Source organism: Bombina bombina, chromosome 6 (assembly GCF_027579735.1).
Source record: "Bombina bombina isolate aBomBom1 chromosome 6, aBomBom1.pri, whole genome shotgun sequence".
NCBI lineage: Eukaryota > Metazoa > Chordata > Amphibia > Anura > Bombinatoridae > Bombina > Bombina bombina.
The window spans coordinates 330003646-330292003 of NC_069504.1; the positions used below are offsets into that span (position 1 = coordinate 330003646).

The 288358-nt window shown below is 39.7% G+C and overlaps 1 protein-coding gene and 1 non-coding gene across 2 annotated transcripts; one reads left to right on the forward strand and one right to left on the reverse strand.

Moving 5' to 3' along the window:
- Nucleotides 1-15738: 15738 nt before the first annotated feature.
- On the reverse strand, nt 15739-15810 carry TRNAD-GUC (transfer RNA aspartic acid (anticodon GUC)). The gene has a single exon. It is a non-coding gene; the product is annotated as a tRNA-Asp (tRNA).
- Nucleotides 15811-16333: 523 nt separating this feature from the next.
- On the forward strand, nt 16334-178167 carry LTA4H (leukotriene A4 hydrolase). Its single transcript, XM_053719247.1, has 19 exons — nt 16334-16600; nt 31403-31533; nt 43536-43656; nt 46943-47011; nt 48423-48527; nt 58674-58726; nt 59783-59855; nt 62671-62811; nt 68841-68864; nt 69725-69795; nt 69903-70014; nt 71693-71837; nt 87956-88059; nt 89877-89947; nt 116628-116682; nt 117506-117601; nt 126659-126741; nt 177395-177499; nt 177861-178167. The coding sequence occupies exons 1-19, from the start codon at nt 16334-16336 to the stop codon at nt 177979-177981; spliced, it is 1947 nt and encodes a 648-aa protein (XP_053575222.1). The 3' UTR covers nt 177982-178167.
- Nucleotides 178168-288358: the final 110191 nt, after the last annotated feature.

The window sequence follows — 288358 nt, forward strand, 5'->3', positions numbered from 1 at the left end:
GTTCATATTATTTAAAATATGACTAATGTCATTATTACATGGTTGCCTAAAATGGAATATTGTGTTTTGGTTGCGTCTTAGGGGAAATGTCAAAATAATTAAAATTGAAGGTGATGTGTCCCTTCAACCCTGTTATAGTCCTCAACTCTGTCACACTATTCTCAGCCCCGTCACATTAATATTTTTGGGGGGGTAAATAGGGAAGGGAATTAAAAAAGAAAACATTTCTTGCTGAATACCACCTGACATGTTAAGGACTAGCACAATAACGTTGTGATTTTTGTTAAACATCTAAATTGATTAATTTGTTTTAAAGAAATAAGGAGACCACAGGCACACAATTTGTTTATTTGAAACTTTCATACATAAAAATGTGAAGATTATCATAAATGTTACATATGTAAGTATTAATTTTTTATGAGGGACACGAGCAGTAGGTAGATGCTTGTTTTATAATAAGATTTGTGTAAAATCCTTTTTAAACCAATAACATTTTGTTTGTTACGGGGTTGAGAATAAAAGTTGTCCAGATCTGACAAAAAATGAAAATAATCAGTGGCTTTATTGCCCAAGGTGGGAAAATATGATTTATTAGAATTTTGATTTGTGCCTAATTATGTGGGATAGTTAGATAATTAATCAAATGTAGTTGAAAAAAAAAAAAAAACAAGTTGAAATATTACCGAATCCCAGGAATGACCCACCTACAGGGCCGCCATCAGGGGGTAACAGGGGTGACTCCTGTCAGGGGCCCAATGGGCCAGGGGGCCCCATGAGGCAAGAACAACTGTTATTTAATTTTTTTTATTTTTTTATTTATTTTGGCAGCCACCAGAGGGTACTACAGCAGAGTGCTATTGAGCGTGGGAAATGTTAAGTAAAGCATTAGCATTTGAGAAGATTTCTGAGTGTGCACTAAATCACTATGCACAGTGTGAGACAGACTTGGCACTTAAGTTTGTACAGTGTGTGACTGAGTTAGACGGCAGATCACTTTCATTTGCAGAGGAGGTAGGACTTACTTATTAAATGTTTTTTATTTCTTTGTGCAATTTCGGATTGTAACCTCAGTGTGGTAGTAGTTGTATGGTGGGGCCAGGGGTCCATAAAAACAAATTTTTTAACCATCTGGGGATGCAGTGTGCAGAAATTTTACCATCTGTGAGTGTTTCTGTGGGTGTCTGTGTTTATGTCTTTGTGCTTTTATTTGTGTCTCTATGAGTGTGTATGTATTTTTTTCTATGGGTGAGGGTGGGTGTGTATGTCTTTGTGCATTTTCTGTTGATGTCTGTGAGGGTGTGTGTGTTTGTCTTTGTGCTTTTTCTATGGGTGTCTGTGATGGTGTGTGTATGTATGTCTTTGTGTATTTTCTCTGGATGCCTCTGTGAGGGTGGGTATGTCTCTGTGTGTTTTCTGTGGATGTCTCTGTGAGGGTGGGTGCGTGTATGTATGTATGTCTATGTTTTCTGTGGATGTCTCTGTGAGGACGTGTGTATGTCTGTGGGTATCTCTGTGAGAGTGTCTGTATGTCTTTGTGTGTTTTCTGTGGATGTCTCAGTGAGGGTGTGTGTGTATTGATGTCTTTGTGTGTTTTATGTGGTTGTCTCTCTGTGTGTGTATGTCTTTGTGTGTTTTCTGTGGTTGCCTCTCTGTGTGTGTATGTCTTTGTGTGTTTTCTGAGGCTGTCTCTGTCGGTGTTTCCTTGGGTGTATGTGCAAGTTTGTGTTTGTGCATGTGTGTGTGCGTGTGTGTGTCCATTGTCTGTTCCTTTTAGGACATTTTGACCTTACTATTGATTATTCACATCTTTCTACAGACTTTGAGACTAATGAGACCATTCCGAAACTCACCAATTCACCATTTAACCTTTAAATTATTGTTTAGGCAGTTCAGGGCCCTTCCTTTCAGCCACTGCATGCTGTTGTCATCATTTAGTTGGCATCTTCCTTGACAAAAAGATAATCAGAACTCCATATTTTGTTTTGTAAATCTCCTTTTTTGACAAAACTGTAGTCTACCTCATTACTTCTCAGGTCAATGTAAACAAGTGCTGAGTGTAGGGTTGCCACCCACCCAGGTTTCACCAGGACAGTCCCGGTCTGAGGCTCTGTGTCTTGTGTCCCGGAACTATCCTCAAATGCCCCGGGCTAAGTGCTCCCCTGGCGCAGCAATGACTCAAGCACAGACTTTGCAAAAAATAAGCTGGCCAAAGGAGCGCTTAGCCCGGGCTTACTAACCAGGACCGGGTAGGGGACCATATTAGCCTTACTGACAGCTCCAGGTTGCCATGGTGATAACGCTATGCCGGGTGATCAATTGGTGTCAACAGCTGCAAACCACTTCTGATTGCGACCTTGATGTGTGACAGCGCCGTGCGGCTGAGGGAGAGAGCACAGCGGCCCCGGTCCAGATCCCTGAGCTCAGCCCAGCCTCCAAAACCGACAGAGAGATGATCCTAGCCGACTTCCAGGTACAGGTACAGCTGAGGGAGCAGGCTGAACAAAGATCTGGGGGTGGATAGGCAGCCTGGGTCTTTGACAAACACTGAAGCAGGAGAAGGGATCAGCCTGCACTATGCTCTCCTTGTTTGTTATCTTGGTCCCACTAATCTCTGCTGCCCGGATTGCGGTAGCCTGATCTCCGACTCCAACTGTCTGTGCTCCTCGGTCCCCTGCAAGCTCCTTCACTAGATCTATATGGATGGTCAGGGGGGGCAGGTTCTAGTCTTAAGCCCACTTTCCTTTACCCTCATCGGGGCTTCCCTGCTGTGTCTGTGTGTTGTATAATATATATATATATATATATATATATATATATATATATATATATATATATATATATATATATATATATATATATATATATGGGACACAGAAAATATCAGCGCTTGTAATATGGTTATCAGTTACTGCACAATTTTTTCAGTGTAACCTATAAGACCTATACCTGTATATTAAAAACAGATAGATAATATAAGTGACCAAAATCTTGGACAAATAATATATATAGGAAAACACTGTCCTCTTCTCTATTAATATGGTAAAATGTACCACGAAAGAGTCACTCTTTATATTGTTAAGGTGGAAACAGTTTCTCTTGCAGCCTTTCTCCAAAAGCAAAAAACCAAGTGTCCTCAGGGAGGTCTTAGTAGAATCTGAAATGGGTAGAAGAAGGAAGGGGCGCACAGAAAGACCAGATCCTAGTGCAGTATATTATGGCAAGTTCTTGTGACACACACACACTTATATACAGGTGGACACTCACTTGTTTTAACCTCAATCCATATGAGGTAAGAGAATAGCGTGGAGGCTGTGTATAGCCTGAAATGGATATTTAAGTAGTTGTCCGTTGTTCAGCTTGCTTCCCCTATAAGACCGGTTTTTGAAGGCAGGTGTATCACACTCTTCTTCTTATTCAAAACACCTTGTCATTCTCTCCTAGATCCCCTTTTCCTGTGTGATGTTGAATTATTCAGGGGTATGGGAGGGAAGGGGGGGGGGCGTACTATTATTGTTGCAGACCAAATGTGGTTAAAAATGTATACTTTATTATTAATAACAAAGTGTCAAAAAGTCCACAATGACACTGATACAAACACTTAAAACTGGTGTGGCATTCACAGTATAATAAAAACGGATGTACAAATGAGCCAAAAAAACGTATAAAAGAGTGCTAAGTATAAAGCTAGTTTAACACCACTCCAAAATGCACTAAGCTTGCAGGATGGTTTGCAGAAGATTAACTGCTAACCTCCTAAGTGCTTACTGTGCTACAGGAGTGTGTTCGTGTTGGGGGGCGGAGCCTGATGCGTTTCGCGATGCTATTGGTCGCTTCTTCAGAGGTGGGCCGCCCCCCTACAACTCTGTATTTATTCGTTCAAGTCCTTTTATTCTGTAAGCCCGGTCGCCATTTTACTTACTGGCCATACCTGCTTCTTTATGGGCATCTATATTACACATACTGATGTGATTATAATCCCTAACTTGTCAAGTACATTTAATATAGTTACCAAAGTAATTACACAGTTATTCTATTATATTATGGATAAGCTCAAAGTAGGTTTCTATAAAATCAAATATGCACATAGGATGGATAACTGTGCATAACGTTATATTTCTCTATAACCATTAAAGAGTATATTTATATATTTGCACAACAGGTATATACTGCAAAGGAGACCTAAAATTATACATTTCTCTATGCTCCTAAAAACATATATATTTATATATAAAATTTAATATTAATCTATTGAGGACACTGTTACATATTTAAAAGTTTCATCCAAAGTTAACCAATAAATTAAAAAAGTTACATAAAAATTCATAAGGCTGTATATAAAATCTATGAAAGATAAGACAATAAAAAGTGGATAAATAAATAAATGGAGGCATTGTGATTCAGGACAGGGCAGACTACTTAAAGGAATCCTATAATTTACTATCAAACAAGCATACATATAAACTGCTAACTGGGGATCCTACCAACCATTTTCGTATGCAATATGCTGAACTCATTAATAGAGGGAAATGTGACAATGTACTTAACACAAATGAGTGGAAATTTTTGGCAAATGAGGAACCAAGTATAGCTGTGTTCTATCATTTGCCGAAAATCCACAAAAATTTACAATGTCCTCCAGGGAGGCCAATAATCTCTGGCAATGAATCTCTAACAGCACGCCTATCGGAATATGTAGATACATTTTTAAAACCAATAGTAATAGAATTAAGGTCCTATCTAAGGGATACTTCCCATTTGTTAGAAATCATTAGAGACATTTCGTGGAAAAACACATACAGATGGGCAACCTTGGATGTCACTGCACTGTATACCGCTATCTCTCATATTGAGGGAATCAAAGCGGTTCAACACTTTTTAAAAGATAAAAAACAGTGCATTGAGATGCAAAATCAGTTCAATTTAGATTCTATCAAATTTGTTCTGGAGAAAAATTATTTCCTTTTCCAGAACAAATTTTATCTACAAACTAATGGAACAGCAATGGGGACAAAATTTGCGCCCAACTTCGCAAATTTATACATGGGTTTCTTTGAGGAAAAGATGATTTATAATAAAGAAGGTTATAAAAATACTAATATAATAATGTGGAGGCGTTTTATAGATGACGTTCTAATTATCTGGGATGGAGATAATTCCAGCTGGACTGAATTTATGGAGAGCTTGAATTGTAATGATTTCAATCTTTCTTTTACTAGCAGCATAGATGAGCACCAAATTAATTTTCTAGATGTGGTGTTATTTCACGATGAGGGTAAAATTTCCACAAGAATTTACAGAAAGGATACAGATACCAATGGGTACCTTGACACAAAAAGTGGACATCATCCACGATGGATTGAAAATATCCCCTACGGGCAATTTCTAAGAGTTAAGAGAAATTGCACACGTTTGAGTGACTTTGAGATAGAAGCAAGAACTCTCAAAGATTGTTTCAAAGTCAAAAGATACCCTGATGATCTAGTAGAGAAAGCATATAATAGGGCTAAAAATATAGATAGAGATAATATGATCAAAAAGGATAAACAGGTAATTTGAAATGCTTCTAAGAAACGAGGTCTTAACTTTGTAACCACCTATAATGAAGGTCACTCAAACACAAGGAAGATCTTACGGAAACATTGGGGGATCTTGAGAAAAGATCCACTTTTAAAGGAAAATATTGGAAAAAACCCAGAAGTAATATTCAAAAAGAACAGGAATATAAAAAATATTATAGCTCCTAGTATAATTAAAACTGAGAGTAAAGAGAAAGGTCAGAGTTTTGTGCATACTACGGCTCTAAATGGGTTCTTTAAATGTTTCAGAAAGAACTGTGTTTGCTGTGAGCATGTTAACCCCTCAAAGGAATATAACAGACACATTGGTCTAGACCAAAGAGGTAAACTAAATGAAATAAAATGAAGATTAAACTGCAAGTCAGACTTTGTAGTCTATATGATAGAATGTAAATGTACCAATGCCCTTAAATATATAGGAAGAACGAAACGCTCAATAAAAATCAGATGTCTAGAACATATTAAAAATATTGAAGCAGGTACATTAAAAACTCCATTGATTAGACATTTAAAAGAGCATCACAATAGTGACCCTTCACAGTTTTATTTCAAGGCAATAGAGCAGGTACTGGTGGGTCCGAGGGGAGGTAGCAGACTATTGGCTCTAAGGAAGAGAGAAACGCACTGGATTCATGCTCTAGGTACCCTGTCCCCTTTAGGGCTAAACAAAGACATTGATCTTGCAGCATTCCTCTAAAAAAGTTGAATAATAAGGTACTGTTTTTAATATCACAATTTTAAATTAATTAAATTATTCAAATCATTTAAGAAACTAATTTTTAGTATAAGCAGTAACACAGAGGATATACAGTAGGAATGAACTATTATAATCGTATTAATTAATTATAGATTAAGTAGTTATTAATTGTGTATTATTGTCATAACATGAAGATGACATTTATTTATTTATCCACTTTTTATTGTCTAATCTTTCATAGATTTTATATACAGCCTTATGAATTTTTATGTAACTTTTTTAATTTATTGGTTAACTTTGGATGAAGTTTTTAAATATGTAACAGTGTCCTCAATAGATTAACATTACATTTTATATATAAATATATATGTTTTTAGGAGCATAGAGAAATGTATAATTTTAGATCTCCTTTGCAGTATATGCCTGTTGTGCAAATATATAAATATACTCTTTAATGGTTATAGAGAAATATAACGTTAAGCACAGTTATCAATCCTATGTGCATATTTGATTTTATAGAAACCCACTTTGAGCTTATCCATAATATAATAGAATAACTGTGTAATTACTTTGGTAACTATATTAAATGTACTTGACAAGATTATAATCACATCAGTATGTGTAATATAGATGCCCATAAAGAAGCAGGTATGGCCAGTAAGTAAAATGGCGACCGGGCTTACAGAATAGAAGGACCTGAACGAATAAATACAGAGTTGTAGGGGGCCTCCCACCTCTGAAGAAGCGACCAATAGTGTCGCGAAATGCGTCAGGCTCCGCCCCCCGACACGAACACACTCCTGTAGCACAGTAAGCACTTAGGAGGTTAGCGGTTAAGCTTCTGCAAACCATCCTGCAAGCTTAGTGCATTTTGGAGTGGTGTTAAACTAGCTTTAAACTTAGCACTATTTTATACGTTTTTTTGGCTCATTTGTACATCCATTTTTATTATACTGGGAATGCCACACCAGTTTTAAGTGTTTGCATCAGTGTCATTGTGGATTTTTTGACACTTTGTTCTTCATAATAAAGTATCAATTTTTACCACATTTGGTCTGCAACAATAATAGTACGGCCCGCTCCCCTTCCCTCCCATACCCCTGAATAATTGAACATCACACAGGAAAAGGGGATCTAGGAGAGAATGACAAGGTGTTTTGAATAAGAAGAAGAGTGTGATACACCTGACTTCAAATACCGGTCTTAAAGGGGAAGCAAGCTGAGCAACGGACAACTACTTCAATATCCATTTCAGGCTATACACAGCCTCCACGCTATTCTCTTACCTCATATGGATTGAGCTTAAAACAAGTGAGTGTCCACCTGTATATAAGTGTGTATGTGTCACAAGAACTTGCCATAATATACTGCACTAGGATCTGGTCTTTCTGTGCGCCCCTCCCTTCTTCTACCCGTATATATAATATATATATATATATATATATATATATATATATATATATATATATATATATATATATATATATATATATATATATATATATATATATATATATATCTTTATTATATATATATATATATATATATATATATTATATAATATATATATATATTTTATATATATATATATATATATATATATATATATATATATATATATATATATATATATATATATATAGATATATATATATATACACAATACAATAAGAGAGAAGGATTGAGTGAAATTTATCAGTCAATCAAAGAGGGACACAGGCCGCACTTAGTTAACCAGAGTTTTATTTACTATGTAATTCTGAACAACCGTAAATCAGAACGTCTACCCTCCACCCTACTCCTTTAAAGCGGAATACACACCAAATTAAAAATACACAGGTATTTAGAACAGGCTGGCCAGCTATTCATTGAAATATATCTCACAAACTATCATGCACCATATACATAGTATCCTATATACACATAATATCAGTACTGCAAATGTAACTTGGGAGACAAGTAAATAGGGAACTTAGTAATCAAAACAAGTCCGTCGGTTATTACGGGGCCCCAAAGTTGCAGCTGTTATTAACAAGTAACTGTTCAGTTTCCAAGCTCTCAGTGTATACACACGCTCTGGATCTGGACACAATTTCTTTACTTTACTTTTGCACAATGTAACAGCTTGATTGCAAGATTTATGCTTGTGATTTCTTTTTATGGTCAAACTTGTGAGCGATATACATGCGGTGTCTTTCTGAAGATTAACGCACAATGTACATTGGCGGGACAGACCCGGCTGTCTGCCGCAAGACTTTAAAGCCAATATAAAGGACTATTTATTCAGTACCTGTTATAGCAGTTTAGGCAATGCAAGAGTCTTTGTTGCTGCAATGGGGCTGCTTCACTTGCTTACCGCCATGTACCCTTCAGCGTTTCAGCGTTCCTCCGTAAAATTCAAATGCCGCTGGCTCTGTTCTCAGCTGCTCACAGCTGTTCACCTGTCGTGCTTTGCTCAATCATGATGCGTTTCTCCCCTCCCACATAGGGCTGAGTGTCGGGGCCTCATCAGATGTGTATCTTGGGGGGTGTGTCTCAGGCTTTATATTGCCATTGGTTATCAGTACCTCCCCCTCTCTTTCACAGCACTATTTTACCTACACAGCTTCATTGCTATGTATTAAATGGGTCACATTTTAATGGGGTTATTTAAGCTTAACTGGAGCTTTTTGTAAGTATTTTAGATTTGTATAGGTTGAACTCGATGGACTTCAGTCTTTTTTCAACCTTATCTACTATGTTAAAACAAAACCGTGTCTTTCAATCGGTGTCAAACCGCACACAAAGGAACTGATCATTAATATTTACAATATGTACACAGAGATAGATTTGGCTGATGCATACTAAGAATTAGATTGCAACATATTACGGATTATTACGATTTTCTAGTGACGACTTTATGGACACATCTCCACTGCTAGATATATTGCTTTTTACCTACATTTACTTGTTTTAAATATAGTTGTATAGCTATTATGTTCTTTTTAAGTTAAAGAAACTTTCAATTGATGAACATTAAGGCCTGCATTATTCTGTAGTAAAAAAGGTATATGGAGCTTCCTAAATGTCACTACCTTCTTTTGACCAAATACATGTTAATCGCAAGTTAACCCTTTTTGCTTATACATACTTTAGATAAGGAGAGTTGTTCATAAGAAATGTGCATTCTCTATTTTTTCATTTAAGCCAATTGGGCTTAAGGTATTTAACCTAAAAATCCATCTTGATTCATGCTGCAAGATGATTTTGTCTAGGTGACCACCCCTTCTATTCTGTTTTAACTGTTCAATGCCCATAATTTGCAACTTTGTGTGATCTGAATTATGGTAGAGTTTGAAGTGTCTTGCTACTGGGCTATCTATGTCTTCATTTTTAATATCTAACTTAAAAAGAACATAATAGCTATACAACTATATTTAAAACAAGTAAATGTAGGTAAAAAGCAATATATCTAGCAGTGGAGATGTGTCCATAAAGTTGTCACTATAAAATCGTAAGAATCCGTAATATGTTGCAATCTAATTCTTAGTATGCATCAGCCAAATCTATCTCTGTGTACATATTGTAAATATTAATGATCAGTTCCTTTGTGTGCGGTTTGACACTGATTGAAAGACACGGTTTTGTTTTGAAGCTGTGTAGGTAAAATAGTGCTGTGAAAGAGAGGGGGAGGTACTGATAACCAATGGCAATATAAAGCCTGAGACACACCCCCCAAGATACACATCTGATGAGGCCCCGACACTCAGCCCTATGTGGGAGGGGAGAAACGCGTCATGATTGAGCAAAGCACGACAGGTGAACAGCTGTGAGCAGCTGAGAACAGAGACAGCGGCATTTGAATTTTACGGAGGAACGCTGAAACGCTGAAGGGTACCTGGCGGTAAGCAAGTGAAGCAGCCCCATTGCAGCAACAAAGACTCTTGCATTGCCTAAACTGCTATAACAGGTACTGAATAAATAGTCCTTTATATTGGCTTTAAAGTCTTGCGGCTGACAGCCGGGTCTGTCCCGCCAAGGTACATTGTGCGTTAATCTTCAGAAAGACACCGCATGTATATCGCTCACAAGTTTGACCATAAAAAGAAATCACAAGCATAAATCTTGCAATCAAGCTGTTACATTGTGCAAAAGTAAAGTAAAGAAATTGTGTCCAGATCCAGAGCGTGTGTATACACTGAGAGCTTGGAAACTGAACAGTTACTTGTTAATAACAGCTGCAACTTTGGGGCCCCGTAATAACCGACGGACTTGTTTTGATTTCTAAGTTCCCTATTTACTTGTCTCCCAAGTTACATTTGCAGTACTGATATTATGTGCATAAAGGATACTATGTATATGGTGCATGATAGTTTGTGAGATATATTTCAATGAATAGATGGCCAGCCTGTTCTAAATACCTGTGTATTTTTAATTTGGTGTGTATTCCGCTTTCAAGGAATAGGGTGGAGGGTAGACGTACTGATTTACGGTTGTTCAGAATTACATAGTAAATAAAACTCTGGTTAACTAAAGGCGGCCTGTGTCCCTCTTTGATTGACTGATAAATTTCGCTCAATCCTTCTCTCTTATTGTATTGCATATTATTTTGGGACAGCCAGCACAGTTTGGAATTTGAGAGTCTAATTGTGCACTACCACACATCTTTATTTATTATAGTATATATATATATATATATATATATATATATATATATATATATATATATATATATATATATATATAAAATGCATTTCATAATGAATTTAAGGTTGCGACAAACCACGCCCCCAAACCACGCCCTCTCCACGTCCACTTAAAAAGTGTCCAGGATTTTTTTGGGCAAGAGGTGGCAACCCTAGCTGAGTGTGTTTCTTTGCATGTCTGCTAGTGTCTATATATGAATCCTTATGTGTGAGTGTGTGCTTCAGTGTTTGTGTGGTACTACCTTTACAACATTTCCAAGTTTGACTACACTTAAGAATAAAGTGTATAAACGTTTTAAGTCACTTGGTCAAAAATTGCACATGTCAAAGGGGGGGGCTGATCAATGGTTAAGTCAGGGGCCCCAAAATTTCTAGTGGCGGCCCTGCCCACCTATGTCAAATTGTAAAGCTGCAGGATGCTGTATATGGTAGGACATTCAATGCCATCCTAACTGGGCTAAACCCCAGCACTGTTAGGTATAGTTGCCAACAATTAAAAAAAAATTCCAGGGACACTTTGCAGCAGAGCAAGCAAGCGGGTTACTGGAGTATTGACGACCTACTGTTCAACTGCTCCGCCCACTCAGTTCTGCAATCAAAACACACCCATTTGAAAGTAATAGTATAATTTAGACTTATCAGTAGTTTATTATACAGATTACAGCACCAAGCTCTTACACCTACCCAGTCTCTGGAACACATTCTGGGCATATGATTATTTTTACAACACAGCATCAAAATAAGACTTACAAATAATATGTGAACCCATTCAATAATAATAACAATATTCCATTAGGAATGAATTATATTTAAATAATACACTATATCTATTTATCATCTATCTATCTGTATATGTATACATATATATGCAAACAACACATGTTGTGCAAAATAGATTTTCAGGGACATTTCCAGGGACAAAAAAAATCCAGGGACATACAACAAAATCCAGGGACTGTCCCTGGAAATCAGGGACTGTTGGGAACTATGTGTTAGGGTGGCATGGAACTAGTGATGTCCGGTTCATGAACGAATCGTTCATTTGAACCGGATCTTTTCAGTGAACTGAATGAATCAGTTCACCAGACTGAACTGATTCGTTTGAAACAGTTCAGTTCCTGAGTCATCAGCAGCACTGGTAATACGATCCTAGAGTGAGTTCTGCTCTGCTAACTCCTCCTTTAAGGAATCACACAGCAGAATCTCACTCTAGGATCATATTACCAGTGTTGTTAGTGACTCAAGAAGTGAACTGTTTGCAAACGAATCAGTGTACTGTTAACCCTTTCGTGACAGGGTTAAAGTGTCTACATCGGAACACCTGTTCCGATGTAGACAAATTGAAACTACGCGATCGTGCATACGATCGCGAGATTTCAATTATTGGATCGCATCTGGGGGGCGTCCCTACAACCCTAGGAACGCCCTCCAGACCGCGATCAAGTCCTTGAAGCGCAGAAGGCTTCAGGACAGCCGTTTGATATGACGTTCTATTCCGTCATAACGGCTTTAAAGCCCAGTGTAAATATGACGGAATAGAACGGCATAACGGCGTTAAAAGGTTAACTAACTCCTTTGCAATGAATCAGTTAACAGTACATGATTCGGTACACTGATACAAATGCACTTTCTTTTATTCCAACTGAACTGATCAACGTATGCTGCTGTACATACATACTTTTGCTATTTACCCTCCCTCTCCCTTCCCAGTGCTTGCCATTTATAACATAACAGTGCGGGGCTGTTTAAACAATAATTAAAATATAATAATGGTTTTACCCTCCCTCTCCCCAGTGCTTGCTATTTATAACAGTGCCTGAAGCACTTAGTCTGAAGTTTATTTTTGTTTTTTAAACCATACAGCGTGGGGCTGTGTAAAAAATAATAAACATATAAAAGACTGGTAATGTTACCGGCCTGCCTGAATAACATTACCAGTCTTTTATATGTTTATTATTGTTTACACAGCCCCACACTGTATGGTTTAACCCCTTAATGACCGAGGACGTGCAGGGTACGTCCTCAAAAAAAAGGCAGTTAACGCCTGAGGACGTACCCTGCACGTCCTCGGTGTGGAAAGCAGCTGGAAGCGATCCTGCTCGCTTCCAGCTGCTTTCCGGTTATTGCAGTGATGCCTCGATATGGAGGCATCCTGCAATAACCATGTATGGCCATCCGATGCAGAGAGAGCCACTCTGTGGCCCTCTCTGCACCGGACATCGATGGCCGGTATCGTTGGTGGGTGGGAGCCGACGTGGGAGGCGGGTGGCGGCCATCGATGGGTCCAGTGATGTGGAGGGGGGCGGGATCGTGGGCGGGGATGACCCGGGGGCGCGCACGGGAGCGCGCGCGTGCACGATAGGGAGGGGGCGGGCGCGTGCACGGGAGGGAGCGGGTGGGAACCGCTACACTACAGAAAATATGCACCATAGGATTTGCTCATCAGTGTTCTAAAACATAAAAATAATCAAAATAAAAAGCGAAATCAGGGGGTGTTGGGTTAGTATGTGGGAGGGAAGCTACACTACAGAAAAAAAAATGGGGAAAAATAAAAAAAAAACAACTTTTTTTCTGCAAATTGGGTACTGGCAGATAGCTGCCAGTACCCAAGATGGCCCCCAAAAAGGCAAAGGGGGATGGTTAGAGAGAAGTTTGAGGGGGGATCAGGGAGGTTGGGGGCTAAGGGGGATCCTAAACAGCAGCATATGTAAATATGCTATACAATTTTTTTTAAAAAAAACAAAGATTCCCTTTATTTTTGTACTGGCAGACATTCTGCCAGTACTTAAGATGGCGGGGAAAATTGTGGGGTGGGGGAGGGAAGGGAGCTGTTTGGGAGGGATCAGGGGGTGTGATGTGTCAGGTGGGAGGCTGATCTCTACACTAAAGCTAAAATTAACCCTGCAAGCTCCTTACAAGCTACCTAATTAACCCCTTCACTGCTAGACATAATACACGTGTGATGTGCAGCAGCATTTAGCGGCCTTCTAATTACCAAAAAGCAACGCCAAAGTCATATATGTCTGCTATTTCTGAACAAAGGGGATCCCAGAGAAGCATTGACAACCATTTGTGACATAATTGCTCAAGCTGCTTGTAAATGATTTCAGTGAGAAACCTAAAATTGTGAAAAATTTAACGTTTTTTTTTAATTTGATCGCATCTGGCGGTGAAATGGTGGCATGAAATATACCAAAATGGGCCTAGATCAATACTTTGGGTTGTCTACTACACTACACTAAAGCTAAAATTAACCCTAGACGCTCCCTACATGCTCCCTAATTAACCCCTTCACTGCTGGGCATAATACACTTGTGGTGCGCAGTGGCATTTAGCGTCCTTCTAATTACCAAAAAGCAACAACAAAAGCCATACATGTCTGCTATTTCTGAACAAAGGGGATCTCAGAGAATAATTTACAACCATTTATGCCATAATTGCACAAGTTGTTTGTAAATAATTTCAGTGAGAAACCTAAAGTTTGTCAAAAAAATTGTGAAAAAGTGAACGATTTTCTTTATTTGATTGCATTTGGCGGTGAAATGGTGGCATGAAATATACCAAAATGGGCCTAGATCAATACTTTGGGGTGTCTTCTAAAAAAAAATATATACATGTTAAGGGATTTTCAGGGATTCCTGAAAGATATCAGTGTCCCAATGTAACTAGCGCTAATTTTGAAAAAAAGTGGTTTGGAAATAGCAAAGTGCTACTTGTATTTATTGCCCTATAACTTGCAAAAAAGCAAAGAACATGTAAAAATTGGGTATTTCTAAACTCAGGACAAAATTTAGAAACTATTTAGCATGGGTGTTTTTTGGTGGTTGTAGATGTGTAACAGATTTTGGGGGTCAAAGTTAGAAAAAGTGTGTTTTTTTCCATTTTTTCCTCATATTATATAATTTTTTTAATAGTAAATTATAAGATATGATGAAAATAATGGTATCTTTAAAAAGTCCACTTAATGGCGAGAAAAACGGTATATAATATGTGTGGGTACAGTAAATGAGTAAGAGGAAAATTACAGCTAAACACAAACACTGCAGAAATGTAAAAATAGCCTTGGTCCCAAACGGCCAGAAAATGGAAAAGTGCTGCGGTCATTAAGGGGTTAAAAACAAAATTAAACTTCAGACTAAGTGCTTCAATGCTCCGTGTTCAGTGGAGTCCAGGACTCAGGAGGAGTCAGATTGTTACACAGTGACTCAGGAGTCATGCATTTAAACGATTCAGGAGGAATCGGATTTGCGAGTCAGCAGGCAGAGCATCAGTAAGACACGAATCTGCAGCTCTGTGTCACATGTCCAGTAGGTGAACTGATGAATCGGTTCATGAACCGGTTCACTTTAACGAACCGTCCGAAATGAACCGATTCATCTAAATGAATCGAACTTCACATCTCTACATGGAACATCCTAACGTAGTGAAGGGGTTAATGTTGTACATCTCTGTTAAAAGCCATGTAAACATGAGACAGCAGCCAAAAAAATCAACCTCTTAGTAGGAGGTAGAAGATGTAAAACACTTGTGGGCCACATTGCACCCTCTTTTTTAAACACTTGAGTGTGATACTAATATCCTATTTGTGTAAAGTAGGCCTTGAACTTGTTAGGGAATAACCCTGAGGGAGAGCAAACTGTATTATGAAACGTTAATTTGTTAAAATGTTTACATATATAATCTAAACACATAACCCAATTTGAAAAGCCACTGGCCACAAACTAACCCCATCGGAATTATATTCTTATAAATGGGAAAAAGTAAAAAAAAAAAAACATGCCTCCCCGTCGGGGAATCGAACCCCGGTCTCCCGCGTGACAGGCGGGGATACTTACCACTATACTAACGAGGAATTGCATATGAGCTCTTCTACAAATATTGCCCTTGACAAATAAAATGAACACGTCACTTTTTCAGAAATAATTGTATTTATTCAATATGACTATCAAATTATACAATTGCTATACTGTATATTATCTGACATTTCCAGTTAATGGCCATATATTGTTACGTGTCCGCATTAGATCGTTAGCTATTTCACTCTTTCTGCGTAGCATTCGAATATGTCCTGCAGGGAACACTTAGATTGATCGTATTCTTATTTTGTAGCTACGAGTTACTTAATTAGCAGATTTCTTCCAGTTTGTAAGTTTTTTTTTATTGCGTTACTGAAATGTTACCTTAATATCTAAAATAAGGTGTTTTTCACACAGATTACATGCATTTGTATAATGCATTCGTAAAAATTACTATAATTTTTTTTATGTCAGCAATTCGAAAACAATTCATACAAATACAATAATTTGTAAAGCAAAAAGTAATGAAACTACAAATCCCATTACTCACCGCGCTACAGCCATTTTTGGTTCTGTTGCATGCTGGGATCACATGGGTTATTACTATATTGTGTGCCTCACTGTATCAGGATAACAGTTCGTTCGTGTGGAGTCTTGGACAGTGGTGGTTATTTGTTGCATTCTGCACTTATAATCACTATGGCAGATCCCAGCTCTTTCGCATCTCCGGACCAGTTCATCACGAAGCATATTAACCTGAAGCTAAGAGTGGATTTCTGTAGCTGCAGTATCCGATGTTGTAGCGCCCTGACCGTGCGATCCTTAAAGGACTCCCTGACACAGCTGGTATAATACCCGGGTGGGGTGTATAGTATAAAACGGTGTAGTGTGCATATTATTGCAATCTTATGTTTTTTTTTTTACTTTCTCTGTAGTGCTGCATGACAAGAAGTGATGATGCAATAGGAGGTTTATTAGATCATTACAGTTATTGCTTTCTGGCAGTCACCTGCTTTTTAAATGGGATTCACACCCAATTTGCATACAAACTACAAAAGGATATTATAAATGTTGTCTCTCATACGGCAAAGTTGGATACATATACTATACAATTTAAATGAGCATATGAAAACTTTTAATTGTACACCTCATTTTAGGCCAGTGTTGTGATTCATAGGTTATCATGTCATCTCAGTTATGTGCTTAGGTATTGCATGTATAACCATTTAAACGTGTAATTTACATTTATTGTTAGACAGAAATACTCATATACTTGAATGGGTTGAAAAGTTTTTAAAGTGACAGCCATGGAGATAAAACCATACATTTATCACCTAAGTGTTTAGCTTGTGTACTTTCCAAGTGCAGTGACAGGTTGTTAGAGAGAAAGTAAATCGAATTATACCAGTGTTCTATGGAATGATGGGTGAATTGATGTATGCTAATTGAACAGTATATTGTAAAATTTACATATTTTAGTAATTATCTCTCCTACCTATCCCCCAGTAGTAGTAGTACAATCCTTTTGCTGGATCTTGTTTGAATTGTTGATTTTTTAGTACCCATTTCTTCAGTATTGACATTTTCAGTATAGGTGGTGGTTTCAGCAGGCAAAATTGTTTTATATATTTTTTTTTTATTATTCTAATTTGAACAAAAAAAAACAAAAAAAAAGAAGAAACTATTTATGAACAATTTAATGCACTACAGTTATTTGGGAGCATATTAGGGGGGTATTTACTGTACACTGTCCCTTTTTAATGGGAGGAAAAATGTGATCTGCAGATGGTGCAGTGAGATTAAATACTGTAAATATTAGACACAAGCCATTGAAGCCAAGTGTAGCGTTAAATCAACAGATATTGAATTACCTACAACAAAACAAAATAACGCTAGAGGTTGCACCTACGTGATCCTTTTTATTGCTATAATAATCACTTGAGGACTACAAGGCTATAGAAATCATGGAAACCCCTTCTTTAAAATAACAATCCTTAGTAGTAGTTTTGTCTCTGTTTATTTTGTGGGGAGCACACAGGGATACACAAACCACCTGATTTTGCTCTATGTGTTTATAGTTCTTTCAAGTGTTTACTGCCATTATGATCACCTGACAACCATTTGGGTTTCTTATATTTTAAAAGTGGGTCCACAAACACTATTTTAGTGCTTATATTGAGGTGCTAGGTATGTTTTAGAGATTAGAGTACTCTGAATGCCACCTAGCAGACAGGTGATTGCATTTCCTATTGCAATACTGCTGGTTAGAGGAACATGACAACCACAACCCTAATTCAGACATCCCAAGTCTCCCTGATTGTAATAGCTGCTCCCTAATGCCAACAAATGGAATGCAATCTCCTTGAAATTCCAAGTACCATGATCCAATGTGGCCCAAATCTGGTAAAGTGTTTCTTTAACCTCTTAAGGACATATGACAGGAGCGAGCTGCACTTAGTCTTATGGCGCGATCGGGCCGGGCTGTGACTATACAGCTGGCCCGATGCGCTGACTGAATATTACAGACCCGCTCAGCAGAGAGCGGGTCTGTAAAAGCGCCGTAATTTTTACTTATTTGAAGAGAAAAAAGCCGTTTAGAACTATAGCACTTAAATAATGTTATATAATTCTGCACTATGTGCAGAATTATATAACATTATTTTTAAGGTTTACTGTCCCTTTAAAAGTTAAGTGTTTTTTTTTTTTTCACAACAGGAGTGAAATGTAAATTTTGATGAATTAAAGCGCCCATGTTTTTAATTGAATTTTTAAAAAACCGGGCACTTTAGCATCAAAATTTACATTCATTTTAAGCATTGTGCTTGCTCCAAGTGCCACTAAAATTATGAAGTATTCTAGTCTGTTAAACCAATTGAGTTGATGTAGCTGAGGTTCTGAAATTCTTGTGTGTTTGTGGTATGATTTGACCAAAGGTAAATACCAAAGAGCTGTGACTTTCAGTGATCAGTAGTAAAAGGGCACAATCGTCACTGCTAGGCTGCTACATGTAGCAATATATTTTGCAAGGTTCAGTTAGATTTCTTGTTGTTGAATGTTTTTTATACATTAGTGCATAACATCTGCTACATTTTTCTTCCTTTTTATCAAAATTGTTTACTGTGTGTATAAACAGAAGGATTCAATTATAATAAAGCAATTTAGTATCGGAGCATCTTAAAGGGATAGTCTACTATAGAATTATTATCTATTGACTTGCATTTAGTACTGTGTTTTTGCTAAACCTTAAAGTGAAGGTCCATTTTGATGAATTATTGCCCAGTTTTTAATAAACCGATTTAAAAACAAGGGCACTTTAATTCATAAAAATAGACATTTCACTGTTTTCTTCAAAAACTTACCTTTTAATCCTGAATGCCGCTCCAGCTATTCCCCCGGCCGCCGGAAGCCTCTGCAGACGTCAGAAATGACGAATCAGGCTTCCGCCAATCACAGCTTCCCCCCCACCCCGGGGAATCTTGGCCTGATGCAACGCTGTGTTTGGAGGAAGCCGGATTTGTCATTTTGGACCCGTGAAGACGGCTTGCGACGGGCAGAGGAAGTGCTGGAGCGGCTGCCAGGATTAAAAGGTAAGTTTTTGAAGAAAACAGGGAAATGTCAATTTTTATGAATTAAAGTGCCCTTGTTTTTAATAGGTTTATTCTTATTTACCAGGCACTAATTCATCAAAATGGACCTTCAGTTTAAATAACTCCTTGGGCGTGTTTATGTTATCTATATGGCCCACATAGCATATAGATAACATATATGGCCCACATAGCAGTCTCATATTGTGAAAAGTAAATAAAAAAGCATGTGATTAAGAGGCTGTATATAGTGGCTTAGAAACAGGCAGACATTTAGAGGTTTCAATGTTATAAAATATATTAATATATCAATGTTTCTTGTGAAAAGCTGTGGAATAGGTAGTAAAGGCGTTATCTATCTGTTATAACAATTTTATTGTAGACTGTCCCAGAGTGCTTAGTTTCATTGTCATGTATTTATATGTCAAAATTCTAAGACATTGATCAACAGACAGGAGGAAAATTGTGTCATATCAGCATGTACAATTTATGCTTTGAAGATTTGTGCTGGAAATACTAAAGTATACAACTGACTTAGAATTTTTTTTTTTTTTTTAACGGTTTGAATTGTTCTTCAATCAGCGCTCTAGATACAACAAAAGTGCCATATAGGAAGAGTGCTGATTGGACAACCATGCAAACCGTTGGCTCACAGAAAAATTGACTTTTGAAATGGGTGGCGGAGCGCAGGGTATTTGAATTTCACATCTATATTAAAAAGTAAGTAACAGCGCATCTGCATTACACCTGACAAATAAGTTTCCATCTAAAATATCACTTACATTCCGGATCAGATTTTAAAAAGGGAAGAGTCAACACAACATTTTTTATTGTTTAAAAAGATAGATAACGTCTTTACTACCCATTCCCCAGCTTTGCACAACCATCATGGTTATATTAATATACTTTATAACCTTTTAACCTCTAAATTTCTGTCTGTTTCTAAGTCACTAAAGACAGCCTCTTATCGCATTCTTTTATTATTTGCTTTTCACAACAGGGGAGTGCTAGTTCTTGTGAGTCATATAGATAACATTGTGCTAACACCCGTGGATTCTAACAACAAAGCACTAATTTGCTTAAATGCAAGTCAATAGATAATAAATTTAAAGTCATGTGATCTGGGGCCGTCAGAAGATGCCTACAAACAAGGTAATCACAGAGGAAAAAAGTGTATTAATATAAAGTTTTCTGTGCTAAACTGGGGAATGGGTAATAAATGGATTATCTATTTTTTTTTAAACAATAACATTTTTTGAGTTGACTGTCCGTTTTTTAAGTCAAGTTGTTCACAGAAGAATATTAAGCTGCTTAAAGGGACACTGAACCCAAATGTTTTCTTTCATGATTCAGATAGAGCATGACATTTTAACCAACTTTCTAATTTACTCCTATTATCAAATTTTCTTTATTCTCTTAGTTTCTTTATTTGAAATGCAAGAATGTAAGTTTAGATGCCGGCCCATTTTTGGTGATCAACCTGGGTTGTTCTTGCTGATTGGTGGATACATTCATCCACCAATAAAAAAAGTGCTGTCTAGAGTACTGAACCAAAAAAAGCTTAGATGCCTTCTTTTTCAAATAAAGATAGCAAGTGAACAAAGAAAATTTGATAATAGGAGTAAATTAGAAAGTTGCTTAAAATTGCATGCTCTATCTGAATCACGAAAGAAAAGAATGTGGGTTTAGTGTCCCTTTTAAGGAACCTCCTTACATGGTAAGACAACACCCAAGCTGTTTACTGAACGGGTTAATATGTATGGACCTATATCATCCTTAAAGGGACACTGAACCCAAAAAAATTATTTCGTGATTTAGATAGAGCATGAAATTTTAAGCAACTTTCTAATTTACTCCAATTATCACATTTTCTTCATTCTCTTGGTATCTTTATTTGAAATGCAAGAATGTAAGTTTAGATGCCGGCCCATTTTTGGTGAACAACCTGGGTTGTCCTTGTTGATTGGTGGATAAATTCATCCACCAATAAAAAAAGTGCTGTCCAGAGTTCTAAATAAAAAATAGCTTAGATACCTTCTTTTTCAAATAAAGATGGCAAGTGAACGAAGAAAAATTGATAATAGGAATAAATTAGAAAGTTGCTTAAAATTGCATGCTCCATCTAAATCACGAAAGAGAAAAAATTTAGGTTTAGTGTCCCTTTTAAGGGAGTCCTTGTTACAAAGAAGCATGTTATACCTAAAATAAAACTATATATCAAGTTATGAGCTCAGCTTCTACAAACTAGTTTAACTGCAATACAATAAACATTAGGCTGCAGCAAATATATATATAAGATAAAACAACCACACAATTGTATCAGTTACCAGTTACATAGATCTATATCTAAAGATATTATGTGTCCATGTACATCTATAAAAGGAAGAAAGATATATTTGTCTTATATCTTGTATGTATAGATGGATTTAACATTGCCCTCCTCTATATGTTTATACAATAAATATTATTGAATGAAAAGAGAAAGTCACTCCTTGTATAGGTGAGATATAGAGTACAGTCTCTTGCAGCCTTGTTCCAATATATTATCAAGGTGTCCCCAGGGAGATCTCAGTAGAAGAGGGGAAGGGCGCACAGAGAAGCCAGATCTTGGTGTAGTATGTTATGGTATCAAGGGAGTGACGTACATACATACGCAAAATGCACTCACTTGGTATGACCTCAATCAGTATGAGGTAAGGTACTGGCACGGAGGCTCTATAAAACCTGATGTGACATCCAGCGTTGTTTTTCACTACTTAGGATTGTTTCCAGTGTTAGGGTGTACTTCCTCCACGAAAGTCCTTTTCATCTGCTTAGCCTGTTTCCATTTCCTATGTCCTCCTATATACAGGGGGAAGGTGGATGGGGCTATATATATGACAGACTGGGTGTATTAAAAAGTAAGAGTTTATTAACAACACTCCACACTGTGTCAATCAATTCCACACTGGTGATACACTTGTTAAAAAAAAAAAAAAACACTCCAAGTCACACAAAAGTAAAATATCAGTAATATACTTTGTCTAAAAATCGCTTCTGAGAGCAAATGCACTAAACATTTAGGTTGTTGACAGAAAATAAACCGAGAACAGCCTTGTTTGTTTATAGTGCCTGACAGTCAGAGCGTGATAGTGTCGGGGGATATATCTCTATCTCTCCAGAACAATTAGGCACTCTCCGGTTTTGAAGACAGTTTCTTTAATGTGATGTTTCGGGGGTTTTAACCCCTTCCTCAGACCATAAAAACCCCCATAAGTTTGTTTTTTTATGGTCTGAGGAAGGGGTTAAAAACCCTGAAGCTTCACATTAAAGAAACTGTCTTCAAAACCGGAGAGTGCCTAATTGTTCTGGATTTCTATCATATTGTTTAAAGAGCACCCTGGAAGCTGTATAATTCATTTGGGAGTGCTGGTCTGTATCCTTGTTTTGTTATATATATCATAAAACCCCACTGGCAGTTAATTTATCCGGATGCAGGAAATGCCTAGGCTGAATCACAGCACTGGCGGGAATTATTGCTAAGTCTGGAATCAAAAAAACTTTGGGCTACTTTTTATTAATAAACATGATATCATTTTTCAATATGAGTGCTGAAGTCCCTGTCTTTACTTGGGAGTTGTATTTTCACCATATGAGGGGTCTCCTGTCTTTTTGAGACACTTGTTTGGTTTGAAATGCAATTTTAAGAGTAAACTTCTATAATCAGTTACCTTGTTAATCTTTGTATCTTTTGTTGAAAAACATAACTTGGTAGGCTCAGGAGCAGCAATGCACGGTTGGCAGTTAGCTGGTTATTGGTGGCTGTGCACACATGTATCTAGTCATTGGCTCACCAGACACGTTCAGCTAGATCCTAGTAGTGCATTGGGAGCTAACTTTAACTGTGTGTTTTAACCCCGGTGCCAGAACTAAACACACAGCTACATAAAAGCAACAGTGCAGTTATAACCTGCTCAAACTAATGAGATTAACAGATATTCATTATATATTAACTAGAGCAGCGGTCGCCAACCAGTGGTCCATGGACCACTGGTGGTCCACGAGAAGATGTTGGTGGTCCTTGACACCATCAAGCTGGAAGTAATCCCCTCAGATGGTGTCACCCCCGGTGTGCCGCAACTCACTACAGTGCCTGGCTGGACATTAGTGAAAACAAACGGAGGAGTTAAATTACAATCTCCCTATGCACGTTGTGTAGTACTGCGCAACTTGCGTCGCTAGATTGTATTTTTAACTCCTCCCGTCCGAGGTGCTGCTCATAGGAAGATGCTTCCATTCTAAAGCCAGCAGAGGTTTTTTAGTTTTGGCTTGAAATAGTGGAATTAAAGAATATAAAAAAAAAGAAAATCTTAAAAAAACCCAAAAAAACCCCCCTTATTTCATTTATTTTCTTCCCTTTACCTGTTTGTAGTTGTTTTCCGAATTCCTTCACATGGACTTACATCATTGTCTTCCTCCCCTCCATCTTTTTTTTTTTTTTTTTTTTAAATTAAATATTTTTTATTCTAATAATTTTCCACACACAAAGCCATTTTTTTTTTTTTTTTTTTAAGTTTTCAAAAAGTTTATTGAGAGTAAAACAAGTACATACATTCAAAATGCAAGAAATAAAAATGAGTTACATTGTTGACTCGCTTCACAGTTGAAGTAATATAGGGGTATAAGGGAAGGGGAGGGAGGAGAAATGGGAGAATAAACAATTAAGGTTACAATGGTTACAAGGATAAGCATATTATCTGGGTCAAAAAGCAGTTCTATGTTACATGAACATAATTTTACAAGAACCGATTAATTTTGGACCTCCTGAGTGGTTGGAGTTTTAGTCTGTATGTAAGTTTCCCACATAAAGGTCATTTGGGCATATGTGTCCATAGTTTTGTTTTTCATGTAATGGTATTCTTCTAAGGAAAGGGTGCGATGACACTCTAATTGCCATTGTGCTAGGGAAGGGACTTTATTTGATTTCCAGTTTCTAGCTAGTATGATTTTAAAGCTATTGCTTAAAATATGGATTAGTTTTTTGGAGGGGGTGGGGAGTTTGTTTGGGATCTTATTAAAAAGCCACATACATGGATCGGGGGGGGTGGGTATACCTAAGATTGAGCTAGATTCCTTCGCAATCAGTGCCCACGCGGGGGATAATTTGTCACATTGCCACCATATGTGGGACATGTGGCACTCAGCTGAACCACATCTCCAGCACTGTGCTGATTTGAGTTTGTAAATCTTTTTGCATCTTTCTGGGGTCAGATACCATCGCTGCAGGATTTTGATATTGAGTTCGATGAATTTACAGGAAATTGAAGTCTTTTTAATATTGTTAAAGATTTGCAGGGCTTCTGTATATGTGATCTCTGTTCCTAATTCGGAATTCCATCTATCTATATAATATGGGAGCGAACCATGTGGTTGTTGTGACAAGATTGTGTGTGTGTGATGGACAGTGCGTGCCTGGTCGGAGTATTTTTATGGCAGAGGGATTCTAGGGGTGTTAGTGATCTGGTCATGTTAGAAGCTTGTGGGTGGGTTGTAATGTATGAGTGACATTGTCTGTAGAAGAGCCAATCTTTGAAGACTAGAAACCCTGTGGATATTAGTTCCTGTCGTGTGGGAGAGTGCTGTTCGTTTCCCATATGGTATATCTGTAAGGACCGGAGGGGGGTATTGGTAAGTCTGTTTGATAGCGGGAGGCCCGGGTGGAACTCAGTATTGTGAGTCAAGGGTGTTAGTGGGGAGAACTTGGTCGAAATATTGGGGTATTCAATTAGCATTTTGTCCCACGCTTTATACGTTTCCAGAGTAATTTGCGAGGGAGATTTTAAGAATCTTCCTCGGTCCTTTGGTGTCCAGCATAATTGGCCTAAGTGTTGGGTTTGTGATAGGTCGTGTTCTAATTGGACCCATAGTTTGTTGTCTAAGTTACTGTGCCAATCTATAATGCGCTGCAAGAATGTAGCTTGTCTGTACCTGTGGAAGTCTGGAACCCCGAGGCCTCCCATAGTTATGGGTAGGAGCATAATTTTTTTGCTGATTCTTGCTCTGTTATTGAACCAAATAAAGTCCAATACGTTTGACTGTAATGTATTCACGAAACTCGGTGGAAGTGGGATGGGCAAGGTCTGAAAGAGGTAGAGAATTCTAGGGAGGATGATCATCTTAACAACATTAATTCTTCCCAGCCAGGAGATATGTGTTTTTTTCCAGGAGGAGAGATCCGTTATTATTTTGGAGAGGAGGGGTTTGTGATTTATGGCAAATAATTGGTCCGGGGTTGGAGTTAGATGAATACCCAAATATCGGAGTGATGTGGGCTGCCATCTGAATGGACATATTGGTTTGATTGTGTCTAAATCTTCCTGGGGGAGATTTATGTTCATGATTTCCGACTTTTTCTTATTAATCAAGAAGTTAGATACGACTCCGAATTCGTCTAGTAATTGGAGAATATGAGGAATAGTGGTAAGTGGGTTTGTGATACAGAACAGGACGTCATCTGCATAAAGCATTATTTTATGGTGTGAATTTTGAGTTTGTATGCCTGTGATTAGTGGTTGATTACGAACTTTGTGGGCTAGTGCTTCAATCGCACAGGCAAATAGGAGTGGGGAGAGGGGGCAGCCCTGTCTGGTTCCATTGGTGATGTGAAAGGGGGCTGAAAGGGACCCGTTTACCCGTACCCTGGCTGTGGGGGTGGTGTACATGGCAAAAACCCTGCTTGTAAATTCTTGCCCCAGGCCCATTTTTAATAGTACCGCTCTCAGAAACTGCCAACCGACGCGGTCAAAGGCTTTCTCCGCGTCGGTCGACAAGACCAAGAGCGGAATGTTCCTAAGTTTGACGTGTTCTATCAATTGGGTTGCCCTGATCGTATTATCCTTAGCTTCTCTTGCTGGGACAAAGCCGACTTGATCTTTACCAATTAATTGTGGAAGGACGGTGTTTAGTCGGGTGGCTAAAATCTTGGCATAAATTTTTAAATCTGTATTTAGTAGGGAAATTGGTCTGTAGTTTTCTACACGCTCGGGGTCTTTCCCAGGTTTCGGTATTATGGAAATAATAGCCTCCAGGTTCTGTGTGGGGAAAGGGTTGTCTGACGTAATTGAGTTAAAGAGGGTCAGTAGGTGTGGAGATAGGATGTCTGTGTATTTCTTGTAATAATAGTTTGTGTAACCGTCTGGGCCTGGGGCTTTATCAGTGGGAAGGTCTGTTATGGTCTTTCGGATTTCCAGTAATGTAAAGGGCTGTTGGAGAAGAGTTAGTTGCTCTTTCGCTACCTCGGGGAAGTTTATATCTGATAAAAAGCGTTCAATACGTGATGCAATGTCAGTCGGGGTGTGAGTGTGTTGATTTGGGGATGTTGCAGTTAGGTTGTATAGGTGGTCGTAGTAAGATCGGAATGATTCTGCTATGTTGGAGGTATCATGATGTGTTTTATCAGTGGTTTTGATCTTGAGAATATATGTGCGGTTGGATGTGCGTTTCAGTTTGCGGGCAAAAAGTCTGCTACATTTATTATCCCCTTCATAGAATGATTGTTTTAATTTAAAGGCTAGTCTTTTGCATTCCTTGTCTAGTAGATTTGTTGTGATTTGTTTACTTTCCTGTAAGGCTTTAGCTATTTGTGTGTCGGTAGGCTTTTTTTTGAGCTGTATCTCCAGCTCATTCATCTTGTACAGGGAGTCCTGTAACAGGAGTCTCTGTTGTTTTCTATGGTGAGATTGCATACTCATTAATTCCCCTCGTATAGTCCCTTTGTGTGCTTCCCATATGTTATGAAAGTTTGGCACTGAGCCAAGATTAATATCAAAGAATTCTTGTATAGCTTTCTGTAACTTATCCGTGTATTGTGGGAGGTCTAAAAGTTCTTCGTTGAGTTTCCAAGTATAGGTGGAGGGAGAAGCTGAGGGCCAATGAATGATGCATGATACTATGGAATGGTCTGACCAGGATGATGATAGGATCGAGGATTGTGTGGCATATGATAGGGAGGTGACGTCGGTTAGGATGTAATCTATGCGGGTATAGCGTGAGTGTGGGTGCGAGAAAAAGGTAAAGTCTTCTACTTCTGGGTGGTGTATCCTCCACACATCATGGACGGCTAGGTCCCTCAGTTTTTGTCTTATAGAGGTTATGGTTCTGTGTGGTGTAGATGAGGTGTGGTTGGAGTTATCCTTAAAGGGATCTAGAGTGATGTTAAGATCGCCCCCTAAGATTAGCATACCTTTAGTGACTTCTAAAATTTTATTTGTCAGGGAAGATATAAATTTGTCTTGGGCGGTATTGGGGGTGTATGCGCTTACTAAGGTTGTTGTTGTGTTATAAAGTTTGCCCACTAAAATTAAGTATCTGCCTTCTGCGTCTTTATGGGAATCTAGCAGCTGGAAAGGTATCCCCTTCCTAATTAAAATTCCCACACCGTTAGTTTTGGAGGTGTTAGAAGAATAATATGAGGGGCCATACTTATATATAAAGGTTTTGGGTTCGTGGCCCTTTAAGAAATGGGACTCTTGTATAAATATTATATCGCCTCCTTTACTTTTGAGGTCTCGGATAACTATATTCCTTTTGTGAGGGTTGTTTAGGCCCTTTGTATTAATGGACAGGAAAGTTAACGGTCTACTGACTTTTGCATTGTGAGTCATTATGTGTTACTATGTGGCATATATGAAAACATAATTTGGGTCTTGTTTGGGGTCTATCTGGTTCATATGTGTGTTCTGATGGGGAAAAAAGTGAGGTTGAGTATTGTCTGGATCTGTGTAAATTCCTTGTGTGAGTATACCAAAATAAGCAGTTAAGTACTTGTAGTAACCTTTGGGGATAAGGTGGTTGGTCAAGGGGGAGGGATGGTAAAGAACCATAATGGTGACTGAAATTGCTTTCATTTCAGTCGGAGGTTTTACAACAGAGAGGACTTAGTTGTTTTAATAAAACAAAATAACAGTGCAAACATATAAATTAAGAGTTGCATACTTAAACCTTCAAAGAGAAAAATTAAATGGTAAATTAACCTTTACAGGTCAGAATACGGGTGGTTAATTCTTCACCACAGTCAAAACTATGAATTGTAGATTAAGCTATGTAAGAACATTGTAAATGTAAATAAGTACAAAAGTAACAAGGAATGCATAATTAACTTTAGCAAAACAAAACAGATTAAACATGACAACAATAGTTAGTCTAGATCGTAGATGTAATCTCACCCACTGTAGAAATCAAGATAAAGTGACAGTTCTGTCAGTCTCCAGTAGTAGCTGGAGAGGTGTAGGAATGTTCTTTCCGTTTCTTTTTAAGAGATTGGACTTTGCTCCAGGATGTGAGCGCAGAGTGGGGGGTTGAAATTCGTCGGAGGAAGATGGAGGTCCCGGGGGTTTCAGAGGGATTCCCAATCCTTTAGAAAGTTTATCCAGGTCCTGAATACCTTTGTAGATGAGTATCGTCCCTTCATGTGGGACTATTAGGCTGAATGGGAACCCCCAGCGATACTTGATATTTCTATCCTGTAGAACAGAGGTGATGAAGCGAGCTTCTTTTCGTTTTTGAATAGTACTTGGGCATAGATCTGGATATATTTGTAAATCATGATCCAAGTAAGAAATCGTGTGGGAGGACCTTGCTTTTTGCCAGATAGTTTCTCTGTCGTTGAATTTAAGAAATTTGAGAATGACGTCTCTGGGAGGTGCATGGGGGGGGGGGGGTCGGAGGGATCTGTGGGCTCTTTCAATTTCCCATGGTGGGGCTTGTTGATCGCCTACAATCTGACGAAAGAGGCTTTGTAGATATTCCATCAGATCAGCAGTTTTTATAGCTTCTGGGATCCCCCTAATACGGAGGTTGCTTCTCCGCCCCCTATTTTCTAAGTCCTCTATTTTCTCTTGCATGGTCTCAATTTGATCTTCTTGTGCGTTTACTTGACTGTGTAATAAACTAATTACTTCAGATGTTGTGTCCTGTGTTTCTTCTATGTCTACTATTCTTTCGCTCATTTCTGTCATGTTTTTTCGCAAAGATGTTAGCTCTTTTGTTATAAGAGTTTTAAGTGAGTCAAAATCTTCCTTTGATGGGAGTTTGGCAATGTCCTGTTTTAGTTGTATCAGATAATCTGCTGCAGGAGTGGGGTCAGTGGGAGCATTGTTATCCGAGGAGTCTGTGTCTTGCACTTCTGGTGAGTTAGCGTGAAAAAAGGAGCTGACCAGAGCATTAGCTTGGGTCTGGCTTTTAAGGTTTTTGTCCCCTTTATTTTTATGCTTGGTCGTCATTTTTGTTTGTATTCTTATGATGGTGCAATGCTTAGTTAGGAAGAAAAACGTAATGTGGGCCCTGAAGGCTCAAAACTTCCTGTGTAGTGGCTCTCGGTTCTTCAGGCGTGGCAAATGTGAAGCTGTGGTAATGAAGATTAAATGTGGAGCGCTTTGTTAGTTCACATGCATTCCTGAGTAGTTTCGTATCATGTATTTAATAGTTCTTTGCTGTCCCCATATTCTCAAAAGTGGCGTAGGTATGAGTGTATATCTACAGTGTGCATCTTGGTCCGCTTCAGTGCGACTATGTTTTTTTGATGATTAGGTACTTTTTCCTTCTAGCGTGCTTTCTTACTGAGCTCCTACATATTCACAATGTGTTTATTAGTTAACTCACATGCTGTTGTTGTTGTTCGTTGCCACGGGAGTACCAAGATGGCGGCGGCACTGTGCGGAGCGGATTTTTCACTGCGGTTGTTCAGGAGAGCCCGAACGCTCCCAATAGCCTCATTAGTATCTTTGTGGTCTCTGAGTGTTGAGCCGCCTGTTTTTCGTAGTGAAGGGTGAATAACACCTGTTTGAACCGAAGTTTGTCCTTCTATTGTACCGGAGCTGTGTGACTACGCAGCCATTTGCCTGCCCGGCCAAGCCCCGCCTCCCCACACAAAGCCATTTTAATAATTTTCCCACGTACAAAACCACCTGAATTCCAGTAATTGCCATCCAGTTGATCAGCCATATCCCACCAGTATAATAGTAATTGCCAGTAACATCAGTCGTGGTTAGCTCACATCCATATTGAGAGCTTTCTGATATAAACTTAATTTATGACTCTAATGTCTGTCCATGATCATAAGTAGTTTTGAATAATTCCTAACTGGGGAGGTAACTTGGAAGACTTGTGGTTTTTTTAAACATATTTTTTTTCCCACTTTCTGCCTCTCTGTTTCCATTTCAAAAGTTGGCACTCGCCCTTCATCTGTCATTTGGAAGTTTTCTCTCATTTCTGTCATTAAGTTAGTTGATTCCAAAAAATAATTCTTAAAAAATTGTAAATATATACATAATGTAAACTTAGCTATGGTTATACTAGTTATGTACAGTATGTGTGTGTGTGTGTGTGTGTATATATATATATATATATATATATATATATATATATATTATACACACATACTGTACATAACTAGTAATCTATAGATACACATTATAGAGGTTTGTACCGCTAAAAAAATTCATGTTAGTGGTCCACGGGATTCAAAATATTTAGTTTAGTGGTCCCTGAGGTCTGAAAGGTTGGCGACCCCTGAACTAGAGCACAGATGAAGTAATGGGCTCACCCATCATCTGGTTATTTCACCTGGCCTGTTAAGGGTCCTAAGGACTGTAGTTGGAGAAACACTGCATTGGAGCCTTTTCTTGCTACAATATCGACTAAGTCGAAACATTTTAACAAATTAACAGTGTTTTAGCCACACTCTAGCTACTACTTGCCTTATTTGTAGGAGCCAATCATGGCCTGTTTGCAGACAACAAGGAACGCCAAGGTCATTGTGTTATTTGAAATTGTTGTGTTTTGCAATTATTTGCTAAAGCCAATTAGGGACATATATGTAGCAGAGTTAGCCTTGAGTAGACTTATGTGCATTCCCAGCTATCAGAATTAGAAAATACACAATTGTTAGAGCTAAATTACATGAAAATGAGCAAAATAAGCAATGGAAGTATACTGATTTATTTTTTACTACACATAACTAGCCACCTTGAGATTTTTTATATAAAATGTGTAATGTCTCTTTAACTTAGGGCTTTCTTTTTTTCAGGTTTTGGATGCCAAGGATCTTACAATAAATAAAGTTGTTGTTAATGGCCAAGAAGCAAAATTTGCATTTGGGACGAGTCATAGCTTTAAGGGGACTCCATTGGAAATCACTCTCCCTTTCCCATTAACCAGGTATATTGATGTTTTCTCTCTGATCACTTGATAATTTGATGCCTAGGTGCAGATCCTTGACTGCTATTGACAGGTTAACAGATTAAAAAACACAAGCCTGAACCAGTAGACAGATCTGTGCTGAAACTCTTCTGGGAATTATTTTAGATTACACAAGACATACTGTTCTTAAATATTCTGAGTTATGAAATTCTTTGGAAACCACAAAAATGTTTTTTTTTTTTCTACAGTAAATATATGACAATATTTACACCAGTGTAATTGAATCTTTTCCCTTTTATAGGGACAGTTTTTCTTTTCTAATAAAATTTTAAACTATGCGTAAAAAATTTGCCTAAAACATTTTGTAATGAACTTTATTTTATTAGTTTGCCCCATATAAATAAAGCACATGCCCTGTTATATTTGTTAATATCTTGTTTTAGAATAAATAATGGTAAATTTTGAATTAAAAATAACAGGCGTGGAAAAAAAATTGTCTTTGTCGGCTAAAAGTATGCTGATAAAGACAGATAGTGAATATTCCATTTATTCATTTTATTAGAAATATTATTAAAGAATTCCTCATAATTAGGTCGGTACCACTCCTTGGGATTCCTACTTAGTTTAATTCCTAAATATTTTATGTGATCTACTTCTTTGAATAGCCGGTTAAATAACTATTTACCGTTTTGTTTATCCATAGGATCTTAGATTTTTTTGCATTAATTTTATATCCTGAAAAATTTCTATAACAACTAATGATCTCTATACTTTTATTGCTATTTTTTAAAAATAAAATATCATCCGCATAAAGTGATATTACCAAGTTTTGATTTCCTAGCCTTTATTGCTTTTATTTCTTGTCTTAGCCATACTGCAAGAGGTTCTAATGAGATGTTAAATAACAATGGAGATAAAGGGCAGCCTTGTTGTGTTCCTCTGGAGAGTAACATATTGTGATAGTACACCGTTAACTAGTAACCGAGACCTAGGCTTATCGTATATCAGTCTGATTAAATTGCCGATATTACCTGTAAGACCAATTTTTTTCTTTTATAGATGTGTACATGTGATCCCAGATAATAGAATCTAATGCTTTTTTCGGCAGTGATCGCAATTAATGCTAAGTCACCCTTTCTACCTTTATTTGGTTTCTGGGAGTTAGTAAAATTTGTAATGAACTTTGATTATTTTTATATAACCAGGATCTCATTTATACCTGTTGCTGATTGACTACAGTAAACATGTAAGATTAACACAATTGGCTTTTCAAGTGGTCTGTTCCTGTACTGCCAAACAGTGCAAACTTTGCTAACAAAATACAATTTTTTTTAAATGTTTTTTCAATTGTGTTTTATATGAAGTTTGCTTGCAATGCTAATTTTTGTTGCATATATAAAAAAATTCTTTATTGTCCCTTTAACATATTATCTTGTTGTTTTTTGAGTTCTTTGCACAATTTATTGTGGATTTTGCAGAAATGTGCATTTTTAATCTGCTTTAATAAATTATACGATTTAATGACTCCTATTCTTGTTTGATAACAAAACTCACACATTCTGTAACTGTTCCTTTGCAACATAAGATTATCAAATCAGTCAAAGTTCAGGCTCAAAGTCTGCATATTTATTATACAAATCTAGTTGCTGAAAACGAAGATATTATTCCACTTACTCAGCATTTTCATAAAGCAGTGTGTTAAAGGGACAGTAAAGTCAAATTTATACTTTAGGGTTCCGACAGAGCATGCAAATTTAATCAAATTTCTAATCTACTTCTATTATCAAATGTCCTTGGTTCTCCTAGTATCCTTTTATTGAATGGCTCATAGGTGCTCAGGAGTGTGCATGTGTCTTTCATTTGCATCAGTAATTGCAACAATGTTTAATATTGTTATAAACACTGCTGCAATAGAGTGCTAAAGGCAGGTACACTCCTGAAATTAAAAAAGTAAATTAAAAAATTGTTTAAAATTGCATGTTCTCTCTTAGCCACAAAAGTTTAATTTAATTAATTTCTTTGTGATGAAATAACAGTAAAGTAATGCACTTCAAAGAGTTTTTTCTTTTGTTTGCTCTTTATTTTCATGAAATTCTTTCTTCCTTATAAATTACACTTGTTTCCTTGCAAGCAAAAGCAAATATGTAATTTGGTTTCCTCACAACGAGAACATGGTTTTTTCATAATTCTTATCCACAATATCACCAGTCAAAAATGTTGGTAGGCTAAAAACTGTTGAAACTCAGTTAACTAATATGGCTCATAGTGCAACAATATGATAATGTCACAAGTCATTGTGCTTGTGTTATGCAAGCGTTTGCCGTGGAACTTTGAATAATATATCTGCAGGACAACAATAATTGTTGTTAGTAGGCTATTCTGCACTTCTTGTACATATTTCACACATTTTAGGCACACTTTTTCCAAAGAAAGTAGATTTATTTATTCCCCCCCCCCCCCCCTGGAAACGTCCGCTCTTAAATTTTCGCTTGTGTACAAAGTTGATTTTATGTATGTACGTGTATAACGGTAAAACTGACATTATCCAGCGGCACTGGGTAAAGCCAAATGTAAGATCATACATCTGGCTTTACTTCCTAGGATTACCCCAACACTTCTGGAAAGGAGATAGAGAGAGAGAGATATATATATATATATATATATATATATATATATATATATATATATATATATATATATATATATATATATATATATATATATATATATATATATATATATATATATATATATATATATATATATATATATATATATATATATACACACACACACTGTAATTCCCCCATCTTCACAAATTTTTTTTATTTTTTTTTGCCTCTGCCTGGGGGGTTCAAGGGGGGCGCCCTGCCGATCCTCTGGCATCCTCCCCAAGTAATCCTTGGGGAATTAATTTTACAAGGGGGCTTTGCCCCCCCTTGAACCCTCCAGGCGGAGGCAAAAAAGATAGTGAAGATGGGGGAATTACACTGCATCGTAAAAAAATTTAGAACACCAACTTCTGGGTTATGTGTGGGTTGTAGGAAGTGATGAGCAAAGTGGCTGCAGATAGTGATGTCTGTGCTGTTTTCAAACGGCATTTATAGCTTTATCCAGAAGCGTTTGGCTAATCCTAGGATTACCCGGGTAAAGCCAGATTTATGAACTTACATTGGGCTTTATATATAAATTTTTTAATTTTTTTTTTTTCTCCCTCTACCTTGTCTTCTCAGCAGTCTCCTCCCTCACACTCTGCTCACCCTTTCAATCCCACTTACCTTCACATACCAGCTTCTGTTCATGTTTTAGGACCATATGATCAAAAACTCTCCATTTTAGAGAGAAATTTTATAGTGCAGACTTCACAGGGGCTGTACTCACCGAACTCTCTAAGAGAAAGGGCAGAGCCTGGAAGATTCGGAGACAGGAGAGCTGCCTCCTATAGAAAGTAGTGAAAATCTCTCTAAATTTCACAGGAGAGAGTAAAGTTAACAGGGGAGCACCTGACACTGATATAAAGTCTCATCTCAGTGCATTTTGACAGGTTTTATTTTTTTAACAGCTAGACAGCGCTAGTTCATGCAGGGCTATATAGATACCATTGTGCTCACTCTCGTGGAGTTACCTAGTAGTCAGCACTGATTGGCTACAATGAAAGTCTGTAAAAAGAACTGAAATAAGGGTGCAGTCTGCAGAGGCTTAGATACAAGGTAATCGCAGAGGTAAAAAAGTGTATTCATATAATAGTGTTTTGTTAGGCAAAACTGGAGAATGGTTAATAAAGGGATTACCTCTTGTTTATTTAAAAAAAAAAAAAAAAATCTGTAGTAGACTATATCCATTTTAATTAGAGCCTCCACCATAAAAAAAATAGCTCAATAATGAGGCACTTTTTATAGGAGGTATAGCATGGGGATACTTTTGTTCTTTCACTGTTCTCTGTGTTAATTACTTTAAAAAGCAGAGAATACCCTCCCTTTTTGCCCAGATTGGGTGGTTATAGGAACAAATTAGTTATAAAGGGGCCTTTTGTACTCGCCGTTCCTTTGTTAATGCGGATAATTTCCCACGTTGTGCTGACCTCATTCTTATTAGACACCATTGTAAATCACTCTCTCCCAGGTATAGTCTATGTTCTCTGATCACTTAATAATTTGATGGCTAATTGCAGATCCTTGACTGCTATTGGCAGGTTAACCAACTGCAAAACACAAGCCTCAATCAGTAGACACAGCAGACCCCCTGTAAGAAATTATGCCCCCTGCAATAAATGATGCTCCCAGCCTCCCTGCAATAAAATGATGCCCCAGCCCCGTTGCAATAAAATGATGCCCCCAGCACCCCTGCAATAAAATGAAGCTCCCAGCAATAAAATGATACCCCAGCCCCCCTGCAATAAGATAATGCTCCAGCCCCTTTACCATAAACTGATGCCCCCAGCACCCCTGCAATAAAATAATGCTCCAGCCCCTTTACCATAAAATGATTCCCCCAGCACCTCTGCACCCAGCCCCCTGCAATAAAATAATGCTCCAGCCCTGTTACAATAAAATGATGCCCCCAGCACCCCTGCAATAAAATGAAGCTCCCAGCAATAAAATGATGTCCGCATCCCCCATGCAATAAAATGATGCCCCCAGCCCCTCTGCAATAAATGATGCTCCCAGCCCCCCAGCAATACAATGATGTCTTTAGCCCCCTCTGCAATAAAATTATGCCCCCTGCCCCCCATAAAGTCTGTGATTATATTAGCCTTCAGATAGAAAATAAAAACCTTTAACTTACCATCCATCCTTCCAACAGTAAATTCCTCCTTCAGCTTTAGATCCTTGTGCGGTGGATGGGAGGGGTGATGCACGCAACCTCACTCCTCGTTGGCGGACGGAGAAGCTGATTGAATGAACTCCGTGAGGAAATGGAGAATCAAATCAGAGAGGGGAGTGTGTATCAAATGCAAAGTTAAGCGTTAGGTAACTTAGGCCCCTGTGAGCGCGAGGCCTTAGGCGACCTCCTAATTAAAGAGCCGCCTCTGCTCATGTCATGCTTTTTCTCTCCTTCATATTCAGAAATGCAGGGAACACCCCTTGGAGAACTATATAAAAAATCTTCCTTTTTAGATTATTGTGAGAGGTCTTGCAGTGCTGGATTTATTATTTTAGATCATCTCATCTGAATTGAGAGCTTTAGATCATCTGACCCTTAGCCCTTATCAAATACTGCCGCCTCCTCCATCTCTCTCCAGCTATACCTGACATAAAGTATCCTGCTCACCCTCTTACTTTTTCTTACTTTCTTTGTATTACACAGCCCCTCCTCAGCCACCTATTCCTCTCTCCCTCACACAAAGCCCCCTGTCTCTTACTTAAAGCCTCCTTCTGCTGTTACCCCATCAACACACAGTCCCTGCTCATCCTCAAAGCCCCTCCCTCACACAGCAGTAATTGCTCAACCTCCTCTCCCTCACAACCTCTGCTCACCTTCTCATCTCGACTTTTCCCTAGATATATCACCTATAGTGTTACAGAAGTGATCTGTGCTTTGTGTAAGAGGTATCATTTTCTGGATAAATATTTCCATCACAGTAAACCATGAAAATCTCTGCTGCTAAATCTGTACATGACACAGCACAAGGCAATCTGCTCAGGTGAATTAATGCCACCTATACACTGCCCTTTGGATTGGACAGCAAAAACAATGGCAGCCCTCCCCTAGTTTTTGGTTTGGTTGTCACTGATGTAAGTAACACCTGCACCCATTCATTATTCACTTGGTTAGATCAGTGTTTTTCAACCAGTGTGCCGTGGCACACTAGTGTGCAGTGAGAGATCCTCAGGTGTGCCACGGCAGACTGACAACAGTGTGACATATTTTTTAAACTTTGCTTGTTTTTTACTCCCAGTGCGGGGTAGTTTGTAGGAGGCATGGCATAACAGCACAATACATACAGTATGTGTGTGTGTATGTATATATATATGCTGTATTAGGCTACAATGTGTGAATTTTTTTTTTTTACATTTTGGCATGGTGGTGTGCCACAGGATTTTTTTAATGTAAAAAAGTGTGCCACGGCAAAAAAAAGGTTAAAAATCACTGGGTTAGATTATTAGTCTACATGTTTGAAATGGACACAAGATCAGTATGATTTAGTGTAAGGACATTTACACCAATATATGCATGTGCTGTCTATAGTTAATACCAATGCCCACTCTAAAGATAACAGATACCTGCTAATGACCTCTGCTATTTGCAGCTTGCTGTGTACATTGCATAAGTTATAGGTAACCTTATGCATTTAGGTGTATTTCTTATTTTAATTTCCTGTGATTATCTTTCATTCACTCATCATCTTTTCCTAATAAGTAATACCAACTGAAACAGTAAAGGTCAAGACCTACTATAATTTAAGAGCAGTGATTGCCAACTTCCTAACAAATGGGGTGGCAGATCAATATTTTGGAAGCCTTACAGTAACACAACTTTGCAATTTACTTCTATTATCAGTTTTGCTTTATTCTTTTGGTATCCTTTTTTTAAAGACGTAGCACTGCACTACTGGATGCTAGCTGAACACATTGATAAACCAATGACAAGACCACCATTCAGCAGCTAGTGTCGAGCTCCTGAGCTTACCTAGGTATGCTTTTCAACAAGATACCAAGAGAACAAAGGAAATTAAATAAAAGAAGTTTAAAAGAAAGTTGTTTAAAATTGTATGCTCCAGTTTGAATCATGAAAAAAATGTTTTATGTACCTTTAAATGGAAATTAACTAGGGATGCACCGAAATGAAAATTCTGGACCGAAACCGATACCGAAAATTCAGGATGCCCCTGGCCGAAAACCGAAACAAAACCAAAATTGTTTTTTCTTTTTTTAACTACAGTGTGTGTGTGTAGTTGAGAGAGCTTGTAGGCGGGAAAGCTCCAACAAATGGGCGTGGTCACTTGTACCGTAGGGTGTGATCTGCAGTGAAACTGGTGGAGCTCTACAAGGGAGAGCGTGGTTATAGCCAGACAACAATACGAGATGGACATGTGTTTTGTTTTTGGGTGTAGCTATCCATGCGATGGGCGTGGCTGCACCTGATTGTCTCTCATCGTATCTCCGCCTAGTTCCTGGTTCGGGTCTCACACTGACCCATCAGATTATATGTCCGGAGCCCCAAATGGAGTCTGCCTATCACCAGGACCACCGGACTTAGCTACGACCTTACGTGCAAGGTGGTTATAGAAAGCTACTGTGCTTTTTTGTATACACTGTCTGGGGTGCTAATTTGTACCAACTGTGTGCGAGCTTGGGGCTTATGCATATATAGTGTGCACGCATATTTGCCTTAGGCGAATAGAATGTCTATGCACAAGAGGCTGTTGCATGATCACTGTACATAAGGCTTATACTTATTCACTGTGTGTGCTTAGGGCTGTGTCTGATAATATCAAGTGTTTATAAACATGTTACTTATCCTCCTTTGAATACGGTATACAGAACTTTTGGTTTCCTTCTAAAAAAAAAAAAAGGACACTGCTGGTTTCAAATATCATGATGTCATGGTACTTATGTGTGTGTGCTCTGTGTACCATGCCAGTGTTGTGCTGCTCACCTTATGCTAAGGATAGACGTGTAACTCAATAGAACAGGGGAGGGCTGTACATTTTTAGCCATTTTGTTCCTCTTGGGGCCGAAATTGGAGTTGCACATTTTCAGCGGCCCAAATTTTGGTGCATCGCTAATATTATTCTTTATTTAGTTCTGTGTAACAGAATCAGATTTAACCGTTTTGTTTTTTTTTCCAATTATCAAAATAAAGTATAGTCCTAGAAAAGTATTATATGCAAAACAGTAAGTCAAGTAATGAACTCAAACAGCAGCTCTAGGCTGGCATCAAATTTGAAATATGCTACACAATAATTTTACCGAAAATAAAAGGCAAAAAAAACGAAAACCGAAATTTCGGTGCATCCCTAAAATTAACCAATAAATAAATGTTAGACAGAATGATGTATTCAAACGAAAGATTAGCCGAAGGATAATATGCAGATGCATTTAAAAAAAATAAAAACAATTTAAGGTGGTTGTTGTGTTTTTTTAAAGTATCTATAAAGCAATGGGTGCCATCATGTTGTAACCTAAGTTTCCTTCTCTGCTGAGGCCAGTTAAGGACAGTTATAAATAAGTCACTATCATTTGCAGCCTATGACGGTGTTAAGTTTGCACTTCCTCTTTTAACAGGAATTGGAATTACAGGGAACTGGGACAAAATAAATAATGAAAGTATATTGCAAAGTTTTTAATACACAAAATTAAACATTCTACATTAACAGTGTTTAATGTCCCTTTAAGGCCTATAGATTAATGGATGTCTATTAAACACTCAAATCTCTTCCCTAAAAATAGTTAGATTTAGGTAAAGTGACAGAGTACTCCCTATTTGTTGTTCTACCTCAAGAGGGCGCTTTTGCGTTATGGCCACCTTTTTTTTTTGTCCACCCTCCAGAAGTCCCCAAAGCACACATTTTTATTTCCGCTGTTTTCCAGAGTTATAATTAAAAAAAAAAATGGTGAAGACAGTTCCTTATTAATAACATTAAAAATATAAACTCAGATTATAGAAAATAAAACTCTACACAAGAAATAAAAATTGAACCCTTGGTGCTGCCCCTGGGCCAAGTTTTCCAGACTTCATTCACTTAGCAAAAATAATGCACAGAAATATATTCATACATCAAAAGCATTTTAAAGTGAGTGATAATATTGCACAATTGTGGTGCATTTTTTTTTATAACCATTTTTTGAGATTGCAATCACACTGTATATTTTTATAGCAGTGAGCCTAATCCTGCAAATTAGATATTAAAGCTATGGTAAACGTTAGCTAATTAAATGCCATATATGTAATATTTGCTACTAAAAAAAGTATGTGTACCTTTTTTATTTTATTTTTTCTTAATATACAAATCTGGCAGTGAAAAGGCTAAATCCATGCCTGTAGTAATGTTTCTATTGCAATGTTATGCAAGCCCACTCCGATGCGCCTTTTTTTTTTTTGTGTGTGACTATTTCAATGAACATCCAATCAGTGTGTGTGTCATGTGACATTCTTGAAGTCCAGCCCTTAGGAAGTCTATGTAGAGAGTTGGTGGGACTGATCTCTGTCACAGCCCACTGCGTTTTAAAAAAAAAAAAAAAAAAAAAAAAAAACATTTTTCATTGCAATATTATTAAAGTCCAACATTTTACCATCACTTTAACAATAGGTAGGAGGAAGACATCCCAAGGACATAGTTATTATGGTGCAGTGAATATGCTATGAGTGAGTTTATTTTCTCCCGAATATAAATGCATGACACAGTTTGTTAAGAAGGAAATTGGGCTCATGAAGAAGGTGAGAGATTTTGAGGGGGACTAAATACATTTAGAATGTTATTGAGAGGGTGAAATATATTATGAGGGGCTGTGACCCTGCAAGATGACAAAATAGAGGATATGGTGAAACCAATGGTTGAGAAATTGTTAGGAAATAAAGTGGTGAAAGGCTGATGAGAGAGGTGTAATGTTAGAGATTGCATTGACAGCCGCCCTGTTATTTAACCTTTTGCTGACAACTGTTAAGATTTATTTAGGTCTGAACCTAGTTGACATTTAAGAAAGGTGCCAATTCTCTGGGTAACTCTAAATTATATTTATACACAATAATCTTTCAGAAAAGACTGTATAGAATCTAAAGTATATTACATCTACATATTTAAAGGGATATGGTGTTCATTAAAGCCACTGTAAATAACAACACATGCAATTTTAAGCAACTTTCTAATTTACTTCTATTATTTTTTCTTTGTTCTCTTGGTATCTTTATTTGAAAAAGCAATAATGTAAGCTTAGGAGTTGGCCCATTTTTGGTTCCACGCCCTAGGTAGCGCTTGCTGATTGGTGGCTACATTTTAGATACCAATCGACAAGTGCTACACAGGGCGCTGAACCAAAAATGGTCGAGCTCCTAAGCTTACGTTTCTGCTTTTTCAAATAAAGATACCAAGAGAACAAAAAAATATGATAATAGGAGTAAATTAGAAAGTTGCTTAAAATTTCATGCTCTATCTGAATCATAAAAGCAACAATGTGGCCTTAATATCGCTTTAAACACCCCTTTTGAGTATTTTCTAGGGGTTTGTACAGCACCCCCATAGACTTTAATAGGAGTTTCTCCTGGTTGCAAATGTTACTCTGAAATGAGTAGCACAGCTTTATAGTCAGGAAAGCTTTCCCATTATAGTCTAAGAGGTATTAAGTTTACATCTGATTGGCTCTACCTCCCACCTGCCTGGAGAATAAAGGAAAAAAGCCTCTTTATGTAGAGTTGTCGGTGCAGCTTGTTAAAGAGCACCAGAAAGGGTGCTAGAACATTCATACATCCAGAATGATTTAATGGTTCAATGAAAGTATGAAAGGCAAACTACCCTTACAGTTAATGGTAAATGTATACCTCAAGGCAGAAAATGCTATGATCGGAGATGTCATTGCATGTCTGCAGAAAGAACAGGGAACATGCAAGAACAAGTGCAATGTTCTGTGTACGATTTTTCCTTAAAGCGATAGTCTAGTGAAAATTAAGACACCAATCAGAGAGTGCTACCTAGGTGCTGAACCAAAAATGGCCCGGCTTCTAAGCTTACTTTCTTGTTTTATCAAATAAAGATACCAAGAGAACAAAGAAAAAAATTATAATAGGAGTAAATTGGAAAGTTGCTTAAAATTGCATGCTCTATCTGAACCATGAAAGTTTAATTTTCACTAGAGTATCCCTTTAACACAATGCTGCCAGAGTTGAGCGCTGTTGGAAGAAAACAGTCAAAGAGCAGCGCTGCACAGCAGCAGCACATTATTGATGTCTGTCTCTCAGGGTTTTTTTTTTTCCAACCCCGCTCCCTAACATTTCCAGGTCTGCAAAGCTGTGAATCCTGAATATGACATTTTATGAGCAATGCACCCATTACTACATTTTACCTAATAATTATGTGATATTAGACTAAGGACAACCGAAACAAATTTATTCAATAGACATCTGAAAAACTTAACAATTTCTTTTTGTTTTCACTGTAGCTAATTTGCAATGCAATTTCCAGTTGCTGCAATATACTGTAAAACTTTAAAAATTGCTTTATGCTCTAGATAATCCATGCATTGCAATTGCGCTAGTGTCACAACATAAGAGGACAGAATCGCCACATGGCCCAATATTGTATGATAAGGTATGCAAGGTAATAGCAGTGTAAAAACACATTTGTTGAGACACCCCTAGTAGTGTAGAAGATGCGGCCTGGGATCAATACAGTCACCCAGCAGACTAATCTCCAATGACTGGTCAGCAATCTGTAGATGGTAAAACAGATACAGCGCCAATATGGCCTAGTATTGTCGGAACAATGTTGCAGTATATGGTGATAAATATATACTCACATTTGGTGAAGCACCTCCCTTGGTGCACTAGAGGCAAGCTGGGATCAAACAGTCACCCAGTAGACTGATACCCGGTAAGGCAGGAACTCCCAGCAATCCAAAAATAGTTCAGTGGCTAATAAAGAGGTCTGGCCTAATAAAGAGGTCTGGCAGCAAGTGGTAAGTATAACAACTTACTTTATTAAAATATAAAATGCTAGAAACGCGTTTCTCATCCAACCAGTGGATGTTTCATCAGGCTTAAAACATTGATTTAAAATTTCAAAGTGACCTGCAGACAATTTTCACTAAAATAAAATCTCATTGCCGATACTGAAAAAAGTTCTGCCTCTGGGAATGTATATTAGTGTGTGTGTGTGTGTGTGTGTGTGTGTATAAAAACAAACCAAATGTTTTAGGGGTATGGAGAATTTTCAGCAAACCTATGCAGACTTATGGGCAGATGCAAAGTATCTTGGGAATATATATTACTGATTTAGTGTTAAAATGTGTGTGTACATATGTGTTTTATGATGTGAGTTTACAATTTCTAACTATAAGCCATTTTTTTTTTTTTAAAAAATACAGGGGCCAAGAAGTTATTGTAGAAATATGTTCTGAGACATCTCCAAAATCATCAGCACTTCAATGGCTTAAACCCGAACAGACTGCTGGGAAGATACATCCTTATCTTTTTAGTCAATGCCAGGTGATGACGCTGGCAGATGAATGTGATTATTTAAATAAATTGTATATGTGACCATGAATGATTTTACAGCTTTATCAATATCAAACCGGTGATCCCTTCATGTCATTGTTCTACAAGTTGTTACTAAACATTGGCAATAGTCTCTAGATAATGGATTCCAGTGTATATTGTCTTAAAACTCCAATCATTTGCATTATACTTTACTCTTTTTGATGCACACAGACCTGACCTTTTGGTCTAAACCTTTAACTGCAATGCCAAAATAAACCATTTATAATTTAGTTGTCTATCTGCAGATATATTTCCTCTTTGCCAGCATATAATCTTTTTATCCCTGTTGTATAAACCCTGTATATACTCTGGACTGAATCTGTCATTAAAAGTCTATGGGTTCACATAGTCAGAAGAACCTGCCTGTCTGGCCACATATTCATTACTATCCACCCGGTGTTCTTTATTTGTATTTTGTTAAAGGGTCAGTAAACCTTAAAATTAATGTTATATAATTCTGCACATAGTGCAGAATTATATAACATTATATTAGCCAAACTTTCTAACACATAATATTCCCTTTTCATTTTTAACAAAAAACGCCGTTTTACAGACCCGCTGTCTGCGCTCTGCTGAGCGGGTCTGCTTTTTTTACACAGCGCATCGGGCCAGCTGTATAGTCACAGCCCGGCCCGACCGCGCCATAAGAGTAAGTGTCACAGGAGCGAGCTGCACTTAGTCTTATGGCGCGGTCGGGCCGGGCTGTGACTATACAGCTGGCCCGATGCGCTGTGTAAAAAAAGCAGAGCGCAGACAGCGGGTCTGTAAAACGGCGTTTGGCTAATATAATGTTTATACTTTATAATAATATAAAGTTTGGCTATGTGCAGAATTATATAACATTAATTTTAAGGTTTACTGTCCCTTTTAAGTAAAATTTTCATGATTCACATAGCACACACCATTTTAAACAACTTTCCAATTTACTTTTGTTATGTCATGTGAATACCCAGGTAGGGTAGCAACGCAATACTGGGAGCTAGCTGCTGATTGGTAGCTGCACATATATGCCTCATTTAATTGACTCACCCAATGTGTTCATATAGTAGTGCATTTCTGCTCCTTCAACAAAGGATACCAAAAGAATGAAGCAAATGTGATCATAGAAGTAAATTGGAAAGTTGTTTAAAATTTGTATGCTCTATGAATCATGAAAGAGTGTCCATAAATAAATGGGTGCCACCATGTTGTAACCTAGGTTCCATCTCTGATAAGGCAATTTATAAACAGTTCTAAATGGATCACAAGAGTGTACAATAAATTACTAATAAAAAACGCCACAAAATGGGTATATTGCCAAGTTTTATACATTTATATGATTAAACATTTCTATATTACGATCTCAGTGTGTTTAATGTCCTTTTTAAAGGGTGTTTGGTAACATAGTACAAAAACACACAAGGGGCACAAGTAATTTCTGTGTAGCGGTACATCCTTATTGGTTAAGACAAGAAACATTTGGTATCCCACGTGTGTGTGCGTGTGCTTCTCAAAGGGAAATCAAATTATTTTCGACCATTAATATGAAAAAGTCACATTAAAAAAAAACCATGTTTAATATTATGTTTTGTTAAAAAAGAATGTGATGTAAAAGTTATTTAAAGGGACACTGAACCCAAATGTTTTCTTTCGTGATTCAGATAGAGCATGCAACTTTCTAATTTACTCCTATTATCAATTTTTCTTCATTCTCTTGCTATATTTATTTGAAAAAGAATGCATCTAAGTTTTTTTTAGGTTTAGAACTCTGGACAGCCCTTTTTTATTGGTGGTTGAATTTATCCACCAATCGGCAAGGACAGCCCAGGTTGTTCACCAAAAATGGGCCGGAATCTAAACTTACATTCTTGCATTTCAAATAAAGATTCCAAGAGAATGAAGAAAATTTAATAATAGGAGTAAAATAGAAAGATGCTTAAAGGGACATGAAACCCAAATTTTTTTCTTTCATGATTTAGAAAGAGCATACAGTTTTAAACAACTTTCTAATTTACTTCTATTATCTAATTTACTTTATTCTTTTGATATTCTTAGCTGAAAAGCATATCTAGATAGGCTCAAATAGCTGCTGATTGGTTGCTGCACATAGATGCCTCGTGTGATAGGCTCTCCCATGTTTATTGCTCGTTCTTCAACAAAGGATATCTAAAAAATGAAGCAAATTATATAATAGAAGTAAATTGGAAAGTTGTTTAAAATTGTATTATCTATCTGAATCATGAAAGAAAAAAATTGGGTTTATTGTCCCTTTAAAATGTCATTCTCTATCTGAATCACAAAAGAAAAAATTTGGGTACAGTGTCCCTTTAAATTGAATCTGATACTGTAGTATCAATTGGGCAATCCCTACTAATGCTTATTGGCTAGCAGACACTTCCTGCTAATACCTTTTATGTTTTAAAGATGCTCTTTCATGTTAATAAGATAACATATTTTAATACAGTGTCCATTTAAAGCTTTTGTATCTAAATAAAGAGGATGAGGAAGTATGGTAGCAGGGAGGCTGACCCAGAGATTATTACAATTCTTAATTTAAATGTATTTAGTGACAAATGTTTTACTTGTAGAAGTAATGGATTATACTAGTTGAAGTACTTATAATAATATTATTATCGTACAGTGTGCCAGTGTCCCTTTAAGGATTTTGATAACAGGTAATATGGAATAAATGCAAAAATGTAGTGTAGGATGATCGATTTTGAAATATTTTCCTTTTATTAAATCTGCATTAAAGGGATACTAAACACAATTTTTTTTCTTTCATGATTAGGATAGAGCAAGCAACTTTCTCTTTTACTCCTATTATCAATTTTTATTCCTTCTCTTTGTATCTTTATTTGTAACTGCAGGTATGAAAGCTTAGGAGCCGGCTCATTTTACGTTCAGCACCTAGGTACTGCTTGATGATTGGTGGCTAAATGAAGCCACCAATCAGCAAGCGCTATCCAGGGTCCTGAACCAAAAATGGCCCGGCTGCTAAGCTTTCATTCCTGCTCTTTCAAATAAAGATACCAAGAGAATGGAGCAAAATTGATAATACGAGTAAATTAGGCAGTTGCTTAAAATTGCATGTTCTATCAGATTCGTGAAAGAAAAAAATTGGGTTTAGTATCCCTTTAACTGCTTTTTTTTTAATGGGAAATATTGAATAATAAACAACTTAGTATTAATGTCATTTTTCAAACAAAGACAACTCGGTACTAATCACGTTATTCTATATAATTTTTCTCTTCAGGCAACACATTGCAGAACTATCTTTCCTTGCCAAGACACCCCAGCAGTGAAATTTACATACTACTCTGAGGTTTGTGCTTGACTCAAATGTTTTAACTATTTGATTGCCAGAGGGGGTTGCACCACATCGCCTTTTATTGTACTACAGCCCTTTCTGACACCCAAGAGATTAATGACTGTGCTCATCATAACTAGATGTTCATATGACTCTAATCTCCTCTATTTTTGCCACACTCATTTCTGATACAATAATTTGACCTTATAAAACATTGGGTTATTAGCTGGTACGTTGTGATTTAGCAGCAGTTTTTGATCAGATGTCATTGCATCGTACTAAATAAGGATTTGCTTGCTTTCTGTGTATAATATAACCTACAGTATGCAGATAAGAAGCTGGCTCATTACTTTTGTAACTTGGTTTGATTAGCAGCTCCTTATGTGATGGATTCAGGGCTTTCATTGAAGTATTTCAGAAGCCTTGTTGGGCATTTTTCCTAAAAGGATATTGTACTCTAGTTTTTTTTTTCTGTGTTCCATCTAAAAGAGAATAGAGAAACTATAGGGATACATACACATTAGGGTACATTTAAAGAGACATGAAACACACATTATTATTTTTTTCCCTAGGATTCAGATCGATCATACCATTTTAAACAACTTTCTAATTTCCTTTTATATGTTATCTAATTTGCTTCATTCTCTTTGTATCTTCTGTTGAAAAGCATACCTAGGTAGGCTCAGAAGTAGCAATGTACAACTAGGGAGCTAGCAACTGATTTGTGGCTGCACGTATATCCCCCTTGTCATTGGCTGAACCAGTGTTCAGCTCCTAGTAGTGTATTGCTGCTCCTTTAACAACGCATACCAAGAGAATGAAGCAAATTTGTTAATAAAATTGAAAAGTTATTTAAAATTGTATTCTCTATCTGAATTATTAAAGCAAAAAAATGTGGGTTTTATTCCCCTTTAAGATGGCTTTTTTATTACAGGTTCCTATAGAAATGATGCGACAAATTGGGCAGATTTACAAAAAAGCATATGTAGATAGAGTTTTACAACAAATTAGAATTAAGGGTTAACTCCCTGGGCTCCAGCATATTTCCTAGGAAGGCATCACTGTTTACTGAAAGTCAAGTGGTTAGCAAGAGCTGGCCCAATGCAGTAGTTTCATCAGTGTCTTTTCAATACCAGCATTAAATCTGTAGTGCAGTTTCATTTGCACTTTCAGTGTCAATATTTATCAGTAGATTATGAAGATTACAGTTAATAAACAATAGACGTAACTATCACAATCTGTTTCCATCTAGCCTGAACAGTTTATATGGCAACTACTTCTATCTGGTTCAAAAAAACTGTTCATTTGGCCAATACTTCTTCGTCTGATCCTCCCCTCCCTTTTTTTTTTTTTTTCTTCTTGTGTTTATATAACTGTGTGTTTGTATACAAAAACTGTTTATTAATTGTTAATGTATCCTCATTAGGTTTCGGTTCCTAAGGAATTAGTGGCTCTAATGAGTGCCATTAATGATGGAGATGTGCCTGATCCTGAGGACGACAAAAGAAAGATTTATCGTTTTCAGCAAAATGTAAGATCTTGATTCAGCTTTAACGTTAAAGGGACACTGAACCCAAATGTTTTCTTTCATGATTCAGATAGAGCATGCACTTTTATTTTGAAAGAGTTTTATTGAGTTTTTTTCTTTTTTCTTTTTTTTTTTTTTTTTTTTATCTTTAACAATTCAATAAGGCAAAAACATTACATAATTTGGCATGTACAGTCAAGCATACTGAAGCATTTAATATGGTTTCAATATTGTCCATTTTCAGAATAGAATGCAAAATTTAATGTCATTAATTAAGCGAAAACAAAAACAGATCATGTCCACATGATGGTTGTGAAATATGGTTAACATTCGGTCCCGGCTCTCTCTTAAGTTAGCATAAACGTGTGGATTAATCTTATAGGGTCTCTGCATCTACACGTCTCCTAGCCTCCTGGTACATAATGAGTGGTTCCCATTGTGTAATGAACGCTTCTTTGGTATTCAGATTCTCTGCTGCTAAGCTTGCCATCTCATAGTGATGGGTTATTTTTTTTTCGATAAAAGTAAAGCTTGGAGGAGTGGATTTCCAATGTTGTGCAATGCAAATCCTAACTATTGTGCAAATGGTCCTGGCTAATTTTTGGTGTTGTTTTAGTATGCTGGGGATAGGAAAGTGTAATAGAGCATGTTCAGGAGATAGTATAATAAGTTTGTGAAAAATTTTGCTGAGAAGCTCTGAAGTTTTCTCCCAAATTTCTTTCTCTCTGCAGCACTCCCACCACATGTGTATGTACGTTCCTCTCTCATTACAGCCTCTGTAGCATGGATTCGGGGAGGGTCTGTCAGAACCTCCGAATCTAGTAGGATAAAAATACCATTGGAAAGCCATCTTGAGGTAGTTTTCTTTCAAGGTAACATTATGCGAGAAGGAAAGGCCCTGGGCTAGATTAGACTTCCAAGTCTCTAGGGACCAGGTCTTGTTCAGATCCCGTTCCCATTTCAGTATATTTGGAGGTTTGTTCTCTCTAGGGGAGTTATTAAATGTAAGATATAATGTTGAAATTGTACCACGTGTCAGTTCTCTGGATAAGCATAATGATTCAAAAGTTGTGCTTAGTGGCAATTTGGATAGGTCTGTCACTGCTCTTGTTCTGGATTTGAGCTGTAGATAATGATACCATATATTTCTGTCATTGGGGTCTATGTCTCGGTATTGTTCAAATGAAATGAAGCCTCCATCTGTGTACACATCTGCAATTCTATATAGGCCTTTGTTGGCCCACTTCTTTTGTGTATGTAAGTCTATTAGGGTTTGTGGCAAAACTAAAGGTGTTAGTTTTGATTTATCTTGAATTAGGGGGTATTTAGGAGTTCATTTGTTCCACAGGAAAATCGTGTGGGCTATTGCTACATATTTATGTAACGAGGGGTGACAATATTTTTTTGGGGTCCAAAGTAATCTGGAGATCTAATCTGTGTTAGCAATTTGTGATTCAATCTGTGTCCACACAGGTTGTTTTGTATCATTAATCCAATGTATCGTTTGCGCCATGCGGGCCGAGTAGTAATAAGAGACCAAGTGTGGAAGGCCCAACCCCCCATCCCTCCGGTGCATACTCATGGTTTTTTTGCCTATTCTAGCACGTTTTCCCTGCCAGACAAAGCGCAGAATATCTTTTTGTAGGGTATTGAGCTCGGCTATAGGGGCCGAAATCGGTAAGGACCGAAATAGGTATAAAAGTTTTGGGAGCAAGGTCATTTTCGTGGAGACAATCCTACCATAAAATGAAGCTTTAACCATTTCGTGATTAAGTTCCTAATATGTGTAAACATGGGTAGGTAATTTGCTTGGTATAGGGAGTAGATGTCAGATGTGAGGTTTATTCCCAGGTATTTAAGTTTTTTGTGAGCCCAGGTGAAAGAAGTTGATTTCTAATAATTTTTTGGTGTGTTGGGGTAAATTAATACTGAGCGCTTCACATTTATCCCCGTTTATTCTGTACCCAGATAAGATTCCATAATGGTGAAGCTTTGCGTACAGGGGGGGGAGAGAGAGGAGAGGTTTGGTCAGTGATAGGATGATATCATCCGCGAATAGCGAGATTTTATATTCATTGGCCCCTACATGTATGCCTGAGATGTTGGGATCAGTTCTAATCTGAATGGCCAATGGTTCAATGCAGAGGGCAAATAATAATGGGGATAGGGGGCATCCCTGTCTTGTTCCTAATTTGTATTAGCTTGAATTGGTACCCTGAAAGTTTGACAAAGGCCGAGGGATGGGAATACAGTATAGCCAGGGCGTCACGGAAGCTTCCCGTGATACCTGTTTTCTCTAGGACCGCGAACATGTAATTCCAATTAATTCTATCAAACGCCTTCTCTGTATCCAAAGAGAGGAACAGAGAAGGCGTTTTTTCAGTAGTGGCTACATTAATCAGGTCAATAATTTTACGTGTGTTGTCTGGGGCCTCCCTGTTTCTAATAAAGCCCACCTGGTCCGGATGGATTAGCCTTACAAGGATGGGATTAAGCCTGTTTGCTAGAATTTTTGTGAGGATTTTTATATCTTGGTTTATTAATGATATAGGTCTATAATTTTGGCAATGTTGCAAATTCTTTCCAGGTTTTGGAATGACCGCTATTCTAGCCATGAGCATTTCTTTTCGAATTTCCTTTTTTTGCATTATAGAATTAAACATTTGGGAAAGCAGGGGTGCTAGTTCATCTAAAAATATTTTATAGAAAATTCCAGAGTAACCATTTTTTAGAGCTTTTTAAGTTTTTTATAGTGTGCTTTACTTCAGTCTCAGAAATAGGGGCGTTTAGACTGGCTCTCTCATCTTCAGTGACTTTTGGGAGATGATTTATGTCTAAGAATGTGTTCAGATTGTCGGGTCTATCGGGAGCTCCCTGGTATGTGGGAAGGTTGTAAAGGCTTTGATAGAAATCTGCAAAGGTGTTAGCAATTTGAAGGGGGTCATTGGTGCTCTTATTATCTGAAAGTTGGAGTTGTGGGACTGTGGTGTTTCTAGTTATTTCTTTAAGTTTATTAGCTAGCATTTTGTCGGGCTTATTCCCGTATATGTAGTAGTGGGTATCTATCTGCTTGATGGACCTAGCCGCTTCTTTATTTAGTAGTTTATTTATCTCATCGTTTATAACTTTCAATTCTGCTCTCTTTTTTCTACTAGTGTTGGCAGTGAATTGAGATCTTATTATGTTAGCTTCTGATTGTAGCTGTGAAAGTTTGGCTTTATTTTGTTTGTCTCGTTTGCTGGATTCAGTTATTAGACTACCTCTTATATAAGCTTTTAACGCACCCCATATGAAGGATGGATTAGGCGTACTACCTGTATAAAGTCTACTATGTGTTCCCTAATCTTTTGTGAGACCAAAGCATCCTGTAGTAGACTGGCGTTGAGGGACCATGATTTGGTTCTGTTGGGGTTTTAGACTCCTGACATAGTTACTTCCACCATAGAGTGGTCTGACCAGGGGCAGTTTAAAATTTTAGCAGTAGATAGGAGTGGGACCAAGATCTGACTGAGGAATATGTAATCCAGTCTAGATTGAGTGTGGTGCATTGGGGAGAAATAGGTATAGTCTCTGACCTTATCGTTTAGTGATCTCCAGCTGTCAATCATATTATGATCCAAAGTGAAATCTTTCAAAATGTTTATTACTGAGCTTGGATGTCTGGCCTGTGAAGTTTTATTTGTTGTCCTGTCAAGGTCTTGGTCTAGAGATAAGTTGAAGTTGCCTCCCATAATGATCTTGTGTTTTTTCCATTGAGTCAATAGTTTACTTAATTTGGACAAAAAGGAGGTCTGTTGCTCGTTGGGGGCATATATGTTAATGATGAGTATCGGGGTGTTTTGGATTAATCCTTTTAATTAGTAAGAATCTACCCTCTCTATCTCTTATAACTTCCTCCTCTTTGAAATTCAGAGAGGAGTGTAACAATACTGTAACCCTGCATTTCTTTTTTTCCGCTAATAGCATGATATTGTGTTGGATATGATTTGTCCCAGTATTTAGGGGTAAAGTCTTTAGAGAAATGGGTCTCTTGTAACAAGACTATGTGGGCACGTAATGTTTTATAAGTGGTGATTGCCTTTTTTCTTTTTAAGTCCGAGTTGAGCCCTCTAACATTATGTGATATGATTTTTATAGACATTTTAAGAGTGTGTGTATCATTATCATCTGAACCATTAAGTGTGATATGTGAGTAGCAAAATCCTAAGAGAGCAGAAAATATATGTGTTGTAACAGGTTTTAGATGGGACCCTGTTCCTGGTATAATTCTGTTGGTGAGAGAGCCGGGACTTACCTTATGACCCAACCATGAGGAGATGCTTGGTTCCTCAGTGTGAAGAAGAGTAGACAATACTAACAGGAATAGTTCAAATGGGTAAACCATAGTTAATTGACGACATGCCTGGACAAATAAAACATAAGTAATGGTAAACAAAATGACTTTAAATTTATATTAGTATCCCTAATCAGGGAAAAACATGGGGGTGTAGAGGGTGAAGGGCTCTTTCACAAACATTTAAATCAGTTTCTCCTAGATTTGAACTGATAGGGAGTGAGGGGGTTGTGGAGGGTCAAGGTCATGGTAAGATGAGAGGGGAGGGGGGAGAGGAAAGGATGGTGAATGATTGAATGAGCGTTTCTATATCTTAGTCTAATGAGGGGGAGTGAAGGAAGGGAGGAGGGGAGAAGGATGCAATGATGACAAAGATAAAAGTAACAGTATCAACATTCAGAACCTCAACGGCATCAACAGCGACAACAGCCCCTGAGTGAGGCGGAAATAATGCCAGATCTGCGTAGGTTTATATGAAAACGACTATTAAACATAAAGTCACTTTTGGTAATGCAGGTAGGCAACTGTGTCCTATGAGGACTTGAATGCAGCAAGTCTTCTCATGATGAACTAAAGCAAGATAGTTACAGTGTTCCTCTGTGTCACTTGTTTTGTCAAGTTGGAGGAGTCTCTTCTTCAGTAGGCGACTCAGAGTGAGTGATTGGAATGTTCTTTGCTTTTCTCTGTTTTTTAGCTTGACCTACCGGGGTCCATTCTTTTTGTATGGGTTTCCTCTGGGAGTTCTTATTAAGGGATGCTTGTGGAAAATCAAAAGGGATCTCCAGCCTGCGGAGGATAGATGAGCCTTCACTCATGTTGGAGCAGGTGTGAGTAGCATTGGCGTGTGTAAAGGCTAATTTGAAGGGAAAAAGCCATCTGTATTTTATCTGGGCTTTGCTGAGGGCTTGCGTTATGGGTTTGAGGTCTCTCCTCTTAATGTAATCGGGGCAATATCTGCATACACTTGGATTGCGTGACCTTCAAAGTTGATAGCTGGTCATTGTCTGGCTGCTTTAAGAATAAGCTCTTTTACATGGAAGTAGTGAAGCTTAAGGACAATGTCTCTTGTAATGGATTGTTGAGGTTTGGTGAGAGCTCTATGAATTCTGTCCATCAGGAGCTTATCTGGTTCAATGTCTGGAACCAATTGGTGGAAAGTGCAGTCACAGTCTCTTCCAAATTTTTATATGTTTCTGGTAAGTTCCTAATACGGAGGTTAGATCTGCGGGATCTATTCTCAAGGTCTTCAATTTGCTCTACCAATTTATACAGATATTCTTCGTGTTCTGAGATAGCTTTCTGCATATGTGGTATTTCTTCCGCTATCACATCAGTTTTTTCCTTTAGTTCTGCTGTGCGGTTTCCTATTTCTTTGATATCCTGACGTAGCTCAGACAGTGCAGATTTCAATTCTTCTTGGAAAAGAGATTTAATTTGGGAGAGTAGTTCCTTGTTATGGGTTTCAGTGGGGAGAGACGCTGATATTTCCATCATGCTGGAGTTCAGAGTGTCTCCTTGTGTAGGGGACTCTTTATTCAGCTGTTTTTGTTTAAGTTGAGATTTAGACAAACATTCCTTGACGGTTTGTGTTTTATTCTTCATCGTGTATTATGATAGAGGACCCAAGAAGGATGAGTTCTTTAGAATAGTAGTTAGCTTTAGTTTGATAATCAGCTCAGGGATTTAGAGTTAAAGCTCAGGCTTCTGTCAATTGCCTAGGGATTAAGTCACAGGTCTGCTGTGTGACTTAGGAGATGCATAGTTAGACCACTTCACCCTCTCTTCATCCCGTTTAATGCGTTGTCATAACAGGAATTGTATATAGGCTTTATTAAATGTAGGGGGGGTTGGATCCCTATAAGTGAGATTTAACAGTTCCTAAGTCTGTAGACTGTCTTCCCTCTAAAATCACTCTCAATGTAGCTCCCAGGGCACAGCCTCAAGTTCTGCCACCCTAGGCTCAGGAGGTACCGGCGTTGTTTCTGTTAAGGGTAATGTGATGAGGAACTGTGTGTTTTTAAATTTGTATTAGCACATTGAAATGAAGTTGGGTATGTGGTTCTTTCACTCTGAAAGAGCTTCCTATTCAGTTAAACCAGATGTAAGCTAAATAAGCTTTCTTTTATCATTCAATTCTGTGTCCATATAGCCCACAACCTGGCTGCAACCTCTTATTTATGGTATTTGTGTGCTCTTATTTCGTGCTTATAAGTTGTTTGGCTTGCTGGGGAAAAGCGCGGCCGTGGCTAGAAATAAGCTTATGTGAGTCCAGAAATTTCTGATAATGAGGTTGGTCAATATGTCCCCTATAGCTTAGAATACCGATCAAACAGAGAGGCTATTAATAAGTTCTCACGCTGATTGCTGTTGCTGCCTAGCGTTGCTCTCTTGTTTCCTCCCCAGCAAGATGTACCCGGTAGCCCTGAGGGCCCTGCAAGGCCGCAAGTAAAATGGCGGAGTTTCGCGCCACAGCAGGCCTTCAGCAGCAGGCCTTCGTTACCTCCGGTGATGTTCGGAGGGTATGTACTCTGTCTTCCATCTACTGCTCTTCAATCCTGTGGCCCTCTGGAGCGGGGTCCCGACCCTCTGGGGTGACGCTTTTATGATGTCAACAGGTGGTAGATGGGCTTGCATGTATATGCGGTCCTCCTCTGTTATTGACCGTTATTCACTCCAGCTCTCCCTCCGGTGCGGTCTGACTTGATGCAGCTAATTGGGACTAACTGCTTTGTTCAAATTAGATTTTTCTCCTGTATAGATGTTTCTTGTGTTAGATATCGATAGAAGTTAGATAGTTGGGGCAGAAAAAATTAGAGTTTTTGAATGAAAAGTAGCAAAGGTTTGGGAGCTCTCCTTAAACACGTCTTCTCTGCTCAGATGCTAGCCCCGCCTCAGAGCATGCACTTTTAAGCAACTTTATCATTTACTCCTATTAGCAAATATTCTTCATTCTCTTGGTATCTTTATTTGAAAAGCAAGAATGTAAGTTTAGATGCCGGCCCATTTTTGGTGATCAACCTGGGTTGTTCTTGCTGATTGGTGGATACATTCATCCACCAATAAACATGTGCTGTTCAGTGTTCTGAACTTTCTTTTTCAAATAAAGATAGGAAGGGAACAAAGAAAAAATGATAATAGGAGTAAATTAGAAAGTTGCTTAAAATTGCATGCTCTATCTAAATCATTAAAGAAAAAATTTGAGTACAGTATCCCTTTAAAGTAGAAATCTATATGGTGCATCCTATTGTGACACATTGGAAGGTGCTAAATTCAGCCCATTGCATTATCCTTAAACCCCTCATTTATGTGCAATAAAATAATTTTGTTAATACTATTTTTTTATTTTTATTTTATTTATTTATATTTTTAAAAACAAAACAAAACTGCACTAAGGAACATAAAGGTAAAAATGTAAACTTTTATTGTTCTTACAGCGCATACAGTTTTAAGGGACTTAAACATATATATCTATATATTACATTTCGGAATAAGCAAATACATTGCCATTGCCAGTAACAATACACAATTAGCTTTGAAAGTTTGAGGCAGAATATTATAACTCTAAACACAAATAGTTACAACAGAGCAATTTGTTATATATCAAGAGAAATTAAAGGGACACTAAACCCAATTTTTTTGTGTTTGATTCAGATAGAGCATACAATTTTAAGCAACTTTCTAATTTACTCCTATTATCAAATTTTCTTCATTCTCTTGGTATCATTATTTGAAAAGCAAGAATGGAAATTTAGATGCCGGCCCATTTTTGGTGAACAACCTGGGTTGTCCTTGCTGATTGGACAGCACCAATAAACAAGTGCTGTCCATGGTTCTGAACCAAACATTTTGCTGGCTCCTTAGCTTAGATGCCTTCTTTTTCAAATAAAGATAACAAGAGAACGAAGAAAAATTAATAATAGAAATAAATTGTGTTGCTTAGAATTGCATGCTCTATCTGAATCATGAAAGAAACAAAATGGTTTCAGTGTCCCTTTAAGACTTCGCAGGAGAGGGGAAAGACTCTGAAACCCCCCCCCCCTCCCCAAAAAAACATGTTGTGAGTTAAGGAATCCTATCTGACTCTATCAATATGACATGTGTTATAGTGAGAGAAAAAAAGCAAAAAATAAAACTCATAGTGGTGTGAGTTACGGAGTCCAATGTCACTCTATCAATACAACCAATTATAATATAGTGAAGAAAAAAAAAAAAGAAACCCACTGTGAATTACAGAGTTCAATATGACTCCATCAATATACCAAAATATTATATAGTGAGAGAGAAAAAAAATACCACTCAATACAGAGGCCGGTCTGGCTCTATTACTGACATTATGTCATAAAGTAGAAAGGAAAAAAAAAAGGGGGGGGGGGGCTTCCCGTACTTTACTCTCCTCCTATCATAACGTTGTTCTACAATCTCACTTTATATTAATAAAACAGTGTTGGTTATGCAAAACGAGATAATGTGTAATAAAGGGATTATCATTTATTATTTTTTTTATTCTGGAGTAGACTGGCCCTTTAACATCCCATGCCTCTAGTTCCACTAGTCTGCTATGCAACATTTCTTATCTGCAACTTCAAAAAAATAAAAAATAAGGCTGTAATATTATAGTGATCTACATTAAAGGGACATTCTACTCCAAATGTTATTGTTTAAAAAGATAGATAATGCCTTTATTACCCATTCCCTAGTTTTGCATAACCAACATGGTTACTTATATTAATACACTTTGTACCTTGTATCTAAGCCTTTTCTGATAGCCCCCTGATCACATGACTTTTTAATTATCTATTGACTTGCATTTTATCCAATTAGTGCAGTGTCTGGCACAACCCATGGGCATTAGCACAATGTTATATATATGGCTCACATGAACTAGTACTCCCCTGTTGTGAAAAATACATGTAATTAGAGGCTGTCTTCAGTCGCTTAGAAAGAGGCAGATATTTAGATGTTTAAAGGTTATAAAGTATAGTAATATAACAATGTTGGTTGTGCAAAGCTGGGGAATGGGTAGTAAAGAAGTTATCTATCTTATTAAACAATAACAATTCTGGTGTAGACTGTCCCTTTTTTATTTTTTAAAGGTCCACTTACTTTAAGTGGACAGTCTACGCCAGAATTGTTATTGTTTTAAAAGATAGATAATCCATTTATTACCCATTCCCTAGTTTTGCATAACCAACACAGTTCTATAAATACAGTTTTTACCTCTGTGATTATCTTGTATCTAAGCCTCTGCAAACTGCCCCCTTATTTCAGTTCTTTTGACCGACATCCATTTTAGCCAATCAGAGCTGGCTCACTTAAGCACAGTGTTATCTATATGACACACATGAACTAACACCCTCTAGTGGTGAAAAACTGTCAAAATGCCCTGAAAGAAGAGGCGGCCTTCAAGGGCTTAGAAATTAGCATATGAACCTCTTAGGTTTAGCTTTCAACTAAGAATACCAAGAGAACAAAGCAAAATTGTTGATAAAAGTAAATTTGAAAATTGTTTAAAATTACATTCTCTATCTGAATCATGAAAGTTTATTTCAGACTAGACTGTTCCTTTAACTTACAATTGCAATAGAACTCATCCCTACTGTTTTCAGATTGGGGTAAAAAAAATAATCTACCATCAAGATAGAACTTTGTCAGACATACTCTAATTGTCAGAGGATCAGACAGATTGGGAAATCTTATCTATCTATTTATAATGGTGCCTATTTTTTTTATATATATATTTATAGATTGCTGTTCTATAAAATTTTAAAGTTATTTATTCTTTGAAAAATAAAACAAAATGTGTTTTTATTAATCAGGTCCCAATACCCAGCTACTTGATTGCTCTGGTTGTGGGAGCTTTGGAAGGAAGGTAAGATCATAAAAATAAATTTGTATTTCTAAAATGGGAAGACAGGGCTTGTTACTTTAAGGATCTTACAAAGCATTAGATGTGAATCCCATATTAAAAAGCAGAGGGTGATATTTTGTTTCAAAAAGGGAATTTCAACCTAAGTAAACAGAGCTGAAGGATCCACCATTCAAAACAATGTTTTTATATACAGTACATATAAATGTACTAATGTAAAATATTGTTATTATATATGTAACTTATTTCGTTTTATTTCATCATAACCATTACTATTATTATCATCATCATTATTATTTTCTCCAGCACATTCCTTAGCACTGGGTATATGAGTATGATAACTATATATTGTTCTTTAATGTCTTTCTTTCTCTGTCTGTCTGTCTCTGCATGTTTTTTTCTTTGTGTGTCTTTTTCTTTCTCTTTAGTTCCCAGTCATGGGAGAAAAACTAATCATACTCCAAGTACAAGATAGGCAGCATCCTAATTTCTTCATGTCAGCTGTAATTTCTCTGGGTTTACTTTTCATTCCTTACACCTTTGTGCCACGGCATTTGAGATTCAGCTGCAGGAATGGTGTAGATAGACTTTGATGAAGCAGAAATATATCTGGTCCCACATAATTTAATGTCTTTTTGCTTTACTGTTGTCAATGGCCTAATCCGTTTGATTGTGGAATGCAGCCCCACCTTGTTATTTGTCTAAAGTAATTTGTGCATAGCTTTTAAATTGCAGAATTATTTTGATTGAGTCAATGAATTTGTCTTGAATTAAGTATAGAATCATAAAAAAATAGTTTTGTATTCCACATCTAATTAACCCTGTGTATCCCAGCCAAGGCTGTTTTATTTCATGATGTAATTACATCCACTGAACCAGCAAGGATGCTTATATCATTTTACAATATTTTTGCAGATCCATTTGGAGTTAAATAAAGTTTCTACAACCTTCTCTTTTCTGTCAGTATCTTTAGAGAGAGGTATATTATTGTATGAATGCAAAGCCACCAATACAAGTATGAAATAAAAATGTAACCCTAATGTATTTGCTCTTTAACAGAAAGATTGGTCCTAGGACAGTAGTGTGGAGTGAAAAGGAGCTGCTGGAAGCGTCTGCATATGAATTTGCTGAGGTTGGTTCTGCATATGTCATGTTAGTCATAACTTGTGTGGTGTACGTTTTTATTCTGGCACATTGATATACACTTACTCAGTCAAAATACCACAAACAGTAATTATGAGAGGTTACAAAGCAGATTTATCTCATTAGACAAAGTAAAATACTACTAGCCCACAATTTCAGGGAATTCATGCAAAGGTCCAGGTGTTGCGTTAATACATCAGTTTGATTCAATTTGAGAGATCCCTCCCAAAGAGGCACAGAACAGAACTGACTCCCCCCCCCCCCCCCCAGATTACCTGTTAAAAAAGATTTGCTCTTGTACCTTCCTCTCACTTCTGTCCATCCTGCAGGTTCATAGGAGAGGAAACATTTCCTTTTCAGTAGTTCCAACTTTGCTGCAATGAGTTGGAGATTATAAAATGACCACTTGAGCAGAGCTCTGTGCAGGTGTGATGGGGGGGTTCCCCTAGCTTCCGCACAAAACAGGGCATTGTTCCATTGCATCTATATCTGATTTCAAGGAAGTATGGGGCCTTGTGAGAGTGAAAAGAAAATAACCTGTGTGACGGCAAAGTGTCTCATCACTGATACTGAGCTGCAGCTTGGTCTTATTGTACGCTGGACTGGCTAACAGGTGCTTACAGATGACAGTCACTTGATAGGTAACCTGAGGTTACAGCAGCTATCTCTACCCACATTCAGAGCCTTGTCTTTACAAAGACTTGACCGCAGGTAGTGAAAGTGAAATATCCCAAGAATTGTCAGCCCTTGTTTCCACATACAAGGATGCAACCAAAACAGTGAGAACCAGCACACACTTTATTAGGGATCACAGGGCATATTTATACAAAGTGTTGTCCATTAGAATGGGTGTTTATGCAACCAGTGGGATTGAAAGAGTGGGCCAATCTCTTAGACTTTTGTTACTTGGACAATATTTTCACAGCACCCACACTTCTTGGTGCCTGGTGTTTATAGTGGACACCTCAGAGGGTTTAGGAAAAGTGTCACAGCATGAGACCAAGCTTCAAAGTATGGCCATTCAAGACTAACCTGTGTAAGCTCTCCCACACCCATTTGTTTCACCACTTGCTATATACAGGATACTACATGATAAATTTAATAACCGCTAACATGACAAAATTCCCGAATTTGCATTGTGCGCACCAGCAATATATAGCAAAAGTGGCTTGTTTAATTTGAATTCCAAGAATTTGTGGCTTTAACTTTTAGTCATAGTGTTAAAGTTTGCATGCATAAAATTTAAAAATGGGGTACAATGGCCATTCCTTCCTTTTAAAAGCATTGGATAACAGACCATTCACAATGTTCTTAGTGGATTTACTGGTATATAAGTCCAGGAACCTTTAACATAAGAGTTGCCCCAAAGTAAAGTTCTGTAAAGTTAATTGTAGGAGTTTGCAATGTTCAAACTCTTTCTCCACATCAAGTAATACAAACATGGAGTTGTAGTTTTTGGTATATTGCATCAGCTGCAGTACTTTTTACTAATGTTATCTTAAGCATCCCTAAACCAAGCTCTTTTTAGGTGGATTATGTTAGGTAACTAAACTAGTAGAAAATAGATATTAAAATATTTTATGCTGTAAATGTAATTTTACATTTTTATAAAGTTTTCTAAAATGGTAGATCACAACTATTTACCCCAAATGATTGTGGAATAGCTTTAGCATATGCAGAACAAAGTTATCTTAACGATTTTTATAACCTTTAGTGCTTAGACCATCCGGACCAGGGCTTAAACCATTTTTGAGTGAGATTTCTTTTTTTTTTTTTTTTTAAATCTCTTCTGCTGTAATTTGGGAATCTAAATAAGACTATTTGTCACAGTGAATAGAGGGGAAGCTATATTGGGCAGATATTCTTTGCTTGCTTTATAAATCCAAAACTACTCTTATCAGTAGAAAAATTTACAAATTATACAGGTGGTGTCATTATATCCTTAAAATCTCGGTAATCATTTCACTATTGACATGAAAATCACCTGATCTGTTTTTTTTATAGAAAGTTTATATGATTTGTATCTGCCTTTTATTGCTCTAGCTAACAACTTTCTGGCTAGAAGAGCTGCTTATGTTGCATTTTCTAGTTACCTCTAAAGATTGTCCTAACTGAGGCTCAGATGGTTTCCTCTTATGTTTGAATACTAAGTCACATGTACAGAATAGTGACTCTTAATTTGAGATGTTCACCTAGCATCATGCATTTATGGGTTTCCCTGACTATATCCTTGGTGTTATCTGCCATGACATTAATTTAGAAGTAATTAAATAGTTAAGTTCATAGCAATATAATATACAATTAATGTTTCAGCTAATAGGAAATCCTCCAGTCTCCAGATATAGGCAGTAACTGGGGTAAAGGGACAACAAATATCAGAAGACATTAGAAATGTCTGGTATGACAATGTAATGGGAAAGCCAGACAATTCTGGCCAGACTAAAAGTCTGGTAAGTTTGTGAATAAAGTCCCTAGCAGAAGGTTGGAAGATCTCAAGAGAAGCTTTTTGTTAAACTGGCCACAGGAACAATCAATGGAAGGATTCAAAGAGACATTTTGGTTGTCTCCTAGATTAGTCATACATTTAAGAGTATCCAAAAAAAAATTCAAAAATCACCAAATATTTTATATACTAATTGTATTATCCAGTGAAATATATTGTTTGTTTCAATCTGTTTGTGGATATTTCTACTTGAATTACGCACAATTATATTTAAAAAAAAATTATTTATTTTTTTTGTTTTTGGTTTTTTTGGTTTGTGTGTAAAAATGAGTTTTTTTGTTTTTTTTTATACTATATATAGACAGAAACAATGTTGAAACACGCTGAAGCCCTGGCTGGCCCTTATGTCTGGGGTCAATACGACCTGCTTGTGTTACCGCCTTCATTCCCATATGGTGGCATGGAGAATCCTTGTATAACCTTTGTAACACCGACAGTGCTGGTAAGTTTTTAGTCTTTATCTGTTTCTCTTTTTTCTTTTTTCTCTTTTTTTTTTTCTTCCTCATAACCCCAGTCATTCTTTGCCTTTCATCACAGAAGGTTGGCAGAGAAGTGTCAGAAAATTTCGGAGTAGTCTCTTACGAAGGTTAGTACTCTTCGAGATGGGACTGGGGTTTTAGTAGTCCTGTCAGCCTCTCAGTGAGAGCATGGATGAAAGTTAGAGTCCCGAGATGCAGGGAGAGGCTTTCTGCGAACCCATCCCGACTCAAATTAGCAGCTCCATAAGCAATCAGCATTGACGAGTTTCGCTGCCTGCTTTCTTCTCTCAAGTCCATGTCAGAAGCGACGCTACTATCTGTCACACTTGAAGGGCCGTGTTACTGTTCCATGGCATAGATTCTGGTAAGATTGTTTCATTTTCTTATACATGTATGATAACGCAAGAAGACAGGGTGACAGTGTGACTCCTTCTTCTATCTGTATAGAATCAATGGTAAATATCTCCTGAGGGGGATTATTGAACAGTGGGGAATAATCTTATGTTTATTTGATTTTATGCTGCTTTTATGTGTTAGATGCTATGGGCTCAGAGGCTGTTATGGAATATACAGGTTTCACTTTAAGAGCTGTGCAGCTTACAAGTTTGGTGCGCCTTTTCTCATAGCAGAGACTGTCCTGCATTGTGCATGTTTTCACTCCCTCTTTCCTGACCGGGTGCCTAGCAGAGGAGTCATAAATCTCTGTACTGTCTGGGTTATAGGAGATGGGGAATGCCCCAGCCATTGGGGTATAAGGGTGCCATTTTTGTGAATAAAATAGGAACTATAGTTCTCCACTTATTGCACTCGCGACGGAGGATTCTGTTACTTTAGAGGGTACTCCCTATATTCCTAAAGAGTAATTCCTGTTTATATTGTGAGGAGACCTTAGATCGGCCCTCTTAATTATGTTCCATATGCCTCGATAATGTGATAATATCAAACATGTTTGATACCACTGAACTGTCCACCTCTGAGGAGTTGTCGTGCAGTGAGGTGCGTACCTTTTTATATTCTTCTTTCTCTACACATGCAGTTTCCCGTAGCATTGCTGATCCTCCATCTGGAGGGGGATTTTTTTTCACCAGACGTTACTGCGCAGTTCAGACAGCTGTGTTTGTGGCCTTTAATGCTTAACCTCGCCCTGCCAAGCGCAAACGAAAGGTTATCCGAGGATGAAGTTCTTTCTGAGACTTTAGAGTATGATCATTCTTGGTCGGAGTATGCTGCCTCTAAACCTCCAGCTGCGGAGGAACCAAACTTTAGTTTTTAGGAATTTGCACTTTCTTCTAAAGGAAGATTTTCAGAGGTTCCAGGGGCCAAATTGCCTGATGAACCTTTTGATTCCTAAATTAGATAGTTTGAGGACAGGGTGGTATCTTATACTTCCCTGCTCCTGTTAGATGGCGAACATTATTAAGAATGAATGGGACAGGATTGGATTCCTTTTTCCCCTCTTCTCCCTTTAACAAATTGTTCCCGGTCCTGGACTCTCTATGGAGTTGTGAGGTTCCGTCCCTAAAAGGGATGGCGCTATCTTCACCCTTGCTAAACGTACTACTATCCCGCTTGAGGATAGCTCTTCGTTTTAGGAGCCCTTGGATAAAAGATGGAAACTCTGAGAAAGATTTTTCAACCGGTTGCTGGAGCAGTTACTTATTGGTGCGACTCCTTACGGGATTGGATCAAGGGGGAGAGTCCCCTCGACGTTCTTTAGGAAAGAATTAAGGCCTTGAGGTTGCTAATTCTTTTATCTGTGATGCTAATATGCTAATTATTCATCTGAATGCTACGGCTTCAGTTTTTCCTGTTCAGGCTCATCGGTCTCTGGCTGAAGTCATGGTCTGTGCATACAACTTCTAAGTCTAGACTTCTTTCCCTCCCCTTTCAGGGAATGATTTTGTTTGGTCCAGGCCTGGACTCAATTATCTCCATGGTCACAGGGGGCAAGGGGTGCCCTTCTACCGCAAAAAAATATGAACTAGTCTAAGGGACTATTTTCTTTCTGATAAAGCCCATTTCAGCAGTCCTCCGCTAGGCCAGAGCAAAACAAGAGCTCTTGAAAGCCGGCTCAGTCCTGGAATAAATCCAAGCAGAGCAAGAAGCCCACAAGTCTAAGTTGGCATGAATGGTGGTCCCTGCTCCTCTTCTAGATGATGTAGGGGGCAGTCTGTTGCTCTTTTTAGTCACTTGGTTCAGGAATGTACAGGATCCATGGGTCCTGGAGCTCATAGCTCAGGGTTACAAGATAGGTTTCAAGTCTCAGCCAGGGCAGATTCTTCCTCTCTCTCCTGTCTTCCTGACCAGAAAGGAGGGAAGCCCTTCTGGGGTGCGTACAGGATCTGTCCTCTTAGGAGTTATTGTCCTGGTGCCTATCGCAGTGAGAGGTTTTGGATACTATTCACAAACCTTTTCGTGATCCCGAAGAAGGAGGGAACTTTCCATCCGATTCTGGACCTAAAGTGCTTAAACAAGTTTTTAAATGTCCCCTTGTTTAAGATGGAGACAATAGGTCCATTCTTCCCCTCGTTCCAGAAGGGCAGTTCATGACCATGATAGATCTGAAGGATGCTCCCTTCACATACCAATCCTCAAGGACCACTTCCTAAGGTTTGCGTTCCTGGATCAGCACTTCCAGTTTATTGCACTTCTGTTTGGTCTAGCTATGGCTCCAAGAAATTTTTTAGAAGAGGGGTCCATTCGGAATCCCTTCTGTCTAATTCGATTCCATGGATGGAAGATAAATAGAGAGAGTTCTCTTGTATCAAGTACCAGGATATAATTAATGGGTACTATATTAGAATGGGAATATTCTAACTGATCAGAGACGTTGCAAGCTAGCTTCAACATGTCTTGCTTTTCAGACCTCCTTAAAGGGACATTGAACCCAATTTTTTTTCTTTTGTGATTCAGATAGAGCATGTAATTTTAAGTAACTTTCTAATTTACTCCTATTATCAAATTTTCTTCATTCTCTTTGTATCTTTATTTGAAATGCAAGAATGTAAGTTTAGATGCCGGCCCATTTTTGATGAACACACTGTTGTTCTTGCTGATTGGTGGATAAATTCACCCACCAATAAACAAGTGCTTTCCATGGTCCTGAACCAAAAAATAGCTTAGATGCATTCTTTTTCAAATAAAGAAATCAAGAGAATGAAGAAAAATTGATAATAGGAGTAAATTAGAAAGTTGCTTAAATTTGAATGCTCTATCTGAATCATGAAAGAAAAAAATTGGGTTCAGTGTCCCTCTAAGGCCATCTCTGGCTTGGTGTGTGGAGGTGATTGGTCTCATGGTGTCCAGCATGGACATAATTCCTTTGCCAGGTTTCACCTCAGGCTGTTGCAACTGCACATGTTAAAGCAGTGGAACGGTGATCATCGGATCTGTCTCAACAGATTTCTCTGGACATCCGATCGAGAGAACCGCTCTCTTGGTATTTTTGTCCGTATCTCTTGTCCTGAGGGATGTCCGTCTTAAGACCATCCTGGGTGATTGTGACTATGGTTGCGAGTCTGTCAGGATGGGGAGCTGTTTGGGGTGCCAGGGAGGCACAGGGCATTTGGACTCGGGAAGATAGCTCCCTCCCGATCTCATTTTGGATCTTCAGTTAATATAAAATGCTCTCAAGGCTTGGCCTCTGCTGGGTTTGTCCCAGTTTATCAGATTCTAATCCGACAATATAACCTTGGTGGCTAACCTCTATCATCAGGGGTGAATGAGAAGCTCCCTAGCTATGAGGGAAGTATCTCGGATTCTGGAGTGGGTTGAGACCCACGTTTATTTGCTGTCAGTGATCCACATTCTAGATGTGGACAACTGGGAAGCGGTTTTCCTCAGCAGACAATCCTTTCATCCGGGGGAATGGTCTCTCCATCCTGGGTGTTTGCAGAGATTTGCAAGAGGAGGATCTTATGAAGTCTCAATACCAAGCTACCCAGATATTGGTCGAGGTACAGGGATCCTCAGACGGAGCTCTCAGATGCATTAGCGGTGCCTTGGAGGTTAAATCTAATTTATCTTTCCGGCCATTTCCACTACTTCCAAGTGTAGTGGCTTCAATCAAGCAGGCGTCAATGATTCTGATTGCTTCATCTTGGCCGCGAAGGATATGGTTCTTGGATCTAGTGGGGATGTCATCTCCTCCGTGGAAGTTACTTTGTCGCAGGGTTCTGATGACCAAGGTTTCTTTATTCATCAATGTCTAGATTCTCTGAGGCGGACTGCGTGGAGATTGACCGCTTAGTCCTAGCCAAGAGAGGGTTTTCTGAGAGAGTTATTTTTACTCTCATTCGAGCTCGTAAGCTGGTTGCTCGTCGCATCAATCGTAAGTTGTGGAGGACCTACTTATTCAGTTCTCGGCCCTGTTTGTGTTACTCCACATGAGGTTCGCTGAGCCTCAAGATGTGCAGTCCTTTTGTTAAGGCTCTGCTAGGGTCAGACCTGTGTTTAGATCTAAATAAAAAGAGAGAAGCACTCAACCTGGAAACGAATAACAGCATATTAGCTTGTTCTATGGCTAGTTACCACCCTAGAAGCAGCCTCTTTTTGCTCAATATGTGCCTTTCACAGAAAAGAACTTTCCTGTAGTATATTAGTCTGATCCTGACCTCACAGTACAGTCCAGCACCGAAATACCAGGCAATCCCTCTCTGAATGAGAGAAATTTTTAGATCTAATACTCCTCTTTGGAGTTTAAATCTTGTTCTTAAAGTTTTTGCAACAGGCTTCATTGGAGCCTATATGCATGCAGTAGACAATAAATTGTTGTCTTGAAAGGTTCCTGTTCTACTGGCTATTGCTTCTGCGCACAGAGTATTTGTGATTGCTGCCTTTCAATGTGTCCTTCCTTATCTGGCTTTCCATGCTGATAAGGTTGTTCTACAAACCAAGTTACGTTTTCTTCCTAAGGTTGTGTCATTTTGCAACATCAATCAAGAGATTGTGGTTCCTTTTATGTCCTAATCCTTCTTCGTCAAAGGAATGTTTAACGTAATTCTGGATGTGGTTTGTGCCTTGAAGTTCTATCTTCAGGCCACTATGAAATTTAGACTAACTTCTTTCGCTCTTTGTTCTCCTATCCAGGAAGCGTAGGGGCTCTTTGACTTCCTTATCTTTTTGGCTGAGGAGTGTCATCCGTTTAGCATAGTCAGCGGGACATAAGCCTCCTCTGAGGATTACAGCTCATTCTATGAGAGCAGTGGTTTCCTCTTGGGCCTTCAAAGTGAGGCCTCTATGGATCAGATTTGTAAGGTGACTACCTGGTCCTCCTTTCATTCTTTTTCCAAATTTTACAAGTTTGAGGTTTTTTTGGGAGAAAGGTTTTGCAGGCTGTGGTGCCCTCAGATTAGGGTCTGCCTCTCTTTTTTCCCTCCCGTTAGCATTCCGTGTACTCCAGAAGTTTGGTATATGTTTTCCACAAGTAAGCAATGCAGCTGTGAACTCTTCCCATATTAAGAAGGAAAACATAAATTATGACTTGCCAGATAATTTCCTTCTGTATGGGAAGAGTCGACAGCTCCCGCCGTGTTCTCCGATGGGCGGCCCTAAATTTAAATTTATTCTTCTGACCCCTTTTTCACCCTAATGTTTCTCCTACTGTTCCTTGTTCCCTCGGCAGAATGACTGGGGTTAGGAAGTGGGGGAGGTATTTAATCCTTTGGCAGGGGTATCTTTGCCTCCTCCTGGTGGCCAGGTTCAGTATTTCCCACAAGTAAGGAATATAGCTGTGGACTCTTCCCATACAGAAGGAATGGAAATTATCTGGTAAGTCATAATTTATGTTTTTCTCTCTTTCATTATTTTAAAGTGGTTATCTGCTCAACCCGTTGTATGCTACTAATTTTACAGAACGTTCAATGTTTTTTAAAATACCAAATAATCTAGAAATAGAACATGAAGTATTTGTGCTAAAATTGTAGCAACAAATTATTCATTAGCCTGTATACTTTTCACCTGTTATGTTTTTTTTTTTTTTTCTTTCTTCTAGGCTGGTGACCGTTCTCTGGCAAGTGTAAGTTTTTCTTTGTGTATATTTTATTTTTTTCCTTTTGTAGACCAAAAGAATTGCTTTATGATCTATATCGGTGAGGGCCAACTCTCTCTCATGGAGCTGCAAATCAATATTTTAGACACTTTAAGGGCCACATATTAATGTATGGCTATTAAAACACACAAAGAAACACATATTTCCTAACAACATATTTTCTAGTAAGGTTCCAACGTTTCCTCCATCTGTTGTTCTTCCAATCAGAGAGCTTTTTTGAAACACATTTTTAGTTTTGCTTTTTCTTAAGGACACACAAACTGTGGCACATATTTTTAGTTCTGCTTTTTCTCAGGGGCCACAAAAAAGGCAGAGACCCATGGGCTGACAGTTAAACCTCCATAATCCTATGCTTTGAAGGAAAGCTCTGTCTACAGGCAATAATACTTAATGGAACGCATTCAGAGACCTTTTTATCAGCTTTTACTTCCTAATCTCGATTATAGCTGGAAAGTGAGATATAGTCATGTATTATAATCTGTGTGGCACAAAGGTTAATGTTGTTTATTAATTTAGACACTTAATCTCAATCATAGTCTTTGTGCTTCTGTTCTGCTTATTTGGACGGTTTACCTTCTTTATAAGGATTAGATAAATGTGCAATTTAGCTGACTGGAAGGGCATATTTGCTGTCAGCCTATTGCGTAGTTTATCTTTGTCCTGTATAGTTGCAGATGTCTATGCTACATAATAAACGTCTCATACCACAACACAAAAGAGTAATATTTATAAGTTAGACATTATTAATGTGAACTGCTATATTTTATTAATCTTTGCTGATGTGATAGATCCTTATGCACGTCAATTTTATGTTTATTTCTTTTTAGGTTATTGCACATGAAATCTCACATAGTTGGACAGGAAATTTGGTCACAAACAGAACATGGGAACACTTTTGGTGTGTATTTATCTCTTTGCTGCTGAACCGGCTTACACTAGCTAGTGAAATAAAAGATTTTGGGTCCTTACTAGACCATAAATATTAATAAAGAATTTTTATTTTAGGTTAAATGAAGGTCACACTGTCTACCTGGAACGAAGAATTGATGGGTTGCTCTATGGAGAACAGTTTAGGCAGTTTAAGGCTGTTGGAGGCTGGAAAGAACTACAAAATGCGGTATGTTGTATGTTCAGTTGTATGGAGTTAATCAGATATCCTTGGTGCCTAAATACCCCTTGGATAGTGCTAGTTTTAGATTATTTTCTTTTTTTCACCTTTTATCTTTGAGGTAAACATGACATGAAGTAATACAAGGAACACTATAAACCTCTAAGCTAGACATGTCCAAATAACATGCAAAGTCGCAATATGTTGACTTCTTCTACTAACCTTCTAGAAAAACATTATAACAGAGGCAAAACCCATAATAATATTCAACATCAAGCCCTCTAGGATTCTAACCTTCCAAACATTGCTCCTTTTTTTAATGTTTTAGGTCACATATATCATACATCTTTACTCACATATATTGGACCTCTGTAGATACAAATAAATCCATATTCTTTAAGGATAAAATACTGCTTTTATAGTATTCTAGCATTGTAACGTGTTTATGGTGCACCTAGGCTGGAACTTGGCACTATAGAAAATTAAGAATCTTAATAATGCATAATCTGTTCCTTTAAAAAAGAAAAATATCAATATATATATTTTAGATCGCTGGAGCATGTTCATTAATTGACCAGCTCATATCTAGAGGGTATTTAATAATAATAATTTGAAAGAAAGTGGTGAAATGCAAGTTAGTTTATTTCACATAAAAATGATGGCACAACTTTTTTGCTCATTGTATTTTATCTCTCTAAATATGGTGTCTTGTAGGTTAGTGATCACCATAAAGCATCTAGAGGGCCATGTCACCACCAATTTAAAAGAAGTGCTTCTTCTCTTTTAAAGGAGCATTGCACTTAAAAATGTTTTGTCATCCACATTTTTATTGCCTGAACAAATAGGAAGTAAATGCTGTTTCAGTTTATATATAAATTAATATGCCAGTATCACTTGTGCACTTCCTACTCATGCTCAGTTACTTGAAGGTATTTCCTGTAAATGCTCAATAAGCATTAGTTTTGAAGTACCTATTAGTCAATTGGCATTAGAAGGAAATGCCTATTAGCTACCTGCACAGCTCTACTAGTTTCAGTTTACACGTGTCCCTTTAAATTATGTTTTCCATGTACATATGGTCTAGATGGAGATACTGATCTATCATTCTCCCATTTTATCACAGTTTTTTGCTTTTGCTGTTATCACTAACTGTGGATCTCTGGAGGGTAATTTGACTGCTCATTAAAGAGAGGAGATGCTAGTTTTTCACATTATGAGTAATTTGGCCATATATATATTTATTGAAGCAGAGAAATAGGTGTGTTTTAGGCCTTCCATAATTATCATTTTGCAATTAAAACAACTGTCACTAAAGGTTTCAAGGCCAGTGTTTGGGTCCCTTTATGCTACTGTTCCCCAGTATTGAGTACATATGTAAAATCCGTGGGGGCATTTGCCCTTTCATATGCCACTTTGGGCATATGAGAAACAAGACTGAGGGAATGCAACCTATAATTGTATCTTTGTGCACAGTAATGAATGTAATAACTCTTACTAGAATCATTATTGCACTTAAATTTGAATTGCAAAGTGCTTCTATGTGATTTTTGCTTTGGTTACATGTACTTTTTTCAGTCCATGGCCACTTCAGTGGTATAGTCAAAAGCAGAGTGTGAACGATATGAGTGCGCTTTACGGAAAAGCTCTGTTGCTTTGGTGCATTATTTGCCTTTGTTTTTTCTTGCAGGTTAACACCTTTGGAGCTACCAATACATTTACAAACCTTGTTCCTAATCTGCATGACGTGGATGTTGATGCAGCATATTCCTCTGTTCCTTATGAGAAAGGTTTTGCTTTGCTCTTTTACCTTGAACAACTTCTTGGTGGGCCAGGTCTGTAACATCTGCTGCTTAAGAAAAAATTATGCAATTTGATTTGTTTGGTATTTGTAAAGTGCAGTATCAACATTTCCATTTCTCTTGTAAGGTGTATCCAGTCCACGGGTTCATCCATTACTTGTGGGATATTCTCCTTCCCAACAGGAAGTTGCAAGAGGACACCCACAGCAGAGCTGTCTATATAGCTCCTCCCCTAACTGCCACCCCCAGTCATTCTCTTGCAACTCTCGACAAGATAGGAAGTATAAGAGATATTTGGTGACTTAGTGTAGTTTTTACCTTCAATCAAGAGTTTGTTATTTTTAAACGGTACCGGCGTCATACTGTTTTACTCCCAGGCAAAAATTAGAAGAAGAATCTGCCTGGAGGTTGATGATCTTAGTGGTTTGTAACTAAGGTCCATTGCTGTTCTCACGCATAACTGAAGAGTATGGGAAAGACTTCAGTTGGGGGAACGGTTTGCAGATTACCTGCTTTGAGGTATGTTCAGTATATTTATTTCTAGAGAGATGATAAGATCTAGAAAATGCTGACAGAGCCTTGTATAATTGAGGTAAGCCTGATGCAGTGATTTAACAACTGGGATCATGCTTACAAAAAAGAGTAATATTCATGTTAATGCGATATACCCTCACAATGCTCCAAAGCCGCGGCAAGGGAGTTGCTATCTGAGGGTGAGATTTCAGATTCAGGGAAGACGTTACTTCAGTCCGATTCTGAAATGACAGCCTTTAAATTTAAGCTTGAACACCTCCGCTTATTGCTCCGGGAGGTTTTAGCGACTCTGGATGACTGTGACCCCATTGTAGTTCCAGAGAAATTGTGTAAAATGGACAAATACTTTGCAGTGCCTGTTTACACTGATGTCTTTCCAGTCCCTAAGAGGTTCTCGGAAATTATTAGTAAGGAATGGGATAGACCAGGTGTTCCGTTCTCTCCCCCTACTGCTTTTAAAAAGATGTTTCCCATAGATATCGCTATACGGGACTCGTGGCAGACAGTCCCTAAGGTGGAGGGTGCTGTTTCTACCTTAGCTAAGCGTACAAATATCCCCGTCGAGGACAGTTGTGCTTTCTTAGATCCTATGGATAAAAAATTGGAGGGTCTCCTTAAGAAAATTTTTATCCATCAAGGTTTTATTCTTCAGCCTCTTGCATGCATTGCCCCAGTTACTGCTGCAGCGGCTTTTTGGTTCGAGTCTCTTGAGGAGGCTCTACAGGTGGAGACCCCGTTAGATGATATTTTAGACAGGATTAAAGCTCTCAAGTTAGCTAATTCCTTTATTTCTGATGCCGTTTTTAATCTAACCAAACTAACGGCTAAGAATTCAGGTTTTACCATTCTGGCGTGCAGGGCGCTATGGCTTAAGTCCTGGTCAGCAGACGTTACTTCAAAGTCTAAGCTTCTTAACATCCCCTTCAAGGGACAGACCCTATTCGGGCCGGGCCTGAAGGAGATCATTTCTGATATTACTGGAGGAAAAGGTCACGCCCTTCCTCAGGATAGGTCTAATAAATTAAGGACCAAACAGAGTCATTTTCGTTCATTTCGAAACTTCAAGAGTGGCGCAGCTTCAGCTTCCTCTAATGCAAAACAAGAGGGAAATTTCGCCCAGTCCAAACCAGTCTGGAGACCGAACCAGGCTTGGAACAAGGGGAAGCAGGCCAAGAAACCTGCGGCTGCCTCTAAGACAGCATGAAGGAGTAGCCCCCGATCCGGGACCGGATCTAGTAGGGGGCAGACTTTCTCTCTTCGCCCAGGCTTGGGCAAGAGACGTCCAGGATCCCTGGGCATTAGAGATTGTTTCCCAGGGATATCTTCTGGACTTCAAAGCTTCATCTCCAAAGGGGAGATTTCATCTCTCACAATTATCTGTAAACCAGATAAAGAGAGAGGCATTCTTACATTGTGTTTAAGACCTACTGGTTATGGGAGTGATCCACCCAGTTCCAAGGGAGGAACAGGGGCAGGGCTTCTATTCAAATCTGTTTATAGTTCCCAAAAAAGAGGGAACTTTCAGACCAATCTTGGGTCTCAAGATCCTAAACAAATTTCTCAGGGTCCCATCCTTCAAGATGGAGACTATCCGAACCATCCTCCCTATGATCCAGGAGGGTCAATATATGACTACCGTGGACTTAAAGGATGCTTATCTCCACATTCCGATTCACAGAGATCATCAGTTCCTCAGGATCGCCTTTTTAGACAGGCATTACCAGTTTGTGGCTCTTCCCTTCGGGTTAGCCACGGCACCTAGAATCTTTACGAAGGTTCTAGGGTCCCTACTGGCGGTTTTAAGGCCACGGGGCATAGCGGTGGCTCCTTACCGAGACGACATTCTGATACAGGCGTCGACTTTTCAAATCGCCAAGTCCCATACGGACATTGTTCTGGCCTTTCTGAGGTCTCACGGGTGGAAGGTGAACGAAGGAAAGAGTTCTCTCTCCCATCTCACAAGAGTTTCCTTCCTAGGAACACTGATAGATTCAGTAGAAATGAAAATTTTTCTGACAGAGGTCAGGTTATCAAAGCTTCTAACTTCCTGCTGTGCTCTTCATTCCACTTCTCGGCCGTCAGTGGCTCAGTGTATGGAAGTAATCAGCCTAATGGTAGCGGCAATGGACATAGTTCCGTTTGCCCGCCTACATCTCAGACCACTGCATCTTTGCATGCTCAATCAGTGGAATGGGGACTACACAGATTTGTGCCCTCTGCTAAATCTGGATCAAGAGACCAGGGATTCTCTTCTCTGGTGGTTCTCTCGGGTCCATCTGTCCAGGGGAATGAGTTTCAGCAGGCCAGAGTGGACTATAGTGACGACAGATGCCAGCCTTCTGGGCTGGGGCGCAGTCTGGAACTCCCTGAAGGCTCAGGGTTCGGGACTCAGGAGGAAGCCCTCCTTCCGATAAACATTCTGGAACTGAGAGCGATATTCAATGCTCTTCAGGCTTGGCCTCAACTAGCTGCGGTCAAGTTCATCAGATTTCAGTCGGACAATATCACGACTGTAGCCTATATCAACCATCAGGGGGAACAAGAAGTCCCTTGGCAATGTTGGAGGTTTCAAAGATAATTCTATGGGCAGAGGTTCACTCTTGCCATCTCTCAGCTATCCATATCCCAGGAGTAGAGAACTGGGAGGCGGATTTTCTAAGTCGGCAGACTTTTCATCCGGGGGAGTGGGAGCTCCATCCGGAGGTATTTGCCCAGCTGATTCAACTATGGGGCAAACCAGAACTGGATCTGATGGCGTCTCGTCAGAACACCAAGCTTCCTTGTTACGGGTCCAGGTCAAGGGATCCCCAGGCAGCGCTGATAGATGCTCTAGCAGTGCCCTGGTCCTTCAGCCTGGCTTATGTGTTCCCACCATTTCCTCTCCTCCCTCGTCTGATTGCCAAGATCAGGCAGGAGAGAGCTTCGGTGATTTTGATAGCACCTGCGTGTCCATGCACGACTTGGTATGCAGATCTGGTGGACATGTCATCCTTTCCACCATGGACTCTGCCGCTGAGGCAGGACCTTCTACTCCAAGGTCCATTCAAACATCCAAATCTAATTTCTCTGCGGCTGACTGCTTGGAGATTGAACCCTTGATTTTATCAAAACGTGGTTTCTCCGAGTCGGTCATTGATACCTTAATTCAGGCTCGAAAGCCTGTCACCAGGAAAATCTATCATAAGATATGGTGTAAATATCTTCATTGCTCCATGGGTAACCCTTGGATTCACACCAAAGTCAGGATTCCTAGGATATTATCCTTTCTCCAAGAAGGATTGGAGAAGGGATTGTCAGCTAGTTCCTTAAAGGGACAGATTTCTGCTCTGTCTATTCTTCTGCACAAGCGTCTGGCAGATCTTCCAGACGTTCAGGCGTTTTGTCAGGCTTTAGTTAGAATCAAGCCTGTGTTTAAACCTGTTGCTCCGCAATGGAGTTTAAATTTAGTTCTTAAAGTTCTTCAAGGGGTTCCGTTTGAACCTCTGCATTGCATAGATATCAAGCTTTTATCTTGGAAAGTTCTGTTTTTGGTAGCTATCTCTTTGGCTCGAAGAGTTTCAGAGTTATCTGCCTTACAGTGTGATTCCCCTTATCTGATCTTCCATGCAGATAAGGTAGTTTTGCGTACCAAACCTGGGTTTCTTCCTAAGGTGGTATCTAATAAGAATATCAATCAGGAGATTGTTGTTCCGTCACCGTGTCCTAATCCTTCTTCAAAGAAGGAACGTCTATTACACAATCTTGACGTGGTTCGTGCTTTAAAGTTTTATTTACAAGCTACTAAGGATTTTCGTCAAACATCTGCATTGTTTGTTGTCTACTCTGGACAGAGGAGAGGCCAAAAGGCTTCGGTATCTTCTCTTTCTTTTTGGCTGAGAAGCATAATCCGTTTAGCTTACGAGACTGCTGGCCAGCAGCCTCCTGAAAGAATTACAGCTCATTCCACTAGAGCGGTAGCTTCCACATGGGCTTTTAAAAATGAGGCCTCTGTTGAACAGATTTGTAAGGCGGCGACTTGGTCTTCGCTTCATACTTTTTCTAAATTCTACAAATTTGATACTTTTGCTTCCTCGGAGGCTATTTTTGGGAGAAAGGTCTTGCAGGCAATTGTGCCTTCCGTTTAAGTTCCTGCCTTGTCCCTCCCTTCATCCGTGTCCTAAAGCTTTGGTATTGGTATCCCACAAGTAATGGATGAACCCGTGGACTGGATACACCTTACAAGAGAAAACTAAATTTATGCTTACCTGATAAATTTCTTTCTCTTGTGGTGTATCCAGTCCACGGCCCGCCCTGTCACTTTAAGGCAGGTGTTTTTTATTTTTAAACTACAGTCACCACTGCACCCTATAGTTTCTCCTTTTTTCTTGCTTGTCTTCGGTCGAATGACTGGGGGTGGCAGTTAGGGGAGGAGCTATATAGACAGCTCTGCTGTGGGTGTCCTCTTGCAACTTCCTGTTGGGAAGAAGAATATCCCACAAGTAATGGATGAACCTGTGGACTGGATACACCACAAGAGAGAGAAAGTTATCAGGTATGCATAAATTTTGTTTTTTAGTAGTTAAAGGGACAGTCTACACCAGAATTTGTATAATTTAAAAAGATAATCCCTTTATTCCCCATTCCCTAGTTTTGCATAACAAACACAGTTATATAAATACACTTTTTACCTCCTGTGATTACACTGTATCTAAGCCTCTGCAAACTGCCCTCTTATTTCAGTTCTTTTGACAAACATCCATTTTAGCCAATCAGAGCTGGCTCATTGGAACTCCATATGAGTGAGCACAGTGTTATCTATATGATACACATGAACTAGCACCTTCTAGTGGTGAAAAACAGTCAAAATGCCCTGAGAGAAGAAGCGGCCTTCAAGGGCTTAGAAATTGGCATATGAACCTCCTAGGTTTAGCTTTCAACTAAGAATACCAAGAGAACAAAGCAAAATTGGTGATAAAAGTAAATTGAAATTTTTTTTTAAAATTACATTCTCTATCTGAATCATGAAAGTTTATTTTGACCTAGACTGTCCCTTTAAGGTATGTTGTTATATGCTGCCTGTATGCAATATGCAAATAAACACAAGGCTTAGTAATAGCATATTGCCGAATACTTGTGCAGTGGACTTTAAAGTTCTAGTTAAAAACTTATTTGTTGCAATTTTCTTTGTCTGCTTCTGTGTATTTTAAAAGTGTTTCAAATATCTCAACCAGTGAAATACAACAGCATTACTGTAAGGGCTAATTAGTTAGCGTTTTGTTATATGGTATTTTTAATGCTTTCAAACACGTCTGCTGTTGGACCAGTATGGATTACGCATTACGCATGCGTTTCTGGAGGTAGCAGATCTGCTTTACATGATTTTTTTTTTTTTTTTTTTTTTTAGTAGGGACATTTAAAGGGATATTCCGTTCAAAATTTAACTGCACATAGATGCATTACATCTTTGTATAGAAACAAATTTGCAATATAAATGCATTAGCAAAAATGCTTCTAGTAAAAGTTATCGCTGCTTTAATGTTAACAATTTTCTCTGCTTTTGCACGTGGACCACAGCTTGATATTGTCACTGCACCAGCATTTTAAATCCTTCAGCTACTCAAAGCGCCAGTGGGGCTTGTATCATGTCCGCAATTAACAGAGTCATTGCCAGATGCTACATACACCTTAGGCTCTCTGAGCAAGTGCTGTGTTTAAAATGCTGGTGCATGTTGCATTCTTAAATACACATTTAAAACAGCTATAGCTTTTATTAGAAGCATTTTTGCTAATACATGTATATTACAAAAATGCGTCTAGTCAAAATTGAAATGCATCCATGTGGATTTCAATTTTGGCTGGAATGTCCCTTTAAGCCTTAATAGTATTGAGATTATTTCCTGCCTCCCTCTGGTCATGTTGAAATAGCATGGCTGGCTGGTTATTGCTACCGCAAGCTCACAGTAGCAATTATTATTATTATAAAATATATATATATATATATATATATATATATATATATATATATATATATATATATATATATATATATATATATATATATATATATATATATAAAATAAAACGACCTTGGGGACAAATAGGAGATGTTATGAAACATGTAAATAATAAACATAAGGCTATTTCACTCATTGTCCCACAGCTACATTTGAAGTGTGTGTATGTGAGCACCTATAATCTGACACACATTTTACACTGATCACTGCAGATAAAGCGGGCACAATGCACACTTGTTTTGTGTGACCTGCAGTGGGGAAACCAAGGAATTCCCAATTTGCTTCTTTATCTGTGGCTGCCAGGATATAAAGCACAATAGGGAAGGGATACTACTTTCACACACATTGGTTATACGGCTGTGTTTTCACAAAATTACTTATGCCTTTCCTCTCACTGACTATTAGCTTCTCCTAGCACTTCCTGCAGAGGTCTGATGATGTCGTCATCTCACTTCAGCTCTGTAGTAAGTGGGCTAGCAGGAGCAGGGGCATTGCAAGCCCTAGGTTAACTGTGAGAGCACCAGCAGGGAAATGCAACTTTATTTGTTATCTGGTTGTAAATAGAGGAGAGTAAAGAGATTAGCTTGGCCCTCCTAAGTGGCGGATCTCCAAGGTCCAGTGGCCGCAAATGGTTTATGCAACATTTGGGACCCTGGGGGACCCGTCACTTTTAAAATGTAAAAAAAAATTAAATCACTTTTCTTCTATAAGGTACGACGAGTCCACGGATTCATCCTTTACTTGTGGGATATTATCCTCCTGCTAACAGGAAGTGGCAAAGAGCACCACAGCAGAGCTGTCTATATAGCTCCTCCCTTTGCTCCACCCCCCAGTCATTCTCTTTGCCTACTCTAAGTACTAGGAAGGGTAAAGTGAAAGAGGTGATAAAATATTAGTTTTTAATTTCTTCAAGCAAGAGTTTTTTTTGTTTTAAATGGTACCGGTGTGTACTATTTACTCTCAGGCAGCAGATGGATGAAGACTTCTGCCTGGAGGATGATGATCTTAGCATTTGTAACTAAGATCCAGTACAGTTCCCACAGAGGCTGAGGGGTGCAGGAAACTTCAGTGTGAGGAATGTTTTCATGCTATATAGCAGTGAGGTATGTTACAGTCATTTTTCTCCAACATAGGTGTGTCCGGTCCACGGCGTCATCCTTACTTGTGGGATATTCTCTTCCCCAACAGGAAATGGCAAAGAGCCCAGCAAAGCTGGTCACATGATCCCTCCTAGGCTCCGCCTACCCCAGTCATTCTCTTTGCCGTTGTATAGGCAACATCTCCACGGAGATGGCTTAGAGTTTTTTAGTGTTTAATTTGCTATTGTGGCGCGCAGAGCGCTTTGGTTGAAATCTTAGTCAGCTGATGCGTCTTCCAAGAACAAGCTACTTAACATTCCTTTCAAGGGGAAAACGCTGTTTGGCCCTGACTTGAAAGAGATTATCTCTGATATCACTGGGGGTAAGGGCCACGCCCTTCCTCAGGATCGGCCTTTCAAGGCAAAAAATAAACCTAATTTTCGTCCCTTTCGTAGAAACGGACCAGCCCAAAGTGCTACGTCCTCTAAGCAAGAGGGTAATACTTCTCAAGCCAAGCCAGCTTGGAGACCAATGCAAGGCTGGAACAAGGGAAAGCAGGCCAAGAAACCTGCCACTGCTACCAAGACAGCATGAAATGTTGGCCCCCGATCCGGGACCGGATCTGGTGGGGGGCAGACTCTCTCTCTTCGCTCAGGCTTGGGCAAGAGATGTTCTGGATCCTTGGGCGCTAGAAATAGTCTCCCAAGGTTATCTTCTGGAATTCAAGGGGCTTTCCCCAAGGGGGAGGTTCCACAGGTCTCAGTTGTCTTCAGACCACATAAAAAGACAGGCATTCTTACATTGTGTAGAAGACCTGTTAAAAATGGGAGTGATTCATCCTGTTCCATTAGGAGAACAAGGGATGGGGTTCTACTCCAATCTGTTCATAGTTCCCAAAAAAGAGGGAACGTTCAGACCAATCTTAGATCTCAAGATCTTAAACAAGTTTCTCAAGGTTCCATCGTTCAAGATGGAAACCATTCGAACTATTCTTCCTTCCATCCAGGAAGGTCAATTTATGACCACGGTGGATTTAAAGGATGCGTATCTACATATTCCTATCCACAAGGAACATCATCGGTTCCTAAGGTTCGCATTCCTGGACAAGCATTACCAGTTCGTGGCGCTTCCTTTCGGATTAGCCACTGCTCCAAGGATTTTCACAAAGGTACTAGGGTCCCTTCTAGCTGTGCTAAGACCAAGGGGCATTGCTGTAGTACCTTACTTGGACGACATTCTGATTCAAGCGTCGTCCCTTCCTCAAGCAAAGGCTCACACGGACATTGTCCTGGCCTTTCTCAGATCTCACGGATGGAAAGTGAACGTGGAAAAGAGTTCTCTATCTCCGTCAACAAGGGTTCCCTTCTTGGGAACAATAATAGACTCCTTAGAAATGAGGATTTTTCTGACAGAGGCCAGAAAAACAAAACTTCTAGACTCTTGTCGGATACTTCATTCCGTTCCTCTTCCTTCCATAGCGCAGTGCATGGAAGTGATAGGTTTGATGGTAGCGGCAATGGACATAGTTCCTTTTGCGCGCATTCATCTAAGACCATTACAACTGTGCATGCTCAGTCAGTGGAATGGGGACTATACAGACTTGTCTCCGAAGATACAAGTAAATCAGAGGACCAGAGACTCACTCCATTGGTGGCTGTCCCTGGACAACCTGTCACAAGGGATGACATTCCGCAGACCAGAGTGGGTCATTGTCACGACCGACGCCAGTCTGATGGGCTGGGGCGCGGTCTGGGGATCCCTGAAAGCTCAGGGTCTTTGGTCTCGGGAAGAATCTCTTCTACCGATAAATATTCTGGAACTGAGAGCGATATTCAATGCTCTCAAGGCTTGGCCTCAGCTAGCGAGGGCCAAGTTCATACGGTTTCAATCAGACAACATGACAACTGTTGCGTACATCAACCATCAGGGGGGAACAAGGAGTTCCCTAGCGATGGAAGAAGTGACCAAAATCATTCTATGGGCGGAGTCTCACTCCTGCCACCTGTCTGCTATCCACATCCCAGGAGTGGAAAATTGGGAAGCGGATTTTCTGAGTCGTCAGACATTGCATCCGGGGGAGTGGGAACTCCATCCGGAAATCTTTGCCCAAGTCACTCGGTGATCTTGATAGCTCCTGCGTGGCCACGCAGGACTTGGTATGCAGATCTGGTGAATATGTCATCGGCTCCACCATGGAAGCTACCTTTGAGACGAGACCTTCTTGTTCAGGGTCCGTTCGAACATCCGAATCTGGTTTCACTCCAGCTGACTGCTTGGAGATTGAACGCTTGATCTTATCGAAGCGAGGGTTCTCAGATTCTGTTATCGATACTCTTGTTCAGGCCAGAAAGCCTGTAACTAGAAAGATTTACCACAAAATTTGGAAAAAATATATCTGTTGGTGTGAATCTAAAGGATTCCCTTGGGACAAGGTTAAGATTCCTAAGATTCTATCCTTCCTTCAAGAAGGATTGGAAAAAGGATTATCTGCAAGTTCCCTGAAGGGACAGATTTCTGCCTTGTCTGTGTTACTTCACAAAAAGCTGGCAGCTGTGCCAGATGTTCAAGCCTTTGTTCAGGCTCTGGTTAGAATCAAGCCTGTTTACAAACCTTTGACTCCTCCTTGGAGTCTCAACTTAGTTCTTTCAGTTCTTCTGGGGGTTCCGTTTGAACCCTTACATTCCGTTGATATTAAGTTATTATCTTGGAAAGTTTTGTTTTTGGTTGCAATTTCTTCTGCTAGAAGAGTTTCAGAATTATCTGCTCTGCAGTGTTCTCCTCCTTATCTGGTGTTCCATGCAGATAAGGTGGTTTTACGTACTAAACCTGGTTTTCTTCCAAAAGTTGTTTCTAACAAAAACATTAACCAGGAGATTATCGTACCTTCTCTGTGTCCGAAACCAGTTTCGAAGAAGGAACGTTTGTTGCACAACTTGGATGTTGTTCGCGCTCTAAAATTCTATTTAGATGCTACAAAGGATTTTAGACAAACATCTTCTTTGTTTGTTGTTTATTCCGGTAAAAGGAGAGGTCAAAAAGCAACTTCTACCTCTCTCTCTTTTTGGATTAAAAGCATCATCAGATTGGCTTACGAGACTGCCGGACGGCAGCCTCCCGATAGAATCACAGCTCATTCCACTAGGGCTGTGGCTTCCACATGGGCCTTCAAGAACGAGGCTTCTGTTGATCAGATATGTAGGGCAGCGACTTGGTCTTCACTGCACACTTTTACCAAATTTTACAAGTTTGATACTTTTGCTTCTTCTGAGGCTATTTTTGGGAGAAAGGTTTTGCAAGCCGTGGTGCCTTCCATTTAGGTGACCTGATTTGCTCCCTCCCTTCATCCGTGTCCTAAAGCTTTGGTATTGGTTCCCACAAGTAAGGATGACGCCGTGGACCGGACACACCTATGTTGGAGAAAACAGAATTTATGTTTACCTGATAAATTACTTTCTCCAACGGTGTGTCCGGTCCACGGCCCGCCCTGGTTTTTTTAATCAGGTCTGATAATTTATTTTCTTTAACTACAGTCACCACGGTATCATATGGTTTCTCCTATGCAAATATTCCTCCTTAACGTCGGTCGAATGACTGGGGTAGGCGGAGCCTAGGAGGGATCATGTGACCAGCTTTGCTGGGCTCTTTGCCATTTCCTGTTGGGGAAGAGAATATCCCACAAGTAAGGATGACGCCGTGGACCGGACACACCGTTGGAGAAAGTAATTTATCAGGTAAACATAAATTCTGTTTTTCTGGAGAGACTGTATATTTCAGGAAGGCTGACAGTATCCCCATGAGGGTAAGGGTAAGCAGTAATCCTAAGATCTATAGAAAGGCATTACTAAGCTTGCATAAGGGACTAATTACAAAAATGGTTGACACTGAGTTTTGAATGTTTGTGGGCAAACGTTTTATGAACTGGGAGTGCTGTTAACGTTTTGTGGGCAATAATGTTTTTTGGGCAACTTTGAGGGTACACTTGGCTTATTTTTGGGGTCTCAGAACCCACATGGCTAGTTTAAAACCCCTCTGGTGCGGTTCTTTGAGGCTGTAGAGACATCGAGTGAGATGGGCGGGGCCTATTTTTGCGCCTCAGATGCGCAGTTGTTTTCATGCAGCAAGCTCCAACTCCTGAGGGCCCTTGTGGATGTTTTGGGCCAAATCGAAGCTTTAACCCCATATTTGCTATCCCTGAGGGCAGGTAGGCGCCACAGCAGGGCTGTGGTAAGGCGCTGGAGGTGTTTTTTCCGGATTTAGGCCTAATTTCAATCTGGTTTGCTCATTAAGGGGTTAAATGTTAAATTTCCTTGTGGGGCAAACTTAACTACACATATTGAGTCTGCTTGCAGAAATTTGAAAAATTTGGTGCATTTTAAAGCAGTTTTGCAGAACGTGTATGCTTTTTTTTTTTCTCTTAAAGGCGCAGTACCGTTTTTTAAGATTGTTATTTTTTTTCACTAAATAAAGTGTTTTCATGCTTGTTTGTAGTCATTGCTAGCCTGTTCAACATGTCTGACATTGAAGAAAGTCATTGTTCAATATGTTTAGAAGCCATTGTGGAACCCCCACATAGAATGTGTCCCTCATGCACTGAAAGGTCAATAAATTGCAAAGAACATATTTTAGCTACTAAAAGTATGTTGCAGGATGATTCTCAGTCAGAAGGGAATCAGGTTATGCCATCTAATTCTCCCCAAGTGTTACAACCATTAACGCCCGCACAAGTGACGCCAAGTACTTCTAATGCGTCTAATTCTTTCACCCTGCAAGATATGGCCGCAGTTATGAATACTACCCTCACAGAGGTTTTATCTAAGCTGCCTGGGTTGCAGGGGAAGCGCAGTAGGTCTGGTGTGAGAACAAATGCTGAGCCCTCTGACGCTTTATTAGCCATATCCAATGTACCCTCACAATGTTCTGAGTTGGGGGTGAGGGATTTGCTGTCTGAGGGAGAGATTTCTGATTCAGGAAAGATGTTCCCTCAGACAGACTCAGATATGACGGCTAATAAATTTAAACTAGAACACCTCTGCTTATTGCTCAGGGAGGTTTTAGCGACTCTGGATGATTGTGACCCTATTGTAGTTCCATAGAAATTGTGTAAAATGGACAGATTTCTAGAGGTTCCTGTCTACACTGATGTTTTTCCTGTCCCTAAGAGGATTTCGGACATTGTTACTAAGGAGTGGGATAGACCAGGTATTCCGTTCGCTCCCCCTCCTACTTTTAAGAAAATGTTTCCCATATCAGACACCATGCGGGACTCGTCCCTAAGGTGGAGGGAGCTATTTCTACCCTGGCTAAGCGTACAACTATACCTATTGAGGACTATTGAGGGTCTCCTAAAGAAAATATTTGTTCATCAGAGTTTTCTTCTCCAACCTATAGCGTGCATTGTTCCTGTAACTACAGCAGCTGCTTTTTGGTTCGAGGCTCTGGAGGAGGCTCTTCAGGTTGAGACCCCATTAGATGATATTCTGGATAGAATTTGGGCTCTCAAGCTAGCTAATTCTTTCATTACAGATGCCGCTTTTGAAGCGGCAAAGAATTCAGGTTTTGCCATTTTAGCGCGTAGAGCATTATGGCTTAAGTCCTGGTCTGCTGATGTGTCATCAAAATCTAAACTTTTAGCCATCCCTTTCAAGAGTAAGACCCTATTCGGGCCTGAACTGAAAGAGATCATTTCAGACATCACTGGAGGGAAAGGCCATGCCCTTCCTCAGGATAAGACAGGACCAAACAAAATAATTTTCGTTCCTTTCAAAACTTCAAAGGGGGTCCCTCTACCTCTTCCCCTGCTGCAAAGCAAGAGGGGAATTTTGCTCAATCAACGTCAGTCTGGAGACCTAACCAGACTTGGAACAAGGGTAAACAGGCCAAGAAGCCCGCTGCTGCCACCAAGACAGCATGAAGGGGTAGCCCCGATCCGGGACCAGATCTAGTAGGGGGCAGACTTTCTCTCTTTGCTCAGGCTTGGGCAAGAGACGTTCAGGACTCCTGGGCTTTAGAAATCGTAACCCAGGGGTATCTTCTAGATTTCAAAGATTCTTCTCCCAGGGGGAGATTCCATCTTTCTCAATTGTCTGTAAACCAGACAAAGAGAGAGGCGTTCTTACGCTGTGTAGAAGACCTATTTACCATGGGAGTGATCTGCCCAGTTCCGAAAACAGAACTGGGACAGGGGTTCTACTCCAATCTGTTTGTGGTTCCCAAAAAAGAGGGAACCTTCAGACCAATATTAGATCTCAAGATCCTAAACAAATTCTTCAGAGTCCCATCCTTCAAGATGGAGACCATTCAGACTATTTTACCAATGATCCAGGAGGGTCAATATATGACCACCGTGGACTTAAAGGATGCGTATCTACACATCCCTATCCACAAAGATCATCACCAGTTCCTCAGTTTCGCCTTTCTGGACAAGCATTACCAGTTTGTGGCTCTTCCTTCGGGTTGGCCACAGCTCCCAGAATTTTCACAAAGGTGCTAGGGTCCCTTCTGGCGGTTCTAAGGCCGCGGGGCATAGCTGTGGTGCCTTATCTGGACGATATCTTAATTCAGGCCTCGACTTGCCAACTAGCCAAGTCTCACACGAACATCGTGTTGGCTTTTCTAAGATCTCACGGGTGGAAGGTGAACGTAAAAAAGACTTCACTTACCCCTCTCACAAGAGTTCCTTTCCTGGGAACTCTGATAGATTCGGTGGACATGAAAATTTTTCTGACGGAGGTCAGGAAATCAAAGATTTTAACCATCTGCCGAGCTCTTCATTCCATTCCTCGGCCGTCAGTGGCTCAGTGTATGGAGGTAATCGGACTAATGGTAGCGGCAATGGACATAGTTCCGTTTGCTTGCTTGCATCTCAGACCACTGCAGCTATGCATGCTCAAACAGTGGAATGGGGATTATGCAGTCCAGCCACGCAGGACTTGGTATGCAGACCTGCCGGACATGTCATCTCTTCCACCATGGACTCTGCCACTGAGACAGGACCTTCTGATTCAAGGTCTGTTCCAGCATCCAAATCTAGTTTCTCTGCGGCTGACTGCTTGGAGATTGAACGCTTGATTTTTTTTCCAAGTGGGGTTTCTCTGAGTCGGTCATAGATACCTTGATTCAGGCTTGAAAGCCTGTCACTAGGAACATTTATCATAAGATATGGCGTAAATATCTTTATTGGTGCGAATCCAAAGGCTACTCATGGAGAAAGATCAGGATTCCTAGGATTTTGTCCTTTCTCCAAGGATTGAAGAAGGGGCTATGAGCTATTTCCTTAAAGGGACAGATATCTGCCTTATCAATTCTACTGCACAAGCGTCTGGCAGATGTTCCAGACGTTCAGTCGTTCTGTCAGGCTATAGTTAGAATCAAGCCTGTGTTTAAACCTGTTGCTCCACCATGGAGTTTGAATTTAGTTCTTAAAGTTCTTTTAAGGGGTTCCATTTGAACCTATGCATTCCATAGATATTAAGCTTCTATCTTGGAAAGTTTCTGTTTTTAGTTGCTATCTCTTCGGCTCGAAGAGTTTCTGAATTATATACATTGCAATGCGACTCGCCTTATCTTGCTTTCCATGCTGATATAAGGTGGTTTTGCGTACCAAACCTTGATTCCTTCCTAAGGTTGTTACTAATAGGAATATCAATCAGGAAATTGTTGTTCCTTCTCTGTGTCCTAATCCTTCCTCTAAGAAGGAGCGTCTGTTGCACAACTTGGACGTGGTTCGTGCTTTGAAGTTTTACTTGCAAGCAACCAAAGATTTGTAAGGCTGCGACTTGGTCTTCGCTTCATACCTTTTCCAAATTTTCCAAATTTGATACTTTTGCTTCTTCGGAGGCTATTTTTGGGAGAAAAATTATTCAAGCAGTGGTGCCTTCTGTTTAACCATCTGTCTTGTCCCTCCCGTTCATCCGTGTCCTGTAGCTTTGGTATTGTATCCCAAGTAAAAGATGAATCCGTGGATTCGCTGTACTTTATAGAAGAAAAGTAAATTTATGCTTACCTGATAAATTAATTTCTTCTATGGTACGACGAGTCCACGGCCCGCCCTGTCATTTTAAGACAGATTATATTTTTTTATTTTAAACTTCAGTCACCTCTGCACCTTGTAGTTTCTCCTTTTTCTTCCTGTTCTTTCAGTCGAATGACTGGGGGGTGGAGCTATGGGAGGAGCTATATAGACAGCTCTGCTGTGGTGCTCTTTGCCACTTCCTGTTAGCAGGAGGATAATATCCCACAAGTAAAGGATGAATCCGTGGACTCGTCGTACCATAGAAGAAATTAATTTATCAGGTAAGCATAAATTTATTTTTATTTTTTTGCCCTGGGGGGCACAGCATACCATTTGGGTGGGCATTGCCCCCCCTTGGAGCCGACCCCGGCTAGTGGGGAGGGTATTAAATACTTTAAGCATATGTAAATTGATCTAGTTTTTCAGACCGTTAAATACAGGTGTGCATTGAAATGGTTACTGTATTTAGTGAATACACTTTGCAAATTTGTAATCTGTATGTTATGAGTTAAATATAATTGCATTTATTTGCAGAGGTTTTCTTGGGATTCCTAAAATCTTATATCCAGATGTTTTCTTATAAGACTATAACTACAGAAGACTGGAAAAGGTTCCTGTATTCCTATTTCAATGACAAGGTACAATAATACTGTTCTTGTTTATTAAATACAATAATGTCTGGAGAATGGTTATCTAATGTATGGAATACGTTTAAAACATCCATTGAAGGTAGTATATGTGGCGGTTGTGTATGGTATTTCAATATATCTCAACCTTTAATTTTATTTTTTTAAATCGGCTTTAGAGAAACATTAAATATAAAGGTTTACATTTTATATAAATATTGTGTGAGTAGTTTCATTTTCATTCATATAGGTGGCGAGAGTCCACAAGCTTGTTACTAATGGGATACACAATCCTACCAGGAGGATGCAAAGTTTCCCTAACCTTAAATGCCTATAAATACACCTCCCACCTCACGGATACCTCAATTTAAAACTTTGCCTCCTTAGGAGGTGGTGAAGCAAGTTGTGCTTGATTCTTCAGTGAAAGGCGCTTCTAAGCATATTGAAGCCCAGTTCCTCTGTAAGTGCAGTGTTTGTCTGAGGGATGTGAAGGGATATTGCTTGCTGTGACCATGTTTTCGCCTCTGGGAAATCTTTGCATACAGGCTCTTTGTTAAATCGGTCGCAGGGATTCGTCTGCTGCCTCCCTTTACAGATTGACATTATACTCTTCTACCATTACCTCTGCTGATATGTTTCAGTACTGGTTTGGCTGTCTGCTATATGTGGATGGGTGTCTTATGGTAAGTATAATTCTTTTTTTTTCTTCTTTAAGACACTCTCGGCTATAGAAGGCACTTTATTTTCTTAAAGTTTTATAAATGTGTAAAAAAATCTGTATTTGTTATGAGACCGGTTGTTTATTTGTCCTTAAGCTTCATATATGCAGCATGAGTTTTTGTGAAACATTGCTTTTTAGTTAAATTTTGTTTATTTTTTAACTTGCCATAGGCCTTCATTTTCTCCTCCGCATACTCGCTATTGCGTCATGGATGAAACGTGATGACGCGTCATTTTGTGACGCGTCATCAATTTGCGCCGTAATTTTGGTGCCAATATTGTTGCACCTTTTTTAAGCTTTTTAAAAGAACCGCTCCTACTTCACTCTGTGCTCTCTCAATTTTTAGAGAGCTAAATGCAACTTTGATTTTACATTTGTTTTATTATAACGTTATTATTTTAATAGCATTGTTTCCCATTTTCTTTTAAAAGTACTGCGGTATTAAGGAGCATGTGATGTTTGGCAACTAATTTTTTTTTTTTATTTTTATTTAAAAAAAATACAATTTCTTTTTGGATTTAATTTCTGAGTGAAAATAGCTGTTTTTATTTTGTCCCTCTCTTTATTGTTACTCGTGGTCTTCCACATCTGTATTATATCCCATCGGTAACAAGCTCATGGACTCTCGCAAACCTATATGAAAGGAAACATAATTTATGTAAGAACTTACATGATAAAATGAATTATTTCACGGTGGCGAGAGTCCATGAGGCCTACCCATTTTTGGGGGTTTATTATTTGTATAAAAGCACATCTTTATTCCTGCTTCTCTTTTTTTATGCTTTAACTCCTTATACACCTCACCCATTTGGCTATTAATTAAACTGAGGTATGAGTGAGGTGGGAGGTGTATTTATAGGCATTTGAGGTTTTGGAAGCTTTTTGCCGCCTCCTGGTAGGAATGTGTATCCCATCAGTAACAAGCTTGTGGACTCTCGCCACCATGAAATAAATGAATTTATCAGGTAAGTTCTTAAAAAAATTGTTTTTTTTTATTAATGAAAGTGTTATTTTCCAATAATATGGTTAGTAACAATTGTATTAATACTTCAACATCATGACTGACAGATTTACTCTGGATACTGACAGTGTGTTTTTGCATGTGTAGGTTGATATTCTAGACAAAGTTGACTGGAATGGATGGATGCATACTCCAGGCATGCCACCTGAAAAACCTCAGTAAGTATGTTCTATCGATTTTATTAAATGTAGTTGTGTATTGCTTAAAGGGACATAAAACCCAAATTTTTTCTTTCATGATTTAGAAAGAGCATGCAATTTTAACCCCTTGGCAACCAAGGATGTGTCAGACACGTCCTACAAAAAAATACAGTTAAGTACGAAGGAAGTGCCTGACACATCCTCTGGGGTTTCAAGCGGTGGAAGCTTCCAGCCGCTTTCAAGGTATTGCAGTGATGCCTCAATATCGAGGCATCACTGCAATATCGATATTGAGGCATCACTGCAATACCTTTTTTTTTTTTTTTTTTTTTTTTTTTTTTTTTTTTATCCACTGATGCCGAGAGAGACACTCTATGGCCCTCTCTGCATCAACTAGCGAGGGTACCGATCGTTGGTGGGTGGGAGCCATTGCAGGGAGGCGGGTGGGCAGCCCATCGCTGGAGGATATCTGGTAGAGGGGGGCGAGAGCGCGCACGGGGGCAGGAGCGGGTGGGACCGCTACACTATGGAACTTGTAAAGAGAAAGAGGGGGGGGGGGGATAAATGTTATCCAAGGGATCTGGGAGGCGTTGGGAGGTAGGTTATTGAGGGGGGCAGCTACACTACAGAAAAATTGGGTTTTTATTTGCCAGTACCCAGGATGGCGGCAAATAGGTGTGGGGGGGGGGGTTAGAGAGCTGTTTGGGGGGGGATTAGGTTGGGGGCTAAGGGGGGATCCTACACTTTTATTTTAGTACTGGCAGACTTTCTGCCAGTACTTAAGATGGTGGGGACAATAGTGAGGTGGGGGAGGGAAGAGAGCTGTTTGAGAGGGATCAGGGGGTGGGATGTGTCAGGTGGGAGGCTGATCTCTACACTAAAGCTAAAATTAACCCTAGAAGCTACCTAATCAACCCCTTCACTGCTGGGCATAATACAAGTGTGGTGAGCAGCGGCATTTAGTGGCCTTCTAATTACCAAAAAGCAATGCCAAAGCCATATAAGTCTATTTCTGAACAAAGGGGATCCCAGAGAAGTATTTGCAACCATTTGTGCCATAATTGCACAAGCTGTTTGTAAATAATTTCAGTGAAAAACCTAAAGTTTGTGAAAAAGTGAACGATTTTCTTTTATGTGATCGCATTTGGCGGTGAAATGGTGGCATGAAATATACCAAAATAGGCCTAGATCAATACTTTGGGTTGTCTACTAAAAAAAAAAAATACATGTCAAGGGATATTCAGGAAATCTTGACAGATATCAGTGTTACAATGTAACTATCGCTAATTTTGAAAGAGAGACTTTTTTTTTTTTTTTTTTTTTAAATAGCAAAGTGCTACTTGTACTTAATTCCCTATAACTTGCAAAGAATATGTAAACATTGGGTATTTCTAAACTCAGGACAAAATTTAGAAACTATTTAGCATGGGTGTTTTTTTGGTGGTTGTAGATGTGTAACAGATTTTGGGGGTCAAAGTTAGAAAAAGTGTTTTTTTTTTTCTTTCAATTTTTTCATCATATTTGATCATTTTTTTATAGTAAATTTATAAGATATGATGAAAATTGAAATGTATCCATTTAATGGCAAGAAAAACGGTATATAATATGTGTGGGCACAGTAAATGAGTAAGAGGAAAATTATAGCTGAACACAAACACCGCAGAAATTAAAAAATAGCCCTGGTCCCAAACGGTAAGAAAATTGAAAAGTGCTGTGGTCACTAAGGGGTTAAAGAACTTTCTAATTTACTTCTATTATCTAATTTGCTTCATTCTCTTGATATACTTTGTTGAAAAGCATATCTAGATAGGCTCAGAAGCTGCTGATTGGTTGCTGGTCATAGATGCCTCGTGTGATTGGCTCACCCATATACAATGCTATTTCTTCAACAAAGGATAGCTAAAGAATGAAGCAAATTAGATAATTTTAGTAAATTGGAATGTTGTTTAAAATTGTTTTCTCTACTTGAATCATGGAAGAATTTCTTTCCATAAGGCAGGGAGAGTCCACGACTTCATTCCTTCCTGTTGGGAAATACAACACCTGGCCACCAGGAGGAGGCAAAGACACCCAAGCCAAAGGCTTAAATATCCCTCCCATTTCCCCTATCCTCCCAGTAATTATGTGCCTTTCGTCACTAGAGGAGAAGGGTGCCTTCCTACCACACCCCCGATCCGGGATCGGATTGAGTAGGGGGCAGATTGTCGCTTTTGTCATACGCATGGTTTCAGGATGTTCAGGATCCTTGGGTTCTGGAGGTCGTATCTCAGGGATACCGGATAGGATTTAAATCTCATCTGCCCAGGGACAGATTCCTACTCTCCAGACTGTCTGAGACCAGAAAAGAGGACTGCCTTTTTAGGTTGTGTTCGGGATCTAGCCTCTTTAGGAGTAATTGTCCCGGTACCCACATCAGAAAGAGTTCTGGGGTTCTGTTCAAACCTCTTTGTGGTTCCTAAAAAGGAGGGAGCTTTTTGTCCAATTCTGGACCTGAAGTACCTAAACAAGTTTCTGAGTGTCCCCTCTTTCAAAATGGAGACAATACGTTCAATTCTTCCCTGGGTTCAGGAAGGACAGTTTATGACCACCATAGACCTGAAGGATGCATACCTTCATGTTCCAATACATGAGGAACATTTTCAGTTCCTGAGGTTTGCCTTTCTGGACCAGTACTTCCAGTTTATAGTACTTCCGTTTAGCTTAGCTACTGCTCCAAGGATGTTTACGAAGGTTCTGGGGGCTCTGTGTACAAGCACTATCTTTTCGTCTAGCAAGGGAGCACTCGGAATTCCTTCTCAGTCTTCTTCGATAACATGGATGGAAGATACACTTACTCCAAATACCAGGGAGAATTTCCTGGGTACAGTGAGACTCTATATCCATGAAGATCTTTCTGACAGATCAGAGACGTTGCAATAGTAAGGAATGAAGTTGTGTACTCTCCCTGCCAGGAAAGAAAGGAATTTATCTGATAAGCATACATTTTGTTTTTTTGGGGTTTAGTGTCCCTTTTATTTAAGGTACATTATAGTAAAACAATGTAGTGTAATGCTTTAGTGCATTTAATTTTTGTATTACTGATCCTAGATAACTATGTGCCCCCCCTCCCCTACATAGGGGTTAAACACATAAGTAAATCCCCCACTGGGGAGCCCACAACCACTGCAGCTGTTGCTGTAGAGCAGAACTTGGTCAGTAATTTGCCAGTTGTGTGGTTACCGCTCCTGATTGGTTGATCAGTGGTTTTCTGCAGGGGAGCTATTATGCCTGCAACTTCCAAGTAAGATTTAAACGGGCAGTAAGGAAAAAAATTAAACTATCATGATTCAGCTAGAGCAGACATCCTCAAACTTGGCCCTCCAGAGGTTTTGGAACTACAGTTCCCATGATCCTCAGCTAGCATATCAGCTGGCTGAGCATCATGGGAAATTTAGTTCCAAAACCTCTGGAGGGCCACGTTTGAGGATGTCTGAGAGAGAGCATGCAATTTAAAACAAGTTTCCAATTTACTTCTATTATCAAGTTTGCTTTGTTCTCTTGGTATTCTTTGTTGAAGACTAAAACTAGTTAGGCTGATATGAGCGTAGGAGTGTGTGCATGCCTACAGCAGTCTATGACAGCAGTGTTTGTAACTATGCATAACATGGCTGTAAACAATATTGTAAACACTGCTGCCAGATGGCTTAATACACGTGCATGCTCCTGAGTTTACCTTGGATTACTCTTTACAAAGGATGCCAAGAGAACTAAGCAGATTTGATAATATAAATAAATTGGAAAGTTGTTTAAAGGGACATTCCAGCCAAAATTGGAATCCACATGGATACATTTCAGTTTTGAATAGAAGCAATTTTGTAATATACATGTATTGGAAAAATGTTTCAAAAGTGTATTTAAGTATGCACATGTTTGCATGTCTAAACTTTCCATCAGAAGGCAGTCATCCTGCAATCTGCTTACAGTTAGCAGAATCCAGCAGTAGCTTAACTCAGACAAATTCCACAGCAGAGATTTGTGAATCCTTCAAGCTTTATTGTTGCAAAACAAGAATTCTGAGGTTCCAGAAGTGGTAATTGCCAGGTAAAAAGAATTTGCCTCTACAAAGCTATTAGCAGAAAGTTCTAGCAAACTTTACACACAGAAAGTGAAACTAATTTACACACACAAGTGAAACTAAAATGGAGGCAGGCAGTGACCTCAAAAAGGTCAGAGGTAGAACAGAGAATAAACATTAAATTGAATACAATAATAAAACATAACACTAGAGGGAGCACAAGAACTAAAATGGCACTTAAAGATGTACATATGAATATATGGACAGAACACTCCCCGTCTGGAATCTGTAGATACCACTATATAAATCAAACAATAAACATAAAAATGTTGATTGAAGCCTCTTTGTCCATGAGACCTGCAAGACAAAGAATGAGAGAAAAATATACAAAATGCAATTGCAAACATAAGTCCATGTTGTGTTCACATGATATTTCTTGAAGAGAAGCAGGGCTGGCACTGTCCCCTGTAGTCATCTCTCTATTGTAATCCTTACAAATTGTCAACCAGTGTCTGAGTATAATCACAGTCCATGTGAAATAGAAGTACAACTTCTGTAATCCAAGACCAGGTACACTGGTAAGAAGTGTAGTAGTTTGAAGGTGGTTCTCTTTATCAGGTCCCACAAACTCAAATGTAGTACTGGTTGATGTTGTATCTGTAGAGTTTAACAAGAATGCTGGTCCTGTCAGCCATGTCCATTTCATGCATTGTGCTGAAGTTAATGACCTGGTTGCAAGATCTGCAGTATTTTGGTCAGTAGGTACATAATACCATTGCTCTGGTTTTGTAGATCTCCTGATGCGTTCTACTCGGTTGCTGATAAATCCTTCATGTGGTTTTTCTTCAATGTCGGTCACTTTTAGGTAGGCCACAGCTGCAATAGCTTCTGTAGATGCATCTGAGAAGATGTAGATCTCTGTTTCTGTAGCTGTTGATAGATATGTAGAAGCATAACAATGTGGAATACAGAGCTTTTCAAGAGCCTTCAAAGAATCCTTCCACTTTTCCCACATCTGACGTTTCTCTGTAGGTAGTAAAGTATCCCATGTCTTTGACTCTGATGAAAGCTGTCTAAGCAGAGACTTTCCTTGTATAGTCACTGGAGCTACAAACCCCAGTGGGTCATAAAGACTGTTAAAAATTGATAAGACACCACGTCTAGTGTATGGCTTTTCATCAGTAGAAACTTTGAAAACAAATTCATCAGTTGATATGTTCCAATGTAGACCAAGACTTCGTTGTACAGGTGGTGTATCTGTACCCAGATCTAAGTCTTTGAGGTCCCTTGCATGGTCTGCAGGAGGAAAGGCTTTCAACACCTTGCTGCTGTTTGAGACTATTTCATTAAGCCTTAGGTTTGCTACAAATAGCATTGTTTGTGTTCTTTTAAGCTGATCAATGGCTTCTTCATCTGTAGGTGTAGGTACAGACTTGATTCCATCATCCACATAGAAGTCTCTTTCTACATATTGTCTGGCATCTGTTCCATATTCCATTTCACCTTCTTGAGCTGTTCTTCTCAGTCCATATATTGCCACTGCAGGTGATGGACTGTTGCCGAAGACATGCACTCTCATGCGATAATCTATTATCTCAGCACTAATATCATTGTTGCGATGCCACAAAAACCTGAGGTAATTTCTATTGTCTTCTCGAACAATGAAACAATAGAACATCTGTTGTATGAATGCTACAGGTTCTTTCCTGAACCTGATCAATACTCCTAAGAGACTGTTAGTAAGGTTAGGTCCAGTAAGAAGAACACTATTGAGTGACATGCCTTCATACTGTGCACTTGAATCAAACACAACCCTTATTAAGTGGCTCCTCTGTTTCTGTTTTTGTTTTACATCTTAGAATTACATCATCCCGTTGGGTGAAGACAGAGAGCAGCCTGTTCAAGTATTGATGGACATTTGAAGAAACTCGCTGGACTTTCCAGATCTGGTTTGCCCAGACTATAGATCTGTACAATTTCTAACACTTTAACACAGCATTACTCACTTGAAATCTAACATACTGTGTGGTTATATTTGGTACAAAATATTGATATTTGTTCTATTGCTAGTTGACATCCCTTCACATTTATATACAAGTTCATATATCTTTGTATCTTTTTGTACACTCCTTGCAAGAGTCAAGTGCCTCCTATAGAAGCCTAGTGATAGTATCTATCACGGTGACTTCTGTTTAGTTTTACAACCCTTATTTGACCTGGTTTGCGCGGATGATAGACACCAAATGGAGGCAGATACCAACATTCTTCACCTTTTTTTAGTGGAGGAGCTGGCTCTGTGTGCTTATTTCTTCTGTTATGTGTGATCAGTCCACGGGTCATCATTACTTCTGGGATATAACTCCTCCCCAACAGGAAATGCAAGAGGATTCACCCAGCAGAGCTGCATATAGCTCCTCCCCTCTACGTCACTCCCAGTCATTCTCTTGCACCCAACGACTAGATAGGATGTGTGAGAGGACTATGGTGATTATACTTAGTTTTTATAACTTCAATCAAAAGTTTGTTATTTTACAATAGCACCGGAGCGTGTTATTGCCTCTCTGGCAGAGTTTGAAGAAGAATCTACCAGAGTTTTTACTATGATTTTAACCGGAGTAGTTAAGATCATATTGCTGTTTCTCGGCCATCTGAGGGAGGTAAAAGCTTCAGATCAGGGGACAGCGGGCAGATGAATCTGCATTGAGGTATGTAGCAGTTTTTATTTTCTGAATGGAATTGATGAGAAAATCCTGCCATACCGTTATAATGACATGTATGTATACTCTACACTTCAGTATTCTGGGGATGGTACTTCACTGGAATTACTCTGTAAAAAGTACATTAACATAATAAATACCTATTAAAAGGTTTAAACGTTTTTGCTGGAATGTAGAATCGTTTGCATTTTCTGAGGTACTGAGTGAATAAATGTTTGGGCATTATTTTTCCACTTGGCAGTTGCTTGTTTTAATTGTGACAGTTTCGTTTCTCTCTCACTGCTGTGTGTGAGGGGGAGGGGCCGTTTTTGGCGCTCTTTGCTACGCATCAAAAATTTCCAGTCAGTTACTCTTGTATTTCCTGCATGATCCGGTTCATCTCTAACAGAACTCAGGGGTCTTCAAACTTCTTTGAAGGGAGGTAGATTCTCTCAGCAGAGCTGTGAGATTTATATATTGACTGTGATTAAAAACGTTGCTCTGTTATTTTTACGTTTCAAATTTAATTATTGTTACTTTACTAATGGGAACAAACCTTTGCTAAAAGTTGTGTTGTTTTCAAGGATTGATGCTATAACGGTTTTTCAGTTCATTATTTCAACTGTCATTTAATCGTTTAGTGCTTCTTTGAGGCACAGTACGTTTTTGTTAAATAAGATTGTAACCAAGTTGCAAGTTTATTTGCTAGTGTGTTAAACATGTCTGATTCAGAGGAAGATACCTGTGTCATTTGTTCCAATGCCAAGGTGGAGCCCAATAGAAATTTATGTACTAACTGTATTGATGCTACTTTAAATAAAAGCCAATCTGTACAAATTGAACAAATTTCACCAAACAGCGAGGGGAGAGTTATGCCGACTAACTCGCCTCACGTGTCAGTACCTGCATCTCCCGCCCGGGAGGTGCGTGATATTGTGGCGCCTAGTACATCTGGGCGGCCATTACAGATAACATTACAAGATATGGCTACTGTTATGACTGAAGTTTTGGCTAAATTACCAGAACTAAGAGGCAAGCGTGATCACTCTGGGGTGAGAACAGAGTGCGCTGATAATACTAGAGCCATGTCTGATACTGCGTCACAGCTTGCAGAGCATGAGGACGGAGAGCTTCATTCTGTGGGTGACGGTTCTGATCCAAACAGATTGGATTCAGATATTTCAAATTTTAAATTTAAATTGGAGAACCTCCGTGTATTACTAGGGGAGGTTTTAGCGGCTCTTAATGATTGTAACACTGTTGCAATACCAGAGAAATTGTGTAGGTTGGATAAATACTTTGCGGTACCGGCGAGTACTGACGTTTTTCCTATACCTAAGAGACTAACTGAAATTGTTACTAAGGAGTGGGATAGACCCGGTGTGCCGTTCTCACCCCCTCCAATATTTAGAAAGATGTTTCCAATAGACGCCACCACACGGGACTTATGGCAAACGGTCCCTAAGGTGGAGGGAGCAGTTTCTACTTTAGCTAAGCGTACCACTATCCCGGTGGAGGATAGCTGTGCTTTTTCAGATCCAATGGATAAAAAATTAGAGGGTTACCTTAAGAAAATGTTTGTTCAACAAGGTTTTATATTGCAACCCCTTGCATGCATCGCGCCGATTACGGCTGCGGCAGCATTTTGGATGGAGTCTCTGGAAGAGAACCTTAGTTCAGCTACGCTGGACGACATTACGGACAGGCTTAGAGTCCTTAAACTAGCTAATTCATTCATTTCGGAGGCCGTAGTACATTTAACCAAACTTACGGCTAAGAACTCAGGATTCGCCATTCAGGCACGTAGGGCGCTGTGGCTAAAATCCTGGTCAGCTGATGTAACTTCTAAGTCCAAATTACTTAATATACCTTTCAAAGGGCAAACTTTATTTGGGCCCGGTTTGAAAGAAATTATCGCTGACATTACAGGAGGTAAGGGCCACGCCCTGCCTCAAGACAAAGCCAAAGCTAAGGCTAGACAGTCTAATTTTCGTCCCTTTCGGAATTTCAAAGCAGGAGCAGCACCAACTTCCACTGCACCAAAACAGGAGGGAGCCGTTGCTCGTTACAGACAAGGCTGGAAACCTAACCAGTCCTGGAACAAGGGCAAGCAGGCCAGGAAACCTGCTGCTGCCCCTAAGACAGCATGAATCGAGGGCCCCCGATCCGGGACCGGATCTAGTGGGGGGCAGACTCTCTCTCTTCGCCCAGGCTTGGGCAAGAGATGTTCAGGATCCCTGGGCGCTAGAGATCATATCTCAGGGATACCTTCTAGACTTCAAATTCTCTCCCCCAAGAGGGAGATTTCATCTGTCAAGGTTGTCAACAAACCAGATAAAGAAAGAAGCGTTTCTACGCTGTGTACAAGATCTGTTATTAATGGGAGTGATCCATCCGGTTCCGCGGTCGGAACAAGGACAAGGGTTTTACTCAAACCTGTTTGTGGTTCCCAAAAAAGAGGGAACTTTCAGGCCAATCTTGGATTTAAAGATCCTAAACAAATTCCTAAGAGTTCCATCGTTCAAAATGGAAACTATTCGGACAATCTTACCCATGATCCAAAAGGGTCAGTACATGACCACAGTGGATTTAAAGGATGCTTACCTTCACATACCGATTCACAAAGATCATTACCGGTATCTAAGGTTTGCCTTCTTAGACAGGCATTACCAGTTTGTAGCTCTTCCATTCGGATTGGCTACGGCTCCAAGAATCTTCACAAAGGTTCTGGGTGCCCTTCTGGCGGTACTAAGACCGCGAGGAATTTCGGTAGCTCCGTACCTAGACGACATTCTGATACAAGCTTCAAGCTTTCAAACTGCCAAGTCTCATACAGAGTTAGTTCTGGCATTTCTAAGGTCGCATGGATGGAAAGTGAACGAAAAGAAGAGTTCTCTCTTTCCTCTCACAAGAGTTCCATTCTTGGGGACTCTTATAGATTCTGTAGAAATGAAGATTTATCTGACAGAAGACAGATTAACAAAGCTTCTAAATGCATGCCGTGTCCTTCATTCCATTCAACTCCCGTCAGTAGCTCAATGCATGGAGGTGATCGGCTTAATGGTAGCAGCAATGGACATAGTACCCTTTGCACGTCTACATCTCAGACCGCTGCAATTATGCATGCTGAGTCAGTGGAATGGGGATTACTCAGACTTGTCCCCTACTCTGAATCTGGATCAAGAGACCAGAAACTCTCTTCTATGGTGGCTTTCTCGGCCACATCTGTCCAGGGGGATGCCATTCAGCAGGCCGGACTGGACAATTGTAACAACAGACACCAGCCTACTAGGTTGGGGCGCTGTCTGGAATTCTCTGAAGGCTCAGGGACAATGGAATCAGGAGGAAAGTCTCCTACCAATAAACATTCTGGAATTGAGAGCAGTTCTCAATGCCCTTCTGGCTTGGCCCCAGTTAAAAACTCGGGGGTTCATCAGGTTTCAGTCGGACAACATCACGACTGTAGCTTACATCAACCATCAAGGAGGGACAAGAAGCTCCCTAGCAATGATGGAAGTATCAAAGATAATTCGCTGGGCAGAGTCTCACTCTTGCCACCTGTCAGCAATCCACATCCCGGGAGTGGAGAACTGGGAGGCGGATTTCTTGAGTCGCCAGACTTTTCATCCAGGGGAATTGGAACTTCATCCGGAGGTCTTTGCCCAAATACTTCGACGTTGGGGCAAACCAGAGATAGATCTCATGGCGTCTCGCCAGAACGCCAAACTTCCTCGCTACGGGTCCAGATCCAGGGATCCGGGAGCGGTTCTGATAGATGCTTTGACAGCACCTTGGAACTTCGGGATGGCTTATGTGTTTCCACCCTTCCCGCTGCTTCCTCGATTGATTGCCAAAATCAAACAGGAGAGAGCATCAGTGATTCTAATAGCGCCTGCATGGCCACGCAGGACTTGGTATGCAGATCTAGTGGACATGTCATCCTGTCCGCCTTGGTCTCTACCTCTAAGACAGGACCTTCTGATACAGGGTCCATTCAAACATCAAAATCTAACTTCTCTGAAGCTGACTGCTTGGAAATTGAACGCTTGATTTTATCAAAACGTGGTTTTTCTGAGTCGGTTATTGATACCCTGATACAGGCTAGGAAGCCTGTTACCAGAAGGATTTACCATAAGATATGGCGTAAATACCTATACTGGTGCGAATCCAAAGGTTACTCCTGGAGTAAGGTTAGGATTCCTAGGATATTGTCCTTTCTACAAGAAGGTTTAGAAAAGGGTTTATCGGCTAGTTCATTAAAGGGACAGATCTCAGCTCTGTCCATCTTGTTGCACAGGCGTCTGTCAGAAAATCCAGACGTCCAGGCCTTTTGTCAGGCTTTAGCTAGAATCAAGCCTGTGTTTAAAACTGTTGCTCCGCCATGGAGTTTAAACCTTGTTCTTAACGTTCTACAAGGAGTTCCGTTTGAACCCCTTCATTCCATTGATATAAAGTTGTTATCTTGGAAAGTGTTATTTTTAATGGCTATTTCTTCGGCTCGGAGAGTCTCTGAGTTATCAGCTTTACATTGTGATTCTCCTTATTTGATTTTTCATTCAGATAAGGTAGTTCTGCGTACTAAACCTGGGTTCTTACCTAAGGTAGTCACTAACAGGAACATCAATCAAGAGATCGTGGTTCCTTCCCTGTGCCCGAATCCTTCTTCAAAGAAGGAACGTCTTCTACACAATCTGGATGTAGTTCGTGCCCTCAAGTTCTACTTGCAGGCAACTAAGGATTTTCGACAAACGTCTTCCCTGTTTGTCGTGTACTCTGGTCAGAGGAGAGGTCATAAGGCTTCGGCTACCTCTCTCTCCTTCTGGCTTCGTAGCATAATTCGTTTAGCCTATGAGACTGCTGGACAGCAGCCTCCTGAAAGAATTACAGCTCATTCTACTAGAGCTGTGGCTTCCACTTGGGCCTTTAAGAATGAGGCCTCTGTTGAACAGATTTGCAAGGCTGCAACTTGGTCTTCGCTTCATACTTTTTCCAAATTTTACAAATTTGACACTTTTGCTTCTTCGGAGGCTATTTTTGGGAGAAAGGTTCTTCAGGCAGTGGTTCCTTCTGTATAATGAGCCTGCCTATCCCTCCCGTCATCCGCGTACTTTTGCTTTGGTATTGGTATCCCAGAAGTAATGATGACCCGTGGACTGATCACACATAACAGAAGAAAACATAATTTATGCTTACCTGATAAATTCCTTTCTTCTGTTGTGTGATCAGTCCACGGCCCGCCCTGTTTTTTAAGGCAGGTAAATATTTTTTAAATTATACTCCAGTCACCACTTCACCCTTGGTTTCTCCTTTCTCGTTGATTCTTGGTCGAATGACTGGGAGTGACGTAGAGGGGAGGAGCTATATGCAGCTCTGCTGGGTGAATCCTCTTGCATTTCCTGTTGGGGAGGAGTTATATCCCAGAAGTAATGATGACCCGTGGACTGATCACACAACAGAAGAAAGGAATTTATCAGGTAAGCATAAATTATGTTTTCTCCTGTTAAGTGTAGTCAGTCCACGGGTCATCCATTACTTATGGGATATTAACTCCTCCCCAACAGGAAGTGCAAGAGGATCACCCAAGCAGAGCGTCATACCCAGTCATTCTCTTGCACCCAACTAATAGATAGGATGTGTGAGAGGACTGTGGTTATTAAACTTAGTTTTATTTCTTCAATCAAAAGTTTGTTATTTTAAACGGCACCGGAGTGTGTTGTTTTTTCTCAGGCAGCATTTGAAGAAGAATCTACCTGAGTTTTGTGTATGATCTTAGCGGACGTAACTAAGATCCATTTGCTGTTCTCGGCCATTCTGAGGAGTGAGGTAACTTCAGAACAGGGGACAGCGGGCAGGTTCACCTGCAAAAAGGTATGTTGCAGTATATTATTTTCTAAGGAATGGAATTGACTGAGAAAATACTGCTAATACCGATATAATGTAAGTACAGCCTTAAATGCAGTAGTAGCAACTGGTATCAGGCTGATATGTATGTATGTTTACACTTAAGTATTTCTGGGGAATGGCCCTTCACTGGGAAAATACTGTATGCATATAACTTTTAGCCTAACTTACAGTGTGAGCGACTAGCAGCAGGCTTTTTAATGACATTTCATAAATTAGATTTTAAACGTTTGCTGGCATGTTAAATCGTTTAATTATCTGAGGTACTTGGTGAAAAATTGTTTTGGGCGTTATTTTCCACATGGCTGTCGTTTGTTTTGAATTAAAACAGTTTACTGAGCTTCCCTCACTGTTGTATTGTGAGTGGGAGGGGCCTATTTTGGCGCTTTTACTACGCATTAGAAATTCAGTCACAGTCTGCCTTCTCCCTGTATGATCCAGGACGTCTCTACAGAGCTCAGGGGTCTTCAAAACTAGTTTTGAGGGAGGAAATCACTCACAGCAGACCTGTGAGACTGTGCTTTGACTGTGATAAAAACGCTTATATTTTCAATTGTTATCAGTTTTTTCTGATATTAAGGGTTAATCATCCATTGCTAATAAGTGCAATCCTTTGCTAAATTTATGCATTTACTGTGAAAATTTGGTTTCTATAACTAATCCGGTTCATTGTTATTCAACTGTGACAGTTTTTGTGTGCTTCTTAAAGGCACAGTAACGTTTTTTGTATTGCTTGCAAATTTATTTGAAAAGTATTTTCCAAGCTTGCTAGTTTGTTTTAACATGTCTGACATAGAGGAATCTCTTTGTACAATATGTTCAAAAGCCAATGTGGAGCCCAATAGAAATTTGTGTACTAATTGCATTGATGCTACTTTAAATAAAAGTCAATCTGTACATTTTAAGAAAATTTCACCAGACAACGAGGGGAAAGTTATGCCGACTAACTCTCCTCACGTGTCAGTACCTGCATCTCCCGCTCAGGAGGTGCGTGATATTGCGACGCCAAGTACATCAGGGCAGCCATTACAAATCACTTTACAAGACATGGCTAATGTTATGACTGAAGTTTTATCTAAATTACCAGAACTTAGAGGTAAACGCGACCACTCTGGGGTGAGAACAGAGTACGTTGATAATGTTAGAGCCATGTCTGATACTGCGTCACAAGTGGCAGAACATGAAGACAGAGAGCTTCATTCTGTGGGTGACGGATCTGATCCAAATAGATTGGACTCAGACATTTCAAATTTTAAATTTAAGCTTGAAAACCTCCGTGTATTATTAGGGGAGGTATTAGCGGCTCTGAATGATTGTAACACGGTTGCAATCCCAGAGAAATTATGTAGGCTGGATAGATACTATGCGGTACCGGCGTGTACTGACGTCTTTCCTATACCTAAGAGACTTACAGAAATTATTACTAAGGAGTGGGATAGGCCAGGTGTGCCATTTTCCCCCCCTCCTATATTTAGAAAAATGTTTCCAATAGACGCCACCACACGGGACTTATGGCAAACGGTCCCTAAGGTGGAGGGAGCAGTTTCTACTTTAGCTAAGCGTACCACTATCCCGGTGGAGGATAGCTGTGCCTTTTCAGATCCAATGGATAAAAAGTTAGAGGGTTACCTTAAGAAAATGTTTGTTCAACAAGGTTTTATATTGCAACCCCTTGCATGCATTGCGCCTGTCACGGCTGCGGCGGCATTTTGGTTTGAGTCTCTGGAAGAGACCCTTGACACAGCTCCATTGGATGAGATTACACACAAGCTTAAAGCCCTTAAGCTAGCTAATTCATTTATTTCTGATGCCGTGGTACATTTAACTAAACTTACGGCTAAGAATTCCGGATTCGCCATTCAGGCGCGCAGAGCGCTGTGGCTAAAATCCTGGTCAGCTGATGTGACTTCTAAATCTAAATTGCTTAACATACCTTTCAAAGGGCAGACATTATTCGGGCCCGGTTTGAAAGAAATTATTGCTGACATTACGGGAGGTAAGGGCCATGCCCTGCCTCAAGACAGAGCCAAACCAAGGGCTAGACAGTCTAATTTTCGTGCCTTTGGTAACTTCAAGGCAGGAGCAGCATCAACTTCCTGTGCTCCAAAACAGGAAGGAACTGTTGCTCGCTACAGACAAGGCTGGAAACCTAACCAGACCTGGAACAAGGGCAAGCAGGCCAGAAAACCTGCTGCTGCCCCTAAGACAGCATGAAGTGAGGGCCCCCGATCCGGCAACGGATCTAGTAGGGGGCAGACTTTCTCTCTTCGCCCAGGCTTGGGCAAGAGATGTCCAGGATCCCTGGGCGTTAGAGATCATATCCCAGGGATATCTTCTGGACTTCAAAGCTTCTCCTCCCAAAGGGAGATTTCATCTTTCAAGGTTGTCAACAAACCAGACAAAGAAAGAGGCGTTTCTACGCTGTGTTCAAAATCTTTTGTTAATGGGAGTGATCCGCCCGGTTCTGCGGTCGGAACACGGACAGGGGTTTTACTCAAATCTGTTTGTGGTTCCCAAGAAAGAGGGAACCTTCAGACCAATCTTGGATTTAAAGATCCTAAACAAATTCCTAAGAGTTCCATCGTTCAAAATGGAAACTATTCGGACAATCTTACCCATGATCCAAAAGGGTCAGTACATGACCACAGTGGATCTAAAGGATGCGTACCTTCACATACCGATTCACAGGGATCATTACCGGTACCTAAGGTTTGCCTTCCTAGACAGGCATTATCAGTTTGTAGCTCTTCCCTTCGGGTTAGCTACGGCTCCAAGAATCTTTACAAAGGTCCTGGGCTCTCTTCTGGCGGTACTAAGACCGCGAGGAATAGCTATAGCTCCGTACCTAGACGACATTCTGATACAAGCGTCAAATTTCCAAACTGCCAAGTCTCATACAGAGTTAGTTCTGGCATTTCTAAGGTCGCATGGGTGGAAGGTGAACGTAGAAAAGAGTTCTCTATTGCCACTCACAAGAGTTCCCTTTTTGGGGACTCTTATAGATTCTGTAGAAATGAAAATTTACCTGACGGAGGACAGGTTAACAAAACTTCTAAATGCTTGCCGTGTCCTTCATTCCATTCAACACCCGTCAGTGGCTCAATGCATGGAGGTAATCGGCTTAATGGTAGCGGCAATGGACATAGTACCTTTTGCACGCCTGCATCTCAGACCGCTGCAATTGTGCATGCTAAGTCAGTGGAATGGGGATTACTCAGATTTGTCCCCTATGCTGAATCTGGATCAAGAGACCAGAGATTCTCTTCTATGGTGGCTTTCTCGGCCACATCTGTCCAGGGGGATGCCCTTCAGCAGGCCAGACTGGACAATTGTAACAACAGACGCCAGCCTGCTAGGTTGGGGCGCTGTCTGGATTTCCCTGAAGGATCAGGGATCATGGACTCAGGAGGAGAGTCTCCTTCCCATAAACATTCTGGAATTAAGAGCAGTTTTCAATGCCCTTCTAGCTTGGCCTCAGCTAGCATCTCTGAGGTTCATCAGGTTTCAGTCGGACAACATCACGACTGTGGCTTACATCAACCATCAGGGAGGGACAAGGAGTTCCCTAGCGATGATGGAAGTATCAAAGATAATTCGCTGGGCAGAGTCTCACTCTTGCCACCTGTCAGCGATCCACATCCCAGGCGTGGAGAACTGGGAGGCGGATTTCCTAAGTTGCCAGACTTTTCATCCGGGGGAGTGGGAACTTCATCCGGAGGTCTTTGCCCAAATACTTCAACGTTGGGGCAAACCAGATATGGATCTCATGGCGTCTCGCCAGAACGCCAAGCTCCCTTGTTACGGGTCCAGGTCCAGGGACCCGGGAGCGGTCCTGATAGATGCTTTAACAGCACCCTGGACCTTCAAGATGGCTTATGTGTTTCCACCCTTCCCGATGCTTCCTCGATTGATTGCCAGGATCAAACAGGAGAAAGCATCAGTGATTCTAATAGCGCCTGCGTGGCCACGCAGGACCTGGTATGCAGATCTAGTGGACATGTCTTCCTGTCCACCTTGGTCTCTGCCTCTGAGACAGGACCTTCTAATTCAGGGTCCTTTCAAACATCAAAATCTAATTTCTCTGAAGCTGACTGCATGGAGATTGAACGCTTGATTTTATCAAAGCGTGGATTTTCGGAGTCAGTAATTGACACCTTAATACAGGCTAGGAAACCTGTTACCAGGAAAATTTACCATAAAATATGGCGTAAATATTTACACTGGTGCGAATCCAAGAGTTACTCATGGAGTAAGGTTAGGATTCCTAGGATATTGTCTTTTCTACAAGAAGGTTTAGAAAAGGGTTTATCTGCAAGTTCTTTAAAGGGACAGATCTCAGCTCTGTCCATCCTTTTACACAAACGTCTGTCAGAAGTTCCAGACGTTCAGGCTTTTTGTCAGGCTTTGGCCAGGATTAAGCCTGTGTTTAAGTCTGTTGCTCCACCGTGGAGCTTAAACTTAGTTCTTAATGTTTTACAGGGTGTTCCGTTTGAACCCCTTCATTCCATTGATATCAAGCTGTTATCTTGGAAAGTTCTGTTTCTAATGGCTATTTCCTTGGCTCGTAGAGTCTCTGAGTTATCGGCTTTACATTGTGATTCTCCTTATCTGATTTTTCATTCAGACAAGGTAGTTCTGCGTACTAAACCTGGGTTCTTACCTAAGGTAGTCACTAACAAGACTATCAATCAAGAGATTGTTGTTCCATCATTGTGCCCTAACCCTTCTTCAAAGAAGGAACGACTTCTACACAATCTAGACGTAGTTCGTGCCTTGAAATTTTATTTACAGGCAACTAAAGATTTTCGCCAAACATCTTCCCTGTTTGTAGTTTATTCTGGTCAGAGGAGAGGTCAAAAAGCATCTGCTACCTCTCTCTCTTTTTGGCTTCGTAGCATAATACGTTTAGCCTATGAGACTGCTGGACAGCAGCCTCCTGAAAGAATTACAGCTCATTCTACGAGAGCTGTGGCTTCCACGTGGGCCTTTAAGAATGAGGCCTCTGTTGAACAGATTTGCAAGGCTGCAACTTGGTCTTCTCTTCATACTTTTTCCAAATTTTACAAATTTGACACTTTTGCTTCTTCTGAGGCTGTTTTTGGGAGAAAGGTTCTTCAGGCAGTGGTTCCTTCTGTGTAAAGATCCTGCCTTTCCCTCCCGTCATCCGTGTACTTCTAGCTTTGGTATTGGTATCCCATAAGTAATGGATGACCCGTGGACTGACTACACTTAACAGGAGAAAACATAATTTATGCTTACCTGATAAATTCCTTTCTCCTGTAGTGTAGTCAGTCCACGGCCCGCCCTGTTTTTTTATGGCAGGTCTTAAATTTAAATTAAATTCCAGTCACCACTGCACCCTATAGTTTCTCCTTTCTCGTTTGGTTTCGGTCGAATGACTGGGTATGACGTAGAGGGGAGGAGCTATATAGCAGCTCTGCTTGGGTGATCCTCTTGCACTTCCTGTTGGGGAGGAGTTAATATCCCATAAGTAATGGATGACCCGTGGACTGACTACACTACAGGAGAAAGGAATTTATCAGGTAAGCATAAATTATGTTTTTCAGATATCTTCTGCATGAATGACACAGTGTTCTTTTATCTTTGGATCTTTCTCTAGAGTACGTTGTAAGGAAGAAAGTCTAGAGAGTGCTTGAACTCTGTTGTTAGGTAACCTTTGTCTTGGATTGCGAAATGGCAGAGGGGCTACCCAACTGTTTGAGTCATTCTTGTAAAACTCTTTGTCCATTAACTTGAGAAATTATTTATCTTCGATAGAAGGAGCTAGTTTATTGTCATGCTGTGTTGTGCAGAACACTGTACTTCCAATGTTGTCATCATCTGGTAAGAGAGTAACCATATCATCTTGACTGGCATAGTATGAATGTTCATAGATTCCAAGTCTCTCCTTAACATGGTAGTGATTTGGGCATGACTCAAAGTAAGATGGACGTCCATTAATTAACACATTAGTTTTCAAGGAGTTAGTAATATCTGTTCTGTAGATCTTTCCTATACAGGCATCTCCAACTATTACCCAGCCAAGGTCAAGTCTCTGAGCGTATGGAGAATTATGAGGTCCATTACATTGCTGGAGTACCTTGTGTATTCTTAGAATTTCTCTACCAAGTAAAAGCAATATCTGGGCATTCTTCTCTAGAGCTGGTATGCAACTAGCCATGTGTTTCATGTGAGGATGGTAATGTGCTATTTCTGGCGTAGAAATCTCATCCCTGTTATCTGGTATTTGATTGCATTCAATAAGTGTAGGTAAAGGCAACTGTATACCGTCTGTAATAGAAGCTATTATGAAATCACTAGCTCTTCTTCCTTTTGTTTCAAACTGACCTGCACATGTACCAAGGGTGTAAGCTGAAGGATTACCATTTACGTTGAATATGTTGAAGAATTCAGTTCTAGCCAGTGATCGATTGCTTTGATCATCCAGAATTGCATACATTCTTACTGATTTATCAGGCTCTCCCTTAGGATACACTTTGACAAGACATATTTTAGAGCAGGACCTTCCACTAAGTCCTTCACCGCATATTTCAGTACATTTTGAAGCAACAGATGTTTTGTTTGTTGTCTCTTCTGCTTTCTCCCAGCCATGCTTTTCAGCAGGGGCAATACTTTCAAGTGGAAGGGGACTTGAAGACTCTGGGTGGAGAGCAAACACATGTCTGTCACTATTGCAATCTGAGCATCTAATATTGTCTTTGCTGATATGTTACAGTACTGGTTTGGCTGTCTGCTCCTTATTTGCTAGTGGACGTGTGTCTTTTGGTAAGTATCATTTATTATGCATTTTACACAATCTATAGCTGTGCTATTCGCACTTTTTTTAAAATTGTATATGTATTGTCTAATATATATGGCCCTGGAACAGAATCCTTTGCACTATTCTGTTATGCGCACGTCAGCCTTTTTAGCGCACTTAGTTTGCATTGATTTGTTCCCAAGGTTGATGGGCCATTTTCACTCTGGCTAAACGTACTACTATTCCTTTGGAAGACAGTACTTCTTTTAAAGACACTTTGGATAGAAAGTTAGTCTTTTCATAGAGGGTCTTTTTACATGCAGACTATATTCCCAGGCCAGCTGTTTCTACTGCTGATGCAGGTAGCTGTTTCTATTTACTGGTTGTCTAGTCTTTCAGAACAGTATTTTTTTAATGACTCTGCTAGTGCAAATCGTTTGGGTTTACTCAAGAGTGCCAATTCTCTATTTGTGATGCTTTATTTGATATTATGAAGATTAATGTCAAAAGCATGTCTTTGGCCGTCCTTGCCAGGAGAGCCTTTATGGCTTAAATCCTGATCTGCTGATATGGTGTCAAAATCCAGATTATCTCTTTCCTTTCAGGGAAATAAATAATTTGGTTCTGATTTAGACTCTATAATATCTACTGTTACTGCAGGTAAAGGGGTTTTTCTTCCTCAGGACAGGAAGTCTAGAGGGAAATCTAAAGCTTCTAATAGTTTTATTCCTTTCATCAGAATAGTGAACAAAAGGTTGACACCTCTGCTAAGAAGCAAGGCACCTCTAGTTCAGTCTGGAGACCTAGTGCTAACTGGAACAAGTCGAAGTAGGTTTAGAAATCTATCCCTACTTTCAAAACTGCATGAAGGTGCGACCCCCTAATCCAGATGTTCTGATAGGAGTATCAGTCTATTTCAGATCCCTGGGTTCTGAATATAGTTTCTCAGGGATAACAAATAGGATTAAGAACAAGGCCTCCCAGAGGAAAGTTTTTTGTTTTTTTTTTGTTGGTTTTTTTTTAATTATTATTATTATTTTTTTGTTGGGTTTTTTTTTTCTGTCTAATATTCCAAGCAATCCTGTAAAAGCTCAAACTTTTTTTTCAAGTCTGTCTTAGATGTGAAGCTATGGGAGGAGTGATTCAGTTCCTTTGCAGGAATAGGGAATTGGATTTTATTCAAATCTCTTCATTGTTAAAAAGAAGGACGGTGCTTTTCAGACTAATTCTGGATCTGAAAGCCCTGAACAAGTTTGTAAGGGTTCCATCTTTCAAAATGGAAACTATCCATTCTTTTCTGCCTTTTTGTTCAGCAATGTCAGTTTATGTGCACAATAGATTTATAGGATGCTTACTTTCATGTTTCTATTTCCAAAGTACATTTCCAGTTTCTGAGGTTTGCCTTTCTGGACAGGCATTTCCAGTTTGTTGCTCTACCATTTGGTCTGGCTACACCTCCAAGAATATTCACAAAGGTTCTGGGTCCCCTTTTGTCTGTGATTAGGTCTCATGGTATTGCAGTGTTTCCATACCTGGACGACATATTGGTTCAAGCTCCGTTGTTTCCTTTAGCAGAATCTCACACCAACCGACTCTTGTTGTTTCTTCAATAGTTTGGTTGGTTGAAGGATCAATTTTCTAAAAAGTTCTTTATTTCTTCAGACAATGGTAACTTTTTGGGGTTTTCAAATAGATTCAGTCTCCATGAGTCTTTGTCGAACAGAGCAGAGAAGGTTAAAATTGAATTCAGCTTGTTTGAACCTTCAGTTTCTCTCGTTTCCCTTGGTTGCTCTTTGTATGGAAGTCTCATGATTGCAGCTTCAGGTGCAATTCTATTTGCACGTTTTAACATGAGGCATCTTCAGCTTTGTATGATGCATCAATAGTGCAGAGATTATACTCGGCTGTCTCAAAGGATATTTCTTTCATGTAATTAGCAAGAGTCCATGAGCTAGTGACGTATGGGATATACATTCCTACCAGGAGGGGCAAAGTTTCCCAAACCTCAAAATGCCTATAAATACACCCCTCACCACACCCACAATTCAGTTTTACAAACTTTGCCTCCGATGGAGGTGGTGAAGTAAGTTTGTGCTAGATTCTACGTTGATATGCGCTCCGCAGCAAGTTGGAGCCCGGTTTTCCTCTCAGCGTGCAGTGAATGTCAGAGGGATGTGAGGAGAGTATTGCCTATTTGAATGCAGTGATCTCCTTCTAAGGGGTCTATTTCATAGGTTCTCTGTTATCGGTCGTAGAGATTCATCTCTTACCTCCCTTTTCAGATCGACGATATACTCTTATATATACCATTACCTCTGCTGATTCTCGTTTCAGTACTGGTTTGGCTATCTGCTATATGTAGATGAGTGTCCTGGGGTAAGTAAGTCTTATTTTCTGTGACACTCCTAGCTATGGTTGGGCACTTTGTTTATAAAGTTCTAAATATATGTATTCAAACATTTATTTGCCTTGACTCAGAATGTTCAACTTTCCTTATTTTCAGACAGTCAGTTTCATATTTGGGATAATGCATTTTAATTTAACATTTTTTCTTACCTTAAAATTTGACTTTTTCCCTGTGGGCTGTTAGGCTCGCGGGGGCTGAAAATGCTTCATTTTATTGCGTCATTCTTGGCGCTGACTTTTTTGGCGCAAAAATTCTATTTCCGTTTCCGGCGTCATACGTGTCGCCGGAAGTTGCGTCATTTTTTGACGTTATTTTGCGCCAAAAATGTTGGCGTTCCGGATGTGGCGTCATTTTTGGCGACCAAAAAGCATTTAGGCGCCAAATAATGTGGGCGTCTTATTTGGCGTGAAAAAATATGGGCGTCACTTTTGTCTCCACATTATTTAAGTCTCATTTTTTCTTGCTTCTGGTTGCTAGAAGCTTGTTCTTTGGCATTTTTTCCCATTCCTGAAACTCATTTAAGGAATTTGATCAATTTTGCTTTATATATATGTTGTTTTTTCTCTTACATATTGCAAGATGTCTCACGTTGCATCTGAGTCAGAAGATACTACAGGAAAATCGCTGTCAAGTGCTGAATCTACCAAAGCTAAGTGTATCTGCTGTAAACTTTTGGTAGCTATTCCTCCAGCTGTTGTTTGTATTGATTGTCATGACAAACTTGTTAAAGCAGATAATATTTCCTTTAGTAAAGTACCATTGCCTGTTGCAGTTCCTTCAACATCTAAGGTGCAGAATGTTCCTGATAATATAAGAGATTTTGTTTCTGAATCCATAAAGAAGGCTATGTCTGTTATTTCTCCTTCTAGTAAACGTAAAAAATCTTTTAAAACTTCTCTCCCTACAGATGAATTTTTAACTGAACATCATCATTCTGATTCTGATGATTCCTCTGGTTCAGAGGATTCTGTGTCAGAGGTTGATGCTGATAAATCTTCATATTTATTTAAAATGGAATTTATTTGTTCTTTACTTAAAGAAGTCCTAATTGCTTTAGAAATAGAGAATTCTGGTCCTCTTGATACTAAATCTAAACGTTTAAATAAGGTTTTTAAATCTCCTGTAGTTATTCCAGAAGTTTTTCCTGTCCCTGATGCTATTTCTGCAGTAATTTCCAAAGATGGGATAATTTGGGTAATTCATTTACTCCTTCTAAACGTTTTAAGCAATTATATCCTGTGCCGTCTGACAGATTAGAATTTTGGGACAAGATCCCTAAAGTTGATGGGGCTATTTCTACCCTTGCTAAACGTACTACTATTCCTACGTCAGATGGTACTTCGTTTAAGGATCCTCTAGATAGGAAAATTGAGTCCTTTCTAAGAAAAGCTTATCTGTGTTCAGGTAATCTTCTTAGACCTGCTATATCTTTGGCTGATGTTGCTGCAGCTTCAACTTTTTGGTTGGAAACTTTAGCGCAACAAGTATCACATCGTGATTCTCATGATATTATTATTCTTCTTCAACATGCTAATAATTTTATCTGTGATGCCATTTTTGATATTATCAGAGTTGATGTCAGGTTTATGTCTCTAGCTATTTTAGCTAGAAGAGCTTTATGGCTTAAAACTTGGAATGCTGATATGGCTTCTAAATCAACTTTACTTTCCATTTCTTTCCAGGGTAACAAATTATTTGGTTCTCAGTTGGATTCCATTATTTCAACTGTTACTGGTGGGAAAGGAACTTTTTTACCACAGGATAAAAAATCTAAAGGTAAAAACAGGGCTAATAATCGTTTTCGTTCCTTTCGTTTCAACAAAGAACAAAAGCCTGATCCTTCATCCTCAGGAGCAGTTTCAGTTTGGAGACCATCTCCAGTCTGGAATAAATCCAAGCCAGCTAGAAAGGCAAAGCCTGCTTCTAAGTCCACATGAAGGTGCGGCCCTCATTCCAGCTCAGCTGGTAGGGGGCAGGTTACGTTTTTTCAAGACAATTTGGATCAATTCTGTTCACAATCTTTGGATTCAGAGCATTGTTTCAGAAGGGTACAGAATTGGTTTCAAGTTGAGACCTCCTGCAAAGAGATTTTTTCTTTCCCGTGTCCCAGTAAATCCACCCCACTTCTTGGCTATTCGTTAAACTGAATTGTGGGTGTGGTGAGGGGTGTATTTATAGGCATTTTGAGGTTTGGGAAACTTTGCCCCTCCTGGTAGGAATGTATATCCCATACGTCACTAGCTCATGGACTCTTGCTAATATGAAATAAATGAATTTATCAGGTAAGTTCTTACATAAATTATGTTTTTTGGATCCCCGTACAAATTAGTTTCTAACTTGGTGGTTGGATCATCAGTTTATTAATCAGGTGGCTTCTTTTGTTCATCCTACATTGACTGTGATCACTACAGATGCAAGTCTCTCAGGTTGTGTAGCTGTTTAGGGGTCTCTGACTGCACATGGAGTTTGGGTTCCTTGGAAAGCAAGGTTATCAATCAACGTTTTCAGGGCTCTTCAAGTTTAGCCTCTTTTGAAAAGAGTCTCATCTCTGTTTCCAAACAGACAATGTCACAGCAGTAGCTTATATCAACCTTCAGGGGTAACTCACAGTTCCCTAGCAATGATGGAGGTGTCTCGAATCCTCTCATGGGCAGAAGCCAATTCTTGTCTAGTCTCTGCGATAAATATTCCAGGGGGGAACAATAGGGAGGCAGACTTACTCAGTCAATCTCTACATCAGAGGGAGTGGTCTCTTCATCAGGATGTGTTCAAAGGAGAGGCTATCAAATCTATCTCTGGGAGACCAAAAGCTCCACAATCTGAACAACAGACTTCCCAGGTACTTTGCAAGGTTCAGGGATCCTCAGGCAGAGTTAGTGGATGTTCTAATAGTTCTTTGGGGGTTTTTTCATCTTGCTTATCTGTTTCCTCCTCTGGTACTTCTTCCCTAAGAATTTTCCAAAATAAGCCTAGAGATGTCGTCGGTAATCCTGATTGCCCCAGCATGGCCTTGCAGGATTTGGCATTTTGGATCTAGTTCAGATGTCCAGATGCCCTCATTGGCATCTGTAGTCAGACCTTCTGTCTTAAGGTCCGTTTTTCTATCCGGATCTCAAGTCTCTTAACTTGATGGCATCAAAATTGAATGTTTAGTTTTTACATTTAGGGGTTTCTCTGATTCTGTGAACCAAACCTTTATTCAGGCTCAAAAGCTTGTAACTAGGAGAAGCTATCACAAGGTCTGGAAGGCCTTTATTTCTTGGTGTATAGTTCATGTCTTTTCCCAGGATTTTGCAGTTCTTACAGGATGGTCTATCTGCCAGTTCTCTGAAGGGGCAGATTTTTGCTCTTTCAGTTTTGTTCTACAGAAAGATTGCTAATCTTCCTGATTTTTTTTTTTTTTTTTTTTCCTAGGTGGTAAGAGTCCACAAAATCCTTACTCATGGGAATTCATTTTCTGGCTGCCACACCCTTCCCAATGCTTTTACTATCCCTCCTTCATCCCTCTCTCTACCAGTAGTCATTTGCCTTGTCAAGGAGAAGTGTTCAGGGTTTTTGAAGAATTACAGGGATGTTAATACCAGATTTTCCCTCAATGGATAGCCTCTGGAAGAGAGTAGGAGAGTACTGGCTGTATAATGTAAATCTTTTCTTTGGAGTTATGATCACAAACCTGCCATGATTGTCACTGGGAAGGTCCATAGCCTCCTCCTGCTTGGCCAGCAAGATGTTCTCCCTCAAGATATCCTTCTACTGTTAGTTACGGTTTTGGATGGGCTCTACTGTATACTTATTCTACAGCATGGTAAGATCAGTGGAGTTGGCAGCTTCTGGGTACCTGCTATCTATCACAGCCCTTTAGCTATTAGTAAGTACACAAGGTGATGTATAGCATAGCTAACAGTAGTCAAGCCTGTGTCATAATTTAGCTTGCAGATGTCAGATAAGTTTCTCTTGACAATACCTTATGTGCATATCAGGCTATCCAATGTATTGATTCAGGTAAGTATCTGTTAACATTGCCATATGTAGTTGTTATGCTATACAATTTATTATTGTGCAATATTTCTTTCTTTTTGGCCACTTTATTTGTATTGCTCTCTTAAGGTTTACTTCCCTTAACAGTGTGTGTCTTGCTTAACTGGTAACCAGAGGGAGCACGTTTGCTGTAATCTCCTACCGGTCCCAGTCATTTGGTCAGCGATAGTGCAGCGAGTGTCAACGTTAGCTGGGAACCAGAGAGAACATTATGGCAATCTTTTTACTTTTCACTGTACTGGCCCTTTAAGAAAGCAAACAAATGGCAAACTACTCACATGTGCTGTACACAGTATTACAGTGCTGTACTGTAAATGCAGGTAGCAAAAACTCTTCTGCAAATATTTTGTTTTAAGCTAAGAAGCCTGTGTAACTACTTCCTCAATAGTAGTCACATGGTCACTAGGAACAGGCGCTACTGTGATACGGGGCAAATTGAACCAGCGCAAAACGAGGACTACCTGTAGAAGTAAATTTGAAAGTTGCATGGTCTTTGTGAATTGTGAAAGTATAATTTTAACTTTAGTGTCCCTTTTAAACACATAAATCAGACCATCCCTTTTACTCCTACTGTATATTTTCTTTTTTAATAAAATAAGCTTTTATCAGCAGTTCAGGTTGAAAAGTTGACAAAAATTAAAATGCAGGAGATTTACAAAACAAAATGTTCTCAGAACAGAAAATTTTCATTGCATTTCTTTTGAAGATCATGCTTATTTTGTTTCTTGGCCTTCTTTTGAAGATGGGAAGATTTTGTATTTAACATTAAAATATTTAATGGTTGTCTTCTTTGATACAATAAAAAAAAATCCATTCATGAGTAAAGCTTTTTACTTTTACAGGTATGATATGACTCTAGCAAATGCATGTAATGCTCTCAGCAAGAGGTGGACTGAGGTAAAGGGCTTTAAGTGTTGAACTGTTACACACTTTAATTTCTATATTACATAAAAAAAAATATAACAGTAGCAAAGTATTTTAGCCTATCAAATTCAGCAATTAGATAAAAAAATGCACACAGCTTAAGTTTTGCCACTTATATTCATTGTGCACTCTAACACATTCAGTCAAGTTTTTTTCCTATACAATTCTTATACTACCCACAGAAGAAATATAAGGACTGGAGTTGACAAATCCTTGACTTGCTTAACATTTATATAACCAGACTCATTTTAGGATTGCCTTGCTTGGGGTCGTGCTTTGCTATATTATTATGACTCACTCACGTTTTCTCATGTACAGGACACAATTTAACTGTATGAATTATTTAATCATGGACAGAAGCTGTACAACTCACCCCATTGAGCAACAGTAGATCTCATTAACGTGCCTCTGCTTAAGTACTATTACACAGCAGCTCAAGCAAAGATGTGGGAGTTTGTGGTTTCTCAATGGAATGGGTATTAGTTTTTGATTGACTGTACTGCCCAGTGACATAAAGAGGTTTTGGTGGGTGTCTGGCAAAGGACAGCAGGCAATTCAGTGGTATAGTCAACCACATAAACAATGTCTGTGAAGTTTCAGCAATAAATTGCTAAGCACATTTAGAAAGAGCTGTGCTGCAAATATTTATTCTTTGTATGACTGACCCTTTAAAATCACATTTGAACATGATTAGTGGAATTGAGAATCATTCATAAATTAGTGATGACACCCTCTCTGTAGTCTTAATTTAATCTGGTTCTTCTGGACGGCAATAATAATCCATTTTTATGTTTAGGCCAAGGAAAGTGATTTAATCTCGTTCAGCAGTGCAGATTTGAAGAACTTGTCTTCTCATCAGATCATTGAGTTATTGACTCTCTTGCTTCTTGAGGTATGATTTCATTTTATTTATTTTTTAATTTGACCTAAAAGGTAAATGTATTAATTAACCATAGTTATATCAAGGTTCTTTAAACTTATTTATAGAAAAAGAAAATTGAGAAAAAAGTTTGCTCAACTATAATACATTTTAATAGTATATGTAAAATCAGGTTAGAAAGGTGCAACCTGGGAAAAGTATTACATATAGTGTATTTAGAGAAGTGTATGGACCGAGATCAGGAACATCCAACCCAGAGACCTGGTCTTTTGGATGCTTCTGATTTCGGTCCATCCACTTCTCCAAATACTCTATATGTAGCTTCAAACTTATATCCCAATTCCCAATGCCATAATACCACATACCTTTGCGACCCTATTGTTATGCTTGGTCTGCATATTTCTGAAATAATATTCAAGATAGCTGCAATTTTGGGAAAAGTGACTAAAATGTGTGAATACTTTTATTCCTGATTGTAGTCAAAGTAATAACACATACATGGTCTCCTACAACACACATGAGAGCATGTGTAGTGTGAGTGAGTTGTACGAGAATGTGTGTGGGGTGTAACACTCATAAGTCACAACCCAGTAAACATGGTGTTGGGACCCAGTAATGGGTTCTGACCTGTGGTTTGAAGAACTTATTACCTTACTGTGGGCTAGATTACAAATGGAGCGCTAACTAGCGCTTTTGCTAGAGTGCTAGCGGTAAAACTTTTGCATGTATCTGATTTCACTGGTATTACAAGTTGAAAGTAAAAAGCTAACCAGACTCAAGCAAAGAGCCGAACTTACAATATCTCTAGCAAGATAACCTACAGCCCCATAGAAGTCAAATTGCCATAAGACCCTACTCTAATAACCCCTAAACCGCCACATAGCCCACCGCAAAGTCCCCACTACAATATTAACCCCTAAAGTGCCACACCATTGCATTGCAAAGCTTGCACTACACTATTATCCCCTAAACTTACACCCCCACATCGCAAAGGCTGCACTACAATATTAACCCCTAAACTGCCAGCCTCCCAACGCAAACTAAACCTCTACACTATTAACCCCTAAACTGCCAGCCCCCCAATGCAAGATAACCCACTAATCTAACACCCCCTAAGTTATCCCTAAATAAACTAACCCTACCTTTAACAAAAAAAGCTTAACTACCTTTAAAAAATATATTAATATAAAATATATAATATAAAACTTTAATATTAAAATAAAAAGTCCTAACATTACTAAAAAAGGGCCCTTTTTTAATGCATTACCCTAAAGTGATCTAGCTCTAACAAAAACCCCTAATCTTAAAAACTGAACCCCAAGATGGTACTCACCGAAGATAATGACGGCGGCGCTACATCTTCATCCCTGCAGTGGTCCTTCTTCATCCGTCTTCTTATCTTCTAGTGTAAATAGGTAGCCTGTGATATTGGGGTGGGGGGGTGGTTTAGGTGTTTGTAGTGTAGTTTAGTGCATTTCATTCGGACAAAAAGTTTGAGCGGTAAATGCGATTACATTTACTTTCAACTTGTAATGCGAGCGCATATTACCGTTCTACACTACCCATAGAAAATATAGGGAGGGTAAACTACTGCGAGTTTGCAACAAAAAATTGCGGTAATTTAAACAGCGTGACACTTGTATTATGGATTTAAGCATAAAGAGCACCGCAATCTCCCAATAGAGGTTATGCTCCTAGTGCTAAAGATAGTGCTCCACTTGTAATCTAGACCTGTATGTGAAGAAACAATTTTCAATTATTTACACAACCAACCAGCAAGAAATTTAGTATGTTATTGGTTTTTTAGTAGCCGCATGCAAAAAATCTAAGCACTAGTGTTCTATGAAAATGAATTTATTAATGTTTTCTTTAGCACTGTGTTTTTCACATAAATTAACTTTAGTGACATATGTAAAGTGCAACTGTGTCTTGTGTGCTTGAAAATGATTGCAGTGATCCCTCTACTTTAAAGTGATGGTAAACGTGTAAGGTTTTACAATCAGGTTCAGAATCTAAACAATATTTCTCCAACATTGGTGTGTCCGGTCCACGGCGTCATCCATTACTTGTGGGAATATTCTCTTCCCCAACAGGAAATGGCAAAGAGCACAGCAAAAGCTGTCCATATAGCCCCTCCTCAGGCTCCGCCCCCCAGTCATTCTCTTTGCCGCTCTGAACAAGTAGCATCTCCACAGAGATGGTGAAGAGTATGTGGTGTTTTAATTGTAGTTTTTTATTCTGCTATCAAGAGTTTGTTATTTTAAAATAGTGCCGGTTTGTACTATTTACTCTAAAACAGAAAAGGATGAAGAGTTCTGTTTAAAAGAGGAGTATGATTTTAGCAGCAGCAACTAAAATCAATTGCTGTTCCCATGCAGGACTGTTGAGCCCAGAGAACTTCAGTTGGGGGGAACAGTTAGCAGACTTTTCTGCTCAAGGTATGACTAGTCCATTTTCTAACAAGACTGTGTAATGCTAGAAGACTGTCATTTTCCCTCTTGGGGATCGGTAAGCCATTTTCTTAGACTCTTAACAGAATGAAGGCTTATTATGGGCTATACACTGGTTGACACTCTTATGGGCTAAATCGATTGCTTTATTTAAGTTTTTTATGAAATCTAGAGGTGATTTATAAAGCTTTTATTGTGGGGGAACGTTTTTAGGCGCCAGGCAGTTGTTAAGACACCTTTCCAGTCAGGAAGGGCCTTTCACTATAGTAGGCAGAGCCTCATTTTCGCACCATAATTGCGCAGTTTCTTTTGGATGCAGTGCATGCAGCTGCATGTGAGAGGGTCTGGTGATCATTGAAAACGTTCCTGGAAGGCTTAATTTGGTATCGTATAACTCCTAAGGACAGGTGAAGTCGCAGCAAACGCTGTGGCTGGGACTAGTGGGGTTAAAAATTGTTATTTGATTAAACGGCTCCGGTTTCCTCATTTAAGGGGTTAAAAGCTTGAAAATTGGGGTGCAATACTTTTAAGGCATTAAGACACTGTGGTGAAAATTTGGTAAAGATTGGATATTTCCTTCATAGTTTTTCACACATTCATAAATAAAGTGTGCTCTGTTTAACATTTAAAGAGACAGTAACGGTTTTGTTTTAAAACGTTTTTTTTGCATGATTAGCCTGTTTAAGCCTGTCTAACATGTCTGTACCTTCAGATAGAACATGTTCTGTATGTATGGAAGCCAAGGTGGTCCCCCCTTCAAATGTATGTGATAATTGTGCCATAGCGTCCAGACAAAGTAAGGACAGTACTGTCACATTTAATAAGGTTGCCCAAGATGATTCCTCAAATGATGGTAGTGGGGATAGTTCATCATCCTCTCCTTCTGTGTCAACACCAGTTATGCCCGCGCAGGTGACCCCTAGTACATCTAGCGCGCCAATGCTTGTTACTATGCAACAATTAACGGCAGTAATGGATAATTCCATAGCTAATATTTGATCCAAAATGCCAGCATTTCAGAGAAAGCGTGATTGCTCAGTTTTAAATACAGTGGAGCAAGAAGGCGCTGACGATAGTTTATCTGTCATACCCTCACACCAGTCAGAAGTGGCAGTGAGGGAGGGTTTGTCGGAGGGAGAACTTTCAGATTCAGGAAGAATCTCTCAACAGGCAGAACCTGACGTTGTGACATTTAAGTTAGAGCATCTCCGTGCATTACTTAAGGAGGTGCTATCTACTCTGGATGATTGTGACTCTTTGGTCATTCCAGAAAAATTGTGCAAGATGGACAAATTCTTAGAGGTCCCGGTGCACCCTGATGCCTTCCCGATCCCTAAAAGGGTGGCGGACATAGTGAATAAGGAGTGGGAGAGACCAGGCATACCCTTTGTCCCACCTCCTATAATTAAGAAATTGTTCCCCATGGTCGACCCAAGGAAGGACACATGGCAGACAGTCCCTAAGGTTGAGGGGGCAGTTTCTACCCTAGCTAAGCGCACGACTATCCCCATTGAGGACAATTGTGCTTTCAAAGATCCTATGGATAAAAAATTGGAGGGTTTGCTTAAAAAGATTTTTGTGCAGCAAGGTTACCTCCTCCAACCAATTTCGTGCATTATTCCTGTCACTACGGCGGCGTGTTTCTGGTTCGATGAACTAGAAAAGTCGCTTAACATGGAGACTCCATATGAGGAAGTCATGGACAGAATTCACGCACTTAAGTTAGCTAATTCCTTTATTTTAGATGCCGCTTTGCAATTAGCGAGATTAGAGGCGAAAAATTCAGGGTTTGCAATTGTGGCGCGCAGAGCACTCTGGCTAAAGTCTTGGTCGGCGGATGTATCTTCCAAGACAAAATTGCTTAATATCCCTTTCAAAGGTAAGGCCCTTTTTGGGCCGGAATTGAAAGAAATTATTTCAGACATCACTGGGGGAAAGGGCCATGCCCTCCCACAGGATAGGCCTTTCAAGGCTAAGAATACGTCCAATTTTCGTTCTTTTCGCAATTTCAGGAACGGACCGGCTTTTAACTCTGCAGCCTCTAGACAAGAGGGTAACGCTTCCCAGACTAAACCAGCTTGGAAACCAATGCAAGGCTGGAACAAGGGTAAACAGGCCAAGAAGCCTGCTGCTGCTACCAAGACAGCATGAAGGGGTAGCCCCCGATCCGGGACCGGATCTAGTAGGGGGCAGACTCTCTCTCTCTCTCTTTGCTCAGGCTTGGGCAAGAGATGTTCCGGATCCCTGGGCACTAGAAATAGTCTCTCAGGGTTATCTTCTAGAATCAAGGAACTACCCCCAAGGGGAAGGTTCCACATGTCTCACTTATCTTCAAACCAAATAAAGAGACAGGCATTCTTACATTGTGTAGAAGACCTGTTAAAGATGGGAGTGATACACTCAGTTCCAGCTGTGGAACAAGGTCAGGGGTTTTACTCAAACCTGTTTGTAGTCCCCAAAAAAAGAGGGAACTTTCAGACCAATTCTGGATTTAAAAATTCTAAACAAATTTCTCAGAGTTCCATCGTTCAAAACGGAAACCATTCGAACAATTTTACCTACAATCCAGGAGGGTCAATATATAACTACCGTGGATTTAAAGGATGCGTACCTACATATTCCTATCCACAAAGATCATCATCAGTTCCTAAGGTTCGCCTTTCTGGACAAACATTATCGGTTCGTGGCTCTTCCATTCGGTTTAGCCACTGCTCCCAGAATTTTCACAAAGGTGCTAGGGTCCCTTCTGGCGGTTCTAAGACCGAGGGGCATTGCAGTGGCACCTTATCTAGACGACATTCTAATTCAAGCGTTGTCTCTTTCCAAGGCAAAGGCTCATACAGACATTGTTCTAGCCTTTCTCAGATCTCACGGGTGGAAGGTGAACGTAGAAAAGAGTTCCCTGTCTCTATCAACAAGAGTTCCCTTTTTGGGAACAATAGATTCTTTAGAAATGAAGATCTTCCTGACAGAAGTCAGAAAGTCAAAGCTTCTAAACGCTTGTCAAGTTCTTCACTCTATTCTGCAGCCTTCCATAGCTCAGTGCATGGAAGTAGTAGGGTTGATGGTTGCAGCAATGGACATAGTTCCTTTTGCTCGAATTCATCTAAGACCATTACAACTGTGCATGCTCAATCAGTGGAATGGGGACTATGCAGACTTATCTCCAAAGATTCAAGTAGACCAGATGACCAGAGACTCACTCCGTTGATGGTTGACTCAGGATCACCTGTCTCAGGGAATGAGTTTCCGCAGACCAGAGTGGGTCATTGTCACGACCGACGCCAGTCTATTAGGCTGGGGCGCGGTCTTGGATTCCCTGAAAGCTCAGGGTCTATGGTCTCGGGAAGAGTCTCTTCTCCCGATAAACATCCTGGAACTGAGAGCGATATTCAATGCTCTCCGGGCTTGGCCTCAACTAGCGAAGGCTGGATTCATAAGATTCCAGTCAGACAACATGACGACTGTAGCTTACATCAACCATCAGGGAGGAACAAAGAGTTCCTTGGCGATGAGAGAGGTATCCAAGATCATCAAATGGGCGGAGGATCACTCCTGCCATCTATCTGCAATTCACATCCCAGGGGTAGACAACTGGGAGGCGGATTATCTGAGTCGTCAGACTTTCCATCCGGGGGAGTGGGAACTCCACCCGGAGGTATTTGCCCAGTTGACTCAATTATGGGGCATTCCAGACATGGATCTGATGGCGTCTCGTCAGAACTTCAAGGTTCCTTGCTACGGGTCCAGATCCAGGGATCCCAAGGCGACTCTAGTGGATGCATTAGTGGCGCCTTGGTCGTTCAACCTAGCTTATGTGTTTCCACCGTTCCCTCTCCTTCCCAGGCTCGTAGCCAGGATAAAACAGGAGAAGGCCTCTGTGATTCTGATAGCTCCTGCGTGGCCACGCAGGACTTGGTATGCAGACCTGGTGAATATGTCATCGGCTCCACCATGGAAGCTACCTTTGAGACAGGATCTTCTAGTACAAGGTCCATTCGAACATCCAAATCTAGTCTCTCTGCAGCTGACTGCTTGGAAATTGAACGCTTGATTTTATCCAAGCGTGGGTTTTCAAATTCAGTGATAAATACTCTGGTCCAAGCCAGAAAACCTGTGACTAGAAAGATTTACCATAAAATATGGAAAAAATATATCTGTTGGTGTGAATCCAAGGGATTCTCCTGGAGTAAGATTAAAATTCCTAAGATCCTCTCCTTTCTCCAAGAAGGTTTGGATAAGGGATTGTCAGTGAGTTCTCTAAAAGGACAGATTTCTGCTTTATCTGTCTTGTTACACAAACGACTGGCAGCTGTGCCAGATGTACAAGCTTTTGTACAGGCTTTAGTCAGAATCAAGCCTGTTTACAGACCCATGACTCCTCCTTGGAGTCTAAATTTAGTTCTTTCAGTTCTTCAAGGGGTTCCGTTTGAACCTTTGCATTCCATAGATATCAAGTTACTATCTTGGAAAGTTCTGTTTTTGGTTGCTATTTCTTCTGCTAGAAGAGTTTCTGAATTATCTGCTTTGCAGTGTAACCCACCCTATCTGGTGTTACATTCAGATAAGGTTGTTTTGCGTACTAAGCCTGGTTTTCTTCCGAAAGTTGTTTCCAACAGGAATATTAACCAGGAAATAGTTGTTCCTTCTCTGTGTCCGAATCCAGTTTCAAAGAAGGAACGTTTGTTGCACAATTTAGATGTAGTTCGTGCTTTAAAGTTCTATTTAGAAGCAACTAAGGATTTTAGACAAACCTCATCTTTGTTTGTCGTTTACTCTGGTAAGAGGAGAGGACAAAAAGCTACTGCTACCTCTCTTTCTTTCTGGCTGAAAAGCATTATCCGATTGGCTTATGAGACTGCCGGACGGCAGCCTCCTGAACGAATCACAGCTCACTCCACTAGGGCTGTGGCTTCCACATGGGCCTTCAAGAATGAGGCTTCTGTTGATCAGATATGTAAGGCAGCGACTTGGTCTTCTCTGCACACTTTTGCCAAATTCTACAAATTTGATACTTTTGCTTCTTCGGAGGCTGTTTTTGGGAGAAGGGTTTTGCAAGCCGTGGTGCCTTCCGTTTAGGTAACCTGATTTACTCCCTCCCTTCATCAGTGTCCTAAAGCTTTGGTATTGGTTCCCACAAGTAATGGATGACGCCGTGGACCGGACACACCAATGTTGGAGAAAACAGAATTTATGCTTACCTGATAAATTACTTTCTCCAACAGTGTGTCCGGTCCACGGCCCGCCCTGATTTTTTAATCAGGTTTGAAATTTTTTTTTCTCTATACACTAGTCACCACGGCACCCTATAGTTTCTCCTTTTTTTCTCCTAACCGTCGGTCGAATGATTGGGGGGCGGAGCCTGAGGAGGGGCTATATGGACAGCTTTTGCTGTGCTCTTTGCCATTTCCTGTTGGGGAAGAGCATATTCCCACAAGTAATGGATGACGCCGTGGACCGGACACACCGTTGGAGAAAGTAATTTATCAGGTAAGCATAAATTCTGTTTTTGCAGAGACTTGAATTGATCAATTTTAATGCAGATGCGCTATAACTTTTTAACTAGCCGTGGGATTCTAATAGCCCGTGCTCTGGCCACCTACTTAAAATAAATTATATATATATATATATATATATATATATATATATATATATATATATATATATATATATATATATATATATATATATATATATATATATATATATATATATATATATATATATATATATATATATATATATATATATATATATATATATATATATATATATATATAATTTGGTGAGGTAACATTGTGTGAATGCCGTATGGCTAGTGCGCTGATTGGAGAACAGTTAAAAATGTCACCTTACCAAAAGTGGGCAGCCAGAGTGTGGGGTATTAGATTGTCACAGCAACGTTAAAAAGTAGGTTAAAGCGCATCTGCATTAGAATTGATCAATTAAATTCCCATTAAAATATTGCTTGGATTCGGGACCCGATTGTAAAAAGTTTTACGTTCACCATCAACTTATGCTATGCATGGGGTCTACATTTAACTTAAAGGGACAGTCTACTTGGAAATCTTTATTGTATAAAAAGATAGATAATCCCTTTATTACTCATTCCCCAGTTTTCTATAACCAATATTGTTATATTAATATACTTTTTTTTTTTTTACCCCTGTGATTACCTTGTAGCGAAGCTTCTGCTGACTGCCTCCTTATCTCAGTGCTTTTGACAGACTTCCATTTTAGCCTATTAGTGCTGCCTCCTAAATAACGCCATGGGAGTAAGCACAATGTTATTATAAACATGACACACATGAGCTAGCACAAAACTGTCAAAATGCATATGAGGCAACCTCTCAACGGTTTAGAAATCACTTTGAGCCTACCTAGGTTTAGCTTTCAATAGAGTACCAGATAACAAAGCAAATTTGATGATAAAATTAAATTGGCAAGTTGTTTAAAATTGCATGCCCTATCTGAATCATGAAAGTTTAATTTTGACTAGACTGTCTCTTTTAACTGTAAATTATAGCTAAAGGTTTGTTTATATTGATCATAGTTTTCTCCTCTTGAAATCTTTCATTCTACTTGCAAGAGAGACTGAATAATGCTTTGTTTTAATTAGAAGCCGTTGCCTGTGTCTCATGTAAAGCGCATGCAAGAGGTCTACAACTTCAATGATGTAAAAAATTCTGAAATTCGATTCAGGTTTGTTAAATAAAACATAGAATGTTGTCATTAAATTTTAATTCATATATGTCAGAATCTGTTTGTTTGTCTCTTCTGTCTCCTTTACCATCCACATCAAACCACTTATTAAATCTTTTCATCTCTAAAATTCATCCCTTTGTAGTATATGCTTCGACCTGATTATTGCAGTCTTATTGCCTCCTCCCTGCCAATTCATTTACAGTCTCCTACATCTCCCATTTGGTCTAGTGCTCTACTGTATTCTGGCAACCAGTGACCTGCACACTAAAATGTATACTTGTATCTATAGAAGCCTATTAGGCAAAACCTTCATTACCACTGTAAGTTAGATTTATGAAGCTGCCTTAGCAGCTATTTGGGCTACGTAGAGCAGGTTTGCATAAGCGAGCCTGCTGCCACATATCTAAGAAGCAGAAACTGCTTCTTTTTCCTCTCCACCACCTTAAAAAGTGGCAAGATCAATCATCCCTACACTCAACCTGACACAATTTGTGGTGATTGACATGCCCTGCTCTAGGGTAATTGGTTGCCTTGTGATGCTCAGCATGACTCTTGATACCAGTGTATTTTCTTGTATAGCACACTAGAAATTACGGGTGTGCATTTGGATGCTCTGTGGGTAGCATCCCACTTCCCTTTCCTTCACAGTTGTTCTTGGCCTCGTCAACGATAGAGGTGCTCAGCATTTTTTGAAGAATTACAGGGATATTAATCTTACATTTTCCCTAAATGGATAGTTCCTGGAAGAGAGGGACATAGGAGAGTACTGGCTGGGCAGTGTAAATCTCCTCTATGTAGTTGTGATCACAAGACTGTCATGTGTGTCACTGGGACAGTTCCTTCAGCCTCCTCCTTTTAGACCATGAAGATGTACTCCCTCGGTATGTCCTCTACTGTTGGTTACAGTACAGGATGGGCTCTCTTCTGTATCTTCAGGACTAATATCTGAGAAAGTGCAGTGGAGGGGATATTTGCTGGGTTAGGTACCTTTTTGTCACACAGTCCACAGGCTCCCCGGATACACATTGTGTTTATGCAGGGTCGGCTACACGGGGGGGCATTGGGGGGCAATGCCCACCCAAATGGAATGCTGTGTCCCCTCAAAAAATATTGATATGATCACACGCTTTAAAAATAATAAATAAAATAATGAATTTATATGTAATGCTACGTGCTGTGGGCGGAGTTAGTTGCCAAACTGTGAGGTTGCATCACGCATCTTCAAGGAGCTCCGTGTCTTAACCTCTTATTTGAAATCGGAAGTTAGAGACTTTTTGGACTTGTCTTTAACCCTATTAATTTTACCTAACTATCGTGAGTTACTCATTTCTTTCATGTAATTAGCAAGAGTCCATGAGCTAGTGACGTATGGGATATACATTCCTACCAGGAGGGGCAAAGTTTCCCAAACCTCAAAATGCCTATAAATACACCCCTCACCACACCCACAAATCAGTTTTACAAACTTTGCCTCCCATGGAGGTGGTGAAGTAAGTTTGTGCTAGATTCTACGTTGATATGCGCTTCGCAGCAGGATGGAGCCCGGTTTTCCTCTCAGTGTGCAGTGAATGTCAGAGGGATGTGAAGAGAGTATTGCCTATTTGAATTCAAAGATCTCCTTCTACGGGGTCTATTTCATAGGTTCTCTGTTATCGGTCGTAGAGATTCATCTCTTACCTCCCTTTTCAGATCGACGATATACTCTTATATATACCATTACCTCTACTGATTCTCGTTTCAGTACTGGTTTGGCTTTCTACTACATGTAGATGAGTGTCCTGGGGTAAGTAAGTCTTATTTTGTGACACTCTAAGCTATGGTTGGGCACTTTTTTATAAAGTTCTAAATATATGTGTTTAAACATTTATTTGCCTTGATTCAGGATGTTCAACGTTCCTTATTTTCAGACAGTCCGTTTCATATTTGGGATAATGCATATGAATAAACCAAATTTTTCTTACCTTAAAATTTGACTTTTTTCCTGTGGGCTGTTAGGCTCGCGAGGGCTGAAAATGCTTCATTTTATTGCGTCATTCTTGGCGCGGACTTTTTTGGCGCAAAAATTTTCTGTGTCATTTCCAGCGTCATACTTGTCGCCGGAAGTTGCGTAATTTTTTTGACGTTTTTGCGCCAAAAGTGTCGGCGTTACCGGATGTGGCGTCATTTTTGGCGCCAAAAGCATTTAGGCGCCAAATAATGTGGGCATCTTTTTTGGCGCTAAAAAAATATGGGCGTCATTATTGTCTCCACATTATTTAAGTCTCATTGTTTATTTGCTTCTGGTTGCTAGAAGCTTGTTCATTGGCATTTTTTTCCATTCCTGAAACTGTCATTTAAGGAATTTGATAATTTTGCTTTATATGTTGTTTTTTCTATTACATATTGCAAGATGTCTCAGATTGACCCTGAGTCAGAAGCTACTTCTGGAAAATCGCTCCCTGATGCTGGATCTACCAAAGTTAAGTGTATTTGTTGTAAACTTGTGGTAACTGTTCCTCCGGCTGTTGTTTGTGATGAATGTCATGACAAACTTTCTAATGCAGATAATATTTCCTTTAGTAATGTTCCATTACCTGTTGCTGTTCCATCAACATCTAATATTCAGGGTGTTCCTGTTAGCATAAGAGATTTTGTTTCTAAATCTATTAAGAAGGCTATGTCTGTTATTCCTCCTTCCAGTAAACGTAAAAGGTCTTTTAAAACTTCTCATGTTTCAGATGACTTTTTAAACGAACATCATCATTCTGATTCTGTTTCTGATACTGATTTTTCTGGTTCAGAAGGTTCTGTTTCAGAGATTGATACTGATAAATCTTTTTATTTATTTAAAATGGAATTTATTCGTTCTTTACTTAAAGAAGTTTTAATTGCATTAGAAATAGAGGAGTCTGGTCCTTTTGATACTAAATCTAAACTTTTGAATACGGTTTTTAAACCCCCTGTAGTTATTCCGGAGGTTTTTCCCGTCCCTGATGCTATTTCTGAAGTAATTTCCAGGGAATGGAATAATCTGGGTAATTCATTTACTCCTTCTAAACGGTTTAAGCAATTATATCCTGTGCCATCTGACAGATTAGAGTTTTGGGACAAAATCCCTAAAGTTGATGGGGCTATCTCTACTCTTGCTAAACGTACTACTATTCCTACGGCAGATAGTACTTCCTTTAAGGATCCATTAGATAGGAAAATTGAATCCTTTCTAAGAAAAGCTTACTTATGTTCAGGTAATCTTCTTAGACCTGCTATATCTTTGGCGGATGTTGCTGCAGCTTCAACTTTCTGGTTAGAAGCTTTAGCTCAACAAGTATCAGATCATAATACTCATAGCATTGTTAATCTTCTTCAACATGCTAATAACTTTATTTGTGATGCCATCTTTGATATCATTAGGGTTGATGTCAGGTATATGTCTTTAGCTATTTTAGCTAGAAGAGCTTTATGGCTTAAAACTTGGAATGCTTTGCTTTCCCTTTCTTTCCAGGGTAATAAATTGTTTGGTTCACAGTTGGATTCTATTATTTCAACCGTTACTGGGGGGAAAGGAACTTTTTTACCACAGGATAAAAAATCTAAAGGTAAATTTAGGTCCGCTAATAGTTTTCGTTCCTTTCGTCATAATAAGGAACGAAAGCCTGATCCTTCCCCTACAGGAACAGTATCAGTTTGGAAACAATCTCCAGTCTGGAATAAATCCAAGCCCTTTAGAAAGCCAAAGCCAGCTCCCAAGTCCACATGAAGGTGCGGCCCTCATTCCAGCCCAGCTGGTAGGGGGCAGATTACGTTTTTTCAAAGAAATTTGGATCAATTCGATTCACAATCTTTAGATTCAGAACATTGTTTCTCAAGGGTACAGAATAGGCTTCAAGATAAGGCCTCCTGCAAGAAGATTTTTTTCTTTCCCGTGTCCCAATAAATCCAGTGAAGGCTCAAGCATTTCTGAAATGTGTTTCAGATCTAGAGTTGGCTGGAGTAATTGTGCCAGTTCCAGTTCTGGAACAGGGGCTGGGGTTTTACTCATTGTACCAAAGAAGGAGAATTCCTTCAGACCAGTTCTGGATTTAAAAATATTGAATCGTTATGTAAGGATACCAACATTCAAAATGGTGACTATAAGGACTATTCTGCCTTTTGTTCAGCAAGGGCATTATATGTCCACAATAGATTTACAAGATGCATATCTGCATATTCCGATTCATCCAGATCACTATCAGTTTCTGAGATTCTCTTTCCTAGACAAGTATTACCAGTTTGTGGCTCTGCCGTTTGGCCTAGCAACAGCTCCAAGGATTTTTTCAAAGGTTCTCGGTGCCCTTCTATCTGTAATCAGAGAACAGGGTATTGTGGTATTTCCTTATTTGGACGATATCTTGGTACTTGCTCAGTCTTCACTTTTAGCAGAATCTCATACGAATCAACTTGTATCGTCTCTTCGAGAACATGGTTGGAGGATCAATTTACCAAAGAGTTCGTTGATTCCTCAGACAAGGGTAACCTTTTTAGGTTTCCAGATAGATTCAGTGTCCATGACTCTGTCGCTGACGGACAAAAGACGTCTGAAATTGGTTTCAGCTTGTCGAAACCTTCAGTCTCAATCATTCCCTTCGGTAGCCTTATGCATTGAAATTCTAGGTCTTATGACTGCTGCATCGGACGCGATTCCCTTTGCTCGTTTTCACATGCGACCTCTTCAGCTCTGTATGCTGAACCAGTGGTGCAGGGATTATACAAAGATATCTCAATTAATATCTTTAAAACCGATTGTACGACACTCTCTGACGTGGTGGACAGACCACCATCGTTTAGTTCAGGGGGCTTCTTTTGTTCTTCCGACCTGGACTGTGATCTCAACAGATGCAAGTCTGACAGGTTGGGGAGCTGTATGGGGATCTCTGACAGCACAAGGGGTTTGGGAATCTCAGGAGGCGAGATTACCAATCAACATTTTGGAACTCCGTGCGATTTTCAGAGCTCTTCAGTCGTAGCCTCTTCTAAAGAGAGAGTCATTCATTTGTTTTCAGACGGACAATGTCACAACCGTGGCATATGTCAATCATCAAGGAGGGACTCACAGTCCTCTGGCTATAAAAGAAGTATCTCGAATACTTGTTTGGGCGGAATCCAGCTCCTGTCTAATTTCTGCGGTTCATATCCCAGGTATAGACAATTGGGAAGCGGATTATCTCAGTCGCCAGACGTTACATCCGGGCGAGTGGTCTCTTCACCCAGAGGTATTTCTTCAGATTGTTCAAATGTGGGGACTTCCAGAAATAGATCTGATGGCTTCTATAAACAAGAAGCTTCCCAGGTATCTGTCCAGATCCAGAGATCCTCAGGCGGAAGCAGTGGATGCATTGTCACTTCCTTGGAAGTATCATCCTGCCTATATCTTTCCGCCTCTAGTTCTTCTTCCAAAAGTGATTTCCAAGATTCTAAAGGAGCGTTCGTCTGTTCTGCTGGTGGCTCCAGCATGGCCTCACAGGTTTTGGTATGCGGATCTTGTCCGGATGGCTACTTGCCAACTGTGGACTCTTCCGTTAAGACCAGACCTTCTATCGCAAGGTCCTTTTTTCCATCAGGATCTCAAATCCTTAAATTTGAAGGTATGGAGATTGAACGCTTGATTCTCAGTCATAGAGGTTTCTCTGACTCCGTAATTAATACTATGTTACAGGCTCATAAATCTGTATCTAGGAAGATATATTATCGAGTCTGGAAGACTTACATTTCTTGGTGTTCTTCTCATCATTTTTCCTGGCATTCTTTTAGAATTCCTAGAATTTTACAGTTTCTCCAGGATGGTTTGGATAAAGGTTTGTCTGCAAGTTCCTTGAAAGGACAAATCTCTGCTCTTTCTGTTCTTTTTCACAGAAAGATTGCTAATCTTCCTGATATTCATTGTTTTGTACAGGCTTTGGTTCGTATAAAACCTGTCATTAAGTCAATCTCTCCTCCTTGGAGTTTGAATTTGGTTCTGGGGGCTCTTCAAGCTCCTCCGTTTTGAACCTATGCATTCGCTGAATATTAAATTACTTTCTTGGAAAGTTTTGTTTCTTTTGGCCATCTCTTCTGCTAGAAGAGTTTCTGAATTATCTGCTCTTTCTTTCATGTAATTAGCAAGAGTCCATGAGCTAGTGACGTATGGGATATACATTCCTACCAGGAGGGGCAAAGTTTCCCAAACCTCAAAATGCCTATAAATACACCCCTCACCACACCCACAAATCAGTTTTACAAACTTTGCCTCCCATGGAGGTGGTGAAGTAAGTTTGTGTTAGATTCTTCGTTGATATGCGCTCCGTAGCAGGCTGGAGCCCGGTTTTCCTCTCGGCGTGCAGTGAATGTCAGAGGGATGTGAAGAGAGTATTGCCTATTTGAATTCAATGATCTCCTTCTACGGGGTCTATTTCATAGGTTCTCTGTTATCGGTCGTAGAGATTCATCTCTTACCTCCCTTTTCAGATCGACGATATACTCTTATATATACCATTTCCTCTACTGATTCTTGTTTCAGTACTGGTTTGGCTTTCTACTACATGTAGATGAGTGTCCTGGGGTAAGTAAGTCTTATTTTTGTGACACTCTAAGCTATGGTTGGGCACTTTTATATAAAGTTCTAAATATTTGTGTTTAAACATTTATTTGCCTTGATTCAGGATGTTCAACGTTCTTTATTTCAGACAGTCAGTTTCATATTTGGGATAATGCATATGAATAAATCAATTTTTTCTTACCTTAAAATTTGACTTTTTTCCTGTGGGCTGTTAGGCTTGCGGGGGCTGAAAATGCTTCATTTTATTGCGTCATTCTTGGCGCGGACTTTCTTGGCGCAAAAATTTTCTTGTCATTTCCGGCGTCATACGTGTCGCCGGAAGTTTCGTCATTTTTTTGACGTTTTTGCGCCAAAAAATGTCGGCGTTACCGGATGTGGCGTCATTTTTGGCGCCAAAAGCATTTAGGCGCCAAATAATGTGGGCGGCTTTTTTGGCGCTAAAAAATTTGAGCGTCATTGTTGTCTCCACAATATTTAAGTCTCATTGTTTATTGCTTCTGGTTGCTAGAAGCTTGTTCATTGGCATTTTTTCCCATTCCTGAAACTCATTTAAGGAATTTGATCAATTTTGCTTTATATGTTGTGTTTTTTCTATTACATATTGCAAGATGTCTCAGATTGACCCTGAATCAGAAGCCACTTCTGGAAAAACGCTTAACTGAGTTTCAGTTCTACCAAAGCTAAGTTCATTTATTTTAAATGTTATAAATGTTTATCTTTAGCTATGGTTTGTAATAAGTTATTATGATATACTTTTACATGCAGAATCCATTAGTATTTATGCTTTATATATTGCCATTCTTACATCTTATGTACAAGAAATATTTAGAAATATTTTTCTGATTCTATTTTAAAGGCTTTGTCTGACTTCGTGCCTTCTAATATTTTTTTAGGTCTTTTTCACTTCTTTTTTTAATTATTGAAGTTTCAAATGACCAACAACATACTGATTTATCCTTCTCTGATGATGTTTTTTCTCTTTCAGAATTTTCTTCATCAGATATTGACACTAACAAATCTACTTTTTTTTTTAATTTATTTTTTATTAAAGTACATTTGTTCTTTGTTGAAAAGGTGTTGATTATTTTGGATATTAAGGTAACTAGTTCTTTAAGACTAGCTGACACTATTTCTGCCTATTTATTCTTCTGTGTTTTCAGAGGTTTTCTTTCCAATTCCCCATACTAGGGAATGGAATAGGCTGAGAATTTTCTTTTATTCCTTCTTCAAAGGTTTTAAACTATATTCTTTGCCAGCAGTTAAATTCAATTTGGAGGGTTCTCCAATTTTTGGGGCTATCTCTACTCCTACTAATTATGCTATTGTTTCTATAGCAAAATAGTATTTATTTTCCTTTAGATGGTTGTATCTTATTTATGGAAAATTATTTAGTTTCAGGTACTTTTCTTGGTCCTGTGATTTATTTGGATTTTGCAATTGCTTCATTTTTTGTTCTGTTTACTTTAAGATCAAGTATCAGATTATGATTTATTTTAGCATTGTTAAGGGACAACATTTACTAGACTAGGTGCTGTTGCATTTGTCTTGTTATTTTGCATTTATTGATTATGCAAGTCCACTTTATTGACTGTTCCTTTAAACTGAACTATCATACTAATAATTTCATTTGTGTCTTCATTTTATTGAATATTTTCGCAAATGAGGGTTAATCTATGTCTTTAGCTATTTTAGCTAGAAGAATTTTGTGATTTTTATAAAATCCATATTTCTTTTGTTCTAAGATAATCAATTATTTGTTTTATAATTGGATTCCATTCTTAACTGTTACTCTGGGCTTCAAGATTGAGTTCTAAGACTAAAACTTTAAGCTTATACTAGTTTGGTTGTTCTTATTAAGGAACGAATTCCTGAATTCTTTCCCAAGTAACATGTTTATAATTGGAAATTTTTCAGTTCAAAATCAGCTCCCTAATATTGCGATGTACGTGCCGTATTCCAGCTTGGCTGGCAAGGGGCAGGTTAAGACTTTTTTGAAATTTATTTGGTTCTATTCGGTCCAAATTTCTTTGATTTTATTCCAGTAAGGCTAACACTTTCTTTAAGTGTGTTTCGGTCCTATATATTTTGGGTACTGTTGAAGCACCCATGGGGTTCAAGCGCCGCTCAGACCTGGAATCTTCTGGGGTATTTCTTCCAGTTCCATTTTTGGGAACTAGGTTTTGGAGTTTTATTCAAACTATTCTGCCTTTTGGTCAGTGATAGCATTATTTGTTTTCATTAGATACAATAAATGCATATTTTCATTTTTCTGTTTTCATTCAGATTATTTTCTGTGGATGCGGAATCTCATATGATTCACTTTGCTCTTCAGGACATAGTTAGAGGATCTTTTTTTCAAAAGCTCTTGATTCCTCACACAAAGGTCACCTTTTTTAGGTTTACAGATATTTGTGTCTCTGTCTTTGTCTCTATCAGACAAGAGACAATTTTATTGTGTTCCGTTTGTCGGTACCTTTAGTCTCTATTATTTCTTTCAGTTGCTATATATGCATAGAAGTTTTAGGTCTTATGGCCACAGCATTGGATTTAATTCCCTTTGCTCATTTTTCAATAGAAAAAACCTTTTCAGTCTTTTATGCTGAATTATGGTGCAGGGATTCTAGGATTTCGCATTTTAAATCTTCGAATCCTAATATTTATCTCTCTTGATTTGGTGGTTAAGATCACCATCATTTAGTTCTACAGGTCTCTTCGTTTCTTTCAACCGGGACCATAATCTCTACAGATGTGAGTCTTTTTGGTTGGGAGGCTGTCTGAGGATCTCTGTCAGCACAAGGGGTTTGGAAATCTCAGGAGGCGAGATTACCATTTGATATTTTAGAACTCCGTGCTTTCTCAGAGTTTTTTTCAGTTTGTTTCTTTTTTGAAGAAGAGACGTTTAATGTTTTTCAAACAATATCACTACTATGGTGTATGTCAATCATCAGAGTAGGACTACTATCAGTCCTTCGGTTGTGACAGAAGTGTCTCGGATATTAGCTTGGGCTAAATCCAGCTCCTATCTAAATTCTGTGGTTTTTATCCCAGGTATAGATATTTGGGAAGCGGATTATCTCTGTTAATCAAGCTTTTCTTCCGGGAGAATGGTCTCTCTTACCCAGATATGTTTTTCATCTCATCTGAATAGAGAACTTCCCAGGGGCCTATTAAGGTCCGGGAATCTTCAGGCGGAAGTAGTGTATGCATTGAAATTTCTTTGGAATTATCTTTTTGCCTATTTCTTTCCGCCTCTAGTTCTTCTTTCAAAATTCTTATGGAGTATTTGTTTGTTATGCTGGTAGCTCCAGCATGGCCTCTCAGGTTTTGGTATACGAATCTCATTCGGATGGCCAGTTGCCAACGATGGACACCTCCCGTTTAAACCAGACCTTTTCTTTCTCAAGGCCATTTTTTCCATCAGGATCTCAAATCATTAAATTTGAAGGGATGGAGATTGAACGCTTGGTTTTTAGTCATAGAGGTTTTTCTGACTCATTGATTAATACTATGTTTCAGGCTCATAAATCTGTCTCTAGAAAGATTTATATTGAGTCTGGAAGACCTACTTTTCTTGGCATTCTTTTAAAATTCATAGAATTTTATTATTTTTTCACGTTGGTTTGGATAAGGTTTTGTCTTCAGTTCTTTGTTAGGACAAATCTCTACTCTTTCTGTTCTTTTTTCACAGAAAGATTGCTAATCACCCTGATATTCATTGTGTTGTACAGGCTTTGGTCCATATCAAGCCTGTCATTAATTCAATCTCTCCTCTTTGGAGTCTCAATTTGGTGCTGAGGGCTTTACAGGCTCCTCCGTTTGAAACTATGCATTTTCTGTACATTAAATTACTTTCTTGGAAAAGTATTGTTCTTTAATGACTCCGTCATTAATACTATGTTACAGGCTCGTAAATCTGTGTCTAGGAAGATATATTATCGAGTCTGGAAGACTTGCATTTCTTGGTGTTCTTCTCATCATTTTTCTTGGCATTCTTTTAGAATTCCTAGAATTTTACAGTTTCTTCAGGATGGTTTGGATAAAGGTTTGTCTGCAAGTTCCTTGAAAGGACAAATCTCTGTTCTTTCTGTTCTTTTTCACAGAAAGATTGCTAATCTTCCTGATATTCATTGTTTTGTACAGGCTTTGGTTCGTATAAAACCTGTTATTAAGTCAATTTCTCCTCCTTGGAGTTTGAATTTGGTTCTGGGGGATCTTCAAGCTCCTCCGTTTGAACCTATGCATTCGCTGGATATTAAATTACTTTCTTGGAAAGTTTTGTTTCTTTTGGCCATCTCTTCTGCTAGAAGAGTTTCTGAATTATCTGCTCTTTCTTGTGAGTCTCCTTTTCTGATTTTTCATCAGGATAAGGCGGTTTTGCGAACTTCATTTAAATTTTTACCTAAGGTTGTGAATTCTAACAACATTAGTAGAGAAATTGTGGTTCCTTCGTTGTGTCCTAATCCTAAGAACTCTAAGGAAAGATCGTTGCATTCTTTGGATGTAGTTAGAGCTTTTGAAATATTATGTTGAAGCTACTAAAGATTTCCGAAAGACTTCTAGTCTATTTGTTATCTTTTCTGGTTCTAGGAAAGGTCAGAAGGCTTCTGCCATTTCTTTGGCATTGTGGTTAAAGTCTTTGATTCATCATGCTTATGTTGAATCGGGTAGAACTCCGCCTCAAAGGATTACAGCTCATTCGACTAGGTCAGTCTCTACTTCCTGGGCATTTAGGAATGAAGCCTCGGTTGATAAGATTTGCAAAGCAGCAACTTGGTCTTCTTTGCATACTTTTACTAAATTCTACCATTTTGATGTGTTTTCTTCTTCAGAAGCAGTCTTTGGTAGAAAAGTACTTCAGGCAGCTGTTTCAGTTTGATTCTTCTGCTTATAATTTCAGTTTTTTTTCATTATAAGATTAAGACTTTGTTTTGGGTGTGGATTATTTTTCAGCGGAATTGGCTGTCTTTATTTTATCCCTCCCTCTCTAGTGACTCTTGCGTGGAAGATCCACATCTTGGGTATTCATTATCCCATACGTCACTAGCTCATAGACTCTTGCTAATTACATGAAAGAAAACATAATTTATGTAAGAACTTACCTGATAAATTAATTTCTTTCATATTAGCAAGAGTCCATGAGGCCCACCCTTTTTTGTGGTGGTTATGATTTTTTTTGTATAAAGCACAATTATTCCAATTCCTTATTTTTTATGCTTTCGCACTTTTTTCTTATCACCCCACTTCTTGGCTATTCGTTAAACTGATTTGTGGGTGTGGTGAGGGGTGTATTTATAGGCATTTTGAGGTTTGGGAAACTTTGCCCCTCCTGGTAGGAATGTATATCCCATACATCACTAGCTCATGGACTCTTGCTAATATGAAAGAAATGAATTTATCAGGTAAGTTCTTACATAAATTATGTTTTTCTTAGACACCAGACCATGATAAGAATATGCCACACAGTATTAAATTTCAACAGCGCATTCGTAACGGCAGCAAGATCCGACACAACTTCCTTGTCAGAATCTGCTCCCTCTGAGTGCGCATGTTGCTGATTGACATAATCCCATTCCACACATTCCTATTTAACATATGTGGAGTGCGATTACGTCATACAGAGCATGCGCAGTCAGAGGGAGCAGATTCTGACAAAGGAGCAGAATCTTATAGAACACTGGTGTTCTAAAATAAGTCTCGACATAGAAGAATGCGGGACCTGCATCACTTCCGGTGACGTGACATCAGCTGTTGGAGGTGTGTGGCACTCGCTGTGCAAGCGCAAGTGGCTCAACCTCTCAAAAACAGCTGTTTCAGTAGCAGCGAATGGTCGAGGAATTATATGGAGATTAGCCTTTATTGCGCATGCGCTCCCGACACACTCCGCATGTGCACAGGAACCAGGATTTATAGAGGCGAGTTGCCTTCTGTGCGCATGCGCGCGGTGACGTACAATGGGGGTGGGAAAAAAGCTGTTTCAGTAGCAGCAAAAGGTTGAGAAGTTGTATGGAGATTAGAATTTATTGCGCATGCGCTCAAGACGCACTCTGCACATGCGCACGGCATCAGAGGGTCCAGGATTTATACAGACGAGTTGCCTTCAGTGCACATGCGCACGTTGACGTACAATGGGGGTGGGGAAAAAACATACAATTTTAAATATGAAAAATATGTGAATCCCAAATGATCAACACTTAAAGTATAGGGCGGATTCCATTAAAAAGCTTCATGTGCAGTTTCACGTGACTCCACAAAATTCTGATTATCCTAGCTTTGTGAAGGAATAATCTAGATTTTTATTAAAGTCAGAGACGAATATTTTGCATTACTTTCTTTTACTACTCGTGTGCAGCCTTAAAAGTACATAAAACACATACATAAAGAGTTAAAATAATACAGAGAAAAAAGATCCTACATAACTAGCCAATGAGAATGCTAGGTTAGAGACCAGGGTAAAAATTGACCAATTGGATGAACCATATTGATCATAAACAGACCAATGTGCACCCCATCTTCCTTTTTCTTGCTTGATGCTCATAACAAGGAATCTTCCGAAGAAACAGAAAAGTCCCAACAGTCCAGATAACAAACATAGAACAAAACAGAACCATAAAATTTGAAGAAACTTGAGAGAATTTTGACTCGAAGAAAACTCAGGATAGGGGAATGATAATACGAAGATCCATCTATGTTTTCATGAAGTTAAATATGTTTTGATGGAAGGAACAAATCCAGTTTTAATTAGTGACTTTTGAGTATTTGGAAACTAAAATAAAATATATATCATTAGTATAAAACAAATAAAATAAAAGTATGGGTTGGGAAGAAGACAAAGAAGAGGTGGGAAAATAATTGTCTTTGTGTCTTTAATAAAATGTAGATTTTTTCCTTCACAAAGCTAGGATAATCGTAACTTTATTACAAGACCAGAGACTTCATATTTTGAAAGTTTAAAGCAATTATTGAAAAAGATTTAGAGAGGTGTGTTGAATGGGTTTAAAGTAAAAATGTTTTAAAGTAGAATCAGAAGACCAGTCTGCTGCCTTCAAAATCTCTAACAAAGGAGCAGATTTTAAAAGTGCTTTAGAAGCGGCTGATCCTCTAACTGAATGAGCTGTGAATGCAAGATCAATTCCAGCCTCAGACATTACCCATTTAATCCACCTCGCAATAGAAGTAGGAGAGACAGGAGCATGAAGAGGGACAAAGGACAACAAGAGTTGATTGTTAGTAGAAGGATGAAGTTTTAGTTTCATAAACTTTGAGACAAGACACAACACAGAGAGAAGATTCTGCTGGAAAATAAGGATAAAAGATAGAAGATAATAATAAAGTTTTAGTTCTACGGGAAATTAGAAAAGTGACACCTTCAGGAGAAAGATTTAGAGTTGAAATCAAGAGCCCAAACATCGGAAACCCTGCAAAAGGAGATAAGGCAAAGAAAGGTAGCCAATTTAGCTGAAATCTGTTTTAAGGATAGAGAATCATTAGATGGCCAATGTTTAAAAAGAGAGAAGATTAAAGCTACGTCCCAAAATAAATTATGTTTAGGAGTAGGAGGTCGTTTTAATCTAATAGATTTGAGAAGACGACAAATTTAAAGGGTTCTTTCCAATAGGTAGATTATTAATAAAATCATGTCTAGCAGATCTAGAGAGATTAATAGTCCTATAAGATAGACCAAGGTCAAAGAGATGAGAGATAATTAAGAATTTGAGTTATAGGGGCTGAAAAGGGATCCAGATTCCTAAGCATGCACCAGCTAGACCATCTGGTCCATGCGGAAAGGTAAGATTTATGGGTTCCTGAAGCCCATGAATCCCGCATGAGAGCTTTAGCTGAGTCCGAAAGTTTGAGGAGATTTCTGATTTCCCCATAATCGGCCAAGTTATGAACCTGAGGGATTGGTTGAGAATCAGATTGTGCGGGTTGCCTTCTGGGTCTAGGAGGAGGTCTGGAAGAACAGGAAGGAGAAGAGGTCTGAAGGACATTTCAAGAAGAGAAGGATACCAAGCTTGAGTTGGCCAAAGGGGAGTTATTAGAGAGAGAAGATTCCTGCAAACCACATAAATCGTCCAAGGTATCAGGGAGAAAGGAGGGAAAGCATAAGCTCCTTGATATAGCCAGGTTTGTAAAAAGGCATCTATTGCCAATGCTTTGGGATCTGGCCGCCAGCTGAAGAACAGAGGGAGTTAGTGATTGAGACGAGAATCAAAAATGTCCAAAGAAAAAGGACCAAGAAGAGATTGAATAGAAAGGAAAACTTTCCTGTGAATTCTCCAATTGCTGTAGTCTCTGAGAAAACGAGAACCCCAGTCTGCAGCTGAGTTGGAAAGACCTGGAATATACTCTGCCTTGATAGAGATATTCCTGTCTAGATAAAGATGAATAACATCCTTGGTTATATTGGACAGATTCCTCTATTCTGTGCCACCCAATCGATTGAGATACCGGACTGCCAAGATATTGTCCATCCGGAGAAAAATGGAAGCAGGTCTGGAGTTTTGCCCAAAAATAGCTCTCTCATTTCAAGCTTCCATGTGGGAAAGCCACCATGAAAGCTCCTCTCTAGTTTCCAAAGATAACAGAATGAGATGGGAGTATGAAAAACCTTTCTGAAGATAAGAGATTTTCAATCTTTGCAGTTTGCGATAATGAAGAGGGGCAGGAAAGAGAGAGGATGAAAGTAACCCAACTATTCTGGCTATCTGACTGAGACAAATTGTTTGGTGAGAGTCTTGGAAATTTCGTTCTTGATCTTCTTTATCTTGGTTAAAGGCAAACTTTAAAGTGGCTTTCGATGTATCTATTAGAAAATAGAGAGAAAATAGAGATTTGGAAGGAATCAGAACTGATTTCTCTTTGTTTACATGAAAACCTAAGTTTTCCAAGAGATTTATAGTCATGTTTAATTGGGATTGAAGAGAGAAAATTCTGGTTCATCAGAACAATATCGTCTAGATAAATAATTAAACACATTCCTATGAGTCTTAGAAAAGAGACTACAGGCTTTAGAAGTTTTGTAAATATCCATGGGGCAGTGGACATGACAAAAGGGAGACAAGTGAAGTTCCAAATGTTGTCTTCCCATGAAAAGGTTAGATATTTCCAATGTTCCGGAGCTATAGGAACAGTTAGATCATAGATAAGCATCCGAAAGATCTAACCTGACAAGCCAATAATCGTTGTCCAAAAGGCAGTCTCTTAGAAAACTTCCAGTTTGAAGTGATTGTAAACAACATAGGCATTTAGGGATCATAGATTTATGACAGGTCTGAACTGGCTGTTTTTTTCTTTTTTACTAAAAATAGGTTGCTGAAATAGGCCAGATGAGAATTTAAATTTTGGGAAATTGCTTTTTTTAGATTAAGTTTTTCTTTTTGAACCAGAACTTTGTCTTTGTGAGAAATTAATAGGTTTTGGGAGTAAAATTTGAACAGGAGGAGAAATGAAATCTATTAGGATTCCCTAAACTGTTTGCAAAATCCAAGGATCCGAAGTTATGAGATTCCAGTTGTGAGCAAAGAAAGCTATTCTTCCTCCAACTTTTAGTGGGAAAGGAGGAGGAGGAAAAGGAGATTTTACCTGCAGAAGGGCGAGATTGTGATTTGATGTGTTGCCCTCTTTGATGCCCTGGTCTGGCACGTGACGGGAAAAAAACTGTATGAGGTGTTGGCTTCATTGACATATCTGGGAGATTGGAACTGAGGAGAGTAGTTTTGTTGAAAGTGAGGTCTGGATAAATGTGAGATAAGGCCAGGAAAGTGACCTCTTCCTTTACCGGCCCTGTCAGAGAAATTCTGAGAGTAAATAATTTTTCTCGTGGATGTTTTGACTTTATTAAGAGTTGAAAAAGTGTTTGCATAAAGATTTAAGTCTTTCAAAAAGGCATCCCCAAAAAGTAAACCATGTTTGTCAGAATGTAGTTCATTACCCGCAAAATCGCAAATTTTTGGATCTATTTTGCAAAGTATATTCTTCCTTCTTTCTACAATGATGGCAGAATTGGTGTTTCCAACCAAGGACAAAATACGTTGGACCCATTCTCTAACGAGAGATGGATCATAGAGGATTCTTTTAAAACTGCCTCTTCAAATAATTCAAAAAGCTTAGTAATTGGACCAATAGTATCAAGAAGTTTTATCTTGGCAATTCCTCCAAGCTTTATTTAAACCTTTCTTTTTCTTATACCCTGGAGATCCAATAAATTTAAGAACCTTGGGATCTATGTCAGGGGTAACATTACTATTTTTGGGGAGTAAGGGTCTAAGGCATTCAGCCCTCATATTATTTCTAGACCTTTTTCTTTGGAGTTTTCTTAAAGGGGCAGTAAACTTACAAACTGTTATATAATTCTGCACATAGTGCAGAATTATATAACATCAGCTTACCGGCACATTTATACTTTAAAAGATTGCAGAGAAATTGTAACTAAAACCTCCTTTTACCAGAACGCTGTTCCTTGCTCTACTGAGCGGGTCTGGTTTTTACACAGCGCATCGCACCAACATTGTGTGCCCGGTCGCACCATTAAAATGAATGTAGCTCGCTCCCGCTACTAGACCAGAGCGTCAGCAAGCTACATTCATTTTAATGGCATGACCCGGCACACAATGTTGCTGTGATGCGCTGTGTAAAAACCAGACCCGCTCAGTAGAGCAAGGAGCGGCGTTCTGGTAAATGGAGGTTTTAGTTACAATTTCTCTGCAATCCTTTAAAGTATAACTGTGCCAGTAAGCCAATGTTATATAATTCTGAACTAAGTGCAGAATTATTTAACATTAGTTTGTAAGTTTACTGCCCCTTTAAGTTAGAAAGCCACAAAAGTTGCAATTTCCATGGGGGGAAATAACTCAGATGACCAAGGGTGATGCAGAGTATCTGCTTTAAAGCGAGGATTGCCTAAGGCATCTGCAAAATTAATTTCATCCTCCTTCACACATAAGAAACGACTAATCCGGCTTCCTACAGTCACGGCTTTCCCACCAGGGAAACTATTGCCTGAGGCCATCCCGTGATTGGAGGAAGCCGGATTAGTCATTGCTGACGTGTGAAGAGAGGATCTCTGGGCGGGCGAAGCTGATCCGGCTGTGAAGAGGAGAAAGGTACGTTTTTAAACAAAACTGCTGCTTTCTAAACTTTGATGAATGAAAGTGCTCCTGTTTTTAATAGTATTTTTAAAAAACGGCTTTCATATATCAAAGTTTACCTTCACTTTAAAAATGTCATATGGGAAATTAATTTACTTAAAGAGTTATCAATCATTTTCTGAACAGGTTGTTCAGTTAGGGGATTAGGGGCAGAATGTTCTTGAGACATATTAAAAAATAAAATAATAAAACACACTTGAAAAAATAAAAATATATATAATTCAAATATTGTGAACGACTTAAAGTCAAAAACACTTAAACAACAAATTTAAATAGTAAATAATTAAATATAACTGAAATTTAATAGAAATAAATGAAGGTAAATTTCTCTGACAGAAATAAAATGTGTTTTTAAAATAGTGAAAACAACCACCGGAGGGAAGCAAATACCTGAAAATGAAACAGAAATTTTTCCATCACCATTCATTTTAAGACTGAATACACTGAAACTAAAAAGTGACCAGGAAGATTATTAACGACGATGGAGCTCACAGCTCTTCTGAGGTAAAAAAAAGGCGGGCTGTGATGTCACGAACGAACGCCCACAAAATGGCAGCGGTTGTCGTGACAAGAAGGAGAGGGGAAGAAAAACAACACTATCCGGTAATAAAATTGTAAAAATGGAGTGAAGAAAAAAACGAAAGAAAAAAACACAAAAACAGGGAAATTTAAATAAGGGAAACAATAAAACGAACAGATAGAAAAAAAACGAAAAGGGAAAAAACAGGATAGTAACAACAGAATTTGAAAAAAAAACATAATATATACTTACAAAGAATAGAACAAGAAAAAAAGGAAAAACGGGAACAATAATAATGAAAATAAGGAAAATTATAAAAAAAAAACAAATAATTTAATATACTGTATGTATCAGTGAATAATAATTGCACACTTAACTTGTTGCTGAGAAGCAAACTAAAAAGGAAGATGGGGTGCACATTGGTCTGTTTATGGTCAGTATGGTTCATCTGATTGGTCCATTTTTAACCTGGTCTCTAACCTAGCATTCTCATTGGCTAGTTATGTAGGCTCTTTTTTCTCTGTACTATTTTAACTCGTTATGTGATTTATGTACTTTTAAGGCTGCACACGAGTAGTAAAAGAAAGTAATGCAAAATTTGAAGTCTCTGGTCTTGTAATAAAATCTAACGGTTGTGTCTGCATAGAGTGATCGGACCTAAGGTTTAAGGAATGAACCATTTACAGATCTGTAAATGGTTAATTTCATAAACCTTAGGTCCGATCAGTCTATGCAGACACACCGTTAGATTTTGTGGGGCCACGTGACACTGTACATGAAGTTTTTTTTTTTTAATGTAGTCCACCCTATACTTTAAGTGTTGATAATTTGGGATTCACATATTTTTCATGTTTAAAATTGTATGTTTTTTTTCCCACCCCCATTGTACGTCACCCGGCGCATGCGCACTGAAGGCAACTAGCCTGTATATATCCTTGACCCTCTGTTGCCATGTGCAGAGTGTGTCAGGAGCGCATGCGCAATAAAGGCTAATCTCCATATAACTCCTCAACCCTTTGCTGCTACTGAAACAGTTGTTTTTTTTCACCCCCATTGTACGTCACCACACGTATGCGCACTGAAGGCAACTCTCCTCTATAAATCCTGGTTCCTGTGATGCTGTGCGCATGCACGGAGTGTGTCGGGAGCGCATGTGCAATAAAGGCTAATCTCCATATAATGCCTCGAACCTTTGTTTCTACTGAAACAGCTGATTTTGAGAGGTTGGGCCACTTGCACATGCACAGTGAGCACCACACACCTCCAACAGCTGATGTCACATCACCGGAAGTGACGCTGGTCCCGCATTCTTCTAAGTCGAGACTTATTTTAGAATACCGGCACATTTAATTCTTGGGCTCTTCACATCAGCGGCACTCTTAGTGCTCCACTGCTGACAGAAGCTTTTCCTGCCATTCTGAAATTTTGCAAACGTTTTCTCCTGCAGGAGATTCAGCGTTGGTACTGGAGGTGGTAAATCCGCTGTACCGGGAGCTGAAGAGGATAGGTTTAGTAGGCATCGGCACATCTTTATTGGGAAGCACTAGCATTAATGTACTTTTTCCACCTAACGCATTAGTCTTTTAAATAGTGCAGAAATAGAAAGAACGTAGAGCGCATACCACTCTAAGAGTAACACTGTTTAATAGGTATAAAACACAGAGCTTTATATGATATCCTTTTCTGATGCTTTCACACAGAGGAGTAAAAAGCTTGGCTTGTGATTTGTATAAGTCAACACCAAATATTTAGTGCAGTATACTTACTCCGAAATATTCAGAGTTCAGCCTCAGGTTGTTTTTTTCTTTTGAGTGTATCTGTAAGTAACAAAGGTTACACCGAAAAAGGTTGTATCCCACAATGTATATAAAGTGCAATATACACTGTGTGCAGAATTATTAGGCAAATTAGTATTTTGACCACATCATCCTCTTTATGCATGTTGTCTTACTCCAAGCTGTATAGGCTCGAAAGCCTACTACCAATTAAGCATATTAGGTGATGTGCATCTCTGTAATGAGAAGGGGTGTGGTCTAATGACATCAACACCCTATATCAGGTGTGCATAATTATTAGGCAACTTCCTTTCCTTTGGCAAAATGGGTCAAAAGAAGGACTTGACAGGCTCAGAAAAGTCAAAAATAGTGAGATATCTTGCAGAGGGATGCAGCACTCTTAAAATTGCAAAGCTTCTGAAGCGTGATCATCGAACAATCAAGCGTTTCATTCAAAATAGTCAACAGGGTCGCAAGAAGCGTGTGGAAAAACCAAGGCGCAAAATAACTGCCCATGAACTGAGAAGAGTCAAGCGTGCAGCTGCCAAGATGCCACTTGCCACCAGTTTGGCCATATTTCAGAGCTGCAACATCACTGGAGTGCCCAAAAGCACAAGGTGTGCAATACTCAGAGACATGGCCAAGGTAAGAAAGGCTGAAAGATGACCACAAGACACACAAGCTGAAACGTCAAGACTGGGCCAAGAAATATCTCAAGACTGATTTTTCTAAGGTCTTATGGACTGATGAAATGAGAGTGAGTCTTGATGGGCCAGATGGATGGGCCCGTGGCTGGATTGGTAAAGGGCAGAGAGCTCCAGTCCGACTCAGATGCCAGCAAGGTGGAGGTGGAGTACTGGTTTGGGCTGGTATCATCAAAGATGAGCTTGTGGGGCCTTTACGGGTTGAGGATGGAGTCAAGCTCAACTCCCAGTCCTACTGCCACTTTCTGGAAGACACCTTCTTCAAGCAGTGGTACAGGAAGAAGTCTGCATCCTTCAAGAAAAACATGATTTTCATGCAGGACAATGCTCCATCACACGTGTCCAAGTACTCCACAGCGTGGCTGGCAAGAAAGGGTATAAAAGAAGAAAATCTAATGACATGGCCTCCTTGTTCACCTGATCTGAACCCCATTGAGAACCTGTGGTCCATCATCAAATGTGAGATTTACAAGGAGGGAAAACAGTACACCTCTCTGAACAGTGTCTGGGAGGCTGTGGTTGCTGCTGCACGCAATGTTGATGGTGAACAGATCAAAACACTGACAGAATCCATGGATGGCAGGCTTTTGAGTGTCCTTGCAAAGAAAGGTGGCTATATTGGTCACTGATTTGTTTTTGTTTTGTTTTTGAATGTCAGAAATGTATATTTGTGAATGTTGAGATGTTATATTGGTTTCACTGGTAAAAATAAATAATTGAAATGGGTATATATTTGTTTTTTGTTAAGTTGCCTAATAATTATGCACAGTAATAGTCACCTGCACACACAGATATCCCCCTAAAATAGCTATAACTAAAAACTACTTCCAAAAATATTCAGCTTTGATATTAATGAGTTTTTTGGGTTCATTGAGAACATGGTTGTTGTTCAATAACTCCCTGTACTCACTGAGTAATTCGGAATCCGGCTCCTCAAAAGGGTTGTAACTGTAGTTGTATATACTTCCAATAAGGCAGCAAATAGAATACTTGTTGTAGAAAAACAAATATTTATTAAAACGCGTTTCACCGATACAATAGTCTTTTTCAAATTTTTACTGCTCTTGAAAAAGACGATTGTATTATTGAAACGCGTAGAGCCAAAAATAAGAGCTTTTATTTGTCAAACGGACATGTTTTAATAAGTTGCAACCCTTTTGAGGAGCCGGATTCCGAATTACTCAGAGTGAGTATATTGCACTTTATATACATTGTGGGATACAACCTTTTTCGGTGTAACTCACACTCAAAAGAAAAAAACAACCTTTGTTAAAGGTCTTATCTGAAGAGGCTGAACTCTGAATATTTCGGAGTAAGTATACTGCACTAAATATTTGGTGTTGACTTATACAAATCACAGGCCAAGCTTTTTACTCCTCAGTGTGCAAGCATCAGAAAAGGATATCGTATAAAGACCTGCATCTCTACACCCTATATCCATTTACCTATAACCAGTCCTTTGGGAGAGACTGATAGAAGGCAGCGGTCACTATAGAGGGGAGTACTATTCTCTAATTATTCTTATCATCCTGTACAGTTTGTTGTTTTAATATCTAGCATATCTGTATAGTATTTGAAATAAAACACAGAGCACTGTTAAAATCATGGTACAACCTTTTTTCAGATGGCCAATGCTCCTCCCTGGTACCTACCACAAGGACTGGTTATAGTTATAACAGAGATCATCATTTACCAAGATCTTCCATCTCTCAACTTGTCTTTCTCTTGTTAAGTGTATCCAGTCCACGGATCATCCATTACTTGGGATATTCTCCTTACCAACAGGAAGTTGCAAGAGGATCACCCACAGCAGAGCTGCTATATAGCTCCTCCCCTAACTGTCATATCCAGTCATTCTCTTGTATGCCTCAACCAAGATGGAGGTCGTAAGAGGAGTGTGGTGTTTTATACTTAGTTTATTCTTCAATCAAAAGTTTGTTATTTTTAAATGGTGCCGGAGTGTACTGTTTATCTCAGGCAGTATTTAGAAGAAGAATCTGCCTGCGTTTTCTATGATCTTAGCAGAAGTAACTAAGATCCATGGCTGTTCTCACATATTCTGAGGAGTGAGGTAACTTCATAGAGGTAATGGCGTGCAGGTTTTCCTGCAATAAGGTATGTGCAGTTAATATTTTTCTAGGGATGGAATTTGCTAGAAAATGCTGCTGATACCGAACTAATGTAAGTAAAGCCTTAAATTCAGTGATAGCTACTGGTATCAGGCTTATTAATAGAGATGCATACTCTTATAAAAATGTAATATAAAACGTTTGCTGGCATGTTTAATCGTTTTTATATGTATTTGGGGATAAAACTTATTGGGGCCTAGTTTTTTCCACATGGCTGGCTTGAATTTTGCCTAGTAACAGTTTCCTTAGGCTTTCCACTGTTGTAATAAGAGTGGGAGGGGCCTTTTTTAGTGCTTTTCTGTGGAGCTAAAAATACTGACAGAGACATTCAGTTTCCCTCTGCATGATCAAGGACATCTCTGGAGGGCTCAAAGGGCTTCAAAGTCGTTTTTGAGGGAGGTAAAAAGCCACAGTAGAGCTGTGGCAGTTGTTGTGACTGTTTGAAGAAAAAAAAAAAAACGTTTTTGTCTTTTATTATTCCATTTTGGGTATTAAGGGGTTAATCATCCATTTGCAAGTGGGTGCAATGCTCTGCTAACTTGTTACATACACTGTAAAAATTTTGTTAGTGTAACTGCCTTTTTTCACTGTTATTTCAAATTTGGACAAAATTTGTGTTTCTTAAAGGTGCAGTAACGTTTTTTTATATTGCTTGTTAACTTGTTTAAAGTGTTTTCCAAGCTTGCTAGTCTCATTGCTAGTCTGTTTAAACATGTCTGACACAGAGGAAACTACTTGTTCATTATGTTTGAAAGCCATGGTGGAGCCCCATAGGAGAATGTGTACTAAATGTATTGATTTCACCTTAAACAGTAAAGATCAGTCTTTAACTATAAAAGAAATATCACCAGAAGATTCTGACGAGGGGGAAGTTATGCCGACTAACTCTCCCCACGTGTCAGACCCTTCGCCTCCCGCTCAGGGGATGCACGCTAATATGGCGCCAATTACATCAGGGACGCCCATAGCGATTACCTTGCAGGACATGGCTGCAATCATGAATAATACCCTGTCAGAGGTATTATCCAGGTTGCCTGAATTAAGAGGCAAGCGCGATTGCTCTGGGGTTAGGAGAAATACAGAGCGCGCAGATGCTGTAAGGGCCATGTCTGATACTGTGTCACAATATGCAGATCATGAGGACGGAGAGCTTCAGTCTGTGGTGACGTCTCTGATTCGGGGAATCCTGATTCAGAGATTTCTAATTTTAAATTTAAGCTTGAGAACCTCCGTGTGTTGCTTGGGGAGGTATTAGCTGCTCTGAATGACTAACACAGTTGCAGTACCAGAGAAATTGTGTAGGCTCGATAAATACTATGTGGTACCGGTGTGTACTGATGTTTTTCCTATACCTAAAAGGCTTACAGAAATTATTAGCAAGGAGTGGGATAGACCGGGTGTGCCTTTTTCCCCACCTCCTATATTTAGAAAAATGTTTCCAATAGATGCCACTACACGGGACTTATGGCAGACTGTCCCTAAGGTGGAGGGAGCAGTTTCTACTTTAGCAAAGCGTACTACTATCCCGGTTGAGGACAGTTGTGCTTTTTCAGATCCAATGGATAAAAAATTGGAGGGTTACCTTAAGAAAATGTTTATTCAACAAGGTTTTATTTTACAGCCCCTTGCATGCATTGCGCCTGTCACGGCCGCGGCGGCATTCTGGTTTGAGGCCCTGGAAGATGCCATCCATACAGCTCCATTGACTGAAATTATTGACAAGCTTAGAACACTTAAGCTAGCTAACTCATTTGTTTCTGATGCCATTGTTCATTTGACTAAACTAACGGCTAAGAATTCCGGATTCGCCATCCAAGCGCGTAGGGCGCTATGGCTTAAATCCTGGTCAGCTTACGTGACTTTGAAGTCTAAATTACTCAACATTCCTTTCAAGGGCCAGACCTTATTCGGGCCTGGTTTGAAGGAAATTATTGCTGACATTACTGGAGGTAAGGGTCACACCCTTCCTCAGGACATGGCCAAAGCAAAGGCCAAACAGTCTAATTTTCGTGCCTTTCGAAATTTCAAGGCAGGTGCAGCATCAACTTCCTCCGCTTCAAAACAAGAGGGAACTTTTGCTCAATCTAAGCAGGCCTGGAAACCTAACCAGTCCTGGAACAAAGGCAAGCAGGCCAGAAAGCCTGCTGCTGCCTCTAAGACAGCATGAAGGAACGGCCCCCTATCCGGCGACGGATCTAGTAGGGGGCAGACTTTCTCTCTTCGCCCAGGCGTGGGCAAGAGATGTTCGGGATCCCTGGGCATTGGAGATCATATCTCAGGGATATCTTCTGGACTTCAAAGCTTCCCCTCCACAAGGGAGATTTCATCTTTCAAGGCTATCTGCAAATCAGATAAAGAAAGAGGCATTCCTACGCTGTGTGCAAGACCTCCTAGTTATGGGAGTGATCCATCCAGTTCCGCGGACGGAACAAGGACAGGGTTTTTATTCGAATCTGTTTGTGGTTCCCAAAAAAGAGGGAACCTTCAGACCAATTTTGGATCTAAAGATCTTAAACAAATTCCTCAGAGTTCCATCATTCAAAATGGAAACTATTCGGACCATCCTACCCATGATCCAAGAAGGTCAGTACATGACCACAGTGGACTTAAAGGATGCCTACCTTCACATACCGATTCACAAAGATCATCATCGGTTTCTAAGGTTTGCCTTTCTAGACAGGCATTACCAATTTGTAGCTCTTCCCTTCGGGTTGGCTACAGCCCTGAGAATCTTTACAAAGGTTCTGGGCTCACTTCTGGCGGTTCTAAGACCGCGAGGCATAGCGGTGGCTCCGTATCTAGACGACATCCTGATACAGGCGTCAAGCTTTCAAGTTGCCAAGTCTCATACAGAGATAGTTCTGGCATTTCTGAGGTTGCACGGGTGGAAAGTGAACTAGGAAAAGAGTTCTCTATCCCCACTCACAAGAGTCTCCTTCTTAGGGACTCATAGATTCTGTAGAAATGAAAATTTACCTGACGGAGTCCAGGTTATCAAAACTTCTAAATGCTTGCCGTGTTCTTCACTCCATTCCGTGCCCTTCGGTAGCTCAGTGTATGGAGGTAATCGGCTTAATGGTAGCGGCAATGGACATAGTGCCATTTGCGCGCCTTCATCTCAGACCGCTGCAATTATGCATGCTGAGTCAGTGGAATGGGGATTACACAGATTTGTCCCCTCTGCTAAATCTGGATCAAGAGACTAGAGATTCTCTTCTCTGGTGGTTGTCTCGGGTACACCTGTCCAAGGGTATGACCTTTCGCAGGCCAGATTGGACAATTGTAACAGATGCCAGCCTTCTAGGTTGGGCTGCAGTCTGGAATTCCCTGAAGGCACAGGGATCGTGGACTCAGGAGGAGAAACTCCTTCCAATAAATATTCTGGAGTTATGAGCGATATTCAATGCTCTTCTGGCTTGGCCTCAGTTAGCAACACTGAGGTTCATCAGATTTCAGTCGGACAACATCACGACTGTGGCTTACATCAACCATCAAGGGGGAACCAGGAGTTCCCTAGCGATGTTAGAAGTCTCAAAAATAATTCGCTGGGCAGAGTACCACTCTTGCCACCTGTCAGCAATCCATATCCCAGGCGTGGAGAACTGGAAGGCGGATTTTCTAAGTCGTCAGACTTTCCATCCGGGGGAGTGGGAACTCCATCCGGAGGTGTTTGCTCAGTTGATTCATCGTTGGGGCAAACCAGAGTTGGATCTCATGGCGTCTCGCCAGAACGCCAAGCTTCCTTGTTACGGATCCAGGTCCAGGGACCCAGAAGCGACGCTGATAGATGCTCTAGCAGCGCCTTGGTTCTTCAACCTGGCTTATGTGTTTCCACCGTTTCCTCTGCTCCTTCGACTGATTGCCAAAATCAAACAGGAGAGAGCATCTGTGATTCTGTTAGCACCTGCGTGGCCACGCAGGACTTGGTATGCAGACCTAGTGGACATGTCATCCTTTCCACCATGGACTCTGCCTCTAAGACAGGACCTTCTGATACAAGGTCCTTTCAATCATCCAAATCTAATTTCTCTGAGACTGACTGCATGGAGATTGAACGCTTGATTCTATCAAAGCGTGGCTTCTCCGAGTCAGTCATTGATACTTTAATACAGGCACGAAAGCCTGTTACCAGGAAAATCTACCACAAGATATGGAGTAAATATCTTTATTGGTGTGAATCCAAGAATTACTCATGGAGTAAGGTTAGGATTCCTAGAATATTGTCTTTTCTCCAAGAGGGCTTGGACAAAGGATTATCAGATAGTTCCTTAAAGGGACAGATTTCTGCTCTGTCTATCCTTTTGCACAAGCGTCTGGCAGAGGTTCCAGACGTCCAGGCATTTTGCCAGGCTTTGGTTAGAATTAAGCCTGTGTTTAAACCTGTTGCTCCCCCGTGGAGCTTAAACTTGGTTCTTAAAGTTCTTCAAGGAGTTCAATTTGAACCCCTTCATTCCATTGATATTAAACTTTTATCTTGGAATATGAATGAATATACATATATATATATATATATATATATATATATATATGTATGTGTATATATATATATATATATATATATATATATATATATATATATATATATATATATATATATATATGTAGAGTAATGTATGCATAGGGAACAAATGCCACAGAATTGAGATGAATAGGACCCAAGACAAGGGTTAATTATCTATGAAATGGCTAATATCAAATTCCCTATTCATTCCTAAGGGTATTCATGTTCTTAATTTAAGAATCCAAAATAATTCTTTCTCATCAAGTATTTTGCTTTTGTTCCCTCCCCTCACAGGTGCTCTAGCTAGGTCTATGACTTGTGCAGATATGTAAGCTTGGTTCGTAACATGTATGCCATTAAAATGGCTTGCTACTGCCGATTCTTTTACATAGTTTTTAACATCTCTGACGTGTTCCCCCACTCTTTTTCTAAACTCTCTAGAGGTTTGTCCTATATATTGACTTTTGCATAAATTGCAGGTTAGCATGTAGACATCCCATTGGGTACCACAGTTTGCATAGAACCCAATCTCACATTTTTGATTGGTGACACGTGATTCAAAAGAATCACCTCTTAAAATAATAGTGCAAGTGTTGCAGTTTCTACTGCCACATCTGAAATTACCTTTGTGTGTTAACCACTTAGATTCTGTCAGTGAAGTGTTGTTTTTGACCATACTTGGAGATGGTGACTGAGCTAAGGTTCTGGGTTTTTTTGGGACAAATCTGCAATTTTTGACAAAAGGTTTCAAAATGTCATCCCCCAACAAAAGATGCATATGTTTTTTTTTTAAGTATCTTAATAATTCTATCATACTGAGTGGTGTACTCAGTAGTGAAAACCACTGAGTCTGTAAAATCATTGTTTTTTAACTCTTTATGTTGTCTTTGGTTGGGACAAATATTAGACATTTTCACCTGTTTACGGCACTTCGCTAGATTGTTTTTGTTATATCCCCTGTTGACTAGTCTATTTTCAAGTTCTTTAGCCTGTTGTTCAGAGACTTTATCTGATTTAGTGTTCCTCCTGAGTCTGATAAACTGTCCCTTGGGTATATCCTGTACAAGGTGTTTGTGATGCTGTGATGTGTCATGCAGAATTGTATTTCCAGCAGTGGGTTTCCGGTAGGTTTATGTACATATATTATTGTTCTGAATTTGCAAAATTAAATCCAAGAAATTGACCTCAGTTCTGTTGTAGGTGCCCTTGAACTTGAGGCCCATATAGTTGTCATTTAAATATCGCATGACTTCCTGGTATGAGGAATCATAAAGTGATTTTTTGACTATAAAAAGCAAGTCGTCTATATACTGAGCAAAAAATATAATATCCTCACACCAGGGATTCATCGGATTGTAAATGTGAGCTCCCACCAGGCTACATACAGGTTGGCAAACGATGGGGCAAATTTTGCCCCATCGCTGTGCCACAGATTTGCTGGTAAAACTCTTGATCAAACAAAGAATTTATATGAAAGGAGATGCCCCAATGTGTCTTCTATGTAGTGTTTGGTAATATCATCTAATCCTTAACTAAGAAAGATTCAATGATTTGGACTCCCAAGGACTGTGGGATACAGGTGTACAGTAAAGAGATGTCCACTATAATCCAAGAGAAATTATCTTGCCATTTGATGTGTTCTAAGCTACTGAGTAAATGTGAGCCGTCCTCCAGGTAGTTCAACTGTTTCTTGGCAATGGGTTGAAAAATGGCATCTAGCTATGCTCCCATAGGTTCAAATAGGGAGCCAATGCCAGAAACTATTGGTCTACCCAGAGAACACTCACAGTCCTTGTGCACTTTCGGCACATGATAGAAGATCGGGATAACTGGATACTCTGGGACCAAAGTGAGGAGATCATTGGAGCTGAAAATACCCAACGATATGCCCTCTTGAACCAGCTGTGAAAGTTCCTTTTTAAATGGCTGGACTGAGGACTCAGGCCGATGATCCGATCAATTGTACACAAAGCTTCCAGGTCAAGCAAAGGACGAGCCGGCTCTGTGAAAGGTTTCTTTTGTCATCGCCGCTCTCACATCAAGAAGGATATCAGAAGCTTACCAGTCTGAGTTAGCTGGACGACTCTATAACAGTCCAGAAGGCGGTTGTGACACTTCTCAAGTGTCATATATCTTGTAAGTACGGTCTTACTTGTTTTATTAGCATGTTCTATACATCTGATTGTGCACTATGGTGGCGCCTTCTTTTTTTATTATTCACTTCTGCAGAGTTTAACATCTTGGGACACCAACAAGAAATTTGAAGAAGCAGCTTGCCATCTGTTCCAGATTCAGGATTTGGATTTTGGACTAGTTGAACTGTCCATTTTCATTCCCATCACTTACCTGCAGTGGTGTGGTTTGGTTTGGTATTATATTATACTTTTCACTATTTATATTTTGTATTAGTAATCTATTTACCTATAATTTTCATGCACTATATGTCTATATATATTTTTCTCACAGGTATTTTGGCGCACTGATTTTTTTATATTATTATTTTTTTCAATTGACTCATTTTAAATTTGCGGGCAGAATTAGCTTCGCAGGGCGCAAAATGCAAACTATATTGCGTCATTTTTGGCGTAAGATTTTTTTGGCGCAAAGTTATTTTCGATGACGCAAATTCATAATTTCCTTTCACAAGGTTGCATCTTCATTGACGCGAGTGTGTCATTTCCGGATGTTGTTAGCGCCAAATTTTTTTCTGTTTTGTTTGTGCGTCATACTTGGCACCAAATATTTTCATTATTTTAAACCCCATTCCTATATGCCTCTTGCCTTTTTTTCGCTATCAGAGGGCTATGCTGTTTGCATTTTTTCCCCATTCCTGAAACTGCCATATAAGGAAATTGATAATTTGCTTTATATGTTGTTTTTTCTCTTACATTTGCAAGATGTCTCAATCTGATCCTGTCTCAGAAATCACTGTTGGAATCTTGCTGACTGATAACAGTTCTACCAAAGCTAAGTACATTTGTTGTAATTTTGTGGAGATTATATTTCCAGCTGTGGTTTGTAATAAGTTGTCATGATAACCTTTTACATGCAGAGAATGTGTCCATCAGTAATAGTATATTGCCTGTTGCTGTTCTTTTAACATCTAATGTACAAGATATACCTGTGAATTTATAACAATTTATTGCTGTTTCTATTCAGAAGGCTTTGTCTGCCATCTCGTCTTCTAATAAATGTAAAGGCCTTTTAAAACTTCTTATAAAGTTGATGAAATTTCAAATGACCGACAACATACTGAATTATCCTCCTCTGATCAGGATCTATCTGATTCAGAAGATCCTTCCTCAGATATTGACACTGACAAATCTACTTATTTATTTAAAATGGAGTACATTCATTCTTTGTTGAAGAAGTGTTGATTATATTTGATATTGAGGAGACTAGTCCTCTTGATATAAAAACTATTAAACGTTTAAATTCTGTTTATAAACCTCCTGTGGTTATTCCACATGTTTTTCAAGTTCCTGTTACTATTTGTGATATGATTTCTAAGGAATGGAATGGGCCTGATACTACTTTTATTCCTTCTTTAAGGTTTTAAAAATTGTATCCTTTGCCAGCAGTTTGGAGTTTTGAGAAAAAATTCCCAAAGTTGATGGGACTATCTCTACTCTTGCTAGACTTACTACTATTCCTATGGAAGATAGTATTTCTTTTAAGATCCTTTAGATAGGAAACTTGTATCTTATCTAAGGAAAGTTTATTTATTTTCAGGTCTTTTTCTTAGGCCTGCAATTTCTTTGGCTGTTGTTGCATCTGCTTCAACCATTTGGTTGGAAACTTAAGCGCAACAAGTATCGGATCATGATTTGTCTAGCATTGTTAACTTGATTCAACATGCTAATAATTTCATTTGTGATGCCATTTTTTGATATTATCAAAATTGATGTTAAATCTAGGTCTTTAGCTATTTTAACTAGAAGAGCTTTGTAGACAATATCACAGCTGTGGGATATGTCAATCATCAGGGTGGGACTCACAGTCCCCTAGCTATGAAAGAAGTATCTTGAATACTTTCTTGGGCGGAATCCAGCTCTTGTCTAATTTCTGTGGTACATATCCCAGGTGTAGACAATTGGGAAGCGGATTATCTCAGCCGTAAGACTTTACATCCGGGGGAGTGGTCTCTCCATCCAGATGTGTTTTCTCAGATTGTTCAGATGTGGGGTCTTCCATAAATAGATGTGATGGCTTCCTATCTAAACAAGAAACTTTCCAGGTACCTGTCCAGGTCCAGGGTTCTTCAGGCGGAAGCAGTGGATGCGGTGGCACTTCCTTGGTGTTGCCAACCTGCTTATATTTTCCCGCCTCTAGCTCTTCTTCCAAGAGTGATATCCAAAATCATCATGGAACAATCATTTGTATTGCTGGTAGCTCCAGCATGGCCTCACAGGTTTTGGTGTGGCGATCTTGTTCAGATCTCCGGTTGCCAACCTTGGCCTCTTCCATTAAGGTCGGTTCTGCTGTCTCAAGGTCTGTTTTTTTCCATCAGGATTTCAAATCATTAAATTTGAAGGCATGGAAATTGAACGCCTAGTGCTTAGTCATAGAGGTTTGTCTGACTCAGTGATTAATACTATGTTACAGGCTCGTAAATCTGTTTCTAGGAAGATTTATTATCGAGTTTGGAAGACTTATATTCATGGTGTTCTCATAAATTCGTTTGACATTCTTTTAGAATTCCTAGAATTTTGCAGTTTCTTCAGGACAGTTTGGATAAGGTTTTGTCTGCAAGTTCCTTGAAGGGACAAATCTTTGCTCTTTCTGTCTTATTTCACAGAAAGATTGCTAAAACTTCCTGATTTTCACTGTTTTGTACAGGCTTTGGTTTGTATCAAGCCTGCCATTAATTCCTTCTCTCCTTCTTGGAGTCTTAATTTGGTTTTGATGGCTTTACAGGCGCCTCCATGTGAGCCTATGCATTCTTTGAACATTAACTACTTTCTTGGAAAGTGTTGTTCCTTTTGGCCATCTCTTCTGCTAGAAGAGTTTCTGAATTATCTGCTCTTTCTTGTGAATCTCCTTTTCTGATTTCTCCAACATAGGTGTGTCCGGTCCACGGCGTCATCCTTACTTGTGGGATATTCTCTTCCCCAACAGGAAATGGCAAAGAGCCCAGCAAAGCTGGTCATATGATCCCTCCTAGGCTCCGCCTACCCCAGTCATTCTCTTTGCCGTTGCACAGGCAACATCTCCACGGAGATGGCTCAGAGTTTTTTGGTGTTTAAATGTAGTTTTTATTCTTCAATCAAGTGTTTGTTATTTTAAAATAGTGCTGGTATGTACTATTTACTCTGAAACAGAAAAGAGAAGAAGATTTCTGTTTGTGAGAGGAAGATGATTTTAGCAAACGTTACTAAAATCGATTGCTGTTTCTCCAACATAGGTGTGTCCGGTCCACGGCGTCATCCTTACTTGTGGGATATTCTCTTCCCCAACAGGAAATGGCAAAGAGCCCAGCAAAGCTGGTCACATGATCCCTCCTAGGCTCCGCCTACCCCAGTCATTCTCTTTGCCGTTGTACAGGCAACATCTCCACGGAGATGGCTTAGAGTTTTTTAGTGTTTAACTGTAGTTTTTATTATTCAATCAAGAGTTTGTTATTTTAAAATAGTGCTGGTATGTACTATTTACTCAGAAACAGAAAAGAGATGAAGATTTCTGTTTGTATGAGGAAAATGATTTTAGCACCGTAACTAAAATCCATGGCTGTTCCACACAGGACTGTTGAGAGCAATTAACTTCAGTTGGGGGAACAGTGTGCAGTCTCTTACTGCTTGAGGTATGACACATTCTAACAAGACGATGTAATGCTGGAAGCTGTCATTTTCCCTATGGGATCCGGTAAGCCATGTTTATTAAAGGGATATTCCAGCCAAAATTGGAAACCACATGGGTGCATTTTGATATTGAGCAGAAGCAATTTTGTAATATATATGCATTAGCAAAAATGCTTCTCATAAAAGCTATCGCTGTTTCAAAAGTGTATTTAGGTATGCACCGTGCACCAGCATTTTAAACACAGTACTTGCTCAGAGAGCCTAAGATGCTTGTACCATCTGGTAATGACTCTATTTGTTAATTGCTGACATGATACAAGCCCCAGTGATGATCTGAGCAGCTGCCTTATTTAAAATGTGGGTGCAGTGACAATATCTAGCTATGCTTCACATGCACGTGCAGAGAAAAATGTTAACACTAAAACAGTGATAACTTTTACTAGAAGCATTTTTGCTAATACATGTATATTGCAAATATCTTTCTATGCAAAGATGTAATTAATCTATGTGCATTAAGATTTTGACTGGAATGTCCCTTTAAGATAGTAAATAAGGGCTTCACAAGGGCTTATTAAGACTGTAGACTTTTTCTGGGCTAAATCGATTCATTATTAACACATATTTAGCCTTGAGGAATCATTTATTCTGGGTATTTTGATATGATTATATCGGCAGGCACTGTTTTTGACACCTTATTCTTTAGGGACTTTCCCTAATCATAGTCAGAGCCTCATTTTCGCGCCGGTATGGCGCACTTGTTTTTGAGGACAGCATGGCATGCAGCTGCATGTGTGTGGAGCTCTGATACATAGAAAAGTCTTTCTGAAGGCATCATTTGGTATCGTATTCCCCTTTGGGCTTGGTTGGGTCTCAGCAAAGCAGATTCCAGGGACTGTAAAGGGGTTAAATATAAAAACGGCTCCGGTTCCGTTATTTTAAGGGTTAAAGCTTCCAAATTTGGTGTGCAATACTTTTAAGGCTTTAAGACACTGTGGTGAAATTTTGGTGAATTTTGAACAATTCCTTCATACTTTTTCGCAATTGCAGTAATAAAGTGTGTTTAGTTTAAAATTTAAAGTGACAGTAACGGTTTTATTTTAAAACGTTTTTTGTGCTTTGTTATCAAGTTTATGCCTGTTTAACATGTCTGAACTACCAGATAGATTGTGTTCTGACTGTGGGGAAACCAAGGTTCCTTCTCATTTAACTATATGTATTTTATGTCATAAAAAAATTTAGTAAAAATGATGCCCAAGATGATTCCTCAAGTGAGGGGAGTAAGCATGGTACTGCATCATCCCCTCCTTCGTCTACACCAGTCTTGCCCATACAGGAGGCCCCTAGTACATCTAGTGCGCCAATACTCCTTACTATGCAACATTTAACGGCTGTAATGGATAATTCTATCAAAAACATTTTAGCCAATATGCCCACTTATCAGCGAAAGCGCGACTGCTCTGTTTTAGAAAATTCTGTAGAGCATGAGAACGCTGATGATATGGTTTCTGAAGGGCCCCTACACCAGTCTGAGGGGGCCAGGGAGGTTTTGTCTGAGGGAGAAATTTCAGATTCAGGAAACATTTCTCAACAAGCTGAACCTGATGTGATTACTTTTAAATTTAAGTTGGAACATCTCCGCGCTCTGCTTAAGGAGGTGTTATCCAATTTGGATGATTGTGATTATCTGGTCATTCCAGAACCACTATGTAAAATGGAAAAGTTCTTAGAGGCCCCGGGGCCCCCCGAAGCTTTTCCTATATCCAAGCGGGTGGCGTACATTGTTAGTAAAGAATGGGACAGGCCCGGTATACCTTTAGTACCTCCCCCCATATTTATAAAATTGTTTTCCTATAGTCGACCCCAGAAAGGACTGATGGCAGACAGTCCCCAAGGTCGAGGGGGCGGTTTCTACTCTACACAAGCGCGCCACTATACCCATAGAAGATAGTTGTGCTTTCCAAGATCCTATGGATAAAAAATTAGAAGGTCTGCTAAAGATGTTTGTTCAGCAAGGTTCCCTTCTACAACCAATTGCATGCATTGTCCCTGTCACTGCAGCCGCGTGTTTCTAGTTTGATGAGCTAGGAAAGGCGATTATTAGTAATTCTTCTTCTTATGAGGAGATTATGGACAGAATTCGTGCTCTTAAATTGGCTAATTCTTTCACCCTAGACGCCACCTTGCAATTGGCTAGGTTAGCGGCGAAAAAATTCTGGGTTTGCTATTGTGGCGCAGAGCGCTTTGGTTAAAATCTTGGGCAGCGGATGCGTCTTCCAAGAACAAATTGCTTGACATTCCTTTCAAGGGGAAAACACTCTTTGGCCCTGACTTGAAAGAGATTATCTCTGATATCACTGGGGGCAAGGGCCACGCCCTTCCTCAGGATAGGTCTTTTCAAGACCAAAAATAAACCTAAGTTTCGTCCCTTTCGCAGAAACGGATCAGCCCCAAGGGCTACGTCCTCTAAGCAGGAAGGTAATACTTCTCAAGCCAATCCAGCCTGGAGACCTATGCAAGGCTGGAACAAAGGAAAGCAGGCCAGGAAACCTGCCACTGCTACCAAGACAGCATGAAATGCGGGCCCCCGATCCGGGACCGGATCTGGTGGGGGGCAGACTCTCTCTCTTCGCTCAGGCTGGGGCAAGAGATGTTCTGGATCCTTGGGCGCTAGAAATAGTCTCCCAAGGTTATTCTCTGGAGTTCAAGGGGCTTCCTCCAAGGGGGAGGTTCCACAGGTCTCAGTTGTCTTCAGACCACATAAGAAGACAGGCATTCTTACATTGGGTAGAAGACCTGCTAAAAATGGGAGTGATTCATCCTGTTCCATTAGGAGAACAAGGGATGGGGTTCTACTCCAATCTGTTCATAGTTCCCAAAAAAGAGGGAACGTTCAGACCAATCTTAGATCTCAAGATCTTGAACAAGTTTCTCAAGGTTCCATCGTTCAAGATGGAAACCATTCGAACACTTCTTCCTTCCATCCAGGAAGGTCAATTCATGACCAAGGTGGATTTCAAGGATGCGTATCTACATATTCCTATCCACAAGGAACATCATCGGTTCCTAAGGTTTGCATTCCTGGACAAGCATTTCCAGTTCGTGGCGTTTTCTTTCGGATTAGCCACTGCTCCTAGGATTTTCTCATAGGTACTAGGGTCCCTTCTGGCGGTGCTAAGACCAAGGGGCATTGCTGTAGTACCTTACTTGGACGACATTCTGATTCGAGCGTCGTCCCTTCCTCAAGTAAAGGCTCACACGGACATTGTCCTGGCCTTTCTCAGATCTCACGGATGGAAAGTGAACGTGGAAAAGAGTTCTCTATCTCCGTCTACGAGGGTTCCCTTCTTGGGAACTATAATAGACTCCTTAGAAATGAGGATTTTTCTGACAGAAGCCAGAAAAACAAAACTTCTAGACTCTTGTCGGATACTTCATTCCGTTCCTCTTCCTTCCATAGCGCAGTGCATGGAAGTGATAGGTTTGATGGTAGCGGCAATGGACATAGTTCCTTTTGTGCGCATTCATCTAAGACCATTACAACTGTTCATGCTCAGTCAGTGGAATGGGGACTATTCAGACTTGTCTCCGAAGATACAAGTAAATCAGAGGACCAGAGACTCATTCCGTTGGTGGCTGTCCCTGGACAACCTGTCACAAGGGATGACCTTCCGCAGACCAGAGTGGGTCATTGTCACGACCGACGCCAGTCTGATGGGCTGGGGCGCGGTCTGGGGATCCCTGAAAGCTCAGGGTCTTTGGTCTCGGGTAGAATCTCTTCTACCGATAAATATTCTGGAACTGAGAGCGATATTCAATGCTCTCAAAGCTTGGCCTCAGCTAGCGAGGGCCAAGTTCATACATCAACCATCAGGGGGGAACAAGGAGTTCCCTAGCGATGGAAGAAGTGACCAAAATCATTCTATGGGCGGAGTCTCACTCCTGCCACCTGTCTGCTATCCACATCCCAGGAGTGGAAAATTGGGAAGCGGATTTTCTGAGTCGTCAGACATTGCATCCGGGGGAGTGGGAACTCCATCCGGAAATCTTTGCCCAAGTCACTCAACCGTGGGGCATTCCAGACATGGATCTGATGGCCTCTCGTCAGAACTTCAGAGTTCCTTACTACGGGTACAGATCCAGGGATCCCAAGGCGGCTCTAGTGGATGCACTAGTAGCACCTTGGACCTTCAAACTAGCTTATGTGTTCCCGCCGTTTCCTCTCATCCCCAGGCTGGTAGCCAGGATCAATCAGGAGAGGGCGTCGGTGATTTTGATAGCTCCTGCGTGGCCACGCAGGACTTGGTATGCAGATCTGGTGAATATGTCATCGGCTCCACCATGGAAGCTACCTTTGAGACGAGACCTTCTTGTTCTAGGTCCGTTCGACCCACTCCAGCTGACTGCTTGGAGATTGAACGCTTGATCTTATCAAAGCGAGGGTTCTCAGATTCTGTTATTAATACTCTTGTTCAGGCCTGAAAGCCTGTAACCAGAAAAATTACCACATAATTTGGTATATCTGTTGGTGTGAATCTGCAGGATTCCCTTGGGACAAGGTTAAGATTCCTAAGAGTCTATCCTTCCTTCGAGAAGGATTGGAAAAAGGATTATCTGCAAGTTCCTTGATGGGACAGATTTCTGCCTTGTCTGTGTTACTTCACAAAAAGCTGGCAGCTGTGCCAGATGTTCTAGCCTTTGTTCAGGCTCTGGTTAGAATCAAGCCTGTTTACAAAATTTTGACTCCTCCTTGGAGTCTCAACCTAGTTCTTTCAGTTCTTCAGGGGGTTCCGTTTGAACCCTTACATTCCGTTGATATTAAGTTATTATCTTGGAAAGTTTTGTTTTTGGTTGCAATTTCTTCTGCTAGAAGAGTTTCAGAATTATCTGCTCTGCAGTGTTCTTCTCCTTATCTGGTGTTCCATGCAGATAAGGTGGTTTTGCGTACTAAACCTGGTTTTCTTCCAAAAGTTGTTTCTAACAAAAACATTAACCAGGAGATAGTTGTGCCTTCTTTGTGTCCTAATCCAGTTTCAAAGAAGGAACGTTTGTTGCACAACTTGGATGTAGTTCGTGCTCTCAAATTTTACTTAGCAGCTACTAAGGATTTCAGACAAACTTTGTCTTTGTTTGTTGTTTATTCTGGTAAACGGAGAGGTCAAAAAGCAACTTCTACCTCTCTCTCCTTCTGGATTAAAAGCATTATCCGATTGGCTTATGAGACTGCCGGACGGCAGCCTCCTGAAAGAATCACAGCTCACTCCACTAGGGCTGTGGCTTCCACATGGGCCTTCAAGAACGAGGCTTCTGTTGATCAGATATGTAAGACAGCGACTTGGTCTTCACTGCACACTTTTTCTAAATTTTACAAATTTGATACTTTTGCTTCTTCTGAGGCTATTTTTGGGAGAAAGGTTTTGCAAGCCGTGGTGCCTTCCATTTAGGTGACCTGATTTGCTCCCTCCCTTCATCCGTGTCCTAAAGCTTTGGTATTGGTTCCCACAAGTAAGGATGACGCCGTGGACCGGACACACCTATGTTGGAGAAAACAGAATTTATGTTTACCTGATAAATTACTTTCTCCAACGGTGTGTCCGGTCCACGGCCCGCCCTGGTTTTTTTAATCAGGTCTGATGGTTTATTTTCTTTAACTACAGTCACCACGGTAACATATGGTTTCTCCTATGCAAATATTCCTCCTTAACGTCGGTCGAATGACTGGGGTAGGCGGAGCCTAGGAGGGATCATGTGACCAGCTTTGCTGGGCTCTTTGCCATTTCCTGTTGGGGAAGAGAATATCCCACAAGTAAGGATGACGCCGTGGACCGGACACACCGTTGGAGAAAGTAATTTATCAGGTAAACATAAATTCTGTTTTCCACACAGGACTGTTGAGATGAAGTAACTTCAGTTGGGGGAAGCAGTTGGCAGACTTTTCTGCCTGAGGTATGATGGCCACATTTCTAACACGACTTGGTAATGCTGGAAGGCTGTCATTTTCCCTATGGGAACCGGTAAGCCATTTTCTTAGATTAAGTATAAGAATAAAGGCTTTATAAGGGCTTAAAAAAACTGGTAGACATTTTTCTGGGCTAAAACGATCACTTGCTAAGCATATTTGACAGATTATAGCGCTTTATAGTTATTATAATCTTGGGGATTGTTGTTAAAAAAACGGCAGGCACTGTATGGACACCTTTTTCAGATGGGGGCCTTCTCTAGTCATAGGCAGAGCCTCATTTTCGCGCCACTAATGCGCAGTTGTTTTTGGAAGGCAAGGCATGCAGATGCATGTGTGAGGAGCTAAGATCCACTGAAAAAGCTTATAGAAGGCGTCATTTGGTATCGTATTCCCCTCTGGGCTTGGTTGGGTCTCAGCAAAGCAGATTCCTGGGACTGTATAGGGGTTAAATGTAAAAACGGCTCCGGTTCCGTTATTTTAAGGGTTAAAGCTTTCAAATTTGGTGTGCAATACTTTTAAGGCTTTAAGACACTGTGGTGAAATTTTGGTGAATTTTGAACAATTGCTTCATACTTTTTCGCATATTCAGTAATAAAGTGTGTTCTGTTTAAAATTTAAAGTGACAGTAACGGTTTTATTTTAAAACGTTTTTTGTGCTTTGTTGACAAGTTTAAGCCTGTTTACCATGTCTGAACCATCAGATAAACGATGTTCTATATGTATGAAAGCCAATGTGTCTCCCCATTTAAATATATGTGATAATTGTGACATGGTGTCCAAACAAAGTAGGGACAATGATGCCACAGATAATAATAGTGCCCAAGATGATTCTTCAGATGAGGGGAGTAAGCATGGTACTGCATCACCCCCTTATGTGTCTACACCAGTTTTGCCCACACAAGAGGCCCCTAGTACATCTAGTGCGCCAATACTTATTACTATGCAACAATTAACGGCTGTTATGGATAATTCTATTGCAAATATTTTATCTAAAATGCCTACTTATCAAAGAAAGCGCGATTGCTCTGTTTTAAACACTGAAGAGCAAGAGGACGCTGATGATAACGCTTCTGACATACCCTCACACCAATCTGAAGGGGCCAGGAGGGAGGTTTTGTCTGAGGGAGAAATTTCAGATTCAGGGAAAAATTTCTCAACAAGCTGAACCTGATGTTGTAACATTTAAATTTAAATTAGAACATCTCCGCGCACTGCTTAAGGAGGTATTATCTACTCTGGATGATTGTGACAATTTGGTCATTCCAGAGAAATTATGTAAGATGGATAAGTTCCTAGAGGTTCCGGTGCCCCCCGATGTTTTTCCTATACCCAAGCGGGTGGCGGACATAGTAAACAAGGAATGGGAAAGGCCCGGCATACCTTTTGTGCCTCCCCCTATATTTAAGAAATTATTTCCTATAGTCGACCCCAGAAAGGACTTATGGCAGACAGTCCCTAAGGTCGAGGGGGCGGTCTCTACTCTAAACAAACGCACTACTATTCCCATAGAAGATAGTTGTGCTTTTAAAGATCCTATGGATAAAAAATTAGAGGGTTTGCTTAAAAGAATGTTTGTTCAGCAAGGTTACCTTCTTCAACCAATTTCATGCATTGTTCCTGTCACTACGGCAGCGTGTTTCTGGTTCGAAGAACTAGAAAAGTCGCTCAATAAAGAATCTTCGTATGAGGAGGTTATGGACAGAGTTCATGCACTTAAATTGGCTAACTCTTTTATTCTAGAGCCGATTTGCAATTAGCGAGATTAGCAGCGAAAAATTCAGGGTTTGCTATCGTGGCGCGCAGAGCGCTCTGGCTAAAGTCTTGGTCAGCGGATGTGTCTTCCAAGACAAAATTGCTTAACATCCCTTTCAAGGGCAAAACACTGTTTGGTCCTGATTTGAAAGAGATTATTTCAGACATCACCGGAGGAAAGGGCCACGCCCTTCCTCAGGATAGGTCTTTTAAGGCTAGAAATAAGCCTAATTTTCGTCCCTTTCGCAGAAACGGACCAGCCTCTACTTCTACATCCTCTAAGCAAGAGGGTAATACTTCTCAACCCAAACCAGCCTGGAGACCGATGCAAGGCTGGAACAAGGGTAAGCAGGCCAAGAAGCCTGCCACTGCTACCAAAACAGCATGAAGGGATGGCCCCCGATCCGGGACCGGATCTGGTGGGGGGCAGACTTTCTCTCTTTGCTCAGGCCTGGGCAAGAGATGTTCAGGATCCTTGGGCACTAGAAATAGTTTCTCAAGGTTATCTCCTGGAATTCAAGGAACTACCCCCAAGGGGAAGGTTCCACAGGTCTCAATTATCTTCAAACCAAATAAAAAGACAGGCATTCTTACATTGTGTAGAAGACCTGTTAAGATGGGAGTAATTCATCCAGTTCCAATAAGAGAACAAGGGATGGGGTTTTACTCCAACCTGTTCATAGTTCCCAAAAAAGAGGGAACATTCAGACCAATTCTAGATCTCAAGATCCTAAACAAATTTCTCAGGGTTCAATCGTTCAAAATGGCAACCATTCGAACGATCCTTCCTACCATCCAGGAAGGTCAATTTATGACCACGGTGGATTTAAAGAATGCGTACCTCCATATTCCTATCCACAAGGAACATCATCAGTTCCTAAGGTTCGCTTTTCTGGACAAGCATTACCAGTTTGTGGCACTTCCATTCGGACTAGCCACTGCTCCGAGAATTTTCACAAAGGTACTAGGGTCCCTTCTAGCGGTTCTAAGACCAAGGGGCATTGCAGTAGTACCGTACTTGGACGACATCCTGATTCAAGCGTCGTCTCTGTCAAAAGCAAAGGCTCATACGGACATCGTCCTAGCCTTTCTCAGATCTCACGGATGGAAAGTGAACATAGAAAAAAGTTCTCTTTCCCCGTCAACAAGAGTTCCCTTCTTGGGAACAATAATAGACTCCTTAGAAAGGAGGATTTTTCTGACAGAGGTCAGAAAATCAAAACTTCTAAGCTCTTGTCAAGTTCTTCATTCTGTTCTTCGTCCTTCCATAGCGCAGTGCATGGAAGTAATAGGATTGATGGTTGCAGCAATGGACATAGTTCCTTTTGCACGAATTAATTTAAGACCATTACAACTGTGCATGCTCAGACAGTGGAATGGGGATTATACAGACTTGTCTCCGACGATTCAAGTAGATCAAAGGACCAGAGATTCACTCCGTTGGTGGCTAATCCTGGACAACCTGTCACAGGGAATGAGCTTCCGCAGACCAGAGTGGGTCATTGTCACGACCGACGCCAGTCTGGTGGGCTGGGGCGCGGTCTGGGAACCCCTGAAAGCTCAGGGTCTATGGTCTCGGGAAGAATCTCTTCTCCCGATAAACATTCTGCAACTGAGAGCGATATTCAATGCTCTCAAAGCTTGGCCTCATCTAGCAAAGGCCAAATTCATAAGGTTTCAATCAGACAACATGACGACAGTTGCATATATCAACCATCAGGGGGGAACAAGGAGTTCCCTGGCGATGGAGGAAGTGACCAAGATAATTCAATGGGCGGAGGATCACTCCTGCCACTTGTCTGCAATCCACATCCCAGGAGTGGAAAATTGGGAAGCGGATTTTCTGAGTCGTCAGACATTCCATCCGGGGGAGTGGGAACTCCACCCGGAAATCTTTGCCCAAATAACTCGATTATGGGGCATTCCAGACATGGATCTGATGGCGTCTCGACAGAACTTCAAGGTTCCTTGTTACGGGTCCAGATCCAGGGATCCCAAGGCGACTCTAGTAGATGCACTAGTAGCACCTTGGACCTTCAACCTAGCTTATGTTTTCCCACCGTTTCCTCTCATTCCCAGGCTGGTAGCCAGGATCAACCAGGAGAGGGCTTCGGTGATCTTGATAGCTCCTGCGTGGCCACGCAGGACTTGGTATGCAGACCTGGTGAATATGTCATCGGCTCCACCATGGAAGCTACCTCTGAGACAGGACCTTCTTGTTCAAGGTCCATTCGAACATCCGAATCTGGTTTCTCTCCAACTGACTGCTTGGAGATTGAACGCTTGATTTTATCAAAGCGTGGGTTTTCAGATTCTGTAATAGATACTCTGATTCAGGCTAGAAAGCCTGTGACTAGAAAAATTTACCATAAAATATGGAAAAGATATATCTGTTGGTGTGAATCTAAAGGATTCCCATGGAACAAGATAAAAATTCCTAGGATTTTATCCTTTCTACAAGAGGGTTTGGAGAAGGGATTATCTGCAAGTTCTCTGAAGGGACAGATTTCTGCGTTATCTGTTTTACTTCACAAAAGGCTGGCAGCTGTGCCAGACGTTCAAGCGTTTGTTCAGGCTCTGGTTAGAATCAAGCCTGTTTACAGACCTTTGACTCCTCCCTGGAGTCTTAATCTAGTTATTTCAGTTCTTCAAGGGGTTCCGTTTGAACCCTTACATTCCGTAGATATTAAGTTATTATCTTGGAAAGTTTTGTTTTTGGTTGCAATTTCTTCTGCTAGAAGAGTTTCTGAGTTATCTGCTCTGCAGTGTTCTCCGCCCTATCTGGTGTTCCATGCAGATAAGGTGGTTTTGCGTACTAAGCCTGGTTTTCTTCCGAAAGTTGTTTCCAACAAAAATATTAACCAGGAGATAGTTGTACCCTCTTTGTGCCCGAATCCAGTTTCAAAGAAGGAACGTTTGTTACACAATTTGGACGTAGTCCGTGCTCTAAAATTCTATTTAGAGGCCACTAAAGATTTCAGACAAACTTCTTCTTTGTTTGTTGTTTATTCTGGTAAAAGGAGAGGTCAAAAAGCAACTTCTACCTCTCTTTCTTTTGGCTTAAAAGCATTATCCGTTTGGCTTAGGAGACTGCCGGACGGCAGCCTCCTGAAAGAATCACAGCTCACTCCACTAGGGCTGTGGCTTCCACATGGGCCTTCAAGAACGAGGCTTCTGTTGACCAGATATGTAAGGCAGCGACTTGGTCTTCACTGCACACTTTTGCCAAATTTTACAAATTTGATACTTTTGCTTCTTCAGAGGCTATTTTTGGGAGAAAGGTTCTGCAAGCCGTGGTGCCTTCCATTTAGGTGACCTGATTTGCTCCCTCCCTTCATCCGTGTCCTAAAGCTTTGGTATTGGTTCCCACAAGTAAGGATGACGCCGTGGACCGGACACACCTATGTTGGAGAAAACAGAATTTATGCTTACCTGATAAATTACTTTCTCCAACGGTGTGTCCGGTCCACGGCCCGCCCTGGTTTTTTTAATCAGGTCTGATGAATTATTTTCTCTAACTACAGTCACCACGGTATCATATGGTTTCTCCTATGCATATTTCCTCCTGTACGTCGGTCGAATGACTGGGGTAGGCGGAGCCTAGGAGGGATCATATGACCAGCTTTGCTGGGCTCTTTGCCATTTCCTGTTGGGGAAGAGAATATCCCACAAGTAAGGATGACGCCGTGGACCGGACACACCGTTGGAGAAAGTAATTTATCAGGTAAGCATAAATTCTATTTTTTCACCAGGATTAGGTGGTTTTGCGGACTTCATTGAAATTCTTACCTAAGGTTGTGAATTCTAACAACATTAATAGAGAAATTGTTGTCCTTTCCTTGTGTCCTAATCCTAAGAATTCTTTGGAGAAATCCTTACATTCTTGGGATGTGGTAAGGGTTTGAAATATTATGTTGAAGCTACTAAAGATTTCAGGAAGACTTCTAGTCTATTTGTTATCTTTTCTGGTTCTAGGAAAGGTCAGAAGGCTTCTGCCGTTTTCTTGGCTTCGTGGTTAAAGCTTTTGATTCATTCAGCTTATTTGGGGTCGGGTCAAGCCCCGCCTCAGAGAATTACAGTTCATTCTATTGGATCAGTCTCCACTTCGTGGTCTTTTAAGAATGAAGCTTCAGTTGATCAGATTTGCAAAGCCGCAACCTGGTCTTCTTTGCATACATTTACTAAATTCTACCATTTTGATGTATTCGCTTCTTCAGAAGCAGTTTTTGGTAGAAAAGTTCTTCAAGCAGCTGTTTCAGTTTGATTCTTCTGCTTATGTTTTAAGTTTTTTTTTCTTTTTATTCATGAGAATAAACTTATATTTTGGGTTGTGGATTAATTTTTCAGCGAAAAAATGGCTGTTTTTATTTTTATCCCTCCCTCTTTAGTGACTCTTGCGTGGAGTTCCACATCTTGGGTATTGCTATCCCATACGTCACTAGCTCATGGACTCTTGCCAATTACATGAAAGAAAACATAATTTATATAAGAACTTACCTGATAAATTCATTTCTTTCATATTGGCAAGAGTCCATGAGGCCCACCCTTTTTTATGTTGGTTATGATTTTTTTTTTTATAAAGCACAATTATTTCCAAATTCCTTTGTTGATGCTTTTTACTCCTTTCTTTATCACCCCACTACTTGGCTATTCGTTAAACTGAATTGTGGGTGTGGTGAGGGGTGTGTTTATAGGCATTTTGAGGTTTGGGAAACTTTGCCTCTCCTGGTAGGATTGTATATCCCATACGTCGCTAGCTCATGGACTCTTGCCAATATGAAAGATTAATTTATCAGGTAAGTTCTTACATTAATTATGTATTTTTGATCCGTAGCCCCCTAGGAATCCTGTGTGATTCAATATACTTTTTAAAAGCTATTATGTCCCACATGAGTCTTAGGTCTGTCACCAAAAATTGTTGTAAAGACTTAAAAAGATTTTTCATTTTACTTTCTTCTCCAACATGGTCTTCCTTTGAGAAAACTTTATCAAAGAAGTCCTGTCTATTGTGGAAGTGAAAGATATCATGAATAAACATTTTGTTAGTGGAAGGTGTGTTTGTGGACACTAAATCCACCGCTTCTATGTCTGTACCTGCCATGTCTGGGAACACTAACTAACCTTGTTTACAGGTCGTGGGTAGCAGAAAACAATTTGCACACTTAATGTTGCTTATACATTTATTGTCGTTACAAAGAGGACAAGTGTTAAATGTCGTTTGGTTTATCACAACACAAGTGCAAAGGGTCACCAAATACACATTAAACTGTTACATGCAGCAAGATTCAAATGAAAGTTGTACTCACAAGTGTTGCACAAGTTGAATGTTGTATCCATACACTGGGACAAATGGGAAAAATCCCACTTGTGTTCAGTCTAGCACTTAGCCAGATTGTTTTTGTTATATCCCCTGTTGACTAGTCTATTTTCAAGTTCTATAGCCTGTTGTTTATAGACTTCATCAGATTTAGTGTTCCTCCTGAGTCTGATAAACTGTCCCTTGGGTATAGCCTGTACAAGGTGTTTGGGATGCTGTGATGTGGCGTGCAGAACTGTATTTCCAGCGGTGGGTTTCCTGTAGATTTTTGTACATATATGATTGTTCTGAATTTGCAAAGTCAAATCCAAGAAATTGACCTCAGTTCTGCTGTAGGTGCCCATGAACTTGAGGCCCATATAGTTGTCATTTAAATATTGCATGAATTCCTGGTATGAGGAATCATTAAGTGGTATATCTATCTATCTTAAGGTGGTGAGAGTCCATGATTCCGTATTAATCACCTGGCCACCAGGATGAAGAAAATACACCCTACACCAAGAGTTTTCTAATCCCTCTTTTAACTCCCAGCCTTATCTTTGCTCTCCAGGAGCAAGATATTATTTGAATAGAATAGGAATCTTTGATCCTTTATTCCTTTTTATGAGGTAAAACTTTGAAGAGAGGGGCATAGGTGAGTACTTGGCTGTGCAATGTAATTCTCCTGTGGGAGTTGTGGTCACAAGCCTGCCACAGGTTTTGCTGCGACTAGTTCGTCAACCTCCTCCTGTTTGGCCATGTAGATGTACTCCCTCAGTCTATCTCCTACTGGTTAGTACAGTACTGGATGGGCTCTACTGTATACAAGCATTGCAGCTGGGTAAGAACAGTGGATTGGGTGTTGTCCTGATTAAGTACCTTTTTGTCACTCTCACATCCCACAGGCTATCAGTAGGTACATAATACCATGCATATATAAGCCAGAAGACAGCTTACATGTAACACAGGTTGGAGGAGTGTACAAGTACTATAGTACTTTCAGGATGCTTGGGTTACTTTATGTGCTTGGACTCTTAACTGTTTTGGCTCCTTTAAGAAGGGTTATGAGTCCCTGATTGCGCTGTGTTGCCGCATTTATTGCCCTATGTTTAAATCACTACAACATACACTCCTCCATTTAGTGGGATTAAAGGAATTTCTTTACAGCGCAAGGGGAAAGAGAGTGCAGCTCGGGTCTTTAGCTCTCTCTTAATGAGTGTTAACAATTTTCCTGCTGCACTCGCAGCTTTGTGTGCTAGCTTCCTCCTTCCTCACTTTGCTGGCAGCCATTATTCACCCTGGACCCACTGCTCTGTTCTCTAGTGAGTGTCAGGACAGGGTAATAGACTCTATGCCAGGAGTGTGGGTGTTTAATAATGTAAGAATTGTTATATTTTCGCTATTTTCACCTTTTTTATACAGGTTCATTTTTGGGACATCTTTCTTTTGCATATAGCACCCTGAATGTGACTGTTTGATCACTGTAGTTGTTAGCTCAGGCACCACTTGAGCAGAGGGTACAGTACTTGAATTATTTAAATAACACTTGTGTTCTGCACACATTGTTATTGTGTTCTTTCTGTGTATTCTGTACTGGGTAACCCAGTTACTGTACCATGGAGTAAACTGGAACTGTCACTCCTGGGTTAGACCCTTTAGAGGAAGTGTCTACACATTTTTTTTTTATTTCCAACTAACAAATGTATGATTTGTAAACTGGCTACTGTTCGGTCTCCAGCTTGGCTTTGCAGTGCCTGTTTAATTTTGTATTACACTCTCAAATGAGTACTTCAGCTGTTCCAAAGGTGGTTTTGTCCTTCCTCTGTGGGCACTTCTCAGGGAGGCCCTGTTGACGTTTCCCCCCAGGTGTCAAGGAACATGTAAGGTTTTGGAAGCTATGCTGCCTTCAAGTAAGCATAAATTATTTCCTCTAATTTATCTGCTATAGGTGATTTGCCAAAAGCATCTGTTTCTTCCACAATACTTCAGGATTTAGACTCTGAGGTTTCTGTTTCATCCTCCAGAAGGTGAATTGTCTTCTAAAAACATGACTTCTATCACAGATTAGGAATCTGAGGCTATGTCTTTTCATTTTATGGTTGAGCATTTACGCTCATTGCTTAAGGATGTATTACAGACTTTTAAGGGCTTCAGGACTCTAAGCCATTTGAGGATATGTCTGTAAAAAAAAAAAAATTGATTTAATTTTAAGCAGCTTAAATCTGTAGAGGTTTTTCCTGTTCCAGAGGCTGTTTCTGAAATTAAATCTAAGGAATGGAACAAGCCTTTGGTACAACTCCTTCCCCAAATATCAAGAAGATGTTTCTGCTTCTAATTTAGAGCTTTCGGAAACCATTCAGAAAGTGGATTGAGCAATTTCTACTTTGGCAAAAAGATCCGCAATTCCCTTGGAAAACCGTTTTCAACCTTCCTATCCATAGGATCTCTGATGGAAGTCCTTTTCGTCAGCAGGAAGTTTTGTTTAAACCAGCTTTCAGTATCACTTGTGTTGCTGGTGCAGTATCACTATGGTGCAATTCCAGTTCTGAGTTGATATCTTCATTAGAGGATATTCAAGAGCATTTAAGATTTCTGAGACTGGCTAATTCCTTCATTTGCAATGCAGTAATTTTAAATGGCTGTCCTTACTAGATGGTTAAAATCTTGGTCAGCAGATATGGTTTCAAAGAGTAGACTTGTATATTTTCCTTTCAAGGCAACATTTTGTTTGGGCAAGGTTTGCATGTTATTAATTCCACTGTCACGGGTGGCAAAAGAGCATTTCTGCCCCAGTTATGAATTCCACTGTCACGGGTGACAAAAGAGCATTTCTGCCCCAGGATAAGAAAGCCAAGTCCAAGCTAAGAACTTAAAATAAATTGTTTTCCTTTCGTCAGTCTAGAAACCAGAAGTCGTCTTCCTCCCAAAAGTCAGACTCTTCAAAGTCTTCCTGGAAGCTCAGTCCAGATTGGAACAAGAAAATCTCCTTCCAATGCTAAGTCAACTGGAAGGTGCAGGCCCCAAACCAGACACATTGCTAGTAGGGGGCAGGTTGAGCCTTTTTCAGAAGCTTTGGTTTCGGTCTGTTCAGGAACTTTTGGGTACTGGATATTGAAAGTTACAGAATAGGTTTTCAATCGTGTGCTCCTCAAGGGAGGTTTCTTCTGTCACATGTTTCAGAGATGTCTGAAAATAGGACTGTTTTTTCCCCCTGTGTATTTAGTAATTAGAGAGCATGGGGTAATTGTCTCAGTACCCCTAGAGAAGCAAGTGAAGGGTTTTTATTTCAATCAGTATCAACCTCTTGGGACTTCAAGAATAAGACTTTAGTAGGTCAGATTTGCAAGGCAGCAACTTGGCCTTCATTATTACACACTTTTACTAAATTTATTGTTTTGAAGTTTTTGCCTCTGTTGAGGCAGCCTTTGCTAGGAAAGTTCTTCAGGCTGTTTCCGATAAAATAGATACCTTTCCATTTTTAGTCCCACCTATTTTTTGTTGACTCCACAGCTTGGATATTAGTTCCCAACAGTAAGACATTGTGGACTCTCACCACCCTAATAAAGGAAACGTAATTTATTTTTACCTGATGATAAATTATTTATTGGTGGCGAGAGTCCACGAGCCCGTCCGACTTTTTTTTTTTTTTCTAGTTGGCGGCAGTTTTAGTTTCCTACTTTTTGTTTCTCCTTTTATTGTTACTTGGCTATACAATAGACTAAGAGGTACAGGGAAGTGGGAGGGATTAGAAAGCTCTTGGTGTAGTGTGTCGTGGCCTCTTCCCAAAAGTAAGTAATAATGGACTCTCACCACAAAGACAAAAATTAATATATCAGGAAAGAATAAAAAAAATGTTTTTTTATTAAAAGAATGAATAAAATTCCAGTTCCCATGCATATTAAACATCTATATAAAATCTTAAAATCAAATAAATATAAAATACACACTGTGCCAGCGAGCTAATAACTAGATATAAAGGGAAAGTTTACTACAGAATACATGTCCAATCACAAGTGGAGTAATGACTCTCAGCACATTGATTTTATATTAATACAACATCAAAATAATAATAAGCTCTTAGTGTAACATACACCCTCCAGAAAGTATCTGTCAGTCAGTGTGCAAAGTAATATCTGTTCAGTGTGTACAGCAGCTATAGAGAGATAAACGGTCATACTTTGATGAGGGTTCAGACCACACTGACAGCGTCTTCTGGCATGCCAGCTACCACAGCCAAAGTAGCAAGACAGCAGAGATCTCTCTCTATAGTAGTGCAGGATTCACCTTGCCTTGCCTTTGTTAATTTATACCCAGTATATGCTGGATCTGTTTTCACCACTATACCGGCTTCCTAGTACAATATGCCAATCTTTTTTTTGTGTATCATAGTAGTCTATCAGTTATTTGGGTAATAGTGATTATTTTTAGTAGTGTTTTGATTTATGTAAGACATGAAATAGAGCAGAAACACCACATTCCTGTTTTCATACATGTATATGTACATTTTATACTCATTCAGATGGCTGCGTCTCTGTATTCAGGCTAAATGGGAAGAAGCCATTCCTTTGGCACTAAAGATGGCAACAGAACAGGGAAGAATGAAGTTCACACGTCCTTTATATAGGTAAGTTTGTTGGGTACAAAATAGAATGAATTAAAACATATTTTTCTTAACTACCACAAAGCCAGCCTTATGGATTTAATCTGTATTTTTCAAATAATTTTGTTGGGGAAAGGGTAGTTAATATGGCTTTTCACACCTGCATAATGTTGTCGGTGTAATCCTTTTACACTCTTACAATAAGCACACCATTTTTTTTTTTATTTTAGAAAAATGTTACATAAATGTGATAACAATTTATCACATTTATTTCACATCCTGTTTGTTTGTGATAATTGGTATATTTATTGTATAGAAAAATGTTACATGTTGTGTGTATATATGTATGTAAAGATTATACTGTTTATATTTCATTTGTCTTTAGGGATCTCTACAACTTTGACAAGGCTCGCGATCAGGCAGTCTCTACTTTCCTAAAAAATCGACCTTTTATGCATCCTGTAACTGAAATGCTGGTAGCAATGGACCTTCATGTTAATGCTTAAGAATGTACTGATGTATATGGGATTTTCATCTTCTTGACTTATATTCCAGGCAATCAGAATTTTGTATTTTATCGAGCACTTCAATAATTTGTAAAGGACCTGCCTTTTTTATATGCTTGCAGTGCTTTTACTGTAATATTGATCTAGAGCTATATAATAAATAATAAAAAAAAATTGAATGCTTCATTTTCTTTTAACTTTTTTAACTTTTTTTTTTTTTAACTTTTTTTCTTTTATTGAGGAAATTAGAAATATGAAAATAACAAAGGGTACAATGTTTCAACAAAGGGAGAATTGTAATAAGTACATAATAACAATAAGTACCCAACCATAAACAAAAGGTAAACATTTATCTGACAAATGTATTATATTCAGCTCCAAAGTAAGGAACAATCAGACAAGTTCGAAAGATTAACTATAAATATTATCTGTGGAAAAGATATTGGGGTGGAGTCATGGTTGTAAAAATTAGTCCTTATTATCTGATTTTATACCTTGCAGTATACCATTCTCATTGAGTAAAAATGTGTAAAGCCTTGAGATAAGTGATAAAACAGAGACCAGGTAGGGAGTAGTATGTGGAGCTTCAGAAGGAGGGGGATACAAAAAAAGGGGCAGGGGGGAGGATTCTTTGTCTACAGTAGTCTAGCTTCTCAGTCAGGATATATTTCTGTCCATGGTAGCCAAGTTTCTATATGGAAGTCTATTTTATCTAGCACTGAGTGGGAATAATATTCCATTTGTTTGATATATTTTGCCGTCGAGATAACTTGTGGAAGGGATGGAGAAGTGTTGCTTTTCCAAGCTCTGGCTATTTCTAACTTGGTAGACATTAGTAGGTAAATGGGTAAGTGTTTTATGTGCTGGTGACAATTTTGGTAGGCCTAGATTTAGTAAGCATGTTTTAGGGCTGAAAGGAATTCTGATGTTAAGTTGCTCAAAGATAGTGAAGTCGTCTTCAAAGAGAATTGATCTTAGGACAAAACCACCATGTGCGGAAGGGGGTACCTATCTGACAACATTCTGGCCAACACATGGAGGAGTGGTTATTAAAAATCTTATGTAGGATAGAGGGAACCAAGTGCCATCTAACTAGTATTTTATAATGTAGTTCCCAGAGAGTAGCACAATGTAGATGTTATTTGGCGAATGCTATCTCCCTGTACCAAGAGTCAGCATCAGCAGCAAAATTCAGGTCTCTCTCCCAGGCATAATACTGGGGAATTTTGTGACGGCTGTGCGGGTCTAAAAATATGCTGTACTGATAAGAGAGGGTGCCCTTAAAATTTTGTGTTTGGGACCATCTTTGTTCCCAGGACGTGGGATCTCTTAGGTTTCTGTTTGGGAATCCCCAGGATCTCAAAAGGGAGCAGAAGCGGAAGGCTTCAAATCTAAGGTTAGGTGGTAGATGGAGATTAAGGCAAAGTCTGGGGTGTGACATCCCTTTCTTGTGTTCGTAGAAGTCAGATATATAGAGAGCTTTAGTTTTTTGCCATAACAAAGTATGTGAGTCAGAGAGGCAGTGAATAGAGCCTGCAGGGGAAGGGTGAGGGGAGATCTGATCCACCTTTTTAACTTTTTAACATCCACCAAATAGGATAACTTTGCATTTACTGGATGCACACCTACCACACACAGGTTAATACCCCGCTTTGCTCACCTCCGCTCACTCGGAATAAAAACCAACCCTTAAATGTTAGAGCAGCTTTTTTTTATTGTAACAAAATTCTTTCTATTAATGTGATTTAACCCCTGCATGTCCTACAATAACGCTGCATCCTCCTCTTGCGTTAAATGGGGTTGAACTAGGAGTTCAACTTTGGCTATGTATATAACTGGAGAGTAAAACTGTTTTCAAAACAAATTTAACATATTGTTTGCTCAAATTGTTCTTATAGACACTCCACCCACTTCTTGCATTATTTAAAGGAATTAAAGGGACAATCTACTTGAAAACGGCTAATTGTTTAAAAAATAGGTAATCCCTTTTTTTCTTCGTAAATGGAAAGAATCCACAGCTGCATTCATTACTTTTGGGAAATAAGAACCTGGCCACCAGGAGGAGGCAAAGACACCCCAGCCAAAGGCTTAAATAGGCTTAAATACTTCTCCCACTTCCCTAATCCCCCAGTCATTCTTTGCCTTTCGCCCCAGGAGGTTGGCAGAGAAGTGTAAGAAGTTTATTTTCGCCTCTTATGGAGGGTAGTACTCTTCGACATGGAACGGGAACTTTAGGTAATCCTGTCAGTCTCTCAGTGAGGGATTGGATGAAAGTTAGAGTCCAAAGATGCCGGAAGAGTCTTTCTGCAAAACCATCCCGACTTATTTTAACAACTCCACAAGCAATCGGCATTGTTGAACTTCACTTCACTGCCTGCTTTCTTCTCTCAAGTACATGGCGGAGGCGAGGCGAGGCTACTATCCATCACACTTGAAGGGCCGTGTTCCTGTTCCACAGCGTAGATTCTGGTAAGATCGTTTCATTTTACTTCTTCATGATTGTACTGTAATTCATTTGTTCCTGCGAACTCACATGAAAAATACAGGGTCTCAGTGGGACTCCTTTAGTATCTTGGAATCAAGGGTTAATATCTCCTGAGGGGGATTATTGGACAGGGTTTTTTTTTTAATTAGTTTTGTTTTGTGATTCAATATGCTTATGTGTAGTGTTAACTGGGATTGTGGCTTTTTGGAACATAACGGCCTTTCGAAGTGACACGACCTTACGGTTGGGCGCACTTTTTTTGGACTGTACGGTTCACCTTATTACCAGACGTGTTTACATTCTGGTCTCCCATTTCCGCATTCCTGACTGTGTGGCGACGGAGAATTCTAGTCTGCTGGTGTCTGGCTCATAGGAGGTGGTGAGTGCCCCAGCCATTGTGGGTGTCATTTGACGTTTAAATTGTTTTATATTCAGATACTTGTCGACTTACGACCTATGCAACTTACGTCCATCCGTACTTACGACCATCGGTCGCACTGAAGGCGATGCTTATTGGCGTATGTGCGTAAAGGCAAGGCAGTGCTTGTGTGCACAAAGGCGGTACTTATGACCATCGGTCGCACTGAAGGCAATGCTTATTTGCGTATGTGTGTAAAGGCAAGGCAGTGCTTGTGTGTGATGAGAAGTGACTGTAAGCAGCAGCCTTTGTATGGGTCTCACCATGTCGCAGTCCAAAAGGCTGGTACCGTGTAGCTGCAAAGAAGAAGAAAGATCTTGATTTGGAGTTAAAAATGAAAGTCGTAAAGCAGTATGACGAAGGTAAAAAAGTGATCGCGATCGCCCGTGATCTGAAACTGTCACATTCCACAGTTTCCACAATCATTAAGGACAAGGAACGCATACGTGAAGCTGTAAAAGGTTCCGCACCAATGAAATCAACAATAATAACAAAACAACGTCAAGGGCCCATTCACGAAATGGAGAAATTATTAATGTTGTGGATAGAAGATCAAATACAAAAACATACACCCATAAGCCTTCTAACAATTCAGATGAAGGCTAAAAGTTTGTTTGAGACTTTAAAGGAGAAAGCTGCTGAGGATTACAAAGCGAATTTCCAGGCAAGCACTGGATGGTTTAAACGTTTTAGAAGAAGATTCAGTCTGCATAATGTGCGGGTTTCAGGAGAAGCAGCAAGTGCAGATTCAGAAGCCGCTGCAAAGTTCATTGACACTTTGGATGAATTAATCCAAGAGAGAGGGTATTTACCTGAACAAATATTCAACTTTGATGAAACGGGTCTGTTCTGGAAACGGATGCCTGAGCGCACATACATTCACCAAGAATCAAAAACCATGCCAGGATTTAAAGCATTCAAGGATCGAGTAAGCTTGTTACTTGGAGGAAACGTTGGTTTTAAGCTTAAGCCATTTCTTTTCTATCGCTCAGAAAACCCACGTGCATTTAAAAACATTAATAAGCACACGCTGCCTGTGTATTACCTGTCAAATGCTAAATTGTGGATGACTCGGGCATTGCTCACAGACTGGTTTGTTAACTGTTTCATTCCCCAAGTTTGTGAATATTGCTTAGGGAAAGTAATCCAGTTCAAAATTTTAATGATTTTAGACAACGCACCTGGACATCCACCACACCTGGGTGACCTTAATCCTGATGTAAAAGTGGTTTATATGCCACCCAACACAACACCACTCATTCAACCAATGGACCAAGGGACAATTGCCACGTTTAAAGCATACTACCTCAGATCTACATTCTCCCAAGCCATAGCTGCTACAGATGCTGGTTGACCATCAAATTCAGGAAGCTTTGCGTGGCTATTGTGAAATCTATGAGGAGAAAAAGAAACAAACGCTTCAAACAAAGCTCAGCATGTTTCTCTTGTAAGGTGTATCCAGTCCACGGATCATCCATTACTTGTGGGATATTCTCCTTCCCAACAGGAAGCTGCAAGAGGACCACCCACAGCAGAGCTGTCTATATAGCTCCTCCTCTCCCTGCCACCTCAAGTCATTCTCTTGCAGCTCTCGACAAGAAAGGAAGTAGCTAGAGATGTGGTGTTTTTATTTAGTTTATCTTCATTCAAGAGTTTGTTATTTTCAAATGGTACCGGAGTTGTACTATTTTAGCCTCAGGCAGAAAGTAGAAGAAGAGTCTGCCTGTGGTCTTTAATGATCTTAGCAGGTTGTAACTAAGATCCATTGCCGTTCTCACACATAACTGAAGAGAGAGGTAACTTCAGCTGGGGAATGGCGTGCAGGGTTTCCTGCTATGAGGTTGGTGCAGTTTAAATTTTTCTAGAGAAATGTAAATGCTAGAAAATGCTGTTAAATACCAGATTTATCTGAGGTAAACCTGATTACAGTGATTTAACAACAACTAGTATAATGCTTGCTGTTTGAGGTAATACTCTTATTATTTTTCACATTTCTGACATATAAAAAGTTTGCTGGAAGTGCTTAAACGTTTTTTATATGCATATTGGTGATAAAACTTTATTGGGGCTTAGTTTTTTCCACATGGCTGGCTAATTTTTGCCTAGGGATAGTTTTGTTTGGCCTCTCACTGTGAATACATAAGTGGGAGGGGCCTAATTTCGTGCCTAAATGCGCATTAGATTTTGCACTGAGACATCCAGTTTCCCTGAAGGAGTCCCCTGAATGCTTAGGACCTCTCTGAAGGGTTTTTGTGCATTCCAAAGTCGATTGTATGGGAAGGTAGGGCCACAGCAGAGCTGTGGCAGTTTGTTGTGACTGTTCGAAAACGTTTATTTCGTTTTTTTGATCCGTTTTTGAAACTAAGGGGTTAATCATTAATTTGCAAGTGGGTGCAATGCTCTGTTAGCCTATTATACACACTGTAAAAATTTCGTTTGATTTATTGCTTTTTATCACTGTTTTTCAAATTCTGACCTTTTTTATTTTTCTTAAAGGCACAGTACCGTTTTTATTTTTTGCTTGTTTACTTTCATTAAAGTGTTTTCCAAGCTTGCTGGTCTCTTTGCTAGTCTGTTTAAACATGTCTGACATAGAGGAAACTCCTTGTTCATTATGTTTAGAAGCCATGGTGGAACCCCCTCTTAGAATGTGTACCAAATGTACTGATTTCACTTTAAGTTATAAAGACCATATTCTGTCTTTAAAAGATTTATCACCAGAGGAAACTGACAAGGGGGAAGTTATGCCGACTAACTCGCCTCACGTGTCAGAACCTTTAACTCCCGCTCAAGGGACTCCCGCTCAAGAGGCGCCAAGTACATCTAGCGCGCCCATGGCGTTTACTTTACAAGACATGGCGGCAGTCATGGATAATACCCTTTCAGCGGTATTATCCAGACTACCTGGGTTACGAGGAAAGCGAGACAGCTCTGGTGTTGGAAGGAATACAGAGCACTCTGACGCTTAAGTAGCTATGTCTGATACTCCCTCACAATATGCAGAAACTGAGGAAGGAGAGCTTCTTTCTGTGGGTGATTTTTCTGACTCAGGCAAGATGCTTCAACCTGATTCTGATATGTCAACATTTAAATTTAAGCTTGAACACCTCCGCATGTTGCTCAGGGAGGTTTTAGCTACTCTGAATGACTGTGACACCATTATAGTGCCAGAGAAAATATGCAGTGCCTGTTTACACTGATGTTTTTCCAATACCTAAAAGGTTTTCAGAGATTATTACTAAGGAATGGGATAGACCAGGTGTTCCGTTCTCTCCCCCTCCTGTCTTTAAGAAAATGTTTCCCATAGATTCTGCCACACGGGACTTATGGCAAACGATCCCTAAGGTGGAGGGAGCAGTTTCTACTCTAGCTAAGCGTACTACTATCCCTGTCGAGGACAGTTGTGCTTTCTTAGATCCAATGGATAAAAAGTTAGAGGGTTACCTTAAGAAAATGTTTATTCAACAAGGTTTTATTCTACAGCCTCTTGCATGCATTGCCCCGGTCACTGCTTCTGCGGCCTTCTGGTTTGAGTCTCTGGAAGAGGCCTTACAGGTAGAGACCCCATTGGATGATATACTTGACAAGCTTAGAGCACTTAAACTAGCCAATTCATTTGTTTCTGATGCAATTGTTCATTTAACTAAACTAACGGCTAAGAATTCTGGTTTTGCTATTCAGGCGCGTAGGGCGCTATGGCTTAAATCATGGTCAGCTGACGTTACTTCAAAGTCTAAGCTTCTTAATATTCTCTTCAAGGGGCAGACCCTATTCGGGCCTGGATTGAAGGAGATAATTTCTGATATTACTGGAGGAAAAGGTCATGTCCTTCCTCAGGATAGGTCTAACAAGTTACGGACCAAACAAACTAATTTTTGTGCTTTTCGAAACTTTAAGACGAGTGCGGCATCAACTTCCTCTAATACAAAACAAGAGGGAAATTTTGCCCAGTCCAAGCCAGTCTGGAGACCTAACCAGACTTGGAACAAAGGTAAGCAGGCCAAGAAACCTGCTGCTGCCTCTAAGACAGCATGAAGGATTGGCCCCCGATCCGGTAACGGATCTAGTAGGGGGCAGACTTTGTCTCTTCGCCCAAGTTTGGGCAAGAGATGTCCAGGATCCCTGGGCGTTGGAAATTGTGTCCCAGGGATATCTTCTAGACTTCACAGCTTCCCCTCCAAAAGGGAGGTTTATCCTTTCACAATTATCTGCAAACCAGATAAAGAGAGAGGCATTCTTACATTGTGTTCAAGACCTCCAAGTTATGGGAGTGATCCACCCAGTTCCAAAGGACGAACAGGGTCAAGGTTTCTATTCAAATCTATTTGTGGTTCCCAAAAAAGAAGGAACCTTCAGACCAATATTAGATCTCAAGATCCTAAACAAATTTCTCAGGGTCCCATCATTCAAGATGGAGACTATTCGAACCATCCTACCTATGATCCAGGAGGGTCAATACATGACTACTGTGGACTTAAAGGATGCTTATCTTCACATTCCAATACACAAAGATCATCATCGGTTTCTCAGGTTTGCCTTCCTAGACAGGCATTACCAGTTTGTGGCTCTTCCCTTTGGGTTAGCTACAGCTCCAAGAATCTTTACGAAGGTTCTGGGGTCACTTCTGGTGGTCCTAAGGCCGCGGGGCATAGCAGTAGCCCCTTACTTAGACGACATTCTGATACAGGCGTCGAATTTCCAAATTGCCAAGTCCCATACGGACATTGTTCTGGCATTCCTGAGGTCGCATGGGTGGAAGGTGAACGAAAAGAAGAGTTCTCTATCCCCTCTCACAATCAGGAGATTGTTGTTCCGTTACTGTGTCCTAATCCTTCTTCAAAGAAGGAACGTTTATTACACAATCTTGACGTGGTTCGTGCTTTAAAGTTTTATTTACAAGCTACTAAAGATTTTCGTCAAACATCTGCATTGTTTGTTGTCTACTCTGGACAGAGGAGAGGCCAAAAGGCTTCGGCAACTTCTCTTTCGTTTTGGCTAAGGACTATTATACGCTTAGCTTATGAGACTGCTGGCCAGCAGCCTCCTGAAACGATTACAGCTCATTCTACTAGAGCGGTAGCTTCCACATGGGCTTTTAAGAATGAGGCTTCTGTTGAACAGATTTGTAAGGCGGCGACTTGGTCTTCGCTTCATACTTTTTCAAAGTTCTATAAATTTGATACTTTTGCTTCTTCGGAGGCTATTTTTGGGAGAAAGGTTTTGCAGGCAGTGGTACCTGCCTTGTCCCTCCCTTCATCCGTGTCCTATAGCTTTGGTATTGGTATCCCACAAGTAATGGATGATCCGTGGACTGGATACACCTTAAAAGAGAAAACATAATTTATGCTTACCTGATAAATTTATTTCTCTTGTGGTGTATCCAGTCCACGGCCCGCCCTGTCATTTTAAGGCAGGTATATTTTATTTTTAAACTTCAGTCACCACTGCACCCTATGGTTTCCCCTTTCTTTTGCTTGTCTTCGGTCTAATGACTGGAGGTGGCAGGGAGAGGTCCTATTGCAGCTTCCTGTTGGGAAGGAGAATATCCACAAGTAATGGATGATCCGTGGACTGGATACACCACAAGAGAAATAAATTTATCAGGTAAGCATAAATTATGTTTTTTAGAAAAGAACACTGCATCTGAAACCCCTCCAGCCTCAGCTCACCAAGATGATAACTCTGATGACGTATAACTGTAAAAGTACAGTAAAAGAAAAATTTAAGTTCAGTTTTTTTTTTTTTTCTTAAAAGTTTAAAGTAAAATAAGTGTTAAGGTTCCTGCAAACTACTGTACAGGTACAGTAAATGTTATGTTATTATTTGCATAGTACTACAGGTAGAGTACAAAAATGTTTTATTTTATTACAGTACTGTATTTGCACAGTACAGGTACAGTACAGTAAATGTTATTTTATAATAGTATTTGCACAGTAAATGTTATGTTATTTGCACAGTACAGGTACAGTAAATGTTATGTTATTATTCATACTGTGATGATACTGTATTAGTAAAGGAATTTAAAACAACTCTGGTGTTATTGTTTTTATTAATCATGAAATGTCAGCCCAACACACCACACAATAGACCATATTATTTACATGCCATATATTTTGACCAACTTACGTCCAAATCGTCTTACGACCGGAAGGTCAGAACGTAACGCGGTCGTAAGTCGACGGGTATCTGTATAGTCCATTTTTTGGTATCCTTTATCCAGTTATGGAGGATGCTGATGTTGAGATTGTTCAACTTTCTGATTCAGATTCTTCATCCTGTGACGAATGCGAATTGGTCCCATTGACTTGGGTCAGTCAGTTATGTTCTTTAGGCTGTCCTAGAGCGCCTTGTTCCTCGGGCTCAGGGATCCAAGAGACTGCTGAGCCATCCGCCTCGGGGGTCTCTGTCCTCCGGGAGGCGAGTTCCCTACCGCTCCTTACTACTACTACACATGCTGGTAACCTAGGTTATGGTTTTTTCCTCCTCGGAGGGTGGATTGTTCCCCCCCCCCCCCCCCCCGGAGGTTGTGGCACATTTCTGCTTTTACATTCTATTGGCGCTTGCTCATCTACAAAGTCCAGATGTTTATTTGCGATTGTGCTCGTGCCCGATTGCCCCAGGTCTCTCTGCCACAGGAGGGCATGTGCAATTCCCTGCACAGCCTTTTCACTGTTCCTGAGTGTTGTGCCTTTTGTTACAGGCTGGCTCACCTTCGTGTTCTACTCAGACACGTTGTTGAGCTGTTTGGGGACCCTATCCTTCTTGGCTATGGGACTCATCAGTCTCCTCCTCCGAATGGCTCACCTTGTTAGACATGGGGGGATGACATAATCTCCTTTAAGTCTTGTTATCGAGATTCTGTCCAGTTTTGTTGGAGGAACAGGGTTTCCGTTAGGCTGGTCCTGCGGATCTTTCTGTTTTTCTTGGGCGTTAACCCTCGGGTTGCCTGTTATTTTATTTTATCCGGTTAGGATTAATTTAATTTTTCATACTATGTTTCCTCCGGGAACTTTCTCTGGGATCGATACTCGCTGTTTGCTTGTATGGAAGTTGTTCGGGACACGTTAGTCCCATGTTTGTCTGTTTTTTTTCCCTCCCTCTCTGAGGGCAGATTTAGCCAGCTTGGCAGCTATGAACCAGGTTGCAGGCTGGTCCTGCTTGGGTTCAGATCTTCTGTCTCGCGGCTTATTCAGACACGTGGCGCCTATTATACCTTGCTGGTCAGGTTGGGGTGCCGAGTGCTCTCAATATTATTTATGTTTCTTGTTATTTGTTTAACAAGTTTCAGCTAAGCATTCTCAAGGGGACTTGCGGGTCCGTGCGGCTCTCGGGAATGTTTCAGTCCTTAAATAGCCATCTCTCTGGTGACTGGGTCAGTGAATTTTGCTGCATCACTCTCTGTTGCTTCCGATACCCTCTGAACCCAGAGTATTCCTACCCACGTGGTGGGAAAGTTAGAGGGTTTAGCTCCTCTTTTCTGCCGGTCGGGTTGGTGTTGCCTTAGGAGGCCCTGGGAATTGTCATTTTGGGACTTGTTCCTTTAGTGGTTCTCTTCTTCATTGAGACCTTCTTGGATTGGGTCTCTTCGAGGGACTTGGATTCCCTTCAGAAGTTGGTTGTTCCTTTTTCAGGACATTAGACTGTGAAGTCTTTTTGGGCTCCTGTTAGGGGTCCTTCCCCAGTGTTGGGAATGCTCTGCATCTCCTTCTTGGGATAGAAGAAATCCTAGTGGTTTTCCACTCGTATGGTTCAACTATTGCCATCCAGGTGGCATCCAAAACCATGTTTTAATGTCCTCTGACTTTGAATCTGAGGTGATGTGGAGGCTTGCTGTTGCTCTGTTCTGGTGACTTGTCCTCACTGTTCCTCTTGTGTCTGGAGCTCGGGGCTAGCTGGACAGCTAGCTCAGCATACTAAGGCTCTGTGGCTACTCTGTACTGTAGCAAACCGAGGGTTGCTAGTTTGATCCCCGGCGAGGTCTACTCAGCCTTTCCTCCTTTCGAGGTTGATAAAATGAATAACGCCTTGTGTCCCTTAAGGGGGATTAGCCACGCTTTTCAAGCACAATCATGTTAATGTTGCTTGGATGCCTGTTAGCTCTAGTGTCCTTTTATGGCCTTGGGAGGCCTTGGCTCTTTAGAGTGTTGGGCTCCTGCAAGGGGTGGTCTCTTACCTATGCAATGGCTTCTTTCTCTTGTTATCCGGGTTATTCTGTTTTTTCCCTGGGATGTCTGTTTTTTTATATCAGAAGAGGGATTCATGTTCCTGGAAGATTGTTTAATCTAAACATTTGTGGTGCCAGGGCTTCCTGTCCTGATCTTCCGGTTGTTGAGGGTTTTACTCTGCGTTTTCTCTTTGTGGATCCCGCTGTGGGATGGTACCAGACCTTATGATCCTTGGACTGGCCGAGTGGTTCCAGTTTCCAGGGTACTTGGGCTTAGCCCTTGTTCTAGCTGTTCTGTTTTACAACTTGGCCAGATTTACTGAGAGCCTTGGGGTTTGTCTTGTGCCGGACGATATGGTTCCCTTGGGACAGCCAACTAATGTGGCCCGATGGTGGGGTTTCCTGCCTAGCAAGCGGAAAGTTTGCGGTTGCTCAGCTGTCACTCTTGCGTCTGGTATGTGTGCTAGCACGATGGTGTTTTAAGGGGTTCTTTCTGTGTTCTTCAGTGACATGGCCTTGTGTTCTCTCGGTTCTTCCTACGACTTCCTGTCTTATGGTGCAGGTGTTTATCGTTGCTCTCCTCTTCAGGGGGCTCGTTGTCCTCCTTTTGGGGATTTTGGTACTGTACTAGTGAGGGTTGCAAGATTGTAAAAGGCTAAAAAAAAAAAAAAAAAAAAAAAAAAGCATTGATATAATGGGCATCCTGCAGGGACTTAGAAACAGTCAATCTTAGAGGTTATAAAGTATATTAATATAGCAGTGTTGGTTATGCAAAATTGGGGAATTGGGTAGTAAAGACATTATCTATCTTTTTAAAACAATAACAAAAAAAATAAAGTAGACTGTCCCTTTTAATCATATCCTAAAGAACTATTCTTCCGCAAAATGTTACAACATAACATTTAGGGCTAGATTACAAGTTAAGTACAAAATATTGCTTCCGTGAAAGCGATATTTGCGCTCAACTCAGTAATACCAGCGCATGCAAATGTGCATGGAAGCAATGCACTCACCACAACGCGCTTACATTGGCTCCAATAGGATCCTTGTTCTTATGCCGTCAGACACGGCATGAGAACTAGCGCAGGGAAGGGGGTAAGTTGCGCAACAATGGGCAGCAAATATATGTATATATTCATATAGATATATATTTATATATTTTTTTGGTAATATGTGTATATACACATTAACACCTAAATAAATATATTATATATATATATATATATATATATATATATATATATATATATATATATATATATACACACACACATATTAACCATAGCTCTGACCTCTGTTTAATTTTTTGAATGTTTATTGCTACCGCAAACTCACTTGTAATGGCTGATTATTTATAAATTAGTGCTCCACTTGTTATCTGGCTCATAATATGCACATAAAAGAAAATGGATACAACATCAACGGATTTTCAATAGCAAATTCTAAACAACCCTAGGGAGTGAATATACAACAAAATGCAAAAACATTTATTCTGAAACAAATTTGTTTTTGCTCATGTCTAGTAATCACTAACTGGCAACAGTCCACAATCCATTACTCATTGGAATTACTCCTACCACTAGGAAGAGGTAAAGATTCTCAAACCCCAGGAGCTCTTTAAAAACCCTCCCATTTCACAGGTCTTGTTTTTAACTACACCGGAGGTAGTCAAAGAATGAAGATATGTATTTGATTCTTCAGAGAGTGCTTTCTATGTTCTAGAGATCTATGGTCCCTTTTCCCCTCAAAGTACAGTGTTTGTTAGAGGGATGTATTTGGGGTATGGTTTATTACTCCTTCCATAGTGGTTGCAGGGACTTGTCTTTTGCCTCTTATGGATCTACAATATACTACTATTTCATAACCTCTGCTTATGTTTTAATACTGGTTTGACTTTCTACTTTACTAGTAGATGAGTGTCTGTTAATATATATAGCCTTGGGACAGAATCTCTCTCTATCTATATTCCCCTTTAAAAAATTTGTATGCGTCAGATTTTTGGCACACAAAATTTAGTTTGTATTTTTTACTGCACGTCAGCCTTCGGGTCTGCACGCTTCAAGATAGCGCACTTGAGCACTCGGGATAAAGGATGTCAGAGTTTGTACGCTCAGGGTTTAGTTTTTTCCTGTGAGTCGGCCTTTTGGTTACTGCGTATCGGGTTAGCACATGTATGTCTGTAGTATGCGCACGTCAGGTTTCTTTCTAATGGTAGTGAGAGTCCACGATCCTTACTCTTGGGATTACATCGCCTGTCAACCAGGAGGAAGCAAAGACACTCTACACCAGAGATTAATTATCCCTCCTACTTCCCATTTCCTCCCAGTAGTTATTTTAAAACAACAAATAAGAGTGCGCTAAAGAAAGCATCAATGAAAATGACTTTTAGAAGTTAATTTAAGTTAAGCAAAATGATTAGTGTTCCATAATCCAGGATAAAGGAGACAGACAAACACAGTCTGTAAAGAATAAACAGTGCAATTTATTAATAAGAAAACTAGTTATTACAGTAATAATCTATCTAGACCACCGGTGGTTAAAAATACGTTCAGATAAAGATTAAAAAAAAGGTTTATCAATGATAATACATTGAGAATCAATTGTATAAACAATGTTTGTGCATTTAGATAAGAAATAAAAACAATTATATAAAGCAGGAGAGTTAAATCACTTGCGTGTTATATCACTTGTTAAACTGTCCCCAATATTTTGCAAGACCGTAGCTGTCCGTATGAATATAGTTGGTCGTAATTAGTGATGTTGCGACTCAGGGAGATTTATACACTTACGCCTAGATTACGAGTTTTGCGGTAACGGTTGCATTGCTAACGAGCCTTTTTTTTTTTCACCGCTCCCTTAAGACAAAGCTGGTATTACAGGTTTTTTTAAACCTGGCTTTAGCCGCAAAAAAGGTGAGCGTAGAGCCAAATTTAGCTGCACATCTCACCTCAATACCAGCGTTGCTTACGGTAGCGGTAAGATGGCTAAACGTGCTTGTGCACGATTTCCCCATAGGAAACTATGGGGCAGATTCAGCTGGAAAAAAAACCTGCAAAAAAGCAGCGTTCAGCTTCTAACGCAGCCCCATTGATTCCTATGGGGAAATAAAAGTTATGTCTACACCTAACGCCCTAACATGAACCCTGAGTCTAAACACCCCTAATCTTAAACTTATTAACCCCTAATCTGCCGTCCCCGACATCGCTGACAACTGCATTATATTATTAACCCCTAATCTGCCGCTCCGGACACCGCTGTCACCTACATTATTCCTATGAACCCCTAATTTGCTGCCCCCAACATCGCCGCCACCTACATTATATTTATTAACCCCTAATCTGCCCCCGCAACGTCGCCAAAACCTAACTACACTTATTAACTACTAATCTGCTGCCCCCATCGTTGCCATTAAATTTATTAACCCCTAAACCTAAGTCTAAACCTAAATCTAACCCCCACTAACTTAAATATAATTTAAATAAATCTAAATAAAATAACTACAATTAAATAAATTAATCCTATTTAAAACTAAATACTTGCCTATAAAATAAACCATAAGATAGCTACAATATAACTAATAATTACATTTGTATCTATTTTAGGGTTTATATTTATTTTACAGTCAACTTTGTATTTATTTTAACTAGGTACAATAGTTATTAAATAGTTATTAACTATTTAATAGCTACCTATTTAAAATAAGTACAAATTTACCTGTAAAATAAATCCTAACCTAAATTACAATTACACCTAACACTACACTATCATTAAACTAATTACATAAACTAACTACAATTAAATTAAATAAACTAAAGTATGGAAAAAAAACTAATTTACAAAAAATAATTACAAGAATTTTAAACTAATTACACCTACTCTAATCCCCCTAATAAAATATAAAGCCCCCCAAAATAAAAAAATTCCCTAACCTATACTAAATTACAAATAGCCCTTAAAAGGGCCTTTTGCAGGGCATTGCCCCAAAGTAATCCGCTCTTTTACCTTTAAAAAAAAAGACAATGCCCCCCCCAACATTACAACCCACCATCCACACACCCAACCCTACTCTAAAACCCACCCAATCCCCCCTTAAAAAAACCTAAATCACCCTACCTTGAGACGTCTTCACCCAGCCGGGCACAAGTGGACCTCCAGAGGGGCAGAAGTCTTCATCCGATCCGGGCAGAAGAGGTCCTCCGAGCGGCAGAAGTCTTCATCCAGGCGGCATCTTGTATCTTCATTTATCCGGAGCCGAGCGGGTCCATCTTCAATCCAGTCGACGCGGAGCATCCTCTTCAAACGAAGTCCAAACGAAGAATGAAGGTTCCTTTAAATGACGTCATCCAATATGGCGTCCCTTCAATTCCGATTAGCTGATAGGATTCTATCAGCCAATCGGAATTAAGGTAGGAAAAATCCTATTGGCTGATCCAATCAGCCAATAGGATTGAGCTCGCATTGGGGGGCTTTTTTATTTTATTAGTGGGATTAGAGTAGGTGTAATTAGTTTAAAATTCTTGTAATTATTTTATTATTTTTTGTAATTTAGTGTTTTTTTCCCGTACTTTAGTTTATTTAATTTAATTGTAGTTAGTTTATGTAATTAATTTAATGATAGTGTAGTGTTAGGTGTAATTGTAATTTAGGTTAGGATTTATTTTACAGGTAAATTTGTACTTATTTTAACTAGGTAGCTATTAAATAGTTAATAACTATTTAATAACTGTTGTACCTAGTTAAAATAAATACAAAGTAAAATAAATATAAACCCTATTAGTGATATTGTAGCTATCTTATAGTTTATTTTGTAGGTAAGTATTTAGTTTTAAATAGGATTAATTTATTTAATTGTAGTCATTTTATTTTTAAGTAGTTTTATTTAAATTATATTTAAGTTAGGGGGGTTAGACTTAGGGTTAGACTTAGGTTTAAGGGTTAATAAATTTAATATAGTAGCGGCGACATTGGGTGCGGCAGATTAGGGGTTAATAAAATTTAACTAGTGTTTTCGAGGCGGGAATGCGCCGGTGTAGGGGTTAATATATTACAGTGGCGGCGATGTCCGGTCGGCAGATTAGGGGTTAAAAACTTTATTTAAGTGTTTGAGATGTGGGGGGGGGGGGGCTCGGTTTAGGGGTTAATAGGTAGTTTATGGGTGTTAGTGTACTTTTTAGCACTTTAGTTAAGAGTTTTATGTTATTGCGTTAGCCCATAAAACTCTTAACTACTGACTTTTAAATGCGGTAGAAGTCTTGACAGGAGAGGGTGTACCGCTCACTTCTTACAAGACTCGTAATACCAGCTTTAGGCAAATCCCATTAAAAAGATTGGATACGCAATTGACGTAAGGGGATTTGCGGTAAGCTCGAGTCGCGGAAGAAAAGTGAGTGGTACACCTGTACCTGCCAGACTCGTAATACCAGAGGGCGTTAAAAAGCAGCGTTGGGACCTCTCAAAGCTGCTTTTTAAGGTTAACACAAGACTCGTAATCTAGCCGTTAGTCTTAGTGTAATCCGATATATAGGGTGACTCCTTAAAATGCGATACTATATTCAGCATATACCAGAATACGAAATTTAGCTTACCTAAAGATTTCTCTACTCATGGAATCCTTGTGTGGACTTCTTCTGTGTATCGGGTCTTTACTTATATGTAAGGTGTTTTGTTCTAGTGCATTAACTTCACCTATTTTTTTTCTTTTCAATGTTGGCTATTTTATACACAGCCATTAGTGGGTTATTTTCTGGTTCTTTCATCATGGAGCAAGAGGGGTCTGGTGTCACTAACATAGCCTTTTCTGAGGGAGTTACGTCAGATATAGATATTCCCTCTGATAAATGTTTTTGTAAGTTGGTCACAGTGTGTCCTCCTGCTCAGCTTTGCAGTGTATGCCTTGCCTATGTTTAAAAGAAATCATCTCGAGGGCGGAGCTAGCCAGCAACAGGAGAAGTTACATATTTCTACAGCTCTGTATAGAACTTGCTCAATTCAAGGTATAAAAACTATATACCAAGAGCAAAGTGCCCGATCTAAGATCCCTGGGCACCAGCTGATCTAGTGCGATCCTTTCAAAATTGAAATTCGGCGGATTTGAGTGGAGGCACTGAGGACCAGAACACAAGAACCGGAACAACAGTAGGAAAGACCGCGGCTGCGGCCTACTCCGGGTCTCGTAGCCGACCTAAAGGCAGCAAAAGGGAAATTTTAAAGCCCATCCTCGGTCCATATAATCCCAGGGACCTCAGCATTAGAATCGTGGCAAGGAGCCACTAACGTTACTACTCCCAAAATTGAGTGGAGGGGAACCGGCAACCCTGCAATCAAGTGGGCTCGGTGGTAGCTTATTTAAAATAACTGGAGGAAGGATGCAGTGCTTTCAGACCAGGGTAACATCTGGAGGCTGGTCTGGGACGCTGCAATTGCCATAGGGTATACAGACTGAGCTCTATAGTGCCTTTGGAGAAGGGTAAGTGGCGGGAAAACCGCCATTTTATGCACATACCACTACACCCACATAGCAACAAATTGCCCTTGTCTTGTTTATATAAGAGGGAGTATTGATATTATAAATCAACAAGGAATATTTGTGATCCCAGCAAAGAATTACCTGTCTGAGAGTCTTTCCACCACCCCTCCATATCTCAGTGCAACAGCTTTAGAGCTCCTGGAACTTTAATTAATAACAGGGATATAGCTCTCTCCTCTCCCTTTTGCCGCCATCCAGCGTGTTGGCGGGTAATATCCTCAATTCCCTGTACCGTCATCGTCCTGTGAGGACAAGATCCCCGGGGAGAGAGACTATATGAATGGCCAAGCTTAATTGATCCATAATACCTGAGGGGGTGTACGCTACAGTTGAGAGACTCTATGCTTTGATTTCTCCCTTCCCGGTCCTGCAGGATCCCTTTGGGCCTGGGATACCGAGGGAGATTTGCCAAGTAAGCCCAAGAACTGGTACCCTGATGGTATCAATTTACGTATATATGCTAAAATTTACTGAGTATACGGACATGAGGCCGAGCTAGAAACATATTTTATCAGCGGACCGAGTGGGAATCCCTCCCTATATATTCACTATAATTCTCTCCAAACTTGTGGTCTCCTAGTGCCCTGATATCCAACCCCAGCTTCCATTATCTATATATATATATATATATATATATATATAATCTTTTGTTGCAATGAAGGGAAGAAATCAGTCCGTTAAAGACTGCCTTTCAAGGTCACAACTTAAGAAGAAGCAAGATGTTGGAGACTCAGCTGCGGATGTAGACTCCCAACCTTCATCCCCTAAAAGTCCTTCCACGTTGGCGGCTGGGGTCTCTCCGAATGGCGAACTCCTGCTACAGATAAAGCAAATGTTCAAAGAAGAGATGAGGGCTGCATTAGAAGATAAAGTGGATAACATTTCAGATGAGATATCCAGTCTTCATACAACCATACAATCGCAGCAAGAACAGATACAAAAGCTAGAGGATTGACTAGAAGACCTGGAAAATAGATCCAGGAGATCAAATATTAGAATCCGAAATTTACCTGAATCCTATAACAATCTGCTGGAAACACTACTGAAGCTATTTCAACAAATAGGGCCGGGCACAGATCCCTCACTATTCCTTATGGACAGGGCACTGGCCAGACCACCTACCCCAACAGCAGCAAGGGATGTGATTACCAAGCTCCATTATTATCATGTCAAGGATCAAATTATGCAGGCAGTGCATAATGCATCCAAAGTCACCTTTGAAGGTCATACCCTGCAACTCTTTACAGATATTTTACCAACAACCCTCAGGAGGAGAAGGGAACTTTTGTTGCGGTCTTGATCAAGGCACAGATCAAATATAGATGGGGCTTCCCTTTTAAGCTTGTTTTCATGTATGAGAGGGCATCATATTCTTGCTCTTCTCTCTCCGAAACCTCAACGTAAAGCAATCACAAAAGAATGGACACAAGTGAGCAGAAATGGCAAGAACACAAGTCCCAGACATGATCAGGAGAACTCTACTTGAAGATACTCTATGGGGTTTCTGAAGTATTCGATACTGAGACTTGAGTCGTTGATCCTCCAACTGTGAGGATGAAACTATAGGGTAGTATGTGCTGTTACACACCGTTAAGTTAAATAGTTGAGTTTGGAGACTTACAAGGTTCCTTTTGATTACCCTCTTCCATCTCTTTCATTACCCTCCCCCCCACCCCACTGAGTCTGCTAAAAGTTTTTCTAACACTTTCAATACTTTAGGGGAGACACTAGGTCACCCATTCTTTTAGAGTTACTGATCCCGTATACCGGGCTACAAATGTTTTTGGTTTTATATCTAGTTCTAAAGTTTTATGTTTTTGTTGGCAATGTTTATTATTCTTTCCTTAACAGGTCACACCTCAGACAACAGCTGGGTTTTGGGTACCAATTGTGTTTACAATTTCATCAAGGTATAATTGCTGTATATTGTCTATTTTGCTTTGGTTTGTTCATTCTGTCTCTGAGAGATAGTATATTGATGATAGTAGAAATGTTCAGCAATGTCAGTATGTCAAAAGCAAGCCCCAGTCGACACATCTATGACACTTAATGTAATTACACACAATGTTAGGGGTCTCCATTCTAACGTTAAAAGGCATAAGGCCAGAAGTATGTATAAATCCCTGAAGGCACATATCATATTCATGCAGGAAACTCATTTCACAAAATCTCTAACCCCCAAATACTGGGACAGAGCGTACCATTTACAGTTTCACGCAACTAGCCTAAAGAAGCAGTGTGGAGTCTCTATACTTTTTCATAGCAGTATTAATTTTCAGGAGGAAGAAACCTTTATAGATAAGCAAGGATGCTACATAATATTAAGAGGCAAAATTCACGATACGCCAGTTGTCATCTGGAATGTATATACCCCTAACGAGTCTCAGGGCCCATTCTTGGCCAAAATAAGTAAGTTGTTAACGTATTGGAAACAGTACAGATTAATAATTGGAGGAGATTTCAATTTGGTGGTAGACCCGGTAGTGTATAGGTCTGGGGTGATTTCCTCTTCCCAGTCTCAGAATTTTAGAAAAATATTGTATGATTTCCTTTTATATCATAATCTGTTAAATAGCTGGAGAGTTCATAATGGCAAAGGTAGGGACTATACTTTTTACTCCACGGCCCATAAGGTTTATTCAAGAATCAACCATATCCTGGTAAGTCAGATCTTAGCGCCATTAATCATAAAGTCAGACATAGTAGTTAGTACCTGGTCAGACCATAATATAGTTTTAACCACACTCTCAGGCCTGATAGATCCGCTAAGAAATAAAAGTTGGACACTGAACCCCATCCTATTCTTTGAGAAAAGAAATCAGTAATTTCCTTCAATCAAACCACCAGTCAGTAGAAAATCCTTCCTATGTGTGGGGGGGGGCGCTTAAAGCTTTTACACGAGGAATATTGATCAGAGAATCTAGCTCTAAATTAAAATCAGCACAAATCCTTATAGAGAGACTAGGAAAAGAAATTGAGCAGTTACATTCTCACCACTGCGACACTCATAGTAATGCAACACTTAGAAATTTAAATTATAAAAGAGCGGAGCACGTTAAATTGTTGTCTCAGGAAGCAACCAGATCACTTAAAATTATTGATACACAGTATTTCTTTCATGTAATTAGCAAGAGTCCATGAGCTAGTGACGTATGGGATATACATTCCTACCAGGAGGGGCAAAGTTTCCCAAACCTCAAAATGCCTATAAATACACCCCTCACCACACCCACAATTCAGTTTTACAAACTTTGACGTTATTTTGCGCCAAAAATGTCGGCGTTCCGGAAGTGGCGTCATTTTTGGCGCCAAAAGCATTTAGGCGCCAAATAATGTGGGCGTCTTATTTGGCGCTAAAAAAATATGGGCGTCGCTTTTGTCTCCACATTATTTAAGTCTCATTTTTCATTGCTTCTGGTTGCTAGAAGCTTGTTCTTTGGCATTTTTTCCCATTCCTGAAACTGTCATTTAAGGAATTTGATCAATTTTGCTTTATATGTTGTTTTTTCTCTTACATATTGCAAGATGTCTCACGTTGCATCTGAGTCAGAAGATACTTCAGGAAAATCGCTGTCTAGTGCTGGACCTACCAAAGCTAAGTGTATCTGCTGTAAACTTTTGGTAGCTATTCCTCCGGCTGTTGTTTGTATTAATTGTCATGACAAACTTGTTAATGCAGATAATATTTCCTTTAGTAAAGTACCATTGCCTGTTGCAGTTCCTTCAACATCTAAGGTGCAGAATGTTCCTGATAACATAAGAGATTTTGTTTCTGAATCCATCAAGAAGGCTATGTCTGTTATTTCTCCTTCTAGTAAACATAAAAAATCTTTTAAAACTTCTCTCCCTACAGATGAATTTTTAAATGAACATCATCTTTCTGATTCTGATGATTCTTCTGGTTCAGAGGATTCTGTCTCAGAGATTGATGCTGATAAATCTTCATATTTATTTAAAATGGAATTTATTCGTTCTTTACTTAAAGAAGTACTAATTGCTTTAGAAATAGAGGATTCTGGTCCTCTTGATACTAATTCTAAACGTTTAGATAAGGTATTTAAATCTCCTGTGGTTATTCCAGAAGTTTTTCCTGTTCCTAATGCAATTTCTGAAGTAATTTCCAAAGAATGGGATAAATTGGGTAATTCATTTACTCCTTCTAAACGTTTTAAGCAATTATATCCTGTGCCGTCTGACGGATTAGAATTTTGGGACAAAATCCCTAGAGTTGATGGGGCTATTTCTACCCTTGCTAAACGTACTACTATTCCTACGTCAGATGGTACTTCGTTTAAGGATCCTTTAGATAGGAAAATTGAATCCTTTCTAAGAAAAGCTTATCTGTGTTCAGGTAATCTTCTTAGACCTGCTCATTGGCTGATGTTGCTGCAGCTTCAACTTTTTGGTTGGAAACTTTAGCGCAACAAGTAACAGATCATGATTCTCATAATATTATTCTTCTTCTTCAGCATGCTAATAATTTTATCTGTGATGCCATTTTTGATATTATTAGAGTTGATGTCAGGTTTATGTCTCTAGCTATTTTAGCTAGAAGAGCTTTATGGCTTAAGACTTGGAATGCTGATATGTCTTCTAAATCAACTCTACTTTCCATTTCTTTCCAGGGTAACAAATTATTTGGTTCTCAGTTGGATTCTATTATCTCAACTGTTACTGGTGGGAAAGGAACTTTTTTACCACAGGATAAAAAATCTAAGGGTAAAAACAGGGCTAATAATCGTTTTCGTTCCTTTCGTTTCAACAAAGAACAAAAGCCTGATCCTTCATCCTCAGGAGCAGTTTCAGTTTGGAAACCATCTCCAGTCTGGAATAAATCCAAGCCTGCTAGAAAGGCAAAGCCTGCTTCTAAGTCCACATGAAGGTGCGGCCCTCATTCCAGCTCAGCTGGTAGGGGGCAGGTTACGTTTTTTCAAAGAAATTTGGTTCAATTCTGTTCACAATCTTTGGATTCAGAACATTGTTTCAGAAGGGTACAGAATTGGTTTCAAGATGAGACCTCCTGCAAAGAGATTTTTTCTTTCCCGTGTCCCAGTAAATCCAGTGAAAGCTCAAGCATTTCTGAATTGTGTTTCAGATCTAGAGTTGACTGGAGTAATTATGCCAGTTCCAGTTCCGGAACAGGGGATGGGGTTTTATTCAAATCTCTTCATTGTACCAAAGAAGGAGAATTCCTTCAGACCAGTTCTGGATCTAAAAATATTGAATCGTTATGTAAGGATACCAACATTCAAAATGGTAACTGTAAGGACTATCTTGCCTTTTGTTCAGCAAGGGCATTATATGTCCACAATAGATTTACAGGATGCATATCTGCATATTCTGATTCATCCAGATGGTTGGAGGATCAATTTACCAAAAAGTTCATTGATTCCTCAGACAAGGGTGACCTTTCTGGGTTTCCAGATAGATTCAGTGTCCATGACTCTGTCTTTAACAGACAAGAGACGTCTAAAATTGATTTCAGCTTGTCGAAACCTTCAGTCACAATTATTCCCTTCGGTAGCCTTATGCATGGAAATTCTAGGTCTTATGACTGCTGCATCGGACACGATCCCCTTTGCTCGTTTTCACATGCGACCTCTTCAGCTCTGTATGCTGAATCAATGGTGCAAGGATTACACAAAGATATCTCAAATAATATCTTTAAAACCGATTGTACGACACTCTCTAACGTGGTGGACAGATCACCATCGTTTAATTCAGGGGGCTTCTTTTGTGCTTCCGACCTGGACTGTAATTTCAACAGATGCAAGTCTCACGGGTTGGGGAGCTGTGTGGGGATCTCTGACGGCACAAGGAGTTTGGGAATCTCAGGAGGTGAGATTACCGATCGATATTTTGGAACTCCGTGCAATTTTCAGAGCTCTTCAGTTTTGGCCTCTTCTGAAGAGAGAATCGTTCATTTGTTTTCAGACAGACAATGTCACAACTGTGGCATACATCAATCATCAAGGAGGGACTCACAGTCCTCTGGCTATGAAAGAAGTATCTCGAATTCTGGTTTGGGCGGAATCCAGCTCCTGTCTAATCTCTGCGGTTCATATCCCAGGTATAGACAATTGGGAAGCGGATTATCTCAGTCGCCAAACGTTGCATCCGGGCGAATGGTCTCTTCACCCAGAGGTATTTCTTCAGATTGTTCAAATGTGGGAACTTCCAGAAATAGATCTGATGGCGTCTCATCTAAACAAGAAACTTCCCATGTATCTGTCCAGATCCCGGGATCCTCAGGTGGAGGCAGTGGATGCATTATCACTTCCTTGGAAGTATCATCCTGCCTATATCTTTCCGCCTCTAGTTCTTCTTCCAAGAGTAATCTCCAAGATTCTGAAGGAATGCTCGTTTGTTCTGCTGGTAGCTCCGGCATGGCCTCACACGTTTTGGTATGCGGATCTGGTCCGGATGGCCTCTTGCCAACCGTGGACTCTTCCGTTAAGACCAGACCTTCTGTCGCAAGGTCCTTTTTTCCATCAGGATCTGAAATCCTTAAATTTAAAGGTATGGAGATTGAACGCTTGATTCTTGGTCAAAGAGGTTTCTCTGACTCTGTGATTAATACTATGTTACAGGCGCGTAAATCTGTATCTAGAGAGATATATTATAGAGTCTGGAAGACTTATATTTCTTGGTGTCTTTCTCATCATTTTTCTTGGCATTCTTTTAGAATACCGAGAATTTTACAGTTTCTTCAGGATGGTTTAGATAAGGGTTTGTCCGCAAGTTCCTTGAAGGGTCAAATCTCTGCTCTTTCTGTTCTTTTTCACAGAAAGATTGCTATTCTTCCTGATATTCATTGTTTTGTACAAGCTTTGGTTCGTATAAAACCTGTCATTAAGTCAATTTCTCCTCCTTGGAGTTTGAATTTGGTTCTGGGGGCTCTTCAAGCTCCTCCGTTTGAACCTATGCATTCATTGGACATTAAATTACTTTCTTGGAAAGTTTTGTTCCTTTTGGCAATCTCTTCTGCCAGAAGAGTTTCTGAATTATCTGCTCTTTCTTGTGAGTCTCCTTTTCTGATTTTTCATCAGGATAAGGCGGTGTTGCGAACTTCTTTTGATTTTTTACCTAAAGTTGTGAATTCCAACAACATTGGTAGAGAAATTGTGGTTCCTTCATTATGTCCTAATCCTAAGAATTCTAAGGAGAAATCGTTGCATTCTTTGGATGTTGTTAGAGCTTTGAAATATTATGTTGAAGCTACTAAGTCTTTCCGTAAGACTTCTAGTCTATTTGTTATCTTTTCCGGTTCTAGAAAAGGCCAGAAAGCTTCTGCCATTTCTTTGGCATCTTGGTTGAAATCTTTAATTCATCTTGCCTATGTTGAGTCGGGTAAAACTCCGCCTCAGAGGATTACAGCTCATTCTACTAGGTCAGTTTCTACTTCCTGGGCGTTTAGGAATGAAGCTTCGATTGATCAGATTTGCAAAGCAGCAACTTGGTCCTCTTTGCATACTTTTACTAAATTCTACCATTTTGATGTATTTTCTTCTTCTGAAGCAGTTTTTGGTAGAAAAGTACTTCAGGCAGCGGTTTCAGTTTGAATCTTCTGCTTATGTTTTTCATTAAACTTTATTTTGGGTGTGGATTATTTTCAGCAGGAATTGGCTGTCTTTATTTTATCCCTCCCTCTCTAGTGACTCTTGTGTGGAAAGATCCACATCTTGGGTAATCATTATCTCATACGTCACTAGCTCATGGACTCTTGCTAATTACATGAAAGAAAACATAATTTATGTAAGAACTTACCTGATAAATTCATTTCTTTCATATTAGCAAGAGTCCATGAGGCCCGCCCTTTTTTTGTGGTGGTTATGATTTTTGTATAAAGCACAATTATTCCAATTCCTTATTTTATATGCTTTTGCACTTTTTTATCACCCCACTTCTTGGCTATTCGTTAAACTGAATTGTGGGTGTGGTGAGGGGTGTATTTATAGGCATTTTGATGTTTGGGAAACTTTGCCCCTCCTGGTAGGAATGTATATCCCATACGTCACTAGCTCATGGACTCTTGCTAATATGAAAGAAATGAATTTATCAGGTAAGTTCTTACATAAATTATGTTTTTATTCATGCCATTAAGCCTGACAAAATGTTGGCTAGTAGGTTGAAAGATTTAAAGAGGCTCACGACAATCCCTCAGCTGCAGAAACCAGATGGGTCCACATCTAATCACCCCCAGATTATAGCAGACACATTTGCCTCATATTATCAGACACTGTATGCCCTCCCTCGAAAGGATAGCACTCCCACACACATAGCTAACTCTCAGGACTTTTTTAATCAAGGAAATTTGCCTAAGATCGACACTGTTGACTTAGATAGCCTGAATGCACTGATCACACTGAGCGAAATTAGACAAACAGTCAAACATCTTAAAGCTAGCAAAGCACCTGACCCGGACGGATATACTAGTGCTTTTTACAAGCTGTTCTTAGACAAACTAGGCCCCTTACTGGTAAGCAGTTTCAACCATATGCTGGAGGGGGACTTTGTCCCGAAATAATTTTTATTGGCTCGGATTTCGGTTATTCCGAAGCCGGGCAAAAATAAACAACATTGCAAAAATTATCGTCCTATTTCCTTAATCAAGATAATGGCTCCCTCTCTAGGTTTGATTTTTTTTTAGTATCCAAGTCACTACTTAATTTAGAAATAATAACTAAGATATATGATATAAGTATTTCGGATCATGCGATTATTGCATTAGAAGTAGGATTTTGTCAAAATCTAAGAAGTGGTGGTTTTAATTTTTTCTTTCCTAAATTATTAGTAAATAATGAGGACTTCTGTAAATGGTTGACACAAAAATGGAGAGTTTTCAATATTCTCAACAAAACATATAAAGAAAAAGTTGAAATTTTCTGGGAAACGGTGAAGGCATGGTTAAGAGTTGAGATCAAAGCATTTATGATAATCAGGAAAAAAAAGGTTAAGGCAAGAGAGATACAACTCTCCAGTCAAGTACGCAATGTTTTCTGCAAATATATAAATGAGCCTAGTAAGGAATTATGGGATAGATATAAACAAGCAAAACGGAATAGAGATTTATACATTAAACAGCAAAGTTCATGGGAATAATTGAAATTAAATGCAATTTATAAAGGCCATCATGGTAAATCTGCAAAGTTTCTATCTAGATTGGACAAAGCGAGGAAAAAGAATAATACAATAGAAGCTTTGGAATATGGACAAAATAGATATACAGATATTGCTAACATTAAAGAGATTCTATTGAAATACTATCAGGAGATTTATAAATCGGTAGATGGGGATTTAGACAATAAGAATAGTTTTTGGAATAAAGTGAAAGTACCTAAAGTCCTGCAAGATTGTGTACATGATTTAAATAAATATATTACCAGAGAGGAAGTGATAGAAGCTATAGATCATGCTAAAAGCATCAAAGCACCGGGGCCAGATCAGCTTCCCATAGAACTGTATAAAATCCTAAAATTAGAGTTAGTGGATATTTTAAATAAGTTGTATAATCACTACTATATTGATGCACATAAAATGTCTTAATACTTTGCAGCATCGAATATTACGTTAATTCTAAAAAAAGATAAAAATCCTTTAGACCCAAGTTCATATAGACCAATTTCCCTCTTAAATATAGACTACAAACTATTAACGTATATTATTGCCAATAGACTGAAGAGGTGCCTTGAATATATTATCCATCCAGATCAATCTGGTTTTATGACTGGAAGATCATCTATTAAAAATATGTGCAAAGTTACATTAGTTCTTGAATACTATAGGGATAGACCAGATGGGAATTTGCAAAAGTCTCAAGATATGGCTTTGATAGCGGTGGACGCAGAAAAGGCATTCGATTCTATTATATGGGACCACCTTTATACAACCCTAGAAAAGTTTGGATTTTCTGGACATTTCACTCAATTTATTAAGACAATTTATAATTATCCCATCTCGTCTATTTTGGTTAACTGCAGTCAGGCAAACACTTTGACTTTGAATAGGGGAACTAGGCAGGGCTGTCCACTTTCACCTTTACTATTTAATGTCTCAATAGAACCCTTAGCTATTAGGTTTCGCGAAGAGTTAGAAGGTATCCACTTAGGAGAACAAAGACTAGTTTTACTACTATATGCGGACGATTTGTTTCTGTTTGTGGAAAATTCAAACAAGAATATACCAAAGGCTTTAGATATTATGAAGTTATTCGGATCCTTCTCAGGCTATAAAGTCAACACAAACAAATCAGAAATCCTATGGATCAAAAAAAAATAGAAATAGCATAAAAGAATGTGTATTCAAAGAGACGTTATCCATTAATTATCTGGGAATACATTTACATTCAGATCCTAAACAATGGTATAAGTTGAATTATACACTTTTTTTTAGGAAAGCCGCTATGGAATTGGTAAGATGGAGAACCTTTCCTATTTCTCTTTCAGCGAAGATTATGATTATTAAAGTTATCTTATTCCCGCAACTAATGCATATTATACAGAATGTTCCGTTATTTATACATAGTCAAGATATCAAAAACTTTTATAGAGAGTGTGCTAGATTCTTATGGGGAAAACAGAGGCATATGCTATCAATAGTTAAACTAACATCTATGTTAGAAGATGGAGGATTAGCCCTACCTGACATAATAAAATATAATATTGCAACGTTAGCTCGCTTCGCCATGGATTGGATGATAGAAGCTAATTATCTGACATCTATACCACTAGAAGAAGGAGTGATCTCCCCATTTGGTTTAAAGGCACTATTACATTGTCCTGCCACGCAACTACCAATAAAGGTTAAAAATATTAATACAATTTATAGTGTTGTGGCTGCATGGCAAAAACTTAATATAGCATTAAATGTTGACTGTGAATTTTCTTCTTTTCTTCCGATAAGGGGAAATCCAAAGTTTATACCGACTTTACTATCAGAAATTTTTAAAAGTTGGGCACATAAAGGACTGAAATTTGTCCATCAATGTCTTGACAATACGCTAAACTTGAAATCTTTTGAAGTTATGGCGAGAGAATTTAATATACCAAACAAATTATTTTTTTTTGCAGATTAGACACTTTATACAAGGGTTGAATAGACATAATAAGGTAGCTTTGGAAGGGTCTAGTATTGCGCTATATATGACTGCCTATAAAACCGGAAACCATAATATATCTCTATTATACAAAATCATGTTGGCAAAACAGGGTCAATTAATGCTGGACAGATTAGTAGAGACTTGGAAAACAGATTATAGGGACATGACTGTAGATACAATTATAAATAGTTATAACTTGACACAGAAATCAACTATTTCGGTTTCTTGGAAAGAGTCACAGATAAAGTTGTTTAATAAAGTTTATATTACACCATGGAAAATGAATAAATGGAATCTAAGTGAGGCTGGCTCTTGCCCCAAGTGTAATAATTTAAAGGCAGATTTAATACATTGCTTCTGGTCTTGCCCCAAGATTCTGCAGTTCTGGGGCAGAGTAGAATACTGGCTTATCCATAAATTAGAAGGTAGATTGAAACTCCAATCTAGGGACATATTCTTTCTACGAACAGAAAATACAAATAGAGAAAACAATAATTTTAATAAATACTGCTATACTGATAGGTCGCAGTTTGATATTAAAGAATTGGAAAAACAAAGTAGGTCCATCAATAGAGAGTTTCACGCAGTCTATGTTTCATCAAATACTTTTTGAACAATTTAACATATTATCGACCCATAAAAAAAAAAGTTAGGATTTTTTTTTTAAATGGCTTAGGGTCATTTTATCTTACCCTATATCAACTCAATTCATATTAACATCCCATTATCATAAAACGGAAGAATTTGAATAACTAATTTTACGAAACGTCTTCCCTGCTGTATGGTATGGAGGCCCAGAATCATAACAAACCGTAGTTGAGGTTGAGCGACACGGGGAGGATGAACCTGTTCCAGTTATCCCTTTTTTTTTTTTTCCCATTATTATTATTATTTATTTTTGTCTGTATGGTTGTGTTTAAGTGTTTTAATGAGGGTTAAGATATAAAAAATGTCAATGATGGAGGTTGTGTTCTATGGGAGTTAAGTTGGGACATGAAAAGGGAAAGAAAGGGGACCCTTAAACAGGGTCACTAGGCCATTAAATAAAGAAGGGGGAAAAGATTAAGGAAGTAAGAGAATAAGGAGAAAGGAAAAAGAAAATATCTACATAAATGGTTAAAATAGAAAGAGAAAGATATATGTCTTGGTTGTTTTGTTTTTTTTTTTGTTTTTTTTTATTTATCTCTTCTTCTTTTTTTTTTAAATGAATTTTGACTAAGAAACAGTATGAGATATGAACATGTGCATTAAGATATCTACTTATTCTGTATGGGTTACAGAAGAGATTTGAATTGTTTTTTTTTCTTTTCCCTTTTGCTGTGTTGATGATTTATACTACAAAGTGTGTTTAAGATAAGGATCTTCTGTTTTCTCTTTCTTTTTTTTCTTTTTCTTTTTGCTGATACACCCTGCGTGGTGTGAAGGAATTATGATTGTGATCCTGTTATTGGCTACATTTAAATAAAAGTTTAAAAAAAACAAAGATATTAAAATTTTCTCTAAAATCTTAGCCTCTAGACTTAATAAGCTAATGCCTAAACCTGTCCACCCGAACCAGGTGGGGTTTATAACAAATAGGGAGGCCCCAGACAATGTCAGAAAAGTGATAGATTTAATTAATTTTGCATCAGTTAACGGGGTGCCTTCTCTGTTCCTCTCTTTGGATGCAGAGAAGGCATTCGACCATATATATTGGGACTATTTAGACAGGGTTTTAGTCACGATGGGCATAACAGGCAACTTCAGAAAGGCAATTTCCACTATTTACTCTCATCCGTCTGCATTTGTTAAAATAGCAGGATATAAATCAAAGCCCATAGATATTGCAAATGGTACTAGACAGGGGTGCCCTCTTTCCCCATTGCTCTTTGCACTTTGCATCGGACCCCTAGCGGCCAATCTAAGACAAAATGTAGACATTGCAGGAATAAATGTTAATTCTAAAGAATACAAAATTAGTCTCTTTGCAGATGATGTCATCCTCTCGATCTCTAAGCCCCTTATCTCTCTTCCAATTGTATACTTCATTATAGCTAAATTTGCTGAGATCTCGGGTTACAAAATTAATAATGACAAATGTAAAGCTATTAGTGTTAATCTACCATCACACACCAAAAAACTTATAGAGCTCAATTTCTCTTTCTCCTGGGCAGAGAAGGGAATGAGATATCAGGGGGGGTGATGCTTTTGAGTAGGGTTGACTCTCTGTACCATAATAACTACCCACCCCTGATCTCGCAATTAAAAAAAATTCTTCAGAAATGGGAAAAGTTGAAAATCTCGCTATATGGTAGAATAATAGGAATTAAGATGTCATTTCTCCCAAAATTATTGTATTTATTCAGATGTCTTCCGGTGTCGTTACCAACTCAAATTCTGATTCAACTTCAGAAACATATAATTTCTTTTATTTGGCAAGGAAAGAGATCAAGAACTAATAAACAAACCCTTTGTAGAAGCAAGGGGGGAGGGGGTATGGGACGCCAGACCTCATAGCATATTATCATGCAGCATGAATGGCCCAGACAGCATTATGGCATAATAGTAATTATAATAAAACACAAGAACAAAAAGATACCTCACAACAGCACTCTTAGTCCAATTTTAAGTTTTACTGGTAAATATATAGTTTACAGTGTCATATAAACTACCTACTGTGCACAGTGGTCACACAATACATATATGTTAGTAGATATCTTAATTATGATATATCTAACTAACATTTAACAGAAAAATTATGATAAAAGGAAACAACACAAAATCATAATAAATATGCAGCTCATATGTAGGGAACAGTTGATAAATGATTATACTTATCCTCCGCTGTGTTGTAAATAACTCAGTCAGTGTACTATCACTGTTTCCAGATAAACGTGGACTCCTCAGTTGTCCAGATGCAATGATATAATTGTAATCCCAGGGCAAACTTGAACAAAATAGGAGGCGATCCTGGAAGGAGCTGATATACCATGCGCTCACAGCCGAAGACCGGGCTGTTTCTCACACTATTTCATTATGGGACACTCTGACTGCCAAGTTTAAGTTAATCTCAGACATATCCAAGGTGATGCCTTTAGTCACTCTGTCTACTATGCTTGATATAGGACTTCAAAATAAATGGGCTAATAGGGGATTGTATAGAATTGCTGACACTGCATGGACAGTATTTTATGGACTTTAACACATACACTAGTCTTAATGAGCAAGATGGACCCGGTTGGTACCATTATCTCCAGCTGAAAGCGAGAGTCTTTGAAGTGATAGGCAGCTCATATAAAGGGAGCACCACTTACCTAGAACAGATCTGTTTAGCCAAGCAGAGAGTATGCGGCACTATCACTAGATTATATACCATTTTTAATTCTCCAATCACTGCACACAAGCTTCCCTTTATGCAAAAGTGGGAAGAGGAGTTCAATTTTTCAACACTATTTCCTCCTTTTCAGTATGTGCTCACCTTAAGGAGAACTACATGAAAACAGCATTTTGTTTGTATTTTCACCCCTCGAGACTTCACAATTCGGAGGTGGGTGGAGGGAAATGTTTGAGAGGGTGTGAAGAGAAAGGCACTTATTCACATATGTGGTGGGATTGCCCGCAGGTCTCTAATATTTGGTTACAAATATTCAATTTGTTAAGCAATATTTTTGGAAGCCCCGTAAGGGTGTCTCCTGCCCAAGCCCTTCTACATGAACCTCTGCCTGGGTTTAATATAACGCAAAATACGTTTATTTTTACTATCTTCACACAATAGTTAGACTAACCATAGCCCAGTTTTGGAAAACATCGATCCCCACCTTTCAGCTTATTAAAAATAAAATTGAATACTATAATCCGAATTAATGCAAAGAACACTTCTTTAGCTGTATTATCTAGACGTACTCTTTAATTAAAGTCATGGTCTGCTGACATAGTTTCCAAGTATTGCCTGCTTTCTTTAGCTTTTAAGGGAAAGTCTCTTTTCGGGCCTGGTTTGGATTCAATCATATCTGCTGTAACTGGAGGTAAGGGGGCTTTCTTACCTCATGACAAAAGAGCCAGACCAAAGGGCAGATCAGGAGTTTTTGTTCCTTTTGTCAGAACAAAAATGTACATAATAAAGTATTGCGCCAGGTGTGAAATCCTAAGCTCCCCTACAGGCTAGCTCTTCCCAAAAGTTATCCAGAAAATAGAACAAGTGATTACAAGCAGTTGTAAAGGAATCCTAGAGGAAAAATATAAATAAATAAACAGAAGTCAGTCCTAGTGTGTGTGTGTGTGTGTATATATATATATATATATATATATATATATACAGTATATAACGTGTATTTATTCTAAATAATGTATATTAATAAAACAAATTAAGCAGCATATAGGGACGTCTCCCTTTTTTAGTAAACACACTCGAACAGTAATAATAGTACTCATATGATGACCATAATAAAATGGGAACACAAGTATTATGCCAAGTTAAAAGGACAAATAAAAGGACTATGATTCCACCTAAAAATAATTTCTGTTATGTCTGTGTAAACTCCGTTTGACAGATAGTACTATAGCCACATAGTGTTATTGATCAAGCTTGGACACATCCAAATACAATTAGTAGACATCTTGGATGGCTTCCGCCTGTCAGCACAATCTCAGTTTATAAGGTGAAGATTCAACCTTACCGGTAGCTTGAAAACCGCTGCCACACTAGCTCCACTTACAGCTTTCAGCTCCGGCGGTTAGTTTGCTTTGCGGCATCTTCCTTAGGGCCCACGTGACTCAGAAGTCACTTTCCTTTAGATTCAAGTAGACCCAGAGCCGCTACTTAGTTGCACGCACCACACGTGTTAAAGAAATGTAGAGTAACAAACGGCCGTTTGTGATATTACACTTCTACCTCTATGTGGTCAGAGGCACAGGTCAGAGGCAATATTTCATAGTACTCCTTGAAATTGATGTATGTTGATCTAAAGATGTTAAACAAGTTCTTAAGAAGCGCTTCCTTCAAAATGGAATCTATCGGGTCAATTCTTCCCTTGGTACTTCAGGTTGAATTCATGACAACTCTAGACCTAAGGGATGCATTGTTGTAGTCAGTTTAAGGGCTGTCTCTAATGAGTGATTAGCAACAAATCTATGTATGATCAACTATTAGATGACACAAATCTGCTATTATCACAAGAAGTAACAATCGATACAATACATTGAGATCAAAGGGTATCAGATAACAACATTTTAGTTCCAGTTCACTGTATTTATGTATATCTGAACATCCTTAGAATTATCTATACGTCAGGTACATTCATGAAGTCTTTAAATTTAACTTTACTTGTGCGCAGTTCAATAGCCTTACTTAATAGTAATTTAAAATAACTTTTTTTCCTATCTAGCACTAAATAGTGTTTTTGATTGACATGAGCAACTGTTCTGAATGTGACTGTCACTGTTCTAAATGTAATGCCATTCAAAGGTATTTAACCCATTACTAACTAAATCCTGACCAATATAAATCCTTATCCTAATACTACCTATAATAATTATATTGTATAACTCCACATGCATATCTGCATATTCTATTTCATCAGAATCATCATCCATTTCTGCATTTTGCCGTTCTAGACAGGCATTATCAGTTCATTGCTCTACCTTTTGGCCTAGTTACTACTTCCAGGATTTTTAAACAAGGGTTTCTTTCTTGGGAGCAGTCATAGACCCGGTGGCCATGAAGTTATTTTTGACAGACAACTGCATAGTTAAGCTTCAGTCTGCTTGTCGCAATCTTCAATCCATAATGTTGCCTTCTGTAGCATAATATATGGAGGTTGTGGGCCTTATGGTGGTGGCATTGGATGCAATTCCATTGGATGGTTTCATTTGCAACCTCTTCAGTTATCCATGCTAATGGGGATCACTCCACCCTATCTCAGCTAATTTGTTTAGATCCATCCACAAAACATTCTCTGTCATGGTAGATGTCTCCAGGTCCAGTTTCTCGGTGCATGTTTTTTTTTTTTTTGCCCCTACTGGGAGATAATCACCACAGATGCCGCCAGTATGATGGTCTGGGGTGCGGTGTTGGGTCCTCAAAGAGCTCAAGGTTTATGGTAACCTCAGAAGGTGAAGTTAACAATAAATGTGTTGGAAATATGAGCTATCTTCAATGCATTACTAGCATGTCCTCGTCTACGGTCCATTCTCTTAATTCACTTCCAATTGGACAATATAACAGTAGCATACATCAATCATCAAGGTGGCACATGTAGTCCTCAAGCAGTGTCTCACATCATGTTTGGGGCAGAGGGGAACCAATGTTCGACCTCAGCAATTCATATCCCTCGGGTGGAGAATTGGGAGGTGGATTATCTGAGCCATCAGATGATTGACTCGGGAATGATCTCTGAATTAGATTTTCAATCAACTGATCATCAGATGGGGGTGTCTGTACATCGATCTCATGGCATCTCAGCTTAATCACAAGCTTCAGAGATATGGATCAAGATCAAGGATCTCTCAGGCGGAACTGATAGATGCTTTAGTACGTCTTTGGCAATATCAGCTAGTTTATCTGTTTCCGCCAATTGTTCTACTACCCAGAGTGGTAGCTTATCTCAAACAGGAGAATATCTTGGCAATTCTGACCACGAAGAACATGGTATGCGGACTTAGTTCAGATGTCCAGCTATGTTTTGTGGCATCTTCCTCAGAGACTAGACCTCTCTGAGATCTTAATTCTCTCAATTTAACTGTGTGGAGATCCTCTCTCAAAGAGATTTTTCTGACTCTGTTTATAAATACACTGATTTAGGCACATAAACCTGTTACTAGATGGATTTACCCTAAGGTTTGGAAGGTTTTTCTGTGCAGAGCTGTGGCACCTACCTGCCCCCAGGGTACTTTAAAATGACTCGCCAACGATCCGGATAAGAGCAAGTTAATGCTTGCTGCTTCTCAGCCAGAAGGAAGTGCGCATCTGAGCGTGCGAAATTAAGCCCCGCCCATCATGGCCGATGCTAGAGTAGGCCTAAAATAACCGCATGGTGAAGCGGTTTTAAGCAAAAACTAAGTGGAACATTTAAACCCCAAACAACACACCAGTATTGACAAAACGGTTATTTAGTGCAACAACAAAAAACAGATAAACAGTTCCTGGCTCTCCCAGTGTCTCATATAATGCCAAAACCCATTATAATGATCGCCCGATATGTCAACAGAAAAAATAAAACATAGGTCTCCCAGTAACACCCATTTGTTTAACAGGTCTACTGCTTACCCCATTCCCTTGCAGGGAAATAAATGCCAGCGAGTTCTGGTGTTCTGATCGCGATTACTCCTGGCACTCTGTTAGAGTTCCATGGATTTCGTCTCTTACTGTATTTTTGCATAGAAAGTTAACCTGTTTATCTGATATCCAATTTTTTGTCCAGGCCCTTGTACGTATTCGTCCTGTGATTAAACCTATAGTTCCTCCTTGGAGCCTGAGTTTTGCAGCATCCTCCATTTGAACGTATGCATTCATTGGATATCAAGATGTTAACCTAAAAGGTTTTGTTTTTACTGGGGATTTCTTCGGCTCGCAGAGTGTCTGAGTTATCAGCTCTTTCTTGTGATCCACCTTATTTGGTGTTTCATCAGGATAAGGCAGTTCTACAAACTAAATATGGGTTTTTACCTAAGGTAGTGTCTTCATTTAACATTAATTAAGAGATTTTCATTCTATGATTGTATCCTAATCCTCGTTCATCCATGGAGACACTGTTACACAAGCTAGATGTGGTTAGGGCTTTGTAGTTTACCTTCAGACGACTAAATATTTTTCTTAATCTTTTAGTTTGTTTGTCCTATATTCTGGTAAATGTAAGGGCCAGAAAGCTACAGCCATTTCTTAGGCTTTTTGGTTGAGGAGTGTGATTATTTGGAGGCAGGTCAGCAAATGCCTGTGAGAATTAATTCTCATTCCATTTGCTCCGTTTCGACTTCCTGGGCCTTTAAGATTGATCATTTTGATGTTTTTCCCTCAGCTGAGGCAGCCTTTGGTTGAAATTTTTTCCAGGCATTGGTTCCCAAGAGTAAGGATCAAGGACTCTAACTACCATTAGAAAGAAAACATAAATTATTCTTACTTGATAAATTCCTTTCTTTCTTAGTAGTGAGAGTCCACAAGTTCACCCATTGTCGGCTAAAGGTTTTGTTTTTGTGGAGGTAGTCCTCTTTTGCATTTCTTTTTCCCCATTATCTTACTTACTTTCTTCCTATCCTCGGCTATATGCACTACTGGGAGAGAAGGGGAAGTAGGAGAGATAATTAAACTCTTATGCAGAGTGTCTTTGCCTCCTCCGGGTGGATAGGTGATGTAATCCCAAGAGTAAGGATCGTGGACTCTCCGTACCAAGAAAGAAAGGATTTTATCAGGTAAGAATAAATTTAGTTTTTTGGCATGCTTATCTCCATTTTAATAGCTTAGTTTTCGTGCAAATCCTCCTATTCTGCTTAGCGCTATTCAGGCTTTGGGTGTGGAGTATACTTGCCTCCTTCTTTAGGTGACAAAACACGGAAGGGGACTGCACTCTCATAACGGACCAGGTATACCTCCCATGACCCTGCAACATACTCAACCCTGGGTGCTCACGGGCAGTCACAGGAAGCTGTTCAGTCCCCAGAGTCACAGGCAGTTAACCCCAGACAGGTCTGGGTGCAAGAACCATAGGGAAAATTACAATGGTTCTTGCACCCAGACCTGTCTGGGGTTAACTGCCTGTGACTCTGGGGACAACACAGCTTCCTGTGAGTGCCCGTGAGCACCCAGGGTTGAGCATGTTGCAGGGTCATGGGATGTGTACCCGGTCCGGTATGAAAGTGCAGTTCCCTTCCGTGTTTTGTATATGTCTAGGGTGATTACATAAGCCTGTGCACCCTTCCCTTGTTCCCAGTTGGATTTGAGAGCTTACATTGTGTGGCTGTTTTAGGGTCCCAGGTATTGGAAAGGACCTTGATGTGGTACCTGGGCTTGTCCCATTTGGCCAAATGCGGTAACTAACCTTTCCATTTTTGCTTTTAAATCTTAGCTGAGAGCTTGTAAGTGAGTGCTGGACTTTCTCTGTGTGTTGTATTAATCCTGCTTTAGGTGGTCTGATTTATAGACCTGATGAGTGAAACAATAGTGCATATTTAATATTTGTGCATCAACTCTCCTTCAGAGCCCTGCCATGTAGCCTATAATTTGAGTGAGGTGCATGAAATTTTAACCCCTTAACGACCAGTGCCGTACCCTGTACGACACTGGTTTTTATGCCCTTAAGGATCAGCGACGTACCCTGTACATCACTGCAGTCCTGGGCTTCCCTCTGCCGCAATCCCGCTCAAAATAGCGAGATTGTGTTATTTCTGCATGCCCCACGAGTGGGGCACTACAGAAATAGATTTGCAGAGATACCAATGCAGAGAGGGCCACTCTATGGCCCTCTCTGCATCGGACAGCGGTGGTGCCGTTCATTGATGGGTGATAAGGAGGGAGGCGAGTGGGCAGCCTATCGCTGTAGGGGGTGGGAGAAGGGCGGGTGGGACCGCTGCTCCACGCTACAGGCGTTCAAGGGGGGAAAAAAGTGCCGGTGACGTGTCACAGTCAAGGGGGTAGGAGGGAGGAGAGGCAATAAAGTGTATCCTCTGTGGGATCCGTTGGGGGGAAGTGATCTTGGAGGAGGGTAGGTTATTGAGGCGGGCAACTACACTACAGAAAAAAATGGGTACTTGAATTTTTAAAAACATTTTTTGCCTTATTTGCAGCAAACTGGGTACTGGCAGACAGCTGCCAGTACCAAAGATGGTGGCAAATAGGTAGAGGGGGAGGGTTAGAGAGCTGTTGGGGGGATCAGGGAGGTTTGGGGGCTATGGGGGGATCCAACACTACAGTATATATATATATATATATATATATATATATATATATATATATATATATATATATATATATATATATATATATATATATATATATATAAATAATAAAAAAATAAATAAAATAAAGCCTTTTATTTTAGTACTGGCAATGGCAATTGTGAGATGGGGAGGGGAGAGAGCTGTTTGAGGGGGATCAGGGAGGGATCAGGGGGTGGGATGTGTCAGGTGGAAGCTGATCTCTACACTAAAGCTAGAATTAACCCTACAAGCTACCTAATTAACCACTCCACTGCTAGGCATAATACAAGTGTGGTGCGCAGCGGCATTTAGCAGCCTTCTAATTACCAAAAAGCAATGCCAAAGCTATATATGTCTGCTATTTCTGAAGAAAGGGGATCCCAGAGAAGCATTTACAACCATTTGTGCCATGATTGCACAAACTGTTTGTAAATAATTTCAGTGAGAAACCTAAAATTGTGAAAAAATTATCAATTTTTTTAATTTGATCGCATTAAGCGGTGAAATTGGGGCATGAAATATACCAACATGGGCCTATATAGTTTTAATAGGTAAATATAAAAAGGCTCTATTTCTGTTTAAATGTAGAGATGGCAAAAATGCTAAAAATGCTCTGGTCTTTTGGGGAAGTTTTGTCTGAAATGCCCGGTCCTTAAGGGGTTAATGTTTAACTATTTCAATGCACATTATGGCCTGTAGGGATATGATGAGCCCTTTCCGTCATGCAGGGGGATCGACGATCAAATACTGTTTTAATCTATCCTCCGCACTACATGCCGGGTATTGTTGGTGGTCTACTGAGCGGCATTTCCAGGCTTCACAAAGGGGGCTGAACCAGGATGTACTGACAGAAGCTGAATGGGGGAGGTTCTTCAAACCCCTCAATTTCAGCTCCCTTAGCAGCTATAAGACCATTTCTAATGGTACAGTACTTTAAAGCAGATGTTTTAAGAATAAAGTAAAGAAAAACCCTTGTTTTTTGCTTGGAAATGTTACCTTGTATTCACAATAAAAAAAAATGTCTAGAGACACCTAATGAATTTTTTTAGTCCCTCTGTTAAAGAAAATATATGAATTTTGTCTGTATAGTCAGGTGATCACTGCAGTAACTGTGAACACCTTGCAAGAAAAAAAGTGCTTTTATTTCTGTACAATTTGGCCTCTCTAGTATATATTATAAACCCCCTAAGGCCAAAATATGGGTAAGGTGATCACAGTAACAGCAGTGGCCACTGGGCCATTTTCAATAGTATTTATTAAATTCTAGGCAGAAATTATAATTTTTTTTACAGTTTTTGTCACAGCTATCTCACATGCCATGGATTTTAACTATAATGATAGCATATTATGAATCTGCTGGGCCTGCTGAAAAAAATATATAATATATTTGTGTGGGTCACTCACTGAAATTTGAGGCTTAGCAGGGAAATACTTAATGTCCATTAATAAAGATGGAAAAAAACAGATGTTTGAATGGATCAAGTCTCATAAGGTTCTGTGAAAACATAATAATGGCCCGATCCAATATGCAGCGTCGCCTGCAAATGCCGGCGACGCTGAATTTTGCGCTGGTTTGGTATCCTATATACGGCGTAACCTAGAAGTTACGCTCGTATATTTCTGCCGTCGCCCATAGTTTTTTGGGCCATAGGCAGGTATACCAAACCAGCGCAGTTTGGTATCCAATATACAGCGTAAGGACTTACGTGGCGAAAATGGAGAAATCTTACTCCATTTTCACATCGCCACAAAAAGCAACCGTAGTAAGCTTTACGCTGTCTATTGGAGCCCCGTAACTCCCTAAACTAGCTACAAAATAAACCTAACACCTAACGCATGCGCAATGTCTATCTACCTGTCAACCGCGATCTGCTAAATAAAACCTAACACCTAACGCATGCGCAATGTCTATCTACCTGTCAACCGCGATCCCCCGCCGCAATCCCTAATAAAGTGTTTAACCCCTAAACCGCCGCTCCCGGACCCCGCCGCCACCTACATTAAAAGTATAACCCCCTAATGTGATCCCCCTACACCGTCGCCAACTATATTAAACTACCCCCTAAAGTGAGCCCCTTACACCGCCGCCATCTACCTTACCTACCCACTAAAGTGAGCCCCTTACACCGCCGCCATCTACCTTACCTACCCCCTAAAGTGAGCTCCTACCCCACCGCCATCTATTTTAAAATTATTAACCCCTAATTTAATCCCCCTATCCGCCGCCACCTATATTAAATTAATTAACCCCTAATCTAATCCCCCTATACCGCCACCACCTATATTAAATTATTTAACCCCTAAAATACTAAACTATCCCTACCACTAAACCTAAGTCTAACCCTACAAATAGCCCTGAAAAAGCCTTTTTGCGTGGCATTACCCCAAAGTAAACTGCTCTATTGCCAGCCCTTAAAAGGGCTTTTTGCGGGGCATGCCCCAAAGAAAACTGCTCTTTTACCAGCCCTTAAAAGGGCTTTTGGCGAGGCTTTGTCACAAAGTAAACTGCTCTTTTTGCCTACAATCTAAATCCCCCTACACCGCCGCCACCTATATTAAACACATTAACCCCTAATCTAATCCCCCTACACCGCCGCCAGCTATATTAACTAAATTAACCCTAATTATATTAGGGTTAATATAGTTAATATAGTTATTATATTATATTATATATATGAACTATATTAACCCTAATTATATTAGGGTTAATATAGTTAATATCGTTATTATATTATATATATATTAAGTATAATAACCCTATCTAACTCTAACATCCCTAACTAAACTCTTATTAAAATAAATCTAATATTAATATTATTAATTAAAATATTCCTATTTAAATCTAAATACTTACCTATAAAATGAACCCTAAGATAGCTACAATGTAATTAATAATTACATTGTAGCTATTTTAGGGTTTATATTTATTTTACAGGTAACTTGGTATTTATTTTAACTAGGTACAATAGCTATTAAATAGTTAATAACTATTTAATAGCTATCTAGTTAAAATAATTACCAATTTACCTGTGAAATAAATCCTAACCTAAGTTACAAATACACCTACACTATCAATAAATTTTATAAACTACAAATATCTTAACTAAAATACAATTAAATAAACTAAACTAAATTACAAAAAAAAAAAAAGATTACAAGATTTTTAAGCTAATTACACCTATTCTAAGCCACCTAATAAAATAATAAAGCCCCCCAAAATAAAAAAAATTCCCTACCCTATTCTAAATTAAAAAAGTTAGCTCTTTTACCTTACCAGCCCTTAAAATGGCCTTTTGCGGGGCATGCCCCAAAGAAAACTGCTCTTTTGCCTGAAAAACCCCCCACAATACCACCCCCAACATTACAACCCACCACCCACATACCCCTAATCTAACCCAAACCCCGTCCGTCGAATTCCGATTGGCTGATAGGATTCTATCAGCCAATAGGAATTAAGGTTGAAAAATCTGATTGGCTGATTGAATCAGCCAATCAGATTCAAGTTCAATCCGATTGGCTGATTGGTTCAGCCAATCGGATTGAACTTGAATCTGATTGGCTGATTCAATCAGCAATCAGCCAATCGGATTGAACTTGAATCTGATTGGCTGATTCAATCAGCCAATCAGATTTTTCTACCTTAATTCCGATTGGCTGATAGAATCCTATCAGCCAATCGGAATTCGACGGACGCCATCTTGGATGACGTCATTTAAAGGAACCTCATTCGTCGGGAAGTCATTGTGCCGGATGGATGCTCCGCGGCGGAGGAGCGAAGAAAGAAGATTGAAGATGCCGCTTTGCTTGAAGACATCGCCGGATGGAAGAAGACTCTGCCGCTTGCTTGAAGACATCGCCCGGATGGAAGAAGACTTCACTGCCGCTTGATCGAAGACATCGCCCGGATCGGATGAAGAGTTCTGCCCGGCTGGGTGAATACAAGGTAGGGAGATCTTCAGGGGGTAGTGTTAGGTTTATTTAAGGGGGGTTTGGGTTAGATTAGGGTTATGTGGGTGGTGGGTTGTAATGTTGGGGGTGGTATTGTGGGGGGGTTTTTCAGGCAAAAGAGCAGTTTTCTTTGGGGCATGCCCCGCAAAAGGCCCTTTTAAGGGCTGGTAAGGCAAAAAAGCTAACTTTTTTAATTTAGAATAGGGTAGGGATTTTTTTTTGTTTTGGGGGGCTTTATTATTTTATTAGGGGGTCTAGAATAGGTGTAATTAGCTTAAAAATCTTGTAATTTTTTTTTATTTTTTGTAATTTAGTGTTTGTGTTTTGTAATTTAGTTTAGTTTATTTAATTGTATTTTAGTTTAGATATTTGTAGTTTATTTAATTTATTGATAGTGTAGGTGTATTTGTAACTTAGGTTAGGATTTATTTTACAGGTAAAATGGTAATTATTTTAACTAGGTTACTATTAAATAGTTATTAACTATTTAATAGCTATTGTACCTAGTTAAAATAAATACCAAGTTACCTGTAAAATAAATATAAACCCTAAAATAGCTACAATGTAATTATTAATTTCATTGTAGCTATCTTAGGGTTTATTTTATAGGTAAGTATTTAGATTTAAATAGGAATATTTTAATTAATAATATTAATATTAATTAGATTTATTTTAATAAGAATTTAGTTAGGGATGTTAGAGTTAGATAGGGTTATTATACTTAATATATATATAATATAATAACGATATTAACTATATTAACCCTAATATAATTAGGGTTAATGTAGTTAATATATATAATATAATAACTATATTAACTATATTAACCCTAATATAATTAGGTTTAATATAGTTAATATAGCTGGCGGCGGTGTAGGGGGATTAGATTAGGGGTTAATGTGTTTAATATAGGTGGTGGCGGTGTAGGGGGATTAGATTAGGGGGTAATACATTTATTATAGGTGGCGGCGGTGTAGGGGGATTTAGATTAGATGCAAAAGAGCAGTTTACTTTAAGACAAAGCCCCGCCAAAAGCCCTTTTAAGGGCTGGTAAAAGAGCAGTTTTCTTTGGGGCATGCCCTGCAAAAAGCCATTTTAAGGGCTGGCAATAGAGGAGTTTACTTTGGGGTAATGCCACGCAAAAAGCCCTTTTCAGGGCTATTTGTAGGGTTAGACTTAGGTTTAGTGGTAGGGATAGTTTAGTATTTTAGGAGTTAAATAATTTAATATAGCTGGCGGCGGGGTAGGGGGATTAGGGGTTAATTAATTTAATATAGCTGGCGGCTGGGTAGGGGGATTAGATTAGGGGTTAATTAATTTAATATATTTGGCGGCGGGGTAGGGGGATTAGATTAGGGGTTAATTAATTTAATATAGGTGGCGGCGGGGTAGGGGGATTAGATTAGGGGTTAAATAATTGAATATAGGTGGCGGCGGGGTAGGGGGATTATATTAGGGGTTAAATAATTTAATATAGGTGGCAGCAGGGTAGGGGGATTAGATTAGGGGTTAAATAATTTAATATAGGTGGCGGCGGTGTAAGGGGGATTAAATTAGGGGTTAATAATTTTAAACTAGATGGCGGCGGGGTAGGGGGATTAGATTAGGGGTTAATTAATTTAATATAGGTGGCGGCGGGGTAGGGGGATTAGATTAGGGGTTAAATAATTTCATACAGGTGGCGGAGGGGTAGGGGGATTAGATTAGGGGTTAAATAATTTAATATAGGTGGCGGCGGTGTAAGGGGGATTAAATTAGGGGTTAATAATTTTAAAATAGATGGCGGCGGGGTAGGGGCTCACTTTAGGGGGTAGGTAAGGTAGATGGCGGCGGGGTAGGGGCTCACATTAGGGGGTTATAGATTTAATATAGCTGGCAGCGGGGTCCGGGAGCGGCGGTTTAGGGGTTAATAACTTTATTAGGTGGCGGCGGGGTCCGGGAGCGGCGGTTTAGGGGTTAATAACTTTATTAGGTGGCGGCGGGGTCCGGGAGCGGCGGTTTAGGGGTTAATACATTTTTTTTATTGTTAGGATAGTGAGGGGGGATAGCGGATAGAGGGTTAGACGTGTCGGGCTATGTTTGGGAGGCGTGTTAGACGGTACGGGTGATTTCATACTTTAGTCAGGTTTTGTAGGCGCCGGCAGTTTCTAAAGTGCCGTAAGTCACTGGCGACTCCAGAAATTTGTACTTACGCAGATTTCTGGACATCGCTGGTTTATCAGACTTACGGCACTTTAGCCTCTGACGGCGCCGTATATAGGATAGCTTGAGTTGCGAGCTGAAACTGCGGGCGGCGGGCGTTCCCTCGCTTGCGCCGAAAACTACGCTGCATATCGGATCGCGCCCAAGAAGTCTAGAAAGTTTGACAATAAAACAGAATAAACATGGAAGAAAAGCTAGCAAGACATACTCCAGAATCATTGATACATGCAGGAGCTCATTCATTGGCCACAGCTAAGGAGATAAGAAATCAACTCAAGGCTTGTTAAAGGGTGTGTCCCTAGACTGCAAACTAATGCACATTTTACAAATTTAAATGCTTTTAATAAATGTCTTGTGTGCAGGCCCTTTACTGTAATTGATTTTTAGATGCATATTTTAAAAATGACTTTTTATGCCACTTTATATAATGGAATCGGTCACAGATTACTGTAGAGGAGCCCACATTTTTCACAGATGACCACTAGCTGATCAACATTCCTGTCAGACTGGAAAGACAAAACCATGGAATCAACGAAACATATAAACCTACTGAGTTCACCAAACATCACCAGGTGGTATATTAAATCTGAACAAAGTAATCTCACAGAGACTGAAAGCTTTAAAAAAAAACTAAAAATATTCATTCCTCTGTGTTCCACAAGTTGCATATTTTAATTTTATACCGAAAAACTGTGTACCTAGATAATTCTACATTTGAACGTGTTTTGTTTTTCTTCTCGTTATAGCTCATTCTTTTTCTAATTGTAAAAGATTGTATGTGACTATACTATTAAAATGAATAGAAAAATACATAAAAATATCATTCCTTTGTGAATGCACACACTGGTTTTATTTAGACTGCTTTGTACCAGTTACCAGTATAAGCTTTGTATTTGACATTGAATTATCAGTTACCTTTATTTTACTTTAATAATGGATTTCTGATACACAGCTTAATTTATTGATTGTTTAATTTCATGTTTTTGTTGCTTTTATGAAATGTGAATAGAAATTTGTTCTCAAAATAAAATTATACAAAAGATACTTGCATTAAGGTTTGTACAAAGGTGGGTTTCAGAATACATTCAGTATAAGTACAAAATGTACTATAGTTATCATATAATATCTGTATTATGAAATGTACCATAATAGTTCATCACATAACTTCTGTATTATAATAACCCTGAGCAAACAGTTAGTGTTTTTCTTGTCCTTTTAAGTACTTATCACTTCTTCAGGAGGAACTACACTTTGCATTTGGGGGGGTGGGGTACATGCACATATAGACATATGTGGGGGGACTGTCTAGAGATAAGACGTGTATGGGATTGTCTTTCTAATTTCTTAAAGGGACAGTCAAGTAAAAAATCCAACTTTTATAATTCAGATAGAGCATCTAATTTTAAACAACTTTCCCATTTACTTTTATTATCAAATTTGATTTGTTCTGTTGGTATTCTTTATTTAAAAAAAAAAAAACCCTAAGCCTATGTATGCTCATAAATGTATTTCTAAGCGGTTAAAGGCTGCCTCTTATTTCAGTGCATTTTTTTTTTTTTTTTTTTTTTTTTTTTAGTTTTCAAAATAAGCTTTATTATCGAAATGGTATAACAAAGGAAAAAAGGCAAACATATGAACAGGTACATTGCCAAACAATGTTAAGTTATTATGTAACATTTGCGGTGATACAGTTATTCAAATACATTTCGTGATGTGCTAGATGTACAATTCTATTCTAACAGCCTAGTTAATGTCATCCGGTACATAAGGTATATAACCATCACGTACTGTTTATACTTACTAATACTCGTCACATAGACTGTTTGCACGCCAAGAACCATCGCAATAGATGATTCTCTGTTGAAACCCCCCCTTCAGAAGCTGTGCGGTCACTTTTGGACCACTAATTTGTAAATGAAACATTTATTCAGGGGATTTAACCAAAAACTATGTAAATAAAAGAATATAATACTTGATGATATTTAAAAACATAATAGGTTCATAAAGATAAGGGAAAATAAAAAAAAAACCAAAAAAAAAAAACCTCTAACTGGATATATAGTCAAATGATTGACGTCATTAGGCAACGTACTGTTTAGTGGTTGTGGTGATAGCAAAAACTCAATTAAATTGATCAGCTAGCTAAAATTGGATGAGGTGCCTGAAAAGAAGGGTTTGATGCTGTTTTTGTGCTATAAGTAGAGAGTGTAAATTCTATATTCTGCAAGAATTGTAATATGGTCCTACGCATTAAAGATGCATTTCTATGTTATATTATGGGCCAGTGCGGCTTGTAATGGCTCATATCAGGGATATAATGGTTATAATGGTGTTGCATTATGCTGTTAGATTTAGTTATAATTGTTGGGATGTGATACCTGCTCCGTAGCCTCAATCACGCACTAATCTTTTTGGCGTTATAAGGCCACCAGTGCCTCTTTTATAGCTCCACACTTTTACACTGATAGCTGCTGTGTGTTGTTCGCGCACATATTAATTATAGCTCTAAATATGTGCAGTGTTCCTGCAATGTTTCACCCGCTAAGGACAGTATTGTCTTACTGCAAATGAAAGTTATAATTTATTTTAGAGTGTGTTATGCCCAATGCAGGTTTTTGACTGTACCCTCTTCATGGCTCCGGCCGTAAGCCAATGAGGAAAGGCGTGCGTTGTGTAGCGTTTGCATACTGCTAAAACAGGGAATGGGAGATGGTAATCTCCAATTTGTGAGCATTGAAGTTGTTCTGCCAGAGGCCCCCACTAACCTCCGGCTCAAACAAATATGTATGATCATGGATGAATTATACGTCCCCACTGGGGCCCCCCTCAAACCCTCAATACGGACATCAAAACAATTGCGATTACATATAACGTGCACGGTATCACAATAGAACCCAGCAAAAAACATCTAGTGCATATAAAGTATACTGAAGGTGGTGTTCCAGTTCAGTTTCTCAAATTATAGTGTGGTGAGGAGCCTTGATCACTTAATCAAGCTGGTTGATAGATCCTTAAATATTAGACATTATTAGCCTGTTATTAATTGTCCAGATGTGCTACACAGAAAGTGCGATCAGTGTGATAGGATATTAATATTTCTTATAACAAAACCTATTTGCTTCCTATCACTATAGCAATTCAAAAGGTTATCTTAAAGTATATCATTATGTTCGTTTTCCAGTATGTTTTATAACACCTCTAACCTCAGAAAAGAGACAAGAGAAAAGAAAAAAAAAAGAAACAAATAGAAAAAATGCAACAATAAAAAACGTTAGAACAGACACTAATGAAAATTGAGAAGCAGTCTCACTTAAAACTTATATAACAGGTTTACCCTTCATGCCTGAGCATTTGTAATATGAAAGTGCGTGTTGACCGGGAAGGGTATTTGCAGCTTAACCCACTCCCTTCTCAGGAGTATGTCCAGTGCCATGTGGGTTGAGGAGAGTCCCCTCTAATTGAGTCTTGCACGATTGTTGAGGGATTATTAATTCTGACATGTCTGTGGAATCCCTGTCAGATAAAATCTGAATTGCATATTTGTGGAGTCTTCCCCATGACAGTGTAGTGCTGTTGGGCGGTTGGTCCCGAGTACTCTCCAACTCTGTCTGCATCCTAGTCAGCCCTTTCTTTCTTGTCAAATCTCCAGAGTCGAGTCGTTTCTCAGCAGTTGCGTGCGGCTTGTGGAAGATGTGCGACCTTGCATTATGTACAGCTTCATGTTGTGATGTAGTTAGTTGTGGCGGCAAGTCCGGACCACAGTCCTCTCGTTGCCGGTTGTAGGTCTGTTGATGAGGTGTTATTTCACACTGCTCCTCTTGTTGTTTAGTCTCACTGTTAATGGCGGTGCCATAATCAGAGAACGGTGGGGAAAGAGCTTTATTTAATGCTGGGTAAAGTGTCTTGCCCGTCTCGAGTAGTCTTGTCAGGTGATCATATGGCGCCCTTTCCATCAGAGCCTGCATTAGGTTATCGATCCTTTCAAAGAACCCATCCAGCCCCGATAGCTTGTTCTCTTCCTCCATTCTCTCAGCTTTGAGTGCGTGAGATATTAGCATAGTTTGCTGGTTTAGGTAGTATTGCTGCCCGGTTTTGATCTCTCAGTTAGGGCCTAAGACCTCGGAGTACTCCGAGGGGGAAGCGCCGCCTGTAATGAGCCGCTGCTCCAGGCCCCTATTGTCCAAGTCTGAGTTCCGGTATCACAAATACAGCCCCAAAGTTGATAATGAGCTCTGAAAGGAGCTAGGTGTTGTTCAATGAGCTGAAATAGGTGAGGTGGCTGTAAAATTATGCCTTTAATCAGCGGTTTTAAAGCATTTCAGCCGGAGCTCTAGAGAAGTGCGACCACTCCGGATCGCAGTTTGGACACGCCCCCTATTTCAGTGCATTTTAACCATTTTTCACAGTTAGACAGTGCTAGTTCATGTGTGTCATATACATAACATTGCGCTCACTCCTGTGGCGTTATTTATGAGCCAGCACTGATTGACTAAAAAGCAAGTCTGTCAAAAGAACTGAGATAAGGGGTAGTCTACAGAGACTTAGATACAAGGTAATCAGAGGGATTAAAAAATGTATTAATATAACTGTGTTGGTTTTGCAAAACTGGGCAATGGGTAATAAAGGGATTAACTATATTTTTAAACAATAAACATTTTCAGGTACATTGTCCGTTTAAAGTGAAAGTAAATCCTAGCGTTTTACAAACGCTAGGATTTACTATTGAAACAAATAAAGGGAACTTTCATTCATGATACTTCATGTAGAAAGCTCCTTTATTTTATTCAATCTATTGCCATTTTTAGCTGCTACAGCAGCCCACGGCTAAAATATTTTTTGGCTAAGAGGTGATGTTTTCACCTCTTAGCCCATAGCCGTGTGGTAAATCCGGCTTGGTGCCCATGGGAGCCGGATTTACCGCACAGCTATTGGCTAAGAGGTGAAAACGTCACCTCTTAGCCAAAATATTTTTTAGCCGTGCTCTGCTGTAGGAGCTAAGAGCGGCGATCGATTGAATCAAATAAAGGAGCTTTCTACATGAAGTATGTTATACCTCATGAATGAAAGTGCCCTTTATTTGTTTCAATAGTAAATCCTAGCGTTTGTAAAACGCTAAGAATTACTTGCACTTTAAGTAAGCTTCTTAATAGTACCCTAAACACTCACACAAGCCCTACTCCATGAACTCCTGAAAGAATACAAGACTCATTTCAACAAGTTTATTAAAATAATGTGTACAGCAACTAGATTGACATTGGAAAGAACTGGCATCTACATGGAGTGTAAATCAATAAGATCAAACGCATCTATAACATGTATGAGGAAGCTGATTTGATACAGGATTCCGTAGAAACATTCCATAAGGTGTGGTTCTACTGGATACGCCATGATATTAAATCAAAAATAGTGTTTCATGAAGATTTATAAAGGGAACTTGCTATAAACTTATTTCCTGTTGCGTGTAAAGATATTTTATTTTTGGGTTGAGGTAAATAGAATCCTGTTTTAGTAAAATGTCTGGGTTCAATATTAAGGATTGCATTTTCTTAACCCCCAATAATCAGGAAAATTGTTTTTTTTTTCCTGCAAAATAGTATCAGTTCTGTTTTGTTTGAATTAGACATTGTGTGATTCATTTGTCTTCTTTTGCTACATTGTAGACTGAGTATTTTAGAGTAAGATGTCATTATTGTTAGAAGGTGAAATAATGACTCATATTAAAAGGACATTGTACACTAGATTTGTCGTTGCATAGATGTTTTGTAGATGATCCATTTATATTGCTTATCTGGTAGTATTTTTGTAACAATGTATAGTTTTTCTTATTTTTTTTAATAGCATTGTGCTGATTTTCAGACTCCTAACCCAGCCCCACAGCGCCAGATATATACATGCGTTTACAGACTCCTGATGGCTCCTGTTTGTTATCTGTCTTTTCATATCCAGGGAAGGGTCTGCTCTTATTGTGCCCCCAGCCCCTTTTACTGGGTGTCCCAGCCTAACCTCATCAACAGTGCTAAACTGGAAGCTTCTAAGTAAGTTTTTAAAAATGTTTATACTGGATTTTTAGATTAGCATCAGTGCATATTTTTTTTATAGTAGTGTCTATTATATGCAGTTATATGAAAATTGGTGTATACTGTCCCTTTAAGCATGGCGAAAATGTAACATCTGTGATATTTCAAATGTTTTTTGTATGCTTGACAAAATGCCAATAGAAATATTTCAAAATAAAAAAAACTCTGTTTTTAAATGTTTCAGCATGAATTTTATTATCTAAAAAGTATTGTTTCTTTAGATCAGGTTAGGCCAAAAGGTAGCACACAGACCACACACAGCTTTCTGCACTAGTGTTTGCATGTGCGGCACCTGGAAAAAAGTTTTCCATTAGTGCTTTAGATAATAATATACTTACGTATTTACATTAACTTGGAAGGTTAAGAAGTTACATTTTTTTATTAAAAGTGAAAGGACGCACATCTGTGGAGCTCCCAGCTTCAGGTCTATTAAATTGGGACTTTCTATGTTTATACTGAGTTGTTACCCACTGCATGGTGATCCCTTATTGACTAGAACTTTACTTAAATGGAGATCGGGAAGTTTTGGAAAGATCATAGTCTCTGCTACCTATTATTGTATTTTCGGTATTTTTTACTTTCCTGAGATACACTTTTGAATCATAACTTCCTGCTTGGGGCTCAAAACTTATTTTTTTGAACAGAAGATCAGAAAGGTTTTATGGAGGTAGGTTAACAGCTATAAAGTTAATACTGATAGATTAAATGGCGCGAAACATCATTTTTGGATAAAGCTTTCTCCCACCGAAGCATTTGCATCTGTTCTTCAGGTATAGAAATTTGGGCTGCTGAACAACCCCCCGGCAATAGAGTTACTAAACTGTGGAATTATACTGCTATATTGTCTGAAAGTATTCTTGGACTGGTACACTAACCTCAGAGCCTGTTATAATAGTGGCAGTGGAGTATCTCCTGAAGTTTTAGTCTTTCTGCATATAATTTTCAGTCAAAATGGCAGACACTGTACTTAAGCTGATGGAAATAGTGTATTGTCTCATAACTGACTGTTCTCAAGTGCTTTTACATCAAAATCAAGTGGAAGGGGTGAATGGGGGTAAGAACCTGGGGTCTAGTGAGATAATTCCCCTGAACCTGCAAAATAAACACCCCACTGAACAAATTACCCCACCTGAAACACCAGCTGATACACCAGGTGCGTCAGTGTTCCATAAATTTCGATGTCAGCTGCTAGCTCTAACCCGTGATTCCCCACTTAATTTTTTTAATTTCAAGATGGACAGCATACATGCAGCTGAGACTGGCCAAGTGACAATGAACTCTAGTATACCTACAGTAGTCATCAACGTGACTAGGGATGGAACTTTGAGGAACTGCACTTTTACAGAGCTGATTCAAATATTGATAGGCAAAGGTAACGATTACCATGCTGGTGTGGTCTTTTTTGAGCTCCTGTGCTGTGGCAAGTTTTCTGTGGAGATAGCTGTGTCATGGAGGCCGCCTTCTGACTATGGGACACTGTGTTGGATACAAATATTAGTGAATAAGTTAATGGATGTTTTACGGGTGTCGGATGAAGGAACTGGAACATGGCTGTGGATTAAACCCCCATATGCAAGTGACTAATCTGTAGTTCTTCTTGCTTATTTATAAGAATTATGTTCTTTTTGAACAGAATAGTAACAACTAAGAATATTCTCAAAGGGCTTGAGTTCTATATCTGATATGTTGTTATTTTTTTTCTTACACAGTTAATGTTTAGTTTCTCTATCTGCAATTCAGATCTCTTTTATTTATTCCTGTATGCCAATTAGGAATTGAGACAGTGTTAAAGTGTTAATAATACTCAGGTAATGATCTTGTATTCTATTTACACTTTCCAACTACCTGTTATCACACATGAAGATGTGAGGAGAGAGACCCTTTTTCTTTTTTCTCTCTTCTTCTTGCTAGCCTAAAATTGTATAAGCGCAATGCAATGTTTTATATATCTTCATAGTCATTTTCATTGTTGCCGGACTATCAACGGCCGGGATGGTGTGTCATTTATAGTCTTCATACCTAGATATACTATCAGCCTTACTATGCGCATGTTATTATTGTTATCTGTTATTTGTAGAGTGCCAACAGATTCCGCAGTGCTATAAACAAAGACAGAGTACAACAAAACATTTATAGGGATCAAATGGGTAGAGGGCCCTGCTAAGAGTCGCACTGTTGTAGTCAGCTCTTAAGAAGGTGATCTACAAACAGCTGGACTCTTAGGCTTACATGCTAAGGGGGTTCAGGGGATAGCAATGGAGGAGAGGAACTGTTATAAAAAAAGATTAATGAAGGTTGTATGCATCCCTGAACAGTAGAGTCTTAAGGGAGCACTTGAAGCTTTCAAAACTAGGGGAGAGATGGGAACCAGTCTGGAGAAGTCCTGTAAACCGGAGTGTGAGGAGGTAACAAGAGAGGAGGAGAGTAGGAGGTCATGAGCAGAGCGAAGGGGACAGGAGGGAGAGTATCTGGAACCAAGGTCTGAGATATAAGGGGGAGCAGTGCAGTTGAGGTCTTTGTATGTCAGAGTGAGATTTTTGTGTTTAATCCTAGAGGCAAGAGGAAGCCAGTAAAGGGATTGGCAGAGAGGTACAGCACATGAAGAGCAACGTGTAAGAAAGATGAGCCTGGCAGAGGCATTCATTATGGATTGTAAAGGAGCTAGGTGGCAGCTGAGGAGACCAGAGAGGACAGAGTTGCAGTAATCGAGGCAGGAAAGGATGGGAGAGTGGATTAAAATCTTAGTTGTGTCTTGTGTAAGGAAATGACTAATTTTAGAGTTGTTTTTAAGGTGGAAGCGGCAGGCTTTAGCCAAGGACTGAATGTGAGGAGTGAAAGAAATATCTGAGACAAATGTGACCCCAAGACATTGGGCATGTGGGGTAGGGTTAATGATGGAGTTCAGTTATAGAGAGATGGGAGTGGAGATTTTGGAAGAAGGGGGGAAAATAAGGAGCCCAGTTTTGGAGAGATTTAGCTTGAGGTAGTGAGAGGACATCCAGGAAGAGATGTGAGAAAGACAGTTAGTGACACGGGTTAGCAAGGAAGGAGATAGGTCTGGTGCAGAGAAGTAGAATTGGGTGTCGTCAGCATACAAATATTGGAAACCGTGGAACTTAATTAGGGAACCTAATGATGACGTGTAGATTGAGAAGAGAAGGGGACCGAGGACAGAGCCTTGCGGTACCCCAACAAAAAGTGGTGACAAGGCAGAGGAGGCCTCAAAGAAGGCTACACTAAAGGTACTGTTTGACAGGTAGGAAGAGAACCACAAGAGGGTTGTGTCACAAATGCCGAAGGATTGGAGGTGTTGGACAAAAAGAGGGTGGTCAAAAGTATCAAAGGCTGCGGACAGATCAAGGAGGATAAGCAGAGAGAAGTGGCCTTTTTTTGTTGTTGCTGTAAGTAGGTCATTGGTATCCTTAAGGATTGCTGTCCTTGTTGTGTAATGGGGATAAAATCCAGATTGTAGTGGGTCAAGGAGGGAGCTTAATGTAAGGAAATGGGATAGGCGTGCATATACTAGCTTTTAAAGAAGCTTTGAGGCAAGAGGGAGGAGGGAAATAGGGCAGTAATTGGATGGGGAGGTTGGATCATTGGAAGGTATTTTGAAGATAGATGTGACCAGTGCATGTTTCAGAGCTGAGAGAAATATACCAGTGCTGAGGGAGAGGTTGAAAATGTTTGTGAGTATAGGGGTAAGGGTAGATGAGAGGGTGGGGAGTAGCTGTGAGGGGATAGGGTCAAGGGGACAGGTAGTGAGATGGGAGCGCAGTATAAGTGCAGAAAATTCTTCCTTAGTTACAGGGGAGAAAGTGCTAAGTTTATGGCTATGTGGGTTGTGGTTGATTGCGAACGTTTGAGGGGGTGAGAGAATGGAATTATGTTGAGAGCTGATTTTGTTTCTGATGGAGATGATTTTGTTATTGAAGTGGCTGAATATACACCTTACTCTGAGCGACTATTAACTAGGTAGTTAGGTAGTTACTCATCATACAGGTGGACCATATTATAATTTTTCTATACATGTTTTTTTCTGTGTTTCATTTTGTTCCTCCTACATTATCAACCAGTTTTGTGATTACTGTAGTGTTTTTCAAACTGAATATATGTTGCTAATAGTTTCTACTCCTTACCATGCGATGACACTAATGGTTCATTGACCTACTAAGCTCCTATCTCAACCCCTATCTCATCCCTTTCTTACACTATATACATCATATTCTAAATGCCACTGCTAAAGCATTTATGCCATATATAGAAATATACTTAATTTCGGAGCTGGTCATGAGATGTTGATTCATATTTTATATATTCTTTAGTTCTTAGAGGCCTGAGGGTACAAACGTGAACCTTGCAATCTAAACTATATTTAGATTTAATTTTTTTGTATCAAAATGAAAAAAAAACTGAGGTTCATTGTGACCCATTAGTGGTCACCTTGGTTTCAAAATACTCTCTATTTTTATTAACTTTTTTATATGAGGCCCACATGTGGTCTCCTGTGTATTTTGGAGAGCTCAATATATATTTGGCGCATTATTTCAAGACAGGTTTCTCCATTGATGACATGTTGCTAGCAATGTGCTTCTTCTTTTGCAACTTTAATTAATCTGGAGGATAGTCAGTGCATAAAAATATGATGTAACTGCATTCTATTGATATATGTTATATTTGTAATTTGATTAAGCCTCAATAAAAAATAAAATATAAGGCATTACTGGATTCTTGTATTTTCCATTAAACTAACATTTTGTTTCTGAGACTTTTACTCCCTTTACTTTAAATGTCTCATATTTAGATTTAAAATGTGTTGCCTGAACTGTACCTTATGGTGATCTAATTCTATAACCTCAGTTACCTCAGTTGTTGGCCAGTGTTATTTTCCAATAATTGTCAAACAGTGCAATTTACTCTAGATTTCCTAAATGTTGGTAATGTCATATCTGTTGTATTCTTAATAATAGAGTGTACTATGTTTTTTGTATTAAGTAATGCTGTGTCTGCTTGGTTAAGAGTACCGTACCTTTAAGTGTATATACAGGGAGTGCAGAATTATTAGGCAAGTTGTATTTTTGAGGATTAATTTTATTATTGAACAACAACCATGTTCTCAATGAACCCAAAAAACTCATTAATATCAAAGCTGAATAGTTTTGGAAGTAGTTTTTAATTTGTTTTTAGTTATAGCTATTTTAGGGGGATATCTGTGTGTGCAGGTGACTATTACTGTGCATAATTATTAGGCAACTTAACAAAAAACAAATATATACCCATTTCAATTATTTATTTTTACCATTGAAACCAATATAACATCTCAACATTCACAAATATACATTTCTGACATTCAAAAACAAAACAAAAACAAATCAGTGACCAATATAGCCACCTTTCTTTGCAAGGACACTCAAAAGCCTGCCATCCATGGATTCTGTCAGTGTTTTGATCTGTTCACCATCAACATTGCGTGCAGCAGCAACCACAGCCTTCCAGACACTGTTCAGAGAGGTGTACTGTTTTCCCTCCTTGTAAATCTCACATTTGATGATGGACCACAGGTTCTCAATGGGGTTCAGATCAGGTGAACAAGGAGGCCATGTCATTAGATTTTCTTCTTTTATACCCTTTCTTGCCAGCCACGCTGTGGAGTACTTGGACGCGTGTGATGGAGCATTGTCCTGCATGAAAATCATGTTTTTCTTGAAGGATGCAGACTTCTTCCTGTACCACTGCTTGAAGAAGGTGTCTTCCAGAAACTGGCAGTAGGACTGGGAGTTGAGCTTGACTCCATCCTCAACCCGAAAAGGCCCCACAAGCTCATCTTTGATGATACCAGCCCAAACCAGTACTCCACCTCCACCTTGCTGGCGTCTGAGTCGGACTGGAGCTCTCTGCCCTTTACCAATCCAGCCACGGGCTCATCCATCTGGCCCATCAAGACTCACTCTCATTTCATCAGTCCATAAAACCTTAGAAAAATCAGTCTTGAGATATTTCTTGGCCCAGTCTTGACGTTTCAGCTTGTGTGTCTTGTTCAGTGGTGGTCGTCTTTCAGCCTTTCTTACCTTGGCCATGTCTCTGAGTATTGCACACCTTGTGCTTTTGGGCACTCCAGTGATGTTGCAGCTCTGAAATATGGCCAAACTGGTGGCAAGTGGCATCTTGGCAGCTGCACGCTTGACTTTTCTCAGTTCATGGGCAGTTATTTTGCGCCTTGGTTTTTCCACACGCTTCTTGCGACCCTGTTGACTATTTTGAATGAAACGCTTGATTGTTCGATGATCACGCTTCAGAAGCTTTGCAATTTTAAGAGTGCTGCATCCCTCTGCAAGATATCTCACTATTTTTGACTTTTCTGAGCCTGTCAAGTCCTTCTTTTGACCCATTTTGCCAAAGGAAAGGAAGTTGCCTAATAATTATGCACACCTGATATATGCTGTTGATGTCATTAGACCACACCCCTTCTCATTACAGAGATGCACATCACCTAATATGCTTAATTGGTAGTAGGCTTTCGAGCCTATACAGCTTGGAGTAAGACAACATGCATAAAGAGGATGATGTGGTCAAAATACTCATTTGCCTAATAATTCTGCACTCCCTGTATTGTCTCCTACTTTGCTACTTTGTGTTTAAACTTTGTATTTTGTTTAGAGTATTTAGTAAGCAGGGCCTCTCAGCCATTGATTACAGCTATCTGAGCTGTGCCCGGCCAGGAAAGAGGTTTACTGTTTGTTACAAATAAGATGTAAAATACTTTTTGCATATATATTTAATCATAGAGAGGGAACTATTCGGTTTCCACTTTAGGGGTATTAATTTCTTGGTGCAAATTTAACATGACTTAAACAATTATTTCCTGTATTACAAGGCGGATTCAAAGGTGAGGTGAGAATGAAAAGATCCTTAAACAAATGTCTTCCTACTTCCTTTTTCATAACTGTTCTACTGTTCAATATCTACCGGTTAGGAAGAAGTGACCCATATTTTATTTTAGGGTTTCCTGGTTAGGAGTTGCCCTCTTCAGTACTGACTTAGTCATGAGGGACATATTTGGAGTGTTAGGCATTAAGCTTATTTCTTTCATAAAGGTGGTGAGAGTCCACGATCCATTACTCATGTGAATTAATCTTCTCTACCACTAGGAGAAGCCAAACACCAAGAGCTCTATAAAACCCCTCACACGTACCTTAGTCTTTACTTTGCCTCTGCTGGAGGTAGTTGAAGAATGAAGATGGGCATGTGTTCTTCCAATAAAGGGGTTTTTAGTCTATGTTGAGACCCGGTTCCCCTCAGATTACAGTGCTTGTCAGAGGGATATATTTGGGGTATGGTTTATGATACAATGGTTTCCCCTCATGGGAAATCCTTCATAGGTTCATTTTAATTGTGTGCAGGACTTGCCTTCTGCATCCCTTTACAGGTCTACATTATACTCATATTCCATAACCTCTACTGATATGTTTCAGTACGGGTTTGGCTGTCTGCTACCTGTTTGATAGTGGATGAGTGTCTACGGGTAAGTATTTTTTATTTTAATATGTAGACAATCATTAAGCTACATTATGGGCACTTTTAAATTGTTAAAAGCTTTTCTATATATGTAATTATATATGGCCCTGGGACAGATCCTTTGTTGCACACTTTGTTTTTTGCATGCCGGGTTCTCATACGTCAGGTTACCTCATCAGGTTAGCGCAAGTTCCTTAGACTTGTTGGAGTTACAGGTCAGTTTTATCTGTCAAGTTAGCACACGTCCGCACGTTGTTGTACTCACGTTGGGTTAGCGCACCTTTTCTTGGTTATGCGCGTGTCTGGTTTTTGTCGAGCTTTCTGCCATTGAAACAGTCAGTTGTTTGGTGCGCTTTTGACAGTTACGTTTTCTCCTGCTTAGCTCAGCTTAGCATGCATTGTCTCTGTAAAGCTGCTTATGTGGGGGTATATGGAGTCCTTAGCTCAAGTGCTTTCTTAAGGCGTTTTATAGTGTTTTATTGCATTGCTTTGCTATATGCTATAATGGAGCAGTGAAAATCTGTCCCTAAATTTACCCTGAGTCTCCTGAACACCTTTCTACCATTCAGCTAAATTACAAGTTTTGCGTTGCGGCTTGTAACGCTAAAAATATGGCATTTTCAGCGTTAAAACAGCAACGCAGCTAGGGGGGCGGAGCCGACCATGCCCTGAGATGGCCGCAATATTTTAATGCTCCGTAGCTAAGTGACACCTGGCGGGTTAATACCCAGTTCTGAAGCTGCTAACCTGTACTAAAAGACACCCATGGAGGTGGTGATGGTACCGGGAGGTGACTGAGGAGAGAAGGCAGAATGGAATAACACTTAAAGCCAACTAAACACCGTGTTAAAAAGCGCGCCCCTGCTGCACTGACTGGAAACCCCAAACAGCTATCACCACGCAGAGAATCCCAGCAGTGTAGTAGAGGCCCAGAAACGGCAACGGAGGACAAAACAGGAGACTGTGAGCAACGGATGGGTGAGTGAGAGGGGAAACAACCCCTACAATATACCAAATAGAGCTAGATTCACCCCAACGGATTAGCGCCCCTGCAATCAGGACTGGGAAACCCCATAAGCTCTCGATGTGCCAGGTTACTGCAGGGCCTGAAAGCAGAAATCTCGTTTTGCCTTTATAAATCACTGCTCTGAACATAGTTTCACAGAATCAAGAGGTATAACTTAACACAGCCGAAACCGGAAGAAATTAAAGATTAAACTAAGCTTGTCTTATCAAGCTAACCCCTAACAGAACAGATCTTGCTGAGGAGAAAAACGACACCTACTTTAGGTACTAAAGTTAACAAACCAACAGAGCAGGGAAGACCTGATGAGAACTGTTTGCTAAAATTATAATATCAGAAGGGTCATAAAGAACCATAGATATCTGGCTGAGATCAATATTGTCATAGACATTAAGCACTAAAAGCAATTCACACGAAGAGACCCCAATACAATTTAATATATACGAACTGACACACGTGTGAAAAGACAGAGCCATAAAGAGATTGATATCTTTTTTTTTTGCTATAAACAAGATCATTCATAAATAAAGTGAATAGATTCAGAGACATCTGAAAGACCCCTCTTGAAATAAAATAATAAACACAAACCAAGTATAAATTGTTTAAAGCCACTGGGAGCAGCACAGTGACACTACAGTTTAACACACCTAACCTACATCTGAAGCTCTTAAAATGGCAACAAGAAGAGTCAACAGGACAGATAAAGGACCCAAAACTCCCAACATATCAAACACAAAGATGAACTCTTTTTTTCAGAAATTACAATCCACACCGCCAGCAGATGGTGACGAACCACAAATATCACCAGAAGATGTGACATCTTCCCCCTCTCAGGATAAAGATTCCCCTATAACTAGGGCAGACCTGAAAGATCTCCCGACAAGAACGGACCTCACTAATTTCTTTCAACAAGTCAATCAGATCCTAAAAGATGGTCTCTCTGGGATAAAGAAAGAAGTTGCAGATCTGGGAGGGAGAGTGGCTTATCTAGAGGAACAAGATGAAGAGTGCACTAACACACTAGACCTCCTAACGAGGAAAATAGACACGCAAGAATCCCAGATAGAGTTTCTTCAATCAAAATTAGAAGATCTGGATAACAGGGGGAGAAGGCATCCCTGAGAGAATATCCACAGACATCCTTCAGGGTTTTCTGCAAAAAACTTTCAAACACCTAATCAAAGATCAACAAATGGATGACATGCCCCTAGATAGAGCACACAGAGCTTTGAGGCCACCTCCTCGAGAAGGAGAACCACCAAGAGATGTAATCCTTCGTTTTCATAAATTCACAGATAAAGAGCTTGTTATGAATGCTACCAGAAAACAACAATCTTTCCAAATCGAGGGGTGCTCTCTACAATTCTATGCAGACGTCAGTCCTATTACACTCCAAAATCGTAAAGAGGCGAGATTCCTTACAACACACCTGAAAGATCAAGGACTGAATTACAGATGGGGGTTCCCATTCAGTATCAAAGTCATGAAAAACAACAGAATCATTACATACAGATCCTTAGAGGACTTGGAACATTTCTGTAAAGCCTTAGATATACCTCCCCCCTCGCCTTCCTTGCAAGAGCCGACTAAAACTATTCCCTGAAAAAGAGACACTTCACAACCACAGCCCCAAAGAGCTCACTGGACGAAAGTAACTAAGAAGAGATTAAAAGAATCATCAACAGCTCAATCTGCACCAGATGAGGATCTAGAATCTGGTTGAAGGTCTGGTTTGGTAACTCAGACTTTTGGAATAGAGGACATTCTGTGCTTCCTAATGCACAGGACATAGACTTCCTATAGCAGAGTGCTAAAATTGTTTACTTCACAGTATAAAAACGAAAAGTTGTGATATATATTTTCCATGTATGCTGTTCTTTTTTTTTGTTTTTTTTCTTCTCACTTGTCTCCTCCTTTTAATGCTCTTTACCGATCTTATCAGGTTAGAAAGTTATGACATTCATTATTATAGGAGGTGTTGCCTTTTAGGTGTCATTCAACCCTTACGGTTGACTTACCACCCCGATGACTCCCTCCCACGGGACAGAGTCTAGTTATGGGATTCATAATCCCTGGTTTAATTGTTTTAGTTTAACTGTTGAAATGTTTTTTGTATTTTTAACCGAATTTATAATGTTTCTTTCTATCTATCAATACACAAGGGTCTGCTATACAAAGACTGTTACATCCACTGACCAGACTTTAAACCACCCAATGCCTGGCGAAGGTGAGACCAATAGAGTAAGGAAAGACCACGTGATTACTGAGGTGCCCGAGAAGAGCGAATTCAACTCCCACTCTGTGCTGAGGGTAAGCGATCACACACACTTTATAAGGAATGGGCTCTGAACACAGGGAGATTTTGTTAATATCACAGAACTGCAAGGGACTAAATTCACCAACAAAGCGCTCTATAGCGCTCAATTGGTTTAAAAGGGAGAGGGCGAACATAGTGTTTATACAAGAGACCCACTTCCTGCTAGGCAAAGAACCCAGTCTTAAATCACGAGAATATCCAATATCCTTTCTCCACTCTCACAACAAAAAGACTAATGGGGTGGGAATACTGTTTGATAAAAACACTCCCTTTCAATTGACAGACAAACACGTAGATAAAGAAGGCAGATTTATTATTTTGGTAGGTTTGTTGTATAATAGACCAGTCACACTGGCCAATATATATTCCCCTAACAAAGGACAAGCCCAATTTATTAAAAATATAGGAAACAAAATACTAGAAGTACAGAAAGGGACTCTGATCTTGGGAGGAGACCTAAATATGGCTCTGCTCCCGACGCTGGATTGTTCCCAGGGTATTAGTTCAGTAGCAACGGGTACGAGACACTCCATTAACAACACACTAAGAAAACTTACGTTGACAGACGCATGGCGCTTCGTTCACCCGACCACACGTAACTACTCATTCTACTCAAACCCAGCAAAATCCTATTCTAGAATAGATTATTGGTTTCTGGAACATAAAAACCTTACCTTCCTACGAGACTCTAATATGCAACCAATAGCCTGGTCAGACCACGCTTCAGTTACAATAACCTTAGAATGGCCATCAGCACCCACACTACCTTTCCTGTGGAGACTAGATGAGGCCAGACTACACGACCCAATCACAGCTGCACAGACACTCCAAACGATAACAGAATACTTCCAGACTAATTTAAATACTTCTAGGGAAACCTCTTCGGTCTGGTTAGCGCATAAAGCAGTCATGAGAGGCCACTTCATGAAAGACAAAGCTACCCACAAACGCAAGACTAACTTCACATATACACAATTACTAAAAAAACTTCAGACAGATGAATTAGCTCATAAAAGCAACCCCCAAAATAAAGAACTATTACAAATACTACAAGAGTCGAGAGAACAAATAAGGAATCACTTACATAAAGAAGCATGTAGAAAGGCTCTGTACCTTAAAAAACTCTATTATCAGGGGGGGAATAAGGCAGGATCATTGCTAGCAAGGGCATTAAAACGCAAATCCCTTCAAAGCTATATCTTCAACTTAACAAATAGAAGGGGGGAGGAGATACACGACTCTAATATTATTGCACAAACCTTTCAGGAATATTATGGAGGCCTATACAACCTCCCTGTTCATCACACCTCTATCCAAACAAACTCATTAGATAAATACCTTCAGGAATCCAACCCAAACCAAATACAGACAAGCGATAGAGATGCCTTAGAAACACAGTTTAACCTAAAAGAAGTAGAAGAGGCCATAGATAATCTACCAATGAATAAAAGCCCTGGTCCTGATGAATTTTCCAATAAATACTATAAACAATACAAAGAACAGATAGCCCCACAACTATTAGCTCTTTTTAATCAAATAGACGAGTCCGGCCACCTCCCCAAATAATTTTTTGAAGCCCATATAACGGTAATACCCAAACCAGGCAAATCCCCAAAATTGGTCAGCAACTACAGGCCCATATCCTTGTTAAACACTGACCTCAAGATCTACACAAAGATCTTAGCAGACCGATTAAATAAAATTCTCCCCCAAATTATTCACACAGACCAATCAGGTTTTGTCCCCGGTAGGGAAGCAAGGGATAACACCATTAGAGCCCTACAACTAATTGAACATGCTAAAGCAACCAACACGGAAATGGTGATAATATCAACGGATGCCGAAAAGGCGTTTGACCATCTGGATTGGGAGTTTCTATTCGCCACATTAAAAAAGATAGGGCTGGGTGAGAAAATGATCCAAAGAATAAGGTGTCTTTATTGTTCCCCCACAGCAAAAATCAGAGTCAACGGTTTGGTCTCAAAACCATTCACCATAGGCAATCGAACGAGACAGGGTTGCCCTCTCTCGCCAATCCTATTCATTATTAGCATGGAGGTACTGGCACAAAGAATTAGGAAAAACCCAAACATCACCGGGATAAAACTAGGCCCCTTGGATTTTAAACTTTCTATGTATGCTGATGATGTCCTCTTCACCCTATCATCACCAGAGTCCTCAATCACAGCAGTAATGCAAGAACTTAAGGAATTTGGAGACTTTTCCAACTTCTTAATTAATGAGCAAAAGTCAGAAATATTAAATGTCTCTTTATCAAAAACTAAATTTAAATCCCTTTTAGAAAACTGTACACTGAGACACCAGCCTAAGGCCATTAAGTATCTAGGAATATATTTAACACCACACCCAAAACACCTTCTTCAACTTAATTTTACAAACCTCATAAACACAATATCACAAGACCTACAGACATGGAAAGACCGCCCATTTTCATGGTGGGGAAGGATACAGATCCTTAAAATGAACGTCCTCCCTAGAATTTTGTATGCCTTCCAAGCAGTACCCATGGCCCTACCGCAAAGCTTTTTGACACAAACACAGAAAGTTCTAGACCAATTTGTGTGGGGGAAAATAAAACCTAGAATTAAAAAAATGACAATGTATAGAAGAGTTGGAGAGGGAGGACTGGGCCTACCTCAAATTGAGACCTATTATCAAGCAGTTAGTCTCCAGAGAGTAATAGATTGGCATAGGAACAAAGAAAGAAAGGCCTGGGTTCCAATGGACTCGCACATACTACATACACCACATCCTGGAGCACTTTGCTGGTTAGCTAGGCAGAACAGACCACCTTGGCTAAAATCCTACCCTTTACTAGCACATGTCTTTGATATATGGGACTCCATAACCAAAAAGCACCCAGATATTTCCTCATTAGGGTCCCCCATGTCTCCCATATCCCCTAATGCTGAATTGATGGGGGGCATTACATTTGATAAGCAAAACTCTAACACATGGGAAATGGGATTTACAGTCCCACTATGCACGCTAACTAAGGATGGCAAGCTCAAACAAAGACAAGAACTAACAGACATACTAGGAGGGGTATTTACAAATTGGTTGAAATACAACCAGATACACCACTTTATATCCACACACCCTCAGAAAGAATCACTACTTAGGAACTTAACTACATTCGAACAGATATGCTTGGTAAACCATCCAGCCCAACACACATTATCACTGGCCAAGAAACTTTTAATTAAGACCCCAAAGAACAGACTTCCTGAATACACGGAAAGATGGCATAGAGGCCTAGGTAAAATATTAACAGACAAAGAATGGAGGAACATTTTCTATAGCATTAAAAGATCTTCCTTTTCCACAAGGTTCTTGGAAACCAATTTCAAAATATTAACCAGGTGGTACCTCACCCCCTCCAGACTAAAAAGTATCTTTCCCTCTTCATCAGACCTTTGCTGGAGGGGATGCGGGATGAAAGGAACCCTTATGCATATCTGGTGGGAATGCCCTAGAATACAACCATACTGGGAGATGATCCAGAATAACATTAAAATAATATTAAACCTAGAGGACACATATGTGTTAAAACCTGAAACCGCACTGTTAAACCTTCTTCACTCATGCAAATGCAAACTGAGACGCAGACTAGTTCAATTGACATTAAATACAGCCAGACTATTACTCGCCAGGGGTTGGAAATCCCAAGACAAACCTACATTTAAGACATGGCTAAACCAAATGAACGACACTTTGCGGATGGAGGAATATGGATATTTTAAAACTAATAATATGGCATTTTTCCTTGATCTTAAATTTATTTGGGATGATTTACAACACAAATAACCTCTCAACACTAAGACAGCCTCCCAGGACTCTAGTGTGACGTGAATAGAAAACTGGTGTAACTAAGACCAACAAATACCTAATCTCACCTTCGCCACCCTTCCTCCCCCTCCATACCCTCACACGACTTAGTAAGGCGCAGAGACTGTCAGACTTAAGAGAACCCCGGTGAGTGGGTAACAAGACGTAAACTTCCCTTTTTTGTTCAGATCCTAATGTGTATTGAACCATAAATATACCAGGGATTCGGTAATTTAGTTAGTTAGTTCGGTTATTTGTTTATTTATACCTTTATGTATTTCTAAAGGTCTTATTGGTTGTTGATATATCAGTAAGTTTATGATATTATTGTACCTAGCTCAAGGGACTACCAACTGTATCATGATCAGTTGATGTAAAAATTTATTATGTTTTACAAGATTAAGAAATGTATGCTTCTTTTTCCTCTATGTAATGTTAATCATTCATATAACCCAATAAAGACGAATATATAAAAAAAAAAACAGCAACGCAGCTATTACAAGTGTTGTCGGTATAGGTGTACCGCACACCTTTTAGCCTGTACCGCACACGTAAAAATTACGTTTTTTCATGGGATTCCCTTAACGCCGGTATTACGAGTTTTGCGGTGAGGCTAAAAAGTGAGCGTTACAGCCTAAAACGACAAGATCTGTACCACCATCTTAAGTCAGTAGTTATGAGTTTTACGCTACAAAGCTGTAACATAAAACTCATAACTAAACTGCTACAAAGTGCACTAAACACCCATAAACTACCTATTAACCCCTAAACAGAGGCCCTCCTGCATTGCAAACACTATAATAAATTTATTAACCCCTAATCTGCCGTTCATGACAAAAAAATGCTTTAACCCCTATTCTGCTGCTCCCCAACATCGTCACCACTATACTAAAGTTATTAACCCCTAAACCGTTGCCCTCCTGCATCAAAAACACTATTTAAATATTATTAACCCCTAACCTGCCGTCCACCCACACCGCTGCTATAATAAACCTATTAACCCCTAAAGCCTAAGCCCCCCACAACAAAATATACTAAAATAAACTATTAACCCCTAAACCGAAAGCCCCCCACAACAAAATAAACTAATTTATACTAGTAACCCCTAAACCTAACAACCCCCTAACTTTATATTAAAATTACAATTTCCCTATCTTAAATAACATTAAAGCTTACCTGTCAAATTAAAAAAAATTATTTTAAACTAAGAATTAAACTATTATAATTATTAAACTAAAATTAAACTTACTACCAATTAAATAAAACTAAACTACCAATAAAAAAAATCCTAACACAACTCTAAAAATTACAAAAAGTATCTCATTACAAAAAAAACAAACACTAAATTATGAAAAAATAACAAACAAATTATCAAAAATAAAAAAGAATTACACCTAATCTAATAGCCGTATCAAAATAAAAAAGCCCACCCAAAATAAAAAAAAACCTAGCCTACAAAAAACTACCAATGGCCCTTAAAAGGGCCTTTTGTGGAGCATTGCCCTAAAGATATCAGCTCTTTTACCTGTAAAAAAAAAATGCAAGCACCCCCCAACAGTAAAACCCACCACCCAACCAACCTCCCCCAATAGAAAAACTATCTAAAATAACCTAAGCTAACCATTGTCCTGAAAAGGGCATTTGTATGGGCATAGCCCTTAAAACGGCATTTAGCTCTTTTACTGTCCAGACCCTAAACTAAGAGAAAAACCCACCCAAAAAAACCTTAAAAAAACCTAACACTAACCCCCGACGATCCACTTACTGTTGTTGAAGTCCCGCTTGAAGGATCCATCCAGCTGGTGAAGTCCTCATCCATGCGGGAAGAAGTCTTCATCCAGACGGCCTCTTCGATCTTCATCCAGCTGGCGCGGAGCGGGTCCATTCTGAAGACATCCGGCGCGGAGCATCCTCTTCATACGGTCTCCTCTGTACACTGAATCTTCAATGCAAGGGAGGTGATTCAAGATGGCGTCCCTTGCATTCCTTTTGGCTGAAAATTTTGAATCAGCCAATAGGAATTAGGGCTTCTAAAATCCTATTGGCTATTCAAATCAGCCAATAGGATTTAAGCAGCTCTCATTCTGTTGGATAATTTGAATTCAAATAAATAAGTTAAGTTCAGATTTTACATTCTAAAAGTGCTATGTGTCCTGATCCACAGGATACTGTGGTATCTTCAGATGGTGAAGATTCCTCATCTGATGTATAACCTGATATTTCCTCTTTTGTGTTTAAGGTTGAACATATTCGTTCTCTTTTAAAAAAGGTCTTAGTCACTTTGGGGGTTAAAAGATCCTAAATCCTCTGATGATAAACCTTGTAATTGTTTAAATTCAGTTTTTAAAACTGTTTTTAATCTACCTGAGGATTTTCCAGAGCCTGATGCTCTCTATGACATGATTGCTACGGAATGATCTAAGCCAGGTGTGCCTTTAAATTGTTCTGCAAGGTTTAAAAAAATATACCCTTTACCTGCTGCTAATCTAGAGTTATGGGAAACAGTTCCCAAAGTGGATGAGGTAATTTCAACTCTAACTAAACATACTACTATTCTTTTGGAAGACATTACCTTTAAGGACCCTTTATACAGGAAGTTAGAATTTTTTCATAGAAGGGCCTTTCTACATACTGGCCAGCCATTTATATTGCTGATGTAGATGCTGCTTCTACTTCATGGTTGTCAGTCTTTCAGAGCAGTTTTCTGATGACCCTGTAAGTGCAAATCTATTAAGTTTGTTTCAGTTTGTTTTGCCTCGCAGGATTTGGTATGTGGATCTGGTTCAAATGTCCAGCTGCCCTACTTGGCCTCTTCCTCTGCGATCAGACCTTTTGTCTTAAGGTCCTTTCTTCCATTTGGATCTAAAGTCTCTAAACTTGATGGCATGGAAATGTAACACGTGAGACATAGGGGTTAATTTTTTAAAGTGCGGATGGACATGATACAATGTAGCGTATCATGTCTGCCGCACATCGATAAATGTCGACAGCATACGCTGTCAGCATTTATCATTGAAAAGTTAATGTGGTACAGCCCAATGGTAGTGGGTGGTGCAAGCTGCAGAGGGTTCCACACAATACCCCCAGTAATATAGCACAGTCCAAAAATACAGCAGCACTCACCACTTATGCAAAAACTTCCATCTTTATTGGGACATCAAAGGTAAAAAAGACAACATTTCGTTAGTCATGTTAGTCATGTCAATACATTAATACAGGTATCACATCTTAATGTAGAGGTAGGGGTAACAAACCACACCTCCTAATTTAACCCATTCATTATAGAATCACAGCTCATTTTTGAGTGATACATTGCAAATACAGAGGATGCACCATCTAGTGACAAAAATACAAAAAGTGCATATATACAAACAATTACATGTTATATAAATTGTTACATGTTTAAATACAAAAAGTACAGATTACATAGTATCATATTGATACTATCCTCAATTGTTATTTAAAGCAGAAGTAGTATAATGGTAAATTAAAGGAAGACAGGAAGGTCATATTCCGTATTTATTCCTATTGGATAACGAGCTTCTAATTTATTTATCCAAAATACCTCTTTCTGCTTTAAGTACAATTCTCTGTCCCCTCCCCTTCTAGGTAAAGTTATGTGATCTATGATCGGAAGCCTAAGTTGACAGATATTATGACCTGCCTCGATAAAGTGTTCTGCTACTGGATTTTTTTATCTTTTTATTGCTAATATCAGACCTATGTTCAAATATCCTCTCTCAGACTATCCTAGTGGTCTCTCCGATGTAACTCCACCCACCAGGGCATTTGATCATATATAAGGCATAGGTAGCGTTACAAGTGAATAATGCTGTATTTCATACCAGTACGTGGATGGAAAAAATATTTTCCTTTTATCATACTGTTACAACTGGAACACCCCAGACAGGGGTAACAAGTTTTTGTCAGAAATATAAGTTTGTACATTCAATTTTTTAGGGCCTATATCGGCTTTGATAAGTCTATCTCGTAAGTTCTTACTTCTCCTATAGGCTGGCATGAAACCTGACTGTGAAATAGGTTTTACAACAATTTAGTACATTTAATAATTGTCAAATTGACTTTATTCTTGATCTTCTTGAGATTGCATTAAGATGCAATTATTTCCTATTTTAGGATGAATTTTATATCCAACAACAGGGCATGGCCATGGGGCCCAATGTTGCTCCAACCTAAGCTAATATATTCATGAACATCTTTGAATATAAATTTGTTTTTGAGAATGGTTTCTTCGTTCTATGTGGCGCCACCTGGTGGCGCTACATAGACGATATATTTGGCATGTGGTTGGGCGACATTGGATCCCTATGGGACTTTGTTAATCAACTGAATAGTGCAACTACACACATAAAGTTCAGTCTAAAATACACATTAGTTAAACAAAGATTGAGTGAAATGAGTGACAAATTTAAATCTAGGGGTTACCCTTCTGCATTGTTAGACAAAGAGATCTAGGAAGTAGCATCACTACCTAGGAACAGCTTGCTAGAATCGTCCAAACCGAAAGTTACGTTTAAGAATAAACAAAATCGCCCTGTTTTTGTCACTAAATTTAATGATTTGAGTTACCAAATTACCAAATAAATTAAATCCTTAAAAAACATTGGCACATTTTGAGCACATGTAATCCCCAAGTTAAGGAGTGTCTATAGCCTATAGGAGAATTGAGAATTTACGAGATAGACTTATCAAAGCCGATATAGGCCCTAAAAAATTGAATGTACAAACTTATATTTCTGACAAAAACTTAGGTTGTTACCCCTGTCTGGGGTGTTCCAGTTGTAACAGTATGATAAAAGGAAAATATTTTTTACATCCACGTACTGGTAAGAAATACAGCATTAGAGGCCTATTGACTTGTAACACTACCTGTGCCAAATGCCCTTGTGGGTGGAGTTACATTGGAGAGACAACTAGGATGGTCCGAGAGAGGATATGTGAACATAGGTCTGATATTAGGAATAAAAAGATAAAAAAAAACAATAGCAGAACACTTTATCGAGGCAGGTCATAATATCTGTCAACTTAGGTTTCAGATCATAGATCACATAAATATACCTAGAAGGGGAGGGGACAGAGAATTGTACTTAAAGCAGAAGGAGGTCTTTTGGATAAATAAATTAGAAACTTGTTATCCAATAGGAATGAATAAGGAATATTACCTTTCTGTCCTTTAATTTACCATTATACTACTTCTGCTTTAAATAACAATTGAGGATAGTATCAATATGATACTATGCAATCTGTACTTTTTGTATTTAAACATGTAACATTGTATATATCATGTAATTGTTTGTATATATGCACTTTTGTATTTTTGTCACTAGATGGCGCATCCTCTGTATTTGCAATGTATCACTCAAAAATGAGCTGTGATTCTATAATAAATGGGTTAAATTAGGAGGTGTGGTTTGTTACCCCTACCTCTTTATTAAGGTGTGATACCTGCATTAATGTATTGACATGACTAAGCGATGTCTTTTTTAACCTTTGATGCCCCAATAAAGATGGAAGTTTTTGTATAAGTGGTGAGTGCTGGAGCATTTATCATTGCACCAGCAGTTCTTGTGAAATGCTGGCGCAATACCACCCCCTGCAGATTTGCGGCCAATCTAGCAGGCGGTGTCAATCAACCCGATCATATTCGATCGGGCTGATTGCTGTTCGCCACCTCAGAGGTGGCGGACAAGTTAAGGAGCAGCGGTCTTAGGACTGCTGAATCTTAACTTCCGCTTCAGGCGGTACTGAAGAGCAGTGGGTCGGAAGCAGCATCCGCTGCTTCATAAATTGACCCTATAGAGGTTTCTCAGATTCTGAAATTGAAACTCTGATTCAGGCTTGTAAGCCTGTTTCTAGGAAGATTTATCACAAGGTTTGGAAAACGTTTATTTCCTGGTGTATAGATCGCAGTTTTTCCTGGCATTCTTTTATAATTCCTAGGATTCTTCAGTTTTTGCTGGATGGTTTAGATAAGGGTTTCCTTGAAATGACAGATTTCTGCTCTTTCATTTTTTTTTCACAGAAAGATTGCTTGTCTTCCTGATGTTGATTGTTTTGTTCAGGCTCGGGTCCAAATTAAACCAGTTATCAAGCCTATTTCTCCTCATCTGAATTTTAAACTGGTGTTAAAGGGACACTGAACCCAAATTTTTTCTTTCGTGATTCAGAGAGAGCATGCAATTTTAAACAACTTTCTCATTTACTCCTATTATCAATTTTTCTTCGTTCTCTTGCTTTCTTTATTTGAAAAAGAAGGCTTCTACACTATTTTTTTGCTTCAGACCATGGAAAGCACTTGTTTATTGGTAGGTGAAATTACCCACCAATCAGCAAGAACAACACAGTGTGTTCACCAAAAATGGGCCGGCATCTAAACTTACATTCTTGCATTTCAAATAAAGATACCAAGAGAATGAAAATAATTTGATAATATGAGTAAATTAGAAAGTTGCTTAAAATTGCATGCTCTATCTGAATCATGATAGAAAAAAAAATTGGGTTCAGTGTCCCTTTAAGGGTTTTGCAGGCTCCTCCTTTTGAGCCTATGCATATATTTGACATTAGACTGCTTTCATTGAAAGTATTGTTTCTTTAGGCCATATCTTCTGCTAGAAGAGTTTCTGAATTGTCTGCTCTTTCTTGTGATTATTTTCATCAGGATAATCCTGTTTTTAGAGACAGCATTTCATTTTTTGCCTAAGGTTGTTCTGATAAATTTGGTAGAGAGATTGTTGTTCTCTCTTTGTGTCCTAATCCTAAGAATGCTTCTGAAAGATCTTTGCATTTTCTGGATGTTGTTAGGGCATTGAAATATTATGTTGATTCTACTAAGAATTTCAGACAAACCTCTAGTTTGTTTGTTCTTTTTTTCTGGGCCTAGGATAGGTCAGATATAATAATGTATTCAAAGAATGGATTAATCTGAAAATAACTGGTAGATGAATTTCTTTCATGTAAGTGACAAGAGTCCATGAGCTAGTGACGTATGGGATATACATTCCTACCAGTAGGGGGAAAAGTTTCCCAAACCTCAAAATGCCTATAAATACACCTCCCACCACATATACTTCAGTTTTACAAACTTTGCCTCCTATGGAGGTGGTAAAGTAAGTTTGTGCTTTTATTTTTATGTTTTCTTCTATGATAAGCGCTTCTAAGCATTCTGAAGTCCAATTCCTCTCAGAGTACAGTGTTTGTCAGAGGGAGGTGAAAAGAGTATTGCCTGTTGATTTTTATGGTTTCACTCATGGGAAATCTTTTCAAGGGTTCTCTGTTATCGGTCGTAGGGATTCATCTCCTACCTCCCTTTTCAGATCGACGATAAACTCTTATTCCATTACCTCTGCTGATAGATGGGTGTCTTCGGTAAGTATGTGTCATTATTTAAGACACTCTCAGCTATGTTTGGCGCTTTATGTATAAATATATGTATTTACTTATATTTGCCATGAGTCAGGTCTATGTGTATTTCCCTTTGCAGTCTAACAGTTTCAGTATGGGAATGTTTTAGGAAGTTATTTTTTAATATTTTCTTACCGAGGGCCCGATCCGATATAAATCGTCGCCCGCAAAAGCCGGCGACGCCAATATTTGCATGGGTTTGGTAAAAAAAGTCTTTACCTTAGAAAATGTCCTCCACAGCCTTGGCTCGTGCCTATCCCTGCACATGGCTCAATTTCTATTGGATGTGAGAAACCTTGATTTACATCTTAAAAGTGAATATCACTATATGTACCCTTCATACACAACTATGTGATGGGGTTTAGAGAACATGAATATGTCATAAACATGATGATATTACCTTTTCTGGGCCATTTCCACACAGGCCTTATTATATTTTTCAAAAATATTAGTGTACTAAAACACCCCTCACATGGATGTGGATGACAATTATATAGTAAATAACAGAGGACAAGATTTAGGATGAAATATAACAATATTTTTTTTTTTTTTAGGCTTCTTAGATGAGGGGGCTGAGGGGCCTGGAGTGGGTCTCCTGCCTCTCCTGGGTTGTGTGGATTCAGAGGATTCTGCAGGAGTGCTGGCCACAGATGAGAGGCTGGAGGCAATGTCCTGCTGGTGTATGAAATGCTCCACCAACACACCCAACAGTTGGTTTTGTTCCCTCCATCTGTTTTCACTCTGAATCTGCATGTCCGAAATAACCCTAAGCATCTGAGATTGGTTCTGGACTATACCACTTAAAGATGCTGCCATGTCCCATTGCAGCTCAATGGAACGCTGTAGTAAAGTCTGTTGGCTCCTGTAAAACCTGCGTTGGTCTCTCTGCATTCTCTCGCAGGTTGATGTGAGCCTCTCACAGGTTGATGTTGAGGGCAATGTATTCATCGCCCATGGTGGAAGTCAGAGGATCTATAGGCTCTTCCCCAGCAGGGACTCTAGGCGCAGGTTCACCTCTAGCTGCTATTTCGACTTGAACATCCTCAGCTGCTGGTGCTGCCGGAGGGATCACAGCTGGTGCTGCCGGAGGGATCACAGCTGGTGCCGCCGGAGGGATCACAGCTGGTGCTGCCGGAGGGATCACAGCTGGTGCCGCCGGAGGGATCACAGCTGGTGCTGCCGGAGGGATCACAGGCGGTGCTGCCTGAGGGATGATGACAGGCGGTGCTGCCTGAGGAATGCTGACAGCTCTATGCTCCTCCTCAGATGCTGGAGCTCTTCCAAGCGAAGCAGATGGTGGAGATCTCCGGATGGACTGGTAGTCCCATTGCCGGCTGGTGTGCACCCACTCAGCCTGGTGGTATAATCCCTGACTAGCCTGATATTGGTGGGGGGGGGTAAAGACATCTACCCTTCGGGGCTGACTTGGCTCCCCCTCCAAGCCAAAGGAATAGTCCTCCGGCCAGGGCTCCTGCCAGGTATCCTCTTGCAATGCTGGCGGCATGAGATCTGGATTGTCAACAGAGGCACTCCAACCCAGCTCATGCCTGGGAGCATACTCTTGCTGGACTCTCTGGACCGGTGGTTGAGGTGGAGATATTCTTTGTGGCGGTGGTGGAGGTGGATGCATGGGCGTTTGCACCCTGGTGACTGGAGGTTCTGTGGAGGAGTCAAATGATGAGAGGGATTAGTACAGTTAGATATATATCCATGTGGGCATACAATGTACATGCTAGGGCCTATACACATTCTCATGTCAAACTCTATAACATGCATGTACACACTGAGATTTGTGATATGAGGGTTTTTAATATGCAAAGTATACATGTATGTGTTTCATACAATAGTTCTGTGTACATGTCAGTGATGGTGAAAATGTGTTCTTTAAGTGACACTATGGTTGTGATGACTATAGTGTCCATTTACTGAAAACTCTACATGTGGCTTGTGGCCTGTTTTTCTCTGAGACATGTTAGTATTTCACTATTCCACCTCATATCATGAATTTCAATGTGTTAAGTAGCATTAAATGGACATTAAACCCATTTTTATTCTTTCATGATTCAGCTAGAGCATGCAATTTTAAACAACTTTGTAATTTACTTCCATTACCTAATTTGCCTCATTCTCTTGATATTCTTAGCTGAAAAGCATATCTAGATAGGCTCAGAAGCTGCTGATTGGTGGCTGCACATCAATGCCTCGTGTGATTGCCTCACCCATGTGCATTGATATTTAATAAACAAAGAATAACAAAATAATGAAGGAAATTAGATAATAGAAGTAAATTGGGATGTTGTTTAAAACTGTATTCTCTATCTGAATAATGAAATAAAAAGATTTGGTTTAATGTCCCTTTAATGTGAAATCTAATTGTAGATGTTTTTGTTAGTAGGCCAAATACCATGCTCCTCATTGTGTACATGAATGTGTGACATTATAGGATGTTATATCTCAAATACATATAATACTGGTATGTGGGATGTTACTCACCAGCATGCTGCGCTGATGTTGCAATCCCTGAGTCACGAGCCCCTGGAAGTCGACGGACTGCTGTGATGCTCAGGGACCTACGAATGAGCTCCTGCCACTCGTTATATTCTGCCTCCTGGTGAGGCCCACCTCCTGTTGCCCTCTGGGACATTGCTTCTTGGCCCATCTTCTCCTTGACTCTCCTCTTGCAATCGTTCCACATTGTCTTTAGACCATCCACAGTCCTCCTCTTCTGGGACACACCATTAACTGCCTCCTCCACCTTCAGCCAGGCATCTTTACGCCTACGGGCATCTCCTTTGCCCTTCTCTTGGCCAAAGAGGGCGGTATGGTTCTCCAGGACGGCCTGGACTAGAGCGAGGTTTTCAGCAAAGGAGAAGTTTGGGCACCTCATACGCTCCTCATCCTGGGCCGCCTGGCTCCCTCCCTGGGATGTCCCTGGTGTGGGTTCCTCCCTATCCTCTCCCTCCTCCCCCCTTCTATCCCCATGTGCACTCTCTATCCCTCTTCTACTGAGTGTGCCTGGCCTTGGGGCAACCCCACTCCCATCCTCCCTTCCATGTCTCCCTCTCCCCACCTCACTGACTCCCTGATGGGGACCCTGCTGCTCTTCCTGACCATAATCCTCTCCCTGCAACTTCCCTTCCCTCCTCCCCCCCGCCCTAGCTCTCCCTGACATCCTCACACTACACACACTCACACACTCACTCCCACTTCAATCACAACCAAACACTCAGCCTTTCACACTGTAAAAGATAAATAAAATGTGTAAGGTGTTATAAAAAAAAATGTGTATTTTGTATATGTGTGTATGCAAAATGTGTGCAATATGTAAAAATGTGACAGTAATGTACAAGCTTAACAAATCCACCAAATCCGACCTAACTAAATATATGCAATACGCCTCTCTCTCTACTCTAACCACTTTCTCCTACTCACTGTAGTGTGCTGTAGCTCCAAGAACCAACCAAACACACTAAAGAAAATGGCGGCTGCGCAGGGGTTTAAGTATGATTTTTGAATGGCGTAATTACGTGGCGCATCTTTTAGAACTGGCGGTTAGTTTTTACGATTCGTTGCCTAATTTGCATAAAACTACACTTTATTGAGACTTTACGTGAACAAAATACTGGCGTAAGTACTTGCGACGACTAAAATGTGTATTTGCACACATTTTAACTGATCGCCGGTTTTTCCTACTTACGCCAGTTTAGCATCAGTATATTGGATAGGTCAAGTTGCGAGGTGAAATTACGGGCGGCGTGGGTTCCCTCGCTTGCGCCGAAAACTACGCCGTATATCGGATCGCGCCCCTAGGGTTTAGTCTTTTTTCCAATTTGACTTGTTTTTCCTTCAATTTCGCGGGCAAATCTAGGCTCGCAAAGGCGCAAAATGCTGTTATTTATTGCATCATTTTTGGCGCAAAACTTTTTGTGTAAATTTGCGTCTATAGTGTCGCAAGTTTCGTCATTTCCTGCGTTTTTTTTTTTTGTTTGTTTTGGTTTTTTTTTAAAGTTTTTATTGAGGTTTCAATAGTCAATACAATGAAATAAAATGCAGGGTCAAGATACATAAGTGATCATATCACACAAAGTTTACATGTCGCTGGTTAATAAACTAATAATAAAGACAGGCCTATTAGAGACACAAACTTTTTGTATAACATACAAGAAACTAAAACAAAGCAGATCACAAGTGCCCCAATAAGACAATATTTGATAAAACTTTATCAGTGGTATATATAACTAAATAAAATAAACATGAGTGACCCAAAGAAACTGCAAACCTCTAATTAAATGTATTTGGTACTTACACCACCTTAGTACAACAAGCCACTCATGGACTTTCAACTAATTATATGATAGATAGCGGAGGTGGGTATCTAATGATATGGGGCCACTTTTGGACCCTCTAGGGAAGGGATATGTGTAATTGTAACATTAATGATAAGAAAGAGAAAGAAAGAAAGAAAGAAAAGAAAAAAAAAAAAAAAAAAAGGGGAAGGGGGGAGCTAAGGAGACTGTGGGGATTGGAGGTGAGCTAAACAGGTTAATGCCAACTTGCTTCCGGCTGAACCTACTTAAATAGAAGCCCGTAGATGAATAGTTAGACCCCCAAGTAAGAATAAGGACTTATGAACCTGTAAAATATGGGTTTTACTAGTGGGGGAGAAGGGAAGGACTGAGAAAGGCCTCTGTGGGAAATAAAATATAGCAGTTACCTATTATTTAACCTTTACTGTATCTAAGAATACTTAGTGGCATGCCAAATAACATACGGATTAATGTAGTGACAAACTGCTCAATATTCTTCTTCCATACTAGGAATAGTGGGCCCTAGCACCACGGCCGCTAGCACCAAGGCCACCAATAAACAAACTTAAAATGCACTAATGTATTCAGCATTAAAAAGGAAAAACAGTCATATTATCATTACATTCGGGCGTGAGCAAGCTACAGGTTACACACTGTTATCGAGGTTAGTAAAATATAGGCCAAGGAATAGATCAACACATATATTAAAACAGAGATGTCCTTTCTTATCCCAGTAGATCCTTGGGTAATATAGAGCTGGAACTAATTGGCAAGGGCTAAGACCTATAAAAGCATATGTACCCTGTATGGGAAGGTGGTGTAACTGGTAGGAATATAAACTGAACTTTAAGTTCCCATCCCTTTAAATAAAACTATGGTAAGGCCAGAGGTAAGATAAGGCCAAGGGTAGAATAAGATATGGCAATTCTATTATACTTATAGCAAAACAAGGAAAATTATTTGTCTCTGTTCTTAGAGAGATAAGTCTCAAAGTCACCAAAGATTCTAGCCCACTCCCATCCTCAGGCCTTGTAAGAGTATATGGCTGCCAGTAGAGGTGGAATATAGAAGATGCAGAAAAATGTAGCAGGACAACTGCTGCCGTATACTTAACTCAAGAGCCCGGGACAAAACTATCTGCAGTCGCCATATCCCAATTTTCCCTGTTTGTGTGTCGGGAGCAGTAGAAGCCATACAGAAAAAGCCAACAGCGTGAGCTCCCTGCAGGGACCCATCTCCGGGAGGCGGCATCAGCAAAATCAAGTCCGCCACTACTTGGAGCTGTGGGTCGCAACTCTCAATGGCCTCCACAGCTGACTCGGCGAGCAACTCAGCTTGACAGTGCTCCGGTATGTCGGATCCGATCTGGAAAGGCCGTTCCTCACTTCCTGCAGTACAGATGGAGTCCACTTTGCCTTCTCCTTCTGTGGTAATCCGAGCAGCGGGGCTGCGCTCCATCTCAGCCCCTGTAAGCGAAGTGTGTTGGATGTTCCCCGGGTAAGTTACATCCACTGTGTGCCGGTGAGGGTCAATGATGGCGGCCTGATCTAGCAGCCTTTCCGTAGCAGGTCCTCGTTCAGGAGGTAAGTCCCAGATAGTTAAGGCTGTAGTTGGTGATTGCGGCTTCCGAGTGATGAGGCCACATTCCGCTCTGAGAGCATTCCAGTTATCTTGAAATATCACAGTGAGACTTTCAAAGTGCGCAGCAAGCAGCGTCTCCACCTCCTGTAGCAGTAGCCCAGCAGACTCCATTTTGACAAAGCAGCGTATAGTTGCCGTGTAATGGTGTACTCCTTTCTGTACTTCTGGCAAACTAGTGAGTCCAAGTAGTCACCTCCCTGTGCAGTTACCAGAACTGCTCTACCCGGATAACCGGGGGGGTGTCAGAGAGAGAATAGTATGGCCGCCGCCTTCCCTCTAACAGTCCAGACTTGGGCTTCTGAAGAGGCAAACCTGTCAAAAATTATATCGATCAAAACAGCAATATGTCCTAAGTCCGAATTTGCAGGTTGTTAGAGCAAGTGGGTCAAATAGCCTCCGATAATCGGCGGATTATTCTGATGACATGCAGAGCTCCAAGTATTGCAGCCGTTCATGGCTGCCGCCCGGACACGCCCCCCCATTTCCTGCGTTTTTATTGACGTTAGATAGTTTGGCGTGAAGTTGTGTTTGTTATGACTCGAGTTGCATCATTTCCTGATGTTGATTGGCGCCAAAAAAATTTCACTTGCCTTGTGCGTCATACTTGGCGCCAAATAATTTTTTGGTTATATTACCCCACTTCCTTTATGCTTCCTGCTCTCTTTATATTCTAGAGGGCTATGCTGTTTGCTTTTCTGCTTATTTAGCATATGCATTTTTTCCCATTCCTGAAACTTCTATAATAAGGGAAATTGGATATTTTGTTTAAATGTTATTTTTTCTTTTACATTTTGCGAGATGTCTAAGTCTGATCCTGTCTCAGAAGCTACTGTAGGAACCATGCTGCCTGAACACAGTTCTACCAAAGCTAAGTGTATCTGTTGTAAGCAAGCTGAGATTATATCTCCAGCTATATTATGTAACAGTTGTTATGATAAGCTTTTGCATGCCGATAATGTTTCTACTAGTACTAGTACATGCGGTGCTTTAGGATAATTCAAAAAAAGCACTTTATTATTTACATATAGCAGCATGGACAAAGGATAAAAACACACACTTGCAAGTGTCAGACAAAGGTCTTGACGTGTTTCGGCTTACGCCATCATCAGAAGCCTAAGTCCTATTACCCACCTATACCCATTTAAAGGCATCACTACATTCTGATAGGTTAATTGGTTAATTAAAATTTAGACATTCCACAAGTTAACCCTTTACTAGGCCTCCCTTTCCCCATATATTTTCCTTATGATAATATTACAAAAAGCCTTCAACAGCTAATTTTTTATCTTGGACTTAAGTTTTTCCTCTTTATCCTATCTCTTTATGATGTAACTCATTCAACAATTCACATAATAATCAGGTTATTATATATAAAAAACCCATATTAAGCTATAATCCTGACTTTAATAATTTATTTACTATAGCTACAGATATCAAAAATGCAAACTTTATAGCTTCCATAGAGTATTACAGAATTATTTGGAAGCAAAGGGGGGGGGGGTTGAGGGGAAAGGAAAAATTTATTTATTAAATCTGCTTCAGTTTTAAATCCTAACGGTATTCTCGTTTGCAATGAGAAAATCCAAAACGCTTCCCGCTTAGACAAAAGCATATCTAGGTTCCCCCTCTCTCTGTTAGACTAACTTTTTCAATGACTTGCCGTTTGAAAGTTTTTACATCTTCATTATGTTTATCTATAAAATGCACTGCTAGTGCAGAACAGGGGGTGGAGGTGGAGATATCATTTAAATGCTCTCTAATCCTTGCTCTCACCTCCCTGGTGGTCATACCCACATACTGCATCCTGCATTCTGTGCATTGAACCATATAGATAACATATTTAGACCGACAATTTGTACAGCTCATAGCTTCATAAACTCTTTGTGACACGTGATTTGAACTGTTTTAAAAATTACAGCATACCCACAGGCTTTGCAATTTCTATTGCTACATTTATAGTGCCCTTTACATTGAAGCCAAATGCTCCTGTTAGGTTTTTTTAGTACTAACAACACTTGGTGAGAGATAGTTACCTAAAGTACGGTTACGTTTAGAAACAAAACAGCATCCCTCTCTCACAATGTCATGTAAATCATTGTCCCCTTTGAGAATAGAAAAGTGCTTTTTCACTATCTTAACACTATCCCCATACTGGCTACTATAGCTGGTAATAAAAGTCAGTTTATCCTTATTGTGTTTTCTTTTAAAAAATTTATTATCTGACAGTAACTTTTTCCTGTCCAAATACACCACTTGTGCTATGGCTCTATCTACAACCTCACCATTGTAGCCTCTGTCTAGAAACTCCTGACATTCCTTATGAAAGACATTAGCCTCTGAGCAATTTTTATGTATCTATGATAAAACTTAATCCAGTTTATATATGGGTTACAATCTCCATAAACGTGGAACAGCTCCCACCAACCCATGTTGGCATAGGAGGGGGCAAACTTAGCGTCTGTTGTTCCCTCAACATCTAATGTACATGATATCCCTGTTGATATGAAAAATTATATTGCTGATGCAATACAGAAGGCTATGTCTGCTATTCCACCTTCTAAAAAATGTAAAAGGTCTTTTAAAACTTCTTATAAAACTGATGAAATTTTTGATGACCGACAACATACTGAAATATCCTCCTCTGAAGAGGATCTCTCTGGTTCAGAAGATCCTACTTCAGACATTTAAATTGATAAATCTTATCTTTTTATTTAAATTCTTTTTATTGAGTAGAGACTGTAAATAAACAACATCAATGACATGGCATAGAAAAAAACATTGAAACTTATAGAAATCTTACAGATAATGCATAAAAATACAGACTCTGAATTTTCTTAAGGAGGGGGGAGAGAAAAAGAGAAAGAAAAAGAAAAAAAAAAAAAAAAAAATGGGTAAGTGTATTATTAACAGGGTATAATTGAAAAATTTCAATTAACAACAATTTACGTTCACACGTGTGTCCAGTCTCAGAGGGTGAGTTAAATTATTTGTAGCTGTGGGTGTTATCTTCCAGAATTTAATATATTTCAGCTAAACTATATCCTCGTTTTGCCGGTATTTTTGTTGCTGTGCTAAAGGGAATGTGTATTTTTAATATATTCATCCCATATTGCTTGAAGCATTATGAAGCTTTCCGTATTTCCCTTTTTATATAGAGAGTATTCCTCTAGTTCTAACAACTCAGTGACTTTGTCCCTCCACTTTGCTATTGTAGGCACCTCTTTTTGTTTCCAGGATTTTGCTATCAGCATTTTGACACTGTTGGTAAATATGCGAAATAAGGGCAAGAGATGTTTGGAGGGTAATTTGAAAGATTTGTTCAAGAGCCAGATCAGAGGATCTGGTGGGATAGTTATTTTTAGAATTTGCTCTATCTCATGAATAATTTCGTACCAGTAATGGTTTAAGCGCGAACACCACCACCACATGTGTCCCATACCGCTCCCTACATGTCCGCATCTCCAACATCTATTGCTTACTTTGGGGTATGAACGGTGAAGTCGTCTAGGGGTTAGATACCAGCAATGCAAAATTTTGTAATTCGTTTCTATGATAGAGGCTGAAGTAGAGGATTTTTTTGTATTTGTAAATATGTTGGTCGCAGTCTGCGGGAGAATAATTGTGCCTAATTCTCGTTCCCACATCTCTACTGAGTGTGGAAGATTGCCTGGGGGTGGTTGAGTGATAAGTTTATATAAGATGGAGAGGGTGTGTTTAATTGGGGAGCTCATAAGGAATAATTTCTCCAGATTAGTTGGTGGACGAACCATGTTGCTTTTATGTTTATGGGTATTTATGTAATTATGCAATCTTCTATAGGAATACCAATTTTTCGCCCAGTCAAAGCCTTTGTCAATTAATTGTTCTTGTGGGCATATTGTTTCATTGTTGGTTACTTGGTAGATATTAAGGTCTCGGGGTGTCGGATTCATGGTGTCTGAATGAAGTAGTGTTGAGATTGAGAATTCAGTGTTGTGTAGGAGTGAGGTCAATGGCCCCGGACTGGAAGATAGGTATGGGTAGTGCAGTGAGGTTGAAGTCCATTGGGATACAGTTTCTTTTGTGATTGGGTTGGTTATCAGTCTGGTTTTTTCAGTAAAATCGGGTCTCCAACATAAGTTATTCAGTGGTATGTCTGGGCCTAAGTATTGTTCAAGTCTCACCCACCTCCACTGAGTCTCACCTACCCTCCAATCCAGAATCCTCTGTAGGAATATGGAGCTTCTGTAAGCCTCCAGGTTGGGCATCCCTAAACCCCCATGAGCTCGTGGCAAAAGCATAGTGGTCTTATTTATTCTAGGTATTTTCCTTTGCCACACGTATGAGCTAAATAAATTGTGTATCTGGGAGAGGTATCTAGTAGGCAACATGATTGGGATCGCTTCCATTATATAGAGGAGTCTAGGGAAGATATTCATCTTTAGCGTGTTAATGCGTCCCCACCAGGTTAGTTTTTTTGATCCCCAGGAAGACAGGTCTCTCATTATTAGTGATTTGATTGGAAGGTAATTTACCTGGAATATCTTATCAAAGTCGTCGGGTAGATATACCCCTAAATATTTCATCGACCCTTTGCACCATTTATAAGGGCAGTTGTTTTTGATTGAGTTAATTGAACTATCTTGTAAGTTGAAACTTAGTATTTCAGATTTGTTCTGGTTTATCAAGAAGTTCGTTAGGTTCTGAAAAATAGAGAATTCCTTCATTAACTGGGGTATAGATTTTTCTGGATTGGTGAGGGTGAGAAGGATGTCATCAGCATATAGAGATAGTTTAAAAGTTTCCTGACCAATTGTAATTCCGGTTATTTCATGGTTGTTTCTAATTTTCGTGGCTAATGTTTCTATGAAAAGCGCAAAAAGTAAGGGAGACAGTGGGCAGCCCTGACGTGTACCGTTCTTTATCTCTATGGGGTTTGATAACGTGCCATTAACTGCAATGCGGGCACCGGGTGATGTGTACAGTGCTAATATACGCTTTATTGTGGTAGGGCTAAGGCCGAATGTCTCTAGGGAGGCTTTCAAGAATGACCAATTGACCCGGTCGAAGGCCTTTTCAGCATCTGTTGATACTATTACTGAAGGGATTTTAGAAGTGGTAATGTGCCAAATTAAGTGAATGTTTCGGACTGTGTTATCTTTTGCCTCTCGGCCGGGTACAAAGCCCACCTGATCATTATGTATAAGAGTGGGGAGGAATTTATTTAATCGGTTTGCAATTATTTTCGCGAAGATCTTAATATCTGTGTTGATGAGTGAGATTGGGCGGTAGTTTGTTATTTGGTCAGATGGTTTGTTGGGTTTCAGAAGTACTGAAATGTGAGCTTGGAGTGAGGTCGGGGAGAACCCTTCATTTTGGTCTATGCTTTGATAATATCTCAGTAAGAAGGGGGAAAGGATTTCTTTAAATTGCTTATAGTATGAGTTACCGAAACCATCTGGGCCTGGGGCCTTCCCTGAGGGGAGAGATGAGATAGCGTCAAGAAGCTCTTCGTCAGAGAATGGTAAATCTAATTCATCGCTCTGGTCTTTGGTAAGTTTGGGCAACGCTAAGGAGGAGAGATAGTTTGATATTTCTTCAGGGTTAGGGTCAGTAGTGTTATTTCTGATATTGTATAGTTTATCATAGTATTCTTTGAATGCTTGTGTGATATCAGCAGTAGTAGAGTGTAAGGTACCGTTATTACCACGGACCTTCATTACATAATGTCTGTTTGTTTTATGTTTTAGCTGGCGCGCAAGCAATCTCCCCTGTTTATTGGCACCTTCATAGTACATCTTTCTGAGGAAAAGGGCCTTTCTTTTAGCCTCTTCGCCCAAGAAAAGCGTAAGCTGGCTTCTTTTATGTGTAATGCTATCTAGTAGTGAGGTACTAGTTGGATGTTTTTTATGGATATCTTGTAGTTTCGCAATGTCCTCTAAGAGGGAGTTAAGATAATTGTTCTGTTGTTTGTGTTTGGCGGCTTTTAGAGCGATGAGTTCACCTCTGAGTACGCATTTGTGTGCATTCCAAATGTGTTGGATGTCTATGTCTGGGGTATCATTTCTTTGGAAGTAGTCGGTTAGTGATTTCTGAACCTGGACAAAAATCAGGGGATCCCTAAGGAGAGAGTCGTCAAATCTCCAGCCAGCGTTACAGGGCCTAGAGGTAGGCCATTTAAGTCGGCAACTGATTTTGGAGTGATCTGACCAGGTGATACTATGAATGTCAGTGGAAATTATATGTGATAAGCTGGTAACGTCTAGGAAGAAGTAGTCGATTCTTGTGTACAGGTGGTGCGGGTGTGAGTAGAACGTGTAATCTTTTGAGTCCGGGTGCTGGAGACGCCAAGTATCGTGCAATGTTAACTGTGAGAGGGATAGTTTAACTTGTTTTAACGTCTTATTGGGCACCGAAGACGTACCTGTGGAGCAGTCAAGGGTTGGGTCGAGTGCGAGATTGAAATCTCCTCCCAGTACTATACTGCCCTTGGATACTTCTAGGATCTTTTTGTTGAGGTGGAGAAAAAAGGGGGCTGGGTCTACATTAGGGGCATAAATATTTACTAGCGTTATAAGTTTGTGAAATAAGGAGCCAACTACAATAATGTATCTTCCTTCTTTATCTTTATGTATTGAATGTGCATGGAAGGGTACTTTTTTATTTATTAGGATCCCCACGCCATTATGTTTAGTGGTATTAGATGAAAGATAAACCTCCCCAAATTTTTTAAGGCTCACTTTGGGTTCCGAACCTCGTTTAAAGTGGGTTTCCTGTATGAATAGGATATCTGTCTTTACCCTCTTGTAGTCCCTTAGAGCTAAAGAGCGTTTATTCGGGCTGTTAAGGCCTTTTACGTTATGGGAGATAAAATTAATTGTCGTCAGTGTGTTATCCATTTTGTTGTGTTGGAGAGGACTATAGCAGCGTACAATTTAACATAATAACACCTCAGTTCTGAGACTGGACCAGTACAGTAACAAAAACATATATCAATAACACGTGTAAGAATTTTTTTTGAACATGAACAAATAAAATAATTTTTAAACAAAACAAGTACTTGAAGTGTATGAGGCATGCTTCGATACACCTAACAGTAAGGGGGAGAGACGTCATTCAGCATACTCTCAACTTAGCTGTATATTATTTACATTGGGAGGTAGACAGCATTTTTATAAATTTCTAAACAATCCTATTGGTGATCATCATTTTATCTGATGAGTCAGGCTATCGGGGTACTATGCAATATTTTAAGAGTGAGATAGTGTGAGGGGCTGGAAGGGAATTTTGTTTCATCAGGATCTCTTTGGGCATATTATCCAGTAATGTATACCTGGATCCTTGGGGGCGGTAGTGATAGGGTCCTTTCGGTATGACCAAAAAATTGGTAGATACAGTTGCTATCAGATTTAAGTTTTAAATTATGTGTATGCGTTGTCTACACCTCACTTTATTGGCAGGGAACTAGACTCATTTTTAAACTTATACCTGTTATTATTTTGCATAGTTAAACAATTCTAACAAACATAGTTATTTGCAACACATATATTACATAACTTTAGACAACATATTACCACACTGTTTTCTGCCTATCCAATTTCTGCAAACAAGGTTGACTGTTGGTAGAATATGCAGGCGGCAACTGGGTAATGTAGGTAATTGGGAATGGCCTAGTAATTAGGCGAGAAGTCTTAATGTGGCCCCCACTCTGAGCAGGTATGAAGTGTCATTAAAGGTTTGCCCATTGAGTAGCAAGCAAGTTTATTATCTCATGTAGGAGGTAGTCTGTCCTCAGGATGCTGGGGGTTTGTCTTCCTTCTCTTCGGTTGAACTCTTTGCCAATGAGGACGTTGTTCCCTTGGATGCATAGTGCCAGGATCCGTAGGTTGGGAGGGGATGTTGATAACTGCCTCTGCTGGCGGATTAAAGTTCATGTTAAGAGTCCTTGAAATATGGTCTAGATCATTGTAGTCCTTATATATTATCTGGGATCCTTCATGGTGTATGATCAAGCTAAAGGGGAAGCCCCATCGGTATTTTATATGGTGTTCCTGGAGTTTGCTTGTGATATATTTAATTTCTTTGCGTCTCTGGATTGTATAAGGGCTGAGATCTTGGTAAATTTGTAGTGAGTGGCCTTCATATGTGATAGATTGTTGTGTTCTTGCTGCTTGCCAAATATTATCTTTCGCTGTAAAGCGTAGGAATCTTATAATGACATCCCGTGGGGGAAGTGGAGGTTTGGGTGGAGGGCGCAGCGCCCTGTGTGCCCTGTCAATGTCTTCATTTAGTATTGGTGGTGAGTTTGGCGTTAGGTATTGGAACAGACCTTTAAGGAATCTTTTTAACTGGTCCTGTGGGATTGATTCAGGAACTCCGCGTACCCGCAGGTTGTTCCTGCGTCCGCGGTTGTCCAGGTCTTCCACTCTGTCTTGCAGTGATTGGACCATTGAGTCTTGTATGGAAAGCTGTTGTGTGTTAGAACTGACAAGGTTGCTCAAGGTTTCCTGTTCCTCCTCTAAAAATTCGATTCTACCTCCCATCTCATTTAAGTCCTTTTTTAGGTCTCTGAGCTCATCTTTTATAAAGGATTTTAAAGATTCCAGGTCCGATTTTGATGGCAGTGTCGCTAGTTTAATTTGTATGGCCTGCAATGGATCTTGTTGGTCGTGGGTTAACTCCACGGGGTTAGGCGCACCCTTCATTTCCTGGGGCTCTGGTGGTATAGCAGGTGATAGGTCAGTTGCATGAAAAAAGGAAGAGACTGAAGGGATTTGGTGTTGTGGTTTCGTGGATTTTTCTGCTGCTTTTTGTCCCTTCTTTGAAGTCATATTTAGATCCAAAGTTATATTATAAAGGGGGACTGAGTTATGGCTGAGTGTAAGATAAAGTTTTGTGCAGGTTATCGATTATATGTCTGATATTTAATGTCCTTCCTTTGTGTCCCCTGCCTCTTTCTCCTTTAGTCTTTACCCCCTGCCGGATACTAGGTTTTTTTTTTTTTTTTTTTATTGGTTATGGGCCTTATCTGACCCCCTTAAACTGAGGAGCTGCGGTTAGGACCCTGGCATGTATTCTGTGCCTTTAAGTGTTACAGGCAGTTGCAGCGCAATCAGTATCAGCCGGGATCACGCTGTGAGAGATGCGTGTGAATCTATGTACCTTGTGGGTCCGGCGTCCTGATGGTATTCTGTGGCGGGTGTTTTCGGATTAAACAGCAGTTTGCTCGGGTTTACCCATGCGAGCCCCACTGTGTGTCCTCATCTGCTGGATGGTGCTCGGTCCCTTGCAGGGCCTGTGTCTGAAGGAGCGCTGCCGTTGCGTGAGGTAGAGGAGCAGGGTGAAGGTGCCTATCAATGAGGCAAGATGGCGGAGTTCCGTGCACGCTCCGGAAACTTTACTGAGCTCAGCTGCTCCTATTTTACTCTGAGGGCTGCAGTTTTCGATTAGCGGTCTCTCTGATCTCATCCACAGTATTTTTAGTTTAGTTTGGGCTGTCTACCCTCCATTTAATGAGGTTGAGGTTGCTGGCTAACACGGAGCTGTTTCAGTATGCAGCCATGTTCCAGCACGGCGTAGCTCCGCCCCCGATAAATCTTATCTTTTTAAGATTGAATATATTCGGTCTTTGTTGAAAGAAGTTTTGTTTACTTTGGGTATTGAGGAGTCTGATTCTCTTGATAACGAAACCAGTAAACTTTTAAATTCTGTTTTTAAACCCTCTGTGATTACTCCCAAGGTTTTTTCTGTTCCGGATGTGGTTTATGATGTGATTGCTAAGGAATGGTCTAAGCCTGGTGCTTCTTTTAATTCTTCTTCTAAGTTATATCCTTTACCAGTGGCTAATTTGGAGTTTTGGGAAAAAGTCCCTAAGGTTGATGGGGCTATTTCTACTCTTGCCAAACGTACTACTATTCCTATGGAAGATAGTACTTCTTTTAAGGATCCTTTAGATAGGAAGATTGAATCTTATCTAAGGAAAGCTTATTTACATTCTGGCTATATTCTCAGGCCTGCAATTTCTATGGCTGATGTTGCGGCTGCATCAACTTTTTGGCTGGATAGCTTAGCACATCAGAAAACAGATCCTGATTTGTTTAGCATTGTTCGTTTGCTTAAACATGTTAATCCTTTTATCTGTGATGCTATTTTTGATATCATCAAGATTAATGTTAAATCTGTCTTTTTTATGTCTTTAGCTATTTCTTTCATGTAATTGGAGTCCATAATCTAGTGACGTATGGGATATACAATCCTACCAGGAGGGGAAAAGTTTCCCAAACCTCAAAATGCCTATAAATACACCCCTAACCACACCCACAATTCAGTTTTACAATCTTTGCCTCCTAAGGAGGTGGGGAAGTAAGTTTGTGCTAAGATTTCTACGTTGAAATGCGCTTCACAGCATTTTGAAGCCTGATTCCTCTCAGAGTAAAGTGAATGTCAGAGGGACGTGAAGAGAGTATCACCTATTGATTGCAATGATTTTCCTAATGGGGGTCTATTTCATAGGTTCTCTCTTATCGGTCGTAGAGATTCATCTCCTACCTCCCTTTTCAGATCGATGATATACTCTCATATACCATTACCTCTACTGATAACTGTTTCAGTACTGGTTTGGCTATCTGCTATATGTGGATGGGTGTCTTTCAGTAAGTATGTTTTTTATTACTTAAGACACCTCAGCTATGGTTTGGCACTTTATGCATTTATATAAAGTTCTAAATATATGTATTTTACTTATATTTGCCATGAGTCAGGTTCATGTATTTCCTTTTTTTTTTTTTTTTTTTTATTTATATTTTTATTTGAGGTTCATTTAAAGGCATTCAACATTGTTTAAGTAGATTCTCATGTCATATGAGATAGAAAACAACAGTTTTACAGGGAGTACTGACAATACAAAATATATACACCATGAGGACATTATGTAAATAGAGTGCCTGTCATTTAGGAACCTTCTCAATGAAACAATAGGACCCTCATGGGCCTTCTAACGTAAACAAAAATATTTGGGTAAAAGAAGGTGATTTCAAACCTGAGAGACCTCTTATGGATCTTAAATGATAAACCTCAATTTTACAATACTTTATATCGTGCACCTTAGAGCATTTTTTTATTTTTTTTGTAACTCAATAGGCCGCTGTTGGACCAGACTGAAATATAAACTCAAGGTAGGAAAAAGAAATTATATTAGTTTGCGCAATTTATAGGTAATGTTGAAAGTTATACTAAGGGTTGCGGCATAGGCAAGAAAAGCCGCGTATTTAGTTCTCCTTAACAAGGGGACACGTTAGAGGTTGGGGGGGGGAGGTGAGTATGTGTATGTAGCAGGGTACATAAGCCGTGTTACTGTATATAATAGCACATGGGCATATGGAACCTTTGGGAAATGTTAGGAAAGAGTGGGTGACATATGAAACCAATAGCTTGTCTAGTGTAGGAAAGTGCGGGAGGCGTAGTATAGGCTAGATGAGTTGCATGGATATATTATTATTATTGTGGAAGGGGAGAGGTGATTGTAAAAGCATATTAAGTATTTTATAGACCAATAATATGTTGGGTTGATGTTATATCTCGAGCTGGGGAGTCTCAAGGTCAATACTCACAAAAATGGAATAACTTAAGGAGCTCATTCAGGATATTGAGCAAGATAAGATCACAATTAAGTATGGTGATACCGGTCCAGCCCGTATCATAAGATGGAGCTATGCATCTCAAAATATCTATGTCATCCCTAGTAAGTTATGAATTAGCACACTGCTTCTCATAATAGAATTGCAATACCCTCGGCCAAGCACCCAAACCAAGCAGCTGAGGATATGATAAACCCACTGCTTTGTCGCTAGATAAGTTGCACAAGCCACTGGTGGTCAAATTATATTGAGATATGGCAAATTATCCTAAACATGTGGACCTTGGGTATAAACAAAAGTGGAATGTAGGAGCAGGATGGGATTTTTATAGTACAAATATATCCAGCTGTGAAAGACTATACTTAGGTTGCTACCTGGGCCCTATGACTCGGGTTATAATAGAAACTAACTACACTCTTAGTAGAAATTAGCTAATAGCAAGAGAATGAACATTAATGTAAGAATAAAAAGGGGGACAAACAATTGTACCGTGTAGAACAGCTATAACACTGTGCTTGCTAAATATTTATGTAGGCGAAGCCTCGGCCGCTGGCCACGCCCACGCTGTAGAAAAATAAAACTCAGCACTCAAAGTGTAAAGTCCCCAAATGAATAGTAATGAGTGTCACTCCCAAATTCTGAGCATACCCAAATAATCCAAAACATCATTCCATATATAAAATAAAACATATTATAGGTATTAATCTGAGACATTTCTTATTAGAATAGTGGTGAGCAGCAACATCAATATTTAACTAAGGGTGTAAAGCCACATCACAATACAGTCATCCCTGATAGCTTTAGTTTAAGGCAGTCCAGGGGGCAAAATGTAATACCGTCTATTATCTAATAGCAAGTCTATATATAAACACATCTTAGAGATAAAATGAAAGGGTGGATCCTCAAACATGGGAAATCTAAACGGTTGCAAAAAACATTTATGCACACATTATGAACTGGTGTAACCAACCATATAAACCAGCATGTTTAACTTGGTAACCTATGAGTAGCTACATTAAGACTTGACAATAGTTTTAACATATAGGGTCTTTAGGGTAACGCTACCTAATGCTAAATCTGGGAAGCAGGCAGGAATCCCCTAATTGTCTGTTCAATCAGAATGATTTCAACTAGTCTGCCTTAGCTGGCTTCTCTAAGTGTTTCTATCCCATCCAGCAGATCAGTAAACCCATGCGTTCTTGTCCGGTGGTCTGCACTAGCCATCTGAACAAGTCTAGGGGTGCGATCAAAAGTAAGGCCGCTTCATTACTGCAAGTGTCCTGGGGTTCGCACGAGAATGATTTTTGAAGTGCAAGCGCACCACAACTGGGGGCCGCTCCGCAGGCCAAGTTGAGAGATTTCACTAATGTGCGATAATGTATGTGAAAGCGTGTGACTAAATTTAGAAACCAGCAAGGGGCTAAGAATTCAATTAGGTAGCGTAGGTATTACCCACTTGCTCCGACCTTCAACCCGTTCCATCCAAGGTACACTGAGTAGGCGAAGTGGAGCTATAATCTAGCAAAAGGTCCTGGAAACCTACCCAATGCCCCTCTTAACGATGAAAAGGGCATACAAATCTGTTCTACAATGCCTCTGTATCCACCACGCTTGATAGATGAAGCTGCCCCAGAATTTTTGGGTGTTGATATGTCGCAAAATCTGAGCGGTTAGCAACTTGGTGGAGCGTATACTCTTTACTCGTTCAGCGTTAGAGAGGTGAGAGCTATCTCTGTTTCTGGGTCTAGGGCCGTACCGGACCAAGCTAGCATGGCTAGATCCTGCGCTATTTGCTTCCGCTGCACGAGCACAAAGGGGGTTAAGCAAAGTTGTCACTGCATACTCACATGGGTAGATGTTATATGTGGCAGCTCCAACATATTCTCGCTCTCCTCGGTAGCCTCCTGTATTCTGCCAGCAACAGCAGCAATGTCTATATTTACTGCAAGGCCCGTGGTATGCGCCATTGTTCCCGTCACATCAGTTTCCCCAGTATTCTCCGTGCTGCATATAGGGAGCAGGCTATCTAGGCTATTATGCATTCTCTCTGCGAAGTCATTAAGAAGCACCACAACTTGCTGGTAAAATATCTCCATAGTTAGATGTGTAGTTCAGAGCTCACTCTGTATTAGGTGACGGCTGAAAGGCTAGCAATCTCGGCTACCTCGTGGACACTGCAAGTAGTTGAAGTCCAAATATATGCCGAAATAAATATTAAAAGTCTCATCACACAAGTCTTTATATGTCTTGCTCTACTCAGGTGTAGAATAAGGTCAGATCCTTTGCCAAAATTTGTTATTTATACCTCCAAATTAAAGTGTTTATTAGGAGCCCATGAGATGTACGTCCTGCTCCTTCTGTGGCTGGCTCCGCCCCCCATGTATTTCCTTTTGCAGACTATCAGTTTCATATTTGGGGAAGATTAACATATTAAGAAAAAAATAAATTTTACCGGGGGTTTAGTTTTTTTTTCAAATTGACTACATTTTTCTTGCAAATTGCGGGCAGGATTAGGCCCGTGGGTGCGTCAAATGCTAGACTTTATTGCGTCATTCTTGGCGCGAGAATTTTTTGGCGCGAAGGTACGTTCGTTAATGCAAGTTTGTCATTTCCAGCGTTGTAGTTGATGCCGAGTTCCTTACACAAGGTTGCGTCGTTAGTGACGCGAGTGTATAATTTCCGGATGTTGTTGGCACCAAAAAATTTTCAGTTATGTTGTGCATCATACTTGGCGCCAGATTTTTTTCATTATTTTAATACCCCATTGCTATTTGCCTCTTGCCTTTTTCTATGTCAAAGGGCTATGCTATTGCATTTTTTTCCCCATTCCTGAAACTGTCATATAAAGAAATTGACAATTTTGCTTTATATGTTGTTTTTTATTTTACATTTTGCAAGATGTCTCAATCTGATCCTGCCTCAGAAGTATCTGTTGGAACTTTGCTGCCTGATGTCGGTTCTACTAAAGCTAAGTGCATTATATTTCCGAATGTCATTTGTATTGGTTATCATGATAAACTTTTGTATGCAGATATTGTGTCCATCAGTAAATAGTACATTGCCTGTTGTTGTTCCTTCAACTTTTAATGTACATGTTATACCTATGAAATTTAAAGAATTGTTACTGATTCTGTTCAGAAGGCTTTGTCTGCTATTCTGCCTTCTAATTATTATAAGGTCTTTTAAAACTTCTCATATCAAATGACCGACAACATAATGAATTATCCTCCTCTGATGAGGATCTATCTGATTCAGAAGATCCTTCCTCAGATATTGACACTAACAAACCTACTTATTTATTTTAAATGAAGTATTTTTCGTTCTTTATTAGAAGTGTTAATTATTTTTGGATATTGTGGAAACTAGTCCTCTTGATATTAGAACTAGTAAATTCTGTTTTTAAACCTCCTGTGGTTACTCCAAAGGTTTTTTCCTATTCCTGATGTTATTTCTGATATGATTTATAAGGAATGGAATAAGCCGGGTACTTTTTTTTTTTTTTCTTCCTTTTTCAAGGTTTTAAAAATTGTATCCTTTACCAGCAATTAATATAGAGTTTGGGAAAAGATTCTCAAGTTGATGGGGCTATTTCTACTCTTGCTGAGCATACCTCTATTCCTATGGAAGATAGTACTTAAGTTCCTTTAGATAGGAAACTTGAATCTTTTCTAAGGAAAGCTTATTTATATTCAGGTCATCTCAGGCCTGCAATTTCTTTGGCTGATGTTGCAGCTGCATCAACATTTTTGTTGGAGAATTAGCGCAACAAGAATTGGATTCTGATTTATCTCGCATTGTTCGCTTACTGCAACATACTAATCAGTTCTGATGCCATTTTTTTATATCATCAAGATTTATGTTAGATCTATGTCTTTAGCTATTTTTAGCTAGAATAGTTTTGTGGCTTTATTCTTGGAATGATGATATGACTTTTTAAGTCTAGATTGCTATCTCTTTCTTTCCAAGGTAATAAGAGACCTAAAGAGTAAATATAAAACTCCTAATCGTTTTCGTTCTTTTTGTCAATTAAGGAACAAAAACCTATTCCTTCCCTATGGAATCTGTTTCCAATTGGAAACCTTCATTAAATGGAATAATTCCAAGCCATTTAAGAAACCAAAAGCCAGCCCCTAAGTCCGCATGAAGGTGCGACTCTCATTCCAGCTCAGCTGGTAGAGGGCAGATTAAGTTTTTTTCAAGGATGTTTGGATAAATTCTGTCCAAAATCGATGGTTTCAGAGTATTGTCTCTCAAGGGTATTGAATATGATTCTGAGTAAGTTCTCCTGTGAGAAGATTTTTTTCTCTCACGTATCCCTATCCCAGCAAATCCAGTTAAGCTCAGGCTTTCCTGAAGTGTGTTTCAGTCCTGGAGTTTCAGGGGTAGTCATGTCAGTTCCTTTTAAGGAACAGGGTCTGGAGTTTTATTCAAATCTATTCATTTGTCCCAAAGAAGGAAATTTCATTCAGACCAATTTTTGGATCTGAAAATTTTGAATCGTTATGTAAGAGTACCATATTTCAAATGGTGACTTTCAGGACTATTCTGCCTTTTGTTCAGCAAGAACATTTTATGTCCTCAATGGACTTGCAGGATGTATACCTTCATATTCCGATTCATTCAGATCATTTTAAGTTCCTGAGATTCTCTTTTCTAGACAAGCATTACCAATTAATTGCTCTTCCATTTGGATTAGCAACTGCTCAAATAATCTTTTTAAAGGTTCTAGGTGCCCTGCTTTATGGAAACCAGAGAGCAGGGTATTGCAGTGTTTCCTTATTTGGATGATATCTTGGTACTAGCTCAGTCTTTACGTTCTGCAGAATCTCGCACAAATCAACTAGTGTTGTTTCTTCGGAAACATGGTTGGAGGATCAATTTACCAAATGTTTCTTGATTCCTCAGATAAGGGTCACCTTTTTTAGGTTTCCAGATAGATTCAGTGTACATGACTCTGTCTCTAACAGACAAGAGACGTTTGAAATTGGTTGCAGCCTGTCGGCACCTTCAGTCTCAGTCATTCCTTTCCGTGGTTATGTGCATGGAAATTTTAAGTCTCATGACTGCAGCATCGGACTAAAGATTTCAGGAAGACTTCTAGTCTATTTTTTTATATTTTCTGGTCCTAGGAAGGTCAGAAGGCTTCTGCTATTTCCTTGGCTTCTTGGTTAAAGCATTTGATTCTTCAAGCTTATTGGAGTCGGGTCAGGCCCCGCCTCAGAGAATTACAGCTCATTCTACTAGATCAGTCCCCACTTCGTGGGCTTTTAAGAATGAAGCTTCAGTTGATCAAATTTGTAAGCGGCAACTTGGTCTTCTTTACATTCATTTACTAAATTCTACCGTTTTGCTGTATTTGCTTCTTCAGAAGCAGTTTTTGGTAGAAAAGTTCTTCAGGCAGCTGTTTCAGTTTCATTCATCTGCTGATGTTTTAAGTTTTTCTTGTCATTTGAAGAATAAACTTATATTTTGGGTTGTGGATTATTTTTTCAGCGGAAAATGGCTGTTGTTTATTTTTATCCCTCCCTCTCTAGTGACTCTTGCGTGGAGTTCCAGATCTTGGGTACTGATATACCATACATCACTAGCTCATGGACTCTTGCCAATTACATGAAAGAAAACATAATTTATGTAAGAATTTACAAGATAAATTCATTTCTTTCATATTGGTAAGAGTCCATGAGGCCCACCCTTTTTATGGTGGTTATGATTTTTTTGTATAAAGCACAATTATTTCCAAATTCCTTTGTTGATGCTTTTTACTCCTTTCTTTATCACCCCACTACTTGGCTATTTGTTAAACTGAATTGTGGGTGTGGTGAGGGGTGTATTTATAGGCATTTTGAGGTTTGGGAAACTTTGCCCCTCCTGGTAGGATTGTATATCCCATACGTCACTAGCTCATGGACTCTTGCCAATATGAAAGAAATGAATTTATCTTGTAAATTCTTATATAAAATATGTTTTTGGCTAGAAGAGCTTTATAGCTTAAATCATGGAATGCTGACATGGTATCTAAATCTAGATTACTATCTCTATCTTTCCAGGGTAATAATTTATTTGGTTCTCAGTTGGGCTCTATTTCCACTATCATTGGGGGGGAAGGGAGTTTTTTCCCCCAAGATAAAAAGTCTAAGGGCAAATCTAAAGCTTCTAATCAGTTTCGTTCCTTTCGTCAGAATAGAGAACAGAAAACCACTCCTTCCCCTAAGGACTCTGGCTCCAATTGGAAGCCATCTTCAAGTTGGAATAAATCCAAGCCTTATAAGAAGCCAAAGCCAGCCTCCAAGACTGCATGAAGGTGCAGCCCTCAATCCAGTTCAACCGGTGGGGGGCAGATTGAAATTATTTCAAAACATTTGGGCAGATTCTGTTCAGAATCAGTGGATTCAGAGCATTGTTTCTCAAGGGTATCGAATAGGTTTCAGAATAAGACCACCTGTGAGAAGATTCTTTCTCTCTCATGTTCCAACAAATCCTGTGAAAGCTCAGGCTTTTCTGAAGTGTGTTTCAGATCTGGAGCTTTCAGGGGTGATTATACCAGTTCCACTTCAGGAACAGGGTCTGGGGTTTTATTCAAATCTATTCATTGTCCCAAAGAAAGAAAATTCATTCAGACCGGTTCTGGATCTGAAGTTTTTTAATCGTTTTGTAAGGGTCCCAACTTTTAAGATGGTGACTATAAGGACTATTCTGCCTTTTGTTCAGCAAGGTCATTACATGTCCGCAATAGACTTACAGGGTGCTTATCTTCACATTCCGATTCATCCAGATCACTATCGGTTTCTGAGATTCTCTTTTCTAGACAAGCATTACCAATTTGTCGCTCTTCCATTTGGCCTAGCAACAGCTCCAATAATCTTTTTGAAGGTTCTTGGTGCCCTTCTATTTGTAATCATAGAGCAGGGTATTGCGGTGTTTCCTTATTTGGATGATATCTTGGTACTGGCTCAATCTTTTCATTTAGCAGAATCTCACACAAAGTAGTGTTGTTTCTTCAAAGACATGGTTGGAGGATCAATTTACCAAAGAGTTTCTTGATTCCTCAGACAAGGGTCACCTTTTTAGGTTTCCAGATAGATTCAGTGTCCATGACTCTGTCTTTAACAGACAAGAGACAAATTAAATTGGTTTCAGTGTGTCGAAACCTTCAGTCTCGATCATTCCCTTCAGTGGCTATGTGCATGGAAGTTTTAGGCTTATGACTGTAGCATCGGACGCGATCCCCTTTGCTCGTTTTCATATGAGACCTCTGCAGCTTTGCATGCTGAATCAATGGTGCAAGGATTATACTTGGATATGACAATTGATATTTGTGACGGATCCCCTGCTACCCCGACTGGGTAGCTCTGCTGAAACGATCTTCCAACACCTGGGACCAGCTGCTATGTAGCGGAGAGAAAGTGATTTCAGCAATCCCCACTCAAATAACTAGACAACTAGCATTTAGGTGGAACAAAGAAGAACTCTTTATTGGGACAAACACACAACATTTATACAGGAGCTCATCTTGATAAGACATAGGAAAATCCCACAATTTTCCCGCCATTCCGCCCCTCCAGACAGGCTGGCGCCTCCATAGCAGCCACAGTACCACAGAGTCCCAGTACTGAGGGGTGGTGGTTTCGGGGTGATCCCGGTGGAGGAGCAGCACTTCCATGTGTCATTTTAAAGCTCTCGGTTCCCAGATGCTACAGTCCAAAAAGTGGTGTGATTCGTTGCTGGTGACCAGAGTTACAGCCCAGTAAAGATTGAGGGGTAGGGGTGTCCAAAACCCCCAGTTCCCCAAGTAGTTGTAAATAGGGATGAACCGTCAATAATAACCGGCAGTTCCTTGGAATGCTAAGACTTGGGTCTTGGTTTTAGGGGTGGGCCAGTTTGCTACTGCCTCAGCTTTGGCCAGCTTTGGCTGCTGCTTCCCACAGCCCACTCAGGTACTGGACCTCCGAGTGCCCTATAGTGCATTTGTTGGGCTTCAGAGTAAGCCCAGCAGCCCTAAAGGCAATCTAGGACGACGTCTAAATGGACCAAATGGTCCTCCCAGTTGTCGCTAAAGATGGCAATGTCATCCAGATATGCGCAGGCATAGTCCTGGAGGCCATCCAGCAGGCGATCCACCATTCTCTGGAAGGTGGCTGGAGCATTCTTCATCCCAAATGGCATTACTGTGAACTGGTAGAGGCCGAAAGGAGTGATGAAGGCAGACTTGGGGGCTGACTCGGGGTCTAGAGGTATCTGCTAGTATACCTTGCAGAGGTCAAGAGTGGTCAGGAAATGACCTTGGGCAATTCTGTCCAGGAGGTCATCAACTCGGGGCATGGGTAGGCGTTGGTGGTGGTTCTGTCATTGAGCTTACGGTAGTCAATACAGAACCGGGTAGTGCCATCTTTTTTGGGTACCAGTACCACCGGGGAGGCCCAGGGACTGTTGGACGGTTCAACAACACAGAGGTCCAACATTCCCTGGAGCTCCCGGTGCATACTGTCTCTGATGGCTTCAGGGACTCTGTAAGCGGTGTATGGCTGCTATGGTATACCCAGGGACATTAAAGAACATCTCTTGCTGGCCTTCTAGTAAGTGCTGGACTTGCTGCCTCTGGGCAGCCACTAACTTCTCATCTAGGGCTATATCAGCTATTCCCTGGGGGGTTTCGTTAGGAAGGGGAAGCCCCTGCATGGGGGGACTCTCTGGTCTTCCACACCCGGGGGACACATATTGTGGCCAAATCTTGGGCTCTCCCGGAGTATGCCTTCAGCATGTTCACATGGAAGGTTCTCTGGATCCTGCCATCTGAGCATTTGGCTAGTAGGTAGGTGGTGTCATTAATCTGCTCTACTACCCAGTAAGGGCCTTGCCAGGCAGCCTGTACCTTGTCTGTTTTGATAGGCTTCAGGGCAAGCACCTTCTGTCCCACTATCAGTGTGCGGGTATAAGCATTTCTGTCATACCACCGCTTCTGCTTACTCTGAGCACTATGGAGGTTCCCCTGAACTTGGTCGGTGAGATCCTTCAGTCTATCCCGGAGGCGGAAAACATACTCCACATTGGAGTGTCCTTCCTCCTCGATACCCCCTTCCCAGTGTTGTGTAACAAGGTCCAAGGGTCCCGGTACTTGCCTACCGTAAACTAACTCAAAAGGGGAAACCCTGTGGATTCCTGGGGCACCTCTTTGTAGGCAAAGAGGAGGTGCGGCAAGAATCTTTCCCAATCTTTGTGGGTGGTGGAGAAGGTCCTCAGCATCTGCTTTAAAGGTTCCATTAAACCTCTTGCATAACCCATTAGTTTGGGGTGATATGGCGCGCTGTGCAGGGGTTTAATGCCGCACAGCTTCAATAGCTGCCTAGTAATGTCCGCAGTGAATTGTGTTACCTGATCGGAGATCATTTCCCAAGGGGAAGCCTACCCTGGTGAATATATGGAGCAGGGCATCTGCACGGTTTCTGCCTGGATATTGGCCAGAGGGATTGCCTCCGGGTACCGGGTGGCATAGTCCACCATGGTGAGAATATATTTCTTTCCGGAGGGACTGGGTCAGACTAATGGACCTACTATATCCACAGCAACTCTGCTGAAGGGTTCGTCAATAATGGGGATGGGGTGCAGGGGAGCTTTCTTGTGGTCGCCGGTTTTCCCTACCTTCTGGCATACTTCACACGTTCTACAATATTACTTAATTTCTGCTCTGATTCTGGGCCAGTAATTGATCTGATCTAGGCGGTGATGGGTTTGGGTCTTCCCTAAGTGTCCAGCTAGGGGAATGTCGTGTCCCATTCGTAGCAGATCGGACCAGAATTTTTCCATTACAACTAGCTGTCATTTAGGCACCTATCCCTTCCGTCTCTTAGAGATCTGGTACAGGAGCCCTCCCACCCACTGGAAGTGCTCCTCACCGGGTCCTTGCCGGTCGACCCTACTCGGTCTCTGTATGGGGCTAGTGTCGGGTCTCTCAGGGTGGCTTGGGTGAAGTTGGACGAGGACGCCCAGTGAAGTTGGTCAGGGGGAATAATAGGCTGGTCGGGCAGTAGGTCTGGGGTTGGAGGCTTAGGCAAGGGGGTAGTTGGGACGGTTTGTCTGGGATGGCTAGAGGCTGGGTCGGGATGGGGGGATGGGGTCGAGAGGTAGTCAGGGAAACAGGTATTACCTGTGGTCCCAGTCCTGGATAAATGCCTTGCTGTCAGGTCTGCTGGTGGGTAACAACTGCATCCACGTCCAAGAGAGTATCTCCCACAAAGGCGGAGACAAGGTGGCCAAGGTCATTGCCTAAAAGCACCTCGGCCGGCAACTTCCTCATAATGCTCACCTGCACAGCACGGGTACCTGCACCCCAGTTCAAATAGACTTGTGCTATGGGAGCCTGGACAACAGCCCCACCAGCCACTCATATACCCATGGTTTTCCCTGAGTGGCTAGAGTTAAGGGCCAGGTGAGGCTGGATCAAGGTGAGAGTAGCACCAGTGTCCCTTAATCCCTGGGCAGCCTGTCCGTTGACCAGAACTTCCTGGCAATGATGCTGGTGATTGTCTGCGGATGCTGTTCCCACCTCCTGCAGGATCCCAATATCCTCACTGTCCCAATCGACAGAGGGGTCGGGTGGTCCTCATAAGTGTAGTGGGTGGCCGCTTGATATCCTGGGGCTGTAGCTCTAGCTCACTGCAGGGTTAGGGGGTGCTTTGGCTACAGGTGTGGAGAGGCTGCGGTTGTCTTGTGCGGGCAGTGGTATCCAAAGTGTCCCACCTGTCCACATTCAAAACACTTGCGGGAGTCCATGCGTCCGACCTGGACATCTCGCCTGGTCATCTGCTATCAGCTTGGCTATGATGGCTTCTCTTGTCTTGCTGTCGGTAGCTATCCCTCTAGTACACAGCAAGGCTTTCAGTGCTTCTTTCCAGAGCCAATCATAGCGCTCCATCCACAGAAGTCTTCAGGTAGTGGTTTGAACATTCCAGGTATATGGAAGCATCCCACCGCTGCCACCACTGTGACGGATCCCCTGCTACCCCGACTGGGTAGCTCCACCAACACCTGGAACCAGTCACTATGTAGCAGAGAGAAAGTGATTTCAGCAATCCCCACCCAAATAACTAGACAACTAGCATTTAGGTAGAACAAAGAAGAACTCTTTATTGGAACAAGGCTTTCAGTGCTTCTTTCCAGAGCCAATCATAGCGCTCCATCCACAGAAGTCTTCAGGTAGTGGTTTGAACATTCCAGGTATATGGAAGCATCCCACCGCTGCCACCACTGTGACAGATCCCCTGCTACCCCGACTGGGTAGCTCCACCAACACCTGGAACCAGTCACTATGTAGCAGAGAGAAAGTAATTTCAGCAATCCCCACCCAAATAACTAGACAACTAGCATTTAGGTAGAACAAAGAAGAACTCTTTATTGGAACAAACACACAACATTTATACAGGAACTCATCTTGATAAGACATAGGACAATCCCACAATTTTCCCGCCATTCCAGCCCAGTAAAAGATTTGGGGGTAGGGGTGTCCAAAACCCCCAGTTCCCCAAGTAGCTCCCCTCCGGCAATTCCACCACCCCTTGTCCTCCCTATCGGCTACCCATCCCCAAAAGAGCGGAGCTCTGGGGCAATGAGGAGCAAAGTTAGTGGGTGTCCTGCTGTTCTGTGGCTGACCAGGAGTTCCAGGAGCCTGGCCAGCCAGAGAGGGGTTAGGCAGGTGTACGTTGTGAGGCAGCCGACCGGGAGTTCCAGGAACCCGGCCAGCCTAGGAGGGTTTTTCCGGTCAGAGACCAGCTCTTCTCTGACAAAGTAGGAACCCAAAAACAAGCACACGAAGATTTATAGAGATCATGGTGGCTCTGAGGAGCCCAAGTCCGTGGAGAAACAACAGGGGTGAGGTTGTAGGGGGGTAGGGGTTTAACCCTTGCAGCCCGGTGCCCGTGACAATATTCTTAAATCCCAGCATTCTACACTCTCTGACTTGGTGGTTAGACCATCATTGTATCATTTAAGGGGGCCTCTGTTGTTCATCCTTCCTGGACTGTAGTCTCAACAGATGCAAGTCTTTCAGGTTGGGGAGCTGTCTGGTGGCCTCTGAGTGCACAAGGGTTTTGGAATCCTCTAGAGGTGAGGTTACCAATCAATATCTTAGAACTCCGTGCTATTTTCAGGGCTCTTCAGGCTTGGCCTCTATTAAAGAGAGAACTTTTCATTCGCTTTTAGTCAGACAATATCACAACTGTGGCATATGTCAATCATCAGGGAGGGACTCGCAGTCCTTTAGCAATGAAAGAAATATCACGGATACTTTCTTGGGCAGAATTCAACTCTTGTCTAATTTCTGCAATTCATATCCCAGGTATAGACAATTGTGAAGCGGATTATCTCAGCCATCAGACTTTGCATCCGGGGGAGTGGTCTCTCAATCCAGATGTGTTTTTTCAGATTGTACAGATGTGGGGTCTTCCAGAAATAGATCTGATGGCTTCCCATCTAAACAGGAAACTTCCCAGATAGCTTTCCAGGTCCAGGGATCCTCAGGCGGAGATGGTGTTGGCAGTCCAGTAAGAAGGGTATCCGGAACACAGTCCTACCACTGGTCTGTGCAACCGAGGAAAAAGAACTCCTCAGTCAAAGAGTACTCTGCCACCAAGGTTACCAGGAGTGCCGTAGCAGATGGCGGATCAGGCCGAAAGAGGTACAAAAAGTAAAAAGGAAGCAGGCACTACTCGGTTAGGTGAAAAAGCTAAAACATCCATTTATTATAACACTTATATAAAAACATAGTGTGTTCCCAAACAGAGGGCAGGCATGCATACAAGGCCAGACTTACGCGCTTCACACCCCCTAGTGGCACTTATTCATAGACTAATCAGGTGTGGCAGAGTAAGACAATTTATACCCAAGGTACAAACCAGTTAACTCTTGCCACACCGGATGAGGTTAAAACACAAACCCAAGTGAATATTAAAAACATGATTAGGTATTCACCTCTGTTGTCTAAATAATGTTATCCCTTAATCAGGTACATGGCTCCTGTATCTTGTAGAATTGTCTATGATGTTATCTAACTAATACAATAAATAGTTTAGCATAAAATAGTCTAAATATTCACAATTTCAAAATGTGAATTTAAATGTAAAATTATTCAGTTTGGTAACAATTAATATTTGCTTAGAGAATGTATTGTGTCACCTCAGCTCTGTTATTATAATAATGCTTTATTGTAGTTTTTAATATTTGCTTAGTTTTGTGTTTTAACCTCATACGGTGTGGCAAGAGTTAACTGGTTTGTACCTTGGGTATAAATAGTCTTACTCTGCCACATCTGACTAGTCTATGAATAAGTGCCACTAGGGGGGCGTGAAATGCATAAGACTGGACTTGTATGCATGTCTGCCCTCTGTTTGGGAACACACTATGTTTTTATATGTGTTATAATAAACGGATGTTTTATCTTTTTCACCTAACCGAGTAGTGCCTGCTTCCTTTTGACTTCTTCCCAGATAGCAAGGATAACTTGCCACAAACTTGTAGCAAATTTTCACTTTAAGTCAAAGTTTATATTCTGTCTTGGTGATTTCCACACAACTTCAGTTAGTTGTATACAATGATAATTGTTTTTATATAACTGTAACAGAAATAGATAAGGTAATAATTGTAAAACTAATATTCAGAAACAAGTAAAAATGTAAAAACATTATTTTCCAAGTTTAAATATATTAAAGCAGGGCCCAATTGATACAGTGGGTTACATTCCAGACCCCCACCAAAATCACTGTAAGTAGAACAAAGAAATGTACGTCTAGATTACGAGTCTTGAGTTAGGCTTAAAAAGCAGCGTTGGCCGGTCCCAACGCTGCTTTTTAACGCCCGTTGGTATTACGAATCTTGCAGGTACCGCTCACTTTTTTGGCCAGACTCGGAAATACCGCAAATCCACTTACGTCAATTGCGTATCCTATATTTTCAATCGGACTTGCATAGCGCCGGTATTACGAGCCTGACAAAAAGTGAGCGGTAGACCCTCTCCTGTCAAGACTGGTACCACATTTAAAAGTCAGTAGTTAAGAGTTTTACACTACAACGCCGTAGCATAAAACTCTTAACTAAAGTGCTAAAAAGTACACTAACACCCATAAACTACCTATTAACCCCTAAACCAAGGCCCTCCCGCATCGCAAACACTAAAATAAATATTTTAACCCCTAATCTGCTGAACCGGACATCGCCGCCACTATAATTAATATATTGACCCCTAAACCACCGCACTCCCGCATCGCAAACACTAGTTAAATATTATTAACCCCTAATCTGCCGGCCCTAACATCGCTGCCACCTACCTACACTTATTAACCCCTAATCTGCCGCCCCCAACATCGCCGCCACTATAATAAAGTTATTAACCCCTAAACCTAAGTCTAACCCTAACCCTAACCCCACCTAACTTAAATATAATTTAAATAAATCTAAATAAAATTACTACAATTAACTAAATAATTCCTATTTAAAACTAAATACTTACCTATAAAATAAACCCTAAACTAGCTACAATATAATTGTAATTAAGGTAGAAAAAATCCTATTGGCTGATGCAATCAACCAATAGGATTGAAGTTCAATCCTATTGGCTGATCCAATCAGCCAATAGGATTTAGCTGGCATTCTATTGGCTGTTCCAATCAGCCAATAGAATGCCAGTTTAATCCTACTGGCTGATTGCATCAATCCTTAATTCCGATTGGCTGATAGAATTCTATCAGCCAATCGGAATTGAAGGGACGCCATCTTGGATGATGTCATTTAAAGGAACCTTAATTCTGTGTTTAGCCGTTGGAAGAAGAGGATGCTCTGCGTCGGATGTCTTGAAGATGGACCTGCTCCGTGCTGGATCGATGAAGATAGAAGATGCCGTCTGGATGAAGACTTCTGCCCGTCTGGAGGACCACTTTGCCCGGCTTGGATGAAGACTTCTCCCGGCTTCGTTGAGGACTTCGGCCCGGTTGGGTGAAGACGTCTCCCGGTAAGGTGATCTTCAGGGGTTAGTGTTAGGTTTTTTAAGGGGGGTATTGGGTGGTAGTTTTTAGAGTAGGGTTGGTTGTGTGGGTGGTGGGTTTTAATGTTGGGGGGATTGTAATTTTTTTTCAGGTAAAAGAGCTGATTACTTTGGGGCAATGCCCCTTAAAAGACCCTTTTAAGGGCTATTTGTAATTTAATGTAGGGTAGGGTTTTTTTTTAATTTTAGGGGGGCTTTTTTATTTTGTTAGGGGGATTAGATTAGGTGTAATTAGTTTAAAAAATCTTATAATTTGTTTATTATTTAGTGGGGTTTTTTGTACTTTAGATAATTTTATTTAATTTTAATTAATTGTATTTAATTTAGGTAATTAATTTAATTGTAGTGTAGTGTTAGGTGTAATTGTAACTTAGTTTAGGTTTTATTTTACAGGAAAATTTGTATTTATTTTAACTAGGTAGTTATTAAATGGTTAATAACTATTTAATAACTATTGTACCTAGTTAAAATAAATACAAAGTTGCCTGTAAAATAAAAAATAAACCATAAGCTAGCTACAATGTAACTATTAGTTACATTGTAGCTAGCTTAGGTTAAGATTTATTTTATAGGTAAGTATTTAGTTTTAAATAGGAATTCTTTAGTTAATTGTAGTAATTTTATTTAGATTTATTTAAATTATATTTAAGTTAGGGGGTGTTAGGGTTAGACTTAGGTTTAGGGGTTAATATGTTTATTATAGTGGTGGCGACGTTGGGGGCGGCAGATTGGGGGTTAATAAATGTAGTTAGGTTTTCGGCGACATTGGGGACGGCAGATTAGGGGTTAATAAATATAATGTAGGTGTCGGCGATGTTGGGGGCAGCAGATTAGGGGTTCATAAGTATAATGTAGGTGACGTTGGTGTATCCGGCACGGCAGATTAGACGTTAATAATATAATGTAGGTGTCGGCAATGTCAGGGGCGGCAGATTAGGGGTAAGATTAGGGGTGTTTAGACTTGGGTTTCATGTTAGGGTGTTAGGTGTAGACATAAATGTATTTTCCCCATAGGAATCAATGGGGCTGCGTTAGGAGTTTTACGCTGCTTTTTTGCAGGTGTTAGGTTTTTTTCAGCCAGCTCTCCCCGTTGATTCCTATGGGGAAATCGTGCACAAGCACATTTTACCAGCTCACCGCTAATGTAAGCAGTGCTGGTATTGAGGTGAGATGTGGAGCTAAATTTTGCTCTATGCTCACTTTTTTTGCGGTTAACGCCGGGTTTGTAAAAACATGTAATACCAGCGCTGTCTGTAAGTGAGCGGTGAGCATAAACTGCTCGTTAGCACCGCACAGCATCTAACGCAAAACTCGTAATCTAGGCCATAGACTTCTTTATTTGTAAATGCATATAAAACATAATGAGATGTTTGCATTTTCATATAATATGTGCACAATAAAACTAGACCTTATACATATACAGTACACACAATACTGTAAAAAACCACTGAAATAGAGGTACATGCATTAAACATATCGAACATGGGCAGAACTGACAATCGCTGAATAAGCAGAATGCCTTAAAGCCTGTACTACTGTAACTGAGATAATGATATTTGTGTTATAACACTAATATTAGAATACTTCAAGTAATATATTACCTGACTTACGGCTAGATTAGGAGTTTTGCGGTAAGAGCGGTGCGGTATTAACTTGCATGTTATTGTCACCGCTCACTTTCCTACAGCGCTGGTTTTACAGGTTTTCATAAACCCAGCGTTATCCGGCAAGAAGTGAGCGTAGAGCAAAATTGAGCTCCATACCGCACTCCAATACCAGCGCTGCTGAAAGCTGCGGTGAGCATGATTTCCCCATAGACATCAAAGGGGAGAGCCGGCTGAAAAAAAGTCTAACACCTGCAAAAAAGCAGCGTAAAGCAAATTTTTTATTTTATGTTTACACCTAACACCCTAACATGAACCCCGAGTCTAAACACCCCTAATCTTACACTTATTAACCCCTAATCTGCCGCCCCCGACATCGCCAACACCAATATTATACTTATTAACCCCTAATCTGCCACTCCGGACATCCCCGCCACTATAATAAACATATTAACCCCTAAACCGCCCCACTCCTGCCTCGCAAACACTAGTTAAATATTATTAACCCCTAATCTGCTGCCCCTAACATTGCAGTCACCTACCTACATTTATTAACCCCTAATCTGCCGCCCCCAACGTCGCCGCCACTATACTAAATTTATTAACCCCTAAACCTAAGTCTAACCCTAACACCCCCTAACTTAAATATAATTAAAATAAATCTAAATAAAAATTAATATCATTACCTAAATAATTCCTATTTAAAACTAAATACTTAGCTGTAAAATAAACCCTAAACTAGCTACAAAAATAACTAATAGTTGCATTGTAGCTAGCTTAGGGTTTATTTTTATTTTACAGGCAAGTTTGTATTTATTTTAACTAGGTAGAATAGTTACTAAATAGTTATTAACTATTTACTAACTACCTAGTTAAAATAAATACAAATTTACCTGTAAAATAAAACCTAACCTTACACTACAATTAAATAAATTAAATTAATTAAATACAATTACCTAAATTACAAAAAAAAAAACACTAAATTACACAATATAAAAAAAGAAATGATCAGATATTTAAACTAATTACACCTGATCTAATAGCCCTATCAAAATAAAAAAGCCCTCCCAAAATTAAAAAAAAAACACCCTAGCCTACAATAAACTACCAATAGCCCTTGAAAGGGCCTTTTGCGGTGCATTGCCCCAAATAAATCAGCTCTTTTACCTGTAAAAAAAAATACAAACACCCCCCCAACAGTAAAACCCACCACCCACACAACCAACCCCCCAAATAAAATCCTAACTAAAAAAACCTAAGCTCCCTATTGCCCTGAAAAGGGCATTTGGATGGGCATTGCCCTTAAAAGGGCATTTAGCTCTTTTCCTATTGCTCAAACCCTAATCTAAAGCTAAAACCCACCCAATAAACCCTTAAAAAAGCCTAACACTAACCCCCGAAGATCCACTTACAGTTTTGAAGACCGGACATCCATCCTCAACGAAGCCGGGGGAAGTCCTCAGTGAAGCGGCAAGAAGTCCTCAACGAAGCCGGGAAAAATCTTCATCCAAGCCAATAAGTCAATAAGGCAGATGGGGAGGGTTAGAGAGCTGTTTTGGGGGGGATCAGGGAGGTAGGGGGCTAAGGGGGGATGCCTCACCACAGCATATGTAAATATGCTTACATTTTTTTTTTAAAGACTTTCTGCCAGTACTTAAGATGGCGGGGACAATTGTGGGGTGGGGGATGGAAGGGAGCTGTTTGGGAGGGATCAGGGGGTCTGATGTGTCAGGTGGGAGGCTGATCTCTACACTAAAGCTAAAATTAACCCTGCAAGCTCCCTACAAACTACCTAATTAACCCCTTCGCTGCTAGCGATAATACATGTGTGATGCGCAGCAGCATTTAGCGGCCTTCTAATTACCAGAAAGCAACGCCAAAGTCATATACGTCTGCTATTTCTGAACAAAGGGGATCCCAGAGAAGCATTTACAACCATTTGTGCCATAATTGCACAAGCTGTTTGTAAATAATTTCAGTGAGAAACCTATTTTTTTTTTAAATTTGATCGCATTTGGCAGTGAAATGGTGGCATGAAATATACCAAAATGGGCCTAGATCAATACTTTGGGTTGTCTACTAAAACTACACTTAAGCTAAAATTACCTCTACAAGCTCCCTACATGCTCCCTAATTAACCCCTTCACTGCTGGGCATAAAACACGTGTGGTGCGCAGTGGCATTTAGCAGCCTTCTAATTATCAAAAAGCAACGCCAAAGCCATATAAGTCTATATTTCTGAACAAAGGGGATCCCAGAGAAGCATTTACAACCATTTATGCCATAATTGGGATTATCCTAAGTTATGAAGGTATAATCTAGATTTTATTAAAGACACAGAGACGATTATTTTGCATTCTCTTTCTTTACTATTAAAATGCAGTTATTCAAAGATAGATAAAAATACAACAAACTGTCAAATTTAAAAAGTAGACAGTAAACAAATAAATAAATAAATCAGTGACCAATAAGGATAGAGAACTGATTAAACTAAAATCACATAACCAATCAGATTGAATATGAGTCCTATAAACTGTCCAAAATACAGCAATACATCCTCTTTCTTTGAAACTGAAGAAGGAAACAGAAGATCCAACATGAAGAAATAACTCCAAACGAACAGGAAGCAGAAAACCATGAAGAGAAGGAGCTTGACGAGAAAAATCATCCATGAAAAAAAACTCCAACTTGACCGGAAGGATAGAAAAACAACTGGAAAACTGTTGAAGATGTGGAAAACTTGATAGAAGATCTGACTTTTTCCGAAGATGTGAAGGAACAAAGTCTCTTAGGAGAAGATCCTTATTATTGGTTGATAACTGAAATAAATATACAATTCATGTTAAAATATATAATAAAACACATTAAGGGTGGGAATAATATATATATCACAATATACAACAGAGGAGGGAAAATAATCGTCTCTGTGTCTTTAATAAAATCTAGATTATACCTTCATAACTTAGGATAATCCCAATTTTATTACAAGACCAGAGACTCATATTTTGCAAGTTTAAAGCAACTAACAAAATAAATTTAATGAGGCATGTTCAATGGGTTTAAAATAAAATTGTTTAAAAATAGAATCAGAAGACCAGTCAGCTGCATCCAAAATTTGTTGAAGGGTAGCAGCTTTCAAAAATGCTTTAGAAGCGGCTGATCCTCTAACAGAGTGAGCGGAAAAAGAAACATCAATACCTGCTTCACTCATAACCCATTTAACCCACCTGGCAATAGAAGTAGAGGAGACAGGATGAT

Excerpts from the sequence above, each read along its gene's own strand:
- LTA4H (XM_053719247.1), top strand. The coding sequence starts at position 16,334 with ATGCTGGGATCACATGGGTTATTACTATATTGTGTGCCTCACTGTATC. Across the intron at positions 68,865-69,724 it reads GTGACCGTTCTCTGGCAAGT|GTTATTGCACATGAAATCTC; the intron begins GTAAGTTTTTCT and ends ATTTCTTTTTAG. Across the intron at positions 116,683-117,505 it reads TCAGCAAGAGGTGGACTGAG|GCCAAGGAAAGTGATTTAAT; the intron begins GTAAAGGGCTTT and ends TTTTATGTTTAG.